We start from the raw sequence: 259923 nt of genomic DNA on the forward strand, positions 1-259923 counted from the left end.
TGAAGTCAATTGAATTATTCATCCCCAGAAAGCTTGTACAAATATCAAATGCTTATTAGCATTCATGCAACCTGTATGATCTCACAGCTCTGACAGATTAAGGTTGGGGCTAATTGCACCCAGGATGGCGTCAGATTTGGTGGTTGGTATTTTTTAAAGCTTTTTTTTCCTCCCCAGCATGACAAAGAGGATTTCAGATCGATGCCATCTGAGATTTACCCTTGAAGCAGAGGCCCTGTGATAGTTTCCTTCCTCAGCGTGGTGTTTTTTAATCCCTGTTTGATTCCTGCCCCTCAAAGGCTGCTGAGGTGGCTCTGGGCCAGCCCAGATGGACACAGCACCCATCCCTGAGGACTGTGGGTTTGCTGGAATGGAGAGTGGTGGGGCAGAGTCTGGCTGATAAATGGACAGGACTGAATGGCCATTAAAAATGCAAAATAGAAATCGATCCAATTAAATAATCATGACTTGCATTTACCCCGTGCTTTTCACTTCCGATCTTAAGCAAGGCTTGCAGACAGTCCGGGGGGAAATTGCTTAATGCTGCAGAGAATTAATCAACAAAATTAACACTGGCTGATGTTAAATAGATTTCCTAGTCATGGCCAGGTTTTGGGGATGCAGCTGTGGGGGTTTTGCACCTGCAAGTCCAGGTGAGTGTCCCCAAAAGTGACATCAGGGAGCAATCCCCGGTCACTCTCTGCTCTTGGAGAATTCAGTTGGAGCTGGATTCTCCCCACGCTGCCAGGATGTTCCTGCAGGCTCCTGGATGGGGCTATTTTGGGTCCTGATGAGCTCTGAGGGCTTTGGGAAGGGCTTTGGGAAGGGTGGCAGGCTGAGCAGAGCCAGAACCAGGAGCAAATATCCCAACTCATTCCCAACGCCACCACGGCCTCAAGCACTTCCCAAGTTGTTCTACACCCCCCTCTCCATCACCACCATCAACCACCAACCCTGTGGCCAGAGGATTTTCCCCCTGAAGGGAATTCAGGCCCAGGGCCAGAAGGGAATTCAGGCCTTTTCCAGCAAAGCTAAATCATGCCAGCAGTAAATGACACCCCGAGCGTCCCCCTACTCTGAGGGACACCCCGGAGCGTCCCCCACGCCCCCAGGAGGAGAGGGATTCTCCTCCCCTCCTTAAACTGCTGCAAAAGGAGTTTGCCATCCTCCCCAAAGCACTGTTAATCATGGATTTTGTGGCTCTTTTCTGGAATTCCTCGCCCTCCCACTGAGACAGAATCATTATTTACAATAATTCTAAACGACTCTTAATTACAGCGGCGCAGGTGCTCCTCGGAAGCAGCGGGATCGACACATGGAGACTCCTGGGTGAGGTGAGGGATTCTCAGAGCTCAGGGGGAGGTGGGAGAAGCCTCCATCTCCAGCAGGGATGGTTCACACCCGGGGGGCTGCAGCTTGGAGAGGTTGAGCAAAGAGTTTTTCGGGGAATGCCGAGCTCCGGCAGCGGGAGGGACGCGTGGGCTGCCCCCGCTGCGGCACAAAGGGAGGCCACGCTTCCAGTTTATACAGTTTAATAGATGTGAAACAAGATACATTTCCTTTGGAGTAATGGATGCATCGATAACAGAAGATAAATGTGAAGCCGTAAATATGAGGCGGCACGGAAGGAACCAAACGGAAACGACTGGATGGGTTTATTCCCCCCTGGGTGTCCATGGGCTCCTTCCTGCTCCTCCTTCCCGTGGCCATGGACACAGGGCCTGCAGGAGGGGTGGGGAAGGAGGGTAAAAAAGGAAAATCAACCCCAAAAGCTGCAAAAAAAAACCCCATCCCTCAAAGTGGTGTTAAGAGGTGACCTGGATTCCTCTAGAGGCTTCTGGAAGGGCCTTGGGAAGGGAACGTGTCCAGGGATGGGGAGGGAAGGACAGGGAATGCAAACTGCCCTGAGGGGTTGGGGTTGTTCTGCCAGAGGAGGAGAATCATCACCTTAAATGCTCACAAAGAACATCACCTATGACAGCTCTTTACACCTTTACACAATGTATCAATAATTTACTTAGAACTGCAGTAAACAAAATACATTTCTTAAATAATTTACTATTTATTTGTTCAGTTTTTTTAATCTCTCTGTAAATGTAGGGTTTTTTTTTTCCTTTTTTTTTTTTTTATTAGATTTTTTTTTCCTCTTTGTAACACGAGAAACCGTCTTTGTGCATGTCAGTTCAGATTATTGCGACGTTTAACCTGAATTTCAGTTAAAAAAAGGGGGGAAAAAAAGCAACAGGACAGTTGGACAGACAAGAAGAATGAATAACTTATTATTGCACTGGCTACAATTCAGTAGTGATTTGGTTTTTTGTCTGTAATTAGGACAACCTCTAAAGTACAAAAGAAAATGAGCGAGACGTCAGAAGCATCAGCTGTGAGAAGAAGCTGGTGGGGTGACGGTGGAGGGAAGGGAAGCGAGGAAAGAGGAGAAACATTTGGAAAATGAATGGCTGGAACAATGAATTCCACAGAAAACCCAAGGAAACACCACCCATGTAATGCAAAAACCAGCATCTCTGTTTCTCTATAAAAATATGTGCATTATGAAGAGAGAGTTTTTGTGGGTCTATTTTTTTTTCCCCAGGTTTTTCTTTTTTCTTTTTTTTTTTTGTTTGTTTGTTTGTTTGTTTGTCTCCTCGTTTTGTAGCTCACAAATACAGAATTTTTATTTATAGAACTGCTGATATACAGACAATGTCCAGCTCCCAGGCACTCCAGCGTAACGTGACAGCTCGAAAAGGTGCCTCAGGAAAAGTCGAGCATCTTTAAAATAAAAGAAAAACAAAAAACAAACCCAACAAAACAACAAAACCCCAAGAGAATCCCCCGAAATCCCAACCGCCACCACCTCGGGCCCGAATCAATGTGATCGAGGCCACGGAGCGGGGTGGGAGGAACGAAACCACCCCTGCACCAACTCCACCTTCCCCTTAGAAAAGAAACCCCAAAACCTCTTGCCAAATCCCCCCAAAAACCCATCCCCAGCCGTTCGTTTGGTTTCTTTTTCGTTTTTTCCTGCGTGTGTACGTGTGTGGTGTTTTATTATTTGTTTGTTTTTTTTTTTGCAAACTTCCAACGGCGCTTCCCAAGGATTGACCGCAGGGTGGGGATGGCCCCGGTGACGGCCACCGCCGAGCCCTGGGTGTCCTTGGAACCCCCACATTGGTGACAAGCCCTTGAGACCCCCCCGCTCCCCCATCCCAGCAGCTATACTGGGTCATCCGCGCCTTCCTCTGTGGCAGCAGTCACGGGGCCCAAATCCTGCTTCCGCAGGGGGCTCTTGGCGGTGCCCAGCAGCTCTTTGCTCCTCTCGCCGTTGCCCCGCTGAGTTTTTAAGTGATCCGTCTTTTTCGGCTCAGCGTCCGGCCGCGAGTCCGCGGAGGGCTGGGCGCTGTCCAGCAGCTCCGAGAGGCTGCTCAAGGAGCCGCCGTCCAGCTGCTCGAAGGAGAAGTTGGGGATGCTGAGGTGCTCCCCTCGGCACGGGGGCTGGCTCTCCGGGAGCTCCAGGGATTCTCGGTAGGCCGGGAACTCGCAGGACGGGGTTCTCCTCCGCAGCAGGGTGTTCTCGGAGGGTTTGGTGCGCGAGGCCGCCGCGCCGTCATCCTCCATGGGAGGATCTATAGAAATGCAGGGCGGGCTCATCTTCTTCTTCCTCCGGGCTCCGTGGATGTAGTCGGCCTCCGGCTGGACGTGGCCGGGGGGCCGCTGCTTGTCCTCGGTGGGCTCCTGGAAGGCGCGGTCCGGGGCGCTGCCGGAGGGGCAGATCTCGATGGAATGCCGCCGCTGCTCGTCGGCCCAGCTGGGCTTGCCGAGGAAGCCCTTGCTGTCGGTGCTGTAGAACTTCTTCAAGTCCTTCTCCTTGCGGGAGAGGCTGCTTGTGCTGCAGTTCTTGAGGGGCACAGGGGACGGGGCCGGGGAGGTGAAGGGCGAGCTGGAGCGGCTGCCGGGGTCCGAGTGCTCCTCTGCCCAGTCTTTGGCTGAGCTGTTGATGTGCTGAACCTCCTCGTCAGCCAGGTCTGAGGGCTCGCCCTGGCAGCCCTCGGGGCTGGTGGGGCTGGGTGGCCGGCTGGGAACGCCGTGCTGGCCACACGTGTGCTTCCGTGCCAGGGGGCCGAGGGGCCGGTGCGGGGAGGATGGGGGGGAGCGTGGAGGGGTGGCCGGGAGCGGGGAATGGAGAGGGCTGGGGGTGAGGGTGCTCTGGGGCTGCTTTGCTGATGGCTGGGGCTCTCCAGGCTCTGCTTGCAGGCTGTCTTTGCGCTCTGGAGTCTGTCCGTCTACCGAGTCCGTCCGGACGGCCTCCTGGAAAGGGAGGAGAGAGAAGTGGGGTGAGATCCTGGGGATGTGCTGGGCACAGCACCTCCAGCGAGGGACACAGAATTCTATAACCATGCTGTGTTGGAAGGGGTCTTAAAGCTCATCTCCTTCCACACCCTGCCATGGGCACCTCCCAGCAGTCCAGGTTGCTCCAAGCCCCATCCAAGCTGGCCTGGGACACTCGCAGGGATGGGGAGCCCATGGCACAAGGGGAGGGGTTGGTGGCTCTAACAGAGCCCACCTCATTCCTGCCCCATCGTGCCAGTCCTGTCAGACCCTCCTGAGCAAGAGGATCAACTTCTGCTGGCAGGAGCCTTCATGTTCAGGACTGGCATCTGCCGGGCCTTGCTCTTGCTCCAGCCCCAAATCCTGAGCCAGCACAACCCTTCACAGTGGGGGTCTCTCCCAGCACTGGTAAAATGGATTTGGACACCTTCTCCCCAGGCTTTAGCTCTTATTTCCTGGAAAAGCACAGCCATGAAGATGGAAGTAGGGATAAAGGGCCTTCCCACGTGGCATTTGCTGGGGCAGGAATATATTAAAACTTATGGCACGTTTCGTTCTGAACCAGGAATTCTACTCTTCGAATCCAAGCAGAGAAACACAAGAGAGGACTGGGAAAGAACCAGGTGACACCACAAGAGTGACCTCTGGGTGCTCTGGGCCCCTCACCTGTCTGCAGAGCAGCTTGTTGAGAGCAGGAGATCGGGGAGTGCCGTGGGGGGCCAGGACCTTCCAGCGGTGCCGCCCTTCGTGGCCGGGGCAGCGCAGCGGCGGCAGCGACTCCGTGGGCACCCTCAGCGAGGAGCTCGTCCCCACGGGCTGGGAGCGGATGGAGGTGATGGATCCTAGGGCAGGACACAGGGAACAGTCATTGCTCGGCCTGGGGGCTCTCAAGGTTTGAGGCAGAAGCTTCAAGAGGGGAATTAACGAAGGAGGGAGAAGGAAAAATGTTTTTTGTGGGAAGGGTGGTAAAGTACTGGAATTGTCTGCCAGGGAGGAGGTGGAGTCATGGATGTGTTAAATCCCTGGATGTGTTAAAGAAAGGCTGGATGTGGCACTCGGTGCCGTGGTCTGCTTGAGGTGTTTGGGTTGGGTTGGACTCGATGATCTTGCAGGTCTCTTCCAACCCGTTGATCCTCTGATTCCGTGAAAACCTGTTGGGCCTGAGATTCCAAACCTCAGCATAAGCCTTGGGCAATGCCAGGATTAAAACCCTCGTCCCTTGTCCTGTGTGCTGCTTTGAACCTCAGCAGGGATGGCAGGGAGGTCCCAGCTGCTGGGGTGTCTGTGCAGGACTCTGATCCTCAGATCACAGAATATCTCAGGATATTCTACAACCTCTTCCCACCCACCAGAGCCCAGCAGCACCAGGGGCTGTTCCCGAGGCTCAGCGTGCTCCCACCAGGAGCTCGGGGGCTGCTCCAAGAGCTCTGACAGCCCTGAGCACAGGCTGGAATCCCTCTCCTCCCAGAGCCTCCCAGGCTGGCTCTGAAGGCCATCCCTCCTCCCCAGCCCATCCGTGGTGCTGCTTTACTGCGCCTGGGAGTTGTTTGAAAGCTCTCCTGCTCCTCTGGTTTTTGGCTGTAGGATTTATTGTCCCCATTAGTTTGAAACCCAGCGTCTGTTCCTCCAGTGCTGCCCAGCTCCGTGTTCAAAACACCGTTATCCATCACTCCAAGAGATCTCACCCAGGGGTCAGGGAACTTGAACCCCTGACAAAAGCCATCCAGACACATCACAGTTGCATTTCACAGACAGATTTGTTGGTGGGGATGAAGAGAAGTGAGTGTTTAATAATTTTTCTTTTGGAGCTTTTCTCCAGAGCACCACAGAAGGAATTCCCACCCCACCCCGCTTTCTCCCTGGGTTTTTTTAGGCTCTCCTATACCTAGAGTTTCAGGCTGAGCCTGTGTTGTTTGTGTGTTAGTCCAGGCTTTATGAAATGCTTTTTTATGATGCAGAAAAACTCTGTCATAAAATCTGTCACAAACATGGTCATAAAATCCAGACCCAATGCTCTACTCCCTGTCCTCAGCTGGAATTTCCTCCTGTTGGAAACTTTCCATCGAGCTCTCATATAGGAAACTCAAACCCCCTCCAAACTGGATGCTCAGGAGCACTGAAGATCTCTGGAGCTGGGTATTTTTTCTCTTGTTTTTCTAGAAAATCAGCAAACTGCATCTAAAACCAAAATATCCCGAGATCTGCTCATCCCACGAGATTTTCACTGTGTGGTTGGCAGAGTATTGGGAAAAGATCAGACATCCTGAAGCCCATGGAAACACAGATGCTCATGGGAGTCTCCATGGGCTCGGTTTGATTTGGGTATCATTTATATCCATATTTATATTACGGTGGTTTTACCACCAGGTAAAAAGTCATATCCATCATATCCATCATATCCATCATATCCATCATATCCATCCCTCCAGTGCTCTTGGAGGAGAAATTTAGGAATTTGGGAAACATCAGAGAATTCTCTGTGGGTTCTGCCCAGCCCTGCCAATGTCCCAGCAGTTTTATATGGATATAAATCCTGCTTTACAGCCACTCCAGGGATGAAAAGCAGCCCCAGGAGGCCGCCCGTGAAACTCAACCTCTGTTTTCTTTCTTTCACAAGGAATTTGCAGGTGAAATAATAATAAACACTGAGCAGAGAACATGGCCTGGCTCCCAGAGAGTCTGAACAAACACAGAGTTCCTTCTCCCAAGGAAATCACAGCAAATTGGGGTGTGCAAACCCACTGAGCAGCTCTCGCGTTTCAAACCGCGCCGGATCAAAGGCAACCAGGCTGGGAAAAGTTCTTGGGAGCCACTCCAGGAGCACGTGTGCTTTTAGGGAGGCAGAGATTGTGTTTCAGATCGATTTCCCCTTCAAAGCAGCTCGACAAAAGAGACAGAGAGGCATTTTCAGGGAAATGTGCAGTGGATGAATGTCCCCTCAAAGGCTCCGTGCACTCGTGATTCCCGGATTACGGCGTCTCTCCATGACATTCATTACAAGGCCGGGCTTGGGAAGAAGCAGAGAGTGGTTTCTGATCTTTCTGCTCTCAGAGAAACCCCTGCAGCTCTGAACTCTGTGTGGTGCTGAAAGGCACTGCCCTGAGGCTGCAGCCTGCCTGAAACGATGAGGAATTGTGCTGGAAGCAATCCCGACTCCGGCTTTTATTCCTGGGGATGTTATTGATCCGCAGGCAGGAGTCAGAGGGGATGCACAGCTCCCTTTTCCTCAGCTGAAAAAGCTGGAGCTGTGCTCAGGAGCCTGGCTTCTCCCCAGACATCTGAGCCACCAGCTCGCTCCCGGGAAAGTGATGGAAACATGGAATTCTGCAGAATGTGGGAAAGCCCTGTGGTGCTGATGGAATCAAATCAGGCCATGCTGGCGTTGGCTGCTCCCCACCGAACCCCCCTGTGCAGCTGCTGTGTGATCATGGAATTGTAAAGATTGGAAAAGACCACGGATTCCACCCATTAACCCAGCACTGCCAAGGCCAGCGCTAAATCAAGGTGCCAGATCCACAGGTTTTTGGAACATTTCCAGGGATGGTGACCCCACCGCTGCCCTGGGAGCCTGTTCTGATGCCTGAACACCTTTCCAGTGAAGAAATTTCTCCTGATATCCAATCTAAACCTCCCCTGGCAGAACTTGAGGCTGTTTCCTCTCATCCTGGCCCTGTTCCCTGCGAGCAGAGCCCAACCTTGCCCCTTCCTCTCAGGGAGTTGTGGAGAGTGAGAGGTTTCCCCCTGAGCCTCCTTTTCTCCAGGCTGAGCTCCCTGAGGAGCCCCTTCCTACATCCTCCTGGTCGTGAGGAACCCCAAACTTAGCCTCAGAGCAGGGGAATCTGCAGGGGTGGTACCTCTTTGGGCTTTGCAGGGGTAGGTTTCCATCTCCACCTCGTGCAGGGGCAGCGGGGCCTTGGCCGGGGTCACGGGCCGGAACATGTAGCTGTCGTTGGGCAGGGAATGCATCCGGGACACGGAGATCTTGCGGACTGTCAGCAGATTCTGGGAATCCTGGGGCCTCAGGGAGGCTGAACTGCCCTGCAGAGCAACCAGAGAGGGAGATGGGGTCAGCCCAGTGGGGAATTTACAGGGAATTCCTTCCCTCTTTGCTTCCAAACCTTGTGTTCCCCTCGGGATCTCGCCCAGAGCGTGCGTGGGTGCAGGATGGAGAAGGTGCACTGAGGGAAGAGCTCGGCATGAGGCTGGAATAAAGGGAGGCATCAGTGACCCACCATTGAAAAAGTCAACTTTTTGTCCAAAGTCAACTCTTGGGAGAAAGGAAAGGCCTGGAAAAAGGAGCCCATTTGTTAAACATAGGAATAAAGCAGCATTTCTCCCATTTTCCCAATCTGACGTTCCAAGGAGATGTTCTCAGGAGGACCGAGGGTGACATCCTTCCCCTCAAACAGAGGAGAGACAGGCCAAAACAAATCCTTCTGGAAATTCTCCCCAAAACACCCTCACAGGGCAGACATTTAAACACATCAACACCCCTGCAAACCCTGAGGCCTCTCTCCTAAAACCTGGAGCATTTTGGGCACCACTGAGCCCTGAAGGAGGAGGCAGAGGGAAGGAGAAGATGCCGTGGCAGTGAGGGTGTGGAGCCTGTTTGGGGTAGAAAAGGGATTTTTCTTTCTTGTCACCGAAATGGTTCTGGTTGGAAGTGCCCACACCGAGCACACCACAGACATTAAACCCCTCTCAGGTACCTCAGCAAATCCATCCTGGGCTCACAGGAAGCTTTGGGGACACCAGTGATGTCCCTGAGGTGCTGATGGAGAAGCTGAGAGGTGATGGCACCACTTGGCCAAATGCTGGGCGAGCAGGAGCCCCATGGCCAGGCCCTGCAGCCACGTTCCCCTCCCAAGTTACCCTGTTATCTAAAACACAGCTAATCCCTCTGGTTTTCCTTTAATGTCAGCCTCCCAGTGACTGATTGAAAACATTTTCCCAGCTGCATGTCCTAAATTAAATGTATTTTGCTTTGCTCTGCCAGGCTGTTTTCCCTCTCTGCCAGCAAAACCTGTCCCTGAGATCCCTCAGGTTTGGAGCTCACCAAGGATCTGGTTAAATCTGTTTTTTGTTTTTTTTTTTACTTGTATTTCTGGCTTAGAAATGTCTCTCCTCAGCTCCCTGGAGATGCACACCCCAAGATGAATTATTCCATGTTTTTAGGCTGTGGAGCTTGGCTGGGATGGGGGGCCAGGGGGTGTTTACAGCTCACTGGCCTCCAGCTCTGCCAGCCAGGGCCGTGCCCAGGAGCCACCCAGGGCTCTCAGCTGGTGGATTAAAGCCTCAGCAGCCGGTGCCACTCGGTCCTTGGCCATCCCAGCTCCATCAGCACAGAGCTGGGGGCAGCCAGGGGCTCCTTCACAGCCCGGAGCCTCACCAGGAACAAAAGGTCTCAGCACTCGAACGGAAGGATCTCGGGATTTGGCTCCTAAAGCTCCGTTTGTCTTTGGCTGGAACAAATGAACAAAAAGCCCTCCTTGACATCAGCCACTTCAATTTTTAAGGGTTCAGCTGTTGAGACCTGACTGAATTAGGGACGTGGGTAAATTTCAAATGAAGTAAAGTGCTTGAAATACGAGCCACGGAGGGGAAATTTGTTGGCTCCCACCTGGAGAGCTGCTCTGGGCGGTGAGGATGGTTTGGAGGCATCGCTGCTGCTCCTCCTCCTCACTGGGAAACACCTGCTGCACTCCAGAGCCTGATCCCATACCCTGGAAATTGGGATGGGACAGAGCAGAGGGGGCTGAAGCCCTTCTGGTTTGCTGGGAATCTCCCTGGAGCATCTCCTGAATCTCCTGAATCTCCTGAATCCAGCTCTGGCGATTGCTGGGAGCCTGAGGTGTTGATCCCCACCCCACCTCGCTTTCCTCAGTCTCATAAGCAGTAAAACAATAATATTAATAGTATATATTAATATATATAATATGTTAATAATATTAACAATATTAATAATATTTCATAAGCAAGAAAAACAAACAATAAAATCAAACCTGACACTGTTTTCCCCACAAACAAAACACTCTGCCTGCAGCTCTGGGTTTAACATGTGAAGTCACGCTGCTCACACAGCACCCTGCACACCAAACACACATTTTAATGGTTTAAAAAGAGGATTTCACTCCTATCCCACACAGGGCTGATTTCCCAGCTGGAAAGGACAGAGGCTGGGGAGGGACAGGTCTGGGGTGGTTCAGGACATCAGCCACCTCAGCCTGCTGCTTCTGTGGGACGCTGGCAGGACGTGGTGGGAAGTGGAGCAGAAGGATGAAGGGGATGCTTTTCCTCCTCATCACTTCCAGGGTTAAAAGGAGGCTCTGCCCAGCTCCTCGGGAAGTTTTGGAGGATGAGGAAAACCCAAGGAGAAGGGAGTGGTTGCAATGCCAGCGTGTGTGAAGGGATGTGCCCTCTCTTCCCCCAGTTAGAAAAGCAACCTGTGCATTTCCCTGTGCAGGGCTGTCTGTCAGGAACAACATTCAAACAGCCAATTCCCCATTGCTGTGGAACCAAATCTTTTGCCTTGCCTTAATGGAGTCGGATAGATTTCACAAAAATCTAATTTAATGTAATTTAATCTCCAAGCCCCCGCTGATTTCGCGGTAGATTTATTTGTGATGGTGGTGACAACACAATTCCGTGTTCACTCTTAATCACAGGCTGCTGACATGGGATGAGACAATTATCTCACGCCCTCCTTCCCCCCTGCACCTCTGATTGTTTTCCTGGAGGACTGATCGGAATCAGAGAGCAGGCAGCGACTGGAAACTCAACCCAGGAACCTCCAGCTCTGGTTATTCCCAAGCCATCCATGTCCTAAGCAGAGCCAGTGGGGAGCTGCAGGTTTTACACCAGCACTGAACTGCTGGAGGATCCTCTGCAAATCCCAAAGTGGGGTTAAACAGAACCTGAGCAGTGGGAATTTATCCCATCCCACGCTGTAGGTGCCAGTGCCAGCGTTCCCAGGCTTTTTGGGATTGCTCATGAAAAATGACAAGGACTGGCTGGGACAGCAGGACAGGGACCTGTGGCTTTTATGGCTCTGAATTTAAAATCCACAACCTGAGAATGGAATTTCAACCTTCCTCTGGAATAACAGCCAGGATAACAATTCCAGCACCTCCAGGAGCCCCGGGAGCTGACTCAGGATGTGGGGCTCTGGTGACATCCCTGCTCCTCGTCTCCCGTCCCTCTGGCTCCGTGTGGAATCTGCCTGTGTGGGATCAGCTGCTCAGGATCCATCCCCTCCCCACCCCAGCTCTCACCAGGGCTTGGTGCTTCCCCTTGGAATGCTCCTGGCTCCCGTGCAGGGCCCGGCTCTCTGCGGCCACGGCCCCGCTCCTGCTGCCGCCGGCGGCGCTGCTCCCTCTGGACATCTCCAGCTCGATCTCGGCGTCCATCTCAGCGTCCTCCTTGGCCTCCTTGTTGCTCTCCTCCAGGTGCTTCATCAGCACTGCCACCACCACGTTGACCAGGACGAACTGGGCGATGAGGACGAAGGTGACGAAGTAGACGGGGGAGATGACGGGCAGGTAACTGAGGCAGTGCTTGTCCTCCCGAGTGCACTCCCGGAGCGTGTCCTGCAGCAGGGAGGGACAGGGCAGGCGTTAGTGGGGCTCTGCTCAGCCTCCAGGTGCAGAAACAGCACAAGAACACAAAGTGGGTACGACTGAAACAGGTAAAAGATGGAGATTGTGAGTTACAGCACCTACCGAGAGGGGAATGGGCTGCCCAGGAGTTTTGGGTTTCCCAGCCCTGCAGTGCTCCAGGCCGGGTTGGACAGAGCATGGAGCAGCCTGGGATGCTCCAGGCCAGGTTGGACAGAGCATGGAGCAGCCTGGGATGCTCCAGGCCAGGTTGGACAGAGCATGGAGCAGCCTGGGATGCTCCAGGCCAGGTTGGACAGAGCATGGAGCAGCCTGGGATGCTCCAGGCCAGGTTGGACAGAGCATGGAGCAGCCAGGGATGGTGGGAGCTTTGCCTGCCCATGGCATGGGGTGGAACTGGATGAGCTTTAGGGTCCCTTCCACCCCAAACCATTCCATGATCCTGGGATTCTATCACGCATCCCAAAGGCACAGGACACAGAACACAGGGTTACTCCTCCCAGCCAAAAAACTGGCCTCATTTTCCTTAAATATCATATCCAGGAACAAAACTTCAGGCTGGGTGAGACTTAGAACAAATCCCTGCTTGAAAACACACCTGGCTTTTATATTAGTCTCATTTTGATGTTGGAAGAGGAAACATTTTCACCCAAGAGTAGCCTAAATCTGTTTGAAAACTTTACCCACAGCTCTCCCAAGGGGAGGAAGTACCCAGAGACTGCACACACCTTCATGATCCCGTTCCAGTTGTCCCCTGTGGACACCCTGAAGAGGGTGAGGAAGGCCATGCCGAAGTTGGTGAAGGTGGCGTGGCGGCTCAGGCCTTCACAGGGATTCTCCTCGCTGCAATCTGCGGGACAGGGAAGGAGCAGCACATCAGCCAAGCCACGCTGGATTATCCACAGCAGCCCCCAAAGCCGGGGCTGGCACCCTGAGCGATGTCCCGTGGATTTGGGGTGTCAGGGGGTGGTGATGTCCCGCTCAGGAGGAGCAGGGGGGACAGGGGGAAAGGTGTTTTCAGCTGGAGAACTTTGGGACAGGACACCAGGAGGTGTGGAAATGCTGTTGGTGGAATTTTCCTCCCTGGAAACGTTCAAGGCCAGGTTGGATGGGACTTGGAGCGACCTGGGAGAGTGGAAGGTGTCCCTGCCCATGGCAGGGGGTGGCACTGGATGAGCTTTAAAGTCCTTTTCAACCCAAACCCTTCCATGATTCCATGATCTTATGATTTCTGTGATTTTCTTTACTCCTGCTCTAGAGCCTCCATTGTCTGTTTTCCTCTTGACTGCACCCCTGCCTTGATGATTTTTTACATCCACCATGAGGGATATTTTCACTGAGATAAAGTGGAGCAATCTGATATTTTCCCCCTGAGAATTAATAGCCTAATGAATGCAAATTGAACATAGGAAATATCCATCTTCCCATAAAACACAGCCTCGTTAAATATCCATTAGGACAGGCAGCAATGGCTCTTGGTTGGGCATTTCAGTCTTAGGTAATTATTCTGAGGTAAATTGGAAGGAAAACCAAAAAAAATTCCAAGAAAAACCCACAAATGACCAGTCCTGGGGGAGAGAGGGCTGATGGTTCTTGTGGCTGGCATGGACTGATCAGGAAAAAGGAGGGAATATTCCCATGAAATTGGGCTGGGAAGCAGAGTCCTGCCCCAGTGGGGTTCCCTGGGCTGGCATTGCCCAGGTGTGTGTGGAAACAGCAGAAGAGCCATTTTTCACCCCTGTGACTGAACAAATACACCCATAACTCCAGGCATGGAATATAAACCCACGCTGCTTCACTCAGGGTGTGTGCAGAACTAATTCTTTCCCCGGAATTGGTGGGAGACTGAAAAATAATTTGGTTTTGGTTGAAAGAATTATCCTGCTCTCAGGCACTTGTAATCTGAGCAGAGGGCTGGGCTCATAAAGGGGATTAATGACAGCCATAAACTTGCTCAGGAAGGGCCCTTCTGGTGCTCCTGGAGCTCTAATTGGGATGGAAATGTTGAGGATGCAGACACAGCTCCTTCCAACAGCGTTTTCCAGGCTGGGCAAGGTCGGGCTGGGGGTTTGCCCTGATTTTAGTGATGGGCACATTCCTGAGCAGCTCCAGGATGCTCAGACTGGAGGATTAATTAATGCTGGACAAGAAGGAAGCACTGGGTGCCTCCTGATTGATGGAGAGAGGGGAAGGTGATGCTGAGAACGTGGCAAGACGAGCCCTGGGAGCTGGAAGAGCAGCGGCAGCCACGTGCAGAGAACTGATGGGCTGTGGGGGAAGCTCCGAGCAGGGACGTGTTTATGGTGGCACCTCTCCAGCAGGAATCTGACCCCCAGCCAGCCCTGCAGACTCCAGTTCTGTCTCCAGTAGCAAACTTGAACAAATCCATGCTGGGCAATGATATTTAAACAGCAAAGAGTTCCTCTGCAGCCGAGGCTGGCGTTGGACAAAGCCCTAAATGTGTGTGTGTGTGTGTGTGTTAGGAAGGTTCTGTGTTACATCCTCGTGTGTCAGCTGTGACCCTGAGATCGAGACAAAACTTCCATCTTCAGAGCATGAGTGTGAAGCTGAGGAAGGCCCAAGAATGAGAGAGAGAGAGAAAGAAAGAAAAGGAAGCAGCCAGGTACCAAATAAACACCAACCGGATGAAGCGAGCGGCGTCAGCCCCATTACTCACCGAGCTTGCCAAACAATTCCACTCCCAGGGCAGCATAGATAAAAAACAGGAGCATAAAAAGTAGGCCAAGGTTCCCTACCTACACAAGGAGAAAGCAGAACAAGGGTCAGGCAAGTCGAGGTCATGAATGAAATCACTCCATCACATTTTCAACACGAGCAAAGCAGGGACAGAGGCAAATCAGCCCTGGTCCCTCTCAGAGTTCTGCTTTACGGGGCCCAGGGAGTTCTTTGTGTGGGGGAAGGAGCAGAAATGCCCCTGGGGAAAGCAGCAGCTTCTCCATCACCCTCAACTGGTCTGGAATTCAGCCACCCTGGGGCAGTCTGTGGGGCAGGGCTGCTTTGGGACCTGGGCTCTGCTTTGGGTCCTGGGCTCTGTTTTGGGATCTGGGCTCTGCTTTGGGATCTGGGCTCTGCTTTGGGTCCTGGGCTCTGCTTTGGGATCTGGGCTCTGCTTTGGGATCTGGGCTCTGCTTTGGGACCTGGGCTCTGTTTTGGGATCTGGGCTCTGCTTTGGGATCTGGGCTCTGCTTTGGGTCCTGGGCTCTGCTTTGGGATCTGGGCTCTGCTTTGGGATCTGGGCTCTGCTTTGGGACCTGGGCTCTGTTTTGGGACCTGGGCTCTGCTTTGGGACCTGGGCTCTGCTTTGGGACCTGGGCTCTGTTTTGGGATCTGGGCTCTGCTTTGGGACCTGGGCTCTGCTTTGGGACCTGGGCTCTGCTTTGGGATCTGGGCTCTGTTTTGGGATCTGGGCTCTGCTTTGGGACCTGGGCTCTGTTTTGGGATCTGGGCTCTGCTTTGGGTCCTGGGCTCTGCTTTGGGATCTGGGCTCTGCTTTGGGATCTGGGGGCCTTTCCTTTCCTGCGACTCTGAGACAGCAACAAGCCACTGGAGGAACTGGTTTCCAAAGGTTTCTCTGGCATGGAGGGCTTGCAGTGTTCCAGGGAGAGCAGAATTCCCTGAGCCTTTTCCTTTACAGGCCTTTCTCAACAAGAACTTCCCAGATTTTAGCTTTTCCATGTCCCACAGGAAAATCCTTATCCTGTACACCAGCTCTGCAGCTCCAGGTGCTGCTGGAGGTGTTCCAAGGCCCCCAGGGACATGAAAACAGCACAAAAGCTCTTCACACCAGCAGCATCACAGCTCTCCATGCTGGATTCCATCCCAGCACACAATCCAAGCCTCAAAAAACATCTCCTGGAGCAGATTTTTGGTGATTCAGGCAGAGAACACGAAGGGCAGAGTGACCTGACCCGCTCCCACCTGCAAGGAACTGCTCACATTTATCTCTGCTGCAGCTTGAATCTCTCAGTTAGCAATTCCTGATGAGACAAAGTCAGTTCTCAACAGCACGAGCAGGATTTTATCCCTAAAAACAAGGAACTAGGAGGTGATCCAGGCCCAGGGGTTCCCAGTCTCTGAGGGGCATTTTAGTGAACTCTCAGTTTGGGAGAGTTTTCTTAGCTGAGGTGGCATAGCCACATTTTTTCTTTCTTTTTGGTTTTTTTTTCCTTTTTTTTTTTTTTTTTTTTTTGTTATTTTGACTGTGCTTAATTTAATCAGAAAGTTTATCGGTGTCATATCTGTCATTATAAAATTAACACAGCTCATGCTGATGAAAGAGGGGATTTTTTTATATTAAAGAAATGGGAATAGTCCAATCACCCAGTGCAGGCTGTAATTGCTCTAAAGCCTAAACTGGCTCTGCAATTTCCCTAACATTATTACCATCCTCCAGGGAATAATAAAGATAAAACAGGGATGTGGATGGCTGGGCTGGATTATTTCATCTGCCTCTGTTGCCTTCTGGAATAGCTTTTCCTGCCCCTGTCTGCTGGACCACTGATGGTTTGGGAGTCATTAGGAACAAGCACAAACACCCCACTCGCACTGCTGGGGAGGCAAACGAGCAAATAATTACAGGGAATTAAAATAAAAGGGAAAAACAAACTCTGGAGGTTGAGGCAACAGAAGAGGGCGTTGGATTTTGGTCTGAGAAGCCTGAGTGTTTTGATGCCTGAAAAATCAGCCTGCAAACTCATGGCACTGATGAAATTCCAGAGAGTTTAGGGTAATGTGAGAGTTATTGCCAGGTTATCTGTAAAAGATGTTATTTGGTTTTTAATGGAGGGGAGAGGGGAGAGTGGAGAGGGGAGAGGGAAGAGGGAAGAGGGAAGAGGGAAGAGGGAAGAGAGAAGGAGAAGGAGAAGGAGAAGGAGAAGGAGAAGGAGAAGGAGAAGGAGAAGGAGAAGGAGAAGGAGAAGGAGAAGGAGAAGGAGAAGGAGAAGGAGAAGGAGAAGGAGAAGGAGAAGGAGAAGGAGAAGGAGAAGGAGAAGGAGAAGGAGAAGGAGAAGGAGAAGGAGAAGGAGAAGGAGAAGGGAGAGGGAAAAAGAAAAGGGAAAGGGAAAGGGAAAGGGAAAGGGAAAGGGAAAGGGAAAGGGAAAGGGAAAGGGAAAGGGAAAGGGAAAGAGAAAGGGAAAGGGAAAGGGAAAGGGAAAGGGAAAGGGAAAGGGAAAGGGAAAGGGAAAGGGAAAGGGAAAGGGAAAGGGAAAGGGAAAGGGAAAGGGAAAGGGAAAGGGAAAGGGAAAGGGAAAGGGAAAGGGAAAGTCCTCTTCAGCCCACAGCCTCCACCAAGGTGTGGCATGGAGAAGGAGCCCAGGCACATTCCCAGGGATGTGCTGGGGAGCAGGAGCTGGCTCAGGGGGGCTCAGGGGGGCTCAGGGGCTGAGCACGGGGCCGTGTGTGTGGCTGTGACCCTGCTGAGTCACTCCTGTTCCCCTCTGGAGCTCCCTCAGGGATGGGTAATTGATGTCTCCAGAGCACTCAGAGCCAGTGAGCACACAGGGAGAAGATGGTGCATGAATCATGCTGCTGGAGGGAACGGGAGGGGGCAGGAGCTCTTCTCCAAAGGCTGGGATGCCTGGGCTGGATGCTCCACCAGGAACAGAAGCCCAGCTCTGGCAGCAGCCTCAGCTCTGGCAGCCCCAGCAGGCCCCAGAGTGGTTCTGTTCAGCTCAGGCTCTGGTATCCATCCTGAACTCGGGCCCAGGGAGCTCCAGATATCCCCTCCCTCCTGCAGCCAGGGGCCAGCCAGCATTTCCTGGGAATCCAGTGCCAAGGGGCGCTGTGGACTCGGGGAGGGAAGCACAGGTGAAGAACCTTTTGGAGATGTTGTTGATGCCCTGAGGGTCTCAGAGAAGCCACAAGAGATGCTGGTGAGGATCTGTGATTGTCCCTCCTGGAATGCTGGCTGGCAGCACTGGGATGCCGTGGGGACACTGGCATTGTCCTCCGTGCCATGGAGGAGCAGGGAGAGCCTCCAGCAGCCTCTCCCAGCATATCCCAGCTGGATCTGAAAACCCCTGGAATAACCTCCTCAGCTCAAGGGAAGGGCTTCCCTCTCCACACACCCAGCTGGCTCTGGGAGAGGGCTGATGGAATTTGTGTCTCCTGCTCTCCCTCTCCTGGGTGAAGCCACGTCCTCCCGGGCCTCTTCCTGCTCTGACATCCATTGGCATTCCCGTTACTGATGCTCTCCGCTCCCTGGGATGCCTGTCCAGAGCAATTCCTTATAAAATTAAGCTCCTGCCAAGCCTTTCCAAAGCTGTGAGTCCTCCCCATCTTCCTTCCATCACTCTCTAGCCAAGGCAGCAATCCTGGCAGCGGGAAAACACAGCCTGATTTATGCACGAGGCCCAGGAGAAGATGGACACTTCTGCCTGGAAATTCCAGGAGAATTCCAGGATTGGTGGGGAGCCAGAACTTTGGAGGATGAAGTCACCTCAGGCTGACCTGAACAAGGTCCCCTTTCTGTGTCCCCTCAGCCCCAGGAGCCAGCAGGATTTTTGTGCCTATGGAATTCTGTATCCCTGAGGGATCAGCCCACAGTCTCCCCAAATCCATCATTCCTGGGCTGCTCACACATTCCCATCCCTGTGCCTCTGTCTGGCAAAGGCAGGCTGTTGTTTTTGTCCCCCAACTTCTGTTGGACAATGCCAGAAAAGCTCTTTGTGAGCCCAAACTGAGATAAGCCCAGGAATTACAGCACCAAGGGGAGATAAACTCCTGGACAGGAGCAAATTCAGGTCCTGCCCTTCAGGACTCTGCTGGGATGAGGAGTTCTTCCCTTTTTTCTTGGCACAGAGTCCCTGTTTGGGACAACTTGCCCCTTGGGGCAGTTCCAAGCTTTTGAAGACAGAGAGGAGTCTCTTGTACAGCCTGCAGGGAATTAATGTGCCATCCACGGATCAAGAGAGACCAGGGAAGGGAAAACAACCCAGATCTTTTGATAGGGAAGTTTCACATCTCCTTGTTGTTGGAGGGTGGGAATTGGGCCGGATTCCAGTTGTCCTCTCCACCAGGAAGAGTTGTGGCAGCTCAGCAATGGGGATTTGCTTCCACCAGCAGCATTTTAACCCAAATCTGATACAGAGAGGGTGAACTGGACTTTGGAAAGCTGGGAATGGGAAAAGGACTAAAGGAAAACCATCAAAGAGGAGCCTTGGAGAGCAGCCTTTGCTTCCAAACCCAGCAGCCAGCAGATGCAGGAGCAAGGAAATGATCAGTGACGGATGAGTGGTGTAATTCATTATCGAGTCTTAACGAGCAGGAGCTCAGAAAGAAGAGGAAAACACTTGAAGCAGGGCTTGAAAAGAGATTAAAGGAGTTCACTGCTCTCCTTCACCAGACTGCAAGAGATTATTTCATCTACCATTGCTCCGAAAAGGAGAAGTGCTACAAGGAAAAAGCAAAATTACATCCAGTGAAAAAACAAAGTTGGCCAATTCAGACCAAACTCAGCAGATTTTGTTTTAGTAGGAAGAGTAAACATGAATGTGTTCCATCAGCAGGGGATGGCTGATTCCTGAATCCTTAAAACAAGAACCCAGAGCTGGGGTTTTTGTGGGATCCAGAGGACATGGAGAAGGTGGGAAGAGAAGGTGTCAATCTGAGATCATTCCCTGACCATTCTTTCTGTCTCTGTGGCCTCTCCTCACTTTTTTCCTCTTCTCCATCTCCTTTTTCTCCACAGGTCAGGTGGGGGAGAAGATCTTTGACCTGGTGGACAGAGGTTACCACACAAGGAGAAGGGCAGGAACGCTTTGGAAAGAGCAGCTCAAGCTCAGCCTGAAATCCCAAAAGAGGAGATTAATCCTGTGACAGTCTTGGATCAAAATGCTGCATTCCCCCAAATTTGGGGATAAATTGGTTCTCCAAGTGTTACTCAAATTGCTGAATATAAACCAAATCCAAAGCTGATGAAAATCACCCCCCAAAAAAATGCAGTGACAGTTCCTTGTCATCGTCAGCCCATAAATGGGCATTCTCCACACACCAGACAAAGAATTTCCCCCCAAACCTAAATGAATAAACATTAAATTAGCTTTTTTTTTTTGTCACTTAGAAACCACATTCTATGAGGATTTTCCAGCTGTGGCTTTAGGATGCTAATTTAATTAGGGTAGGAGCTCATGCCCTGCCTTGGAAATGAAAGCTGCAGCTTTATGAAGAGTGATGGTTGTCAGAGAGCTCTTCCTAAAATTCCCTTCTCATTTTCTGAGCTTCACTGGAGGCCAAAGTGGCGTTTTTTTAATCTGCACGAGATCTGCTGGGAATATCCCTGGGGTTTTCCCTTGACAAGAGACCTTGCTGGGAATGCAAACTGCAGGAACACCCCAAGGAAACCAAAAGCCTGGCCTGGAGCCACCCCATTGTTTGTGGGGGGGACAGAAAAGAAGGAGGGAGAGAAAATAACCATCTGTGGTGACAACGCTTTGTAAATTGAAAACCAGACACAAATCCAGGGATTTCTTGAAATGCCAGCCCAGGGGTCAGGTTGGTGAATCCCTGCTTTAGCCTCAGCCCAAATCCTGAAGGAAATCTGGGTGCCAAAGGGCAAATGCTGGGATTAGAAACATCTTCATAGCAATGCTGGAGAGAAAAGCAAAGGGGTCTTTGCAGGGAAAGAAATTCCCTGTTTTCCAGTTCTCTTGGAATAGATTGTGGGTTGCTTTGTACTTAGGAACTGAGTCCCAGGGGTGTTTTTGGGTAATTCCATGTTTTTGGCTGATTCTCTTGTGGCCACTCATCCTCTGGAGGAGGCTCCCACATGGGGTCTGCCCTTGGGATCCAGGGAATTGGGATGGGCAGGGATGGGAGTTAAATCCAAACTGAACGATCACAGCTCACACCAGCACACCCACAAAGGAGCAGAACACACCTTAAAAAGGATAAAATTAAAAAAAAGAAACACAAAACAACCAAACACCTTGGAATTCTGATGGAGGACTGAAAGCCAGCAAGAAGTTTCCTTCCTTCTTTTCTCAGATCCATAAAAGAGCGGCCCCAGGAAGTGAACACTTGCAGGATCCTATCGAATTCCCTAAGTCTGGAAGTGTTGTTGTTTCTCTTGCAGCTCAGGAGAATTTGGTGATTGGTGACCCCAAACCAAGATTTTGGCCCTCAGCATCATCTCCCCAATTTCCCTTTCCAAGGCTGCAGCACCTCTGTCAATAACTGTGGTTGTTCCTGCCTCCCAAATAAAACTCCTGAGTTGGAAGCTCCCAGCTCTTCCTCCAACGTCCTTCTCTGTCCATCCTGGTGTTTCCCAAACTTGCCAGTGAAATCTGGGCTTTGCACCAGCTCTGCCCACAGCAATTTTCTCTCAGGGAACTCTTTTCCCATCGTTTTGGTTCTGCCATCAAACACGCTCCGGGATGAGCAAAACTCCTCTCCCAAGGCCTGGAGAAAGCTGAGACCCTCCCCAGGTGGCTTCTGGAGGCCCCCAGACACAGAGCTGTCCCCAGGCCCCAAAGGCACTTCTGTTCCCTGGGCTTGGAGGAATTTTGGGGGCTTACCTGGGGCAGGGCTTGCACCACCGTGTCCAGCAGAGCTCTCATGCCCGTGGCCATTTTCAGCAGTTTCAGCACTGAAATGAGGAGCAAATCCTGCTCAGCAGGGCTGGGGGATGTTGCAGGGAAAATCCAGGAAGGAAATCGAGGTTCAGGTCTTGCAGGGAGGGTTCAAGTCTCTCTTACTGCTGTTTATGCACGTGGGGAGTTCTCTGCATCCCAGCAGGGCTGAAAATCCCACTGTCAGTCCCAAGGGGAATGGATTCCCACTGCCAGAGAGCAGGATTACGGGATATTGGGAAGGAATTCCTCCCTGGGAGGGTGGGGAGGGGTGGAAATAAAATTCTCAGAGAAGCTGTGGCTGCCCCTGGATCCCTGGAAGCGTCCAAGGCCAGGCTGGACAGGGTTTGGAGCAGCCTGGGACAGTGGAAAGTGTCCCTGGCCATGGCAGGGCTGGCACTGGATGGGCTTTGAGGTCCCTTCATGGAATTCTGTGAAAATGGACAAAAACCTACAAGAACTCAAACGTGCCCAGGCAGGAAAATGGGAACCAACTCCTCAGTGAAGAGCATCTACCCAAGCCCTGCCTGCCATCACTTCCCACTCTGCTCTGGACCTGGATAAAAGCTCTGTGATCCCGAGCTGGAATCAGAATCCAACCTCAGATGCCTCTGGAAAGCCCCCAGCAGGTCCCTGAGCTGCCATTTCACGTTCCCCACTGGAAATGAACCAGCAGGGCTGGAAGGACAAATGTCCCAGGGATTTCCCTGGGAGCAGGACACACCTCTGGCTATCCTGAGCACCCTCATGATGCGGATGATGGTGGGATTGATGGGAAGGGCAGCGTTCATCTCGATCTCCTCCAGCGTGATCCCCACAATCGACAGGAGAACTATGGCCAAGTCCAGCTGGTTCCACCTACAGAGAGAGGAAGGACACACAGAATTCAGATGACACGTGGGTAATCCAAGAGGAGGGAATTTGATGTTAATCACCAGCAGATCCTGAATGCATCTCCTGGCTCTCAGCTGGACCTGTGATTTTTAGGTGGTACAAAACCAGCTCAGAGCAGCTGGCACAGACATCCTGTGAGCCACAAAATCTGGGAAGTGGCTGGGAGCTGACTGGGAAGTGTTTCTGACCTCTAGGCTGAGCTGGTCAGGCCTGGTGGAAAGGGAAATACTGGGGGAAAAGATGCATCTGGAATTTTGGGAGATTTCCTGAACTCCTCCAGCAAAGCACAGCCAGCAGTTCTTAGGATTTTTAGCTCTTACACTACAAAGTTTGCACAGAGAGGCAGCCCTGGGCTCTTCCTGTTACATCTCTCCAGATTCTGGCTCTGAAACTGGGTCAATCCAGCCCTGAATCCCAAATCCACAGGGGTTCAACCTGCTCTCACCTGTCCTTAAAAAACCTCCGGAAACCAAAGGCCACCAACTTCAGCAGTGCCTCGAACACAAAGACGATGGTGAACACGTAGTTGCAGTACTTGAGGGCTTCATCCAGGGACTGGAAAGAGAGATCCCAGTTATGCCATCCCAGTTTTCCCTTCCTAGACCCCCAGGGAGGGAGCAGGGTGAGAGAAGCGCAGGAATATCAGGAATAAAGTCATAAAGGCTGGCAGAGCTCACTAAATCACCCAGCAGAACTCAAATAAAGGCTTAGCCCCTGAGTCAAACAAAAAAACCTCCAAAGCACCAAGATTAGTTCTGCTAAAAATGTCAGGTTCAAGCTCAGTGCACAAATTGTTCAGCCTGGGCCAGGCATGAAAATATTCACCCCTTCCCCATCTGCTGAAGATTCCTCGGTGTGAACTGCCCAGCCCTGGGGAGGAGAAAATCCTCGATGGATCATTTCTCCAATCCTCAGGACAAAGGCTTTGCTTAAAAAGCTCAGGGAAATAAATAAACCTTGGAGATGGATTAAACCTTTCCTTGTTGAAAAATGGGACATCTCCAGAGCTGGGCAAAGCGTGTCCATATTTGGTGCAGCGTTCCCGCTCTCCACGGAGCCGCTCTCGGAAGTCAGGAATCCACAGTGTTTATACTTGAGGATGATGAGTGTTTGTAATGGATTTCATTGGAGCTGGGGGCCAACAATAGCAAAGGAATCTTGTGGGGCCTTAAAATAGACATTTGGGGAGGGAAGCAGCTCCTGGGGTGGGGAGGGATTGGGGGGTTCAGTTCAGTGTAGCACAGGACTCTGAATTTCCAGTGAAAAATGGGAATTGTGAGAATCAAACTGGACAAAATTGGATATAAATGCAACAGAGGAGCCTGCAGGAAAGCCCAGGGCACAGGAAAGCTCTTTTTGTCCTCTCTGTGTGATGCCTGGCTCTGCTGACCCCACACACAGTGAGGCCACCAGGGCACGGCCATGCCCTGATTTTTGGGAATGAGAGCTGGAAGTTTCTTAGGTGTTGGCAACAATCCCTATTTTTGTTCCAGTACCTAAAATAAAATGGCAGCTTAAAAAACACGGGACAATCTCCTGTTCCATCTAAATCCTGACTTCTCCCATCGTTTGTGAATGTTTGCATTTGGATTTACAGCTCTGTGTTAAGCGAACGTAAACTGAGCGTAAATAAAACCTAATCTGGATAAACAACAATTCCATGGGAAGCAAAGGAGTTACCCTGGTGTAAAAAACACACACACACACGTTCCCCTCTGGATCTGCACCCAGGAGGCATTTGCAGGATACCAGGGAATGCTGGAGAAGTAAATGCTGAGCCAGAGCTCCATAAATGATAACAAAATGGAAAATTTATAGATGGAAAATTGATCAATTGATATGAATTTATCTATCAGCCCTTATGATTGAAGTCAAAGGTGTTCTGAGGGGCGAATGATTTTCTAAAACATTAAAAAATTGTACTTTTAAGTTGGTTTATACGAATTTCATTGAGGAAAAGAAATGCTCTGTGTGCCGTAACTCCCAGTTTATATCTGTTAATGGAATGTTCAGAACTCCAGACTGTTTTCCAGCGTGAGGTCTGGTCTGGGATCAGGGGAGGAAATATTTGGATTGGTCTTTTCCTGGTAAAAGCTTAATTCACTCTCCATTAGCTGGGTTGTTTTTTTTTACCCAAATCAAGGTTTAGTCTGGGGCAGTGACTCCCAGATCAGCTGGATCAGAATGTTGAGGCTTCCCAAGGACTGGTGATTTTTGGGACTACCTAAAAACAGAGGCAAGCCAAAATTAAAAAGTGTTTGTATTTATTGAAGGGCTTTCAGGCACATTTAGGGCAGACAAAGCCCCCAGGGACTACACCCAAAAATGGATGGCAGGTCATGAATTTTCACACTTTTTAAAGTTTGGTCCATTTGCATATTGGGGGTTAATCTTCCAATTAATTAATCAATTCCCCCTTCAGGTAATGAATTAATTTACCTCACGTTTGCTGCCCTCAACTCACTTTTTACATTCCTCAGGGCCTGAGGCAGTGAGGTGTCCTTGATTCCAGGCCTGGAATTGTTGTGTCTGACCCCAAAAAGGGGAAGCGGGAGCTCCGTGTGCGGAGTTCAGAGTTCTGCACTAAAGAACCTCAGGATTAAAAACGCACAGAAACGGTAAAAGCTAAAAAACCCCTAAAACACCACTGGGAACGGCCTCGGGGGGAAATTCCTCCCAAGGGAGCTGTGCTGGGGGGCAGCTCCTACCTTGGGCTGGTTGTAGTGCTCCATGGACATGGTGATGACGTTGACGCCGATGATGAAGGTGATGAAGAGGTCGAGGTAGTGGCTGGTGCACAGGCTGTGGATGGATCTCCTGGCCGGGGAGTAGTCGGCGTAGTAGGGCCTGCGCTGGGCTTCTGTGGGGACACGGGGACAGCAGTGAGACAAGGGACCCTGTCCTGGTGGCCTGGAGGTCACCTCCCGCCCGGAGAGCGGGTGGAGAACGGAGCTGGACAGACTGTGGGAAGTGGCTGAGTGATCCCTGAGTGATCCCTGAGTGATCCCTGAATTATCCCTGAGTGATCTCTGAGTGATCCCTGAATTATTCCTGAATTACCCCTGAGTGATCCCTGAAATATCCCTGAATTATCCCTGAATTATTCCTGAGTGATCTCTGAGTGATTCCTGAATTATTCCTGAATTACCCCTGAGTGATCTCTGAGTGATCCCTGAATTATCCCTGAGTGATCTCTGAGTGATTCCTGAATAATCATTGAGTGATCCCTGAGTGATTCCTGAATTATCCCTGAATTATCCCTGAGTGATCCCTGAGTGATCTCTGAGTGATCTCCGAGTGATTCCTGAATTATCCCTGAGTGATCTCTGAGTGATCTCCGAGTGATTCCTGAATTATCCCTGAATTATTCCTGAATTATCCCTGAGTGATCTCTGAGTGATTCCTGAATAATCATTGAGTGATCCCTGAGTGATCCCTGAGTGATCCCTGAATTATCCCTGAGTGATCTCTGAGTGATTCCTGAATTATTCCTGAGTGATTCCTGAATAATCAGAGTGATTCCTGAGTGATCCCTGAATTATCCCTGCATGATCCCTGAATTATCCTGAGAGATCCCTATGTGATCCCTGTGTGATACCTGAATTAACCTGAGTGATCCCTGCATGATCCATGAATTATCCCTGTGTGATCCCTGTGTGATCCCTGAATTATTCCTGAGTGATTCCTGAATGATTCCTGAGTGATCCCTGAAATATTCCTAAGTGATCTCTGAGTGATCCCTGGTGATCCTGCCTCCCAGGACAGCCCTGAACTTTTTATCTCTGCTGGTGATTCCTCCTTTTTTCTCTTCGAAACATGGAAATTTCTGCCTGTGACCAAATTCCTGGGAGTGTTCCAAGGAGAGTGTTTGGAGCCCAGGACTGCATTTACTGCTTGTGCCTCTCTCCAGTGCAAGTGTGGCCACAGCGTGGAGTCAAATTCCTTTCAAACTCCAGAAATGTAAATATTCTGAGTTTACACAAGGCCAAGGCAGCATTACTGTGGGTTTTACAAGTGGAAGAGACACCCAGGTCACACCAAGCCAGAGCAGGATTGTTCCTCACAGAGAGGGGATTTTGCAAATATTTCAGCGAGTTCAGCTTTAAATGCATGAAGAGCTCAGATAAAGTCACTTCACCTTGAAAATAAGGAGGGAAATCAGTTCAGAAGCACTCGGTGTCCTCCTGAAATCCATCTCCCGCTCCTCTCATCCTCCTAATACCTTTCAGATGGAAGGACTCTTGAAATGTGGGAGTTTTTTATTTTTTTTTTGGTGCAACTGATGCCAGATCAGAATCCAAAACCTTAAAATTAATTGGATAAAGGGAAACAGAATCTGCAGCTCTCTTTCAACTACCTTTTTTTTTTTTTCCTGGTAGTTAAAAGTACAGTAGAAGCATTTGAAAAACATTTCCTTCTGACCAGGGTCACCAAGGCTTTTTTATTTTTCTGCTAAGGGGTGTGGAAAAACAAGATGAAAGCAGGCAGAGTTGTTTTTGAATACTTTTTTTTTCCCCTGTTGCTTTCATGTGCCTTAATCCTACGAGTCATCTTGGACTGCTGGGGCTGTCTGCTACTGAGCTCAGCCTGCCTGAAAAATAATAATAAAAACATTGCAGTATAATATTTATTTCAGCCTGTACAATGTGCTTTCATGTGTTTTCAGGATTATAACATCCTTGTTCTTTTTTTTTTTTTTTCTATTTTTTTTTTTAAAATTTATTTTTAGGGAAATGTCTTCTTGGGAGTGCAAATAACTCCTTGGGAGGTCTGAGGATACCCTTAATAGTTAAATATTATATTAAGGGACAATTTATTAATGATGCCTGGTTGATTAATGGATTCCAGGACATGAGCTGGGATGGGTAGCACATAAAAAAGAGGTTGCAGGTGGTTTTAACCACCCTCACCTGCCCAAATTCTGGATTTATTCACTATTCAGCAAAAGATCAGGTGTTGATTCTGTTTTTTAACTAATTACAGGAGGAGAATCACAAGAAGACATTTTCCACTGTCAGGCACTGAGCTGAAAACCTCCTAAATTCCCTGGCAGCATCACAGCTGCTCAGTCCATGGGCTGGAGAGGGAAAAACCCAGGAGGAAGCAGCCAGACCCAAAGCTGGGGCTGTTCCCCAGGGACTCACAGATCTCACTCAAATTCCTGCTGGGAAAACTTAGGACAGGCTTATCCCGAGGAGACTCTGGGAGAAGCCTGGCTCCTGTAGGATGCACACAACCCAAAGCCAGAGTAAGGGGATTCCCACAGGGGGAAAACATCCAAGGACAGCTGGGAGGGAGGTGACAGAGGGGACAATAACCACGTGCAGCCATGCTCAGGGGGGACCCCATGCAATGTCCACTCGAGGAGATGCTGCCCGTGCCAGGCTGGGTGAGGGAGCCGGGATGTGCCTGGAGAGAGCTGGGATATGCCTGGAGGGAACTGGGATGTGTCCAGAGAGAGCTGGGATGTGCCTGGAGAGAGCTGGGATGTGTCCAGAGAGAACTGGGATGTGCCTGGAGAGAACTGGGATGTCCCCAGGGATGTGCCCAAGGAGCCGGGATGTGCCCAGGGATGAGCCCAAGGAGCCGGGATGTGCCCAGGGATGAGCCCAAGGAGCCGGGATGTGCCCAGGGATGAGCCCAGGGATCAGCCCAGGGATGAGCCCAGGGATGAGCCCAGGGATGTGCCCAAGGAGCTGGGGCTGGATCAGGGATCCCAGGAAGGCAGAGGAGCTGCAGCAGGCTGGGAGCAGAGGGAGAGCAGCCCCACACAGCTCTGGCAGGATGGAGGCAGCGTTCCAGAGCTCCAGAGCCTCAGCTCTGGGCATTCCCAATCCCTTCAGGAAGTTTTACCTCTGTTGACAGCACAGCAAAGAGCTCTGGGCTCCACTCTTAGAGGGAATTTTAAGTCCCCAGATTGTGTTGAGGGCTCACTGCACACACCCTGACTGCAGGGCTGTGGGATCTGTGGGAGAACCTGGATGAGGAGGAGGCTGCTCCATGGGGTGTGGGTCCAGCACCCAGGGGACACTGGCTCCATTGTCAATCCCAGCAGGCAGAACACAACCTGTGCCTCAGCTTCTCTGGGCAAATCGTTTTTGGGGTGAGGCTCCCACCAGCCAACTGGCAGATTTCTGTCACCATGGAATGGGTTGGGTTGATGGGACCTTAAAGCCCATTCAGTGCCACCCCTGCCATGGCAGGGACACTTCCACTGTCCCAGGATGCTCCAAGCCCCATCCAGCTTGGCCTTGAACACTTCCAGGAATCCAGGAACAGCCCCAGCTTCTCTGGGGATTCCATCCCAGCTCCTCCCCACCCTCCCAGGGAGGAATTCCTTCCCAATATCCCATAACCCTGCCCTCTGGCAGTGGGAAGCCATTCCCCTTGTCCTGCCACTCCGTGCTCTGTAAATGCTCTCTCTCCATCAAACACAGACAGGTTTCCCTTCAGCTGCTGGTTTCAACTGGTGGAAATGCAGGAGGGAAAAAAAGAAAACATCAAACTGATGAAAAAAGGAAAATCCCAGCCTTTCCTCCTGCCGCTATTAGATGCTGGCTAATACTTGAATCTCAGCTCTCTGCAGAGTATTTCAACTTTGCTTGTGGTTCTGCTGACATGGAAATTAATGAAGCCCCATCCCCTGGCTTAAAAGCATTTTTAGTTGGCATTACAATTCCCAGCTCCAGCTCCTCCATTACAATGCTCTGCATGAAACATTAGAAAGCCCTAATGGGGTTATTCATGCCTGGAACAGAGCAGCTCTGTACCTGCAGCTGCCTGGAAAAACAAGCAGCAGGGTTTGATAATTCCCTGCTTGGAAACTCTGGACACTCAGGGATGCAGCACCCCAAAATTGGAGTTCCAGCTCAAGTGATTCTGCTGGGTACAGAGAGGGCTGTGGTGCTGATGTTTAAATTGAAATATCACCATGTGCCACCCTCCAGAGAAAGGTTTGACAGGCACCTCTGCTGGGGCTTAAAATGTGCCTCGTCCTTCCACAATTCCCAGCTCCAATGGGAAGAGCCTCGGAGGAACAGATTTGTGGCCACTCTCCTCTCATAGAGCTGAAATCAGGAAAAAGCATTTCTGAATCCTCAGTTTTCTGGGGTCTTCCCAAAGGGACACTGAAAGGCACTGTGCTCCCAGCTGGAGCTGTGATTTCCAGCTTTTCCAGCTTTTCCTGCTCTGCTTTCAGCCCCAGTGTCACCCCAGACCCTCCTGCAGCCTTTGAAGTCCAGAGCTGACCTGACACGGCAGATCCAGGAGGGCTGGATTTGGCCCTGGATCCCACAGGCAGAGGAGATCAAGCTGATCTGTGTTTGTTTGATTAAAAACACTGATCAAGTGTTTTTAATCAAAACCTTCAATCTGGGGAGGCTGGTTTCAGTCTGTGTCTTCTGAGAAGCTCATTAAAAGGCTCAGAGCAGCAGGATTGTTAAATTACACTTGGATATAATGGATGGAGCAGGGACAGCGTCAGGAAAAAATTCTGGTTTATCTTGAATTTTTTTTTTTTCCCTTCACATAAAAAAGTTCACCGAGCAGTTCTGCCTTTAAAACCACATCAAATGCATTTCTCAGTGTCCTCACCCCCTGCCCTCTGCTCTCCTTGAGCAGAGTGAACCTGCTGCCAATCCCTTCAGCAAAGTGGCCCTCGGATGGGAAAGCAGAAATGTTTTGGAAAGATCTGAGGTGGTGACAGCACAGAATTGGGCTCAGAGGGACCTTCCAGCTGAAAAATAACCCCAAAGCAGGTGATGGATGACTCCCCATCCCACCTGAGGAGCTGGGTCCTGCTGCAGGGCGGTGTCCTCCATGGAGCAATCCCTCTGCCAGGCCCCAAATCCTGGATCCAGCCTGGGATTTCTCCCAGGATCACCCAGCTGAGGTTTAACCCACTCCAGGGCTGTGTTTTCCATGGAGCAATCCCTTTGCCAGGCCCCCAAATCCTGGATCCAGCCTGGGATTGGCACTCAGGATCACCCAGCTGAGGTTTAACCCACCCCTGTATTTTCCATGGAGCAATCCCTCTGCCAAGCCCCCAAATCCTGGATCCAGCCTGGGATTTTTACCCAGATCACCCAGCTGAGGTTTAACCCACCCCAGGGCTGTGTTTTCCATGGAGCAATCCCTCTGCCAGGCCCCAAATCCTGGATCCAGCCTGGGACTGGCACTCAGGATCACCCAGCTGAGGTTTTGACCATTGCCAGCCCCAAGCCCAGCCTGCCACAGCTCCATGGTGCATTTTTGTGTGTGCAGGTCAGGACAGACCCCCCAGCCCATCCCCAGGGGAGCAGGGCACACCACAGACAGGGGACAGGACACACGGACAAGGTGCCAGGCAGACAGCGAGCCCAGAGCGTGCATTTGTGGCCTAGGCTGGATTTTCCTCCTGTTAAAACACAAACTCTTCCTCCTCTCCTGCTCTGTCCAACGCTGGGAATGCTGAGTTAAAAGCAGGGATCTCTCTCAGCCATCCCACATTTCCTCCCTCCTCTCCCAGGCTCTCTCCTGCTGCTCCACAGGGGTGACACAGAGTGCTGGGACACATGGAAGCGGTGCAAGGGGCACATGGAAGCAGAGGAAGCTGCCAGCTGCTGTCACCATGCAGATCCCACCAGCACACACACACACTGCCCACAGTCACACCTCGCATCTTTCTGAGCCTGCCACGGTTTTTTTTCATCAAATCCATCACCACCTCAAGCACCCAGGAGGTTCAAACCCTTCCCAGTCGAAACAAAAAAAATAATCCCTTGAGATGGAAACAGCACTTTTCCAAATGTGTCGCTGATATTTGGGTTCCCCTCGTTAACAGCTCCAGTTTGGATGCCCAGCTGTCCTTGCAGGTAGAGCCAGACACTTTCAGGGAACCTTCTGGAAGCCCAGCACATGGCCAAATGTTTCACTGCTCAGCTGCTCTATTGACTTGATCCCTTTCCAGAAATCTGTCCTCCTCCCTGCGTGCTCTCCATGAAATGCTACAAGGCTCATCTGTGCCACGGCTGGCCTGAAATAGCTCCTTGGAGGTGGTGGAGAAAAAGGGACAATGTCACAGTGTCCATCACTTTGACAAGGACTGGCTCTTTCTGGTGTCTGAGCTGTGGAGTCACAGCCAGGCTTTAATAAGATTTATTTCCTAATCAGGAGCTGAGCTGTGCCTCCATACCTGTGCCCCTCTTCTCTCTAAGGATGTTTAAAATGGCTTTTTGTAAAAAATTTCATATAAACTTCGAGTTTATCTGAATGTCTTTTAGGTCAGCACATCGGGGTAGAAGCTGCACAAGGAGGACCCTTGGGACCCTAAAACTGATTCTCCTCCCTGTGCTGGAAATGCTGCCTTCAGTATTTCCACCCTCAGACTGCCAAAGCAAAATGGGAAAAGGAGGAAGGAAATTGCATTTGAACTCCTGGAAATCTCTGGAGAGACTCAGTGTCTGAGCTGGATTTCATTTTGAGCCAGGCACTGAACCGGCTAAAATCAAACCACTTGGCCCTCCCTGTGGTGTCATTAAGGTCCTGTGGGGACAACTGTGCCACCACTTAGTGCTGAGGTGTCCCCTGGCTCCAGCAAGGAGCACCAGAGGAGCAGGAGAGGCGCTGGGAGGGACCCAGCTCCTGCCTGAGGCCGGGAGGGATGCAGGGAATGGGATGGGGTCTCTCCCAGCACAGCCCGTACCTGCTGTGTCCTTGGAGCTGGGCTGTTTTTCCAGCTGGAAATGGATTTCCATAGCTTGGTGTGTGGGACACAAGCAATTTGTCACAATTTTTGGTCCTTCCAGGAGATGACACGGCCAGGCAGAGTCACAGCACTGCTGCAAGCAAACAGGGCCAGCAGAGCTTGGCCTTACCCCTGACTAAGCTCAGCTTTGATCTCAGTGGCCAAGCCAGGTTTGCTCACTCCTCAGAAAATGCCTGGCAAGTTCTCCCTGCTCAGTGAAACTTCTGGGAGAGCTGGGGCTGCTTTCCTGGCAGTTTTCCTTAGAATATCCACTCGGTGCTGAAGGCAGCTTGTCCCAGGGGTGGTGGGAAGGAACAGGTTTGGGGCAGGAAAGGAGCACAAGCTCAGGTGGTTTTGGGGTTTGATGGTCCCTATTAGATCCACTGAGAAGGAAATCTTGGCTAAAGGCCTTTTTTTGGCTAATGGCCCTGCCCCTGACCAGTGTTCCAAGGACAAAACAAGTCCCAGGACTGAGTCCCAGCCTGGGATGGGACGAGCATCTCTTGTCACGGACATCCTCCCGAGAGGAATTCTCCCTGCAGTGCCACGGAGGCCGTGGCTCAGTCCATGCCCCCATGCAGTGTCTGTGGCATGCGGGGCCATGCTCCAGGACTCCCAAACAGCATCAAAAACTGTTTTATCCAAGGAAAGAATTCCCAAATCAAACCCCACCGCCGTCCTCCGATGCAGGCGGCGCGTTAAGGCACGGGGGGAACCTGGCAGCCGTTCACCCCCGTGTCCCTCGGTGCTTGGGACAGCAGGGCCTCGCACAGAGGGCTCTGCTGGAGGAGGATTTTCTCCCTGGGCAGGTGAACAGGCAACGCTTCCCACCAGGACAATCCCACCGTGTCACCAACCCGAGCCTTAAGGCGCCGCCAAAGAGGCAACGAAGCAACGCAACCTCCTGAACCCCAACCACAACAACCACAACAACAAGAGAAGTGAACAGGAAATCTCGCTTTGGGAGCAGGCAGGGCTCAGAAAGATTTTGGTTTGTAAGGCACTCTACCGACCAGACAGGTACATCTCCTTACTCCTGCGCTTTTTCTCCAGGCGGCGCAGCCGCTTCTCCTCCCGGCGCCGCGCCTCCTCCGCCTCCTGGTGCTGCCGGCACTTGTGGAAGTTCTCCACCACCACCCCCACGAACATGTTGAGCACGAAGAAGCTGACGATGAGCAGGAAGGAGATGAAGTAGAGCAGCATCCAAGGGTTGTGGTTCTGGATGGGCTAGGGGGAGGGAAAAACGAGGGAGCAGAGCCGGTGGGTTAAGTCAGGTTTTTGGAGCAACAAGTTCTTCTGGAGCAGAAGTTGCTGCCCTATACCCAAAATCCACTTTGGTGCAACATTTCTTCCTATCCATGGGAAAAAAATCTGGAAGATTCCATAAAGTCCCCCTTCCACTGTTTTTCCTGCAGCCTTTTTTCCTGTCAGGAATTATCCAGTGAATTCCTGCAGTGTCCCCAAGCCTCTGGGTGTGCTTGTGGTGCCTCTTGTCACCACTTGGATTAGGAGGAAAACCCTGGAGCTCTGTTTTTATGGATTTTGGTTCATCTGGAATCAAGAAAAACAACTGGAAGTTGTTTTGGCTGCAGGAATGATTCCTAAATCCCACAAAAAGTGGCCTGGGAACAGCCAGCACCGCTCCAGTCGCTCACCATTCCCAAAAATCCAGCCCTATTTGCAGGCTTTGAGTATTTTCCCCCTTTACCCCCTCTTTTCCCCTCATTTTGGGGAGGAGGAGAGGACTGGGAGGAGTTTTTTCCCAAAGTATTTTCCTCTCATTCACCTTCTCACTGACTAAAATTTTACTGTTTTGTGCAAAACCCACCCAAAACTCCCTTAGAGGGTTTCATTATTTTGGCATTTATTTCCCACAACTTCAGATAAATCTCAGTGGATGAGCATCATCCCACCAGCAAGATTGTTTCAAGCTAAAGATAGGCTCCAGATTTTTATTTTTTCAGATGTGGGCTCCTGCTTAATGTTTCTCAGTTGTTACCAGATCTTCAGAAGTGGGGGAAATGAAGTCCAAAGCGTTTCTGTGGCTCTGGGTGGGTCCTACTCATGCGAGACTCGACTTCCCACGGAAAATGCCACGAAACTCACCAGCTGAATGCCTTTTTTCACAACATTCCTGGTGGTTTCCCATCCTCAAGTACCCTCACTCTGATTCATTCTACATCCTCTGAAGTAGGACGCGTCAGAGCTTGTCCTACATGGGAAGCAGCCATGGAAAAGGAACTCCAAAAAATGGGAAACCAAAAAACGGACCTCAAGGAGGTTCTACAGCTCTGCTCCTTCCTGGGATTTCAAAAAGCCTGGAGTGCCCAGGCCTGGGGCTGGAGAGAGGGGCAGAGCTGGGCTCTGCAGGACAGGTACCTGCTGGTCGATGCCCACGGCGTCCAGCCCGTCGTACATGATGTTCACCCAGCCATCCTTGGAGGAGAGGACAAACAGGGACATCAGGGCCTGCAAAATGGACAGAAGAGCTTGGTCTTGACTTTCAGTGCCCCGAGAAGAAACTCCCGACTCCTCCTTTTTCAGCCACTGTAAAACGCTTTATTTTCCTCATTTGCAAGCAGAAGAATCAAGAGGATAAAAGGGGCGGTTGAGGGATTGCATCCCAAAGCTTTAGGACAACACTCCTAAAATTAAGGAATGTACAACCCTAGCAAGAGATCAAGAGTTGATCTGATCCATTTTTACACATTTAGGCTAAAAGACAAGAGATTTCCAGATAAAGTCATAGACTGACCAAGGATGGAAAAGGCCTCAAAGATCACCGAGTGCAAATATTAACCCACTGATCGATGATTGCAACATCAATTCTGGAAACTTCCTATGATGGAGGCTCCACACCCTCCTGAAGCCACACATTTCTAGTGTTCATCCATGAAAATCTGCACAGAAAATCCCTGCAGGGAGGACTTTACCTGCCCCAAATTGTCAAAGTTGTACTTCCTCCGGACCCATTTGTAGTGAGCGTTGGTGCAGTCGGCCTTCGTGGTGATGTTTTTGACATCAGGGCCATCACAGTAGTAGAACTTGCCTTTAAAAAGCTGCATTTGAAAACACAAATTTAAAAAAAAAGAAAAAAGAAAAAAAGAACAAAAAGTAAGCAGCTTTGAAAAGTCTGTTTTCTGATTTATCTTTCATTCCTTTAGCAGGGTTCAGCAGGGAGGTCTGTCTGTTCTCCTCATCCTGACATCCTTGCTGGGAGCAGCTGCCAACCCCACCCTGGATCATTTCTCCTAAAACCTGGCTCTTCTCCCCAAACTGAAATCTTCCTCTGGATGCATTTCAGCTCATTATTTCCACCTCAACCCTGGCAGCTGAGAAAAGCAGCTTTTCTTTTGCAGCAGTCACTTTCAGGGGAGGGAAATACTCTACCTGGACCCCTAAAATCCCAAAGATAATGAAGAAAGCACAGCAGATGAGAACAATATTCCCAATGGGCCTCAAGGAGGAGATCAAGGTTTCCACCACCAGCTTCAGACCTGGGGCTCTGCTGATGACTCTGGAAAAAAAACCAAGACAACAAAACTTTTAATTTTTATGCACGTCCTGTTATCACCCAGCTGCTTCTCCTCTCCTCTGCCAGGCAGGGATTTCTTCAGACAGCCAGAACATTCCCAACCACATCAGATGGAATTCAAACAGCAGCAGCTGGGGCAGGGTGAGGAGGGGAGACCCACAGGATATCACAGAGTTCCCACAGTGAGGTTTGTACCTCACTCCAGGAGCACGGCTGCTCCAAGGGCTCTGATCCCAGCACAGGGACACAGGCAGGACCCTCCTGCCTCTCCCAACACGTGAGCAGCTTCCCAGGGGGCCTGGAGAGCACGTCTGCTGCTCTTTCTGCAGCACTGGCCATGACAACTTTCCAAACAGAGCAATTCCAGTCTGGTTCCTAATTAGTTCCTGAACTGGCTGTGACCAACAGCTCCACAGGTCAATCCCGTCAGGAAGCAGATTTGGGTGCTCTGAGGCAGGTTTGGGGTGTCACGAAGAGCAGGAGTGTTGCTTTCCTGGAGGAGAGCCTGGGGGAATGCACTGCCCTCCCCTGGGGGTGTGGGAGCCGAGCCTGCCCAAGACAAGCTTCCCTGGGAAGGGCCAGGTGGGAGTTTAGCCTGAAAAGCCTCAAAGTTGTTTTTAGGATGGGCTTGAGGAGGGTGAGTCCTTGCAGGGAGCTGCAGCTCACACGGATAATGATGCCTTGTGCCTGCCAAGCCCAGAGAAAAGGGTTTTGTGCTGCAGCATTTCCACAGGGTCTTGTTTGAGAGAGATCATGTGGAGACTGAACTGCACCTCCAAAGTGTTGGGAATGGTCCCTGGAGCCACCCTGTGCTCGGTGAGGCTGTGGTGAGAGGTGATGAATTCCTTTCTATTCATAGGATCTGGCCTAGTTATTATCAAAGACCAATTCCCTCTTTGCCCTTTCCCTTTCCTCACGAGCTGCCCGTGCCCTGAATTCTGCTCCCACTTGTGTGGGTCACAGGGGGTGACTTGTCCGGGGTGTCCTGGGAAGCCAGCGCTGCCAGGGGACCCTGGTGCCAGCAGCAGAACAGCCAGGAGCCACAAACACTGATTTCCTTCTCACTAAGGTGACACAGAGCACAAAGAGCTGTTGTTCTTGTGGTCTAAAAGATTCCCTCTTCCTATCACTCTCTCAGAAAGTTTCCAGCTTTTTGCAGGTGATTGTCTCATTCCCCTGAAATTTCAGTAAAAAAAGGCTCCGGCTTCTCGCCGAGCAGGATGAAAACAGAACAGGAGCTGATCCAAATCGCTCCCCCCTCCCAAGCATTATCCCTCTTTATTGCCTAATCATAACCAAAATACAAATTCTCTTTCCTCCTGCTGCCAAACACCGGAGGCTGTGCCCTCCTGTGCCTCGCTGAGGGAGGAGCTGCTCTGCAGGGAAGTTTGGCAGGCTCAGGAGAACAGGGAATGATGCTGGAGCTCATCAAATCCTCGTCAGCACCCATTCCACTGCAAGCCCCTCTTTGCTGGGGAGTGTCTGGGAGGCTGTGCAGTTGAAGAAGGAGCCAGAGTGATTGGGAAGGGCTGATAGAATCAGAGTGGAGGAGGCTCTGACCGCGCTCACTCCGGATTATGACAACACCTCTCACTCCACGCTCCAACCGCATGTATCTGAGCTGGAGAAGATGAATTGGAATTCATTTCACTCTTTTCCAGCTGTTTCTCACTGAGTTTGGGGATCCCCAAAGATGTTTCTACCCTTGATTTATTTCAGTTTTTGGTGTTATTAAGCAAGACGGTGTGCATTTCCCAAACTCTCTGATTTATCAGCGCCTACCGGAGAGGTCTCAGGGTCCGCAGAAGCCTCAACACACGAAGGACTCCCAGGATTTTGGCTCCTCCTGCTGATGCCATGGACACAATGATGTCAATGATGGATACAAAGACCAGGACTCCATCCAGGACGTTCCAGCTGCTCTGCAGGTACGTGTTCTCCCCAGAGAAAAAGCCAAGAGCTACCACCTGCAGCCAGGAGAAGGGAGACGTTGAAATCTTCACCCAGATCGTAGCTCTGGCATGGGCTGGTCTTTGCCAGGATTTGCTCTGGGCCATGGGATGAAGCTCTAATTACCTTAACCATCATTTCAACCACGAAGATGGCAGTGAAGATGTAATTAGAGACACTCAGGAATATCCTTTCCTGGAAAACACAGAACAACAAAGACAGACTAGTTAGAAACCCAACATTTATCTTGCAGGGTCTGGTCCTGAGGAGATGAAGATCTGGGTGGGGGATGGAGGAAGGAGAAGCCTCTCACCGTGCTCAGGGGGTCGATGTCTGGTCTCTCCAGAGCTATGGTGATGCAGTTGAGGAAGATAAAGACCAGCACCACGTGGTCGAACATTTTGTGGGCAATGACCTTCTGGCACATCACTCGGAACCTGGAGAGAGGTGGGAAAAGCAGATCCTTCAGAAGTTTGGGTCAGGAATAGACCCCTCCCCATTGTGTCCTTCTGCTTGATGTGCCACCAGCACCAGCCCAGGTGGTGAGGCAGCATCTCCACATGACTATCCATGATTATCATTAATTATTAATTATTACTAATGCTGGCTAAACCCCTGACAGCAGTGGGGTGAGCCCACACACCCACACCAAACCGAAAACTTTCCTTCAAAACCAGGAACTGCATTTCTAAAACTCCCAGGGATTTTTCCCAAGGGGAGACTCGCCGATATTCCATTACCTCAAACACCTGCTGGAATTTCACTGGAATGTCTTACCTGTTCTGTGGGGAAAACAAGTAGAGGGACCAGTCCTCGTGGGTCTTGCACCACTGGGGTTTGTAGGGCTCCAGGGCTTTGCGGATCCGGTAGCAATAACTCTGGATAAAAAAGAAGGAACACCTTTTCTTCCTCTTTTATTTCCCTGCCTCTTCAACTTTCACGGTGTATTTTTTTTTGGAAGGAGGGGGGCAGTAAATGGCTTTTCATTGTGCCTGTGGGCACTCACAGCTTTTGGGACAGAGCTGTGGTGGCTGTTGTCACATTTGTCCAAGAAAATAAGGAGGAAAGGGGTGTGAAAAGGGGAGAGATGGACAGGACAAAGCAAGGCTTCTGGGAAGGTGTCATTTTGAGATACAGAGTTGTGCCAAACCCAAAAAAGGCCTCAAGCAGCCAAAAAAGTTAAGTGGAATACATTTCTTTTTAGGCTTTCAAGCTTTCATGACACCAAACAGCTGCTGTGAGTAAAGCCATTCACACGTTGTGTCTGCAGCTCATTTTGGAGGCATCCTGGGCCAGGGGGACAATCCCAACCGACCCAAAAATGAGGCATTTTTGGAAAAAAAGGAAGTTTTACCTCACAGGACACCACTTCAATGCCACAGCCCAAAAAAGATCTCTTAAAAAAAGGGATCTTTCAGGAAGTAAAGGCCCATCCCTCAGCTCGGGATCACCATTCCCAACCCCATCCTTGAGGCGATATTTCCACGCTGGATTTCCACCCATCCTTTCAGGGACGGAAAAGCCGCCTAAAGCAGGAGCCCGCAGCCCCCGCAGGACTCACATCCTCCATGTCATCCTCGTAGTCCAGGGCGTCCTCCTTGTGGCCGTCCACCCTGAGGAAGAACTCGGCGTGGCCCATCTTGCCGTTGCAGTCGTGGAACTCGGCGGGCAGCAGGGCGGCGGGGCCCAGCCCCAGCTGGCGCACGGAGGGCACCCGGAGCAGCTCCGGCAGCTCCTGGGAGCCGCGGTAATCCAGGGATTCCGCCCGGCGGGGCAGCGAGGGCCGGCTGAGCGTGCTGGACTTGGCGTCGTCCGAGTCGTCGTCCGTGCTGCCTTTTCCCTCTCCGGACAGCAGCGACTCCCGTTCTCCCGACTGGTTCTTCTTCTTGAGGCTCGGCGCCCTGCCCAGGCTGTTCCAGCTGGAGCGCCGGCTGCCCCAGTTGCTGCTGGTGCCCCAGTTGGTGCAGGGGGAGCTGCGGAGGCTGGACTGGGAGAGAAGGCAGGTGTGGGAGGGGGTGTTTGCAGGAGGGAGACAAAGGGTTGGGGCGTTTCAGCCAGATTGGTGAAAGTCACGGCCTCCCCTTCCCGCTTTTCGCACCGATTCCGGCCTTGAGATGGGAGCACCCGGCCAAGGCCACGCTGAAGGTGGTCCTGGACCACACCTGGAGCACGGCCACCACCCCTCTGTCCTGGTGGCTCCCTGGCAACACCAGCTCTCCATGAAAAACGAACCCAAAGACATCAACAAGCGGCATTTTGCTGAACCGGCACGTTCTTTGCTCACGTTCAGGATGTTTCAGCTGACAACTTCCCTGCCTTCCCAAGGGAACCTGAGTCACCCGAGTGCCTGCTGGGAATTGTGCCCCTATTTCCATTCCTTTCCTTCCATTTGCTGCGGGAGGAAGTGGAGTGAACGTTTCTCCTCCACAACTTTCCGTGCGTGTCGGCGCACTTGGGCAGGTCCCAGGCAATTCCCAGGATGGCAGAAAAGCCAGGAGAAAAACTCCCTGTTCACTCCATGGCTTCCTCCCAGCACAAACCAAGGAAAAACTGCCTTCCTCCTCCTCCTCAGTGCTGGCCAGCTCTCCCCTGCCTGCTTCATCTGGCTGTGTCTGGTGGCCCTGCCGCGCTCCCCGAGAGAGGATTGGCAGGATGAACATCCCTCTCCAGCAGCTCACAATCCCATGGAAGCCCCAGGCAAGCAGCAGTCAGCTCTGTTTTCTTTTCAAAGGCATTAGGTTGACTAAGCAGCTTAGCAAGGGGGATGGTGGCTGTGCCTGGGCGTGAGGTGCCTTCACGGTCTGCTGCCTTGATTCGAACATGAGCTCGCAGTTACGGAGCAGAGGAGTGGGATGGATAAACAGCAGCAGAAATCCACCCTGCCTTCGCTGCTGCCTCTGCTCCCTGTGTGCTCAGAGCTGCCCTGCCGCCCCCCTGCTGCAGTCCTGGCATCTGGGGAGCCTCACAGCCTCTTCAGGGCCCTTTGGGAACTCAGTGCCTTCCAAAGGAATCATGGAATTGATGCCTTAAGTTTTAGCTGTCGTATTTTTCGGATCCTGCACATTAGAACTTCACATAAAGCATTGGCAAGTTCTCCTTACAGCTCAGGCAAGCACAACAATCCTTTCCCAGCCCCAAAACCCAGGATTTAACTCTGAACTTCACATGAAGTGTCAGCAAGTTCTCCTCACAGCCCAGGCAGACACACCAATCCTTTTCCAGCCCCAGAACCAAGGACACCGTTGCATCCTCGGGCCCAAGAAGTGTTGCCAGCAGCGAATTGAGGAGAGCAGTCTGGGAGGATGGGACTGCATCACCTGCAGCTGGAACTGGACAATCAACCCCGATGTGGAAATGGACCAGAACTTATAAAAGTGTGAAAACTCGTGAGCCCTCATCTATCTTGGGTGTAGCCTCAGCCAGGCTCCTGTACTGCCCAAGGTGTATCCTTGGAAGGCCTTTTAATAAATCCCTACTTTATTCCTTTAACTCTGTCCAGCTACTGTCCAGGGACCCTCAAAAGGCACCAGAGTTACAGAATGGCTGGGTTTGGAAGAGACCTTGAAGATCATCTCATCCTATCTCCTCATTCCAAACCCCCTCATCCCCTTGCTCCCTGGATTTCCCCTCCAGCAGGGCTGTGGGACCGTAACCAGAGCTCAAGGGAAAATGTTTCATCCCCCTGACACACCATAAATTCAAAAAACCCCCCTAAAATGCCAGGTGGGAAGCAGATCTCATCCTCACACAACACCTGACAGCTTCTCCAAGACATCCCAAAAGGCTGGCGTGGCTGGAAAAGATTCCTGCTCCTCCTCAGAGGGGTCATGGAACTCGTTTAGGTTATGGCTCTCCAGTGAGATGGTTTGGCAAGAGCTTCCCATGGGGCAGCAGGCAGGAAAATCCCAGTACATCCCTGTTTTCCCTTTCCATGGACTCCGAGTCCTTGGCTGTTGTGTTGTCACCGCCCTGGCCCAGCGCTGCACACCCCAGCTCTGCTCTCCTCCTCTTTTCTACATTTCCCACCTCCCTCAGCCTCCTTTCTGTTCTCCAGCACTGTCTGTCCCCGGTGTCTCACACCACCCCAGGCTGAGCTCAGCTGGTGCTGACAACACCAAACTTGTGGGATTAACCCCTGCAAGGGCCATTCCCTCGATCCTCGTGGGTCCCTTCCACCCCAGAACATCCCTGGAGACAAGGACGCTGCGCTCGGCGTCACCGAGGGCGAGTTGCTGGCCACAAGAACCTACCAAGGACTTCTGGTCGTAGCCCGTGGGGTCCAGCGAGGCGTTGCTGCCTCTCCTCGAGTCCCCGAGGGCGTGCAGGGAGTCCAGGTGTGGGGAGCACTTCGGGGTGGGCATCGGGGTGGCCGCCGTGCGCATGATGATGGGCGGGGGCACGGCCCCCCTGGCCTCCAGGTGCCCGTTGGGGGTGACAGCCAGCGAGTACATCTTCATCTCTGCACACAGGGGGACAGAGGACACCACGTGAGGGGACCCTGCTGCTGGGGACCTCCAGCAGCTCTGCCAAGTGGAGCTGTGGGCAGTGAGATCCCGCCCTGGTGTTGAAAGGCTTCGGGTGAACGCCACGATCTCTCAAGGAGCCTTTGGGAACTCAGCGCCCTCCAATGGAATCGTGGAATTATGGAATGGCTTGGCTTGGAATGGACCTTGAAGATCATTTCATCCCATCTTATCCCATTTTATCCCATTTTATCCCATCCCATCCCATCCCATCCCATCCCATCCCATCCCATCCCATCCCATCCCATCCCATCCCATCCCATCCCATCCCATCTCATCCCATCCCATCCCATCCCATCCCCTCATTCCAAGCCCCCTTCCACAGGCAGGGATGCCTCCCACCAGATCAGGTTTCTCCAAGCCCCTGGAGCTTTCAGCACTTCCAGGAAGTTTTGCTTTCTGTTCCTTGGGATTTAGAGAGTGGAATTTGAGTTTTGGGGCTGGCAGAGAATTTCCAGGCTGAATTCCACCTGGGAATTCCAGCTCCTGTCTAAGCTGAGTCTGGAGTTTCAGGATTTTGTGACATGCCTGAAGTTTCTGCCAAATGTTTCTGCCCCTTCCTCAGCTGAATTCCCCCTGCTCCCCACAATCAGCATTTCCTTGGCTGAAACAAATCCTGGTTTAGAAGCATTTGGAGGGATCCTAAGAGAGCCCAAGCTGGGAATCAAAGGAAGCAGGAACTGAAGCGGCTCCTGTTTACCATCATTCACTGTTAGAAATGTGTGATCCCTCTTTGTCACCCCTCTGGCTGCAAAGTGAAGGCTGTCACCTCCAATTCCATGTTTTTGGTACACCAGAGCAGTGTGGGCCTTCCCTAAATCGACTGCCAGACCCTCCTGGAACACAAATGAGCAGCAACATTTTCCATCCATCAAACCTCACCCAAATGCATTTTGTGTGGGAAACCAAAAGGAACAGATGAGAACATGATTGATTGGAAAAGCTGCCGAGAAGTGGGGTGAGAACATTGCTGTCAGCAAAGCACTCTGTGCTAATGGTGCAGGGGGAAAGAGGAGACACAGCTCAAAATTCTTGGGGATGTTTAAATTAGAAAAACATCTGTCTAAAGGGAATATCTGTGCTCATCCAGCGTCCCCTACGCTTTGCAGAGCTGCTCTGGTCACTTTGCAATCAGATTAATTGCCAAATAAACCTGGGTTCTTCTGTTGTGGAAGCAGAGTTGTAGCTCCCAGATTGCCAGGAAAGTGCAGGCACAAAACCCCACCTGTTGCTCTGAGGTCTTTCAGCTTCTCAAACTCGTCCTCGAAGTTGGCAGATGTCTTGTCCTCATCTGTGTCTGACCTGTTGGCATCTCCCTGCAGAGAGGAGGAGGGTAATTAACAGACTCAATTCATTAGGATTCCTCAGCAGCTCAGAGCTCTGCTCCCCGTGGGTGGTTTATACCAAATTCCCTCTGAGACCACCCTGGGAATGATCCCAGGCGAGTTCCTCTTCCTTGTTTTCCCTCATCTGGACAGAAAGGACGATGCTGTGGCTGTCACCGCGTCCCTGCCATGTCACTGTGCTTCCCACACTGCTCCTGGAACGGCAGATCCCAGGGGAAAACATCCCAGAGCAGCTGGAATTGCAGGAATGACTGAAAAACCTGGCATGGTGGGGCTGCTTGTTTGCTCTCTCCGTGATCCCAGCTGAAAGCACGGAGGGTTTGATGTTAAAGGATGTCAGAGGGTTTTAATCCTGTGTTTGACAGCACTTTAAAATTGACTTAGATCTGGAAACCCTGATTTGCTTGTGCTGGCTGGGAACAGATTGTTTTGGGAAATCTCTTGGCAACCTGAGGCAGAGGGAATGAGGCCAGTTTGCCTGGCAGCCCTGCAGCGTCTCAGGACAGGGAAGAGCCACCCTCACCCTGCCTTTCCTGCTGGAAGTCCAGCTCCTTTTCCCTTTTGCACACATCTGCCAGCAGAAACGATCAGCCTGGGCCAGAGGAGCCAGCCTCAGGCTCTCCTTGCTGGGGGAGGGATTCCAGCAGAATGTGAGCAGGACTCTGGCTGGATTCCTCAGGACTGCAGGAATCTGTGCAAATCCATAGCAAAGGGCTGGATTGAAGAGCTGATCCCAGAAAAAGGAGCGCAGTTCCTCGCCTGGTGCCTGAACAAATCCCCACAATTTCCAGAGGCATGGTGCTGAAGTGGCAATGAGCTTCATTTTGCCTGTGATTTATTGCAAAGTGCCACGGCCAGGATGAGTGAAAGGCTTGAGCTCCCTGATTCATCTTTGTTTCAGAGCAGAAACGCCAGTGCAGAGTGGATGAAAGATCTGCACAATTTTGGAAGGTTTTCCTGCTCTCCCAGAGCAGCTCTGGGGGGAGATTTCAAAATGACATGGGAACGGTGTAAGCACAAATATGCAATTACGGCCCTGTTTGAAGTCTGGCTACTTGTACTAAGCACAAATGTACTAAAAATGGGTTTGTGGCCATTTAAGTCTGTTCTCTTCCAGGAAAATTCCTGGCAAACTTGCTCCAGAGGCAGATCAGGAGCTGGCATCAGGCTGAGAGCGTTTGCTGTGGTTCACAGGACAATTTTTAGTGCCCTTGCTGAAGCTCCGCTGATGGTTCTGAGTTGAGAGCAGCTCTCAGCTGCACACATCTCCCAGGAGTCCCTCTCCAGATAAATAAAAGAAACACCTGAGCAAATGGAGGAGAAATTCTCCTCAGTGACTCCTGTGGCTGCTCAGAGGGCAAAGTCAAAGAGGTCAAAACAAGAATTCTGCCCCGTTCCCAGCAGCAGAACCAGGGATGACAAAAGCAAACCCAGCTCCCAGAATTTGTCTTTGTTTTGCAGCCAGAGCAATCTGCTTTGCTGGAAGGTTCCCTGCCCATGGCAGGGGGTTGGAACCAGAAATTTGAAGTCTCTTCCAAGCCATTCCAGGATTCCATGATTTCTCAGTGCAAGGCCTGAGAGGAGCCCTGGCAGCCCAGCAAGGTTTTGTGTAACACCTCTTGCTGAGACAAGTGATGAGCCTGATGTCAGGGCTGAAAATAAATGGGAACGGAGAGCAAAATGTGCCCTGCAAGTGCCACGTCTGTGGCTGCTGCTTTGGGGTGAATAATCCAGGCTGGGAAAAGCAGAGCTTACACACATTTAAACCAAGAGCTCTGAAAGGAGCCATCAGGGCTGAGCAGGGAAACCACAGTTTGTCTGGAGGAGCAATCAGGCACTCAGAGAGCTCTGCCCAGCTCTGGCTGCACATCAGCACGAGGTTCCACCTCCCAGAGGGCAGGGGAGGAATGGGAGCTGCTCCCTGCAAAGATCCCTGCGGGCTGCCAGGCTGCTGAGCGGAGAAAAAATCCTTCCACCTTATAAAACATCGTCCCAAAGATCCGAGAATTTCGTGTTAGGAAGCTGGAAACAGCTTTGGAACAGCTGAGTTCCAGAAATATTCCAGAAGGGACAGAGTGCCAAGGAAAGGACAGGACTCTGAGCCATCCTGGTCCTCAGGGCTGCAACATGTGGAATCACAGAGGGGAAAACATGAGGGGAAAGCCCTGCTCAGCAACCCTGATTTCCTTTTAGGACAACCCTGATTCCCTTTCCCTTATCAAGGGAATTTAATCTTATCAGTTGATTTAATCTTGTTTTGGATTTTAGTAAAGCTTTTGGATATACTGAAAGCCTGAGTTCCACCACAGAGAAACACAAACTGTGGGATATATGGGAGATCTGGTGAGTAAAATTAATCTCAGATTATTTCTTCTAAATCACACAGCAGACCATGTAGGAGATTAAAAGTCCCCAATTCCCATTCCACATCCAGTGGGCTTTAACTGCAAAGACTGATCCAGCAGAGCTTCAGGTGCTCAACACAGCTCATCTGCACCCCTTAAATTTAAGTTTAAGGCTGCAAAAGTTGATCCAGAAGAGCTTCAGGTGCCCAACACAGCTCATCTGCACCCCTTCAATTTGATTTGCATGGGTAGATGATTTCCCTGACATGGATTATCCCCACCCGTGTGTGTCAGCTCTCTCCCCAGCCTGGATCTCTCACCTCTGCCTGGAATCCTTCCACCAGGATGGCCACCAGCAGGTTGAAGAGCACGTAATTGCCAAAGGTCATCAGGGCCACGAAGTAGAGGGCGGCCCAGGAGGAGGTGGAGGCCATCCCGTTGTAGAGCACCACGTTCCAGTCCTCCTGCGTCAGGATCTGCAGGGAAAGGGGAGCAAGAGCCTCAGTTCCTCCAGTGCTCCGAGCACAGCAGCTGCACTGAACCCCTGCAGCTCCCCCTCTCCTCCTGACCTTTCCTCAGCCAAGCCACGAGATGAGGCAGCGGAAATTGGCCTTTATTTAGCTCTTTTGCATGTGATTTCGGATCATGCTGTAGAAATTTGCCTTTATTTAGATCTTTGCACCTCTGCTGGCGGAGCCTCCCCTCCCTGCAGGAAGGGCTGGTGCTCCCCTGCCCACAGAGGACAGTTTAGATCCAAGATATCCCAAAGTGAAGGATGCACTGCCCTAATCCCATTATTTCCTGGAGATGTTGCCTCCTCTGATAACCATCAGAAGATAACAGGCCTGAGGCCACAGATCTTGTCTCCTCTCAGGCTGCTCTTTAGCTGAAGGAAAGGGTAAGGGATAGGATATTTAATGAGATCTGTGACATTGGGTGGCTCCAGAATCTCAGGGAAGTTGTTTCCTTTAGGTAAAAACACTGGGCAGAAAAATCCCCGTCACTGCAAAAGCTCTGAGGGATCTTCCTCAGGGATTTCTGCTCTCCAGCTTCAAAACTCCCGGAGAAATGGATGACAGGCTCACGTTCCACATTAATTCTGGCAGTGAAAATGGCCCCAAAGCCCCCAAACCAAGGTGGCTTTGGGGACAGGAGTGCTGCACTGAGTCATGCTGCTCAATAACCTTCCAGGGACACAGGACTGAGCCTCTGTGCTCTGTGCCAGCTGCGTTTCCCAAGGGACTGGGAGGAGAAATGCAGCAATCCGTGTGTTGGGAAGGCAGAAATGGGAAGCTCTGAGGCTGGGGTTGATTTGTCCTTGTTCCTTTGTAAGAATTTATATCCACAGCGAAGGCTCTGGACTGGTTTCCACCTTGAGGGATGCTACTCTGCCTTCAGAAACTTTATTTACACTTGTTGCACTCAGATTCTAAGGCCTGAGCTTTGAAAGTCTGATCTTTATATTTAAAATATCCTCAAAACAGCAGCTGATTCCTCTGTTATGGAAGCTGCCAGGAATTTCAGGCACAAACCAGAACTTGGCTGCAGAGGAACCACAACCTTTTATATCGAGCACCTCCAGCTGTGGCTGGGGAGGGGATTTGTCACTCCCAGTTACACAGAATTGTTTGCAAAGGGGCAGTGCAGGAGACAGAGATCTGCAGAGCAGGAGCAGGATGGGCAGCAAAAAGGGAAAAGAAGAGTGGACACCCTCCTTTTACTGATAAGAGATACAGGCAGTGCTGATTTTGGGTAGATTTCAGGGCTTTTAGACACAGAAACGCTATCTCTGCCCTAATAACTCTTCACTCCAAATTCAACACCTCCTGGAAGAGTTTCATGAAACAAAACCTCCTCATGTTCCCCCTTAAAAACATCCCTGAGGACGCAGAGCTTACCTGGAACACGGTCACAATGGCCCAAAGCAAGGAATCAAAATTCTTCCTGTCGGGAACTGTGTCTCCCGTGTCAGTTTTCAGGCTGAACTTGCATCCAAAGAGGTGCATGCCGAGGATGCTGGAGTGGGGAGAGGGAGATGGAAGGAACACGTGGGTGAAATGTGCTTGCAGGGGTTTTATGGATACTTTTACGCTCCCGGTGGGGTTTTTTTTCACCCTGCAATTTGTTTCTCCTGCCTCACATTTCATTCCAGTTGTCTGCACTGCAAGGGAAAATCAAGGATCTCCCTTTTCTGGAAAAACAAAGCGCCCTGGTTTCCAAGCAGAGGATCCTGAGGGGCATTAGAAGGTCAAACAGGCAGAAATCTCGGAATCTGCATAATTTCCATCCCAAATCTAATACTGGTACGGTTCAGTCAGTGACAGGCACAGCTCAGGAGCCTCTGAGGGGCAATTACTGCCCGTTTGCATACTTCATTCACCCCTGCAATGATGGCATTCCATGAAAAACAGGCTGGAAAGGGGTAAATATCCCGCTGGGAGCACTCCCCACACAGTGCTGGCCTGTCCCTATCCCCACCCACACATTCCCGAAATGGAACAACTCCTCAAGCAAGAGCCACCAGACCAGGAATTACCTGAAGATGAAGATGAAGAGCATGAGCAGCATGCAGAAGGTGGCCACGTTGTCCATGGTCTTCATGAGCACCACGAGCTGGCGGCGCAGGGCGGGCATGAAGCGCACCAGCTTCAGCACGCGGAGCAGCCGGAAGGTGCGGAGCACGGACAGGCCCCCGTCCGACTGCCCGATGATCTCCCAGACACTGCAGGGACACGGGGACACCGCTGGGACCAGCTGCTTCCCCACAGGAATCCGCCCTTTTCCCGCTCCTTTCCCGCTCCTTTCCCGCTTTTCGCTCCCCAGCCGTGCGGTCGCGCCTCTCGTGGCACAACTCATCTCCTTTACAGCTGTTTTGGGGGTGAATTCCTGTCGCCCTGAAAACTCAGCTTCTGAACTTGCTAACATAGTTTTCTAAAGACTTTCCCAGGACAGTAACTGTAAACATAGATATGTGTACATTCTTTCTGTTCCACGTCTTGTGATGGACATCTCTCATGGCCAGTGCAGTGAGAAAGTGTTATCCTGACCACCCAATCCCTGGCTGTGGTCAGGAGCCTATAAATCCTGGAGGGAAAAATAAACTCTGCTCTTCTCTTCACCACACCTCGACCTGTGTCCGTGTGATCTGTTCATCTTCAGTGGTAACAAATTCCCTCCTTAATTCCCCCTTTTTTTCCCTGGGGTTCTCTATGTCTGCACCACTACAATAATGTGGGACGCAATTTTGTCCCAGGAATAGCCATTCCTACGATATAGGAATATCAGCACAGCTCTGTTATTTTTCTTCTGTCATCTCTTAAGAGAATCAGGGAAACAAAAACCCACTTCAGGTCAGTAGGATCGATATTTTTCTGTCCCTTGAGGTATTTATCTCCCTTTGGAGCATCCAGAGGGATGTTTTGGGGGGTTGGTTGGATCAGGCCTTTGTTCAGAACTCGACTTTTCCGAACTTTGAGCCTTGTCCGGATCACAGGGATGTGCCAAAGGCACTCTCCTGGTTTACACCTCTGTGTGCCTGGAACTCCTCACCCCAAATTCCTGGTGGAGGGGTGGTCAGGAAGGATCCCGTGGGGAGCACAGTGGAACAGGGCCCTCCCTTCCCCTCCTGCTTGCCCAGTTCCAGCCGAGCTGGGGTAATTTGGGAGAGGGGGGACACTGCTGGCATGGGGACACCCCCAGCACCCCTGTCCCAGGAACAGCCACCCTGCACTGGAGTGGAAAATCCTCCCCAGATGTGTGGCACAAACAGATTTTCCTCTCCATCTGCCAGGTTAATTTACTCTGGACATTATTTTGGCTTCACTTTAGCCCTCCTAAGGACAGGCATCCAAAAATCCAGCACAATTAGAGCACACCCCGACCCTGGATTAACACATGGAATCACAGAATGAACCAGGCTGGAAGGGACTTTTAAGATCACCGAGCCCTAAAACCTCCTCGCCAACCAAACCACGACACCGAGTGCCACATCCAGTCTTTAGAACACATCCAGGGATGGTGACTCCACCTAAATTTCCATCCCTGATCCCCCGTCCCTCTCCCCAGCCCGTCTGGACCCTCAGCCGCGGTGGGGAAAGGACCAGCAGTGACCTGATGACCACGATGATCCCATCGAAGATGTTGTAGGGGTTCTTGATGTAGCCAAAGATCCCAAAGGCCAGGAGTTTCAGGAGCATCTCCAGGGCAAACATGCTGGTGAAAACGATGTTGCTGATCTCCAAGGCGTTGGTCAGCTCGTCTGGCTGTGGGTGGAAAAGCAGGGTGGTCAGAGAAAATGGGAAATGTTCCTCCCGCTGGGATTTGTGCTCCTTCTGGAAAGCCACAGAGGAAAAGAAATGTCTGAGGGAACAGCAGATAAAACTCCTGGAGTGTCCCTGTGAGTTTTACTGGGATCACAGGATCTCAGCCCAGTTCTGGAGCAGCTGGAGAGGAACCGTGCCAGATCCAAAATAATTCAGGCTAAGCAAAGCAGAGGGTTTGTTCCAAGGTAGAATTATCCAGGCTGGAATCTGCCTGGATTCACATGGATCTCTCTGCTTTTCCTGCACTGACTCCAGCAGAACTTTGTGGATGCTGCTACATCCAGACCAGGAACGTTGCTTTGGACAGAGGAATATCACAGCTCTATTCATTAAAACAAAGCATTTTTCAACGCCTCCAAAGAGTTTTAGGGAAAAACCCTCACACTTAAAACCAGTGGGATCAATAGTTTTCTATCTCTTGAGGTATTTATCTCCCTTTGGAAATTTCCCCCCAAAACCCCAAAACAGCCTTTCCTAAAACCAGCAGATTGGAAGTGGCAGGATTTTAAGCATTATTTAAGCATTTAAGGATTTGAACCAGCAGATTTTAATCCTAGCCCTGAGTGCCAGGACTGCGTTCAGGATCTCTGAGTTTCTCTGGGTGTGCAGGAGTTTAATGGAGCCAAAATCCAAGATTTTTACGTGCCCCTCCTCTATCCCAGCATCACATTCCCTCGGGCTCCAACCTTGTTTCCAGACATTCCATTCCTTTCCTGGGAAGTGCAGCAAAGCCTGCCCAGTGCCCAGACGTGGCAGGGAAAACGGGAAGAGGTGGGATCGATTTATTCACTCACGGGAGCTGCTCCTTCCAACAGCACCCGGCTCTGCAGCGAGCAGTTCTAGTTCCAGGCCTGCTCCTTTGTGAGACAAAATGAGTCTTTTTCATTTCCTTTTCCTCAGTGTAATGACACTGTCTGGGAAAAGGTGTGATTTTCATATCTGACTCATCTCCTGGACGGATAATAATTCCCTTTATTCCCCATCCCTCGTTAGGGGGGGTAAAACCCGGCTGGTTTTGGGGGATGTTGTGGCACTATTTGAGGCTCTAAAGGAGAAACTACTGTAACACCGTCACACTGAACTCCATACTCGGGAAATCCAACCCTTGGCAGTGGGAGGAGAGGGTGGAAGAGTTAACTGGGATTGGGGAAGAGCCCACACATCCCCTCCAGCTCGTGGGCTGCTAATGAGCCATCATTCACTGCTAAATTACTCCCTGCAATCGTCTGTCTGCTGCTCAACCATTTATCCGGGGGGAAGAGCACTCAGAGCTCCCGGTTCTAATCCATAAACTCGAATTGCCATGGGATACCGGGAGAAATCTGGGAAATGTGCAGTTCTTCCATCTCCAGCCACCACCTGAGCACCAGGGCCCGATCCCCTCGCACGGGGCAGAGCTCACCCATCCCATTCCTCCCCATCACAATGCCAAAACAACCCGGGGAGAGGCAAAAATAAAACCCTCAGCAGCAGCTCAGGGCTGCTCTGGGATGGAATTTAACCAGCTCTCCACAGAGACTGATCCTAAAATAGCCCTGCAGGCTCCCAGGCTCCGAGCGGTGGCAGGACACGGTGCTGGCAGCGTCCCCGAGCTCTTTGGCAGGACCTGGCACGTTCAGGGTCCCCCCAGGACAAGGGAATTCTTGACAAGGAGCAAAATAACTCATTAAACTCTCATGTCCCTGCAGGCACAGAGCTCCTGGAACAGGGTGTTGGTGGCAGGCCGAGGCTGGGAAATTAATGACAATCATCAGCAAGGAATCACACGGAATCCCAAATCCCAGGATTGCTGAGGCTGGAAAAGACCTCCAGGACCATCGAGTCCTGATCCCCACCTTGTCCCCAGCCCAGAGCTCCGAGTGCCACCTCCAGGAATTCCTTGGACACCTCCAGGGATGGGGACTCCAAACCTCCCCGGGCAGTTCCAAGGCCTGAGCTCCCTTTCCATGAAGAAATTCCTGCTGCTGTCCAACCTGAACCTCCCCTGGCACAGCTTGAGGCCATTTCCTCTCACCCTCTTGCTGATTGTCTTGGGGAAGAAGCCACCATCATTCTTGACAGGAATCTGCAGCCTGCTGGGGTTGCTCTGTTTGCCCAGCACTTTTTTCCTGGGAAACATGGAAAACCTGCCCACTGCTATTCCCAGAGCCTCGTCCTCTCCCACAGAGCCTCATGCACTGAAGGCAAACGTAGTGTGGGGTTCTCCAAATTCCCCGTGCTGCTGCCAGGAGTTGCAATTGGATAATGAAAATTTGTCTTCCTGGCGAGCACTTCAAAATCCCCAATGCTGGAATGACGTGGATATAGAAGCACGGAATCGCTAAGGTTGGAAAAGACCTCAAAGGTCTTCGAGTCCAACATGAAAAGGCAATCTCAGTCACCACCAAAAAGTCTGACAAGCTGAACAACCCCCCAAAACACCCTAAGGCAAATAAAAGGAATTTGTACATTGTTATTCTCTAAAATCCCAATTTTCCTTAGGCAAACCCAAAATTCTCCTGTGGCCTGTGGAGCACTGACCAAATCCTGGATTTATATCCCAGTTTCCCTTGGCAATTTGTGTCCTTTTTGCTTTGTCCCCCGCGCCGCGACTTTTGCTTCCTATTGAAATCCGGGAGAAGAATCCGCAGTGATCTGTCAGGGAGGGGAGAGAGGCCAGGAGGGACAGGAGAGGCCAAGGAGGCGGCCTGGAACGTCAGCAGCTGTGCCCAGGAGCTGATCCAGCAGATTGCAGCACGGCAGGATGCCTGGGAAAGGTTGAGGGACGGCTGACACTGCAAAAATCTCACCTCAGGGATCTTCATTATCCTTTTGGGATGGTGTTTGGAGCGGTGATGACAGGGCCAGCCGCGAGCAGGGATGCGGGAGCGGGATCCTGCCGGGACACCAGGCAGGACAAGGACGGATGGGCCTGAACGGCGGCCAAGCTCTGCTGGGGATTATTGGAGTGCAGCAGATGAGCCAAACATCCAATGCTCCAGCCTTGTAATTCCCTTCTCCCGACACCAGCAGCCCGGGAAATGGGGATATTTTTGCGCCTTCTGAAATGGTTTATTGCTCCCAGCGCAGATTTCCCGCTCCTCCCGCTCGCTGACGAGCAAAGATCCACGAGAAGGGTCAAGAAAGGGACACTCAAGATGGATTTGGCCATTCCCTCATAGTCAGCCACTAGGAGCCACTGTTGTTTCTTCTCCAAATTAAAGCCAATCCCAGAGCAGGAGTTTTTTATTTTCCAGGAGTGAAACAAATCATCGATTTGCTGCAAACAAAGCTTTTCATGGCGAGGATTATTTTCATCCAACTTTCTGGCTGGGAGAAAATGAAATCACAGCAACACCTTCAAATCGCTGCAATGTCTCGTTTTGACCTTCTCCGAACTGGGAACTTCAGGCTTTTGGCTCGAGCAGTGGTTCTGTCACCAAATGCAGCTCGGATCGGGATGTGGAACAAAGCTTGGCAGCAACATGAGGCGCTTCCAGGAGAGTTGGTCTAAAGTGGAGGTTTTTGCTTTTTTTGCCAGTTTTTTTTCGAAGCATTACCAACTCTGGCAGGGAAAATTCCTGCCCACCATTGGGCTCCGAGCTGCATCAGGAAAAAAATTCCTTTTCCAAGCACAAAAAGGGAGAGCACGACCGCTCCCAGCAACTTTGGGGATCTCCACTGGGGATTTTGCTGCTGCAATTATTGACCTTTACATCAGCCCAGGATTCCAGAGCTGAAAGGGAACCACGTGGAATTGCAGGAGAATCCAAAATGCTCAGGAATCCCCAGGATATGGGAGAAGATTGGCAGTGCTGGCATGAGGATCCCATTCAGTCTGGAATGGGAATGCCCGTGCTGGAAACTGTCACCAAAAACCAGCACAAAAAGGTTTTACCCCAAATCCCACTGGCAGAACCCAGGGAAGGCTCAAAAAAGCTCAGATTTGAGTCTAAACTTTAGAATTTCAGCTTTGAATCATCCTTGGGCTGCAGGATTCAGTTTCCCACTATTCGAAGGAAGGGCAGGAACTGTGTGGGATCAGTTTGGAAGATTTCAGCATCCTTGAGTTTAAATAAGAGCAAGCCTTGACTGCAGGCAAAACACGTCCCCCTCTGCCCATTTTCAAGGCCATATTTATGCTGCAGAATATTCCAGCGATTCCAAACTATGCTTTTATTAGGGACAAACCTCAAACAGTTCATTCCAAGTTCAGATAAACAGACCAAAAAAATCCTCTCCTAAATAGCTTAGGTCTGAAAGCCTCGGAAGCTCAGGCCCTCGCTGAGAATCTGCCACTTGTGGTTTCAGCAAGGACCCCAGAGCCTTCCTGGAATCACTGAATCCAATAAAACCCCAGGAGTCCCCCTCCAGATAAATAAAAGAAACACCTGAGCAAATGGAGGAGAAATTCTCCTCGGCGACTCCTGTGGCTGCTCAGAGGGCAAAGTCAAGGAGGTCAAAACAAGAATCCTGCCCCATTCCCAGCAGCAGAACCAGGGATGACAAAAAAATAGAAGAGAAACACATCACAGTCAAATTATGGATGGCTCCTCCAAGCAGGGAACAAAGGGGTGGAATTTGCAGCCTTGGGTTCTCTTTGTGCACCTGAATTCCTGCAGGTCTCCAAGGACTGGGATCTCTTTGTGCCTCTTTTTCCTCTCGCCCACCTCTTCCCTCATCTCCTTTGATTGCTGCATCCACCAGCTGCTATTTTACATAATTTAGGCTCAGTCCTAGCAGGACTGGACACCTTTTTGCTCTGAATCTCGGAGAAATAATCCCTGACAGTGGAGAAAAGGGCTCTTCCACAGCACCTCCTTCCTGCTGGATGACCAGGGAAGCTTCCAGAGTTAGAAATGAGTTTTCCTTCAGAAATCCCCCTCCAAAGCAGCTCAACTTTCCCTGAGCTGGGAGAGCTGAGAGTGGCAGAGCCCCGAGGAGCAGTAAACAAACCCAGAACATCGAGTCTCGTAAACATCCTTTGCACTTGGGTTGTTTTTTCTCTTAGTCCCGAGCCTAAAGCTGTCAGTGGGACTCGCAGCCCTTGTTTATGTTGGCTTTTCTGCTTTGGATGCTGCAGCCCAGCCCCCAGAGGCTCTGATCAGGCTCAATAATGATCTGTTAATCCTCACAGTCTGTCCTTCCTCCCCTCACCTCATTTTTTGGGCAATTATAATTCTCCAGTTGCCAGGTTTTCCATTGCCACCATTGCAGTTCACCTGTCTGCAGCCCCCTGTCACGGAATTCAAACCCATGGAGAATGCAGAGGGAGGAGAAGGAATCCGGGGACTTTTTGGACCATCCAGTCCCACCTAGGGTCACCTTCCACTATCCCAGGCTGCTCCCAGCCCTGTCCAACACCACCTGGGACACTTCCAGGAGATCCACAGCTTCTCTGGGAATCTGTGCCAGGGCCTCCCCACTCTCACAGGGAAAAATCTGAGCATTCCCAGGACAAGAACCAGGGAAGGAGGGAAGCTATGGCATCTCCTGAGCAGGGAAGGGACAGGCTGCCCTTCACTCTGCTGGCTTTTATTTCCAGCTGTGTCATTCCCATGCCTCTGGAGCAGGCTGGGAAAATCTCCTTTTCCAGGGAGTTTCAGGAGCAGAGCTGTCAGGGGATGTAAGTGACACCCCGGCAAAGATGAAGGCTCCGTTTTGACCTTTATTTTTCTCTCCTTCTTTGCTTGTCAAAGATCAAACTGAGCAATTCTGATATTTCTGAGGTAAGTAAACAACCCGGCAAAGCAAACAAGCAGAACCCCCCGAGCAACTGCAGACCTGGCTGCTTCCTCCTCTGCATTCCCTGCTTTTCAAAAACCAAACCCAAAAAAACCCCCAGGAATAAAACAAAGTGGGCTTTTCAACTCCTGCATCTGAAAACATCTCCCGTGTAAACCATTTGGGTGAAGTTTATTTACTGCAAGGTTGGACTCCTCCTGCCTGAAAATCAACTTCAAACTGCTTTAGTCCATCTAGACCACAGGAATTGCCTTCCTTTATGTGATATAACTTCCTGAATAAAAAGGGTTTGGGTGGTGTTTTCCCAGGCTCGTGAGCACAGTTCAAAGTTATTTCTGCTCTCTGGCCTTGGAAAGGGATCAGGGACTTGAACCAGGATATCCCAGCCCTGGAAACTGAGATATTTGCTATTTTGGGGTGCCACTGCCCCGAATTTAACAGCCAGGCACAACCACAACCTCTCAGAAGCACAAGTCCTGCTCAAGAAGGGTTTCTCTGTTATTAATGCCTCTCCTGAAAGTTGTGGCTTCAAGGAGTTTCTGCTTTCCATGGGAAAAAAAACGTTGCAGTGAGAGATTTCCAAATGGGCTCTGCTTCAAAGTAGGCTGGAAACAGAAGGGAAAAGAGATCTCCTCCTTGTGCCTGCTGATGGATGTTCCCTCCCTGGGTTTGGAATGAAAAATGGGGAATTTATTCTCTCAGTCACCTCCGTTCTCAGGTTTTATGCCTCCCTCTAAATGGGATCCTTCATGTGGAGCGATAACAATTTAATTGAAGATAACTGATGGCAATTTTTCCTCCCTTCAATTGACCTGCTTGATCTCCTAATGCTCTGCAGAATTCCTTTTAACTCTCTGCTCCGTGGTTAATGATTCCATACCCAGAGGCAAAGCTCTGCTCCTTCCTGGAGCTGCCAATGGGACACTGTGGGGTGGAGGAAGCACTGAAACCCCAAAGCAGCAGAGCTCAGCTTCTCCAGCAGTGACCAGACTCCAAATTCAGGCACTGCCCAAGATTTTTGTGCCAGTCCTTCAAGTTCAGGTTTGGATTCTGGGAAGGAATTATTCCCTGTGAGGCCTCGTCACGGATTCCCAGAGCAGCTGTGGCCGCCCCTGGATCCCTGGAAGTGCCCAAGGCTGGGCTGGATGGGGCTTGGAGCAGCCTGGGATGGTGGGAGGTGACCCTGGATGAGCTTTAAGGTCCCTTCCAACCCATCCCAGGATTCTGTCCCCTGTCTGGGATTGTTTTCTCCAGAAGAATCCCTGGATGCCACATCTCCCTCTCCTCGCAGAGCAGAGTTTGTTCTCTGGGATAATCAACTTCCTTCGGAAGCTTCCCAGGCAGGAGGTCCCACGTGGCAGAACATATTTGCAGTATTACTTTCCCATTTCTCAGTTTCATTCAGCAAAACGCAATTTCATTTCCAGTGACATAAATGCCAAGCAGGATTAGATCAACTGCTGCCTCCTCCAGCCTCTGGAGGACGGGGCCTGGGCAAGCTGAAACGTTCTCAGCAGAGCTGTTTGGAAAAGCAGGGCAATCAGCTGGATTATATCCGGATGGAGGATCACTTGGAGAGACAGATGGCTCAAAAATGAGCCTTCAAATGAGAAAAACCCACCCAAACCCTCTGAAACGATGCCCCAAAGCAGGCCAGAGGTGCTCAGGTTCAGTTATGAAATAAGAAGTCCCAGCAGGAAGGAGCCAGCTCTCCAAAAGAGCAGGAATGTCTTCAGCAAAGCCCCCGGAGAGCTGGACTCTGCACACTGGTCCCAGTGTCAGGAAAAAGAGGGAAAATGGGAATGTGGCTGTGCCGAGGCCAGGGAATGTCTCCTGTGCTGGGTCCTCAGCAGGATCCACCAGGAGATGCTCTGGCCTCTTCCCAACATTCCAGAACCTTTTCCCTGGAAGTAGGAGCAGGTTTCTCTCCACTGCCATCCCACCCTGCATGGCCTTGGCTCCTTTCAAAGCCTCTGGCCAAAATCCAGGGAATTCATCCAGCCTGAATCATTCCCATCCTTATGCTGAGGAGCACGGGCGGATCTGCCGGCCAGGACAGCTCAGAGCAGGGCCTGGGCTGAGCCTCACACGAGAAATTTGGCTTCTCCCTCACCACAAAAAAATTACATTCACCCAAGGAATTCTGTCCACACAGTTGCTGCCCGCTGCTCTGGGCTGAAGTCATAATTAATGGCCCCAAAATCATCAGCACAATGCCTGAAATCAGCTCTGTTTGGTTGGTTAACCACAAAGAATGAATTTTTAAAATGTAATGCAGCATTCCTACTGATTCATGGTCCTCTTTAAAAGACATTAATAAATATATTTTTATATTTAGGCTGAAGTTATCTCAAATCTCATTAATTAGAAAGAAGAACGGAGGCTTTACCTTTTCCTTTTAGGTGTGAACTGAGTCCTGGGATATGAGGAGCTGGAATATTTAAGACTGGGATACACACAGGACCCATGGAATGTGCTACAGCCCCTTGCAGGCAAAAGGGAACAGCAGAGACCCTGCCTGAAGGAATCTGCACAAGAAATGAAGGTTAATTATGGATTTTTCTTGGAAAAATCCTCCAGCCACACCGCACAGCTGCCCAGAGGTTCCGGATGCCCATCACAGGCGGCACCACATCCACTGAAGGTGGCAGGACACGCACACAGAGAGAGTAAAGAACCATTTCCCAACTCTTTGATGACACTTTAGCAACGATTCCATGATCTTTATCCGGCTCCTGGCTCTCTGAAACGCCGGGATCAAAGACCTTTGGGTTGTCATTAGCAGGCAAACCCAATAGAAGTTGTTTACTTGGGCCGAGTTAATGGCACTGGAAATATTTAATCAAAAAATGGACACACTCCCCCCTATTACCGCCAAGATGATTCAGAAGGGGCCACTTAAATCTGGTTTGTCAAGCCATTACTCATCCCCTGCTAATAGAGCTTTATGGAGAGTCCCTTTGAAAAATGCACTTTGGTGATCGGCGGGCACCGGGAGATGAAACGCAGCAGGGGAGGAAAGATGGGGAGATGTGTTTAGTCTGTGCTTGGAAAAAGACCTCGGCTTAGTCATCTGTGCAGCCCAGGGAGAGGAGCTGGGTGGCTGCAGGGGGAAAGGAGTTCAAGGAGAGGGTAATTCTTGAGGAGAACGGGAGCCAGCGGCTGGAGCCGACCTCTGAGCGCCCGGGTGGGACGTGAGGAGATGGGAGAAGGTTGGGAGAGATTTGAAAAGGTTCAAGGGTTTTGGGAGAGAAGGAGGGGATGAAAAGGTTGGAGGGCAGCAGGGGAAAAGCTGGGGGGTGTCTCTTTCTGGGTTTCCCTTTGGGAAAGTGGATCCCAGAGTGGGTTGGGTTGAAGGGACCTCAAAGCCCATCCAGTGCCACCCCAAGGCAGGGACATCTTCCACTGTCCCAGGCTGCTCCAAGCCTGGTCCTGGACACTGCCAGGGATCCAGGGGCAGCCACAGCTTTTCTGGGAACCTGTGCCAGGGCCTGCCCACCCTCCCAGGGAGGAATTCCTTCCCAGTATCCCACCTATCCCTGCCCTCTTGTCAGTTGGAAGCCATCCCCCTGTCCTGGCACTCCAAGCCCTCATGGAAAATCCCTCCCCATCTTTCTTGCAGATTCCCTTCAGGCACTGAAACGCCACAGTTTGCTCACCCCAAATCCTCTTCTCCAGGCTGAACAATCCCCGTTCCAGGGGTTAATTAATCCCAATTAACCAGGGGTGTTCACTTTCACAGTGCCAGGAAACCTCTGAGCACCCTGACATGGGAACCTGAGGATGGAGCAGCTGAGCTGAGCTCTGTTTGTGCTGGTTTTTGTGACACTGGATCAGAAAGATCCCTTGGGATCTTAGGGTCCAAGCCATTCCTAGGGTGGGGAACTCACATTTTCCAGGGGCTGATGAAGTTCAGGGACAGCACAGCTGGGGGAACCTCCAGCCCTTCTATCTGCCAGGACAGGACCGCGCTTGCTCCAGCCCCAGTTTTGCTCCAGCTTCCCAAAGAGAGACATTCCCAAATTGCTGAAGATTCCAAGGTTTGATAGCATGGAAATGATCATCTGCAAACCCACATCTGGAACCCAGGCAGCAGCTCCTCCGTGCTCGGATCAAACACGGAGCCAGGAGAACAAATCCAGGGGAAATCCACTTTTCCTCCCCTCCAGCAAATCCAAAGCAATTCCAGCTCCTTTTTCTCCGAAAAAACACAAAGCTGGGAGAGCCCAGGGTGCTCCAGCCCTCAGCCAAAGCAGGCAGATGGGAACCTTGGAGCTCCATGCTGTTCTTTCCAGGGAATTATTGATCCCTCTTTTAGCCAGGAGCTCCAGACTAAAGCAGCAATTAAAGCCCATCCAGCAGGATCAGAAAGGGAGAGCAGAAAGACAAAAAGGTACAAAAGCAGAGGCTGTGTTTGCCAGCAGCCTCCAGCACCTGCAGCTCCTGCTCCAGCTTGGGAATGATGGAATGCCCTGGGCTGGGTCCAGCTCCTGCCCTGACAACAAAAATCCCACCCTGGGGAGCTCTCCCAGTGCCCAACACCCTCTAGGGAAGAACTTTTCCCTAAAATCCAAGCTAAACCTCCCCTGGCACAGCTCCAGCAGGGAGCAGAGCTCTCCATGGAGAAGCTGCAGAATATTTGTGCCTGAGGAATTGAAAAATAACAACAACAACAACAACAAGCAGGGACATCCCTCCTGCTCCCCGAGATCGGAGAGTTTGTTCTGCTGGGGCAGGGAAGGACACCAAAGGTCAGGGAGGAATTCCAAGGGGAAGAGAGGGAAGGACACCAGAGGTCAGGGAGGAATTCCAAGGGGAAGAGAGGGAAGGACACCAGAGGTCAGGGAGGAATTCCAAGGGGAAGAGAGGGAAGGACACCAGAGGTCAGGGAGGAATTCCAAGGCAGGGAAGGACACCAGAGGTCAGGAAGGAATTCCAAGGGGAAGAGAAGGAAGGACACCAAAGGTCAGAAAGGAATTCCAAGGGGAAGAGAGGGAAGGACACCAGAGGTCAGGAAGGAATTCCAAGGCAGAGCTGCCCCTCAGCACAATCGGATCACCAGGACACTGCACTGAGGGAAAGGCTGGAATTTCCAAGTGGGAGCAAAAAGCAGCAGGAGAGTTCAGAGGATCCTGTTCCTCATCACCTGTTTGCATCCCACAGTTCCTTCCAGGCACAGGATTTGTACCTGGCAGAATTTCGCTCCCACACTTTCACCTTCTTGACGAAAAAACTTCCAATTAAAAGAAATTCTATGAAAGCACCAGCAATGTTCACGGAAATCACTGTGCTGACTTTGCACTGTGCTTCTCTTGCCATATTTATTCCTAACATTGGGAGAAGGACAAAAATGTCTGGAGAACGGGACTTCAAACCGAGGAGGTGATTTTCCATTGGATTTTTCTCATTCCTTTTGCAGGAGCAATGCCTCACCCCCAAGCATGCCCAGGATTTTATCATTATGGGAACAAAATGACACAGGAAAAAATAAAAATCAGCGGTTCTAATTTGATATAATGGCATAAAATCACTGCTAAAATAATGAAATTCAGCTGGATTTCTCCTAATAACAGCAGCACTAATTAAAATTATTGCCATTCATTATTACTCTGGGGTTGTTGAGCACCTGAGACTCTCCCCAGGCAGAAGGAGATGAGCTTGGTTTTAGGGGTTGTTAGTTCAGCCTTGGTGAGCTGGGCAAAAGGGGCTGTTAACGAACACTAATTACCCACCACTAATTACGGCAGCAATAACAACACCTCTCCAATCACCCCGAGATTCCCAGGCTCTGCCACATCCCACATCCAGCAGGGGAGGAGATGCCAGGCAGGGACAGCTCTGAAAAATAAACAAGCAAGGATTTCACTGCATTGAAGGACAAGGCCTGGAGCCACCTGGGGCAGTGGGAGCTCCCTGACCATGGATCCCTCCAACCCAAACCATTCTGGCATGATCCCATTTGCAACTTTCTCTCTTTTAAGCCCAAATCAAGTTTTTTTCCCCTGTTTTTTCCCAGCCCTGCTGAGTGGCAGAAGTGAAGCAGCTCCCACAGGAGGAGCAGACATGGAACCAGAGCTGTTCCGAACCCCACGGCTGCTCCAGGGTCTGGATCCACCTCCTGCTCCCAGGAAAAAGCCAAACTGACCCAAACCCTCCAGGCAGGGATGGAACAGGCAACACCAGCTTGAATTTGAGAGTGGGAGTGAGAGAATTCAGATTGCAGCTCCTGCCTGGTGGCTTTAATAAACTCCTAAAGCTCCACCACCAACCCTGTGCCAACACCGAGCCCCCGAGAAAGCCACGAGCTCCCAAACGCTCTTGCCCTGATGGAAATCCTCCTCGTGGGCTCCCAAAGAGGGCAGAGAGGGCTGAAAGCTGCCAGATTATTTTATTTGTGGCATCCACAGCGGATCTCCAGCAATTATTCGCTAAAAGCCAGGCTGGGGGAGGTGGCGAGTGTTTCCATGGCGATGCGCTGGCATTGCCTTGGTGACCACGGGCTGCTGGTGCTGCTGAAGCGCCCTGACCCCGGCACAGCTGAGCACAGCACGGAATTTCCCCCTTCCCTGCCTAATGATGCCTTTCATTGGAGCTCAGCCCCAGCCAGGAGTTGCCTCAGGTGGTTGTGCAGAGCCAGGGAAGCATCCTCAGTTCGTGGCAGCCAACCCTGAATTAACCTTTCCCTCAGCCAGCAGCAACCCAAGGCCAGCTCCAACCCTGGCTGCTCCATCCACCAACCAGAAAATGAAGCAGAGGAGGATCAGCACTTCATTAGCCCAGACATCAAAAGCAAATTAATCTATCAGCGTTTAAACCCTTGAAGGGAGGTCACGCTGAGAGACAGATGTGTTAACAAGGTGCAGGAGTAGCTGGCACATCAAACAGCAGCTTTGCAGTTTCCTCCCAGGTGAGGAGTTCATCCAGCTTTCTGTGGGAGAGTCACGAGTGAGTCTGGCTCCCTCCAAACCATCTCCAGATAAAGTTTGTGTTTTCCTAAAAGCCTCATCCTGAGCTCACATGGTAGGAAAATGTCTCTGCCCTGGAGAGCTTCCACTGCTTCCCTTCCCAGCTTTGATGGTTGGCCTGACTCCTGTCCAGCAAACCTGATCCCACTGAAGCATTCCTCCAGTTCCTTTCCAAATCCACAGCACTGCACTCCACAGCCCCAGCGTGGTTTCCATGGAGATGCTAAAAATCCCGAACGGCCCCTTCGGGGTGCATGGCAGAAACTTTGGGGAGCAGCAAAGGCTGGGCCAGAGGAGTGAGGAGGGAATTTGGGACCTGCTGGCTCTGAGCTGCAGGGAACAGGTCCCAATTTGGCCCCACTTGTGGAATTCTGGAATCACAGAATGTCCTGACTGGAAAGGATCCGCAGGGATCACCCAGCCCTGCCCAGACACCCCAACAATCCCACCCTGGCAGCGCTGTCCAAAGGCTCCTGGAGCTCTGGCAGCCTCAGGGACCATCCCTGGGGAGCCTGGGCAGTGCCAGCACCCTCTGGGGGAGGAAACTTTGCCTAAAAATCCAACCTGACCCTCCCTGCCCCAGCTCCAGCCATTCCCATGTCCCAGGGAGCAGAGGCTGGAGCTGCCCCTCGGGAGGAGCTGCAGATCCCGAGGAATCTCCCCTCAGCCTCCTCTTCTCTGGGCTGGCTGGGGCACGGAAAAGTCCACGGACACAGCCAAAACTTCCCATCCTGCTGACAGCACTCCCTTGAGGCACGCAGAGCCCAAGGCAGAGTGCAGTGACCCTAAAGACACACAGCCACACGCTTTAACAAGTCCTTCTACTCCAAGCACGCCATTCCCAAGTTGTTTTGATCATTTCCAGGCCAAATTCCCCCTTCAGACTAAAGTCAGGAGCAATTTTGTCTTATTTCAGCAAAATCACCCAGCCAGGATTTCCCAGTGCAGCCATGGGAGTGAGGAAGCACGAGGGGACAGTGCCAGCCTGGCAGGGGACACGGGGCAGCCTGGGGGACACAGAGCAGCCCTGCCCTCAGCCACAGCCCCTGGGATGTCTGCAGAGAGCTCCAGAAATGTTCTGGAGCATCCTGTGAGTGCTCATCCCTGGGATTTGAACAGACGGCCTGCCCAGTGCTGTTCTGACTATTTTTTAACCATCAAACCAGTCCCCCAGGCTCCCCAGCCTGCGTTTCCCCTCTGTATCAAACAAGGGAAAAGAATTCCATTTGGGGTTCTGAGAGTTTCCAACGAGGATCTACAATTAGAAAAGTACTTGCTGCAGATGATGATGGATAACCCCGGGCTGGAGAGGCTCGGAGCAGATCTTCAGGAGGGTGTGATGACACAAAGCTTTCTGCAGGGCTGTTCTACAAGCCTTCCCCTGAGCCCAAACTTGTTAACCTTCATTTCCCTGCCTGTTTGCAGAGGAGTGACAGCTGCAGCCATAAATCCAGCGCTCAGGTTTCCTGTCAGAGTTTAAAAAAAAAAAATCAAGTAGGGATGAAACCTTCCCCCGACAAGCAAGGAGGAGGAGGGGGGGGGGGGAAGGAGTGGGAGGAAATCCACGGCTTTGAAATAATTTCTGAAATACAAAAGGGCTTGTGCGAGTCGGGTGGGAAACATCCACTGCAGCATTCGCTCCCCTCCTCACCTGCCTGCTCATCACCCTCGCCAGGCTCAGCCTCAGGAACGGGGAAAAGCTGTTCTTGGGAAAGGAAGGGGCTGAGAAACATCCCCCAAACATCCGGATGGGAGTGCAGGGAGTGATTCCTGGGGTGTTGGAGTGTGCCCGGAGCCCGGGGAAGGGAGGGATGGAAATCCCGTCATTCCAGCCTGGAAAGGAGGGATGGAAATCCCGTCATTCCAGCCTGGAAAGGAGGGATGGAAATCCCGTCATTCCAGCCTGGAAAGGGGGGATGGAAATCCCGTCATTCCAGCCTGGAAAGGGGGGACACGGCCAGGGAGGGAGGCAGAGAGATGGGAATGCTCTTTTGGCTGTCTCTCACAAATGGTTTTGGGGGGTTCTGCTTTGTTCCCCTCATCACCTGTGATGCTCGCAGAGGCAGCAGCTGGGATTTCTGGCGCTCCCAGAACCATCCCTGATCTCTCCTCTGGCAGCTCCCGGAGCCTTCAGCAGCAGGGAGGGCTGTGCAGCACACACAGGTCACTGTGAGGAGATAATTGCCCAGCAACCCACGCTGTTCTCGGCCTCTCTGGCTCAAAATCATCTCCACAAACGACTTTCAACTCTTTGTCCTCCCAGCCGCAGTGACCGGGACAAACGATGCCCTCAGGGTGGATGTTTTGCCCCTGAACCCTTGAGGAATGAAAGGAAAATGCTGATTCTCTCTCACATCCCGTTCTCTCCCCGTGGTTTGATTTATTCCCGTTTATTGATTGGATTTGTGCCCCTGATCCCAGCACTGCTCCAGGTGCAGTCCAGGGAGCTGCCAGCACCCTCTGGCCTCCCATCCCACCCCAATCCAAAAGAACTGGGGACCAATCCATGTATAGTCATGTCGAGAGACAGGGAATTACAGGATCCATCTGTCTGCAGCAAAGCAAATTCCCTCTGGAGTATATAAAATTAACTCCTTTTTTTTAAAAAAAAAATTTATATTTTCTCTTTTTTGCTACACTCACAACTTTCAGATTTGTCTGCATGTGGGACAAGGAGAGGACAAGGACAGGGAGAGAGGAGATGTTAATCTGGACAAGGATCAGGCAGGAGAGAAAACTCCTGGGAAAGTGGTCTCCTGGCCCATCCTCCCTGCTCTAAAAAAGCTTTGCCACCGATGCTCCGAGGCCTGTGCACGGCGTTTTTCCCAAATTGGGAGTCAGGCTGTCTTTAGGGCTGTAAACCAGACAGTGCAAACAAAAATAGAGCTTGAACAAGAATGCGAGCAGGGATGCCAAACCTCCCTCATTTCCAAGAGCCTCGCTCCTCTCACATCAGCTTTCCGGCCCACTCCTAAAAAAGCATCCCCATCTTGGAACACAAAGCCCAGAAGGAGCTTTCAAGGTGACATTTTCAGCTTCATTCATAATTCTGGGAAATCTGGCTGTCCTGGGTGGAGAATCCCAGTTAAAACCTGCAGGAAATCCACAGCTGGGGTGGGGAACAGAGCTGCATTGCCACCCTAAGCATCTTTAATCCACACCTGGCTGCTCTTTCCACAAGGTTTTTCTCAGTTAAATCTGCTTTAGAGGCACAAGGCTCAGCTCCCATTCCTGATTTTATCATTATTTCCAATAACTCAAACTCACTAAAATTGGAAAAGGCTTCCAAGATCCTCAAAACACCGCTAAGCCACATCATGAAATGCCACATCCACTGATTTTTCCAACATTTCTATGGATGCTGACCCCACCATTGCCCTGGGCAGCCCCTTCCAGTGTTTAACCACTCTTCCAGTGAGGAAATATTCCCTAAAATCCCACCTGACACATCTGGCTGGCACAGAGCACATTGCAATCCTTGGCTCAGGGAACAAAAAAATCCCCAGGAAACAAAAGATGGATGCAGAACCGCCCTCAGCTGATGCTGTTCCTGCTCTTCCAGCAGCTCCATCCCTCCTGTGCCAATCCAAACCACTCCTCGCTTCCCAAGGCGCCAAAGTTTTCCTGCCTCAGCCTTTCACAATTCCCTCTCTGCACTCCCTGCTTTTGTCCCTGTTTTTCCTGGATTCAGCTGGGAGGATGGGAGCTGCTGCAGGGGCCTGCCTGGGGCCCTGTGACATCCCTGGGGTCCCTGACCACGGCTGGCACCCCTGGAACTCGCCCTTGGCACCTGTTCCCGTGTGGAACAGGGATTTGCTCCTCTGCTCAAAGCCACCCTCATCTCCCAAAGCCATTCCTGGATGAAAACACGGATCTGGTGGGCAGCGGGAGGCCTGGATTTAGCAAAGCCCTGCTCTGGGGCAGCAGAACTCAGCCAAGCCCCGCTCTGGGGCAGCAGGATTCAGCAAAACTCTGCTCTGGGGCAGCAGGAGGCCTGGATTTAGCAAAGCCCCGCTCTGGGGCAGCAGAACTCAGCAAAGCCCCGCTCTGGGGCAGCAGAACTCAGCAAAGCCCCGCTCTGGGGCAGCAGAACTCAGCCAAGCCCCGCTCTGGGGCAGTGGGAGGCCTGGATTTAGCAAAGCCCTGCTCTGGGGCAGCAGAAGGCCCAGATTCAGCAAAGCCCCACTCTGGGGCAGTGGGAGGCACAGATTCAGCCAAGCCCTGCTCTGGGGCAGCAGAACTCAGCACAGCCCTGCTCTGGGGCAGCAGGACTCAGCAAAGCCCTGCTCTGGGGCAGTGGGAGGCCCAGATTCAGCAAAGCCCTGCTCTGGGGCAGCAGAACTCAGCAAATCCCTGCTCTGGGGCAGCAGAACTCAGCAAAGCCCTGCTCTGGGGCAGCAGAACTCAGCACAGCCCTGCTCTGGGGCAGCAGGATTCAGCCAAGCCCCGCTCTGGGTCAGCAGGACTCAGCCAAGCCCCGCTCTGGGGCAGCAGAAGGCCCAGATTCAGCAAAGCCCCGCTCTGGGGCAGCAGGACTCAGCAAAGCCCTGCTCTGGGGCAGCAGGATTCAGCCAAGCCCCGCTCTGGGGCAGCAGAACTCAGCAAAACCCCACTCTGGGGCAGCAGGACTCAGCAAATCCCTGCTCTGGGGCAGCAGAACTCAGCCAAGCCCCGCTCTGGGGCAGCAGGAGCCCCTTCATGGCCGTGTCCCTCTGCACAGAGCAGCCCACGGTGCCGGCCCTGCCCGGCCTGGGGCACACTGGCGCCTCTGGCCCTGCACCAGCGCCTGCCTGGGATTCCCACACGTTCCAGAGGGAATGAGCTGCCAGGAGCACTCTGCTCTCCTTCTGGGAGCCAGATCCTGCTGGGTTTATTTTACCTGCCAGCTGCAGCCTCCAGCTGCTCCCCGGGGTTTGGGAGTGGGATCAGGGCACTGGGGATGGATCCAGCTGGAAAAAAACAAACCATCTGGGGCGGTTCTGCACGCTGTGGGACTGAGCACATCCCAGGCAGCAGGGATGTCACCATCACCTGCCCGGGATTTACATCCCAGCCCTCACCAGAGAGAACAACTCCTGGCAGGAAGCACTGCAGGCAGCGGGAAATGTTGCTGCAGTTCCACAGGGAAAATCAGGATATTCCCATGGCTAATGAGCACAGCCAGAGGAAGCAGCTCCGGCTGACAGCCCCCGGTGCTCTGCCTCTGCCCGGGGTGTCGGCACTGGGGTGAGTTCTGGCCTCAGCCCTGCCCTGCTGAGGTGCTGCTCCTGTCTGCTCCAAGGAATGGAAGGATCTCTGGGATCTCTTTCCCTTATATAGTAAAAAGAAATATCCCAAGAGAAGGAAAACACGGCAGGGGAGGAGCCCTTAAATTGGAGAAAAGGGGGAGAGAGGAGGCTCGGTGTGGAAGGACGTGGTTTATCCATGACAATGATCCAACAGTGAGCCAGGACACCTGGATTTTCCCTGCCTCCAGTTCCTACCATCCTGCCTCTGATCCCTGATTCCCTCCAAGGTGGGAATGACACCTTCCAGGTGGAAATCTCCATCTGGGAGCTGCTGCTGCCTCTGATCAGGGGGGATCCCCAACCTGGTGCTGACCTGGCAGAAAGAGGGCCTGGATGTGCCATGGAAACATCTTGGGGCACAAAAGATGGAAAACATCCCTTTCTTCCCAAAGTTCCCCAGGAAAAGCCCTTCCCTGAGGATAACAGAGCTCAGGTTATCCACAAGTTGTGGAAAAAGCTGGCTTTCCATCACTGCTGTGTTCTCCACTGCTCCAGCCTGGGGAGAGCTGTCCTCTCACTGCTGGGACCTTGGAGAGGGAGCAGGGAAGGGAGAGCTTGGAATGCAGCTGGCACAGCCCAAACACAAACCAGAGCCCTCCTGGGGGCAGGATGAGTCTCACACCATTTGTACAACAACCACAAACACTGCGCTGAATTTTCACATCCCAGCCTGGGCTGGGGGAATCAGTTTTCCTCAAATCCTGCCAGTGTGTGAGTCCTTAAAATTGGATCCTGCAAAAAAATCTGGAAGAGAGAACAAGTTTTGCCAGCTGAAAGCGTGAATCGCAGCTCAGGGTAATATTTTATTGACTCACAACTCAAAAGGAATTTCAGCAATTTGCTTCAAACACTGCTGAAAAATTCTGCTCTGCTTTCTGAGTAACTGCTGAGCTTTCCATGCCAAACCAATTTTTCAAGGCAAAATTGGCAGACGCTAAAACAGGACGTCACTGCTGAAGCGAGCTCTACCTTCAATCACACAGAATGACTTTTACTCCAGAATAATAAAATGTTCTACTCAAAACCAACACTCCTCTGACTCTGACAAGCCATGGACCACTGGGTGCCCCTCAAGGTCCAAGCTGCTCCAAAGGCAGCTGCTCCCGATGAAACACGCCACGGATGAGGGATCAGAAAAGCAATTAAAAGCTCTTTGAACAGCAATAGCTCGGAACAAATACTAATTTGTACTTCTGTGCTGAAGAGAGAATATAAAATAACGTTTCTAGTGCCATTTGATGTAAATGGAGCCTTTTATGTGGAATCATTACAAGTATCAACAGCTCCTTCAGCGAATTCTTCTGGGAAGCCGAGTGGGGGCTCGCGGATCATTTCCCTCTGCAGGGATAACGGCAGCACCTCTCGTGGGCAAACAGAGGGCTCTGTCCTTCTCCTGGATAATCCTGGAGCTGGGAATTGAGGCAGGCTGAAGGAGCAGTGATTATTTCCTCGGAGCGCTCAGCGACGCCGGCTCTGGGGCAAAAAGGTTTTGCGCGGCAGAGAGGAGCTCGGGAAGGTCCTGGAATAGGATCCCTGTGCCAGGAATGCCAGCCCACCCATCCCAAAGGTGATGCCTTTGCTGCTCAGTGCTGCAGTGCCGTGGCACGTTCTCAGAGCCTCTGGAGGGTTGTCAGCTGCAATGAAGGCAGGACAAGAACTCGTCCAATGTTCTGAAATTGCCTGGCAGATTGATGCAAGGGTGGCCTCCCTCTTTGCACTTGGCTCTCCTCATCTGTGGGTGCCGGGGACGGCAGGATTCATAAAATAATAAATAAAAGTAAATAAATAAAGAAATGCAGCACAGGAGGGGAAAAAAAAAAATACCAACCCAGGGACTCCACAGCAGGCAATTAACCTTTGAAATCCAAGCTGTGCTGCTGCTAATGAACAGCACCCTGGAAGATCTGAATTCCCAGCCACTTCCCAGGTGGATGTGCCGGGCAGGATCTGACTGCTCCTAACACCTGGAATGCCAAGGAAACGCTTTCCTTCAGCAGCTGCCCGGATCTCCTGCCACCCATGGGAATGGAGGGTGTGAGAAAAGCAGCGTCAGCTCTGCAGAACATTTCTGGCATCTCCTCACCTTTCCCAGGAGCTGTCGTGGCCATGGGACAGGATCCTCTCCAGGGAATGACACGGAACAATGGTTTGGAATATGGGTTAGGAAGAGATTCTCCCCTGGGAGGGTGGGCAGGCCCTGGCACAGATTCCCAGAGGAGCTGTGGCTGCTCCTGGATCCCTGGAAATGTTCAAGGCCAGTCTGGATGAAGCTTGGGGAAACCAGGGATAGTGGAAGGTGTCCCTGCCTGTGGCTGGGAGGAATGAGATGATGATGAAGAAGATGAAGAAGACAAAGAAGATGAAGAAGATGAAGATGAGGTTGATGATGATGATGAGGTTGATAATGATGATGAGGTTGATGATGATGATGATGACTATGATGATGTTTCAAGTCCCTTCCAACCCAAACCATTCCATGATTCCATGACCCAAGCTCCGTGCACAGAAAGGGGGTGGTGCCATTGAGCCAAGAGCAGACTGGTGGGAATTTCACATTCCCATAAAAACACAGACTGAAGTCCCGAGGGGCCTTGGAGGTGGACAGGGCTCTCTTTGTCGGGAGGCAGCACAACCTCAGCTCCTGCCGATCTCTGCTCCCTGAGAAGGGACACGATCCAGGGAATGGGATGTCTCACAGCAGGGTCAGGCTGGATTTCAGGGATTTCTTCCCCCCGAGGCTGCCAGAGCTCCAGGAGCCTTTGGACACCGCTGGGATTGTTGGGGTGTCTGTGCAGGGCTGGATGTCCCTCCTAACTCGGGAAGTTCTGTGATCCCAAAGACGTCCCAGAAGCCCGGTGGGGTTTTGCCTCCAGCCTGGCACCTTCCAACCACGATTCCCTGATCCACAAAAGCTGGACAATGATGCTCCACTGCCTCAAGAGGGCTCCGTGAGACTTCTCTGCAGAGCTCTGCCGGGTCCCAGCACGAGGGGAGCGATCCCAGCAGGACCAGCCCTGCTCCATCTCCCTCCCCACGGCTCCATTCCCCTCACCCTTCCCACACGCGCAGCTCTGATCACTGGAGCTCCCATCAGCTCCAATAAAAATCTGTTTTCTGTGTCCATCTACCTGCAAAGTCACCGGTGCCTACGGAGAAAGTTGGGAAAATAAACAAAGCAAGAAGCCATGAATAAATTTTATAAAAGGGATTGGGCATTTCCCTATGGACAGGGAGGTTTGGGATGGGCTTCCCTGGGGCTGCTGCTCTGGTTTGTTTGCAGTTTGATCCAACCAGACAATGGCCTAAAAAACTTGCTCAAAGTCAAGAGCAGAGAAGCTGCTGAAGATGTTTCACTCTAAATAAGCAGTGGGAAGGGTTGGTGGGACAGGTTTCCTAGAAAAGTTGTGGATGTTCCATCCCTGGAAGTGTCCAAGGCCAAGTTGGACGGGGCTTGGAGCGTCCTGGGATTGTGGAAGGTGTCCCTGCCCATGGCAAGGTGGTAGAACTGGATGAACTTCAAAATTCCAAACCATTCCAGGATTCTGTGGTTGTGTTTTGCAGGGATTCAGGGCCCAGCAGAGTCCTTCCCATGCTGCCACCGACAGGCACAGAGCACAGGCCTCCCTGGATTCCCTAAAAATTGCTTGGAATAACATGGAACAGCTTGCTGGGAGCAAGGAAAACACAGAGCAGCTCCTAAACCCTTTTAACTTGGGGAACAGCCTCCGGATTTGGGAGGATGGAGAAGACGACAATGGCAACAGCCACAGCTGGTTACAGCCTGGAGAGGCTCAGAACTTCCCACCTGGAATACTCTGGGAGCAGGTGCTGGGCAGCATCCAGAAAACTCTGATCCCACTGTGTTTTTCCTGTCAGGATCCCAAATGGAGCCGTTCTCCCTCCCCTCCGCCCCAGCAGCACGCGGTGTCTCTGGGTCACCGTGCCCAGACACCTCCTCCTGCTCCCCACCCCGAGCCTTGCAGCCAATACTCACACGAGGGGGGCTCCCAAATCACCCCCCATTCGCCCACAATTTTTTGCACCAAATCTGGGGGCCCAGAGCCATTTTTTCTTGGATTTGGACCGTGCCTCAGCCCCTGGGACACCGCTGGGAGCAGAGGGCTTGGGTGAGGTGTCACCAAGTTGGGCTCTGACACTCCACGCCTCATTATCCCAGCGTCCCAGGCACGTGGAAAAACTTTTCCAGGTTTCACTTCCAAATTCCTCCCCCTTTTTTTTTTTATTGGGCAGTGCCTGCAAGCAGAGCTGGCAGGAATCCGCCGCTCCGCAGCCAAAAAAGCTTCGGAATCTTTATTGCCATTGGCTTTGAGATGCCCTAAAGCCAAGCTTTTACAAGGTAAAATCCAATAAAAGGCAGCCAGCTACAGCTCTCCTTTGTTAGCAGCAAGGCTGTAATTATCCCAATTCGCCTTTATGGGACTGATTGGGGACACACTCCATGTGATCCCTGGATTTTCTCCCTGCTGACTGCCTCAGGTTTTCCCCCAGCTCCCATCACGGCAAAATCCAAGGGCTGACAAAGCTGTATCCTCCTGACAAAAGAGTATCCATGCAGAAATGAGGGATGAATGGCCTATTCAGAAGGCACTGACAAGGTGTATTTCCCAATTTTAGAACTTCTTGTGGAACAACGAAGCAGGATTCGACAGGGAGCTGACAGGGACAGCTCAATCCCTGCTGGATTTGGACACTTTGCTGTAATTCTGATTTGGCGTTGCACGGCTGAGGTTGTTTTAGCTGAGTCCTGGGGTTTTTTTTTTTGGGAAGAAAATAAGTCTCAGCCTAAAATAGGGGGGAGTTAAAGCGCAGGAGTGGAGAGAAAATGAAGCAGCAGGACTCTGGAGGGTTGTTTGTCATGGTGCTGAGCAGTGCTTAATCCTGGGAAATGCTGCAGAGCTTCTTGTCCTGCCTTTGGGTGGCTCTGCCTTCCCTCCCCATTCCCAATCGGACAGACCATGGAAGAGAGGAGGAGCGGCTTTAAAAATAACCCTGACCTGGTCATGACCCTGCAGGGAAGGTTTTGGGGGAGCCTTTGATCCCAGAAAAACAGACCCTGGCCTTGTTGGGATGCGTTTCCTGCGCCTGACACAGAGGTGACACGAGAAGTTCCCGAGCACACCTTGAGAAAAGAGTGGAAAATCCCCATTTTTTCCAAGAAGGAAAAGCTTTTTTTGTCAGGGTGACCAAGTGGAGATGCTCCCACGTCTCATCTCCCTGGCCCATAGCACAGGCCCTTTGCTCCCAAACTGTCCTCAGCTCCAGCAGCACCATCCCAGCGCTGGGAAGAATGGCACCGTTCCTCTTCCCTCCCTCCAAACACTCCAATAAAATCCTACTCACACCCTCTGAGAGCAAATTAAAGCATTTGGAGCCTTCAGGGACACTCTAATTTCTCCTTCTTTGTTGCTTTTAGTATCGCCTGATAGTTTAAGTCTTATTTGAAGGTTCAGATCAAAGAAGAAATTTCTGCCTGGGTTATCTCCAGCACAACCATCAGACCAAAAGTATTTCCATCACAAAAATTCCTCATTATACCAATAATTCCCGGCCAAGGAGCAGCCAGGCTCTGAGCAGACACATCCAACACACACATTTCAGCTTGGCACGCCCCAGCAGCACTTCCAGGAGTCCCACACCCCAAAGGCTTCTCCTGCTCCTCACAGGATCATCTTCAGCCCCATTTCCAACAAGGAAAATCCTCGTTCCTCCTGACACCGCTTGGGAGTCTCCCCAAGCCCCCCCTCCAGGAGCACCCGAACCCCAGGGACCCGCTGAGGTCACTCACCTGCTCGTGGTACTCGATGCCCATGCTGAGGGTGTTGATGAGGATGGCGATCATGATCCCGCGGTTGAAGTATTTGCTCTCCACGATCCTCTTGAGTTTGGTGCCGAACGCCTTCCACAGCTTGGTCACCTTATTCCTCTCCTTGGCTTTCTTCTTCTTCCTCCTCCTCCTGCCCCGCTGCTGCTGGAGCTGGTCCCGGTGGTCCCCGTGCCGCAGGTCCTGCGTGAACTCGTAGACGCCGTTGCTGTCGGAGTCGCCGTTGCTGTCGGAGTCGCTGAGGGCGAAGTCGGGGTCGTCCAGGAGGCTGGCGCAGAAGGGACAGTCCTGCAGCTCACAGCTCAGCCGTGGGCCAGCAGCGCTGGGCAGAGCCCCGGCCGCGCTCAGCCCCGACAGACGGCTGGGTGTGCGGTGGAGACCTGCGGGGACAAGGGAGCTGTGAGCCACCGAGACACCGAGAGACACCGAGAGACACCGAGAGACACCGAGAGACACCGAGAGACACCGAGAGACACTGAGAGACACCGAGAGACACCACTGAGAGACACCAAGAGACACCGAGAGACACCAAGAGACACCAAGAGACACCAAGAGACACCAAGAGACACCAAGAGACACCAAGAGACACCAAGAGACACCGAGAGACACCGAGAGACACCGAGAGACTCCAAGAGACACCGAGAGACACCAAGAGACACCGAGAGACACCGAGAGACACCGAGAGACACCGAGAGACACCAAGAGACACCAAGAGACACCGAGAGACACCGAGAGACACCGAGAGACACCGAGAGACACCGAGAGACACCATGAGACACTGAGAGCCACCAAAAGCCACCAAGAGGCACCAAGAGACACTGCTGAGAGCCACCAGACACCAAGAGATGCCAAGAGACACCAAGAGACACTGAGAGACTGAGAGATATCACTGAGAGCCTCTGCTGAGAGCCACCACGCACTGAGAGCCACCACAAGGCACCTCTGAGAGCCACCACGCACCGAGAGCCACTGCGTGCCATGAGCCACTGAGAGCCACCACTGAGAGCCACCATGAGCCTCTGCATCTCAGGAGACATTGTGCACCAAAAGCCACCATGCACCAAGAGCCACCGAGTGCCACTGAGAGCCACTGAGTGCCACCATATGCCAAGGTGAGGTCATTCCTCCTTGTCCTGATGCTCCCTGGGAGCAGATCCTGACCTCCCTGGCTGCCTGCTCCCACCAGGGACTTGTGCAGGGCCAGAAGGTCCCCCCTAAGCCTCCTTTGCTCCAGGCTGAGCCCTCATGACTGCTCCTCACAGGAATTATTCTCCAGACCTCAAAAAGCCTTCCATCCATCTATCCTTCCAACCAGCTCTGCTTTTCCCTCGTTTTCCCCTCTTGGTCCCTTTTCCCACCCATGGGCTCTCCATGGAGCGTGGCCCTCATGTTGTGTCCCAGGCTGAGGGAGGAGTGACCGGCCCATCCCTCCCTGTCCATCATTCCCAATTATCCCTGAGCAGGCTCCCGTCATTAACGATCTCTGAGCGCTATCAAGCTGCTCCATCCAATTTATCCACCTCTGCCATTTAGTTCCTAATGAGGAGGGAGAGGGAGAAGGGACCAAAGGTGGCTGCAGACCCCAGATCACAGCTCAGAGAGCCACAGAGTCCCCTCAGTCTCCTTCAGCCTTTAATAAAGCTCAGGTAAATTCGCTGCCTGAGGCACAGCGGGTTCTGAAATCAAACACAGGTTTTGTGGTGTGAGGAGGAACGCTGGTTGTCCTGGAGGCAGGGAAGGGGAGGACAGGGACGAGAGCAACTGGGATGATTTGGGTGGAACAGCACCCAGATTTTATTTCCTCATCTTTAGGAATCCAATCCTTAAGTTTCCTCATATTTAGGAACCAGATATTAATGGCAGGAAAATCCTCCAGCAAGAGCACATTCTGTGGGAGCACGGGATCCTTCCCACAGAATTCCACTTAAGCATCAGCTCCTTGAAATTCAGGGGTGTAATGCAAAGGGATAATTTTCCCCTCTCACAGAACCGTGGAAAAAAACCTCTAAGCTCACCAAACCCATTAAAACCCAGCACCATCAAGGCAGATGTGCCACATCCACGGGGTCCCTGTCTGGAGGTGGGGTGGTGACCACTTGGATCCGTTTTGGAGAGCCCAGGCTAAAAGCAGCGGCTGCTCCTGGCTCTGAGCCCTGGAGCCTGGAGCTCGCCCAGCAGGAATGCTGATTCCAGCCACGGCACCAAACCAAGCCAACGCATCCCTCCGCTGGAAAACTGGGATGTGACAAGAGTCAAAGCACGTTTTCCTTGCCTGAATGTCACAGGGATATCACAGCGGCCTCCAGAACGGCCTTGGAGGTCGGGCCTGGCTCCTGGGCTTTGCGTCAAAGCCACCGCCAGGATCGGGAATGTTTTGCCCCTTGCACGGCGTTCCTGCTCAGGACTGAGCCAAGGAGCGAAGGCTCAGCCCAGCCCCGGGAGCAGCACAGGGAGGGGGCTTTGCCAGCTGGCTTTTAATGCTATCAAAGTGTTAAAAATGATATGAAAAGCCCTGGCGCCGCAGATGTCTTCAAAATACCAGAGTCTCCTTGGCTGCCTGCTAAAATAACCTCCAGCATTGCAGGGCACGGGAACACGGGGAACAGGCTGTACTCGGAGCTCTTCAAATCCACAACAAAGGAGGCAGGAGAATGCTCTCTCCCACCACTGCATCCTTCCCAGCAGACACCAACCTCGCCTCCAGCTGGGGCTGGGAGAGCCCGGCCTGTTAATGCTCCTTAAAGCTCTCAATTATCACTTCTGTGCTCGCCTTGCACTGAACACGCTCTGCTTGTTGACTTGGGAGAGGAGAGAGAGAATTAAAGGCTCTTTGTTCCCCCAAAGAGGCTGAGGGAGAGCTTGGGATTCTTCCTCAGGGCTCCTTTGCTGAGCTTTGGGGATGGAGAAATGGGAACTGGGGGCTGTGCCTGGCAGAGCTCCACCCCAGCGCTTAAAGGTCATCCCAAAGCCTGGAAGTCACATCCAGCACTCCTGGTGCAGAACAGACCCTGAGTCAGCCCTGCAGGAGCGGCTGAACGGGAAGAAGGGTCTGGAAAGAGCCAGATCCATGTGAGGGAAGAGCTGGGGGTCTCACAGGGTCTCCAGCTCTGCCCCGAGTCCCTGCCCAGCCTGTTTCTCTCAGGGGATGGATGAGCAGCCTCTCTCCACCTTCCAGCCCTTCCCAGCTGTGAGCACACTTCTGGAAGAGACTGAACAATTCCAGGAGATTTGTTTAAAGCGTTTTGGCATCCTCTGGGCTGAAATCCCTCTGTGGAAAGAGGACACTGTAATTGCATTATTAATGACAACTCAATCTAATCCCAGCTTTCAAAGAACCACCCCAGGCTACGGGAAAATCTCCTAAATCACTGAATTGGCTCAGGATGTCACAGTTGGGACTGAGATTTGGGCCTTTCTTCTCCTAAAAAGGACCCCAGCAGCAAGCAGGAGCGTCCAAACTCTGACTTCAACAGCTCTCCTGCTCCTTTCTTTCCCAGTTCCAGCCTTCTACAGAGCCTGTGTTTTTATCTCAAGGTAAAAACGCATTCTCCTAAAACCCTTCATTAATTTGCAGAGCTGAGGATGAAGCAGTGACTTATCTAAAGTCCTTGCTGAACAACAGAACTGTTGGCAGTAACCTTGCCCCCCGTGCCAAGCTCCCGAGCGTTCGGAAGCGTCTGCCCGAGGCAGTTTCTATAAACAAATCCACTTTTACCCTTTTGTGTGGTCCTTAAAAACAACAAAAATTAACAAAGGCAAGCCACCCAACCCCTCTGTCGAGCCAGCTTTCCTGTGATCCCCCCCCAAGCCAGGCTTGGTATTTTTTCAGCACATCCATCACCAGGGTAAATATTTGTGTCCATGTAGACGCAAATAAACAGTTTTGGAAAACACAGGCACTGAAAAAAAAAACAACAAATGACGAGTTTGGCTTAAAGAGATTAAAAAATAGAAGGATCTTTGTGACTTTTCACTGTTGGAGGGCTTAAGAGTATTTTTCAGCTTTTAGCTCCAGCCACGAGGACTGGAAAAAAACCATTTTATAAAATAGAAATCCAAGTGTTGCGTGTAATCACTGCTCCAGTGGGTGATTTATATGTGAGGGGAGATAAAACCTCACTGGCTCTGCTGGGTTGGCTGTGTCTGTGCAGAGAGGATGGGACAGAGGCACTCAACAGCTCCCCAGAATGCTCCCCCAGATTGAATGGAGCCCCAAATCTGCAGGAAAACTCAGCCCCTCATTTCTTCTGCACACAGGAAAAGTTTGAGGTGTGCAGCTCTGCTCCTGTCCTGCCCTCCACACGTCCTCTGAGCACTGAACCTGCTGCTCTTCCTTGCCAAAAAAGAAATTCAGAGGCTCCAGGGCCCATCAGAGCAGAACTGGAGGTGTCTGGTTCGAGTTCCTTCAGTGCCTGTCTGTTTTGAATGTCTGAGCTTGCTTTATCTCACGCTTCTCCCGCAGATTCCACCTGCTCATCCTTTTCCAGGCAGCATCTCCCAGCCCCTGGGGGCTCTCTGCTGGAGCTGGCAGCCCCAACATTCGCTGGAGGTGTAATCCCAGGGGCTGCAGAGTCCTGGGTTTGGGTGGGAAGAGTGGGAGCGCCTCCAGGGTATCACACAGCACACCAGAGCTCAAATCCTGATTCTGTAACCATGGCAAAGAGGCCTCCAGCAGTGGCCTGGACCATCCACCACAGGAAATCCAAGGATTTACCCACCTCTGTCTCCAGCACACTCACAACTACCCCAACCCCCAGCACCCCACAGGTGCCATTAAAACCTCCACTGCCGAGTCATTTACCCTTCTCCCAGTTATCCTAAACAAAAAAAACCCAGCTTGGCTGCCCTTACCATGCTCTCCCACCAGCTGCTGCAGCTTCCCGTACGAATCCAGGCCCAAACTCCCTGGGCTGTTCACCACGGCCACCGGAGAATTCCCGTTCTTCTTCCCTTTGGGAAGGGGCGCGGAGCCGCCCTTGCCGCTGGGGGAGGGCAGGATGGTGGGGTAGTTCATGCTGCCATGGGTGCCCAGCCCGGCCGCTTTGCTGCCCGTGGTGGCACCGGTGCCCTTGCAGCCCCCGGGGGGCCCCTCCACGTGGCAGTCGGCGTGGTAGACGCTGTGCACGGCCTCGGCGTCGGCGCGCGGAGCCGCCGGGACCTGCGGCCTGGGTGATGCGGGAGGGGGAAGCATCAGCTGCCGGCCGGGCTTCATCACCTCCAGCTCCAGCTCGCAGATCTCAGGGTTGGCCCGAGGCCCCCGCGGGCTCCCGTTGCTGATGTGGTAGTGGTGGTGGTGGTGGTGGTGGTGGTGGTGGATCAGGTGGTGGATGGAGGTGATTCTCCTCCTGCTCCGCTGGCTCTGCCCGCCGCTGCCGCTGTTGGGGTTGACCTTTTTGCGGCGTTTGCTCTGCCAGTTGTTGTAGAGGCGGATCGTCCTCCGCTTCACCTTCCTGAAGATGTGGCAGATGTACTTGAGCAGCTCCTCGTAGCAGCTGCCCGGCTCTGAGAAGCTGGCGATGGTGCTGTCGTTGGACAGGTAGCGCGCCCGCTGCTCCTGCATCAGCTGGTTCTCCCGCTGCTTGGTCTCCGAAAATTGGGTGGCGATCACCACCAGGCACAGGTTAATCATGAAGAAGGAGCCAACCTGAGGAGAAAACAGGGAAAGGAGTCAGCAGGGATTGCACGGAGAGAGGGAAGCTCCTCACTGCCATGTGCTCGGCAATCCTGGGGTTTCCAAACGCACCAAATCCTGGGCTCTGCTCACCAAATGCACTGTCAGCTGAGCTGCTAAATTTGCTGTGAACCACGATCAATTATTTCAGCAGCAGCCCTCTCCCCTCTCCTCCCCTCCAAGCCTTGCTGTTCACCACTAGCACAGGTGTAGGAAGCACACACAGTCCCCAGCACGGCACTGCTTTGGGCCTTCACAGAATCCCAGAATGAGCCAGGCTGGAAAATCTGACCTTTGAGATCACTGAGTCCAGCCTATGGCCCAACACCTCCTCATCAACCAAGCCATGGCACTGAGCACCATGTCCTGGCTTTGTTAAACCTGGCCAGGGATGGTGGCTCCATCCCCTCCCTGGGAGGACAATTCCAGCACCCAATCACTCTCACAGGACTCTTCCAACCTTCCACAGAATCCCAGAATGAGCCAGGTTGGAAAATCTGACCTTTGAGATCACTGAGTCCAGCCTTTGGCCCAACACCTCCTCATCAACCAAGCCATGGCACTGAGCACCTTGTCCTGGCTTTGTTAAGCCCTTCCAGGGCTTGTGTTTTCCATCCAAGGATGGTGACTCCACCCCATCCCTGGGCAGATGATTCCCAATCACTCTTAAAGGACTCTTCCAACCTTGACCATTCCACAGAATTACAGAATGAACCAGGCTGGAAAATGTCTTTGAGATCACTGAGTCCAGCCTATGGCCCAACACCTCCTCATTAACCAAACCATCATTAACCACATCTAAGCTTTGTTAAACCCGTCCAGGGATGGTGGCTCCACCCTCCCTGGGGAGATGATTCCAATGCCCAATCACTCTTTCAGTGAAGAATTCTTTCCTGAAATTTGGCCAACCTGCAGGGAAAGATGATTTCAAGTCCAATTTGTGCTGGTTTGAAACATCCTCTTCTCTTCTTCAATCATTTCACAGCCCAAAAGAGTGTGAAATCATTTTGGGGGTAGAGTCAGGGCCCACGGGTCTGTGACCTTGAGCTCCTGTGAGTCCCTGACACAGAAAATCATCTGTGGGACGTGGGTGCTCCCAAGGAGCTGGTTCAGTGTCTGGGTGAGCTGATGTGTTCTTGGCTGACATCAAGTTCTCAAAGTCCCAGGGACAAGAATGTGACGTGGCCTAAAGCTGCGTCCTCCCCTCAGCTGTGGAGCCCACAAAGGGATTTTTCACGCCCCGGGTTCCTAAATCAGCCAAAGGGAAATGTCAAATATTCCCAGCAGGGAATTGGTGCCCTGAGGGGTGAGAAGGGAGTGACCTCAGGGCACCCCTGGGCATGGCTGGGTCGAATCTGGAATTGTCTGGTGGATCCCCAGGGAAGCTGTGAGGAGCTGGTTTGTGGTGCTGCTCTCCAGAGTGGAATATCAGCCTGGACACTGCCAGAGGAGCAGCAAAGGCGCCTTTCCCAGCTCCAGCTGACTTGGCCAGGAGTCACCTTCTGGCTTTTCCACATGGATCCACCTGGAGAGAGCAGCTCAGGGGAGTGGAGCGTGAATCTCTGCTCATGGCCATTGCTACAGCTCAGAAATCCCTGACTGCTCCAGGGCACTCTCACCCTGCTCTGATCCAGGTTTTCCCACTGCTGGTGGGAACTGGTTTGACTTCCCAAGGCCTCCAAACCCAGCCTGACAAGGACAGGGTTTCCTGTAAGGACTGTCCAGTCAGAAAAGCACTTTTTAAACACCTCCATCCCATGTCCTGCCTGAAATCTTCACTCTGCCTTCCCCTCCTGCCTTAAATATTTCACTTTTCCACTTCCTGGAGGAGGTTGCGCCCTTTGGAAAACCAGAACCTTGTGGAGATGGAATGGCAGCTTTTGGAGCCACCCCCCAGCACATCCAGGGGGTGATATTTTGTTTTTAGGAATGTGAGACCTCAGACAGCTGGATTGATGCAATGAGAATTATTATTATTTAAAGGGTTCCAGGTGAAATTCAAAGGTTTGAGGGCTCTCCAAAGAAATGAGGCTCCCTCAGGCACATTGAGGGGGTTAAAGGAGGAAAAGTTTGGATTTTATGGCACAGGCACATCCAGGTGAAAAGACCAAGAGTTGGAAGAGGAAGAGGGAGGAAAAGCCCTGAATCCTGCCTGGAAATAACCAGGGAACAACTTCACCCCCCCAAGGAAAAGGAATATCTGCCAAGTCGTACTTACTATGATAAGCAATATAAAATATATAAAATTGTAAAAAGAGTGTGCATCCATCACGTAATACATGATGTCCACCCATCCTTCCAGGGTTATCACCTGCAGGGAGACAGAGAAACAGAGTGTGAGGACACAAGTCACCCAAAAAGTTATTAAATATCGATTTTCCCATAGTGAAACTCCGCAGGAACTCTTGGGATCCATCCAGAGCTCCGTTCCCAGTTGGTTTGGGTGAGAAGGAAGGACGGGCCTGAGGTTCCTACAGGAATCTGGTACAATCAAAACCATGAAACATTCAAATAAACCACCTGAAACACTGGCTCTGAGGCAAAGAAATTACGAGGAGGGATTATAATCCCAAAAAAACCCCAATTTCCCTGCAGAGATCTGGAGTTTTACCTAAAGCTGCTAGTTTTGTAATGTAACCCAGAAAATTCCCATATTTTTAACTTCACTTTGTTTCTGCAAAGCCAATTTCCTTGCGATTCCTCCTGGCTCAGCATTCCAACAGCACCACCACTATCATAGTGGGAGAGCATCTGAATGGAAGAGAGGCTTTAATTAAATGTAGACTTGATTTAAGGCTCGTTTTCTCAGCCTTCCTTCCACTAAAAAAAGCAGCTGAGGGTTTAATTAACACCACCCAGGCTGTGTGCAGAGCAAAGCGAGCTCTACCACGTAATTTACACTTTTTATTTAGATAAAACACCCCAAACTTCCAACGCTTGGCTTGCTACTAGAGCTGAAATTCCATCCTGGAATTCCAATTCCCATCAGAATCCGAGCTCCTGCGTGAACGCACTCCCAGTGACATCCCCTGCTCACCACCTCACCTGAGCCTGGCAGGTCTTGGCAAACCCCACAGCTGCTCCTGCCCCCAGTTTTCGTGGCCTCATTCCTGATTTTCACTAGGTTTGCAGGGAAGGAGTTGCAGCGGGAAGAGAAGGCTCAGAGCTGGTGGCTGGAGGGGATTTTCTGCCTGCCGTGTCCCCAAAAGCTGATCCACACCCCCCTCGCTCCCGAGGCAGTGAATTAAACCTTGCAGGGAAGTCAGGCATGAATCCACGAATTCCCTGGGTTTTTTTTTTAACTTGAGGAACAGAAGGAAACTCCTGGATAAGGATCTCCAGGACGTGACCACACGTTCACACAAGCAGAACCCGCAGAGCAGCTCGGGGCTGCTGGAAGGGAAGCGCTGCCTCTTTGGGATTTCTCACCCTAAATTCAAAATGCTGATGTTTTTCCCAGCCAGTCTTCCAAGCTTCTTCCCGTGTGGAGGCTCGTGGAGGTTCAACCTCGCTGAGTGAGGAGGCAGCACAGCTAAAACCAACCAACCTCATCTGCCAGGGAGGAGAGAATTTGGGAAATGTGTCTCTGCAGCTGCTTCCCCGTGTCAGGTCTGACACGTCGGCTGCTTCTACAAACCCCTGCCACTCCTCCTCACACCCCTCAGCTGTTCCACATCCCAGCCTCGCTGATCTGCCAGCACTCAGCACTGCTCTGCTTCCCAGAATTCCAGAATTCCTCAGTGCTGCAGGTTGGAAAGGACTTTGAAGCTCATCCATCCCACCCCTGACACCTTCCGTGATCCCAGGGGGCTCCAAACCCCGTCCAACCTTGCCTCGGACACTTCCAGGGCTGGAGCAGCCACAGCTTCTCTGGGAATTTCATTCCAGTTTCTCTGGGAATTTCATTCCAGTTTCTCTGGGAATTTCATTCCAGCTTCTCTGGGAATTTCATTCCAGTCTCTCCCCACCCTCACAGGGAAGAATTTCTCCCCAGAATCCCATCTAACCCTGCCCTCTGCCAGCTTAAAACCACTGCCCTTAAAACTTGTCCTGCTTTAACAAAACCCCAGAGAGTTCTCATGGTTAACCCCAGGGATCAATCCCTGGCAGGTTTTTATCCCCGTTTTTCCCTGTGGTGCTGTTATTCCCACGGAGTGGGAAGGGGTTAAGCTGCCCTGGGTGTTCATCCGTGAGGAACAGCCGAGCAATCAAACCCCTCCTGCCCTTTCCTGCCTCTCCCTGAGCTCATTTAGAGAGAACAAAGTCCTTCAGGGGCAGGTCCCCTGTGCACAGCCGAGCCTCCCGTGGCCCTTGGAGGGAGAACAGAGGGGTCAGGAGGTGACACAAGGTGACACCAAAGCTCTGCCTCTTACCCAGGAACGATTCCCTCTGTGCTGCCCAGCTCCCCTCCCTCTCTCCCTTCCCTCGGGATGCTCAGGAGCTGCTCCAGCCATTCCCACTGAGGGATGAAAAGCCAGCCCAGGGACCCCAAGAATATGGGGTGCAGCTCCAGGCTGGATTTGGACTTCCATCCTCAGCTGGAATGGATAAAACCATTAAACACAGAGCGAAAAATAAAAACAAAGAAAAGAGTCACCTGAGGGCTCCAGCCAACGCCGAGGGCCAACAGCCCTTGGAGGGATATTTTTGTTGCAGGAAAGGCAGCATTTCCCACAAGAACCAAGCAACACTCCCCCCTTCCTTCTCTGGAGGGTGAAAATGCTCATCCAGCTCTCCAGATATTCCAGGTGTAATTAGGATTTGTGTTACTGTAAAGCAGAGGGACAATCCTGGCCTGCCAGGCTCTGGGAGCAGCAGCAGCTCTCCTGGAAAAGAGGCGGCTCCCAGACATCCTGCGGCGTTTTTAATCCCTGGAGCTCTGGGGAAATGCAGGACAGCACATGCACAGCCTCCTGCAAGGGCTGGGCTTCTTCCAGCCTCATTCCCGCTGGATTTCCAGCACTCCTGAGGACTTTTCAAGGTCATTTTTCCCTGATCCAAGAGCTCCCTGCACACCCCCAGCAAGGCCCTGGTGGAAATGGGGGTCAGAGCACCAGAACTTGCCCACAGCTGCTTTCTAAGCCCCCAGTTAAGGCCTTTAACTGGTTCTGGATCCCAAACCAAGGCACCTGCACGCTTTGATCCCACCCATTTCTCCTCAGACCTGCTGGACTCGTGGCTGCCCCATCCCTGGAAGTGTTCGTGGCCAGGCTGGATGGGCTTGGAGCAGCCTGGGGGAGTGGAAGGCATCCCTGGATGGGCTTTTTCCCAGCCCAAACCCCAGTGGCATTCCATGGAGCCAGAGGGAACACCAGCAGCTCTCCCGGGAATGTTTCCTCAGCACTGCTTTGCTTATTCCACCGAGGAGAAACGACTTTCTCAAACTCTCTTCATTCCCACCCTGATTAATCCACTTAACTGCCCCTCCAAGCCCTCCAGCGACATCTCCCAAAGCCCTGGAGCACCTTCCTCGTGCTTCCCAATCCCGGCAATCCCTTCTCAGTAATTAAACAATCCCTTCTCAGTAATTAAACCCAGCTCAAGCCCCGCTTGTTCACACAGAGCCCTCTCCAAAGGCTCCCGTTCAAAGCCTCCCACCGACGCATCCCACAATTATTTATCAGCGAGATAAGAGGCTGAGAACTCGCTCCTGACTCTGCTGTGGTGGGAAAGCTGCGCAAGGCACAGGGAAATCAGCGGCTGCAGGGCCGGAGCTGGAAGATTCCATGACTGGCAGGGTTTGGTGGAGGTGCTGCTCATGCTCCACGCCTGGGGAAAAGGTTTGTGCCTTGCCGGGAGCACAGAGGTGTTCTCTCACCCCACTCAGCTCCTGGGTGATGCTCAGGTCCTTCTCTGCTCCTCCAGTTCTTTACCCCTTCCCCAGGGTTGGGGTAAATCGTTCCTCTCCCATTAACACCAGTAAATCTCTCCGTTTTGTCCAATTTCTTTCTCCCCCCACCTCAAGAATTTAACAGAAAACTCCCTCAGACAGGTTTGGATTTCACTGATCCTCAGCTTGAGCACTCCCTGAGCGCCTCACTCACAGGATGAGAGAGGATAAACCCCAATCAGATTTCATTTTTTTAGGTCTTCACTGACTCTGATCCCCCCTGCTCTGCTCACGCCACAGTAATTTCATCAGCTGTAATAAAGATGCTCGTCTGATTTATAGGAGAGTAATTGAGGACAGAATCAGATCTTCTAGGCAAGCTAATCAGAGTCAATCTAAAACTCCAGAGTGAAAATCACGAGGGAAATGGAGATTAAAGATGCTGGCAATTAACTCAGACCTCCTCAGTGCTCCCAGGGAGGCAGCAGGTTTACACTGCTTTTTCTGGGGTCACTTCAGAGGTTGCACAGAGCGACTTCTTTTATTGTGTCGAGAAGTTTTCATCATAAACCCTCTTTTCTCTGAGCTCTGCCAAAATTTTTGCAAGCTCTTGGCTGCAGCCGACTGGAGAGCAGGAGGTTTTTTTTTGCCACGGTGTCAGATAACAAAGAGCAAAAAGAATCATCCAAGGGAGAAAACCTCGTTCAAACTCCAGCTTCAATTAGTCAAGGGCTGAGTTTCTGGCTAGAAAGCAGCAAGGGCTGGTGCCAGAGCAGCAGCTCCAAACCCACCTCGAGGTGCCACCAATCAATCGAGGGAAAGCTGGAAAATCGCAGGCTGGGAAGATCAGAACCCAGTGCAGAGCACACAAAACTCCAGCCTGGAGCTGTCTCGTGGCAAGATTCCCCTGCTCTGATTACTTGAACAAACTTCATTTGCAGTGACAGCCTCCCTGAGCACGGCCCCGAAATCAGCATCTCTCCCTTATTAAATTCCTGATAAAATACAGCTCTGGCAACAAGAAATTCCTTCTGATTCCAGGATTGCAGCTGCTGGCTGAGCTCAGAGCCTGGCTGAGGCAGGAGATGCTCTGGAAAACCAGAGAAAGCCACATTTGAAGTCTTCATCTTGACTGACACCTCTAATTTGCGCTCAGCCACTTTTTCTTCGGCCTAAATTGAGTCCTTTGGGGGGAAAAAAAATGGGAATTATCTGCATCCAAATCAATTATCCCGAACCCAACAGCAACTCTGAGGGTGGCCGTGAGTGTTTGGGGTCATTTACTTTTTATCTCCTCGTTCCCCTGGCCCTGCTGCGAGGCTTTTTTGATAATTTATTTTCATCAAATTTATCGAGATGGGATCCAGTGCTATAAATTGTGAGGGGTATTAATTATCCTGATTGCCTCAGGAAGTTTTCTAAGGCCTTCAGCCTCCTCTTCTGAAAGCCTCTTCCCTGAATTCCACCCTCTTAGGCAACATGGATTTGGCTCCCAAGCCCAGTGAATATTCCAGGGAATATTCTGCAGGCAGAGCGAGCTTGGCAGAAAATCAAATCCCTATTTTTGAAGCCCAGCGTCACCATTTTAATTATTTCCTCCCGAAACATCTCGTTAAGGAACCTCTGTGGCCAGAAAAACAGGTTTATTACATTGAGTAACATCCTTTGAACAGATGCTTCTCCTTTCACTTCGAGGCCTTGCTGGGTTTGTCATTTCTTGATAAATCCAGCCTTGCAAAGCAGGGATCTGCTCTGAGAAGTGGCCCTAAAAAAGGGCCTTTTAAAATTTAAAATTAAAATTTAATTTCCTTTTTAAAGGAATCTAATTTTCCTTTTAAAAAAAAGGAAATTATGCTTCTTTCCATCACGTGGGCTCCTGACCTGTCAAATCTGTCCCCAAAAACGTGATCCCTGGGCAGTGCTGGCAGATTTAGAGAAGCAAAGTGGGAAATAAAGTGTGGGTTAAAGCCAGACACATCACTGATGCTGTTGTTTGTCACCCAAAACCTCGTGGAATTGTAGCTCTGGGATCAAATCCCAGCTTGGCTCCAAAGGAAGGTGAGTTGTTGTTGTTCCACAGTGAACGATGCAAGGCCCTCAAAACCTCCCAGATTTCACTCAGCTGCTGCTCCAACAAACCCCATCCCAGCCCGTATTCCTGAAGTTTGGTTTGTTGGGATAACGATCCCGTGTCTCCATGGTCCCAGCTGATATTCCCAAAGATTGGTTTGTTGGGATAACAATCCCGTGTCTCCATGGTCCCAGCTGATATTCCCAAGGACTGGTTTGCTGGGATAACGATCCCGTGTCTCCATGGTCCCAGCCCGTATTCCCGAGGTTTGGTTTGCTGGGATAATGATCCCGTGTCTCCATGGTCCCAGCTGATATTCCCAAGGATTGGTTTGCTGGGATAACAATCCCGTGTCTCCATGGTCCCAGCCCGTATTCCTGAAGTTTGGTTTGATGGGATAACGATCCCGTGTCTCCATGGTCCCAGCTGATATTCCCGAGGTTTGGTTTGTTGGGATAACGATCCCGTGTCTCCATGGTCCCAGCTGATATTCCCGAGGTTTGGTTTGTTGGGATAACGATCCCGTGTCTCCATGGTCCCAGATGATATTCCCAAGGTTTGGTTTGCTGGGATAACAATCCCGTGTCTCCATGGTCCCAGCTGATATTCCCGAGGTTTGGTTTGCTGGGATAACAATCCCATATCTCCATGGTCCCAGCTGATATTCCCGAGGTTTGGTTTGTTGGGATAATGATCCCGTGTCTCCATGGTCCCAGCCCGTATTCCTGAGGTTTGGTTTGCTGGGATAATGATCCCATATCTCCATGGTCCCAGCTGATATTCCCAAGGATTGGTTTGCTGGGATAATGATCCCGTGTCTCCATGGTCCCAGCTGATATTCCCAAGGATTCGTTTGTTGGGATAACGATCCCGTGTCTCCACGGTCCCAGCCCGTATTCCCAAGGTTTGGTTTGCTGGGATAACGATCCCGTGTCTCCATGGTCCCAGCCCGTATTCCCAAGGATTGGTTTGCTGGGATAACAATCCCATGTCTCCATGGTTTGTGTAAAGGATCCTTGGCAAGGGGATTTAACTGATCCACTGCAGCACCATCGGCACAGAGATCCTCCCAAATCCCAGATTTCTGGCGGAGCCAAGCTGGGAGATGATGGGTTTGCCACCAGGGAAAGGGGAGCAAAGCCAGACTGATATCTTTGCTTCCAGCTGAGGGGATTTTCCATCTTATTCCAAATCTTATCCGGGAGGATCAGGGTGCACAGGCTGGGAAATCCGGATGAAGAAGCTGCACCTTCGGCTCAGGGGAAGGACCACGGAGCAGATTTGGGGCAATCAAAGCAAAGAGAGATTTCCCTGTGAGAATTGTGGACTTCTGGAATATCCAGACTTCTGGAATATCCTTCTGGAAGGAGTGGAGCTCAACCCTGACACCCCAACAATCCCACCCTGGGCATCCCTGGGTGTCCAAAGGCTCCTGGAGCTCTGGCAGCCTTGAGGCCAGGGAGCTGTTCCAGTGCCCAGCACCCTCTGGAGGAAGAGCTTTTCCCAAAAATCCAGCCTCAACCTCCCTGACACAGCTCCAGCCATTCCCTTGGATCAATTGTTGATGTTCCTCAAAGCCAGCAGCTTTTTGCTCTCCTGGCTGGGCTCCACTTCAGGCCAGGGCCTGCTGCAGGACCCCTCCTCCTACTCCAAACACGAATCCATGATTGGGGTTGGATGAAACTCTCCCAAAACTCCTGAGGTTTGGAAGTCCAAACTTCATCTAGAGGAGGTTTTGATTCCATCCAACACCCCCAGAGGTCATGGGAGCACTCTTGGCATCAGGGTGGCCTCTCTGCCCTGCCCTACACGAGACAATTCCTCACAACCTTCAAAACGAAGATTTTTCCAAAGGCAACAACTCCCTCTTGGAAGCAATCTCTGAGCTGCTTGAAAAGGCCTGGATATTTTTAGCTGGGGTATTCAGCCTGAGAGCTCTTCAAATGCAGCAAGTGCTGTTTATTTGGCTGACCAAATTAAAAAAAGCAACAGCAACAGAGCTCCAACCCCGTCATTTCCAGGGAAATATTTTCGGTGATCCAAAACAGATTCGAGTTGAGTGACAAAGCATCATCTCCAAGCAGTGGGAATGAAAAGCTCCAAACTCTTTTCTTGCCAAATTCAGCACAGAGAAGCGTTGTTGACACAGATCTCTAATTTAAAGGCTGAACTACTGGAGGGAAAAAAAAAAAAAAAGTCCTTTTGGTCCCACATCCCAAATTTCTCTGCTCAACCAACGCTGGAAGCATGGGCACCATGAAAACACGGGCACCCAGTGTGGCAGCTCCTGAAAACACAGCCCCAGAATGACTTTGGGCACAGCTGGAATCCTCAGACCTTTTCCTTCTGTTCCAGCTTTTTGGCTCTTGCCCAGATTCTGGGCAAGAATTCCAGAATCCTGGAAGTGGGAGAGCAGAAGGTGCAGCAGGAAGGAAGAAAGGGGATTACCAGCACCTCTGGAGCCAACGGGATCCTCCTGGATCTGCCTGGGATTGCCTTTTCCTTCAGCTTTTGCCAGAAGTGTCACCCCTGGAGTAAAGTGCGAGGACAGGTCTTGCTTTCCTCCAAATCCTGCGTGAAATTATCCACTCAAAGTTCCTCGGCTTTGCAAAGCCGCTTAAATATCTCTTCTTCCCAAACTTTCAGCTTCCCAATCCCTTTGTGCTTTATCAGGATTTCTGCGCTCAGGCCTGGCCACCCCGAGTCAGGGAGGTGGGGAAGGTTTTGGTTGCTCCACTGGGACTTGTCAGTAATTCCAATTAAATTGGGCTTTGTCGAGGTGGGTAATTCATCATCGGCCGCGTGACAACAATACCTGTAATTACTGCTCGGATTGTTGGGGCTGGAATTCATGTGCAATAAAGGGATCTTCATATCATGCCAAACCTCACAGTTAATTTAGGTTCCATCTCCTTTCATTTTGTCTGTAATAAGCTAATTAGTTCACCTAATTTGCCACAGAACGTGCCTTTGTAACAAACACAGACACGAATTAGCCTCTTGCACAACAAATGAGGGGAAGCAAAACACGAATCATTTTCAGGATTACATAAGGAATTATCATCCTTTACAGCACTCGGGGATGCAGCCATCCCCTTGATTATTTTTAATTTTTTTAAAATTTGCACCAGGTTCTCCCGTCTCTGACTTCTCCTTGGAAGGTTGACAACTCATTTCCCTGTTTTCCCTGTTTTCCCTGTTTTCCTGCTGTGGTCTGTCCCGGCTCTGGGAAGTTCAGGGTCACTCCCATGGAAAGAAACACTTTTTTTTAAAAAAAAATCTCAGTTCTGGCAGCTGGAAGAGCTCACCCATCCTTGGGGCAGCATTTGTTGGATGTTCTGGAGTGGGAATCTCCAGACTTTTCTGCGAACTCTGCTTTTCCCTGCTCTTGGTTTGGTTTATTCGTGGTCTGAACGGTGTCAAACTGTGCCCTTGGAAACTCCTGGGCACTGCCTGCCCTCGGAAAGTTCCTTCTGGATCATCCCCGTGGGGCTCATTCCATCCCCCTCCCTGCTGGCAGCCCCTAAACCACGTCAGATCATGGAATCATGGAATGGGATGGGCTGGAAGGGACCTTGAAGCCCATCCAGTGCGGGCAGGGCCACCTTCCACCATCCCAGGTTGCTCCAACCTGGCCTTGGACACTTCCAGGGATGAGACAACCCCTGCAAGGGCCTCACCATCCTCCCTTTCCTTCCCATTATCCCATCCATCCCTGCTCCCCCTTCTCCTGGCACTCCAGACCTTTTCCAGAAGTCTCTCCTCTCTTTTCCTGGCAGTTCCTGGGAGGTCACCCCAGAGCCCCCTCCTTCCCAGGCTGAACATCCCAAGATTCCCGGCTCATTTGGGATAAATCCTGAGGGAAGCTCTGCCCAGCAGCCACCTGAGCTTGCCACGATTCCCGCTGGAGATCTTCCAGCCAGAACTCCTGCAAAGTGCCACGGATTCATTATCCTGCAGAATAACGGCTCAGCACAACGGGCCCAGCTGTCTCATCCCAATAATTCAACACCAATCCCCAGGGGAGCTCCCGAGTTCCTAAATCCATCAGCTGGACTTTTCTGCACTGCTTCCTCGGAGCCCTCATCCAACTGCTGACCTGGTCCTGTCCAGCTCCAGCTATTAAGAGGGATGAGAGCACAATTCCATGGATTTATTTGCTCAATGTTCCCTGCTTCCAGCAATTGTTTGGATTTAGCGCCTCACCTCCTGCACTGATGATTTCCTCTTCCCACACCCAGGTTGAGCCGGCACCTTGCTGCCTCTTTACCTGGAATTAAATCATTCCCAGCTCCTAAAAATGAGCCCTGACTTCCAACAGGAATAAACACAGGGGAAGAGTTTTTGGCTGGAAATCCTCTGGAGCCTTTGGATGGCCTGAGCAGCGCTAAAACCAATCATCGACCTCCCGGCAGCTGCCAAAACCATCTGAGGACACGAGATCCGACTTTGCCAGACATTGTTCTGCCCAAAGGGATCGGCTGAAACCTCTCCTGGGGCTGGGGGTCCTTCCTGAAGTTAAACTGAGCCTTTGAAGGATGAGGAAACCAAATGCTGGGATGGAATGAGCACCTGCAGGCTGGAAAACGGCTCGGGAAGGGAAAAGGCAGCAGGACCCCTCTGGAGAAGCTCCTGCTCCTCCTCAGTGTCCTTTCCCTGTGAGGAGGAACCAGGTGGGATCTCCTGGGAACATCCCTCAGATCCATCAAAGAGCAGGAAGAGGAGAATCCCCTCTTCCCTTTATCCAGCACTCACTAGCAGCCAGCAGCTCCTCTCTTCCTCACTGGCTCCAAAGCATTTTCCCAATGGGAAAATTTGGATTCAGATCCCAGTGGGATCTGCCTGAACACCTCTGGATTTGGTTCTGAGCCTCTGGCAGCAGCTCTGTGATCCAGGAGGAGCAGCAGAGCTGGGAAGATGCTCAGAGCAAACATTCCCCACTTTGCAACTCCCAGGCAAAAGCCGGAAATCAGGAAATTCACGGGATAAGATGGAACTGGGAGCAAATCCATCCAATGGAACACAGAGCTCCGGGTGAGTAATTATTCCTTCGTTAATGAAGCTAAAAGGGGAATTCTGCTCTAGGAACAGATGTCACCTCCACTTCAGGGGGACTGAATCAACCAGGGCATCCAGCCAGAGCCAGAGAAATGCTTTAATGGCAGGAAGTTCCCGTTAAAACATGGAAAACACCAGGATCTTCCAGCTGGGGCAGCCCTGGGAAACCACAGCCCCTGGACGTGAGCTCTCCAATGCCCCACAGCCACAAATGCTTGGAAAATCCTTCAGTTACAAGAGTTTTATCACCTGTAAAATCTCCCCCAGTCTGAGAAGCACTTTGGTGCCAAAAGGGACTGAAATTCCCGGGGGGGGGCAGAATTTCCTCTCAGGAATTCTGCCCAGAACGGATTTTTCCCACTTCCAGCATTCCATGCTCACCAGGCTCACCCTGGGATTTAAAACCAAGCCTAAGCCATGGCAGCTTCCTTTGTTTTAGCACAAATTTAAATCTTGTTTAAAAACCTCGACACCCCTTGCAGTTTCCTGATTCTCCAACAATAAAGATCCTGCTCCCAAAAATCCCTGGGATTTATCTGATTTTAGAGGTGGAACTTGCCATGAGTTTTGCTGCCTCAATAAGTTCTTTTCCCTCTTTTAAAATGATTTCAAAAGTTTCTTTTCTCCAAATGCTCCCTTGCACCATTTGCTGCCTGATTCATTTATTCCCCATTTCTTTATTTGTGGTTTCATTCAGGACAGAAAAAATTCCTTCCTCCTCTGCCGCATTCACCAAAAGCTTCCCGAGCCAAAAAAATGACAAACCTAAAACAGAGAAACCAACCAAAAAAACCACAAACCAAACAAAAAAAACCCCAAAAACAAACAAACCCAAAGCAAAAAAAAAAACAAAAAACCAAACAGAAACCAAACAAACAAAAAACTCCCCCAAAAACCCAAACAAAAAACCCAAACAAGAAAAACCTCAAAATAAAAAAAAAAAAACAATGAAACAAAAAAACCAGCAAAAACCCAAAAAACAAACAAAAAAACCCTCAAAATAAAAAACCAACCAAACAAAAACACCAAAAAAGAACAAAAAACCTAAACAAAAAATCACAAAAAAAACCCAAATAAAAAATAAACAAACCAGCAAAAAACCCCCCCAAAAACAAACGAAACTCCCCCAAAACCCAAACTAAACCCACGAAAAAACCCCCAAAAACCAAAATAACCCCACCCAAACAAACAAAAACCTCACAAAAAACCCCAAACCGACAAAAAAACCCTTAAAAACCTAAACCAAACCAAAAAATACCCCAACAAAAGAGGAGAAATCCCCATTTTTGGGAGATCCCTACCTGGAAAATAGCAATCCAGGCGTATCCGATGTTATCGAAGTTGATGGCGCCGTTGTGGGGGTTGAGGTCCCCGGCCATGCAGACGTTGTAGTACTGGTTCCAGTTGATGCAGGAATTCCTGCTGGGCTCGGGGCTGGCCAGGCTGGGGCTGTAGGAATCCATGCTCAGGGTGCACTCCACCTTGGATTCCTTCCTGCTGGGAATGTTGGAGCACCGCTGCATGCCGTTCTCGCGGTGCGAGGAGCAGATGAAGGGGTTCTCCTCCGCCTCGTCCGGCCGGTAGTAGGGGTGAAGGAAGGTCAGGTTGTAGGTCCTGGGAAGTGGGGGGAAGGTGGGAAAGGATGAGGGGGGAAAAAGAAACAATGGGTCATTCCTTGGAGGAATTCCGAGCTCTGAAAATCCTGTGAGCGCGAGGTCAAACATGGGCGTGAAGGCAGGGCTCAACCTGAGGCCTTGGGAAAGGTTCCTGCCTTCAAATCCAGAGGAGTTACAAACCATGAGTAAGGAGAAACCATGGGTAAGGAGAAACCATGAGTAAGGAGAAACCATGAGTAGAAACTATGAGTAAGGAGAAACCATGAGTAGAAACCATGAGTAGAAACCATGAGTAAGGAGAAACCATGAGTAGAAACCATGGGTTAGTAGAAACCATGAGTAAGAAGAAACCACGAGTAAATAGAAACCATGAGTAGAAACCATGAGTAAGAAGAAACCATGAGTAAGTAGAAACCGTGAGTAAATAGAAACCGTGAGTAGAAATCATGAGTAAACACAAACCATGAGTAAGAAGAAACCGTGAGTAAGTAGGAACCATGAGTAAGTAGGAACCATGAGTAGAAACTATGAGTAAGAAGAAACCATGAGTAGAAACCACGAGTAAGAAGAAACCACGAGTAGAAACCATAAGCAAGTAGAAACCATGAGTAGAAACCATGAGTAAATACAAACCATGAGTAAGTAGGAACCATGAGTAAGAATGTGAACTTGTAGTTTAGATAGAAAAGACATTAAGCTAAGTGGTGGGAAGTTTTAAGTTTAAGGTATTTATTATTTTTATTAGATATTAGTATATTAATATATAATATTAATATGTTATATTTTAGATATATTTATATATTTTATTATATATTAATAAAATAATATATAATTATAATATAGTAATATAATCTATTAATATTTAATAATTATATAATAATATTTTTATTAACCTTATTTATTTCAGGTTGTTTAATAAGAAGTTTAAGGTATAAGGAGTTTGTGTGTCACTGTATGATCGGCTAAGAAAGTCCATTTTTTGGTAAAAAAACAAAATAATTAACTATGGGTGTGAAAGTAGAAACCTCCTTTTGTGACTGAAGTTTACCTTATTGATTAATATTATTATTTATTATTGTATATATTTTAATATATATTATATATTATTAATTTTTATTAATTTTATTATTTAAAAGACCTCGTGACCTGTGGTTTTGTGACCACTGACCACGAACATCTGGTGAACATGGAGAAGATGTTCTCACTCCTTCAGGAGGCTGGAGAAGAAGGTTAATAAATATTAATATTATTTATATTAAATATAATTCTAGTTATTATCAACGAATTAATATAATTATATTTATTAATATTAATAGTAAAATAATTATATTTATATTTATAATATTAATATTAAATATAAACATCTTCCCGTGGTCCCATCTCTCTCAAAATCCCGATAATCCCTGATTTCAGCAGCAGGAAAAGGTGCTGGCTGCTATTCCAGCAAGTCCCAGTGAAAATTCCAGCCCCTCAAATCAAATCCTTTTACAGCCGGTGAGGCTCCGCTCATCTCCCAGCAAAGATCAGGCTGAGCTTCCCCAAGCAAACCCAGAGGGTAAAACCACGAGATGAGAGGGGATGGAGAGAAAACCCCAGCGGATCAGGTTTTTCCCCAAAATCCAGCGACTTTTGGGGCATTTTGGAAGGATTTGAAGAGAACTCTTGTGGTGGCACAGCAGCTTCCCAATAAATTTTCCCCTCAGGATGTCTCTGCCGAGGGGCTGAGCTCCCACAAGGAGAGACCCAACCAGAGACCATCAAAAAAGAAAAGAAGGAGCCCACATTAATGGGAAAACCTCCTGCTTGCTGCATTTCTGATGGAATTGGCTTGGATTAACCCGATGGCTCCGTCCCAGCCTGGATAAGAAAATGCTGGAATTGCAGCAGGGCAGGAGCTGATTTTTTTTTTTTTTCCCCGAGTTGTGTCCCAGATCTGGCACTTTCTGGGCCATTGGCGAGAGCCTGCAGCACTCCGGGCTCCAACTGAGGAGCTGCATCGCTCCCGAGCCAACTTTATCCACTGTTTTCCCAGCTCCAGGGATCTCGGCTGCTCCATAATCACCCGGAGATAAGGGAGAGGCAACAAACACATCACAAGAGATGGGGACAGAAGATAAGCAGGTAATTCTCCCAGCCAGGACAGCTCTATTTTTATCTCTCCCCCAACGTCCCTATCTGGTGAAGAGATTTGGCTTTAACAAGTGTTATTCCAGACAATTGCTTGGAATTGCTCCCCAAAACCCTGGAGCCAGGCAGGAATCGCTCGGTTTAAGGAGAGAACAATTGCTGCAGGGCAGAGCTGGAGGAAAATCAGCTCTCCACGACTTCCCAGGGGAACTGGGTTCTGTTCCATCATCCAGTTACCTGAGATGGGTGTGGAGCTTCAGGAATGGCAGAGGGGACAGGAGCACACCCCGGGAATTGGGAATGGTTGGCCGGGAATTCTCAGCAGCACCCCACAGCTCCAGACAAAACCGGGACTTCACCTGCGCCTCGGATTCAGGAAAAAGCTGGAAGGTGTTTTTCCTCCCCGAGCCTTTGCCTTGCCCTCCCACCAGCTGGATTCCCTGGGAGGAAAATTCCATACGGAACAGGCGGGAGAACGGGCCAAGAGCTGCAGCAGCCTCGTCTGCATCAGACACCCCCCAGCAGCGCCACGGAGCGAGGATTAAACAGAGGATTCCACACCGAGATGCAGGAAAACCTGGGAAGAGCCGGAGAATTCGGGAAAAGACGCAAAGAGCAGAGAGGAGGCACCTGAGACGCGCCTTTAACTCCCGAAAGGCAAACCCCAGGATGAACCCCCATCCCTCTGGAAGGAGCCACACGCAGTTGGAGAGGCTCCCTGCATCCCAGGAGTCTCCGTTTGGGAAGTTTTGGGATGGAGAACGGACACAGAGCCCCGGGCTGGGGTCCAAGGAGGTGCTCAGAGCTCTGGGCACGAAGAGGAGAAGCAGAAGAACGGCGCAGTTCGGTGGCCGGGGGAGCAAAATCCCAGCAGGAAAACAAAGCCGGGCTCTGCCGGGAGGGGTGGGTGAAGCCTGGGTGGGTTCTGCTGCTGCCTGGGGGGTTTTATCCCCCCTTTCCTCCGCTTCCCTCGCTTCTGCAGCTCTCCCCAAAATCATTTCCAAATTAAAAGTTGTCCTTTTGACAAAATCAGTCACCTGGGGGGCACTTTCTGCCCAACCTTTCCCTCTTCCCTGTCCTTCCCACTGGGAAGGAGCCGCTCCAGCACCGCCCAGTGAGGGGGGAAGAGATCCAAACTGGCAGCAAACTGCAAATTTCAAACCTTTTCTTAAAACCTTTCCCCCCACCCCCTTTTATTTCTTTTTCCCCGACAAAACCAAAAAGGGGAAAGAAAGAAGAACAAAAACAAGAAGCAAAAATGGTGCAGAATGAGAGAATCCCCAATATTCCCCCCAAATAAATTAATTTTTTTTTTTTAAATTTTGGAGCTCTGCCAGACCATCCACTTCTTCCTGACCTCCCTGTTCCTTGCCATCAAGTAGAGACAAATCACTCATTAATGCTAATGAACCCACTAATCAGGAGAGCTCTGGGGAAAGACAGAAGCCGAGCCCCAGGACGGATCTGTTATCCCATCAGAGAGGATTAACACCCCATTCCCGGCTTTTCCCAACCCTGCTCCCTACACTTGTTTTCCCTTTCTCTGTCCCTCGCCATGGAAAACACAGGGGCAGGAAAATCCATTTTTCTCCCACTGCTGCTGGATTCTCCTCCGCTCCATCCTGCGCCAGGGGAAGTTTTCCCAGCGCATCCCAGGTGATGCGTTGGAAGGGACTCAGCGGGAAGAATTCCCGGCTCTCCGGGGGAATCCTGAGCAGCGCCGGGAGGAGCAATGAAATTCCTGGCAGACAAATTCCAAATTCTGCCGGAGGCAGAACAACACCCGAGTTAATCAGGACTGAAAACTCGCACCAGAAGCGTCCCGAGGCAGCAGAGGAGCACCAAGAACTTCCCAGCTCCCTCCCCTCTCCTGCTTCCGAGCCTCTGAGCTCCTTGAAAGGCTCCCGGGCTGGAAAATGCTGCTCTGCATCCCAACCCACACGGAGCAGCCCCGGGAGAAGAGCCCAGATGGGCCGGGGCTGACCCAATTCCTTTATTCCCGCTGGGAGCAGCTCAGGAGGGTGGGAAGGAGCCGGAGGGGGGAGAAAACCATCCTGGAGATGTCACCCAGGAGCTTCTGGCTCTGCTTGTGCTTCCCACCCTGAGCTTTCCTCCTTCCCACCAGAAAATCCTTGGGGAACTCCCCCTGTGGCTGCCCCTGCTGGGATCTCGCTCCCAGCCCATCCCAGCTCTGCTATTCCATGCAATCCCAGGTTCTGAAGGGTCACCTTGGGCCAGGAGAGAGAGATTCTCCCATGTCCCAACGAGCAGAGATCCAGTCCCAACCCACTCCTGCAACAACCCAGTAAAATTCCTTCAGAATCCCGAGCAAAAATCCTTAAATGACCTCACTCCAGCCCTGTAAGAGAGCAGCTCTCAAAGACAGACAGAGAAAAGCAGAAATCCCCAATGCACCTCCAAAAAGTCCCCAGATCTCTCTCACAATGCACTCAACTTAAAAATAGTTGCTTTACTCGGAGCTGCCAACTTCCAAGGGGGATTGAAAAGAAAAGGTTTCCATGGGGAAGGAAGAATGATGGCAAAAATCAAAGTCAGTCCTGCCATCTGATGCCTCTGGAAAAGCTGAAGGCTGCAGGGCAGAGCTGGGTTTGAAGCAGCTGTTTGGGAGCTCACTTACACCTCCTTTCATCCAGAAAATTTGGGGTTAGGACCCTGCCTTGCTGGCCCCTGGATTTTATCCAGATCCTCGGTTTAAAGCGGTTTTGGTTTCAGCTGGGAGGGTTTGGCAGCAGCACCGAGGGGAGACCCTCCAATAATTGAGGTTTTCCCTCTCTCCAGGAAAGGAAAGGGGAGCTGGGATTGCAGCCCCAGCCCTTCCCAGCCCCCTGAGGGGCTGGGGAGCCTCTGTGCCCTGAGGAATCGAGGATTTCCCATCCCTGGAAGTGCTGGAGGCCAGCCTGGAGCAGCCTGGGAGAGGGGAAGGTGTCCCTGCCCATGGTTGGGGGTTGGAATGAGGAGCTGGAAGCTCCTTTCCAACCCAGCCCATTCCAGGATTCCATGACCTGTCCAACAGCAGGAAGAGGGAAGCCTGAAGTGTTTTCCAGGTCATTCCATGCCTTTTTTTCCCCTTTACCATTTGCTGCTGGTGTGTTAACGACCGCTGCAGGGGTGAGCCATGCCCTGACGCCTGGGTTGAGAGAATGAGTCAGAAATGAGAAAAAAAAAAATGGGAATAGCTCCATCTGGATTCCCTAAAACTTCCCCATGGAGCTCCAAGAAACCTGGGATGTCTGGGAATGTGGGGATTGGATCATTGCTGGGTTTCTCAAGTCTAAAATTAAAGAGCCTGACCCAGCAGCAGCACTCGGGGTGAATGAAGGCACCAAAGAACCTCACATTTCTGGAATATTCCTGCCCCGTGGGCACCCTCCTTTCCCCAAATTCCTCTGGAATGCTGCAATTTCAACCACAATAAACCACACAGAGCCTCCCAAATTCACCTCTCCCTCCTGCCGGGGGTGCTGGAACCCATCCCAGAGGGAAGGAGCCGATCCCAGACAAACCCCATTAAACACGGCTCATCCCAAATCCTTCCTCTGCCTTCCCTGACAAGGAGCAAGGCCCGATAAGAGAATCCTGCGAGGCTTTTGATGCTGCTAATGGCCATTACATAACTGCAGCCTCACCTCTGCGCTCAGCCAGCGCCGCTTCCCCCCGCCGTGCGCCCTGAAAGCTCCGCAGAAAACCACAGAGCCTTTCAAAACCTGACCCCCAGAGGGGCTCCCGGAGTTAATTCCAGCACCAGGACACCCCAGCAGGGCTGGAAAGGCACGAGTCGGGCTTGGGAATGGCAGCTCCGGGGTTGCTCTGAGCCTGGAGGGTTTTGGTGCCCGGTAAATTCCTGCTGGGTGCGGTGGGAGAGGGTTCGGAGCATCATCGGGGTGTGGGAGTGGAATCGCGCTCACGGCTGATGGATTTTCCGCTCTGCTGGGGTGAATAAACGGCACCAGAGCTGCTCCAGAGGACAGGGAAAGGCAGAGGGAGCGGCAAGGCCAGGACTGAGCAGTGAGAGGCAGGAGCAGGACCTGAGGGATGATCCCTGCCTGTCTCGCAGACAATCCGAGCGCAGACAGCAGATGATTACCCAGAGATGTAATTACAGGCTCCATCTCCTCTGGCAGAGTTTGAGCTGCCCTGAGAGCTGGGCTGGGGCATTTCCTCACCTCTGAGCCGCTGGCATTTCTGACAGGAGCCTCTGGAAGGATTTTTCCAGGCAAATCCCCTTTTTCCATGCTGGCTGTGCTCGGTTTTCATCCTGGTGTGGTGCTGGGGGTGCTCGGGTGTGAACTCAGCCCAGAAAGGAGCAGGGGCACAACAGCCCCAGCTCAGGGGGGTGCCCCAAAACCTGGGATGAGCCAGGAGCCATCCCAGCTCCAGCAGCACCTTCACCATCGCATCTGAACCCAGCAGGAAGAGCCCAAAGGATGAGCCAGAGCCAGGATTTATCCGGGGAGCTCGGGAGCCAAAAGCACCGGGAGCACGGCCCAAAGCAGGACTAAGAGCCTGGGCTGGGCTTAAATTGATCTGGGCCTTGGGCAGGGCTGGGGGCTCCCAGGTGAGGCTCAGAAGGGTTTATTAGGTTTATTCTCAGGATGGAAAGACCCAAATGAAAATTTTCCTCTTTAAAGTTGGGTTTGGAGGTCCTGGAGGTGTTTTCCAGCCTCAACGATTCCATGATTCTGTCCCACGCTTGGAGCTGAGCCCAAATGATTTTAATGCTTCTCACACCTGGTTTCTTATCTCAAAACTCTGACAAGGATTTATCTCTGGGTTTCAGCAGCATCTCCAACTCACCGAGCCCTGCCAGGGGCTGGGGTGTGCTCGGTGACCTGGACTGTTTGGAAAGCTGGGAATTTGTTCCAGATCCTCCAATTCCCAGAGTCAGGCAGCTCAGGCAGAGCTAATCCAATCCACTCCCATCCTCGTCCTCCAGGAGCAGCAGGAAAACACAAAAGAGCCACCCAAACCCTCAGGAAAATGCTGACAAACGGGATTTTTTTCCAGACAAAAAATTCCCAGCTGGACCCTGCTGAGCTCTGGGATTTTTCCAGCAGGGGATGGAAAAATCCCCAGCTGGAAAAGGAAGAGAAAGGAAGAGAAAAAAGGAAGAAAAAGGAAGAGAAAAAAGGAAGAAAAAGGAAGAGAAAGGTGGAGAGAAAAGGAAGAAAAAAGTGGAGGAAAGGAAGAAAAAGGTGAAGAAAAAAAGAAGAAAAAGGAAGAGAAAGGAATAGAAAGGTGGAGAAAAAAGGAAGAAAAAGGTGGAGAAAAAAGGAAGAAAAAGGTGGAGAAAAAAGGAAGAAAAAGGAAGAAAAAGGAAGAGAAAAAAGGAAGAAAAAGGAAGAGAAAAAAGGAAGAAAAAGGAAGAGAAGTGGAGAAAAAAGGAAGAAAAAGGTGGAGAAAAAAGGACAAAAAAGTTGGAGGAAAAAAGGAAGAAAAAGGAAGAGAAAGGAGGAGAAAAAAAGGAAGAAGAATGCGGAGAATTTTTCCTTTTTGCTGTACTTACATGGCAAAATTCCTGTCCAGGAAGCACCTGTTCCTCAGCAGCCCTGCCCAGAGCTGGACCCCGACAATGCCGAAGATGAAGAAGACGAAGAAGCAGAGGAGGAGGACGTTGCCCAGCATGGGCAGAGTGTCCAGCAGCAGCGTGACCAGGATCCTCATACCTGGGCCAGGAGGGAAAACACCACCTTAGGATGGGAAAAAATCACCATTCCCACCTCGGATGTGCAGCCAGGGCAGAAAAATCGGGGTTTGGTGTTTTCTCCTAAATCCTGAGGCTGAAAAGGGAGGTGAAAATGCCAGAGGATTGGCAGGAAATGGGAACAGACAGCATTCTGCAGAGGGTGGACACAAGGATGGGATTTCCAGGTGTTTTCCAGAGCATTTGAGGACATGAACTGCAAGACAATTTTTCCGGGAGTAACGCTCCCAGGGAATCGTCAGGCTCCGGAGGAATTGTTAAAATGTGGATTTGTAAACGTTGCAAACTCCTCTCGTTGGTCACAGGAATTGTTCCCCTAAAATCCACGGAGCCTGGGGTGGGAGCCACAGACAATTCCTTCTCCATGGAGAGCTCCTCTCCCTGCTGGAGAGGAGGGAAATTTTAATTGTATTTTTTTTTTGGAGGATGGAAAGCAGGATGCTTTTCCTCCAAGGATGTTTCCCCCTCCAAGGAAAGCTCTGCTCCCTTTCCCTCCTCGTGCTCTTCCCACCAATCCCACACCTCTCCACAAGGATCTCCACGAGCCCTGAGGAAAAGAGGGAAGAGCAAAGGCAAATCCTGAATTACAGGTGGGAATAAAGCCCAATCCAGGCCTTGGGATCCACAGGGAGTGGGGCTGGAGTTCATGGCACGGTGGGAATTGTGGCTGCTGCCTTTGGAGGGATTTTATCCCACTAAAATCCTCCTTTGCAAACACCTTTTCCTGCCTGCCCACAGCGTTCTCTCCCTGGATATTCCCGGGAAATGCTCTCCATCAGCCATCCCACTGGATCTGGGCACTCAGACTGATCCCCAGCAGATTCCAGTGGCTTCTCCCAAGCCATTCCTGATGCCTGTCCTGTAATTCCATAGTGCTGAGCCTGGAACCTGCAGCCCTCAGGGATGGGCTCTGGGAGCACCAGGGTCTCCAGGAGAGAGTTCTCCATCCATCCCAGCATTCCAGCCTGTCCATCCCAACATTCCAGCCTGTCCATCCCAACATTCCAGCCTCTCCATCCCAACATTCCAGCCTGTCCATCCCAGCATTCCAGCCTGTCCATCCCAGCATTCCAGCCTGTCCATCCCAACATTCCAGCCTGTCCATCCCAGCATTCCAGCCTGTCCATCCCAACATTCCCACCCGTCCATCCCAGTATTCCAGCCTGTCCATCCCAACATTCCCACCCGTCCACCCCAGCATTCCCAGGCACTGCTGGCAGGAGCTGGGATTCCCTCGCGCCGCTCCTCCTGTGGATTTGCCAGCGGAAATCCAAGGGAGCCAAATCCCGGGAGCCAAGCGGGGCTGGCGCTGAGCGGCACGAGGGCATCCGCCAGCCCGGCCAAGAATTCCCAGCTCGTTAATAACTGGGGATGAGTAATGAGCTCTGCAGCCAGAGCTTTGCGAGGTCTCCGTGCCCGGCTGGGCCTTGGCTCCGGCGCAATTCCCGCTCTCCGGATCCGGGACGCCCCCGTCCCTGTCCCTGTGCCACCCTGGGGGAAGGGATGGAGCAAATCCCATCCTCTGGAGCTGCAGGGCTGGAGGAAAAGGGGGTTGGAATTCCTGGTGGTTATTCCCAATTAACCAATTTTTGTGTCCTGTCACAAAATCGTGGAATGCCAGGGTGGGAAGGGACACACCAGGATCGTCACATCCCTCTCCTGGCTCCGCCCAGCACTGTCACCCCTCGGGAGCAATCCCACATTTTCCTGGCAAATCCATCTTTGGAAAAGCAAAGAATCGCTCAATCCCCACTGGAAAGATGACGCTGGGATTTTCTCCTGGTTTTTTTCCCCCCTCTCTCACTGATATCCTCCTTTTTTTTTCCAAAAATGGGTAAAATTTCTCTCCCCGTGCCAGACAATTCATTTCTGCTCAGCTCCTTCTGGAATTTGGGGTTGTTCAGTGGCACCATCCCAAAGATTGAATCCAGCTGTTCTCCAGCCACTCCGGGCTCTCCTGGGAATGTGGAGTCTTTTCCATGGGAAAAGAGCATCACTGAGGCTGAAACAAGGAGCAGGATTTCCATTCCCATTCCATGGAATGCCTGGTTTAAACCCCACGGCAGAAAAATAAAAATAAGAAGAAAAATAAAAAGCCAAATAAACAAATAAAAATAAAATGCGAATATACATAGAATTAAAATTAAAAATACAATTAAAGTTAAAAATACAATTAAAATTAAAAATACGATTAAAATGAAAATTAAAAATAGAATTGTAATAAAATTAAAATTAAATTAAAATTAAATTAAAATTAAATTAGAAATAAAAATAAAATTAAAAATAAAATTAAAAATAAAAATAAGATTAAATAAAAATAAAATTAAAAATAAATACAAAAATAAAAGAATGAAAAGGATTTTTTAAAAAATAAAAACAACCCAGTGACCACTGCTGAAAAAAAATCCCTGACTCTGGCCCCTGCCAAGTGAATAAATTGCTGGAATTCTACTTTTCCAGTGGTTTGGAAGGAATAATTTTTAATAGAAATGATGTTTTTATTGGCTGGGCTTCTTCTTTCTTTTCTTAACAAACTGCATCGAGCTGAAAGAATCCCGTGGGTGAATTTCTTGTGCCTGGAAGCCACGAGCTGATTGCGCTGGCTGGATCCCAGGGAAGAGCCCAGGAATTCCAAGGATAAATCTCCAGGTTGGTTGGTTCTCCCTGTTTCCCTGGATTTTGCACCAGGTTCGTCTCTTCTGATCCAGCTGGAAATTTGATCTTGTGGAAAATCCCATTCCCAAGTCCCAGAGCTGGGAATGGCAAGGTTGGTGCTGCCACTGCTGGCTTGGACTGGAATTCCAAGGAAAATCCACCAAAATCCAGGGATGTGCCCATCCCTTCTCCACAGATTCTGGAATATTTCCATCTGAAACAGCAAAATTCCTGATGTTCCAAGTGGATGGGGTTGGTGTCTCCCAGACGAGTGGAGGCCGGATGATCTGTCCTGCAGGAATGGGGACATTTCTGGGAATAATTTCTGGGAATGCTGATCCTGCTGCTCAGGTCTCCTTTGGCGGTGTCAGCCCAGCCCAGCTGCTCCTCAGGAGCTCCAAACACGGATTGAACCCACTGGATTTCATCCCACAGAACATCCATTAAAAATGGGATCTCTCCTGTCACCTGTCTGTTGGAAAAATACGCAAATCCCATGGGAAGTGCAGCGAAAAAAGCTCGGAAGGCTCCTTTGGTGTCGGAGACAAACACGAGCAAAATTCCACCTAAAGCTGGAATTGTTTGGATCCCTGGAGCTCGGTGTAAATCCTTCGATTCCCGAACTGAATCCCAGCTCGAGATTCCCATTATTCCATGGGAAGAGTGAAGTGTTTTGTGGATTTAAAGGAGTTCAGAGGGAGTCTGATCCTCATCCCAGCTGGTGCCAGGGTCCCCCTGCTCCACCCCATCCTTGGAGCCCCAAATTCCAGAGGAAAACTTCCCTGGAGCTCCAGATCCCAGAGGAAAACTTCATGTTGTGCTTTCCAAAACCCTGGCAACAAAACCTCGTTAGGAAAACAAAGCTCCAAAGGGTTCCACGTCCCCTTTCGGCCTCTCCCTTTTTTTTCTCCCCACTCCTGTTTTTAACTAACTCACCGTGGAATTCACTGATTTTATTCCTCGTTTTCCAGACAAAAAAAAATCCTGTGGAACTGGGAGTTCTGAGAGGAATTTCCAAGGCTCCTGGGTGTAAACATCCATCTGTTCCCTCACATTTTCCTCGGAGGGCTGGGGGAGGTTGTTTGGCTGTCCCTGGATGTGCTGAATCCAGGCAGGATGTGGGGCTGGCTCACTCTGAGTGCTCTCCAAAAGAAAGGGAAATATCCCTTTTTTGTTGTTGTTGTTCCTGCAAGGATCCCTCTGATTTCCAGACAATGCTGCCGCATTTTGATCGGGGTGGATTCGGGTTGGAAAGGGACGGAATTGCCGTGGAACGAGCACCTCGCAAAGGGCGGCTCAGCAGCTGCCCGATTCCAGCAGGGAATTATTCCAGCGCGGCGACTCGGATTTAAAATTGGATTTAGAAACCAAGCAGCTGAAACCACTTGAAAATGGATTTAGGAGCCACTTGAACTTCCCATCGAGGATGATCCCGATTTTGTTGCGGGCGGAGCAAACCCTCCGTGGGGTTTCAGCAGCAAGGGAAGCTCCCGAGCTGCTAATCCCGAACGTAAAGTCATGGAAAGACCTCAAACCGCTGAGGAGGGAAAACAAACCCAGCAGGGCAAGAAGATCCCTCTTGGAGGTGACCTTTTCCCTTCCTTTGGAGGAACATTGTTTACTTTACCCCACGAGCAGAGCTGTTTTCCTTAGGGAAGTCACAAAACCCTTGGAAAACAGCTCCGAGGGTCAATTCCCTGCTGCCTTGCCCTTTGCTAACACCGATTACGATAACGACGAGCTCCAGCTCGCCATTAAAAATTAAATCAATTCATTTCCTCTCATTAGCTATGCAAAGCAGACAGCCAGGTGTGTGTGTGGGGGGGTTATTCCCATGGTTTTCCAGCTTTCCTGGAGCTGTGTCACTTACTTGGGACCCTGTTGATGGCGCGCAGAGGCCGCAGGACGCGGACGGTGCGGATGGCGGAGAGGCTCACGTTGTGTCCGTCCAGGGAATATTCCATCATCCTGCAGGGAAAACAGCCCAGGAGTCAGGATGGGGATGCTGAGGCTTGGAATGGGGGTCAGGAAAAGCCTGGGAGCCCAGGGGCGCAAATCCACCCATTCCGTGCTTCCAGCTCCTCCTGTGGATGCAATTCCATGTGCCTGGGAGTGGCCAAGGCCAGCTTGGATGGGGTTTGGAGCAATCTGGGATGGTGGAAGGTGTCCCTGTCATGGCAGGGGTGGAATGGGATGACCTTTAAGGTCCCTTCCTGCCGGCACAGGGAACACTGGAAAGCAGAATTTTCCTTCCAGGATGTGAAGGAGCCTCCAAGGAAGCTGGAGAGGGGAAATCCGGCAGGAACTGTGGAATGAAGGGGAATGGGGCTCACACTGAAAAAGAGGAAATTTAGATTGGATATTGGGAAGGAATTCCTGCCTGGGAGGGTGATTCCCAGATTCCCAGAGAAGCTGTGGGTGCACCTGGATCCCTGGAAGTGCCCAAAGCCAGGCTGGACGGGGCTTGGAGCAGCCTGGGATAGGGAAAGGTGTCCCTGGCCATGAGATGATCTTCAAGATCCCTTCCGAGCCAACCCATTCCATGATTCCCTGACTCTCCAGGACAAGGAGCTGCACCCCAGCTTTTCTCTCCTCCTGTGACCAAACCTGAACACCCAAAACTGACCAAAAATGCACAAATCATTTACTTTCTGTTTGACTGTGGAGAATAAAGAACATCTTCTCCTTGATTCTTCCTCCCCCTAAACATTTTGGATGGATTGGCACTCGGGAGGTGATTCCCTACCACAAAAAAACAACAGACACGAAGCTTTGGGCTGTCTTGTGCCATCAACAGCTCCCAAACCTTCAGCTGTCAAATCCAGATCATTTTCTGGGAGCTTGGAATGTCTCCAGGGACTGGATGCACCAGGAACTTCTGGATTTCAGCTCTCTGAGCGCCATCCCTGCCGCTGGGGAAACGCTTTCAACTCAGCTGCCGGGCAGACGGAGAGGCCGCGAGTTCCAGCGGGCTTGAAATGTTCCAGGGAACATTTCTCGGGCGAGGAAAACATGAAAGGAGCCTGGGAGCTGGGAGGAACTTCAGACACGAGCTGTGCTGGAGGCAGGAGCTGTGTTTATTTTGTAGTTCCCCCGCTCCCTTTGGAGCTGCTCCTGGGAGGAGGCAGAGCGGGGCAAACAAAGCTCTGCCGATCGCTTCTTTCCCTTCTTGTCGCAAAAAAACACCTCGGAATAACTTCAGCACATCCATCCCTTCTCTGGAAAAAGCAGCTTTGTTATTCCAGCGGTGAGTTCCCTGCTAAAAACAGCTCCAGGTTTAGGAGCTCACGCTGGATTCTCCTCTCCTCACGGTTGTTCCCAGCCTTGCTTTGGAGAGATGGGAAATCATATCCCAGGTGTGGATCCACCAAAACCTTCTGGAGATAGCCCAGGATCAGCCAGGGAAGGTGGGAAATCATATCCCAGGTATGGATCCAATCCACCAAAACCTTCTGGAGGCAGCCCAGGATCAGCCAGGGAAGGGATTTTTTTGTCTTCCCGTCCCCAGCCTGAGTAATGCCGCACCTGCAGCGGGGTGTCCCGCTGTTTTCATCCTCCTCAAACGTGTTCCAGCCATGGAAGATGGGGAAAAACCTTGGAAAACTCCCAAATGACCTCACCAGCCACTTTCCCCTTCATTCCAACAGCAAAATTCCCGGTGCCAAAGCTGTCCCTGAGGATTAGGAGAGGGCTCAGCTCTCGTGGGGTTCCCTGATCCTGGGTTTGGGGGATCTTTGGGGATTTTCTGCTCATCCCACATCTCCAATGTGGAAAAACACCCTCAGCTCCTTGATGGGAATCCTGATCCTGAGTTTTCCCTGCTCTTCCCCTACCACTCCTCCCTTAAACACCGCAGCAGCTTTTTAGGAAAATGTAATTAAGGAAAAAATAATAATAATGTTTTTTTTTTTTTTTGCTGTCCCCGATGTTCCTTCTCGGGCTGGAGTTCCAAGGAAGCTCGGCTCAGGAGAGCTCATGTTTTATTCAGAGCACTAAAACCATTCCTAATTGTATTCCAGACAAATAACACAGAGCACAACAAAACCCCATTAGTGCTGGCAAAATGGCACAGCACTCATGGAAAGGGAAAAAAAAAAATGCCCCAACATATTCCAAGGATGTTTTAATTAACCCCAGGCTGGTCATTAGAAATGTAGGAATTCACAAGTCAGGCAGTAATTAAAGTTTTCCATCCCTTCCCAGGATGTGCTGAGCAGGTAGGAGAGCCGGGGCTTTCCAAAGTAATTTATTTATTGGGAAAAATAAAAAATAAAAAATCAGATTAGAGCTTTGCCAAGCTTTTACTCCACTGAGTTATTCCCCGTGGGGGTGAGGGAAGTGGTGTCAAAAGCAACGGGATCATCCTTGGAGCTGTTTATTAACACATCCTGCACACGCCAGCAGCTGGGGGAGATGGAATGGAGTTGTAAACCGGGAGGAGTTGGGAATTTGGGTGAATTCCCAGCCAGCTTTTCCCACTGAGATTTCAACCTTCTCACTGGGGTTTTGGGGCTGCGTTCTCCTTGTTTGCCCCGTCCCTGCCTCGCTGTGCTGGTGGCACGAGGCAGGAGCGGGGCTGAGCTGCTTTTTTTGGGGCCTCTGGATCCCCCCTGGATCCGTGTTGGGATTAAAGGATTGCTCCAAACCCCCCCAGCTCTGCCTGACATTCACAACCCACCCCCAAACCCAGCGTGGTTTTGGGGTGAGGATTAAAAAATCCCATTTGGCGGATTCTGCCTCCCAAGGAGTTCTGGAATCCAGGCAGGACAAGGCATGGATTTGGCTCCCTGGGATTTTCCCGCTCTCGGGATCGAGGGATGAGGGTACTGACCCTGCCATGACGATGAAGAAGTCCAGGCGATTCCAGGTGTCTCCAAGGTAACACTTCTGCCCGAAGATGCCCAGGGCCACCATCTTAATGACCATTTCCACGGCAAAGAAGGCGAAAATGAAATCATCAAACGCCTGGAGAGCGGGAAAAGAGGATTTCAGCCAGTCCCGCTCTTCTCAGGGGAGGGAGAGACCCAAGTGCTCCCAGCATGGGGACATTCCGGCTTATTGGGAAACCCATTCCCATGGGAAAGCTTTTCCGGGGAAAAGGAACAGCACGGGGCTGCCATCTCCCAGAGCAGCCACCCCACAAACTCATCCCACAAACCCCAGAGCAGCCACCCCACAAACGCATCCCACAAATCCCAGAGCAGCCACCCCACAAACTCATCCCAAAAATCCCAGAGCAGCCACCCCACAAACTCATCCTACAAATCCCAGAGCAGCCACCCCACAAACTCATCCCACAAACCCCAGAGCAGCCACCCCACAGACGCATCCCACGAACCCCAGGGATTTGGGGCGGCGGGATCCTCACCTCCAGGATGGTGCAGCGCTCCGACTGGCACTCCACGTCCTCGCAGGGCTGGAACATGCCCAGGGTGACGCAGTTGAGCAGGATCACCAGCATGCTCACGTGCTCGAACCAGGTGCCGCCGCGTTAAGGACAGCTCAGCTTTGGGATGGGACAGCCAGGCAACGCCTCCAAACCCTCGTCCCATCCAAACCCCTTCTCCCGGGCCATTCCCAGCCCCAGATCCCGAGTTTTAGCAGGGAATCACCCCACAGCAAGAGAGCAGCGCAAGGACACCACCACCAGAATGGTTCCTTGCTCTGATCCCGCTCTCCTTGTTTCCCTCTGGAGTTGTGGGGATGAGGTTCTCTCATCCCAACCCCATTCCCACATCTCTGGGAATTACAGATTCCACTCTGAGATCCACATCCTGATGGGAACAAGGTTCTCTCATCCCAACCCCATTCCCACATCTCTGGGAATTACAGATTCCACTCTGAGATCCACATCCTGATGGGAACAAGGTTCTCTCATCCCAAACCCATTCCCACATCTCCAGGAATGACAGATTCCACATCCTGATGGGAATGAGGTTCTCTCATCCCAACCCCATTCCCACATCTCCAGAAGGGACAGATTCCACACTCTGATGGGAATGAGGTTCTCTCCTCCCAACCCCATTTCCACATCTCCAGGAATGACAGATTCCACTCTGAGATCCAAATCCTGATGGGAACGAGGTTCTCTCATCCCAAACCCATTCCCACATCTCCAGGAATGACAGAATCCTGATGGACAAAGACCAAACACAGCCCAGCTGGTGGGGCCAAGGATGGGAACGGTGGGATTCAGGATGCAGAGGGCACGAAAAAGAAGGAAAGGGCTCCCAGCTGGACATCTCCAGTCTCCCAAATTCCCTCCTATTCCTTACAGGATCCAGCAATGCTCAATTAACCGATAATTAATTGATCTAAGCAGGAAGTGGTGATTTGCATCAGTGTAAAATAGGCCCAAAGTTGCCATTTGCTGCCGGCAGGACAATTAAAAATCCCACAAAAAGGCAGAATAATTCCACAAATGAAGCAGGAACGAGAGAACTGTTTCTAGGGAAAATAATTGGAAACATCTGGATGTGAATAAAACTTTGTGCTTCCAAACCCACACCTGGGGGAGGCAGAGAGAGGCGCAGACATCGAATTATTTTGTGATAAGAGCAATTCCACTCTGGGAACCTGGATAAAAACCCTGCCATGTTTATTCCTTAGGAATATTTTATCTGGGATTTTATTTGGATAAAATTTATTGCAGCAGATCAGGGCTTTGGTCTCAAACTGGTTTTGCACGGAAAAAAAATCCATGATGATACAAAAAGGCAAAAATCAGTGGGGGTCAAATCTGGCAGTTCCCTAAAATCTGATCCCAATCCAGTTCTTGTTTTAGAGGGGCTTTAATTGGAAATTAAATTTAATTTAATAAAAAAAATGCATTTAATTAAATAAAATTTAATTCAAAGCTGGAAACACCTCGGAGCTGGGAGCCAAGAGGGCAGACTTGGAAACCCACTCATCCAAAATGGGAAGAAATGTATGAAATCAGAGAAATGAATGAAATTAAATCCCAGTCACGCCAGGGCTGAGGCAGGACAGGCTCCTGATGGGATTTTTCCAGCACTGAAATTCCAATGTTGGTTTAATTTCTCTCTCACTTCCATGATTTCTTTCTGATTTTTCCCATCTTTAGGAGCTGTTTGGATGCTTTCCCTGACTGGAAGCACAGGGAAAATCCAACACCCAAATCCTACCCAAAAACCCCAACCACAGCCAGACCCCATTCCCAATATTTCCATGGAGTGATGTGATCCATGAAAAATCCCCTATAAAGAGGCTCCTGTGCTATTCCCAAGCCTCTTGCGCCTGCAGACGTTCCCTTTATTATATTTGCAGATTTTTTTCCCCCCTTTAAAGTCCCAAAAATCAGAGCCTGCGGATTTGGAACTGTTCAAAGGCTCCGCGGAGCTCCCTGGACCTTTGATCAGGTGCTCTGCTCATCCCATCCCCCCAAAAATTCCTTTTTTCCCCACCTTTTAACTGATCTAAGAGCGCTTTTTATGGCTAAATAATCACCAGCAGGAGAATTTTCCCTGGAGTTGGAATTAGGTCCTTAATTCCTTAAAAGCAGGAGTCCCCATCCCTGTGAGCCCAAAGCCGGAATTTGGGGGTTTGGGGATGGCAGAGGAGTTGTTTGGATTTTCCAAGAGGAAGAGGAAGGCTCTGCCAAAGCTCTGTGCTCGTGGATGTTCGGAGGGGAAAGGGAAAAGGGGGAAAAAAGGGGGGAAAGGAGGGAAAAAGGGGGGAAAGGGGGAAAAAAGCAGGGGGGGAAACAAGGGGGATTTTTCCCAGAGCTCTGCCCTAACGGGGCTGAGCTCCCTCCCAGCTTTTTGGGAAATTGAAGGGAATTTCAGCCCCTTCCTTATCCCTGGAGCCCCAAAAACTGGGATTGAAGCCCTGATTTCTTTCTTTTCCAGAGCTCCCCGAAGCCATCCAGGCTCCAGCTGCCCCAGGGAGATGTCCCAGAAAAATCCCCTGGGTTGGGGAGGTGGTGCTGCTTGGAAGGGTGGGATTAGGGAGCACATTCCCGACATCCTTCCAGAGCCTGGAGCAGCTTGGAACATCCATCAGGGATGAGAAATCCAATTCTGGGAGGACGGGAAAACCCCCAGAGGAGAAAAAAAAAAAGTGAGGAAAAGGTGAAAAAAGTCCTGGAGCAGCACAAAGAGCAAGGATGCGACTGGAGATGGAATTCCCACAGAACGTCCTTGGGGGTGTTCCCACAGCGCTTTTCCAGCTGTTTTCCAGCCGGGAAGTCAGGGAAGGTGAGGGATGGCACAAATTCCTGAGGTGGCACCGGGATGCTCCCGGCAAATCCCCTAAAACCGTGACTCCGCAAAACCGGGAACTCGGCGGTTCCCATGGCAACGGCGGCTCGGGAAGCGCAGGAAAAGTCCCAAATCCTTGGAAAGGGAAAGATCCAAAGGGGGATCGGTGCTGGAGGCAGAGAGGATTGCAAAGGGTTTGCTTCATATTTCCTCCTCCGGCAGAAATTCCAGGGAAAAGACATCTCAGAACATCTGGGTCAAATTCCCAGATTCCCTTTGGGAAGAGGCTGCTCCCGGTTTCCTGCAGGGATCGGCGGCAGCTCTTAGACTGGAATTTACTCCCGAGTTTAGGAGCGGCTCCACAGAAGCCGGGCTCTGACCCCGGGTGTTGCTCCCGACTCTCCCAGGAGAAGATCTCCTCGGAATTTTATGGAATCAGCTCCCGGCAAAGGGTGGGAATGGAGGCTGGAGGGGTTCGGTGGCCTGAGGATGCTCAGCCCGCGGATCTGCGGTCTGAAAAAAGCTGGGAAATCAAGGAGCTGTTGGAGCAGCTTCCCACATTTTAGGCAGGAAAACCATCGGAAGGTTCCCGTTTCTGGGAGAGTTTCACAACATCAAATAGGTTGGGTTGGGAGGGAATTTTTAAAGTTCCAATTTTCCCGCTATCCCGCTGCTCCAAGCCCTGTCCGTGGACACTTCCAGGGATCCACTTCCAGCTTCTCTGGGAATCTGTGCCAGAGTCTCCCCACCTTCCTTGTCAAACATCCCTGCACTGCTGAGGAGATTTCCTGGTCCAAATCCATGTTTCAAATCCCAAATTTCTCTTTAATTGAGAAATGGGAGGAAAATTCCCAGCCTGGCTTGGCTGGAAGCTCCATCCTCAATTTCTCCTCATCAATTCCCTCGGGACAGAGCAAAGCTCATCCCTGGTTTTTCCCTTTGCACCAGTCAATTCCCAGCTCCAAAGAAAACAGTGGAACCTGCTGGGATGTGGCTCAGCCATCCCAGAACTCGGGAATTTCCTTCCCAGTTTTCCTGGAGATCATCTCCACCATCCATCCCTCGAATCCTACAAACGTTCCTGCAATAAGTGAAAAAAAATAAACAAAATAAAATCTGGGATGTCACAAATCAACCGCTTTTATCCTTGGAATGAAATCCTCAAATTCCCAGGTGCTCCAAAGGGAGCAGCTTCCTTTAAAAATTCCCAAATTCTCCTTCCACATCGGAGAGAGGCCGGAGCCACAAGGCTGAACTGGAGAGAAGCAAAATCCCAGCGCTGCTTTCCCATAATTTATTATTTCTGAGCCACTCAGGGGATTTTAACCTGTTATTTTCCACTACCAAATCCACTGGGATTCGACAGCCCCCTGGTTTTTCTGGATCTCCACCATCCCTCTCCCACAAATCCCACAAATATTCCTGCAATAAACACAGCAAAATAAAAATAAAATAAAATCTGGGAAGGCATCGACACCACGACAAATCCACAGCTTTCATCCCCTGCCTTGGAATGAAGGACACAACTCCCAAATTCCCAGGTGCTGCAGAGGGAGCAGCTCCATGGAAAAATTCCCGATCCCAGCGCTGATTCCGTGTGGGAGAGAGGCCGGATGATGCCCAGGAGCCGAACAGAAGCGAGAGCACGGCGCTGCTTTCCCATAATCTCATTATTTTTAAGCCACTCAGGGGATTTTGGAGACTTAACCCGTGATTTTAACCCCTGGGATTTGGCGGGATCCTGGTTATTATGGATCTATCCCGAGGGAAATCCCAAAGCAATAAATCCCGGTTTGGGTCCCAGGGAAAAGCAAATGTTGGTGGGAGAGGAGGCCAAGGGAAGTTTCAGTTTGGGCGGTTTGAGATGGGATTAATGCAGGGAATACACACACACGGGAATTCCAGAACATTCCAGGGATGGCCGCACACACAAATCCTGGGAATTCCAGAACATTCCAGAACATTCCAGGGATGGTCACACACATGGATCCTGGGAATTCCAGAACGTTCCAGGGGTGGTCACACACAAATCCTGGGAATTCCAGAACATTCCAGAACATTCCAGGGATGGTCACACACATGGATCCTGGGAATTCCAGAATGTTCCAGGGGTGGTCACACACACAAATCCTGGGAATTCCAGGGGTGGTCACACACACACACACACACACACATGGATCCTGGGAATTCCAGAACATTCCAGGGATGGCCGCACACACAAATCCTGGGAATTCCAGAACGTTCCAGGGATGGCACACACAGAAATCCTGGGAATTCCAGAATATTCCAGGGATGGCCTGCCCCTCAGAGTGGCGGGATTGGGTGGGGAATTTGGGAAGGGGAAAGGGAAAAGGGGAAAAAAAAAGGGGGGAGGGAAAAAGGAGGGGAAAAAAATTAAATTAAAAAAAAAAAATTAAAAAGATTTAAAAAAATATAAAAAATATATAAAAAAATAAAAAGTTAAATAAAAATAAAATAAAATAGTAAAACCAAATCCATCCTCATAGCTAATAGCAACATACAACAATAATGTGACACTAAAATGGCAGCAAATTATTATAATGATGATGATAATTAATAATTACGATAATAACGATGATCACGATGATGGGCTAATTAATAACGGCAGAGCAAATGGATGAACAAAGGACGAGGATGATCCTGAGGAGGAGCCACGACCCAACCCAGGGACGGCTCTCCAAGGGCTGCTCATCCAGGGAAAACCGGGATGAGTCAGGGAGCAAAGAGCAGGAATAAACCTGGGAAACGCACCCAGGGCGGGAGGAGCCGGCAGAGCCAGGCCAGGAGCTCATCCCTGCTCTTCCAGCCGGGATCAGCAGCCGGGATCAGCATCCCAGTGGGAATTTGGGAAGTTCAGCCTGGCTTTTTCCTGGAGCTGGGCATCAAGGGCAGCGGCCCCGGTGGCCCTGGAATGGCCCCAAAGTGCCCAGGAAAGCTGGGGATGAGATGGCCCAGGAATGAACTCAGCTGGAAAAGGGACAAAGGGCAAAAAAAGGGACAATGATGACGGCAATCATTCCAGGAAATGGGATTTTAGTGGGGAAAGGGGGGGGGGGGGAAGGAAAAAAGGAGGGGAAAAAGTGGTGGCCTTGGTTCCATCTCTCCCTAAAAAATTCTGGGATTCTCTCTTTGCCTTTGCTCCCAACCTGGATGCAAATCCCACCCTGAGCAGCTCCTGCTCCTCCCCAGGGATTTTTCCATGTGCTCCCCAGGGATTTTTCCATGTGCTCCCCAGGGATTTTTCCCCCTCTGCTCCCCAGGGATTTTTCCATGTGCTCCCCAGGGATTTTTCTGTGTGCTGCCCAGGGATTTTTCCATGTGATCCCCAGGGATTTTTCCCCCTCTGCTCCCCAGGGAATGTCCAGGGCACAGCACCCAGTGCCCACCCCACAGGGACGCTCCTGGCACACACACACAGGGAGAGATGGATTTATCCCGTGCCATTCCCAAGGATCCAGGCTGACTCAGGATTTCCCTTTGCAAAGGATTTTGCTTTTTGCAATTGAGGAGAGGGCCAAGCTGCCACTGCCTGGCCCCAAATTTCGGGAAGAGGGAGCTGGCAGCATTCCCAGCTCCGGGCTGGAGCTGGATCCAGAGCAGCTCCACAACATCTGCTCCAGCTGCGCGCTGAGCCGGAGGAGACAAATCCCTCCCAAAGCCGGATCCAGCCAGGGAATGGCCTTTTCACCTCGGGAATGACGCTCCGAGCTTCCACGGGAGCTCTCGGCTCGTGCTGGGGGAGCGGGATCAGCTCCAGGAGCTCTGCTCCCAGCTTTTCCCCGGCTCTGGGGTGTGCAGAGCCTCCCTGGAGCTTTTCCAGGCGCAGCCTCGAGCCTGGTGGATCCCGAGCTGGAATCCTGGAATTCCAGCCGGGCCTGGAATGAGTGCGGCTAAAAGAGGTGGCAAAGGACAAAAGAAAATCGGGATTTTGGAGCTTTCCAACTTTCTGTTCCCTGCCTGAGCATCCTGGGCAGCCCCAGGACACGTCTGGATCTCGGGGTGTCAGTGCAGGGCCGGGAGTTGGATCCTCTGGGATCCCTTCCAACCCAGGGGATTCCAGGATTCTGAGTTCCAGGAATTTTCCATCCATAACCCTCCTACAATCCTGGAACTCCCCACGATCTGCCCCCTCCACTCTCCCTTTTCCAAGGGAGATCCTGGGATTTTTTTATTTTTTTTTTTCCTTTGGATTTTTACTCATCTGGGAAAATTCCAGTGCCATTCCCAAAGAGCCGAGAGCTTTGCAGCTGGAATCTCGGGATGGATTTGCTGGGGGAGCAGCTTCCAGCCCTGCCAGGTTACTCCAATCCCAATCCTGCAATTCCATGGATTGATCTCTCCAAGAGAGCGTCACTGCCAGACAAAAGAGAGTTTGGGCTGTTTGTTTCTTTTAGTTCCTGACTGCAATAGTGACAAAAAGAGGGAAAAATAAACTCAAATCCCCAATCAAACCCTTCGTGCTCCACTTGGGATCCCTGGCACATTCCCTGAGGAGCAGAGACAATTCTTTTTTTCAGGATAAACAGTTTGGATTCCAGGGGCAGTTTGGGCTGATATTTAAACCGGCTCCAAGTTAAGCCCAGCTTCATTCTCAGCTGTGATTTTCGGTTTTGTAGTGCAGGAATTCCCCAAATTCCCGGAGGATGGAGTGACCCAGGAGCTCCTCTGGGATAGGGCAGGGGATGGAGAGGCCACGCAGGGTCCCTGTGCCACATTCTGGGGACAGAGGTGACACCTGGGCTCACCCCAAACCCTGCACTTTATCCCGAGCAATCCAGGTGGGATGGAAGATTTTTCCATTCCATTTTCCCATCCTGGATTAGCTGGTGGATGGAAAGGACCGGACACATCCCACTGGAGCTCAGGGGAATCCCAGGAATCCTGAACCCCAATCCTGGGTGCCAAAAGGGACCAGACCCACAGCACGGGGCAGGGGGTGCCCCCAGTCCCACAGATCTCCCAGCAGAAACACCGGGACACCGCTGAGGAGAGGAATTTCTGAGGAGCTGAACCACCTGGAATTCCTGATCCTTGCTACAAAAACCCCACCTCTGTCCCTGCTGGAGGTTTGGAGTTTGAATTCCCAGGGATTCTCCCTCCTTCCCTCGGGCTGAATCCGCCCAGGAGCTGTGACACATCCCTGAGCTGCAGCAGCGCAATCCCAACGTAAACAAACACATTCCCACACATCCCAGAGATGTTCTCCGTGGCTTTTCTATCCTGGGAATTCCCAGGCTGCTGTGGATCAGCCTCCTGATCCTGAATTCCCTTCCCCTCACCCCAAATGCTCTCTCCTCCCTCCGGATTTGTTCCCTTCCATCCCAAACGCCGCGAGGCACGGGCGGGTGGATGCAGCGCGGATATCCGAGAGCATCCCACATCCAGCCTTCCCCAAAACCAGGGAATTGGCCCTGAATCTCCTGCCTGGAGCTGTTCCAGGATGCAGGAATTTGGAGATAAATCCACCCTGGCAGCTGTGAATCCCTGGATTCCTCGCTGGAGCAGGTCCCAAGAGGATGAAGGATAAATTAATTTAGGGAAGCTGAGGGTTGGGATGGTTTGATCCCAAAGCTCTGGAGGTTATGGGATATGGAGCATCTGACCAGGATCCCCCAGTCCAGCTGTTTGCCCAGTTCCCTGGACGAGCCAGGCTTTAAACTGGGATGAAAATCCTGTGGATTTGTCCCATCTTCCCGTGTGTTTGCACCCTGAGGGAGCAGCTTTTGCTCCGAGCACTGATGGATATTGTAAGGTTGAGCTGCAGCCCTGAGCGATGGTGTTTGGGGTTTAGTCCTGGCTCCAGCACATCTGGAAACTCAACCAGAGCTGGCCCAAATCCAGCAGAGCACTGAAACCAAGCTTTTCCTGTGGATTTCACCCAGGACTGGAAATGGAAGGTGGGGATGGAGCAGGAGAGGAATTCCCAGGAAGAAAAGAAAGCCGGGATTTGGTGGCCCGCAATGAACCTGAATTTCTCAAGTTCAGCCAGGGCACCGCTCGTTATCGCCATTTCCTCCTTCTGAAAAACACCCTGGGGCTGATTTCCCAGAGGGAATCGCTCCAAGCTTCCAGCTGGAACTGAGGAATTCTATGTGCAGGGAGAACAACCCAAATCAGGGATTTTTTTCCCCCTCTCAGTTACAGAGCAAAGCTAAAACGAGGCTTGGAATCAAAGCCGAAGGAATCCCAGGACTCCCAGAGCTCCAGGCTGAGCAACAAACATGAGCTCCAATCAGCAATTCCCACCTCAGGCTGAACTTTCTGGAGCTGCCTGTGCCAAACTCCTTTTCTTGGATATAAATCCCAGCATAAGTCAGGTATAAATTCATTTCCAAACACAGCCAGGCTGGGAAAAATCCGAACAGACGCCGGGATGAAGGCGCCAGGGCAATCCTTGGATTCTCCTCTGGGAGAACGCGCCTCAGGGATTTAATTCCAACGTAATACCCCGTGTTCCAGTCGTTAATAAATCCAGGGAATGCCTCATCCCTTCCTCTGGGCTAATTCCGGGAGGTTTGAGCTGCAGGGATCCAAGGTTTGGAGCTCATGGCAGAGCTGAGTTTTCCTCACGGGGATTCCCACCTGACCCCCAGCCCCGAGTGCTGTGTCTGAGCTGCCCCAGGAGCTTCCTCCAGCCTGGATCCTCCCAAAATCGGGGCTGTTTGGAAGTGCAGACCCTGCAGGCTCTTTGGAACTTTTCCCTGTGTGGCTCCTCTGGGATTTTCTGGGAGCTCTGGCTCATCCAGCCTGGCCCTGCTGCAGGCCTGGGGGGCCCAGAACTCATTAAGCAGCGTTAATTGCAGCCTTAATGAACACGGATCCTGCCCTCACAGGGGTTTTGAGGTCACTGCTGTCCCTACAGGCTCCGGGTCGGATATTCCAGGCTGGCTCTGGATCTAGGAGGAGTCTCTGGAGATAATCCCATTGCTCCAAGGCATCCAAAGGCGGATCCAGCCTGTTCCCAGGAGATTCCCGTGTCTTTATCCTCGCCCTGAACAGGGTGGGAACAGCCACAGACCCCTCCTCTCCTGGTTTGAACAGCAGGATCTGACTTTTCCATGTTTCCTGCTGCAAATTCCGGTTTGGAGAGCAGAGCCTCCACATCTCCTGCTCCTCTCAGGGGGTTCAGCCCCAGCCTGGCTGTGTCCAGCTCAGAGAATCCCGGGATGCTCTGGGTTGGAAAAGCTCATCCAGTGCCAGCCCCTGCCATGGGCAGGGACGACTTCCACTCTTCCCAGGTTTCTCCAAGCCCATCCAGGCCTTGGATTGATGTGTCCAGCTCTCCTCCACCTTCCTACCACACCCATGGGATCCAGGAACCCATTTCCCACCATGAATCCAGCAGAAAATTCCCAGGCCTCGAGCAAAACCCAAACCTTACAATAACAGCACCACCAGGAAAACCAGAATTCTTCCCCCAAAAATTCCTCAGATCCAGCTGCAAGCAGCAGAAACCCCTCAGCACTTCCTGGGAATTTCCCACTGCTTTTCCCAGCCATGAGTTAGATCCCAAAATCCCTTTTTTTGCCACCCAGGACGTTGCAGTAGCTGTAACACCAAGCTTGGCATGACTGAATCCCTGCATCCCTCCATCCTTGCTGTGACCTGATGCTTCCCAGCTGGAATTTCCCGGATTGTCCCTCTCTGGCTGTGCCAAACAACTTCCCCAGCGAGGAAAATATTTTGCTCTCTCCAGACTGAGTAAAAATAACCCTCAATTCCCTTCTCAATTAGCCGAGGGCTGGGATGTGCTGTTAATTGGGCCTTTCTTGCCTCAAACGATCTCTGGGAAGCAGCTCAGTCCCATGGAAGCGCTGGGAAGCACAGCCAGGATGGGATAATGGGGCAGCTCATCCTGGGGGGGCTGCACAGGGAAGGGAAAAAGGGATTTAGGGGGAAAAAATGGGAAAGGAAAAGATGGCAAAGGCTGGAAGTTCATTGGATGCTCCAGCCCCAAAGCACCTGGAGGAATAGATGAATTTGGAAGGAAAAAAAAAAAAAACCCAGCAGGAAGAAAAAACATTTCCAGGGGGATTGCACAGGGAAGGGAAAAAGGGATTTGGGGGGGAAAATGGGAAAGGAAAAGATGGGAAAGGCTGGAATTTCATTGGATGCTCCAGCTCTAAAGCACGTGGAGGAATTGATTGAATTTGAAGGAAAAAAAACAAAACAGGAATTAAAAAAACATTTCCAGGGGGGTTGCACAGGGAAGGGAAAAAGGGATTTAGGGGGTGGAAAATGGGAAAGAAAGAGGTGGCAAAGGCTGGAATTTCACTGGATGCTCCAGCCCCAAAGCACGTGGAGGAATAATTTAACTTGGAAAGCAAAAAAAAAAGAAAAAACTCAGGAAGAAAAAAATCCTATTCCCTCGCGGATTGGATCCCGTTAATGGCAACGGGGCTAAATTTGGGAATTAGCCTTTTGTTTCCCAAGAAACCCTTGGAAAATATGGATCGGGCCGGTCTCCAGCGGCCACCGGGGAGCCGCTCGGTGCCAGCTCGGGAGGTGCCAGCCACGGGCACCCGCCGGGCACCGGCTCTTCCTCCCCTGCCTGCCAGCTCCTCTCTTCCCTCCGGCTGATGAATAATGGGAATAAAACCCAGGGAAAAAAGCAGCGTGACAGTCAATTACTGGCTGTGATGAACCACCCCGGAGCAGCTCCTGCTCCCAGCGCCGCTGGATGCTCCCGCTAAACAAATCCATCCCTCCGGAGCGCGGGGTGGACGTGTGAACAGGGAGACAAGGCAGCTGCTGATTTATTTCCCCGTTTCCCTATGGAATGGCAGCTTCCAAAGTGTTGGTGAGTCCAGCTGGATTCGGAGGGAAGCCCGGATTATGGAATGTGAGTGTGGATCCTCTGAGTGCTCCGAGGGCCGCCCAAAGGGGCAGGAAACGGGACAACACCTCGGGATGAACCCAAAGTGAGGAATTTCGGCAAAGCAGCGCTTGGGCTTTGTGGCTGTGGTTTGTTGGAGTGGGATTTTATGGGATATCGGGACCAGTTTAGCCGGAGAAGCTGCGGCTGCTCCATCCCTGGAATGTCCAGGGCCAGGTTGGAGCAGCCTGGGGCACCGGGAGTGTCCCTGCCCTGGCAGGGGAGGCACTGGGTGGTTTTTAAGGTCCCTCCCATCCCAAACCATTCCGGGATTCTCTGAAGGCCTCGAGATCTCCTGTTAATAAATCAGAGAAAAGCCCAGACCCCAAAACCCTCCCTGCACCGGATTTTCGGGATTTCTCCAGTCCAGCTGAGGCTCGGCCATGACTCCGGTGGGAATTCCTGCTTCCCTGTTTCCAGCCCTGCTCCTGGGTGGATGAGGGTGGCAGATGTTCCCATTTGGGGTTTTCCACCCCGGCACGATCCCACCCTGCCCTGGGAGCCACGCCCTGGCATCAGCACAACAAAAACATTCCCAACTTCCCGAGGCGTGGAAAGCTGGGAAGGGATTCCTGGGAATGCTGAGAGCGGAGCATCCCTCTCCTCCCCAGCAATCCCACGGAGGCAGAGCTGCCTCCAAATCCCCGTTACCCCTCCCAATCTCCATTATCCCATGCAAATTCCCATTCCAGCTCCATCAAAGCATCGGGATAGGAAGGGAATGAGGATTTGATGGAATCGCGCTGGCGGCAGAGCGGGGACAGCAGGGCAGGCGCGGATCCGGATCCTCCTCCCCTCTCCTGCGCCTCGCTGGAGCTCAGCAGCATCCACAGATCTCCCTTTTCCACCTTTTCTGGGCAGGGTTTGTTCAGGGGAGCTCGGGAGATTCAAATTAAACCTGAACACTGCCTGTGCTTCCAGAAATCCTGCGGAGAGGGAAGGACAGCAGGAGGACAAAGTGCCCCAGCTCTGGATGACCTGGAGACCTCCTCGGCCCCTTCCCCCCGCCAGGACGGAGCTGCTTTGAATTCCAACCTGGAATTAAAGGAGGTTTTCCCATGGAAAGGGAATTTTGGCTCAGAGCTTTTCCCCCGGCAATTTGCTGCAGGAACCTCCAAAAGCAGCTCAAGTTCTCAGCAAACCCCAAGTCCAGTTTGCCTTTAGGATGAGCCTAAATCAGCGAATGAGAGAATTCCAAATGCGGAGCCAAAAGCTGAGCTTTGCCCCCCCGCCCCCGAGGTTCGGAGCCCTCACAGCTCCCATCGATTCTTTGGGAATATTAATATTAATATTAATAATTAACCAAGTCCCACTGCCTTATCTCTGCTCATCCCCTGCAGTGCCACGTTCCCGTCTGGCAGATCTGAAAGGAGCTGGGAGTGAAAACGGGGACATTTGGGGACAATGCTGGGATAGATGAAAGCATCCCGCTCCTTCCTTTCTCCAGCTCCTGATTTATTCCTCTCTCCCATTTATTCTGTTCTCACTTCTCCTTGCAGCTGTTTTGCCACCACAAAGTCGCATCTTCCCCAAAAAACACAGAAATACGAGGCCCCTTTGGAGCGGGACTGAACAGCCCTCGGAAGGATTAAAAAGAAAGGGAAAAAACAAGGAAAAATCCGAGTTTTTTTTCCCTCAAAAGCGCTCCCTGCACGTTAAATCTCGGCTGGAGGCTGAGAGGAGAAGGAATATTTTGATTTTGGGGAAAGTGGTGACGAAGGAGATGTGGCTGCTGTGGGGTGGCCAGGGAAGAGCTGAAGGAACAATCTGAAGGAGTAAAGCCAGACTTAAATCAAATTCCCCCAGGGTAAATCGGGCAGATCAGGAATCTGCTGTGCCTGAGGGAAATGAGGAATTCCGAGCCTGTTTTTCCTCTTTCCAGGCTCCAGAAAAAACGTGGAATACACCCTGGTTCAAAAAAAATCCATCCCTGGAAGTGTCCCCGGCTTCAATTTTGGGTGCGCAGAGGCACATTTGGATGGGAGTCGTGTCTCCCTTCCCAAATCGCCTGGGAAATTTGGGAATGCAGAGTCCTGACCCCAATCCTTGGATATGCTCCCCCACCCCCATTCAATCCCTCATTTTTAGATTTTATTTTGATTTTTTTTTTTTTTTTTTTCCCTGAGGGACTGGGGGAAAAAAGACCTGGAAGCGACACATTTTCAGATCCATGAGGAATTTGGACTTGCAGAACTTTGGGAATGTATCAGAGCGATGTGAATTTATGGAGCAGACACAAAGCCCATCCCAGGATTTCCTCTCACCAGCGGGGAATTCTGCCTCGGGGCTTTCCTTGTCTGGGAATTGTGATTTATTGGGAGCTCTGTTACAAGGAGCAGCAATTAAATAACCCATTTTTTTTTCCCAAGGACTTCCTTTCCCTGCTGTATTCCCGGGATTCTGGCACATCCCTGTGGCTCAGCACCTCCGAGCCGCCAATGGGTTTATCCCACAGCACCCTCTGGAAAGCTCCTTTCCCGGATTATCCGCTGGTTAATCACAAAGGAGCTGGGACATAATGAGGTTGAGTGATTGGCACAAGATCACACAGGGAACTAATTATTCCTGGGGGATCCTGCGTTTTCCAGAGGGGAGCACGTGCAGGAGGGAGACAGAGGGATGCAGCTCCAGGGGGATGCAATTCCAGGGGGATGCAATTCCAAGGATTTGGCATTTGGTGACGGGCAAATCCATGGCCATGACAATCCAGGTGACCCCACCTCACTTTCTGTCACATCCATCAACAAGGAGCAAGGAAATCCTGGGATGGGGAGAGCAGCACAAGCAGGGAATACAAGCAGGGAATACGGATCCAGGGATGAGAGAAAACCGCCGGGAAAAGGCTCCGCTTTTCCACCCTGGAATTCCAGAGCAGCTGGACTCAGGGAGAGCAGGGGGCTGAACTCAGGACTGCCCAACCCAAACACCAAATTCCTCCTTTTAGGGCCCGTCAGCCTCGCTCCGGGTGAAATCCAATATTCTTTGGGAAGCGGAATTGCCGGGTGTCGTCACAGCCTGCCCTGGTTTAATCACGTTAAAAGCTACGGAGACGGAATTATTCGGGATTAGGGATGAATAAGGCTTTTAAAGCCTGACTCCAACCCTCCCGATCTGCTTACGAAAAAAAAAAAAAGTCCTTCCAGTCAGGAAAAGTCCAATTGCTGCTCCCAAATGCACTTCAAACCAATCCAGCTTCCAAGAGTGTTTGGAACACGGGAAAGCTGGAGGAGGAGAGGGCTCTTCCCAATCCAGAGCATTCCTAATCCTAGGACACAGAGCAGGTAATTTAGGTCAGGGCTTAAGACATTAAACCATTGCTCCAAAGCTTGGGATTTAACGAGCTTTGGGACTTAGCGAGCGAGGGATAAGCAGCAGAAGTTTAAATACTTCCAGGGATATTCCTCTTCCATGGAAAGCTACACCCTGGGAAGCCTGGTAAAATGGAATCCTTCGTCCCTTGGGGATGTTCCCTGGGAAAGGAGAACCTGAGGATGGTGGGGGATTTGGGAAGGTGATGTCCACACCTGCAGCACCAAAATGACCTCACCTCAGCTCTCATCTTCTCCTGGAATTCCAATGAGTGAGGAATTTGTCCTGCGTGGAGCTGCCAGGTTGGCTTTTCCAAATGACCGAAACACTCGGAGCAGCCCCTTCCCTGAATCCAGGGAGAGAGAGACAGAGGAGAACAGGAAGGGAGGAAAAAACCCATCCTGGAGTGTGGGCTGTTCAGTCAGATCCCGGAAAAATATCAGGGGGTTAAAGGAAAAATGTCATCGCTCCAAAGGGGCTCCTGGGGAGGAGCGTGGGAGGGAAATGCTGCTCCTTCCATCTGCTCTGAGCACGGAGCTGGAGCCGGCTCCTGCTGCGGATCCGGGCGGATCCAGGCCCTGCCTGGAGCTCGGAGCTGCTCCGGGAAGTTTCTTTGGGAGATGCCATTCCAAGGGATGTTTCCTGCCATGAGCACCAGTGCAGGGAATGCTGAGGAGGCTCCTTCAGCGCCCTCCTGAAAGTTGGAGGGTGAGACAAGGGATGTCCATGTAGAGAATTCCCACCAAAAAGCAATGGTTTGGGTTGGGAAGGACTCAAAGTTCATCCAGTTCCAACCCAAACCCCTTCCACTGTCCCAGGGTGCTCCAAGCCCCATCCAGCCTGTCCTTGGACACTTCCAGGGATCCAGGGGCAGCCACAGCTTCTCTGGGAATCTGTGCCAGGGCCTCCCTGTCCTCCCAGCCAGGAATTCCTTCCCAATATCCAATCCAAATCTTCCTTCTTGGAGTTTGAAGCAATCCTCCCTTGTCCTCCAAGGAATCCAATTCCTGCCTCTCACAGGGAATTCTACACTTTGGATCCAACACTTTCCCACCCACACCTCGTGTGGACACCGCTCTGATGGAATTGTCTGCTCCAAATCCATCCCCTCTCCCATGGGGAGACGGATGGAAAGGCAAAGGGTGAAAGCTCCAAAGCCTGGAGCTCCCCCCTCAGAGATGTCCTCCAAAAGCTGCCCAGAGTTCGCTGTTCCGAGATCCCGCTCACGATCCCAGGTTTCCAAAGGAAGGAGGAACCCACTGGAGAGCCCCGAGCTCTGTCACTGTCACCATCCCGGGAACGCTGCTCTCCATGGGATCCTCGGAGTTATCCCCCCTCCTGCTGCCTGCTGGAGCTGCTCCAACCAAGCCCAGCCTTTCCCAAACTCCCCCCACGGCTGGCACAGGCTCAGCCATTCCAGTGACATTTACTCCCACCAGGATTTGGAGATCAGCTCGACATTTGGGATGATTCCTCCCGAAAACATTCCGGTGCCTGCTCACTCCCAAGGGTTCGGCCGAGCTCTTCAGCACGTGCACAAGGGTTTGGGCTCGGGCCCGCCAGGCTGAGCCCAGGTAAGCTCAGTTTATCTAAATCCCAGCCTGGCTGCTGCTGAGGGATGATCAGTTATCCGACAGCAAAGCTTTGCTTCCCAGAATCCCGGGATGGGTTGGGGTGGAAGGGACCTTAAAGCCCATCCAGGAACACCAGGGGAATTTGGTTGGGATGTCAGGGAAGGGGGAGAGGGCAGGGCTGGAACTCTGAGGCTGTGATGCTGCTGGACACGTGGATGGATCCAAGGGATCCCAGCCTGGGATAGTGGGAAGTGTCCCTGCCCATGGCATGAGATGATCCTTACGGTCCCTCCCGACCCAAACCATTCCCTGATCCCACACATCCCAACATCCCATCCCAGAGTTCTGGGAAGTTTTGGGCTCCTGATGTGATTAAAATGATCCAATGGGAGGTTTCCATCAGCACATTCCGAGACTGCAGGGAAGGGAAACAGCACCAAAACAGCAAAATCTGGATTTGCAGGAAGCAAAACCCAAAGGAAACTCCCTGAGGGAAAAGCCGGGTCTGGATTCCCAAATCCCACATGGGAACAAGCCTCCAAGCTGGATCTAGATAATCCTTCAGACCCCTTCCAACCCAACCCAGTCCATGATTCAACTTCCTGCTGTGTCTGTCCCAGGATTTGGGATGCCCTGGGGACAGTGGGCACAGGAGGGGGTGGATGCATCGGGCTCGGAGCCATGGATCAATCACCAACAGCTTCCCAAGAATTCCCAACAGGGATTCCCAATGATTCCCAACAGAAAAGGACAGGGATTCCCTGCAAAATCCCAATTCTTGGGGCGGGATACAACTCACAAGACACAGCCTGGGGATCACCAGCCCCTACCCCGGCCCCTCCACGAGTTCCTTTCATCTGCTGCAATAATAAAAAAAATAAAAGGACCAGAATCCCAAATAAAGCTGTTTTATGCCCAGCTTGCTGCCAAAACCCCGTTATTGGAATCCTCTGCTTTCCCCTCCCTCTGCGCCCGCCTGTTCCAGCTGAGTGAACAAAGGAAAATCCAAATAAAATCAAACGAGCGAGCCTGAGACAGAAATGGGCCCTTTCAGACAAACCCAGCGCGATGGTTTTAAGCCCCAGACAGAGCCACAATGGGATGGCCTAGATTCCTTCCCCAGCTTCCCTTTTATTCCCTCAGGTTTCCTGGATTGAGAAAGGGAAGAGAAAACCTCCCGTGAAAACCTCCCCTCGCAGCAGATGGACAAATGAATAAATTGAGGAGGAGAAGGAGAGCGGAGCTGGCAGGGAGCCGCCACCAGCCCAGACTGCCACGGGGTGAACACGAGGCTCATCTGTTCCCCCTTTTGCTGGAAAACCTTTGGCATTTTTCCCGCTGTGTCAGTCATTCCTCGGGATGGGGAATGCTGGAGGTAACCCCGGGTTCAGCCGGAGCAGCAGCCGGGGGAATCCAACCTCATCCTTGGCAGCCGGGGCCAGGCTTGGCTTACACGGTAAATCCCAAGGGTTCCCCCCTGCGAATTCCCCGATCCTGATGGATACCTGATCCCCGGGACGTGTCAGGGCTAAAAATACTGCCTGGCTTGGGGAAGGGGGGGGGAAAAAAAAACGGGAAAGCGCCTCTGTGATGGGGCTGTCCCTGTGCTGAAGGGTCCGCGTGTGGAGTTTGGTGGTTCTCCCACACACCTTGCCATTCCCAGCTCCCGCCGTTGCCAAGGGAACGCTGCTGAGGCGCTTCCCAAGGACCTGGCAGCTGCCAGATTGGAAAGGGCAACCCGGGAATGTGGGCGAGGCTCTGCGGGTCCTGCGGAGCGGGAGTGGGCGGGAGCTGCACCTGAGCATCCTCGGGGTTATCCCGGAGTGAGGCACCCTCAGAGCATCCCAAAAAACCGCTGCGGGATGAGCCTTGGGATCCTTGGATTCTCCCTCTTGGGTTCTCCTTGCCGGATCAGTTAAACACGAGGGTGCCCCGCTCCACCTCCTCGTGTGGTGAGGAATCAGCTTTTCCTCGTCCCTCTCCAAGGGGTTTTCTTTGAAATGTTGGGCTTGGAAAATGAAAAGGGGCCAGGGAAGGCTTTGCCAAGCTCTGGAAATTCGGGATAGCAATTCCAGTGCTTCTTCATGGAGCAGCCTCTGGAGGGAAATGAACCAGCAGGGCAACAAGAGGGTCCGGCCTGCTAGGGATTCTCCTCCTCGGTGCCATGGATTTATCCCAGAGGATGAGGAGCTCGCAGGGTTTGGAAAACCTCAGGGGAAAGGATTCTCTCAGGGAAATCCAGCTTTAGGTCAGGAAAAGCCAAACCCGGGCTGTGGGAGCTGCAGGATCTGTCAAGCAGCAAGGAGGGAATGCATGGCTGGGATGCCCTCAGGCACGGAAAACCAGGAAATCCCATCAAAACAAATCCACGGGATTTCAAACCAATCCTGGGAGATGAAAGAGAGGGAGGGAGGGAAGCAGGTGATCCATCAGCCTCGGGAAAACCCGGCAGGAAAACCAACACTGCCCAGGGAGCGCGAGGATTTGTCAGGATTGGAACCTGAGCGAGATCAGTCCTGTTTTCCCGGCCTTTCCCTAATCCCACAGCTCCCAAAAGGCTCGTTGGGAAAAGCCTGGCAATCAGTCCCCCACAGCCACGAGGAACATCGGGAGCAGGGATCATAAAGAGCCACCTGGAGCCCTTGGAGCCGGCGCTGCCACGCCCGGCACGCGGCTCTCCCGACCCACAGCTGTTCCAACAGCTCGGGAGCAGCTTATCCCAGCCATAAAATATGGGAAAAAAAACCCTGGGAGTAATAGCTCTGCTGCCTTCTCATCCCTGCCGCTCCAGGGAACAGCTGAGAAACAGCTGAGTAATTGCCGGGAGCAGGGATGGAGGATGGGAGCCACGGAGCGGGGAAGCCCTGGAAGATGAGCTGGGAGAGGGAATCCGGCTCGTGGGGGATGGATCCTGCTCCTGGAGGATGGATCCTGCTCCTGGAGGATGGATTCAGATCCTGGAGGATGGATCCTGCTCCTGGAGGATGGATTCAGATCCTGGAGGATGGATCCTGCTCCTGGAGGATGGATTCAGATCCTGGAGGATAAATCCTGCTCCTGGAGGGTGGATCCTGCTCCTGGAGGATGGATCCTGCCCCTGGAGGATGGATTCTGCTCCTGGAGGATAAATCCTGCTCCTGGAGGGTGGATCCTGCTCCTGGAGGATGGACTCCCCCCAAATTCTAAGCTGGGAGAAGCGAATTGAGGGATGTCATGGCTGGACTGATGAGTTGTTATCCCAGGATAACACACAGCTCTGGAAGTGGCCATGGAGTGATGGAATGTCGGGATGAGGGCGATCCTGGTGGGATAACCCTTCCCACCCGGCTGGTCTCCTCTTGATGCCACCCCAGTTTTCCCTTCTGTGCTAAAACCAGGCAGGGAGGACCCATCCCAGATCCTGCAGGAACCTCCAGAGGCCGGAGCTGCCCATCCAGAGGATGGAGAATCCCTCTGGTGGGGTGGGAAGGGTGTGCAGAATTTAAACCATCCCGAAATTCCTCAGGGAATCTCAACAACAGCCCTGTCCCAAAAAGCACCACAAGTTGTGGTTTGGATCATGCCCAGCTCCATGGGATCAGTTTATTCCAAGCCCAATCCTTATCTCATCCCAAATAATTCCATGGAACACACCAGGGATGGGTTATCGGACAAGGATCTGGGTTTATCCGATGGTCACAGCCCATCCAGCAGCACATTCAGCCCCTCCCCGTGTCCCACACACACAGTCCCTTCCTTTTCCCAGAAATATTAATGGCTTTCCAATGTCTCCACATTCCATAAATTCCCTGCCAGCGCTTTGCCAAGATTTCACCAGCTCCAGCTCTCTGCTCCCAACGAGAATCAGGGAATCTCCTGGGCTGCGATCCCAGGGATTGGCAAATCCAAGTTTGGTCCTTCCCAATCCCAATCCCAATCCCAATCCCAATCCCAATCCCAATCCCAATCCCAATCCCAATCCCAGTCCCAATCCCAATCCCAATCCCAATCCAATCCCAATCTCAATCCCAATCCCAATCCCAATCCCAATCCCAATCCTAATCCTAGTCCCACATCCCAGACCATCCCTTAGGGAGAGGAAACCATTCCTGCCCCAAAAAATTGGAATTTTCATTTCCAGCTCATCCCGGCTCATCCTCAACGGGCCATTCCAGGTGGGAAATGGCACTGGAGACCCTGGAATGCTCCAGAAAATCCAGGTTGGTGGGATCAGTGGGAAATGAATTGGAGAGGGACCCAGCCAATGCAGAAAGGTGGGAAAAAACCTGGGAAAACACAAGTGGGATCCAAAGAAAAGCTGGGATGCAGAGGGGAAAGGAGCAGCAGGTTCATGGCCGGAATTCCAAGTGGGAACACAAGCCCTGCTTAGGAATTCTGTGTGGAAAGGAAGCGGATTTGCAGCCCAATCCACAGAGGAAAACGTGGCCCTCCAAGAGTTGTTCCGTTGTTTAAACTCCCTCTGACATTTACCCGCTCTAATGTCAGCTCTCCCAATCCAAACATTCCAGCAGAATTCTTTCCCAACCTTTCCTTTGCCTGGTTAAGGTTAACTGGTCCCTCTGCTCCAGCCCAGCCCCACGTGAGCCCTGTGGAACGAGGCTGGAATTCCAAGGGAAGCGGCTCCCGGCACTTCAGGTGCAAAGAGTGACTTTTCCTTCAAGGAGAGCTGGATTTCGGGCATGCAAAAAACTGGGAAAAAACCGGCCTGGAATGGCTTGGATGGGTGGGATGGGTAGGAGAGGTTAAGGTGGAAATTTTGGGAATGCTGGAGGGAAGAAGGGATGTGGGAAGAAGTTTCCCTGCACAATCTGGGAACGCAGGGAATGGATCATTAAGGTGAACTGATCCCTCTGCTCCAGAGTTGTGTGGAATGACACTGGAATTCCATGGAATTCCAAGGGAAGCAGCTCCCGGTGCTTCAGGTGAAGATCCAACCTTTCCTCCAAGGAGAGCTGGACTGGGGGCACGCAAAAAGCCGGGAAAAAAAAAGTTTGGAATGGGTGGGACAGGCGGGGGAGAGCCTGAGCTGGAAAGTTTGGGAATGCTGGAAGGAGGGAGGGATGCGGGAGGAGCTGCTCCGGGAGCACAGGGAACAGATGGCCTTTCCACGGATAACGCTTTATCATCAGGGTTATTTAAAGGAACTGCCCAAATGCAGCTCCCGAGCCTTGGAAAATCGTGTTTTCCAGGAATAGCAATGGATAAAAGGGATGGGAGCTCCTGGCAGCCCCTGCCAAGGAGATCTCAGCTCTGGTGAGATATCCCGGGAATATTCCAAAATCATGGCTCTGGAACCGGGAGGGATGATGGAAAGAGACTTTTGCCAGGGTCGGGACAGGAGGGAATAAACAGATTTAAATTGGATTTGAAGGAGGAATTGCTCCCTGGGAAGGTGGGGAGGGGCTGGGATGGAATTCCCAGAGCAGCTGTGGCTGCCCCTGGATCCCTGGAAGTGCCCAAGGCCAGGCTGGATGGGGCTTGGAGCAGCCAGGGATGGTGGGAGGTGTCCCTGCCCATGGAATGGGAATGGAGGAGCTTCAAGGTCCCTTCCCACCCAAAGCATTCCATGACTCCGTGATTCCATAACATCCCACGAGTCAGGGAACCCCCAAATCCTCTGGAACTTTGTGGAAGTCTCCAAAGGGAAACTCTGTGAGCAAGCCAGGCTCATCCCGGCATTCCCAGAGTAAGGAAAAGCCCAATCCTCAAGGATGGAGGAGCAGCCTTGGGCACCCCCAGGGATCCAGGGGCAGCCCCGGCTTCTCTGGGAATCTGGAGGCCTCCCCACCCTCCCAGGCAGGAATTCCTTCCCAAAATCCCATAAATCCGCCCTGCCCTCACCACTGCTGCTTCACCATCTTTCCATCTCTCCTATTGTTGGAAACACGGGAATTTTGGGAAGGGATTTGAGCGATTCCGTCCCCTCGGAAGCAGCGGAGATTTGTCCCTACGGATTGCTTTGGATCCCAACTTGGATCGGGAATTCTCCCCTCCACCCCAGCCTGGCTAATTACTGCACCCCTCTAATTACACCTCAAAGGTTATCCCTCATCTGAGCAAAATTTGCAGCGTGTTAATTAATTACTTAATTAATTAGCTAACGAGCCAGGCCGGCCAGCGCTAATTGTTATTCTCAGCCACCTCTCCATGCCCCCACTGATAGGATTCCAAGAAAAGTGACTTTTTCCATTAAAATCCACTCCATGGAGGAAAGAGGGATAAACCCCTCCTGGATGTGCCTTGGAAAGAGCTGGAGTGGGAAAAGATGTTCCCGAATTTGGGATCACCCCATGGAATGGCAAATCCAGGCTGGCAAAGGAGCTCAGACTTCCCAGGAAAATCCAAAAATGGGGGAAAAATGGGGAAAATCCATCTGGGGTGGGAATGGCTGGGACTTTGTGGTATCCAAAGGCCCCTGCGGATCCCGGGCCGTGGCTCCGTTGGGAATTTCTGCTGTTTGGGAAGGGATTGTGATGAGTCACCCTCCAGCCAAAGTTCCTGCCGGGAGGGAAGGGGGGGCCCGGCAGGGAGATTTCCAAACATGGCAATGTTTATTTGGAATTCGGGCTGAAGGAGAGATTCTGTGAGATCCGGGGGGAAGATGAAACCCGCTGGCTACTGGATATCGCCAGAAATCCAGGGAAAAAAAACAAACTGGGATTGCTGCAAAGCCCAGAGCGCACAGGGGCAGAAATACCTCCAGCAGTGCTTTCCCTCTCCATAAAATCCTGGAATTATTGAGGTTGGAAAAGCCCCCCAGGATTGCTGATCAGCCCAGAGCACCGAGTGCCACATCCAGGTATTCCTTGGATACCTCCAGAGGTGGAAAATGCTCAAGAAGAAGCTGCTGGGAGCGGGAATTTCCCAGTTTGGCCCATTCCAAGGGGATTCTATGCTGTGTTCAGCCAGGCCAGATGTTGGGAATCACCTCCACAGCTGGCCCTGAGCCTCTCCCAGGATTCCTGACCTGAGTTCCCGTCGTTCTCATCCCACCGGGAGGCTCCCAAGCCAAGCTCAGCAGCCATTCCTGGCTCCAAGGCATGGAAAAACACGGGTGGGATAATGGGAGCGGGGAGCAAACTGCAACAGCAGCCTCAGCACCGTTCCCTATGGAACAACAACATTCCCAATGGATCAACAACATTCCTGATGGATCAGATATCCTGGCTGCCAGCGGGGAGCAGAACAGGGAGAAGGGATGGGACACGCAGGACAACGGGAATACACCCAGGGAAGGAGGATTGGAATTTCCTTCTCTGCTGGGAGAAACCCCTCAGCCCTAAAATCTCTTCCAGTGCATCCCAAAATGTGAAATCCAGCTGGGAATTGCAGGGTGGGAACATGGGGGATATCTTAGGATGAGGTTGAGGCAAGGACTGAGCCATTCCGGCAGGAATTCCCAGCTGGGAATATCCATGGGGACAAGGAGTCAGCAATGAGCTCCGCCAGGCAAACCAGAGCAATCCCAAAAGGAGGAAGGAAACATCTGGAAAAATCCTGATTCCCATATCAGGAATCTCCCAGCTCCAGGGGCGGGAATCTCCCAGCTCCAAATGTAGGAATCTTCCAACTCCAAATGTGGGAATCTCCCAGCTCCAAATGTGGGAATCTCCCAACTCCAAGGGCAGGAATCTCCCAGTTTGCACAACAGAATCTCCCCCACTTTGATCTCCACGGATTTCCCACATGTTGGGAGCTCTCCACCACTCTCCCAAATCCCGGTTAAAGTTACACACGGATCCAGCTCCTTCCCCAGGAGGATCCAAGGGGGGCGTGGGGCAGCCCTGGGAGTGTCCCTGTCCCTGTGTCCCGGCCCCCCTGGATGGGAGCAGGGCAGGATCCTGGATGGATTTACAGCAGCAAAAGCCCAGTGGATTACTTGGGAAAAAATCCCAGAATTCCAGAGCGGTTTGGGTTGGAAGTGACTTTAAAACCCATCCAATTCCATGGGCAGGCACCTTCCACTATCCCAACTTGCTCCAAGCCTCGTCCAGCCTGGCCTTGGACGTCTCCAGGATGGAGAATCCATGATTTCTCTGGGAATCTGTGCCAGGGCTCCCCTTGCAGCCTCAGGCATTCCCGTGGCATTCCAGGTGGATCCGAATTGGGATGCACACAACGATTCCCTGGATTCAGACCTGGCCACGGCTCTTCCCAACTGGGACTCTCCAAAAGGGCTCAGGTTGATTTTTGGGGCGATTTTGGGGGGTTTTGGAGCCTTTGAAACCTATTTCTGGGTGATTTTGGGGCAATTTTGGGGGGGTTTTGGGGTACCGAAGCCGATTCTTGGGTGATTTTGGGTGGCTTCAGGGCAGGACCTGGGTGGCTCCGAAAACGCTTTGGGATGGGTTTTGCTCCTTCCCACGCAGGAATTCCCGGCCCGGCAGCATTCCATAAGGCGGGATCCAGCTGCTCGCACTCCCCCGCCGGGGTGTGGAGGGTGGGAATCCCGCAGCCTGCCTGGCATTCCCAGCAGGAGCTGAGGGACGCATTCCTGCCCTGGCTCCCGTCCCTCCCGCCGCGCAGCTGTGCCTGCCCCGGCTCCCTTCCCTGCCCATCCCGCCTGGAATCACGCAGGCGGGGGTTTGGGATGCTCCTCGGGGAGCCGGGATCCCACCCCGCGCCTGCCGAGCGTTCCCACCCTGCGGACACTCCGCCTTGTCCCCTCGGATGGGTGGGATGCCGCTGGAGAGCTCCGCACGCAGAATTCCCCGCGCTTCTCTCTCCCAAGTTTTTCCAAGCTGTGGAAAAGAGGAGCTGAGTGCCCGGAGCCGGCTCTGCTCATCCCCATGGCACATTCCTTTGGGGACATCCGTGGAGCGGCGATTCCCGGGATGGAGGAGGGGCAGCTGGCCAGGAGCCCATCCCGGCACTTCCCACATCAAAGGAAAAATTCCAGGAGCGGGGGGGAACCGAACCCTCGCGGTGACCTTGAGCTTTTCCCTGGCGCAGCCAAGGATTAAAGCGCCCGCTCGGGTTTCTGGGGACAATTCCAGAGGCTCCAGGCCGTGCCAGAGGCTGGGAATGTCTGGGCAGGTGGCGGCGGGGACGAGAAAAGCCTCGTCCCGATCCCATTCCAAAGGGTGCTGCCTCCCCACAACGCAAGGGATGGATCCCTTTGGATTTGCATCCCAGCCCAAATCCAGGCGCTCTGCAGGGTTAGGAAGAGGATTTCCCTATGGAAAGAGGAGGGAGAAGGGAGAGGGGCTTCCCTGGGGTCTGGATGCAGGAATTCCCACCCTTGCCTAGGAGAATTTTATCCCGGGATCTCCCTCCCAGCTCCTGCTCCTGGGTGAGACCTCCCCGCTCCTGCCACGTTCCTGAGCCGCCTTTCCCAAACTCTCCCTCCCTGGAATCCCATGGAATTCTCCGGCACGGGATTTTAGAAGTCAAGCCAAAAAATAAAAAAAGCGATTTTAGATCTCTTGGAATTCTCTGATCCAAGTCTGCTTTTCCCTCTGATTTCTGGGAAGGAAAAAGCCGGACAGAGTTGATGGTGGATAAATCCGGTCTCCATGCAGAGATCGTTCCTGCCACAATTAATTCCACAAATTAACAGGGAATTCTGCAGGTGGGAGCCACCCCTGCGCTTCAACCTCATCCATAAAACCCACGAGGATTCCTGGAATTTTCAGGGATGAGCACACGGATATCCAGGCAGGCTCCTGCTCCTGCCTCCCAATCAAATCTCCTTTTGGGGCAACATTTCCATTGGGAGCAACTGGGAACAGGCAGGACAAGGAGGGCAAAGCAGCTCCCAGCTCCTGCTCCAAACGGATCCGTCCCATCCACAAAATTCCAGCTTTTCCCAAAGTCCTAATTGCAGGATGTGTGGCAGAGGATGAGTCGAGAGAATTGGATTTTAAGGAGTTTTTTCCTTCTCCAAACCAGCCAGGAAATCCCTGAGAATGGGAATTGAACTGAAATTCAACTTTGGGATGAAATTCCCGACTGATTTGAAGCAATGAATTCCCACCAGTGCCCGCTCCTGGGATCTCGGAAGGATTTGGGAAGCGATCCGAGGTTCCTGGAGAACGGGATGCTGCACGTCCAGCGGATATGGATGGGGCTTCCGTACCAGAGGGAAAGTTCAGATGGAATGTTGGGAAACAAAATTCCTGCCTGGGAAGGTGGTGAGGCCCCAGATTCCCAGAAAATCTGTGGCTTCCTCAACCCTGGAATTATCCAAGGCCAGGTTGGACACTTGGAGCAGTTGGGGTTGGAATAAAATTATCTTCGAGGCCCCTTCCCACCCAAACCATTCCATGATTCCATGAATTCTCCAGCCCCAGACCACCCCAGCTCCACATCCCCATCCCTGATGGACCAGCCCGGTTTTCCCGTTGCTCCAGAGGAAATGATCCCGTTATTTTCCACGGCAGAGCCGCCTTCCAAATGCCAATTCCCATTTCCTGCATTTCGAATCCCGGGATACTCCGAGGATCGATAGCCCAGGGATGCGGAGGAAGCTGCTCCCGGTCCGATATCCAATAATTATTGGATAACTCCGGTGGCTCCGATGTGTGTGGGTGGCCAGGTTATGCCGGCAGCAAATTCCATTTCCAGAGGGAAAAATCCCCCCCCGGGGATCGGGATTTATGGCTGGAGTGGGATATTTCCATCCTGTGCCAACAGGGACGGGAAGGATGGAAAAGCTTTGGTTTTCCCACTTCTCTTCCCGCTTTTCCTCCTCTCCCTTTGGACACGAGGAGCTGATATCCATGGATACAGCACCGACATTCCAGGATCAGATCCTGCCCTCGCTTCCCCAGATCCACCATCACAATCCAGGGGATGATCCCATGGAAATGGGAAGTTTTGGATGCTGCCATTGATCCCTAATTCTGGGCTGGTTTGGGATTGGAAGGGACCTTAAAGCTCATCCGGTTCCAATCCCAAAACTTCCCGCTTTCCAGGCTGTTCCAGCCTGGACTTGGACAATTCCAGGATCCGAGATGGGATTGGCTCCGTTGTTTCTCACCCCCACGTGGAGATTTTAATGATCCCCACGGAGTAATCAGTGTGGGCCAAGCCAAATCCATGGATTTCTTCTTTTCCTTATCCCAGCATCAGCCTTTCCCGCTTCCAACAGCAAAAATCCGGGAAAAACGGAAAACCACCAAAGTCCCAAAATCTGGAGGATTTGTGACGAGGAAATTGAGATTAAAACTAAAAAAATGATGGATTTTCCCATGAAATACATGGATAACAAAGGTTTTTTGGAGTCCAGATCCACATCTGGGAAGGGCTGGAAGCTGCCTGGGATGTTTGGAGCCGGCGCTGGTGCGTGGGATGAGTGACATTGGATCGAGGACGTGGAATAGGATCGAGTGATCCCAATCATTTATTGGGAATCACTGAGGCTGCACTGCCACATTCCCATGGAACTGCAAAGGGATCGGGAATGCTGGGAATATCCCCCCTGCTTCCTCCAAATCCTCTTTTTTCCCTCTGTTTAGTGTGGAAAAGATTCCTTTTCCAGGAGCCTGACTGGTTCATTCCCTCAAAATTAGAGGGAAAGGGAAATTGGAATCCACACAGTTCATGGAAAAGGTTCTCCAGGATGGGATGCCCAGGATGGAGCCAGGAAGCTTCGCTGACTCCCTTGAATTTTTAGGAATTTGGATTTTTGATCCTTTGGGAGAAGGATGGGGGCAGGGAGCAATTCCCGGATTTATCTGGAATTCAGGAGAAGTCAAGGGGAAAGGAGAAATTGAATCCAAATATTCCTCGCATTCCAGGCTGCATTTCCAGGCTGGTTTCTAATTCCAAATCCAAAAAAAAAAAAAAAAAAAAGCTTTCAAGCCCCTCCCACACGGAATGAAATCACCCCGGGAAAAAAAAAAAAAGAGGGATTAGAGCCGGAGGCACAGGGATATGGATTATTCCATCCTTTGGCAAATGGAAAATAAATCATCCCATCGGAGCCAGAGCCACGAGGGTGAGGGAGGGGGGCAGAAAAATGGGAATGATCCTACATGGATTCATTCCAGAGCATCCTTGGGATGGGACGGATGGGCTTCCCGCAGAACCGAGCGCTCCCAGAAAAAAAAGGGGATTTAAAAGAGGGGGGGGGGGGGAAAAAAAAGGGAACAACCAACAAATTCAATGGAAAAATCCAACAATGGATAATTAGCAGCCGGAAAAGCAAAGCTGCAATTTAGGTGTCTCCAAAGGGAAATCCCAACAAGTGGCTCCGTGGATTTGTTTTCCCTTTTTCCTTTGATCTCGACGGCTGGGAGGAGAATTCCTACAAAACTGGAGCAAGCGAGAGCAGGAAAAACCCGGAGCGGAGTCTCCCCCTCTCCTGACCCCTCTTCCCGCCCCCGGGACTCATTAAACAGGGAAAATCCCGCGGGATCCGAAGGGGCTGGCACTGAACGCACGGAGATGTTTTCCAGAGCAAATGTTGGGCCATAAATTATGGATCAGGAGCGGGGCTGGAATGAATGGATTTATCCCCTCCGGAGCTCCGGAGTCAGAGGAGGTTGGGATTTCAGTGGATTCCAAGTAATCCAAGATTTTTTTAGGAATAACCTGTTTCTCGAGGATTTTCTTTTTCAGGTTAATTTCTGAAGTGGGGTGGCTCTTCCCAAAAATTCCGCATCATCCTATTCCCCCCCCCCCCGAATTCCAACATCCGGGCTGGCAGCGCTCTGGGATTTGTGGGACAATTGTGGGATGTGGGAACAGCCCCCAAATCCAACTCCAAAATGATCTCCCTGGAAATCCCTGCTGGGCCATTCCTGGATGTATTCCAGAGCTTTTCCCATTGCTTCCAGTGGAAAAATGGGACAGTGGAATCCTGTCCTGGGATTTTTGACACATCCACGGCTCATCCTGGGATGTCAAACCCATTGAGCCCAGGGTTTCCTTGGAGTGAGCAAATCCAGGGATTTCTGGGATTTGGCCTGGCCCAGGCTGCACTGAAGGCTTTGGATCTTTTCAGGATTTTTCCAGGGCTCCTTTTCCCAAGGTCCAATCCATTCCTATGGAATGTGGACGGACCTGCCCCAGCTCTTCCCTCTGAGGTGACATCCAACCCTGTGTCCATGATTCCTTGGGAATTATTCCCTTCTTAATGACCAAAAACTCCATCCCAACCTGAAATCCTGATTATTTCAGTGGGGAGAAGAAAGGATTTCCAGGAAAATTCTGGATCCCACAGACTTTGAGCCACCCTCGTTGTGTCACTGGAATTTTGCCGAGTCAGAGCTCATGGATCCCATGGATCTCAAATCCAGCTTGGATCCAAGGACATTCCCAGCTGGAATCTGCTGGAATGAGGTGGGATAAGAGAGGAGACGCCTCTCTTTTGCTTCCACCGATTTTCCAGCTTTCCCTGTCATTCCCACTTCTCCTCATGACCTTCCTTGGAGGACAGGCACGGATACAAGAAGAGCTCCCTAAATTCCATTAACTTCCCAAAAATCCCTCTGCCCTTCAATGCAGGCCGCCTGAATTCCCGAGGAACGCGATCTCCCGTCAGGATGATCTGATCCAAAGTGACATTGGAGAAAGAAAAGGGGGAGGAAAAAGAAGGATTCAAAAGGGAGAACTGGGTTGTCCTGGCAACTGGCGATTCCTTCCCAGCATTCCCAGATTATTTCATGGAATGAACGTTTTCCAATTAAACTGATAAAAGGTGGAATTTAGCCAAGGGTGACCGCTTAAGCTTTGGTTGGAAAAAATTCCTTCTCCAATAATTGGAATGATTTTTTTCACCACGGAAGGATTTCATCACGGCCCAGGTTTGCTGGAAAAGCAAGAATTCCATCTTTTTTTGAGGGAGCCAATTTATTTTCCCTTTAAACAATCCGAGAGGAAATCGGGAATAAAGCCTAAATCAACTGCTCGGATTAGGAAGGAGCAGCTGTGAACCTTTCCCATGGAATGATTTAATTCCAAGGTAATTATCCCGGATTTTTAACGCTCCGCTAAAATCCCAACATCAGCATTTTCGGGATTGACAGGCTGGGAATTCGCGCCAAGGAGCCGAGCGGGAGCCTGCGGAGCTGCCCAGCTTCTCCTCCAAGGTCAAGGATGCCGGAATATCCTTGGAAAAGCTGCCAGAATCCATAAATCTCCCTCAAATCCAACCTTTCCTCTCCAGACCCCGCCAGGAATCCGGCAGGGAATGGACACGGAAAACGACCAGAGCAACCGGCTGGGAAGGGAGTTCCAGGAATAATTTTGGGAAAAGGAAGAGCGAGAAGCATCGGATTGGGTGGTAAATCCCTAAAAATCCACCTGCTGTTGGAATAGTGCTGATCCTCCCGGGATTCCAGGGTGGGTCAAGCCGGAGCCTCTGGAAAGGCTCTGGAAAGGCTGGAAAAGTGTTGGGAGTTCAGGACCTCTGGAGATAACCGGACTAAATTAAGACCCAAACATTCCAGGCTCTCCATGCGGGAGAAGCCTCTGGAAAACAAGGAATCCAGCAGGACAGGAAAACTTTGGATCATGACTCCGAGTGAGCTTCCCTGGAAGAGAAACAAACCCAACTTTCCTTGGAGAAGCAGCCCCTCGGAGCGCCGCTCATCCAAAGAAACCCATTGGGATCCAAATCCGTTTGGATTGGGAAGAGGGAAGAGCTCAGGCCGGGAAGCAGGAATTTGATGGAATATTTATCATCCGAAGGCCACGGAAAGGCAGCGCGAGAAGGGAACGGGAATTTTACAGTGGAATGAGCAGTTCCGAGCAGTTCCCCTTGTGCCTCGTTATCCCGCCACTAAATTCCTGCTTTTCCCAGGTTTTTCTCCAAAAATTCCAAGGTCAACGGGACCAAAAATCCCCTCATGCCTCATTATCCCACCATGAAATTCCCACTTTTCCCAGGTTTTTCTCCCAAAATTCCAAGGTCAAGGGGATCCCCTCGTGCCTCATTACCCCATGCCACAAAATTCCCGCTTTTCCCAGGCTTTTCTCCCAAAATTCCAAGGTCAAGAGGAGAGCGAGGAAGAGGCGGCAGCAAACAGCACATGGGAGGTGAGGGCTGGATTTGGGATGAAAAACTCCCGAAAAAAAAAGACAGGATCAAGTTGGGAATTTTTTTTCCTTCAAGCATTCCCAAAAAAAAACCTCTCAGGAGTAGCAGGAATTTTTTTTTTCCTCACTAAAAATTCTCGGGATGATGGAAAAAGGAGATTTTTGGGCCCTTCCGAGGCGGTGGCCCGGGAGGGATCGGCGCCATCCGTTGCCATGGGAATGATATTCCCAGGAAACGCGGCTGGAGGTGGAGAGGGAACCCCAGAGATCCATTAGCAACAGGTTGCCATGGCAACGGCTCCAAGCTCATTAATTCCTCCTTTCCTTCCTCCCCATCCCAAAAAAACCCAAACCCAAAACTTTTCCTGGGCGTGGGGTGGGAAATCCTTCGGGAATTTCCCGTGGAATGCGCACGGATGAAGGAACAGCACAGAAATTCCCACTCGTGTCCCCAAATCGCCTTTTCCAACCAGGATTTCAAATAAAATTAAGATTTTAGGGATAATTCCCATTTTTTTGTGGCCCAAGAGCTGCTCCCAAAGGGAAAAATGAGATTTTTTTCCATGAAAACTGAGGAAAAGCAAAAATTTCCGTGGTTTTCTCCCCCTGCCATCCCCTCATGTCCCGCCAAGTCCCAATTCCTTGGATAAATTTGTTCTCCTTGGATTCAAACTGGGAATTCCCTCCTCATCCTAGAAAAAGCTGGAGTGGGAAAGGTGTTCCAAGAGGAGCAGGAGGTGGAAACGATGGGAGAAGGGAGATGGAGGAGGATGAGCTGCAAACTCTGGATTGGAATTCCCTCCTGGCATTCCCAGGAAACCCAAAATGCTCCTGGAAAATCCCCTGGCTGGAGTTTTTCCAGCACTTCCAGGAAATCCGGTTGTCCTGTGGGTATCCCAGTTCAGTGACTTGGAAAAGACAGGGAAGGAAATGGACTTTGGATAAAAATGTGGAAAATTCGCTGCTCTAACAGCAAAATTCCTGGGAATGAGGGAAGAACTGGAGTGGAATTCTGGTGGGAGCTGCTAAAAGGAAATTCCCTGGAAATTCCACACCCTGGGATCAGCCAGCACAAGGAATATTAAAATATTCCTGTTTTTCCTGCCCAGCTGAAGTTTTCTCCATCGTCACCTCTGGAATTTAAGGGACAGCAATGCTTGATCCCTGAATTACAAAATTCCTGGGAAATTCTGTCCCTTCCGTACTTTTATACCTCTTTCAATCCCCAAAATTCCAGGCAGGATTCAATCCATGGAATTTGTGCTGAGCTCAGCTGCAAAAGAGCCTTTTCCTCACTTCCTTTTCCTCCTATTCCAGAGGTTTTTCCTCCAAGTTAAACCTGGAATTTCCTGGGAATGCAGGAATGCTCTGGGATAACAGGGATGCTCCAGGACACCGGGAAGGAAGGTGGAAAATGCTCAGCTCCCAAGCCCCGATCCCAAAAAAGCATTGCTAGAAAATCCGGGATACCTGGATCAGATCCAAAGGATTTGGGTCTAACGGTGGCAGCTGAGGGGAATATTCCAGGATCCGAATTCCAAAGGCTGGGAGGAGCTGCTGGCTCCGGCACTTTGGGATAGAGCAATTCCAGCGGGAATTCCCGAGGGCAACCAGCCCCACCCCTTTGGCGGGAATTCCATCATTCCTGCCCTTATCCCAAACTACTCCAGCCCTCTGCAAACAGCAGCTGGAAATTCATGGATCCGCCAGGACGTCAATCCAAGCATTATCCCAGATAATCCCACATTTATCCAGGTTTCTTCCAACCTGGAGAGATCCCATTCCCGGTAATATTTATGGACCGGTGACAACTTCCAGGGAAAAAACAAGTTTTTCCCAACATCCAGACTAAAGGAGCGGGGGACAGGCTCCCAGGGGAAAACCAGAGCTTTGGGAAAAACTCTTGGCTTCCCAAACCTCTGGAAAGGGCAGCACATCCCAGAATTCCAGAGAAACCAACCCCACGGGATGCGCGGCCGGATCGAGCTCGTCCCTCTTGGCAGCCCCGGCCCCGGAGCCTTTTTAGGGATTCTGCTCCAGCGTTCCCAGGCAGACAGAATCCCAGGGATGTCTGGAGCAGCGGGAATTGTTGGCACTGGATCGCTCCAGGAGCCTTTGGAAGGTGCAGAAATCCTGGAGAACATCCAGCAGGAGCCGGGAGCAGGACACTCTGCCGGGCCAAGAGCATTCCTTGATGTTTCCCTGATTCCCGAGTGTCCCTGATTCCCGAGTTTCCCTGATTCCCAAGTCTCTCTGTTCCAAACTCCCAGATTCCCGACTCTCGGGAATTGTGGGGTTAATCCCGGTTTACCCTTGGCTCAAAGTGATTCCATCAGGGACGATCCTGCCTTGTTTGCCCTCTGTCCCAAGGGAAGCTGGAGCCGGATTTGGGATCCCCGGCAGGTCGGGATTTGGGATTGAACAGCCCCGTCCCACCTGAGCTGGCAGCCCTTGGAATGAGCCCTTTCCCAGTCCCGATCCCAAAGGATTTGTGTCCCTTTGTGGCACCAAATCCCACATTTTGCTTTGTCTCCCATCCTTCCCTCCCCGTCATTCCCAGTAAAGGAGGTGTCAGTTCCTCCTTCTCTCCAGATCCTCGGAGACGGGAGCAGAAATCCATGGAAACACCTGTGTTCTCATCCCAAACCTCCCAGGAATTCCCGGCACAGCAGGAAAATCCAAACAAACAGGCGGAGGGGATCAAAGAGTTTGGGTACAACGAGTTCCGCACGAATCCCACGGGATTGTTCCCAAAACATCCCTGTTTGTCACATCCATCCAACACCCTCCATCCCTCGGGAATGGCGCTGACATCCCAAAAAAATCCACACTGCAACTCCTGCTCCTGGCGAGATCTCCCAGGATTTTGGGTATCTGGGAAAATCCTCCCTGCCGGGATGGAGGGAAGGGATTGGGAGCAGTGACCCAGCTGGAATTCCCACCCGGAATAGCCGCACACAAACAAAGCCATCCCGTTCCTCTGGATTTTCTGGGAAAAACAGCCAAATACTGGGAGCATTGTGAGCTCGCACAATTCCCATCTGTCCATGGGAAGAGGGAAGATGAGATCCCAGAGCCCAGCATTTCATCCGCTGCCAAATCCCTGCTCCCGCTGCAGTGCCCAGACCGGATTTTTATCCAGGGAAAAAAATAAAAGAGGGAAAATTGTCTTTTCCAGCTGCTTTTTGTCAAAGTTTCCCGGAGCGCTCCGGAGTGACCATTCCCGGATTTCCAGGGAAGTCGGGAAGAGCCCTGGACACGGAACTCCTCACCCGCTAATTCCCTCCCCTTGCTGCTTCAGGAAAAGGATTGGAATCATCCTCCCATCCCATTTTCCAAGTTTCCCAGTGGGAAAACCCCTTGGAGAAATCCTGGGATGGATTCCAAGCTTTCCTCCACGTCAGAGCCCAGCCGGGGTCACATCCATAACCCAAAAACCCGGGAGATGCTTCCAACCCTTCCCGAGGACATCCAGGGATTCACCCCTGCCTTGCTAATCCCAAATATTTAAGGAAACCTCATGGAATTCCATGGATCCCCTTGGGAAAAACCAGGGAATGACCTTGAGGGGTGGCAAATCCCAAATCCCGATGTGAACAGCACAAAACGCCGCCCACGGCCCTCCAGGAATAAACAGACGTAGGAGATCCAATCCCAAGGAAAAGAAGGGAGTTTGCTCCCAATTTTATGTGGATTTTAAAAAAAACAACCCCAGGAAATTCAATGCAGAAATTCCACCGGGATTTGAGGGAAAATCCCGTTCGGATCAGGGCTTGTATCCCAAAAAAAGAGCTTTGGGTTGTTTGGTTGCTGTGATTTTGGGGTGGGAATTGGGATTGGAGCTCGGGAAGAGATTCCTGCGCTCAGAAAATCCAGGAATAAATCCAGGGAACTGCACAGCCCAAGCGCCCCCGGAGCGTCCCTGCTGGGATTCCTTGGATTAACCCCTCCCAATGAACGCTCCCAGCCCCCAAATCCACGCTTTTCCTCAGGAATTCCCAACTGGAATATGTTATCAGCCCAAACCTCTGGAAGCAGAGGGGGAGGTGGGGCAGGAGCCTTTCCAGGATCATTTTTCCAGGTTTTTCTCGGCATTCCCGAAGGCAGAGACGCTGATAAAACCCCGAAGCGCGGCTCCTCCTTCTGCCCCATCCCCATTTTCCCACTGCTGCCTCCGGCTGGGAATGTTTCCCGGGAATGCTCCTGGCTCCGTAAGCTGATCCCGCCCCACCTGTCCCCTCCAGAACCCGGCTCCAGCTTTTTTTAGCCCTTCCAAAGCCTCCCAGTGACCCCTTCCCGCTCCAGCTCCACACAAACCACGTTTTTTGGGAAGATTCCCACCTGCTCCGGGCCGCGGGGCCGGGAGAGCTCCAATTCCCAAAAATATCTGGGGCGGTTGGGAGGTTCTTGGAAAATCTGGGTTGGAGAGGGAGATCCCCGTGGGATTTATTGGATGGAAGCACAGTTGGAATTTTGGGTGCGGCATCCGAAGGCGGATCCGTTCCTGGAGCGTCCCTTGGGATGGGCCCTGAGGAGCTGCTGGAAATTGGAGCTGGAATTTCACAGGAGGAGAATTCCCAAAGCAGCGAACGCACGGAAAAGAGGGATTTGGGAATTGGAGGGCACGGAGTGAGACCTTTCCCTCTTCCCACCAAAGAAATCCCAGTGGGAGCAAGGCCAACTTCCCTGGAAAACACAACAGGAGAGCCCCACCCAGGGAGGGCACCTCGGGAAAATCCCAGGATTTTGGGAGCCTTCCCAATCCCACCCCTGCCTTCCATAAATCCTAAGGAAAACCCAACCCTCTTTTTCCTGGTTTATGGATTTGTGCTTTGGGAAAGGTGGGAAGAGAATCCAAATCCACGCGGCCAGGAGTTCCCTCTGTGGGATCTTTTCCTTCTGGGAAAATCTGGGAATTCCAGCCCTCACTGCACCGATCCAGCCTCCAATCCCCACATCCAGCTGCTTCCCAAGTGTCCCAGTCCATGGAATTTTTCCCAAGTTCTCGGTTTCCAGGTGTCTCTGGTCCAACACACCCAGATCCCGCTCTGAGGTGGCTCCAAAAATCCCAACCAGCTCTTCCCAAAAAATTTTAATCCAAGGATTTGATTATGGGTTCTTTTCAATGATAATCAAGTTAATTTGATTATTATTCCCAAATTCCTGGGAATAAAATGGGAACAATATGGGAAAATGGGAATAAATCCCAGCAAGGAGCTCATCCCTCCTGCTGCAATCCAAGCACACCAGCACTGAAATCCTGGGAATTGGGTGGAATTCCTGCTTTGCTGATAAAAACCCATCCAGGTTTCCAGCCGATGTTTTGTTGGACAGGGAAGTTTGGGAAAGGAAGGAACTCTGCTGGGAATTCCCAACAGGAAAATCCAAGCCCAGCCTGAGAACACCTGAACCCTCTCCCAAAAATCCTGCCTTGGGATTGTCCTCCTGCCAGAGGGGATTTCGGGAATGCCAAACCCAGAGACGCCCCCAAATCCAAAGGAAACGGCTTTTCCTCCCACAGACTCCCAAAGTTTTCCAACCCGAGCACCTGGAATAGGGAATAAATCCATCCCGGCTGTGACAACACCATGCCCTTCCCAAGGCCGGCTCCATCCCGTTTTTCTTATGGAATTATCATTCCGTGGAATATTTCAGCATCAACTCCTCCTTTCCACCCTCTCACGCCCGAGTTCCCCCCTCAGCACTGGAAATCCCAATCGTGGGTGCTCCAAATCCCATTTTTCCAGCATCCAGGCTCTCGGGAATGCTGGGATGAGCACCCAGGACGGCCCTGGCCACCTTAGGCCTGGCTTAAGCAGCGAGGAGCACTTTGGGAAGGGGAATTTAAGCCCGGATTTGCTGCAGGCAGAGACTTCACCCAACGAGAGCAGAGCCAAGAAATCACCTGGGGCCGAGGAGCTCCATTTCCCGGAGAAAAGAAATCGGGAATGGGATTTTTCCCGACTAAATCCAACCCCGAGTGAATCCTTGAGTGTTTTTAGGAATCACGACAGAACCAAAGTTGGTCTCAACATTTCGTGCAGAACCAAAGGAGCCCCAAATCCATAAAATCTGTGGGATTTTCCCTGCGATTATTCCTGCAGCTCCCAGCCCGAGGCAGCATTCCCGGGAGGAATGTGCAATTCCTGCTGGGCCGGGCGCTGGGGAGAACAAGAGGTTTGCGTGGGGAGCCGAGGCGGATCAATAATCAGCTAATTAATAAATAATGGGGTTAATAAATGAATAAATAATGGGGAGAGAGGCAGGCAGGGATGGGGGGCAGGGAAAAGCAGGAATTCTCCGTGCTAAAAGCTCACTTCCCAAAGATTCCCGGCCCAGACTGACAACTCCCGGGGAAAATTCCATCTCCTGGATGTCACGAGCCAGAGGCGAACGCTGCTGGGTGATTATTTAACATTCCTAAAGCCGGGAAAGGACACCGGGAACGGCCGGGATTTAAGGGATTCACTGTTCCCTTCCTTCCCTGCAAGTTGCAGCAGAACAAAAGCGGAGGGGACTTTTCGGGAATGTGCCTTTCCCAAAGCAACTCCAGCTCCATTTTTCCACGTCGGGAAAGCTCCCGTGCACTCGCGGCTCTTATATAAACAGCGGAGGGGCTGATCCCACCCGGCATTCCAAGGAAATCAAGGTCGCCTTTGGAATTCCGACGATTCCCATCCCAGCGAGCCGCGAGTGGAGTTGAGGGTTTTTTTTTTTTTTTTTAAATTTTATTTTCCCCACTGGGAATTTCGGTGGGGCCGCGGCTCCGCACCCCTGAGCGGCTCCGTCCTGCCCGTCCCGGAGCCGCTGCGGGACCTTGGCGTGTCCCCAGCACGGGGGACACTGGGGACGCTGGGAATACCGGGAATACTGGGAACACCGGGAATACCGGGAACACGCTCCCTGCGTGTCCCGCTGCCACAAACCCCCCTCCGGCAGCGGGGACACGCCGAGGACACGCCGCGGCACCGCGGGGACGCGCGGCTCCGCCGGGATGCTCCGGCCAGCGGGAGGCTCCCGGGGCTCTGGCGGTGTCCCCGCGGGTGTCGCGGCGTCCCGAGGGTGATCCCGAGGGAAAGGATATGGATTACAGACCAGCCTGAGGCACCAGCTGCGCGGGCGGGTGGTTTGCTTGAGGCAGAAGAAGGCGGTGGGTGCCAGCGCCGGGTAAGGCACCTGCTCCTCCTCCTCGGAGCCCGGCTCGGCGGGCGCCTCTCGGCCGGGGGAGCCGCTGGGAGAGCCGGAGCCGCTGGGAGAGCCGGAGCCGCTGGGAGAGCCGGAGCCGGTGCCGACATCCTCGGGCGGGCGGCGCGGCGGTGGCAGCGCCGTGATGGGCACCCGCACCTCGGCCGGGCGCGGCGGCTCGCGGCTCGGGCCGGCGCTCATGCTCGGCACCTGCGGGCCGAGGGCAGCGGGTCAGGGCCGGTCCCTTCCCCGCGCCCGGCCCGGGGATGCTCCGCCGGCTCCCCGAGCTCCAGCCGCACAACAAAGGCGGGCGGGGGGAGGTCGAGCCTCCGCCCGGGCGCGGCAGCTCCCGCCCCCCCCGGCGAGCTGAGGGTGCCCCCCACCCTTGGGGAACCCTCCCGGCGTTGGGTTTGGGGGGGCTGGAGGATGGTTTTGGGGAAGGGGGGGGTCCTACCTCAGCTGGGCGCAGCGCGGTGTCCCCAGGGGCATAGCCCTGCCTTCAGCTCACATGGGACCGGCGGGGATCGCGGCTCCGGGGGGTGGCCGAGCCCCCCCAGCCAGGCACGGTGGCACCCCCAAAATCCAGCGGGGTGGGGTGGGGTGGGGGGTAGGGAGGCGTGCGGAGCCCGCCCGCGGGGATGGAGGATGGAGGAAGGCTGCGGAGAGGAGGAGGAGGAGGATGATGAAGGAGGAGGAGGAGGTGGCGGCGGGGGCCCTTCCCGAGCCTCTCCCGACGGTAAATCCCAAGGAGGCAGGAGGAGGCAGCTCCGCCGAGCTTCGCCCGTGCCCAACAGGAAACTTCGGATTTAGCGGGGGAGGAGGGAGAGCGAGGGGAGGGGAGAGCGGGGGCGGGGGCCGGGAGGAGCCGGGGCTGCCCCGCATCGCCCCCGCCCCCGCCTTTGTTCGGGCTCGGCCGGCGCTGGGGACCGGGGGGCGCCCGTGGCTGGGGGGGCAGCGAGCCGGGGACCCCCCCGAGGCATCCCCGGAGAGGATTCGGAGCGGGAGGCGCGGCTTGGCTTCAGCTCCGGAGCCTCCAAGGGGGATAGATCCCCCCCCAAAAAAGGGGGGACGCGTCCCTAAAAAGGGAGATGGAGCCCAAAAAAAAGTGGGATCGCCCTTCCCGGCGCTGCCGCAGCCCCGGTGGGAGCCCAGGTTGGAGGGAGGAGCGGTTTAATAACTAAGCTCGGCTCTAAGCTCGGCTCAAAGCTCGGCTCTAAGCCCGCAGCGCAGCTCCTCCGGGGTTTAACTCCCAAGGATCCCAAGGAACTCCCAGGGATCCCAAGAAAAGTCCTGACAGGATCCAGCCCTTTCAGCTCCGCTCGGGAAGTTTTATTCCTTTGAATTCCTTGGAATTCCGTCAATTCTCTCGGGGTGCGGGGATGGGATCCAGGAGTGGATGCGCTCCCGTCCCCTGGAATGTCTGAAGGAGCTCGAGTTCATTATCCAGCGGCGCATTCCATCTGCAAATGCAGCTCCCGATGTTGTTCCCGGTTAATAACCGGGAATTGATTGGGAAGAGAGGTCAGGCGGCTTTCAAAGCCCAGCCTAATGGGGCTCAGCTTAAAGACCTGGGATCTAGCGGCAATTCCAAGGTTTTCTGGGATGTTCCCAGGTTGGGATGAACAGGGTGTGGCGATTTTAGCGTGGGACGCGAAGGGAAAAGCCCCCGAGAAGCGGGAGAGAGAGGAATGGGAATGACCTCAAGGACAGAATCCAAGCATTCCCAAAAATTCATCGGGATGATCCCACCTGGCTGCCTGTGGGAATGCCACGGGATAGGAGGGATACGGGAGGAAGGGTCGGGATGAGGCACATGGGAAAATCCATGGGAAAATCCGTGGGAAGGGAAGGGAATCACCAGGATCTCCTCCCAGTTGAATTCCACTTGAATTCCCTCTGTTCCCTGCCCTTTCTGCCGATGCTTTCCACAAAAACTGGGATGAGTTTGTGGGAATTCTGAAGGATTTGGGGTGTCCAGCCACATTGTATCCCAAGCTTTTGGGATTCCTGGCTCTGGGAAAGAGAATTCCAGAGTGATGAGGAGGATCCTTGCTCAGGCCACATCCCTGTAATTGCTCAAGGTGTCCAGGTGGAAAAAAATTAATTTTAATTAATTCCAACCCAATGGAATTGACTCGGGAATAAACAGAGCAGGATCTGTTCCTGCTCCTCCCAATTCAGTGTGGGATCCTCAGGAATTATGGGAGGGAATAAATCCTCATGCCAGGAAAGTGTGGGCTCCTTCCCATAACCACCACTGCTCAGAGGATGGAATTGGAGGATGGATTTGGGATGGATTTGGGATGGATTTGGGGATGGATTTTGGGATGGATTTGGGATGGATTTTGGGATGGATTTGGGGATGGATTTGGGGATGGATTTGGGATGGATTCAGCACATCCTGCTCTTCTGGAAACCCCGCTGGAAAGCAGGAATTTCATTGCCTGCCTTTGGGATTCCTCCTTCTCCCCATTCCCATTTCCCTCCACTCCTGATTCCCTCTAAAAGTCATCCAGGGCTGGAGAATTCCAGAGTGGGAAACTCCAGAAGAGCTCCACCAGCTCCCAGCCACATCTTCCCTCTGGAATTCAGGATTTGTCCCAGATTTGGGAGAAAAGTGTGGAATCCCTGCTTTGTGCTCTTCCCTTCCAGGCACCAAATCCCAAATCCAAGGGGACAAAATCATTGGAATTGCTGCTAATTCCTTGAATTAATTTTCTGGGATGCTGATGGAGAGCTGGATGTGTTGGGGGAGTTCATACAGGAAATGTCAGGATGAGTTAAATGAGGAATCATTGAATTTGGGATCTGTGGAGATTCCCGATCCCTTTTCCATCCCAAAAATCATTTGGCTTTTCCCTTCCAGTCTCAAAGTCAAATCCAAGGTCAGGGAACGCATCCAGAGGGGAATTTGCATCCCTGCTAAAGTTTGGGATGGATCAGGGAATGTTCTGGCTGAGGATGGATGAGGAAGGACCAAACACATCCCGAAGCTGCCAGGGAACAACAGCCGGGATTTGCTCCGGCCCTGGGAGCCACATCCGGCTCTTCCCAGGATTTTTTATGGATCACTCCACTGGTTTCACTGGGATTTACGGCATTCCCACCCTAATCCCAGGATTCGGATCCTTCAACACATCCCTGGAAGTTCTGAGGGATCCCAAATCCCCGGGAAGGAGCAGCCAGGGATTTCTGGTCCTTGATCACATCCCAAACTCCTGGAAGTTCTGGTGCTTCCCAGATCCCATTCCCGACCCTCTCCAGCTTTGGGAATGTCACTTCCCGCCTCCATTTGTCCTCTTGGAAAAGGGGTTCGGGAAGAGCGGGATCGCATCTCCATCCATTGTGTGCCCTCTGCTGGCAGCCTCTTTTCCAGGGAAAAACGGGAAAATCCCGCCGGGAAGGATTTGGGGCTGCCCTTCAAATACGGGAAAATCCTTGGATCCCATCTGATCCTCACGGGAATTTCCTTCTGCTCTTCCGGGAGCAGGGAATGAGCTGATGGATTTCCCTTGGATCCTGCAGGAACTCCTGAATCCCGGTCATTCAGATCCCTGGAATTCTCTGCTTCCAAGAGCCCTCGGTATCGCCCTATCCCTGAAATAAATGAGGGAAAAGTGGAGATTGATGGGATTGATCCCAACTATCCAAGATCAGCGGGAGAACCACGACAGGAGCGGTTCCAATTCCCTGTTTTCCAGAGAAGTTGGGATTCCCCATCCCTGGAAAAATCCAAGGCCAGGATTTGGAGCAACCTGGGAATGGGATCATCCTTTTCCCACCCAAACCATTCCAGGGATTCCATGAAACGTGGGAAAACCACGGGAAGAATGGAAGGCAACGCTGATGTTTTCCAAAAAAAAGCATTTTTAAGGGAATTTTGGGTATGGGGAATAACCCAACCCAGCCACCTGCACTTCCTAAATATTCCCAACAAAGTTCCTTCCCTCATCCCAACTTGGCATTCCTGGAATTCAGGTCGGCACCTGCAGTTCCCAGAATTCCACTTCCAAGCTGTGATTATTTTTTTTTGGGGAAGCTCAGCACTTTCTCCGATGGGAATTTTCAGCCTGGAATGAGGTCAGGGAACCTTTGGGCCGGGTTAAAAAACCTTGGAAAACTCCGAATTTCTTCCCGCTAATCCTCAGGGATGAGTTCAGGGAGGAATTCACCTCCTCGGGCCAAGGGGGAACGAAGTCATTTAATTCCTCTTTGTTATCCGGGAAATTCCTTCACCTCCTGGATCCAAACCAATCTTTTTGGGATAACGAGGAAGGAACGAAGCCGGAAAAAAGGGGAAATCATCTTTTCCGGGGATAATTGGGATGAGCTCCTTATCTGGCCCCTAAAAACCGGGAGCAGGAGGGGTCAAAGGAGCCCAAATGATTTGGTGATCCCGAAAAATGAGGTGAAAGCTCCGGAAGCTCCATCCTCAGCCAAATTATCCCGATTTTTTTTGGGGGATAGAAGTGGGGGGACGAAGCTCCGAGGTTCCTGGTGCTGTGGAAATGGGGCCGGGGCTTCTCCTCATCCCTTTTTCCTGGGATTTCCAGCTCCTCCTCATCCTCACGTTGCTCTCATGGAGAGAGAAAATTCCCAAATATTCCTAAATATTCCTAAATATTCCTAAATATTCCTAAATATTCCTAAATATTCCTAAATATTCCAAATATTGGGAGGAAAATGTTTAATAATCCTCCCATTCCCAGCTTTCTCTTTCCAGTCCTGCCCATCCTGCTCTGGAATTGTCCGGAATTCCCAGATTTTATTCCCCTGGCAGCTTCCAAGTGCTCCAGTTGTTACCCCCAGGTAGGATAAAAGAGGGAAAAGCAGAATTTTTAGGAATATTTGTTTTTCCAGCCTTTTTTTCTCCCATTTTTTCTGCATTTCCATGTTTTATGTCCCTGGAATCCTGGGATTTGTGGGTTGCCCATCCCGGAGCAGCAGCAGGGTTGGATAAATCTGGCTGGGAATCTCCAGCATTCCTGGGATACGGATTCTGCTCCATCTTTATCCCATTCCTTTCTTAAACTTTCCCTAAAAATGGATTTATTGGGTGTTTTTTTCCTGGAAATCACCAACAATTTTTATCTTCCCAATTTCTTTCCTGCCTGATCCTGATCCCAGACCCGGAGAGGGGAATTTTGGGAAGAGGAGGAAACTTTTCCTCCTCAAAACCCAACCTCACCTCATGCCAACAACAACTCCCAAACATTCCCAGACTTTTCCTGCCCCACAAATCCCAGAAAAACCTTCCTGGCCCTCAAAGTTCTTTCCCTGGAGCAGCTTTTGTGGGATCAGCATCCCGGGATTTGAGATGGGCAGGGATATTCCAGAGAATTCCCATCCCTGGGAGTGTCCAAGTTTGGATGGGACTTGGAGAAATTCGGGATAGGGAGAATTTTCCCTGCCCATGGAATTGGATGAGCTGTAAAATCCTTTCCATCCCAAACTTTCCTGGGATTTGATGATTCTGGGATTTGATGATCCGGGAAGGAATGAGCAGCAGGATGCACTGGAGTGGATTTGGAATATTTTAGATCCGGGTGGGAGCAGTTTGGGATTGCTGTGGTTTTGTGGGATCACCCCAGATTTCTGGGATCGCCAGAGACGTCCTGAACCTCCTGAGGGGCTGAAGAGCCAGGAATTCCCTCCCAAATCCATAAAAAAACAGGAAAACAGGAATGAAATCACGGCTGATCCCAGCTCCAGAAGACGAAACCTTTCCCATTCCAGAGCTTTCCTTGGATGCTCCAGACCCGGAGGGAAGCACAGCCCGGAGCTCATCCCAGCAGATCCAGCTGGAAGATTCTGGAAAATTCCCTCTGGAGCAGCTCCCAGCCCTGCGGCCTCATCCTCCGGCCTCAAATATTCCCGGGAGGCCTCGCAAAGCCTGGCCTGGCAAAGCCCGGCTTTGGCTCCGGATGGGAACAAATCTTTGGGAATGATCCAGAGGCTGAAAGGATCCTCCACAAGGGAATTCCAGCCAGGGAAAAGCGGGATAATGGCTTTAATGCGGGAATGGGAAAGGCGGGAATGAGCTCCCTCCGGAGCCCGGCAGCTTCTTCCCATCCCGCATCCCAAGGATAATTTGGGAATTTTCCTTTCATCAGCTTCGCTTTCCTTCTGTTCCCGATGTCCAGCCCGGCCTCCATCCCAAATTCCCTCAGGAATTTCCACGATGGGAATGCTCAGCTTCCCTAAAAGCCCTGGTGTGCCGGTCTGGAACAGAATTCCCGAAGAATCCGTGTCTGCCTCATCCCGGGAATGTGCAAGGACAGAGCTTGGACTGGCCGGGAATTGTGGGATGGAACTGGATGAGATTCCCAGCCCAAACCATTCCCTAATTCCAAAGGTTTGGGATTGCCCTGCAGGGGGTCTTTCATTCCAGCAGGATTCCCAGGGAAAGCTTGGAGCAGCTTCCCAAGATTCCGGGCTGTCCCTGGGGTTCATTCCTGGTTTATTTCCTGTTTCCAGTGGATTTTGGGGATCTTTTGGCTCCAATAAATTGATCCAAAGGAGATAAGGAATAACAAAATTCCCAATCCCATTCCATCCTTGCTCCTGTCTAAATCCATGGATTTCTTTTGGAATTCTCTCCCTGGATTTGCCCATCCCAGTGCTGACACTGGAGTTTGGGAATCATCCCCAAAAAATCCGGATTATTTTGAGTTTTCGAGGATCAATTTTGGAAGATTTTTGTCAATTCCCATTCCCACCCATCCCAGAAAATCCCTTCCCATTTTCTCCTGCAATTCCAGCCCTTCCAGATCCACAACAGCTCAAACTCAGGAATTCTGCCTTTTTCATTATTTTCCATTGGATTTTCCAGCTGCATTCCCTGATTTTCTCTCTTCCATGACCTTTGCTGCTCAGAGGGAATCCCTGCTCCACTCAGGAATTCCTAAATTCAGGGAATGGAATTCCCGTTGCCTGTGGCAACTCATTGATGGAAAAATCCTCCTTAAAATTCCTTTTTACTTCTCAAATCCAGGAATTCCATCTTTTTCCCGAGAAGAAAACCAGGAATTTTATGGATTTTTGACCTCCAAGCTCCCCCTATTCCCTTTTGCCCTGAATTTTCTTTCATTATCCCTTAAAATTCCTTTAATTTCCAACAAGCTCCTTGTGCCGCTGATTATCCCAAGGCAAAACAATTCCAAACCCTCTGGAATCTTGGAAAAATCACCTGGAAGTGTCTGAACTCGGAACAGCTCCCGGGAATTCTGCTCCTCTCCCAAATATTCCTGTTTATCCAGGCATTCCATGAAGGAAAGAGGTGCTGGACGGGGTTCCCTCAGGATTCCCTCCCTGGGTTTTTCCCGGTTTTTTTTATGGAATGTCGGCTCTAAAGCGGTGGAGTGTGAAATCCTGGGCGTTTCCATGGGAACCAGCCGGGTTTTCCTGCCGAGGATTCCCGCTGACCTCACTCCCGCTGGAATCTCTCCCACTCTCCGCTGGTGTTATCCCGTTTTTCCCTCGCTTGGAATTCCCACTCTCCTGGATTTCCCTCTTGCCATTCCAAGGATGGAGAATTCCCGGCACCAAAAAATAAAAAAAAAAAAAAAGTGGGATAAAACCACCTCAGTTTGGTTTTTCCAGGAAAATCCTCTCAGCTGGGTGGGAATGATTGAATTCCCCGGGAAAGATGGAGAGGGGACATTCCCAAGGGTATGGAATGACAGGAAAAGGGGGAATGGCTCCCAACTGCCAGAGGGCAGAGAAAAATGGGATTTTGGGAAGGAATTCCTGGCTGGGAGGGTGGGAGGGGCTGGGCTGGAATTCCCAGAGAAGCCCCTGGATCCCTGGAAGCGCCCAAGGAAAGGTTGGATGAGGATTGGAGCGCCCCGGGATAATGGGAAGTGCTGGGGTTGGAATGGGATGAGTTTCCCAATTTCAGGAGCAATCCAGGATCGTCCTGGCCTCACCATTCCAGAGTCAATCCCACAAAATGGGGAATTTTGGGATAAAACAAAAAGATGGAAAAGGGCAAAATGAGCCATCCTGGGAATGATCCGGAGCCTCCAGCTCCTCCTGGAATGGGAAAGCTTTTCCAGGAAAGCTTTTCCAGGAGGCTCCACAAGATTCCGGGAGGAAAGGAATTCCTCCTTCTTTCCCATCAATTTTCCAGCCTTCAGTGAAAGGCCGGGATGAAAGAATTCCGGAATGTCCACGGCAGGGCTGGAACGGGATGCTCCGGAAAATCCCATCCAATGCAAAGCAATCCCACCGAGGAAATTCCCATCTCCCAATTTTCCAGCGGTGTTTTCCCTTCCTCGAGCAGGAACAAAGGGATCCAGAGCTCCCTCAGGAAGAGCCATCCCGAAAAGTCATGGAAAGGGCACATGAATAAAGGATGAGCCGAGAGGAGGCGGAAACGCGGGAAGAGCAGCGGAGCCTCATTATCCCAGATCCCGAAATTCCTCAGGAGGCTCCAGCGGAGTTGAGCCCGTGAATATTTTATAGGGAAGCTCCCGTTCCCTTCCTGCTTTTCCCTTCCCGAAAGAAGCTTTGGAAAACAAGGAATGATCCCTGTGTGGAAAACAAGGAATGATCCCTGTGTGGAAAATAAGGAATTCAATCCAAAGAAATAAAGGCAAAGAGGGAAGAAAGGGAAGAGGGAATATTCCAGCCTCCCAATTTAAATCCACTTGGAAATCCTTCTCTTTTCCTGAAAAGAGGGTTAAGGAAAAGAATTCCAAAGGTTTTTTTTTTTTTCCAGAGCCATCCGTGCCTGGAACAGCTCCAGGAACTCTCCCGGAGCTGCAGCTCCCAAGGAAAGGAAGGGAAAGGGATTTTTGCAGCTGTTCTGTGCTCCCAAATCCGGCTGATCCAGAGGATTCCCTGGCTGGGATGGAACATTCCCTGGGCTCGGAAAATCCGCACTGAGCTTCTAACAGGATTTTCCCTGGATTTGGTTAAAATAGGGATTAAATCAACTTCAAACCCTCCCCCCCCCCGCCCGCCCCGGGAGTTTCTCCCTTGGATTTTGTATCCAGGAAATTTGGAATTCCATCACTTTGTCCTTGGCCGCCTGCGGATTCCAACTCTTTTCCTGCCCCACAGGAGCAGCCGGAGAATTCCAAGAGCTCCCAGGAATTCTGGCCTTCCCTCCGATCCCAGGATCAGCGGGATGGGCCAGGACTGCCTGTGGGGCTGGATTCGGGGATGGGAGCAGCCCCGATTCCCTGGATTCAGCAATTCCCGTGGGATCCAAGGGCTCGGACACCCCACCCTGCCGGGACAAAGCTCCAGGAATTTGGGAATGCGGCCTTTTCCCCCTGGAGCCGTGGGATGCGGGAATGTCCGGACCCCCCAAAACTCCAGGCACAGCACTGGGATCAGATCCAGCAGCACCTGGAATAGGAGAAATCCCCCCATTCCTTCCCCAAATCCCAAATTTCCTGGCTCAAATCCCAGCACATCCAAGTTTTCCCTTTATCCCGGAGCATTTCCCGCTCCGAAAGCCGGGAATGGAATCCCTGTGTTCCAATCCCGCTCCAGCCCGGATAAAAATTCCTCCCTCTGGCGCAGCCACTTTCCTTCATCCCAAAATTCCCTTGGATGTGCCCGATCCCTCCACACCGGGAGCGGCCAGCCGGGAATGTTGGGATTGGGATCGCTCCAGGTTTCTTTCCCTGCTCCAGACGGGGAATTGGAGCTGCGGCTCCTGCAGGGATGGGAGTGCCGGGAAAACCGGGAAAGGACACGGGAATAGCGGGATAAGGACAGGGAAACATTGGGATGAGGAGCATGGGAATACCGGGATGAGGGAATACCGGGATAAGGGAATACCTGGATGAGAACAGGGAAATCGGGATGAGGGGCAGGGAAACACCGGGAAGGGACACGGGAACACCGGGATGAGGACAGGAACACCGGGATGAGGATGGGAACACCGGGATGAGGATGGGAACACCGGGATGAGGACAGGAACACCGGGATGAGAACAGGAACACCGGGATGAGGACGGGAACACAGGGGAGGGACACGGGAACACCGGAATGAGGATGGGAACACCGGGATGAGGATGGGAACACCGGGATGAGGATGGGAACACCGGGATGAGAACAGAAACACCGGGATGAGGACTGGAACACCGGGAAGAGACACGGGAACACCGGGATGACGGACAGGGAAACACTGGGATGAGGACACGGGAACACAGGGATAAGGGACACGGGAACACCGGGATGAGGAAAGGAGCTCTGGGATGAGTACCTCATCCTGGTGTTCCCTTTTCCCGGTGTTCCCTTTTTTCCCCTTTTTTCCTCCTTCTTCCCCTTTCCCCCATTTTCCCCCTTTCCCCTTTTCCCGTTCCTTTCCCCCTCACCATTCCCGGTCGAACGGAACCGCGTCCCCGTCACCATGGCAACGAGCCGCGTGCACTGAGGGGGCGGGCCCACACACCCCAACAACCAATCAGCGCCGCTCTCAGCGCTTACCCTCTCTCTGATTGGCTCTCGAGGCCGTCCATCACCCCTTGTGCCCGCCCAGCCGGCGGTTGCGGCGCTGAGGGGAGGCTCGGCCATGGCGCAGCCCGAGGAGCCGCGGCCCGCGGTGCTTCCCTCCTGCCCGCTGCCCACCAGCATCTGCCATGTGGCCCGCAGCGAGCGGCCGCGCTCCTGCTGCGGCATGGCCATGGCCGGCTTCCGCACCGCCAAGTACCAGGTGCCCGAGTGGCAGCGCCGCAACGCCGGCGTTTGCTCCAAGGCGGTGTCGGCGGGCGAGGAGGCGGAGCGGGGCCGCGCCGAGGCCGCGCACCTGATGAAGCAGGCGGCCGCCAGCGCGCAGCGAGCCCAGGAATACTCCAGAGCAACGCTGGGCCAGCGGCTGCAGGACATCCAGTTCTGGAGGGTGGAGCTGCAGAAGGAGATCATGGATCTGGACAACGAGACCAACCTGCTGGCGGCGCAGAAGCTGCGGCTGGAGCGGGCGCTCGATGCCACCGAGGTGCCCTACGCGGTTGTCATCGATAACCTGGAGTGCCGGGACCGGCGGCAGCCCCCGGACCTGGTGATCGATGAGGTGGAGAGGCAGCTGCTGAAGGTGGGCACGGCCTGAGGCTGGGCACAGCCATGGTACTGCTGTGACACCCTGGCAGTGCCACCCTGACAGTGCCACCCTGACAGTGACACCCTGGCAGTGCCACTCTGGCAGTGACACCCCTGACAGTGACACCCTGTTGGTGACACCCCTGGCAGTGACACCCCTGACAGTGACACCCTGGTACAGCCCTGGCAGTGCCACCCTGGCCATGACACCCTGACAATGACACCCTGACAGTGACACCCTGACAGTGACACCCCTGACAATGACACCCCTGACACTGACACCCTGGTACAGCCCTGTCAGTGACACCCTGGCAGTGCCACCCTGACAGTGCCACCCTGGCAGTGACACCCTGACAGTGCCACCCTGACAGTGACACCCCTGACAGTGACACCCTGACAGTGACACCCCTGACAGTGACACCCCTGACAGTGACACCCTGACAGTGACACCCCTGACAGTGACACCCCTGACAGTGACACCCTGTCAGTGACACCCCTGACAGTGACACCCTGGTACAGCCCTGTCAGTGACACCCTGTCAGTGACACCCTGTTGGTGACACCCCTGGCAGTGACACCCCTGACAGTGACACCCCTGACAATGACACCCTGGTACAGCCCTGGCAGTGCCACCCTGGCCATGACACCCTGACAGTGCCACCCTGGCAGTGACACCGCTGACAGTGACACCCTGGCAGTGACACCCTGGCCATGACACCCTGACAGTGACACCCGGACAGTTTCACCCTGACAGTGCCACCCTGGCAGTGCCACCCTGACAGTGACACCCTGGCAGTGCCACCCTGACAGTGACACCCTGGCAGTGACACCCTGACAGTGACACCCTGACAGTGCCACCCTGGCAGTGACACCCTGACAGTGCCACCCTGACCGTGACACCCTGACAGTGCCACCCTGGCAGTGCCACCCTGACAGTGCCACCCTGGGTCTGCTGCCCTGTCGGTGCCAGCGCTGAAACGCGGAGCAGCAATGAGTGGAATGTTCACTTCCAACGCTGGAAGTGTCTCCCGCCATTCCTGGTGCCCCTTCCTGGACTCCCGGTGTCACTCCAAGGATTTTTTTTCAAGTCCTTGCTTTGTTCAAAAAGTGTTTCAAGTCACTCTGTAAAGTGCTTCAAATCACTTTGTGATCCAATCACTTTGTAAAGTGTTTCAAATCCCTTCTCGAAGGGATCAAGTCACTCTGTGAAGTGTTTCAAGTCACTTTGTGAAGGGATCAAATCACTCTGAAAAGTGGCTGGGGGAGAGCCGATCCCTCCCTCAGCCCAGAGCCCAGCAGAACCAGTCCGGAGTTTTCCTGCAGCACCACAAGACCCCGATCCTGTCAGAAATTCCTTCTCCACCCACCTTGAAATCCCCTCCACTTGAAAACTCCACACTCCGAAGGTTCGGGAACGCTGGGATATTCCTTGGCTGTTCCCACCCTCAAATTGTCCAAATTTTGTCAGTTTCTGTCATTAATTTTCCCTGAGTTTTGCCAAGGTGACGATCCAACCCTGTCACTGAGATTCCTGTCAAATTCCAGCGTCGTTCTTGTGCTGGATCATACAAAATCCGTGTTTTCCAGGGTATTTTCCATCCTGGAATAGCAGTCCAATATCCCATAAATACATATTCCAATATCCCGTCAATTAATTAATGATTGTTCACCTGCAGCCTCCAGTCAAAACCAGTTCCTGATCAGCCACTCATTAAACCACTCATTAAATATTCAAAAGAGATTATTTTTATTAATATTTTATAATAATTAATAATATTATAATATAATATATTATAATAATTAATATTATAATAATTAATATTATATATTTTATAATAGTATATATTATTTATATATTATATATTATATATATTATTTATATATATTATTATATATATAATATATATATAATATATATAATATATATATTATATATATTATATATATATTATATATATATTATATAATATATTATTATATATATAAATAATATATATATTATTTATAATATTATATATTATAATAATTAATATTAATTTAAGGGATCCAACTGAAATATTTGGACAATAGCACCTGCTGGGATTTTTTGGGATTATCCTTGGGAAGAACCAGGAATTGCTTGATCCCTGTGGATCCTTCCGAACCCAGGATATTCTAGGATTCCACAGAGAGGACATGATAGGATTTGGGAATATTTTGAATGGGAATTGTGTGGAATTTCTGATTTATAATCAATATTGAAGAGGTTTTCCCAGTTAAAAATATGAACAGGGAAGAGTTGGTGTAGGAATTAACAATTCTCCCAATTCCATCTGGGAATTGTTACAAAATTCAGGGAAAATTTTAGGTTGGAAAAGATTTTAAATCTCATTGATGAATCCAGTTCCAGGCATGGGGATATCCCCTGGATTTTCCCTATCTCAAAACCGAGCAAGGAATTAATTTATTCTGTTTAATCTGACAGGATTGTGGAATCCTGGAACGGTTTGGGATGGATGGGAGCTTAAAAATCATCAATTCCCACTTCTTCCCACCATCCCAGGTTTCTCCAATCCCTGTCCAACCTGGCCTTGGACATTCCAGGGATGGAGCAGCCACAGCTTCTCTGGGAATCTGTGCCAGGGAACAATTCCTTCCCTAACAGGATAGCTCACGGACTTTTCCATGGAACCCACAGAATTCCCAGGCTGTAGAAGTATTCCAGGTTTTTCAGCCTCCGTAGGTTTAGAGACAAGTTCCCTCGGGATCTGCTGACTCCAAAATTCCAGGTTTTCCCATAACAAAGTGAGAGTAGATAAGGAAATGTCAGGATTTATCCACAAGTTGTTCCTCAGGATTGTGTTTCCTGCTCCGGATCCATGGAATTCTCCCATTTTTTCTTTAGGAAGCAGATCTTATCCGGGATATCCGGGATCTTCTGAAAAGAACCATCATCCAAGCTACCACCCAGATAAGGTAAAACATTCCCCAGGATCCTTCAGCCAAACAATTCCTGGGAAAAAGGTGGATGCAGATCTCAGGATCTGTGGGAATTCCATTTAAACTCTGGATTTTTAGGTAGATTTTGATTTTCCTGCTTTCCAGAACTGTGTTGGATTTGTTTTCCAATACTAGATTCCATAAAAATATGCTGTAAAAATATTTATTTATTATTTCCTGCTACAAAAAGATTCTCTGGATATCTCCTTGGGAATATCTTTGTATTATTAAAGGGATTTTTGGGATCAAAGAGCTTCCCAAGAGGAATTTTTTTTGCCACCAGATGTCAGTGTGAACTTTAAATCCAGAATTTCTGTGCCAGGCCAGGTGTTCCTTGCCATTCCAAAGGATTATTTGCTTGGAATTTCTAACAAACCTTTTGGAAAGACTTTACTGTATCCTCAAATCCATCGGAATAAAGGAATTAATTCCTATTTTAGTTCCAAAAATCCTTTAATCTGCTCCAGTTATACCTGTTCAAAGAAATATCAGTGTTTAAAAAATGGCTGTAAATGCCAATTAATACAAAGTAGCTCTGTTATATTAATTACAGCATGAGAGCAGCCTAATGAGGTTAATTTGGGGGGTTTTAATTATTTTAAGATCATTTTAGCCCCATTTTTTCCCCATTTTAATCCCACTTTTTCCCCATTTTAGCCCCATTTTAATCCCATTTTTGTCCCATTTTAGTCCTTTTTTTGCCCCATTTTAATCCCACTTTTGCCCCATTTTAGTCTCATTTTTGCCGCGTTTAACCCCATTGTATTCCCATTTTCCAGGAGAATTCCCAATTCCTTGTCTGACAGTGACACCTGGTGTTATCAGCTGATAACAACCGCCAGGCTTTTGAAATTAGAATAATTATAATTATGATTAAATGAGCGATGTGTGACTCTAATTAACGACAAAGCAGCAATTTTAATCCAAATAGCATTAAAAATGATCCAGTCCCACGGACAGGGACATTCCACAATCCCGGGGTGCTCCAAACTGGCCTTGGGCACTTCCAGGGATCCAGGGGCAGCCACAGCTTCTCTGGGAATTCTCTTCCATGGCCTCCCCATCTTCCCACTGGAATTTTTTCCCAATATTCCATCTCAGTCAGGCTCCTCTTCCAGGGGAGGGAGAGTTTGGGATTTTCCAGCCCGCAAACAGTTTCATGGTCTCGTTTCCCTGTGGAGCACCAAGGGTGGAGCTGCGCTTCCCAAATAAGGATGGCTTGGGAATTCTCTTGCTCCCCGCTGAGCTGTGATCCCAACTTTGCAGATCCAATCGGATCCAGAAGGAGAACTGCGAGCTGGACTGGTCGGACAAGGTGGAGACGTTCCACATCGACGACAAATGCGTCGGCTACCGCAGCGACAGCACCGACGTCCAGTTCCACCCCAGCTCCGTCAAGTTTGAGGAGGAGTGAGTCATTCCCAGGATCTTGGTGGGATAACACACCTGGAACGCTCAGTCCTGGTGGGATCCAGGCAGCTCCGAGGATGGAAAGGCTGTGCTGGATGTCCTGTGTGGAATATTTGGATTCCTGGGAGCTCATCCAGTTCCAACCTCAACGCCCTCCACCATGCCTGGCTGTTCCAAACTCTGTCCTTGGATTCTTCCAGGGATCCAGGGGCAGTCACAGCTTCTCTGGGAATTTTTAACCCCTCCTCACCTTTCCAGGGAATTCCCAATATCCCACTTATCCCTTCCTCTCCATGGGAAGCCATTCCCTGTGTCCTGTCCCTCCATGCCTTGTCCCAAATCCCTCTCCAGCTCCTCTGGAGCCCCTTTAGGTCCTGGAAGCTCTCCCTGGATCCTTCCCTTCTCCAGACTGCCAAGATCCCAGGTTTTTTTATGTATTTTATTATTATTTAATATACTTAATTTATTATATACATAATTATAATTAAGTATACAATTATAATTAGATAATTAAGGATAATTAATGTACTTAATACTTGAATAAATTATTAATTTATTCAAGAGTTTTTATTGATATATTTGAGGACTTTTCTTGATTTATTCAGGGATTTTTATTGATTTATCCGATGATTTTTATTGATTTGTTGGATGATTTTTATTGATTTATTAGAGGACTTTCATTGATTTATTCGAGGATTTTTATTGATTTATTGGATGATTTTTATTGATTTATTGGATGATTTTTATTGATTTGTTGGATGATTTTTATTGATTTATTGGATGATTTTTATTGATTTGTTGGAGGATTTTTATTGATTTGTTGGATGATTTTTATTGATTTGTTGGATGATTTTTATTGATTTATTGGTGGGAATTCACCTTATTCCTCACAAGAAACCAACACTGCAAACACCAGCTGAACCAACCAGAAGCTGCTCCCGCCTTTCCAAGAAAAGAACCGTGACAGAACTCCCATTGTTTTTTCCCATTCCTTGTTCTTCCAGCGCCTCCACACCCAAATCCTGGGCCCAGTTCAGCCACGACAACATTTCCAGGGCGGAGCAGGAGAAGTTGGCGTCGGTGCAGCTCCGCTCGCTCATCAACAACATCATCCACGACGCGTCCGAGGACCTGCGCATGCAGCGCGCCGCCGTCAACGAGGCCTTCGACAGCCACTGCCGCCAGCTGGACGACGTCAAATTCCGCCTGGAGCAGCACCTGCAGCAAGTCCGTGCGGTTCCATGGAATTCTGGCGGCAGGGAGATCCGTTCTTCCCAAAAAAAAACGGTGTAATCCATGTGGGGGTGAAGTATTTTGGTGTCAGAGCAGGATACAGGGAGATTTCAGGGTTTTGTTTGGTTCTTGTTCAGTTCTCGGTGCATTTTGTTGGGATGGAGTTCCATGGGATTCCATGGAATTCTGGCATTGTGGGAAATCGATTTGTGGGAAATCGATTAATTCTTCCCCAAAAAAATGGTGTAATCCACGTGGGGGAGAAATATTTTGGTGTCAGAGCAGGATACAGGAAGATTTCAGGGTCTTGTTTGGTTCTGGTTCAACTCTTGGGAGTTTTTGTTGGGATGGAGTTCCGTGGGATTCCATGGAATTCTGGCATCATGGGAAATTGGTTCTTTCAAAAAAATATGGTGTTATCCACGTGGGGGAGGAATATTTTGGTGTCAGAGCAGGATATGGGGAGATTTCAGGATTTTGTTTGGTTCTTGTTCAGTTCTCGGTGCTTTTTGTTGGGATGGAGTTCCGTGGGATTCCATGGAATTCTGACATCTTGGGAAATTGATTAATTCTTTAAAAATAAAATGGTGTAATCCACGTGGGGGAGAAATATTTTGGTGTCAGAGCAGGATATGGGGAGATTTCAGGGTCTTGTTTGGTTCTGGTTCAACTCTTGGGAGTTTTTGTTGGGATGGAGTTCCATGGGATTCCATGGAATTCTGGCATCATGGGAAATTGGTTCTTCCCAAAAAATATGGTGTAATCCATGTGGGGGAGAAATATTTTGGTGTCAGATTAGGATATGGGGAGATTTCAGGATTTTGTTTGGTTCTTGTTAAATTCTCAGTGCTTTTTGTTGGGATGGAGTTCCATGGGATTCCATGGAGTTCTGGCATTGTGGGAAATCGATTCATTCTTCCCCAAAAAAATGGTGTAATCCACGTGGGGGAGAAATATTTTGGTGTCAGAGCAGGATACAGGAAGATTTCAGGGTCTTGTTTGGTTCTGGTTCAACTCTTGGGAGTTTTTGTTGGGATGGAGTTCCGTGGGATTCCATGGAATTCTGACATCTTGGGAAACTGATTAATTCTTTAAAAATAAAATGGTGTAATCCACGTGGGGGTGAAATATTTTGGTGTCAGAGCAGGATATGGGGAGATTTCAGGGTTTTGTTTGGTTCTTGTTCAGCTCTTGGGAGTTTTTGTTGAGATGGAGTTCCGTGGGATTCCATGGAATTCTGGCATCATGGGAAATTGGTTCTTCCCAAAAAATATGGTGTAATCCATGTGGGGGAGAAATATTTTGGTGTCAGATCAGGATACGGGGAGATTTCAGGATTTTGTTTGGTTCTTGTTCAGTTCTCGGTGCTTTTTGTTGGGATGGAGTTCCATGGGATTCCATGGAACTCTGGCATCATGGGAAATTGATGAATTCTTTCAAAGAAAAAGGGTTTAATCCATGTGGGGGTGAAATATTTTGGTGCCCGATTAGGATATGGGGAGATTTCAGGGTCTTGTTTGGTTCTTGTTCAGCTCTTGGGAGTTTTTGTTGGGATGGAGTTCCGTGGGATTCCATGGAATTCTGACATCTTGGGAAATTGATTAATTCTTTAAAAATAAAATGGTGTAATCCACTTGGGGGAGAAATATTTTGGTGTCAGAGCAGGATATGGGGAGATTTCAGGGTCTTGTTTGGCTCTCGTTCAACTCTTGGGAGTTTTTGTTGTAATAGAGATCTATGGGATTCCATGGAATTCTGGCATCATGGGAAATTGATTAATTCTTTCCAAAAAAAAAGGGTTTAATCCACGTGGGGGTGAAATATTTTGGTGTCAGATTAGGATACAGGGAGATTTCAGGGTTTTGTTTTGTTCTGGTTCAGTTCTCGGTGCTTTTTGTTGGGATGGAGTTCCGTGGGATTCCATGGAATTCTGGTTTCATGGGAAATTGGTTCTTTCAAAAAAAAAAAGGTGTAATCCACATTGGGGTGAAATATTTAATAATAAAAGAAATAAAATAAAAATAAATAAAAATTATTTCACTGTTTCTCAGTGTAATGATAAAAATAAATGATAAAAGTAAAAATAAAAAATAATAAAAAATAAAAATAATAAAAAATTTTAAAAAAATTCACTGATTTTCTATTATAATAAAACTAAACAGGTCAAACCCACCTTAATCCTCATATTTAATCCCCAAGAAGAAAACAAAATTAATCAGATTATCATCTAAAATGAAAATTATTCTTGCTCTACGTTAATTCTCCAGCCTGATGGTGAAAACCTTCACGCTTCACCACCACCAGATCTTTCTGGGGATGGCATTTCTCATCAGCTGGAACCCTTTTTTCCTTGGATTTCCCGTGCAGATCCTGAAGGACATTGGCGAGGAGGAGGCCAACATTGCGAGGCTGAAGAAGGCCATCCGGGACAAGGAGGCTCACCTGAAGGTGGCTCACACCCGGCTCTACGACCGATCCTTCCGACCCAACGTGGAGCTGTGCCGGGACGAGCCCCAGTTCAGGTGGGCACCCTTTTAAATTAATTAATTAGCCCTCCTCGGTTAATTAATCACCTCCCGCGGCGCTCCTCTGCCACCCCACAGGGATTTTTTACCTCACAACTTTTCATTTTTTACCTCACAACATTTCATTTTTTACCTCACAACTTTGCATCTCTTACCTCAGCATTGTATTTCTTACAACTTCTCATTTTTTACCTCACTTCTCATCTTTTACCTCACAGCTTTTCATTTTTTACTTCAATATTTCATGTTTTTACCTCACAGCTCAAAAGCTGTGATTTTTTACCTCACATTTTGTTTTTTGCCTCACAGCTTTGCATTTCTTTCCTCAACATTGTATTTCTTACAACTTCTCATCTTTTACCTCACAGCTTTTCATTTTTTACCTCACAGCTTTTCATTTTTTACCTCACAACTTTTAATTTTTTACCTCACAACATTTCGTTTTTTACCTCACAACTTTGCATCTCTTACCTCAGCATTGTATTTCTTACAACTTCTCATTTTTTACCTCACAGCTTTGCATCTCTTACCTCAATGTTGCATTTCTTACAATTTCTCATTTCTTACCTCACTTCTCATCTTTTGCCTCACAGCTTTTGATTTTTTACCTCACAACATTTCACTTTTTACCTCACAACATTTCATTTTTTACCTCACAACTTTCCATGTTTTTACCTCACAATTTTGATTTACCTCACAACTTCTCATGTTTTACCTCACAGCTTTGCATTTCTTACCTTCCAAATTGCATTTCTTACCTCAACATTGCATTTCTTACCTCACAACTTCTGATTTTTTACCTCACAACATTTCATTTTTTACCTCAGCCTTTCGTGTTTTACCTCCCAGCTTTTGATTCTTTACCTCCCAGCTTTTGATTTACCTCACAACTTTTCATTTTTTACCTCACAACTTTTCATTTTTTACCTCACAACTTTTTGTTTTCTACCTGACAACATTCAATTTTTTTTTACTCAAAGTCAGAAAGAACTTTTCCTTTCTCTGGCTGACCTTTATCCCAAATCCAATTTTGGATTTTTCAGAGGCCTTTTCCTGATGAATTTTCAATTTTTTGGTTGATCTTTATCCCAAATCCAATATTCTCTTGGATATTTCTGATGTATTTTCCTGATAAATTTTCTTTTCTGTAGTTGACCTTTATCCAAAAACCAATTTTTGATTTTTCTGATGTATTTTCCTGATAAATTTTCATTTCTGTAGTTGACCTTTATCCCAAAACCAATTTTGGATTTTTCTGAGGTATTTTTCCTGATAAATTTTCATTTCTGTAGTTGACCTTTATCCCAAATCCGATTTTGGATTTTTCCGAGGTATTTTTCCTGATGAATTTTAGATTCCGTAGTTGACCTTTATCCCAAATCCAATTTTGGATTTTTCCGAGGTATTTTTCCTGATGAATTTTAGATTCCGTAGTTGACCTTTATCCCAAATCCGATTTTGGATTTTTCTGATGCCTTTCCCTGATGAATTTTGGATTCTGTAGTCGACCTTCATCCCAAATCCCTTATCCCACATCCCCTCCCCCTGATTTTTCCCTTGCAGGCTGGTGAGCGAGGTGGAAGAGCTCACAGTATTCCTGGAGGCCCTGAAGAGAAAACTGATGGAATCGGAGCAGAACCTGAAGAACCTGGAGGAGACGAGGATGAAGCTGGAGAAGGAGATCGCTGTGAAAGCCAACAGCATTTTTATCGACAGGCAGAAGTGCATGGGCTACCGAATTCGCTACCCCGTGGACCTGGAGGTGGCGAGTTACAAGCAGTGATTTCTGTACCCACCCTGCAGAATCCGGGAGAAAAACACAATTCCTTCTTTTCTGTTGAGCCATTGGCAAGTGTGGAAAAAAATATCTGTGAGCTTTCATACGAAATAAATTGAGAAATTATTCATTGAAGTGTTGTGTTCACTCAGTTTTCTTCTATTTGGGTTAAAATGCTTTAAGAAATTTCTCCTTTTTCTCCTTTTTCTCCTTTTTCTCCCTTTTCCCCTTGCTCCTTTCCTTTCCTTTCCTTTCCTTTCCTTTCCTTTCCTTTCCTTTCCTTTCCTTTCCTTTCCTTTCCTTTCCTTTCCTTTCCTTTCCTTTCCTTTCCTTTCCTTTCCTTTCCTTTCCTTTCCTTTCCTTTCCTTTCCTTTCCTTTCCTTTTCCTTTCCTTTCCTTTCCTTTCCTTTCCTTTCCTTTCCTTTCCTTTCCTTTCCTTTCCTTTCCTTTCCTTTCCTTTCCTTTCCTTTCCTTTCCTTTCCTTTCCTTTCCTTTCCTTTCCTTTCCTTTCCTTTCCTTTCCTTTCCTTTCCTTTCCTTTCCTTTCCCCAACAAATCCATAAAACCAGAGTTTAAACCTGCTTTAAATAAATTTATTTCTTCTGCAATCTGTCTATAGCACATGTGCTTATTTTTGGGGATTTCATCCTAATGATTAAATAGGAGTGAATATTTATTAGGAATAATAAAAATATCCAGGTGGAAATAAAATATTTATAGCTGGAAGTGAGAGTAATAAACTCAGCAAGGAATTGAAGCTGCTCAGACATTATTAATAAAAATCCCAAATTTTCCACGTATTTTCCAGGTTTGATGCCAATCTGCCCTTTGGAAAACCACTCCCAATCCATGGCACCTGCTGAAATGAATCCAAGGATTTTTAACCTTCCAGGTGATTAATTATTCAAGGGAAAAAAAAAAAACCCAAGAAAATTTAACCAGCTTGGGAATGCAGTCCTGGATTTCCACTTCAGCGCTGGGATGTGGAATGGAGCTGTGTTCCAGCTTTTCCCTGGAAGCAAAGCCTGTGGATGAGCTGTTATCCATAATTTTATCCGTAATTATCTGCATCAGCTCCCCCAGCAAATGCCACGGAGCCATTATTGGGCACTTGTTAAATGTGTGACGTGTCCAAAAACAGGGAAAAACGACCAGACCAAAATTCCATCATTTCCTGTTTTACAGGGATATTTTAACCTTTAAAAAGCAGCTGCTCAAAATGGGGAAAAAAATTCCTTAAAGGCAAAATTCCCACAAAAAAGCTCCTGGCCAGGGCCATTTGCAGAGGGGTGTGGTGTTGGAATTCCTGGGATTTTGTGTTACAGGATTCAGAATTATCCAGGAATTGCTATTCCTGATAAAAGCTGCTCCCATTTTTTGGGGAATGTCAATGAGGGCTTGGGATCCAAGAGTTTGGGTTGTCCTTTGGGGTTTTTCATGGATTTCTCCCCATGATTCCATTTGATAGCCCAGATGTTGGATCCTGAGGGAGAAATCATGGAATCCTGGGATGACTGGGCTTGGAAGAGACCTTAAAGCCCATCCAGCTCCAACACCTTCCACTATCCCAGGTTTTTCCAAACTCTCCCCAGCCTTGAACATTCCAGGGATGGGGCAGCCACAGCTTCTCTGGGAATCCAATCCCAGCCTGGAATTCCTTCCCAAAATCCATCTAAACCTTCCCTCTTTTTGTTTCAAGCTGCTAAATTTATTTGTAATATGGAATAATTCTATTTTATCGGATTATGACTGAAGGGAAAACCCTGGAGCAACCTTCATCCCGCTTTTCCCAGGATTCCAATCAGAAAAGTTTTGCTCCCACCCCTCCCAACCTTGGGAAAAAAAAGGGAAAGCTCAGCGTGGGAAAGCTCAGCCTTTAATCCATAAAAAGTGAAAAAAATGGGCTGGGAAAAAAGAATCCAAACATCCCAACGCATTTAAACAAATATTCCAACAGATTTATCAGCTATCCTGACACATTTATCAAATATCCAAACATTTATCAGCTATCCCGACACATTTATCAAATATCCCAGCATTTATCACCCTCCACTGATAAGAGGGATTTTATTCCCAGCCTGTTTGAAAGTTGGAGGGGGAAGGGTTGGGAAATTCCAGTGAAATGGCTCCATTTTTCCATAAAATCCAGACGGTTTGGGTTGGAAAGGACTCTAAAAATCTCCAGGATTCTGGTTTTAGGAGCATCTCCTCTGCCTGGGAGGGTTAATCCCATTCCCACCCTGCCGAGGGCAGGAAAATGTCGGGAGAAGCTGGAGAAGGATCCCAGTGCAGTTTTGCCCTACAGGGAGAATTCCCTTTCCCAGTCCCTTTTCCCTTCATTCCCAAACCATTTCCCTGCTTTCCCTGCCGTGGTTCCGGTTGTTTTCCCACATTTCCCGCAGGGAGCGGCGGCGTCAATCCCTGTGATTCAATTCCTGGGGATAATTGCTCTGGAGGGAAAATGGAATGAAAAGCAGAGTAGGCAGAAATGAGATTATTTCCCAGGCTCCATTTAACTCCCTGTGCCGTCGGAGCGCACGGATGTTCCCGAGGAACAGCCAGGACCCATTTGTCTGCAGTGGAAATGTCTCATCCCTGGGAAAACAGGGAAAATTTGTCAGATGATTGTAATTATTTCAGACTGGATCGGCTGGAGAGAGGGAGGCCGGGAGCTGGGATAATAAAAACTCGGGAAAAGCAGTGAGGAACTGGGCTGGGGAAGGGAGAACCCCAGGGATGAGCAGCTTTGGGATGGGATTGTGAGGCCGGGGCTTTCTGGCTTCTCTTCATCCCAAATTTTGCATCCATGGGTCTTCCCTTCCCTTCCCTTCCCTTCCCTTCCCTTCCCTTCCCTTCCCTTCCCTTCCCTTCCCTTCCCTTCCCTTCCCTTCCCTTCCCTTCCCTTCCCTTCCCTTCCCTTCCCTTCCCTTCCCTTCCCTTCCCTTCCCTTCCCTTCCCTTCCCTTCCCTTCCCTTCCCTTCCCTTCCCTTCCCTTCCCTTCCCTTCTCCCTTCTCCCTTCTCCCTTCTCCCTTCTCCCTTCTCCCTTCTCCCTTCTCCCTTCTCCCTTCTCCCTTCTCCCTTCTCCCTTCTCCCTTCTCCCTTCTCCCTTCTCCCTTCTCCCTTCTCCCTTCTCCCTTCTCCCTTCTCCCTTCTCCCTTCTCCCTTCTCCCTTCTCCCTTCTCCCTTCTCCCTTCTCCCTTCTCCCTTCTCCCTTCTCCCTTCTCCCTTCTCCCTTCTCCCTTCTCCCTTCTCCCTTCTCCCTTCTCCCTTCTCCCTTCCTTCCCCCTTCCCCCTTTTTTTCCCTTTTCCCCTTTTTTCCCTTTTTTCCCTTTTTTCCCTTTTCCCTTCCTTCCCCCTTTCCCCTTCCCCCTTTCCCCGCTCCAGGCAAGGTCTCACATTCCCAACCCACCCCAACCCCTCCCTCTGAGCAGCTTTTCCCTGCTCCCTCTCCATCCTCAAATTTCAGGGAACATCTGTTGGGATGGAGCTATTCCACAGGTGGAAAAAAAGGAGGGGATGAAATAAACACCAGGAGCGGGGAATAAATTAAACCTCATTTGGGATGATGTCCCACAGGGAATGAATAAAAATGGAACGGCAAAAATGCATTTACCAGGGAGGTAAACACGGTGTTCCCGTCCTGTTTTCCTCGTGGGATTTGCCAGAGGGAAAACGGAATCCTAAATCTGGGAAGTGCTGCTGGTGCTGGAGTGATTCCATTTCCCTCTGCTGGGATTGGGAACCGAGGCATTCCCACATCCCAAACTGGAAATAAAAAATTCATCCCGTTGGATTTTCTGTGATCATTTTAGGGAGCATTTAATCATAAATCAAACTTTTCCCTAATTTTATTAAAACGTGAGCAGGGAAGGGTTTGGGGTTTGCAGGACAAGCGAAAGGAAAGCAAGAGGAAAATGAAGCAATTCCACTCCCCAAAATCAAACTCAGCCATAAATCCCCGAATTCCCAACTCCTCTGGAATAAAATTCCAGCTGCTTTTGCTGCTCTGGAGAAGTGAAGGAGTTTTCCTCTGAAAAGACCAAAATTCCTCTTGGAATTCGGACTTTTTGTCCATCAGGAATTATTTGAGGCCAGAGCCTCCTCCACCAGAGCAGGGATCCATAATTCCCATCGGGAATTTCTCCTCTCTCCTGGTTCCCATTCCAGCATTTCCTGGAGGAATCACAGGTGGAGAATTTTATTTCGGTGCCGTTTTTGAACAGATTTTTTTTAATTCCCACCCCAGAACAAACGGCAGGAAGGGGCTTCCAGCTTTTCCAAGGATTCCCACGCAGGCAGGGCAGGAATTTCTGGTGTTTTCCTTAAATCCCTTGGTGTTTGCAAGCTTTAGCAGATTATTCCAGCAGGTGGCAAAGGATTTATTCCCGGAATTTTCCTCACCCACATTCCTGCCCTGCCTTCCTGATCTCGGGTGTTTCCAGAACCAGGAAAATCTTGGAGCTGCAGCTTTGGGATCAACCATTTCCCAGCAATTCCTGAGGAGAAAGGCAGGAATGCAGCCATCCTTTGCATCCCGGGAATTCTGTGAATCCCTTTTCCTCCCAGACCCTTTCATTAATATTATTCCGAGAGTCTGGCACGGTAGAAAACGTAATTCCAGGAATTTCACCACATTTTGGAGGCACTGGAGAGAAGGAATTAAAAAAATAATGGGATTTTTCACGAGTTCCAGTTGGGCTTTGTGTGGGAGAACAATCCGAGGATAACGGGAATTGTCAGGATTTGAATGGATTTATTCAAACCTCGTGCGAAAAACCATTTCAGTGTTGGTGGCTGGCACCTCAACAACAAATCCCCGATTTGTAGGGAACGATTCCATCCAGGAATGATTCGCTGGCAGCAATTAGAAGTTTGGGACTTGTCTGGAAGCGGAAAAGTTTGATGGGATTTAAATTCGGTTTAGTGGGAACGGAGCAGGAAATAAGGCATGGCTGTGTTCCAGGATCAGCTTTTCCCGTGAAATTCTGGGGATTGGAAAACACGGAATTCAGCCTGGAAGAAATTCCTGCTGGGAGTGGGAGCTGAGGGAAAAAAAAAACCAAAAAAAAAAAAATTAAAGGAATTTTATTGCGTTGGGAGCCTCAGCAGCACCACGGAGAGCGGCAAAACCCAAATCCGTCCTCTCCAAGGACGCGGGAATTGGAACGGATGGGAAGCTGGAGGAGCAGGAAAATAAAGCTGATAAGGGTCACAGATAAGAGAAATCCTTATCCAGAGGCTCATCCATCCTAAAAGGGATTTAATTCCTGTTTTAAGCTTGGCTTTGAGCGCTCGTTAAGGATCGACTCGGAGTTTAACTGATAAGAGGTGGAGGAGCAGGAGAATAAAGCTGATAAGAGTCACAGATAAGATAAATCCTTATCCAGAGGCACATCCATCCTAAAAGAGATTTAATTCTTGTTTTAGGCTCGACTCTGAGTTTAACTCCAATGAGGCTGGAGGAACAGGAAGACAAAGCTGGAAAGGCCTTGAAAAGGTCACGGATAAAAGAAGTCCTGATCCAGAGATTCATCCATCCCAAAGTGGATTCAATTCTGGTTTAAGGCTCGACTTTTGAGCACTCATTTAAGGCTTGACTTTGACTGATAAGAGATGGAGGAAGAGGAAAATGAAGCTGATAACGGCCACAGATAAGAGGAATCATTTTCTAGAGGTTCATCCATCCTAAAATCGATGTAATTCTTGCTTAAGGCCTGGCCTTGAGCTCTCATTCAAGGCTTGACTCCAAATTTAACGGATTTGAGGCTGCAGGATCCACTTCCAGGGAGTCAGGGGCAGCCACAGCTTTTCTGGGAATTCTATTCCAGCCCTTTCCCACCCTTCCAGCCAGGAATTCCCTCCCAAGATCCCATCCAGCCCTGCCCTCTGGCAATGGGAAGCCATTCCCTGTGTCCTGTCCCTCCATCCTTTGGAAATATTCCCTCTCCACGTTTCCTGTAGCTCCTTCAGGCCCTGGAAGGTCACACTGAGGTCACCCCGAAGCTTTTCCTTTCCAGGCTGAACATTCCCAGCTCTCCCAGCCTTTCCCATCTGTTCCACCCCTCTGCTCATCCTGGATTTTGCTCCATTGGGAACTGCTGGCAAGCCATGGAAAATTCCAAGCCCAGTTTCCCTCTCAATGGCAACTCCAACCCTTTGGCTTCCTCTTCCAAGGGAGCTTCCAAGCTCAGAATTCCCAGCGGGAACAATCCCAGGCAGTGTCCAACTGGGAATATCTTCCTGCTTCCCAATTCCCCAGTCTGACACCGGATGGGTCTGGAATTCCCACCCCTTGGAGAGGCTTTGACAGGCGTTGATTTCCCTCCTTCCCTCCCCCAGGAGCAGAACAAAGGGAGGTAAAACCCCCTCAGCCTCGCCGCAATTCCCGATTTTCCCGGCGCAGGGAAAACCTTGGGCTGCAAACCGGGAATGTCACGGAGTTGCTCCCAGTTGGGAGCTGAGCTCGGGCTCTGTGAGTTCCCAAAGCGCTCGGGTTCAACGCCAGGGTTAAAAAAAATGAAATAAAAATGAAAATAAAACTTTCTGCTGCACGTGGAATTCCTGGGAGAAGGAAAAAGTGGGAAGCAAATGCCGTGGCAGGAGGTGGTGATGGATATCTGTGGATATCTCCGGAGCTCCGAGCAGGGAGCAGCAGCAAACACATCCATTTATTTCTATGGCAACAGGAATAACTCAGGGCTCACCAGGGCCCAAATCTCAGCTGGCTTTGGAAACTCCGAGTGATGATTTCCACTCTGATCCAGGATTTTCCCAGCGATATCCAGAGCTCTTATCCCCTTCATCTCCTTTTTCTCGGGCTGGTCAAGTTAAAAGTCAGAATTCTTAGAGAAAAACATGGTGGGAAATCCAGGAAAAGGCTGGGATTGAGGGCTGGGCACTGCCCGGGGACGTTCAGGGGGAATTCCTGGGATCAGTCCCTGCCCCTTCCTCTGGAGCAGAGCCTGGGCCCTGCAGGGACAGCCAGGGACACCTGGGGACACCTGGGGACACCTGGGGACACCTGGGGACACACCTGGGGACACCTGGAGACACCTGGGGACACACCTGGGGACAGCCAGGGACAACTGGGGGCACTTGGGAACACCTGGAGACACCTGGGGACACCTGGGGACACTTGGGGACACCTGGGGAAGCCAGGGACAGCCAGAGACACCTGGGGACACCTCGGGACACCTGGGGACACCTCGGGACACCTGGGGACACCTGGAGACACCTCGGGACACCTGGGGACACCTGGGGACACACCTGGGGACAGCCAGGGACAACTGGGGACACTTGGGGACACCTGGGGACAGCCAGGGACACCTGGGGACACCTGGAGACACCTGGGAACACCTCGGGACACCTGGGGACACACCTGGGGACAGCCAGGGACAACTGGGGGCACTTGGGAACACCTGAAGACACCTGGGGACACCTGGGGACACTTGAGGGCACCCGGGAACACTTGGGGACACCTGGGAACACCTGGGGACACCTAGGGACACCTGGAGACACCTCGGGACACCTGGGGACACCTGGGGACACTTGGGGACACCTGGAGACACCTCGGGACACCTGGAGACACCTGGGGACACCTGGGGACACTTGCGGACGCCTGGGGACAGCCAGGGACACTTGGGGACACCTGGAGACACTTGGGGACAGCCGGGGCTGGGGGCCCCTCTCAGCTGGGGCTCCCCTCCAGGCTGAGCAGCTCCCTCGGCCTCTCCTGAGCACGGGGATGCTCCAGGCCCCTCCTCATCCTCACATCCCTCCCTGGCTCAGCCAGGAGCTCCCGTCCGTGCCGGGCTGGGATCCAGAGCTGGACACAGAGCCCAGAGGGGCAGGATCGCTCCTTGTCCTGCCGGGAATGCTCTTCCCATTGTCCTCCTTGGCCAGCAGGACAGGCACAAAGAGCAGATCCAACCCAAATCCCTCATTTTGAGGCTTTTCCCTCCATCCCAGCTCTCCTTCCTCCCCGGAACACCAACACAAAAACCGCCACGAGCACACGGATCGCAAAACATTCCATCCGGCAAAAGGACAGGCTCAGAAAAATTCCAAATAAAAGGAACTGTCCCATCCCCGTGGGTGCTGTCCCCTGCGCCACCCGCGGCTGCCAGGAGCTCTTTTCCCTCCCGTGTTTATCCCGAGGTTTCTGGAGCTGCTCTTTGCCCTCTGCCCAAGGGAATCCGGCACTAAAATCGGGATTTCAGGGAATGCTCTCCCAGGCTTTGTGCTCCCTCCTCTCAGCCCCGACACGGCGCTGTTGGCTCGAGTGGGTAAAGAATTAAACCAGCCTTGAAGAGCTTTTGAAAATCCTCCACAGATCCCGGTAAAACTCCCTTTTTTTCCAGAGTGTTTATTTACAGTAAAAGCGCTGCTTTCCTCAGGGCAACTTAACCCCCACCGTGTTTATCCAGCAACTTTCCCCCCCACCTAGCACAAAACGTTCATAAATTCTCATAAAATAAAATTAGAAAAAGAGAAAAGAATCCCTCAAATTAACCCAGTTCGGCTCCAAGCTGCCATTCCCGGCGGGATGAGAGAGATTTGTGGGCATTTTCTGGGCGTGCTCGCCGAGCAGGTGATGCGGAGCTCCTCTCCTCGGCTGTTTATCATCCCCAACTCTATTTTTATCGGATGACTCTCCCCATTGTCATGGCGAGAGCGGGCTGGAGTCTCGCTCGCGTTCAGCAGCCCATAAATACATCAGCAGATTGAATTCCAGCCTGACATGCCAGCAGCGGCTCTGCCTCGCTTTTCTCTCGCCGCGTTCACACGTCTGACTCAAGCGCCCGGCTCTAATTGAAAAGGATTAAGATCTGATCCATTATTATGAGCGCGATGCTCCGTGCATGCTGATGAGGAGGGGCTGCTCTCAGCCTCCCAACCTGCCCAGAAATTGGGGAGAAAACCCCCTGGGAGTGATGTTCGGATGTGTGACAGCGCGGGGAGGGTGCAGGGAGGAGAGGGGAGGGCTCTGCCTCACTTTTATCGCACTTGTTGCATCGCAAAATGCTCAAAATCCCCAAATTCTTCAGCCCCGTCCTGCCCAGCAGCATCCCAGGGAGTTTAGGAGGGAGCAAATCCAGCACCAGGATCCCCTCTCAGCCCGGATTTTCAGCCCCCATCTTCCCACCAGGGAGCGATTTTAGGGCCTGACGCGGAGCCAGCTGGAGGAAAAGCTCCCCACATGGGATCCCAGGCGCTCGGGCTCCCCTTCTGCTCAGGGCCGGGGCCGCGAAATCAAAGCCCCGGAGGTGTCGGAGCCTCCCCGCTGTCCCCAAACGAACCCCGGGCTCGGGGAGGGGCTCGCTCCCGGCCGCGGGGGGCTTTGGAAGGAGTTTTGGGGCTGGACAGGAGCTGGAGCAGGGGGGAAATGCGGCTCTTCACCCACTCCGGCCCCTGCCGGGAGCGGGTCTCGAGGCCCGGGCTGCGGCACAGCCGGGTAAGGACAGCCGGGATGGGACTGGGATGGGACTGGGATGGGAAGAGGGATGAGGAGACAAGGATGATCGGGGGGACAGGGATGGGGGAACTGGCATAGGGAACAGCGATGGGGGATGGATGGGTAGGGGGGACAGGGATGGGGATGGGATGGAACTGGGATGAGACTGGGATGGGGACGGGGATGGAGACGGGGATGGGGAGGGGAGAAGGGGATGGGGGAACTGGCCTGGGGAACAGCGGTGGGGGATGGATGGGGAGGGGGGACAGGGATGGGGACAGGGATGGAGGAACGGAGATGAGGAGTGGGGCAGAATCATGGAAAAGAGGACAGACGTGAAGAGGGGGCACAGACGGAGGGGGACACAGGCACGGGGAGAGGGACACAGGCACCGGGAGGGGGACACGGGGAGAGGGACACAGGCACAGGGAGGGGGACACAGGCACGGGGACACAGGCACAGGGAGAGGGACACAGGCACGGGGAGGGGGACACAGGCACAGGGAGGGGGACGCAGCCACGCGGGGGCTCCGGCGGGCAGAGCATCCCTGCTCAGCGCTCCCGCTCCCCGCAGCGGCGGCTCCCGGCTCCAGCCCAGGGTGGCGAGCAGGGGGCGGCCCCAGGGCTGCGGCACCCCCGGCCACTCCGGTCCCCGTCGCTCCTCCCGGGGGAGCGGCCAGCGCGGGGAGCGCTCCCGGCGCGGCTGCGGGAGCGGGGAGGCTCCAGCGGGAGAGCAGCCCTGGAGCTGCAGGTAACCATGGCCGGGAGCCGGGATGCGGGAAGCGGCGGCGATCGCTGCGGGGAGGATGGGGATGGGGCAGGCACCCCGCCGGGGGGGCTCGCTGCCCTGACGGAGGCACCGGAGTCGTCGGTCCCGCTTGTGGAGACACCGAATTTGCGCTTCTGACGGGGGGGATCGGTGCTGGAGGGGGGAGTGACCCCATCCCGGCGGGGGGGAGGGCGAGGGGGTCCCTCCGGACAGTGGGGTGACCCCTCCTGGCTGGGGGTGCTCGTTAGGGTCCCTTTGGGCAGTGGGGTGACCAATCCTGGCTGGGGGTGCTCGGGAGGGTCCCTTTGGGCAGTGGGGTGACCAATCCCGGCTGGGGGTGCCCGAGAGGGTCCCTTTGGGCAGTGGGGTGACCAGTCCTGACTGGGGTGCCCGGGAGGGTCCCTTTGGGCAGTGGGGTGACCAATCCTGGCTGGGGGTGCCCGGGAGGGTCCCTTTGGAGAATGAGGTGCCCAGTCCTGACTAGGGTGCCGGGGAGGGTCCCCCGGCCGTGGGGACGATGCCGCGTTTGAGGCAGGAGCAGCCCGAGGGTGGCTCTGGAGCCCGAAGGGGACGCGGGAGGCACCTGCGGGAGGGACGTGCGGGCACAGCCGGGGCCGCCGGAGCCCCGGGGGTGTGAAGAGCCCTGCGTGGGGCTCAGGCAGCGATCGGAGCTCCGGGATTAAACCCGGCAGGGGGTGGGATTTGCTTCGGGGGGTGCTCAGCGAGCAGAGATGTCAAGGTCAAGGTGACACCGTGGAGCAGCCCCGGGCACAGCCTGTCCCCAGCGCCCAGAGCTCGGCGTGCAGGAGCAGGGAGAGAACAACCGGGCTCGGGGGCTTTGGGCTCAAGCAGAGACTTTTTGTAGCTCTGGGGAGGAGGAGACACCCAGGTGGAACCCCACAGCCTCTCCCAGGGCGCCGGGACCGGTCTGGGGGTGCTTGAGGGAACCCCAGCTCCTGGGGACAGTGGAGCTGCACCGCTGGAGAGGGATGGATCCAAGCCAGAGACCCCAAATCCTGGAATTCTCCCTCCGAAGCTCCTTTTGTGGAGCTGCCGCTCCTGAGCTCCCTCCACCGCGGGGCCCGGGGGTGCTCCCGCTGTGCCCCAGCCTGGGAGCAGCCTGGAATTAGCGCTCCTCCACCGGCCTGGAATATCCCTGGAATCACTGCGTGTCCTGGATTGCAGAGAGGAAAGGAGGAAAAGAAACCTTTGGGGGAAAGCCCCTGGGCTTGGGGATGTGCTGGGGCTGGAGCTGGATCTGGGAGCTGCAGCCCAGCCCGAGGGGAGAACAGAGATGGAGCCTGGCGTGGCTTAAACCCAGTTTAAATCGGGAATAAACCCACCTGAAATCGGGAATAAACCCATCTTAAATCCGGGAATAAACTCATCCTAAATTCAGGAGAAAACCCACCTTAAATCAGGGAATAAACTAATCTTAAATAAGGGAATAAAAACACCTAAATCCAGGAATAAAGCCACCTTAAATCCCGGAATAAACCCATCCTAAATCAGGGAGCAAACCCAGCTTAACCCTGGGAATAAACCCACCTTAAATCCCGGAGCAAATCCTTTTTAAATCTAGAACCAAACCCAGTTTAAGCCCAGGAGCAAACCCAGCTTAAATCAGGCAGCAAACCCAGTTTAACCCTGGGACCAAACCCATCTGCGTTTGCTTTCCACGAGCGCTGGAGTGGCAGGAGCAGCTCAGCCCGAGTGAGCAATCCCTGAGCTAGGTTTAAACCTGTTTGGGGAGGAAAAAAAAACCCAGAAGGATTCAGCGGATATTTGGTTTTCTGGCCTGTTTTATGAGTTGTTTGCTCCTAAAAACAGGAGCAGCTTTCCCAGGTGCTCTGGGAAACCCAGGGATGGGCTGGGGGGTAACAAGGTGGTGCCGATGTGATTTCCAAATATTTTTATTTTAGGTTTAAAAGTGTGAGGAAGTTGTTGAGGGTGGAGTTCAGGGGATCGGTGTTTAGTCCCGGCTCAGAGAGTGGAAGCGGAGCAGCGATTTCACCTGAGGAAGTTTTGTTTCCAGCAGAGACAAATCCATCCCTCGGGTTTTTATGGGCAGCAAACGCCCCCCGAGGGGCGTCAAAGGCAGATTTGTACAAGGAGAAAGTTCCTTTTCCGAGGAATCTGAACTCATTCCTTGGCTTTCCTTTGACTCCGGCTGCTGGGACAGGGTTGGGAATGGGAAAACCGAGCTGTCCCTGCTGTGCAGGAGCTGCTGGATGGGTACAGAACGTTCGGATCGCTCTCAGGGTGATGCTGCATTTCCCTGCAGCTCCCACCCGCCTTTCCCGGGATTTTTGAGTTATCCCAGAGCTGCTCTGCCGGGTCTCTCCCTCTCCTTCCTGCTCCATCCACCCAAATCCAAGGAATGAGGCCCCAAGGGCTCTCTGGGAAGCAGCAGGTGATGGACACTCAGCTCCAAAAGGGAAAAAATGTTAAAATCCCAGGAATTCATTGCAGCCAGCTCCACGGGATGGGAGTCCTGCTGCCGGGAGACAATTCCTGGAGAGTTCTCCTGGTGTTTTTCCTCCCAAGACCGTTTGAAAAGCCTGGACTCCCTTTGAGTGTGTTATCCCTAATTATCCTGCCTCTGGAAGCAGCAATCTGCCATCCTGGTGCCGTAATTCCATTCCCAGCAATTATTGCGGATGCTGCATGAGAGAGCGATGATTCCAGAGGCAAACAGGCAGCGGGATCCAATCCAGCCTTGGAAAATCAGGTTTCCTGCAGCAATTCCTGCCTGATCCCTGCCTCACTCTCATGCAATGTCCTCCGTGGAGTTGTTTTTGATTTCCTGCTGCGACCAGAGCCGGGGAAAATTTCAGCCTTGATCTGTCTGGGCATTTTTAATTTTAAATTAAAAATTTTAATTCGATTTGTCCCGTTTGTTTTCCCTTAGGTTGGGACGGTTTTTTTCAGTCGCTGTTCTGTTAATCCCTGGATATTTTCACCCAGGTTTATTTAGGAGTTTTCACAAATGCGGAGTTCTAACACCATAACACCTCCGCTATTTATTCCCTGAATTTTGTTGGGAGGCAGGGACAGAGATATATTCAGCTGCTGCGGATGCTGATTTTTTCCTGGATGCTGCTCTGTTAAAAATTGGAATTCTATCAGTGATTATTCCAGCTCTTTAATTCTAGCTCCTCAGTTTTAAGCAGAAACCCCAGAATTTACGGACAATCCCAGGGTGGAAATCAAATGGGAAACAAAAGCTGGATAAGAGGAGAGCCCCTGGAGGTGTGTTTGTTATTAATCCGTTAATTAACAACTCCAAACAAGGCTATGAGGGATCAATCAGCGCGTCTTAATTACCTTTAATCATCGTCTTTAATCACGCTTCGTGCAGGTTCAGGGCCGTGGTGACAAAAGGAGCTGAGGCCAAATCGTGCTGGTGAGGGACAAATTGTCACCTGGATGGGGGGAAAAATTCCCTGTGCTCCTCCAAGGCAGCCAGGAAAGCGTGGATTTACAGCTGGCCTGGGTTTTCCAGGAAAAATCCCGGAATTTTGGTGGCTGCCAGGCAAAGGCCGAGGGAAGAAAACGTGGAATGGGAATCTGGGCTCGGTTTCCAGATCTGGGGGGAATTTGGGACATCAAATCCTGGGGATGGGGAATGTCCAGATGGAGTAAATTCCTTCCCGGTGCTGAAATCAGCAGGGAGGAGTTGGAAGGTTTTGCATCAGAGCCTTAGGAAACGGATTTCCCCTCAGGAAATGCACCGGGACATCCCTGGAATTGTCCACATCCAGGCTGGAGCAATCTGGGATAATGGGAAGTGCTCAGGGATGAGCTTGAAGGTCCCTTCCGATCCAAACCATTCCAGGATTCTGGGATTCCCTTCCCGATCCGCTCGGTGTGGCAGGGAATATTGCACAGCTCATCCCACGGAACGGGAATCCCGAGGGAAGGGTGAATATTCCCACAAAGTGTCCCTGACTCCAGGAAAAACCTGCTGGTGAGGGAACCTGGAAGCTCCTCTCCGTGGAAAACAAACCCAAGCCCTTCAGGAAAAACCTCTGGAATTCCAATGGATGGCTGGGAGAGCCCGGGGCCCTCTGCAAAACCAGGGATTTGGAGCTGGAGGATTTCTCCAGGGGGAGAAGAAATTGGAAGCATCCAAGGAAAAAGGTGGTGGAAGGAGCGGGGTTGAAGTTGTTGTGTAATTCCTCCAGTCCCCGAATCCAAGGATGCGCGCTGTGGGAAAAGGGACTTTGGAAAAGGTGTCCTTTCCCAGATTTTTAGAGGATGAGCCACACATGACTGCCCCTCCTGACCTTCCCTGCTGGGTTCCAGCACTGCTTCTTTCCATGCGCTCCAATTTTTCCCAGGTTCAGATGGAAAATTGGGTTTTTTGGGCCCAGCCTGGGTGTGCTGAGCTTGTCTGGGAGGAACATTCCCAATCCCAGCGCCATCCCAAGGATGCAGCTCCATGGAGATGAGTTTATAAACCCCGTCCCGCCTGTTTTTCCTTCCTGTTCTTCCCTTCAGTGATCCCAGTGGGGTCACAGCAGGAAAATGGGAATTTTCAAACCCCTCCCAGATGAGAATGAGGGGCCCCAGCTCCGGCTTCTCCCAGAATTCCCACCTGAGATTTTCTACAACTCAGGATTTCAAACTGAGTGGAAGATCAGGATTTAAACTCCCAATATTTTAGCCAGAGCTGGACTTTTCCTTTGTTTTTTTTTATCCAAGCACTGCAGCTTTCCTTTGTTATTTTATCCAAGCTCTGACCCACTCCTGTTTAATTTTTAAGGAGCTTGGCTGAGCTCTGCCTGCAGTGGGATGTTGGGAATTGCAGGGAACGCTCCCAACACCTGAACCCCAAATATCCCCACAGCGCATCCAGCTCCTCCTGCCACATCCTCATCCCCTGGAGCTCCGGCAGCTCCCTCAGCTCTCCCTGCATTCCCCATTTCCCCCGGAGCATCTCCACCCAGCCACGTGAGACACCTACTCCCCATCTGCACATTCCCAAAGCAGCTCGGCACATTTGTGATTCCTCCCGGGAACTCCTCCTCTCCCCCAGGTTTTTCTCACCCCAGGAGAAAGCCCAGCCACCGATGGAGGTGGATGGCTCCCGGAGACAAGGAGTTTTTCCAGCGCTGTGGGCTGGGTGTTTGTGATTCCAAAGCCCCGGATTATTATGGGAATCTGATCGTCAGGTGATGGGAGCAAAAATTGCTGGGCATTTCTTCCAGTTTCTCCAGGATTTGCTGTGGGAATCGGTGCTTTAAATCTCCTTTTTTATTTGTAGGTGATGTTTCCAAGTTTTCCCACCTGATAAATGCCTACTCTGAACCCCACTCTGACAAAATAATATGGAAAAATATTCCTGGGAATCAGGCACGCCACAGGAAAGGGGCATTGGAAATTCTCCACCTTTTTCAGAATGGCTGGTGAAATTTATTCCAGCTTCAGATCTGCTCAGCTGTCCTGGAGCTGCCCACTGCAGCTTGGATTTCCTGCAGGAAAAAGGGATTTTGGGGATAAAAACCAGTTCAGGGTGAGAGGAGAGGATGCAGGAACACAAAAAAATTGTCTTGAGAGATGGAAAAAAGGAATTTATTCCTTCTCTGTGTGCAAACCCTGACCTGGTGGGGAAGATCTGAGATGTGATCCTTTCTGTCTCCGAGCTCAGGGATTTTTTTTCCAAGGGTTTTTCCATTGTTGTGGAAAGTTTTATTTCCTCCCCTGATCCCAGTTCCAACCCCAGCACCTTCCACTGTCCCAGGTTGCTCCAGACCCCGCCCGACCCAGCCTTGGACACTTCCAGGGATGGGGCAGCCACAGCTGCTCTGGGAATTCTCTTCCAGAGCCTCTCCACCCTCACAGGGAAAAATCCATCCCAGCTACGCCCAGCTCTGGATCCTGTGGAAATGAAACGGAACCCGGGATCTGCTGGGATGAGCGCTGGGGTTCTCCCATTGTGCAATTCCTTTGTTGGGAATGGATCCCATCCCCGGCTGGATAATTCAACCCCAAATCCTGAACAGAAGAGGAAATGGGAGAGGCTGTAAAAGTCTGCTTTGACTTCACTCTTCCTGCCTCTCTTTTCCTCGAATTTTTGAATTTTTTGAATTTTGAATTTTGAATTTTCCTTCTAGGAACAAGATGCCCGTGAAGTTTAACCTCTCCTAAGAGGGGAAAAAACACGGAGAAAGGAAAAAAACCCCAAAAAATCATGGATCCTTTGTACTTCTCCAGCACTTTTAGCACGGAAGCCTCTCCCGGCGAGGCGAACTCCTCGCTGCCGCCCAACGCGACGGAGAACGGGACGCTCCCGGAGCCGCCCCCGTTCCAGTACATCCACAAGGTGCTCATTCCCATCTGTTACCTGCTGGTGTGCGCCGTGGGGCTGAGCGGCAACGCCCTGGTCATCTACGTGGTGCTGCGCCACGCCAAGATGAAAACGGTCACCAACATCTACATCCTCAACCTGGCCGTGGCCGACGTGCTCTTCATGCTGGGCCTGCCCTTCCTGGCCACCCAAAACGCCATCTCCTACTGGCCCTTCGGCTCCTTCCTCTGCCGGCTGGTGATGACCGTGGACGGCATCAATCAGTTCACCAGCATCTTCTGCCTGACGGTGATGAGCATGGACCGGTACCTGGCCGTGGTGCACCCCATCAAATCCACCAAGTGGAGACGCCCCAGGGTGGCCAAGCTCATCAGTGCCACGGTCTGGACCTTCTCCTTCCTGGTGGTGCTGCCCGTCATCATCTTCTCGGACGTGCAGGAGGACTTCCAGACGTGCAACATGAACTGGCCGGAGCCGGTCAACGTCTGGTCGGCGGCGTTCATCATCTACACCTCGGTGCTGGGCTTCTTCGGGCCTCTGCTGGTCATCTGCCTGTGCTACCTGCTGATCGTGGTCAAGGTCAAGTCCTCGGGGATCCGCGTGGGCTCCACGCGGCGCCGCCGGTCGGAGCGGAAGGTCACCAGGATGGTGGTGATCATCGTGGTGGTCTTCGTCTTCTGCTGGCTGCCCTTCTACACCATGAACATCGTCAACCTGATCCTCATCCTGCCCGCTGACCCCGTCCTGGAGGGGCTCTACTTCTTCATGGTGGTGCTGTCCTACGCCAACAGCTGCGCCAACCCCATCCTCTACGGCTTCCTCTCCGACAACTTCAAGCAGAGCTTCCAGAAGGTTCTCTGCCTCCGGAAAGGTGACGGGGCGGAGGATGGGGAGCCCGTGGAGCACAGGCAGGAGAACAGCAGCCGCCTGCAGGAGTCCATGCTGACCCAGAGGAACGCGGATGCCAACGGGCACATGCAGACCAGCAAGGTCTGAGGGCACGGCCTGGCGGTGCAGGGTGCCCCGGAGGACTCGGGGACTTCAAGGAGAGCTCAGTCCATGGGAAAGGACGATGTGGAGCCCCAGAAGCTCCAAGAAGTGCACACAGAGGGCTCTTCCCTGCTTTTCCCAGTTGGAAGTGCCAGGCTCTCGTGGCGTCCTGCTGGATCCGACGTTTGGGACCGCTTTGGGTCCTTCAGGGAACCATTTCCAGGCTTTGTACCCCCCTAGCGATGCAAACCAACGCTAAGCCAGCTCTAATTCCCTCGTTAAGCTGGGTTTAAGGCTGCTTTGCACTGCTGGGATCAGCTCCGAGCAGCAAACAGCTCAGCTGGGATCTTTGGGAATTCTTCAAGGGGATTTCTGAAAGGAAAATGAGATTTATTCGGAGTTTCATGCAAAAAAGGTGCCAGCACTGCTCTGGAAATGGGTTCTGATGTGCTGGAACCTCGCTGTTGTGATGTCACTGCCGATGGCCACGGGCTCCTGGGGAGATTTGGGGTCCATTCCTTGGTTCTGAGTGTAAGGCTGGACTCCAAACTGCGATTCCAGAAATTAAACCCAGCTCAATCTCCTCTGAGTGTAAGGCTGGACTCCAAACTGCGATTCCAGAAATTAAACCCAGCTCAATCCCCTCCTGACTGGTGCAGTGGCCAGGGCGGTGTTTGCGCCTCGATCCTGGAGGTTTTTCCCCATTTTAATGATTCCGTCATTCCGTTCATTCTGTTGGATGTGACGCTCGTGTTCCCAAACCCAGGAATTCCCAGGATACACCGAGACACAAGCACAGGATGTACCCAGAGCCTGGGGCGAGGCCCATAAGTAATTTACTCACAGGTTTCTCCCAGTAGCAGGCAGTGCCCACCTGCCCTACTCCACATTCCAGCTCCCAGCCCAGCCAGGTTTAGCTGATTAATTAATAAAATTAACTTCTCCGGTTGGTTCCGTGTGAGCTGGGCTGTGATTCCCTCAGTTTTCCACCTGAAATTATCCCTCCTGGGAGCTCCAGAGTGGGAAATGACTGGAAAGCTCAAGGCTGGGCTTTGAAAGGAACATCTGCCTTGGGAAGAAAAGGGATTTTAATAAATTCAGATTTCTGGGAAGGAGCTGAACCCTGGCTTGGTCAGAGCGAAGAGCGTTTCTCCCCTCCTTCCACGGAATTTGATCAAATCCTTGGAATTAACCAAAGGAAATTTTATCTGGAGGGAACAGAACCTAAAAAAAGAGGATGATAAACCCGAGCCTTGTTTTCCACACGCCCCAGAACAATCCCACCTCTTTTCCCACTCTCCCAGGTCAGGACTGGGATCCCAATTCCCAGAGAGCAGAAATTCCAGCCAGCCCATCCAATATTCCCATTGATAATGCTGCAATCCATCGTATTTAAGGAGGAAATTTAGGAGAGCTCCCAATGCTCCAATTCCCAGGAAAATTCCCTTTCCAACCAACAGCTCCCTGCAGAATTCAATGCCACGGGAATTCTGCTTTGGAGGAGTTTTTTTTTTCCCTGGTCCAAGGAATTTTTTCTGGGAGCAGCTCCTGCAGATCATCTCTCCCAGTTCCACACAACCTTTGCTCTATGGGATTCCTTCCCCATCCCCCCCAAAAAAGCCTTTCCTCGGACCCGCTCTGTGCCTTTGGAAGCTCCTCTGGCTTTTCCCTGAATCCCAAACGCCATTCCTGGGCTTTTCCTGTCAGCTTGGCAGTGGAATTTTGAGGAGCCAGCCGAGCTGCCAGCGTCCCTGCACGCATTCCATCAAAACATGTCATCCTTCCACAAAGACTGACAAATTCCCGGGAAAAATCTGTCCTCCCAGCCAGCCCTTCCCAGGAAGCTCCAGACAGCATCGACACTCCCCAAATCCCCTTTTTCTTTTTTTTTTTTTCGCACATTCCAACCCCAATCCCTCAGCCCCAGGGATTGAGTGACACTTTTAATACCTCGACAGACAATCCTTCCAAATTCCAGCTTATTCAGCTTTTCCTTTGATTCGTCCAAGGATTCCAAATGTTGGCTCTTCCCTGCTGAAAAGAAACAACAAAGCCACCCACGGGAAGATCATGGAAAATTTGCCTCCCTGACCTTCAGGAGGTGGAAAAATCATTCGGATAAAATAAAAAAATAAATAAAATAATAATAAAAAAAATAAACTGGAAATTCTGGTTAAGGCTCCAGCTATGAATGTTCATTCAGATCCATGGAATAAAGGGAATTCCAGCTGCTGGATACCAAAGGATGTGAAGGAAGGATGTCTGGAAAAATCCACCAAGCAACCTTTGGGATACAGGAGCAGCTTCCTTCAGGGATTCGCTTTTTATTCCGTGGAAAATGGGTTCAGTTGAGGGGGGGAAATCATGGATTCAGTCTGGACAAGTGGCGCTGGGACACGGCAATTCCAAAGGGCAGATTCCAGGGATTGGGATTAATGGGCTTCATGGGTTTCAGCAGGGTCACCATGGAATCCCCTGGATTTGGGATCTCTCCTGGCTGCTCTCCAAGGGAGGGAGAACCCAGGAATGTGCCCGAAGTGTGGAATTTATCCCAGGATCTATCAATGGATCGATGTTGGAGTAAGAGCAGGGCACGTATGGAATTTTTGCACCTTCCCTGACTCCCAGTTAAAGGCAGCTCTGTGTTCCCTGAGGTTCCAGGGATGGGATTATCCCTGGGATCCAAACATTCCCTGTGGCACAAAGTCCAGCCTCGATCCAACAGCAGCATCCTTAAAACCTGCAAATCCCGGTTTCCTGAGCTTTTCCCTGCTCCTTGGAACTGCAGCCAAGGCGGGAGAGGCTGATTTCATTCCCGGGATTTATTCCATGGATATTTTATCCAGCTCCATCCCCTCGCTCACCTGGAATGCCTCAGCTGCTCACCTCACCCCGCTCCTGGTTTTCCTGGATCGCTCATTCCCGCCCGTTTGGGTGTTGTTTGGATAACTCCATGGAAATCCGGCGCTGTTGCCATGGGATGGGCGACGCTCCGGGGTTTCTGTGTTCCCTCTCCCTTTCCCGCTGCAATCCCGTCACACTTAATCCTCCCTATCTGCCCATCATTCCCTGGAAAGTCACGGAAGGTGAAGCTGTCCCCGCTGGCTCCCTTCTCCTGAGCCTTTAAGCCCTGGATCCCGTTCCTGACCTCAGCCGGGAGTCATCCCAAATCCTGGATGTATCCCGTTCCCTCGGCCTGGGCTGAACCTGCAGGGCTTTCTCCAGGAGGAAAAGCAGCAGCCCTCGGGAAAAGCTGGGAATGAGCAATCCTGGCCGGTGGGGATGGGAGATAACGGAGGAATTCCCATCGGGATTTGACCCTGGATGCAAACACAGCCCAGCCCTGGAAGTGCAGTGACCTGGGAATCACCAAGGAAGGGTTTTCCCTTCACCTTCCGTGGATCACCTCTGCTGGCTGGGATTTGGGTTTGGAATCCTCCAATTCCCAACCCTCTGGGATGGGAGATCCAGGACTGCAGCCCCCACTGCTCCGGAGGATCCCTGTTTGATATTCCAGAGGGAGATCTGGGGCTTTTCCTCCCTCTGCTCCAGAGGTGAATCCCACCAGGGTTTTCCCTGGAGAATCTCTTGGAAAAATAAAGGATAAAAACCCCTCCAAGGCCTCAATGAATTTATCCTCTCACGACTTCTCCCAGCAAAACAAAGAACCGTGGAATGGTTTGGATTGGGAAGGACTCAAAGCTCATCCCATTCCAACCCCTGCCATGAGCAGGAACAATTTCCACTATCCCAGGCTGCTCCAAGCTCTGGCCTTGGACACTTCCAGGGATGGGGCAGCAATCCTGGGCACAATTCCCACACCCAGGAGGAACAACAGGGCCAGGCAGCACAAATCCCGTGCACAATTCCCGTTTCCAAGAGCCAGGCAGCACAAATTCCATGCACAATTCCCGTTTCCAAGAGCCAGGCAGCACAAATTCCATGCACAATTCCCGCTTCCAGGCACCAGGCAGCACAAATTCCATGCACAATTCCCGTTTCCAAGAGCCAGGCAGCACAAATTCCATGCACAATTCCCGCTTCCCCAGAGCAGAAGCGCTGGCTCCGGGAGCTGTGGTGACAGCAGCTCCCCTGGGCAGGGTAATTAATTAATTATGCATTCCCAGAATTAATGAGAGCATCCTGTTTGCACCCCTGTCCCGTTTTTCCACATTTTCCAGCCCCATATGCCGGGTGCCAGACAGGGCTGACGGCCCCGCATCCCACACTTGGAATTATTTTATTTCCCGACGTGTCTGTGCCTGGCTCCTGACAGGAATTGGAGGCATTTCCGTGGAATTAATTCATGGCACTCAATGGTGCTTGGATTTTTCCAGCACGTTTTCAGGGAGGGGGAAAAGCAGATCCGTGGATTTCGGACCTGATAAAGAAACCTGGAGCAGAGCTGGGCCAGGAAATGGGGATGGAGGGTTCTGCATCCCTGGGATCAATGAGGTGGGAAAAGATCTCTGAGAGCAATCCCTCAATCCCAGAAAAATTCTGACTTAAAAGGGATGAAAACACAGAAAATCAGGGAAAAATGATCTGGTGGAGGAATTGGCTTGGATTCTTCCTTACATGGAAAAAGGGAGATGATTCCAATGTGATTCCCTGGGAATTCGCAGGCTCTGTGCTGGGTTTGGGATCAGCAAAACCCCAGATCCAGTGGGAAAATCCTCAGTTTCCTGCACATGGAATTTCACTCCTGAAATGGCCTTGGGGTGGCTGAGATTGCAGCGTTCCAGCCTGGAGCCAGCAGAGAGGGATTTGTTTCCAGAAGGATCCAGGGAGGAAGCGATTCCTCGGAGAGCTGATTTTAATGTGATTTTCCCTGGAAATAGCATTAGGCTGTCATTCCCAATGTCTGGCAGGAATTGTCGGGTGCCCAAATCCCCGCAGCAGCTTTTGGCTGGAATACAAATGCAGCCTGGGAGGAAACATCCACAGCTTTGGGAACAGGGAAGCAAATCCCTCCTCATCCCACAGATCCAGCTCATCCCCCCTGCTTTCCCATTCCTGAGGGGATGAACCTCTTCCCACATCTCTGCTGGGGACAAATCCAGCCCTGCAAGGACACAAATCCAGAGATTTTCCCACAGGAAGGTCCTGCCCCATCAGAATCCCAGGGATTTTTTACAGGAAAACTTGGGAGAGAACAGGGAATCTCCCAATATTAAGCAAGGAAAAATTGCTGAGGGCAGAGGGCACACATGGATTTGGCCTTTCCAGGTGCTGCCGCCTGGATTTTGGGAATTGCCATTCCCAACCTGTCCTGGCTTTGGGAATTGCCATTCCCAACCTGTCCTGGCTTTGGGAATTGCCATTCCCAGCCTGTCCTGGTTTAGGGAATTGCCATTTCCAGCCTGTCCTGGCTTTGGGAATTGCCATTCCCAGCCTGTCCTGGTTTAAGGAATTGCCATTCCCAGCCTGTCCTGGTTTAAGGAATTGCCATTCCCAGCCTGTCCTGGCTTTGGGAATTGCCATTCCCAGCCTGTCCTTCCTTTGGGAATTGCCATTCCCAACCTGTCCTGGCTTTGGGAATTGCCATTCCCAACCTGTCCTGGTTTAAGGAATCGCCTTTCCCAGCCTGTCCTGGCTTTGGGAATTGCCATTCCCAACCTGTCCTGGCTTTGGGAATTGCCATTCCCAGCCTGTCCTGGTTTAGGGAATCACCATTCCCGGCCTGTCCTGGCTTTGGGAATCACCATTCCTGGCCTGTTCTGGCTTTGGGAATTGCCATTCCCAACCTGTTCTGGCTTTGGGAATTGCCATTCCCAGCCTGTCCTGGCTTTGGGAATTGCCATTCCTGGCCTGTCCTGGTTTAGGGAATCACCATTCCCAACCTGTCCTGGCTTTGGGAATTGCCATTCCCAACCTGTCCTGGTTTAAGGAATCGCCTTTCCCAGCCTGTCCTGGCTTTGGGAATTGCCATTCCCAACCTGTCCTGGCTTTGGGAATTGCCATTCCCAGCCTGTCCTGGTTTAGGGAATCACCATTCCCGGCCTGTCCTGGCTTTGGGAATCACCATTCCTGGCCTGTTCTGGCTTTGGGAATTGCCATTCCCAACCTGTTCTGGCTTTGGGAATTGCCATTCCCAGCCTGTCCTGGCTTTGGGAATTGCCATTCCCAGCCTGTCCTGGTTTAAGGAATTGCCTTTCCCAGCCTGTCCTGGCTTTGGGAATTGCCATTCCCAGCCTGCAGGGAGGGTGTGGAAGGCCAAAGTCTCCATCCAAGCTTTTAGCCGGGATTGCTCCCTGGCTTGGAAGCTCTCTCTGTTTGTTTTCCCATTTTCCCCTCCCATCTCCTGCATTTCCTCCCAATCCTTGGGAGCGGATAGATCCTTGCTGGAGTCATTAAATCCCATTCCACTCATCCAGAGGCAATCCATTAGCCTGATTTGTTGCCTGGTTTCCTTATCGGCCTCGATGTTATCTCGCCGTTCCTGTCGTAAATCCCAAGTTTCCTCCTGGAGAGAGGAAGGGAAGGGTTTGCCCAAGGCACCGGTGCCTGCTGTTATTCCCAAGAAAAATCCATCCAGAGGGATGAAACCACACCCAAACAAGCTCTTTATCCCCAAAATAGGCCGGGAGGAGATGGGAATGAGGGATTGTGGCATTCCCGGGATAGAGGGAGAGGAAGGACACAGAGCGGAGGAGGCTGAAGTTGGATTTTAGGGATTCCAGCCTTGGAAAAGGGATTTTAAAAGGTGTCACTGGGAAAACCTTTGGATATTCAGCTTTTAGAGATTCCAATTAATTCCCCAAATAAAAACCTCGGCAGGTTGAGATTCCTGGGGGGGTTTTAGGCCATCAGGATCCTGTGGGCACCCTTTGGATTTTGCCCCTGGAATTGATGTAGATTTAATCATTTCCCTTTTTATCCCCAAAATATGCTGGAAGGAGCTGGGAACGTGGGATTGTGACATTCCTGGGATAAAGGGAGCAGAACAAGCAGAGCAGGGGAGCTTTAAGTCAGATTTTAGGGAAATTTCCTTCCCAAATGGGGTGTCCAGACCTGGAAAAGGGATTTAAAATATGGGAAGTGGGAACATTCAGCTTTGACATATCCCAGTTTTCCCCCCAAAACCTTGTCAGGTTGAGATTCCCGGTTTTTAGACCATTAGGGATAATTTAGATCCTGTGGATCCCTTTGGATGCTTGGAAAGGTCGTTGTGCCCCTGGAATCGATGTGGATTTAATGATTTCCCTGCTTCTGGCACTGGGATGAGTCATGAGGCCTCTAAAATCCAAACATCTCTCCTGGAGATGTGTTTATTCAGGGATAAAAATGACGGATTTTTGCTGCTTCCAGGGAGAAAGGGAATTCTCCAGAATTCCGTGGATCGAGCAGGTTCTGGGTGGGATTTTTCCAGCCCTGGCAATAATCAGGGAATGTTTAAATTGTCATTTTAGTCAGTGCAGGGAACAGGAGATGGGAATGAGCCAAAACTGTGGGGAAACTGCTGGATCGGTGAGGAATTCCATCTGGGAATGCTCCTGCCAGCAGCACTTCCAGCTGGGAATTTGTTCTCCAACCTAGGGATGGGAAAGGGAGGATTTAGAAGTGGGAAAAGGAGGGAAAAAGATGATGGGAAACGATGGAAATTTCCCAGATCTCCCTTTCAGGATGCAGGCTGAGGGAAGCAGGAGCACAGTTGAGGTTTCAAGGCTTGGGATCCATTTTTATCCGGAATTTTCTACTTAAAAATCCCTGTTTTCAGGAAAGTTGGGAGATCTTGAAGGTCTGGGATTGATTTAGAGGAAAAGGAGTTGGTGACAGCTTCCTTTTGGGAATTCTTTGAATTAAAGGAGCTAAAATTGTCCCCAGAGACTTTCCCGGGGTCAGTGTGGTGTTTTTACCTAGGGAATGTGGAAAAGTTATGGAAAAACTCATGGAAAAGAGAGAAACAACCCCAGGTACTGAAAGCAAAATCTTTATTTCATCTACTTTTCCCAAAGCTGGGGGAGGTGAGATCCATGGAAAGGTTTTCCTGGCAAGAATTTCCCTGGATTCTTTGTACAAAAGGTTTGGGAAGCAAAGAAGAGACTGGGAAAAAGGAAAAGAAGGAATGGGATAAAATGATGGAGTTTTGCTGCACGCACCATGGTTCTATCCATGATTTTTTTAGGAGAAAAAAACCCAAATCCCTAAAAACCACTGCTTGAAGAAAAGCTCCTTTTCCTTTCCAGTTTTTCCTTAATTTTCCAGAAATGATGGTGCTCCAAGATGGTAATTTCTGGGGAAAAAAAAAAAAAAAAAAAAAAATCCCAAATCCCTAAAAATAAAAATAATTTTAAAAAAATCCTTTTCCTTTCCAGTTTTTTTCTCCATTTTCCAGAAATTATGGTGCTCCAAATGGGAATGTCCAGAGGGGAGCACAGCCTGAAATCCCAGCTTGGAAAATCCCAAATTCCCACCAATTTGTTCCAATTCCCAGCCGGGTTGGATGTTCTTATGGGAAGTTTTTCTCTGGAGCTCGTGGTGGTACCGAGTTCTGTTTCCCTGGAAAAGCTTTCCCGAATCCGTGTGCTGTCATTTCTCTAATTCCACCATTCTGCTGGAATCATGGAATGTGACAGGGAATGGAACCAAACCGGAATTTGGGATTAATTCCCGTGCAAAATACTGATTTTAATGCCAAAATCCCTGCCTGAGAGGAGCCACGTTGGTGCTGCTGAGGGGGAGGGGGCTCTAATTAGCCGAGATTTTTGCGGGAATGATGAAATTCCATAATTAGCACCTGGATAACCACTCTGGTCCTTAGGTATAATTATTTTATCATAATTATATCCTAATTATTATAATTCCTTCTCACATGCACAGCAAAGGAGGGGAATTTTTCCGCCAACTTGGCAAATTTTTGGGGATGTTCCAGAGGGGCTACACAGGGAGCTGGGGATCTTCTGGAATTCTTGTGCAGGTGGAACATTTCCCTCCATGGGATGGGGGAAAACCACCCTTCAAATATTCCAAATGGGACAGGAGACGCAGAGCAAAGCGAAATTTTTGCTGTCAACGTGGCAGAATCTTCCAGGATGTTCCTGAGGGTCTTTGCAGGGATCTGGGAACCTTCTGGAATTCTTGTGCAGGTGGAACAGTCACCTTCATCCACACAGGGGTGGAGAACCACCCTTCCAAGGGCTACGGATATTCCAAATGGAATGAGGGATCTGGAGAAAGAAGGGAAAGCTTTGCTGCTAACCTGGCAACTCTTCAGGGATGTTCCTGAGGGGCTGCACGGAGAGCTGGGAAACTTCTGGAATTCTTGTGCAGTTGGGACAGTCCCCTCCATCCATAACGAATGGGAAAAACACCATTCCAAGGGCTGCAAATATTCCAGATGGAACGGGAGAGGCAGAGAAAGAAGGGAACATTTTTGCTGTCAATCGGACAAACTCCAGGGATGTTCCTGAGGAGCCACAAAGGGAGCCGGGAACCTTCTGGAATTCTTGCACGGCTTGGATCCACGCAGCTGTGGAAAACCAGCTCTTCCAGGGCTGCAACCATTCCAAAGGGAATTCTAGAGGGAAGACACCGCTGGATGAGCCGAAGCTTCCCCCTGGAGCCGAGGAGCTCCTACTCCAGGGCGGGTTTGATCAGGTGCCCGTTGAAGATGACGTAAACATCCGACTCCTCGCTGTAAATGGCGTTTTCCCGCTCCCTCTTGAACATCCGGATCCAAACCTCATCCCCTTCCTGCAGATCCAGCATCAGGCTCTGGCTCTGCATGATGCTCCTGTCGCTGGGCTGGGCGTACAGGATGGCCACGGCCTGCTCGTTCCTCATCAGGTGCACGTAGGTCTCCTTGAAGTTCCAGGTGTGCACGTTGAGGCTGAAGTAGTAAACCCCCGGCACGTAGCAGAAGAACTTCCCGGAGAACATGTTGAAGTGCTGGTAGAGGTTGACGAATTCCGTGTCGAAGGTGACGTGCTGGAAGTAGTCGGAGCTGTGCAGGGGCTTGCGGCGGCCCACGGAGAAGGCGGCGAAGAGCTGCTTGCAGGAGTGGCCCTGGGGGCCGGGCTGGCCCTTCTGGCCCTTGCGGCCGCTCAGGCCGCGGGATCCTCGCTCTCCCGCCTTCCCGGCTGCTCCGGGGAATCCCCGCTCGCCCATCTCGCCCTTCTCGCCTGCCAGGGTGAGGGAAAAGCGGGTGAAACGCCAGGATGGGAGGCCCCGGTTCCTGGAGATGAGCAGCGGAGGAGCTGCTGGGGCTTGGTTTGCCCAGCCTGGGAATATCGGTCAGGTACCGGCAGCTTCCCAATTCCCAGAGGAATCAGTCTGGGAATATTGATCGGATATCAGCAGCTTCCCAATCCCCAGAAGGGTTAATCTGGGAATATTGATCTGATATCAGCACCTCCCCAGTCCCCAGAAGGATTAATCTGGGAATATTGATCGGATATCAGCAGTTTCCCAATTCCCAGAAGGATTAACCCAGAGATATTGATCGGATATCAGCACCTCCCCAGTCCCCAGAAGGATTAACCCAGGGATATTGATCTGATATCAGCACCTCCCCAATCCCCAGAAGGATTAATCTGGGGATATTGATCGGATATCAGCACCTTCCCAATTCCCAGAAGGATTAATCTGGGAATATTGATCTGATATCAGCACCTTCCCAATCCCCAGAAGGATTAACTTTGGGAAATATTTGGGCACTCCACATTTTGGGGACCCTCTGACCTTATTTTGGGCACCCCTTGACCTCCTTTTGGGCACCTTTGGGCACCACCACGTTTTGGGGGCACCCTTTGATTTTATTTTGGGCACATTTTGAGCATCCCTTGACCTCATTTTGTGGCACATTTTGGGCACCTCTTGGCCTCATTTTGGGGCACATTTTGAGCATCCCTTGACCTCATTTTGGGGCACATTTTGAGCATCCCTTGACCTCATTTTGTGGCACATTTTGGGCACCTCTTGGCCTCATTTTGGGGCACATTTTGAGCACCCCTTGACCTCATTTTTGGGCACATTTTGGGCACCCCTTGACCTCATTTTGGGGCACATTTTGGGCACCCCTTGACCTTATTTTTGGCACTTTGGGGCACCCCTTGACCTCGCTGTGAATTTGGGGCTGAGTTTGGCTGTCGGGAAGGACCAAGGAAGATCAGCGAGGAGAAGGCCGGGGGTGAGGCACACCCACCTTTGAGGATGGTGATGTCGATGGTGGGCTGGATTTTGGGCAGGGAATATTGGGGATCTCCGCTCATCCTGGCGGACCTTTGGGAGAAGATGGACACGGGCTGCTCCGAGGGCCCGCAGCACCTGACGCACGAGAGGCGCCGCCTGGGCAGGGCCGTGTCCGGCTGGGATCCGGCATTCCCGGCGGAAAGCAGGAGCAGCAGGATCACGGCGCTCATCCTCAGGAGCAGCTGGAGAGGAGAGGGAACACAAACCATTAACGGGGCGATCCCAATCAGGGCCACCTGGCCGGTGCTTTCCTTGGGGTTAATTATTAACGGATCCTGGAGTGGCGCCGGGAGACTCCGGGTGGGAATGGTGCCCCTCGGAGCGCCGGAAAAGGCAATTCCTGGCTGAAGTTACCTGTGACAGCTGCCAAGGGACACCAGGTCAACAAAACAACGGGGACAAAAAAAAATCACAAGCCAAATAAAACCTGCTGGGAGCAGAAACTCCCCTGGAAAAGCTCTTGGAACAACCCCTATGGGAAATTTCTGCAGAAAAGGCAAAAGTGATGGTTTATTTGGTGCCTCAGAAAAATCCCAAAAAATCCAAATTAAGGGCAAAATATGGATTTTTTTAATTTATTAAATATATTTAATAAATATTTAAATATGGCTCTATTTAAATATAGAGCCAAAACCTGAATTTTGGGGGAGGAAGAGCCCAGAAGGAATATAAAACAGAAAATAAATCAAAATTTCTATCTTTAAATCTTCTCCAGAAGCCTCCTGCTGGTGACTTCTTTCCATGGTTTATCCATTCCCACATTCCCTTCCAACCGGAATTCCTGGGTGTATTTTCCAGTTGGATTTTCCCATGTGTGGAATGGGAACCCAAAGAGCTGCACCAAACTGGACCGAAGTGGGATTTGCTCTGCACAAACCCTGGGGTTTGGGGATCTTTGTTGGATTTTCACCTGCTCCTGGTGAGCTCCAAAGGTTCTGGATGCTGGGAGAAATCCAAGGACAAAACGTCTCAGATGGCGAAAATAGAGGAATTTCCACTGACCTGTTCCTAAGGAAAATTGGAGATGGTTCTGGGAGAAAATTCCTCTTTTTTCTCCATCCGAGGCATTTTTTTCTCCCTGAATTTCTCCCAGAATCAGCTCCAAACCTTCCCTAGGAACAGGTAAAGAGGAATTTTCTCTGGCGCCTGTTCCCAGGGAAGGATTGGAGCTGGAGATTGGACACTCATTCCCATTCCATGTGTAATTAGTGTCATTCCACTGATTGCAGTGGAGCCTCATCCAGGACAGATTTCTTGGATCGATGCCTCCGTGGATCTTCTCCAAAGCCCAATTAGTGAGATGGACTCGGGCTGACCCTGGGCTGGGAATGGCTCCTCTTCCACCAGCTGGAATTCCTGGAATTGGTCGGGAAGGGGGTGCTGGGTGGCCTGGAATTCATTGGAAATCCAGGATTCATGGATTGTGTGGATTTCATTCCATGGGCACCAAGAGGGAGGGAAGGAGGGAGAACTTCCAGCCTGGGAGCTGCTTCCCTGGGAACAAAATGAGCCAGGGTTGGGGGGAAAGGAGGAAAATCCTGTCAGGAGTGGGATTGGAGCAGCATTCCTGGGAAATGTTTTCTTCCTGTTCTTCCCTGCTCCAAAAGAAGTGTCAATCACACCTTTCCAGCTTCCTGGAAATCCAAGAAATTCTTATTGGGAGGAAAAGAATGATTTTCCCTCTGAGAGCAGGGAATGTTCTTTCCTGAAATCCATCAGAACTGGAAATAGCTTTGGATTTGTAATTGTACCTCATTCCAGTGGAAGGAGGGATCAATCCCCCTTTTCCACCGGCATTCATGGCTTCAATTCCATGTATTTCAATCCTTTTTAATTTCCATTCATTTTTAAAGCCGTCTTTGAGTTTCCAACCGGGAATGGAAAGATAGGAAGATTAAATGGGCAGAAAATCCTAAAAACCAGCCCGGGATGGACTTGAGGGTCTTGGAGGGCTTTTCCAACCTCAGGAATTCCAGGATTCTCTGACCCACGCTCTGAATTCCTGCTGATATTTTCCTTCCCATTATTCCTAGGGCTTCACTTGGAAAAGAAACACATGACCATCCTTGCTTTAAATTCATGGACAACACCAGGTGCCGCCCCTTTGAATTCGGGACAAACCTGGATGAAAACCCCACAGTGAAACCCAAAACCTCGACGGAAAACTCACGGATGTGCCAGCCCCGAAACTCAGCGTCATTCCAGACAGGGAAAATATCCCAGTTGTGCCTTTTTACCTTTTATCTTCTCCCCAGCCTCAATCTCCTCACGGCTCCGGCGCTCCTTGGATCGGGAGCAGCAGGAAACGAGGCATCCTCAGGGCTGGGATTGTCCGGACGCTGCGCTTCCTCTTGGAAAGGATTTCTCCGGGATTTGTTTAATTTTTCTCCCCCAGGAGGATCTAAAATTTCTTCGTGGGCAGCTCCTGGTGGAAAAGCCCAAAACACTGGAGGATTTTGTGTGTTTTCCAAGGAAAACGCTGCTGGATTCCGGTGCCGAGCTCCGGCAGCTCCTGTCGGACACAAAATATCCCGGAGATCCTTCAGGAGCTGCTCGGTGCCAGAAGTGATTTGAGATCTCCCAGGAATCTTTGCATCCCAAAAAGGAAGTGGGTTAGGAATTCCCACTGCCTGTTGTGATGTCCTCGTCCTGGGGAGTTTATCCAACCCTGGGATGGTGGAAAAGAGGGGCTGGAAGTGCTGCTGGAGCTGTGAGAGAGGCAGGAGTGGAGGGAAAACCGGGATCCAGCCATGGAGAGATCCAGGAGTGGAGCTGCATCTGGATTTGCAGTGCTGGGTGAACATTTGTCCAGGAATTTGCGGCTCCTTTCCCAATTATCCGGTTTATTTTAAATTTTCTGGTGCTTTTTTAGCCTGGGCCCTTTTCCAGTCGGGGTAATTCCCTGAATTCCTCCCTGAGCAGCAATTACTGGGGTGCTCACCCGCTGGGAATTCACCAGGAATTCACCAGGAGTGGGAAGAGATGAAATTCCCAAGGAAATATCCCTGCACACCTGGGGGATTGGATGGATTTAACCCAATTCCATGGGGCCGTGCCTGGATTCCTGCAAATTCCCAAAGTTCCACGCTGCCCTAGCAGGAGGATGCTCCCGATTCCCAAGGGAACAGCTTTTCCCTTTTCCCTTTATCCCAAGGTTCCACCCTGCCCTGGGACAGGGAGCAGGAGGTTCCTGATTCCCGAGGGAACACAGACAAGGAGCACGAGAATGTTCCCGATTCCCGAGGGAAGAGTTTTTCCCTTTTCCCTTCTCCTTATCCCAAGGTTCCACCCTGCCCTGGGACAGGGAGCAGGAGGAGGTTCTGGATTCCCGAAGGAATGGACAGGGAGCAGGGGAATGCTCCCGATTCCCAAGGGAATCCCAGCTCTTCCCTCTCTCCTTCTCCATGTCCCTGCCCGCAGCTCTGACCCCTGCAGTGTCCTGGAATTGTCCCTGCTCCAGGCTGGGCGGCTCCCTGGCAGAATTCCCGGCTCCCGAGCCGGGGCAGGCGGTGATTCAGCAGGAATTACAGTAAAAGTCATTCCCAGGGCAGCTTCTCCCGCAGGACAAACCCCGCCGATGGAAGCGGCCGGCACCGATCCCTCCTTCACCCTTCCCGATGGGAAAGCAGCTTTCCCGGGATTTGCCAGTGCTGGGAATTCTGCCAGGAGCCGTCGGGGTTGTCCCGGGTGGGATTTTCCCAGCAGGATGCGGTGCCTGGATCCCGGCCGGCCGCGCTCCCATCCCGGAGCCAGCGGCGCATTCCAAAGCGCTGGAGGAGCGCAATTCCCTGAAAGTTTCCAGGGAATTGGGAATGTTCCTGTGGAGACTCCAGGAAGCGGCTCCTTCCTGCCCCGTCTCCCTCCGTGGATCCACACGGGATCCATCCCCATCCCGCTGGGAAAAGCCCCCTCCTGGGGTGTCCGGGGTGGATAACGGGATAGGGAATTTTTACTGGGACAAATTCCAGCCCAGCACTTCCAAACCCCTTCATTCCTGCCTCTCCCAAGGAATCTGCTGGGCAGGGTGGGAATGCTGTGATCCTTTTATCCCGATGCCTGTAACTCACCTCGTCCCTCAGAATCCCTGGATTTTGCTTGCCCAGCTCTTCCCCAGCTGCCGTTCTCCGGGCAGGCTGCAGCCTCCGTGCTGGGATCCAAGAGAAACACGGAAAGTCAGGAAGGATCCTTAAGAAACCTTGGAAAAAGGAATTTTTTTATTCCCGGGTTTTCTTTGCTTGCACCAACTTGTGCCGGGCTCCTGCGCCTTTGTCCCACTCCGGTTTCCTCGGGATTCGCTGCCAGTCTGGAATTCTGCAGGGCCTCTCCCAGGGATGGAAATAAAAAGTGAAAAAAAACAAAAATTGGGATAAAAAAAAATAAAAATAAAGGATGAAAAAAACTCCACCACTGAACCCAAAACCACATCCAGAGTCCCAGCCAAGAGGGAAAATGCTGGGATCACATGGAAAGAATTTTTCTTTGGGAGTTTTCAGCATCTTTTGAAGCTGGAGAAAGGGGAAAAAAGGAAAAAAACAGAAGCCACGATAAAATCTCTGGGATTTGTGCATGAGCTGGAAAAGCTGGAATGGCTTTGTGCTGAAAGAGGGGAGACGTAGATGGGATATTGGGAAGGAATTCTTCCCTGGGAGGGGCGGGAATGGATTTTCCAGAGAAGCCAGGGCTGCCCCTGGATGCCTGGGAGTGCCCAGGGCCGGGCTGGATGGGGTCTGGAGCAGCCTGGGACGCTGGGAATTGTCCCTGCCATGGGACTGGATGAGCTTGAAGGGCCCTCCCAACCCAAAACATTCCAGAATTCCATGATTTTCGTGCCCACACTTTTTTATCCTTGGGAAAAGCACTTTGGGGATTTATTTAAAGTCACTTTGGGCTCTGAATTTATTTTTCTCCTTTTTTCCTTTTTCCTTTCCTTTCCTTTCCTTTCCTTTCCTTTCCTTTCCTTTCCTTTCCTTTCCTTTCCTTTCCTTTCCTTTCCTTTCCTTTCCTTTCCTTTCCTTTCCTTTCCTTTCCTTTCCTTTCCTTTCCTTTCCTTTCCTTTCCTTTCCTTTCCTTTCCTTTCCTTTCCTTTCCTTTCCTTTCCTTTCCTTTCCTTTCCCCTTGCCCTCGGTGCTCCCAGTGTTCCCAGTTCTCCCAGTGTTCCCAGTGTTCCCAGTGTTCCCAGCTTTCCCAGTACCCCAGTGTTCCCAGTGTTCCCAGTTCTCCCACTTTTCACAGTGTTCCCAGTTTTCCCAGTTTTCCCAGTGTTCCCAGTTTTCCCAGTGTTCCCAGTGTTCCCAGTTCTCCCAGTGCCCCAGTGTTCCCAGTTCTCCCAGCGTCCCAGTTCTCCCAGTGTTCCCAGTTTTCCCAGTGTTCCCAGTTCTCCCAGTGCCCCAGTGTTCCCAATTCTCCCAGTGTTCCCAGTGCCCCAGTTTTCCCAGTGTTCCCAGTGTTCCCAGTGTTCCCAGTTCTCCCAGTGTTCCCAGTGTTCCCAGTGCCCCAGTTCTCCCAGTTCTCCCAGTATTCCCAGTGTTCCCAGTGTTCCCAGTGTTCCCAGTATTCCCAGTTGTCCCCACAGCTCAGCCCTGGAGCGGAGGCGGGGCTGTTTCCATGGAAAAGCTGACACAGCTTTTCCAAATAAAAGAAGGAAAACAACCTTTAAATCCATGGGTGGAACCGGGAGGAATAAAGGGGAAAAAAATCCTTGGTGGAGGAGTTTTGTCAGGAATGGTTTGGAATTGGAGTTTAATGAAAGGAGAAAGTGATTAAATTTTTAATGAAAAAAAAATATTTTTAAATAGAAATGAATTCAAAAATTGAAAAAAAAAAATTTAACAAGGAAAATATTTTATGAGCACAAAATTTATGAATAAAATTGTTTTAGAAATAAAATGGTCTTAGAAATAAAATAGTTTTATAAATAAAATAGTTTTATAGAGAAAATGTTTTTATTAATGGCAATATTTTTCATATAAAAAATGAAAATTTAATTTATAATTCAGAAATCTGCATCCCAACTGACAGGGAGAGAGATTTTGGAATGTTGGAGTAAAGTAAAATATTTTTATAAATAAAATAGCTTTATAAAGAACGGTTTTATTAAAAACCCATGTTTTTATTAATGGAAATATTTTTATTGACAAAGTATAAAATTCAATTTTTAATTCCAAAATCTGCATCCCGAGTGACGAGGAGAGGGATTATGAAATGTTGAAATAAAGCAAAATATTTTTATAAATAAACCTGGTTTATAAATAAAATATTTTCATAGAGAAAATATTTTTCTGAAGAACAAGGTTTTTTATTAATGGAAATAATTTTATTGACAAAGTATAAAATCTAAATTTTTAATTCCAAGATCTGCATCCTGAGTGACGAGGAGAGCGATTATGGAATGCTGAAGTAAAGCAAAATATTTTTATAAATAAAACTAAATAAAATATTTTTATAAGGAGTTTTCATTCATGGAAATACTTTTATTAAAAAAGTATAAAATTTAATTTTTTAATTCCAAAATCTGCATCCTGAGTGACGAGAAGAGCGATTATGGGATGTCCCAAAGGCTTTCCTGGTGGCACCGGTGCTGGACTGGGAGCAGATCCCAGAGTTTTCCTGTTTTCCCGGAGTGATTCCAAGCAGGATCCAGCTCTCCGTGGGTCACCCTCTGGATCCTGGCTCCTCCAAGTTTTCCAAGGCCAAAAAAAACCTGGAATTGGAGTGGGCACAGCTCTGCTTCCACAGGGGGTGCAGCTGCTGCCGGGAACTTCCAGCCACGGAGAGGAAAACGGAATTTTTCCAAATCCAAAAGAGGATTTGGGGGTCTGAAAACCTGGAAAACTGGTCCTAAACTGTCCAGGAATGTCCAAACGGGAGTTTTTAATTTAGTCTGGATTTTATGTAAGCAGAGCTGGTGTCTCCAGAATAAACAGGATTTCTGCCTCTTGGAATGCCAGCTTTCTTTTTGGGAATAATAATCCCATTCAGGGAAGGATATTCCTGTTTACACGGTGGATTTAAAAGAGCTTGGATTTTGTCCATGTGGGAGGAAAAACAGTGCAGAAAAATGAGGGATGGGGAGTCCAAAAAAGAGGGAATTCAACAATATCCAGGTCAGAAAGAGGCTGAGAAAATTGGGAATATTCCCCCGGAGAAAGGAAGGTTTGGACACCTCAGAATTCCCCCAGAGAGGCTGCAGGGAAGTTGGAGAAGGAGCTGGAGAGACAGGAAAAGTGGGAAATGCTTCACAGCTCTAAAATCTCCTCACGATTTCCTGGATTTTGGAGCAGGGAAAATCCAGGTAAACAAAGGTTTCTCCAAGGAGCTTCTCCAAGGAGCTCGTGGTCTGAATTTGTATCACAAACAATGGGAATGTGGGATTTGCTGTTGTTTCTTGGAATGTCGGATTTAATCCATGGAAGTTTTATCCGAGCTGAGCTTTATACGGAATTTTGGGCACCACCAGTTGTGCTCCATATGGATTTAAAATATTCCAAGCCTCACTATTCCCAACAAAATAATGAGGCTGATTTTGTCTCTTTTGGAGCTTGGAATCCCAGTGAATTCCTGCAAACTGGATTTAGAGGCTTCAGTGGCAGGGCAGCAGCACAGGAGGTGCCCTGGGATAATTCCCTGTTGGAATTGTGTCCCATCATTCCCAGTTCCTCCAGATGGACACACCCGAGGCTCCCACAGCTCCAGATGTGCCAGGATGGGGTTCATTCCCAGGGATTCCCGTCCACCCTCCTGGATCCTCAGAATTATCAGGAATAATTTGATTCCCAATGTCTCAGGGAGGGTTTGAAACATGACACGAACCCTGCTCACCTTCACCAGCATCCCAAAAATCCTTGGATTTTATATTCAATGTTATTTTAAATTCCTGAGAGGACCAGGAATCCTCCAAGACTCCGAGTCGAGCTCGTGAAGCTTTTCCCAGGCAAATTTCCCAATCCGACTGCGATGCTCAGTGCAAAAGGGACTTTGTGGAGCTCCTGTTTTTGTGGGAACAGCTTGAGCTGGAAGGTCAGGGAAGATCATTGTGCTCCCGAGGAAAAGGAGCTGGGACACGCCTGGAGGAGCAGGAGGAGGGCACAGCTTGCCCTGCCACGAGTCACTGCTGGGCAGCCAAGGGCACCTCGTCCTGCAGCTCCAAAAATAGGAATTCTCCACTGGATAACGGAATGGGTTTGACTGAAAAATGGGTTGATTTGGAGGAAATATTCAGGAGGTTTTTTTGCAGTGAGATGGGGAGGCCCTGGCACAGATTCCCAGAAAAGCTGCTCCATCCCTGGAATGTTCGAGGCCAGGCTGGATGGGGCTTGGAGCAGCCTGGGATAGTGGAAGGTGTTGGGGTTGAAGGTCCCTTCCAACCCAAACCATTCCCATTCCATATAAAATGGACATCTTGTGATTTCCTACGGGAAATTCCTCCTCCTGCCTGGTCCAGAGCAGAGCTTGGCCACAAATTCCAACCCACACCAGTTAAGGGAGGTTTCAGATGTAATTCCCAGGAGGTTTTGCCATCATTCCCAGGAGGTTTTAGCCAGAATTCCCAAGAAATTGGAAAAAAATGAAAAAAAAACTTCAAGAGGTTTTTGCCATCATTCCCAGGAGGGTTTTGCTGTAATTCTCAGGAGGTTTTTGCCATAATTTCCAGGAGGTTTTGGCCATAATTTCCAGGAGGTTTCTGCTAAAATTCCTGGGAGGTTTTTGCCATCATTCCCAGGAGGTTTTGGCCAGAATTCCCAAGAGGTTTATACCATCATTCCCAGGAGATTCCTGTCATAATTCCCAGGAGGTTTTTGCCATCATTCCCAGGAGGGTTTTGCTGTAATTCTCAGGAGATTTCTGCCATAATTCCCAGGAGGTTTTTGCCATAATTCCCAGGAGGTTTTTGCCATCATTCCCAGGAGATTTTTGCCATAATTCCCAGGAGGTTTTTGCCATCATTCCCAGGAAGTTTTTGCCATAATTCCCAGGAGGTTTTTGCCATCATTCCCAGGATTCTCCTGCAGGTGGCTGGGCTGGGTTTGTCCTGTCATTCCCTGTGACACGGGAAGATGTGAGGAGCAAGGACCAGCACAACACATCCACTGCATTTTCCTTCATACAGATCCATCCTCAGGGCAAAAAGTTCAAATTTTCAGCCCCTAAAGCCAGATCCAAACATTTCTATAAATCCAGAAAGGATTTCTATGCAGCTCCTCTTCCCACATTTTCCCTCTGTGATTGAAGGGCTCTCACTAGAAATAAATGATGTTTTTTGTGTCTATTCCTGACAAAACCTTGCCAGGAAACACCATCCTCACCCCGCCCTTTTCCCTCAGTTTTGAAAGGGAATTTGTGGGATTTGCTGCTTTACCCAAACCTCCAGAGCAGCTCAAATCTTTGTCTTTTTTTTTGGCACAATTATTTCTCATCGTTTCCCTTCCTGCCGAACCTGAGAATTGCCAGGCAGTTGCACAAAGCAAGGGCTGAAGTTGGCAGCAAGAAAAGAGGGGAATAAACCAGGAATAATCCAAATAATCCCCCAGAGTGATTGGCACAGCTTTGGACAGAGCTGGCGCTGATCACTGCTCCCTAAAGTGGTTTCTCAATGCTTTAAAATCATTTATTCAGGCAGGGTTTGTCTGATCAGGTGGGACTCAAAAGCCACTGGTGAGCGAAGGAGAATCCAGCTCGGGGTGTTCCTGCAAATGTGGGATGTGTGGATTTATCCTGGAAAAAAATGATTGTACAGTGTACTCTGTAAGTGCTGCATGAGAACTCTGCAGCTGGGCCCTGGAGATGGCCCCAAACCAGACCAAAACCAGACCAAAACCAGACCAAAACCAGACATAAACCAGACATAAACCAGACTTAAAACAGACCAAAACCAGACCAAAACCAGACATAAACCAGACATAAACCAGATCTAAACCAGACCTAAACCAGACCTAAACCAGGCCCCAAACCAGACCAAAACTAGACCAAAACCAGACCAAAATCAGACCTAAACCAGAACAAAACCAGGCCTTAAACCAGGTCCAAACCAGGCCTCAAACCAGACCAAAACCAGACCCCCAAACAAGACCAAAACCAGACCTAAACCAGACCAAAACCAGACCAAAACCAAACCTCAAATCAGATCAAAACCAGGCCCAAACCAGATCCCAAATCAGACCCCAAACCAAGCCCCAAATCAGGCCCCAGACCCCAAACTAGACCAAAACCAAACCCCAAATCAGACCAAAACAAAACCCCAAGCCAAACCCCAAATTAGAACAAAAACCAGACCCCAAACAAATCCCAAATCAGACCAAAACCAGACCCCAAACCAAACCCCAAACCAAACTTTGTTTCAAGTCTTAATTGATTTTAAAAATATATTCAGGATTAACTTTATCTTCCATTGTAAGAGCATTGATCATCTCAAGTAATATTAATTTAAAATTCCCCTCATTTTAGTCTAATTTCTGATGTAAGGCTAGCTTGGGAAGATCCGGATTGATAAGGAGCAGAAAAACAATTGAGAAAAGAGGGTTGAGTTCCCAAAAGAGTTCTTAAATTTTCTAAGTTTGTTTTATTGCTAATTAGTAAGTCCGATATGAATTATTTATTACTAATTAATAAGTTCCAATCACTTGTTTTTCATAGCCTGGGAAGAACAACTCAGGAGATGACACCACTAGAGGCCACTCTTGTATTTTAGGAAAACAATTCCAAAGGAAATTCTGCTGTTAATTCCATCATTTATTAATTTTTTTAAAGGAAGACTTCAGTAGGTGCTGACCCTGGAGCTAAAAATTTTGATTGTTTCTCTTCCCAAGGGAATTGAGACTCCATGAGCTTCCCTCTTCCACTTTTCCTGAAGGAATCAAAGCAAAAGCTGGAAATTGGGGAATTCTGGATTCAACCAAAATTGACACAAAAACTTTAAGAAGAGGAATATTTTACATTTCTCAGACAGCAGGATTTTCCCACTGATTTTATTCCCTCTCTCCCATCTCTGCTGGGTTTCCACATCTCTCTCATTTTCCAGGTTTGCTTTAGAGGATGAACCTGTCCTGGACATTCCAGGAGTGTTCCCAGCCCTGGATCCCGGTCCCCTCTCCCAGTCCCTCCGTGTGGGCACCCAGGCTCAGACGGGCTCAGCCTCCAGGATTAAAAGTCCCATCAATCCCAGCAGAGTTTCCCTCTAACAAATTCCTCCCTGGGAGCCCCCCAATCCCATTTTCCATGCAGGGATTGGGATCGAGTTGCTCTCCCAGCACCTTTGAGGTGGTGCTGATTCTCCCAAATGCTCCTCTTCCCATCAATTCTCCTTCTCTAACTCTAAATGATTCCTGATTTTATCCTGTGGTGAGCGACAGGTGAAGCTCTTCCGGGAAAGTGTGATCCCCACTCCCATCCTGGAAAAAGTGGGAGCTGAAAATGCCTCCTCCACACTAAATATCAATTTGATAATCAAATATCTCCAGGATATTTAGACTGGGAAGCAAAGCAATAAAAAAAACCCTGATCCCTGAGGAAGGAGTTTGGATATTCAGCTGGATTTTTGTGGATGTGCCACTAGAGGGGAATAAAGATCCGTAATATTTCCCAGATTTGCACTAAAAAACCCTCTGGAATGCGGGGCCTGGAGACGCCAGCCCCGTGTGGATGCTGCTCCTTATCTGCAGCAGGAAAACAATCAATAATATTAATTGCAATTATCCCAGGCAAAGGAGAGCAAATCCAAGAATTCCCAAGAATCCCTGAGCTGCCTTAACCCTGCCACCTGCAGCAGGTGATAAACGAAGGAAATCTGCCCTGATAAGGCTTTGCTGATAACGTTATCTCCGAATGGAGTGTTTGGGATAAACATGGGAAAAACACATGTCAGACACAGAGGGATTCATTCCAAACCATCCATCATTTCCATGGAGAGCTTCCCAAAGGAAGGAATCCTCTCCGTGCAGTTTGTCTGGCAATGGCAGAGGTTGATAACGTGATTAAGATGTTATTAATTAGGGAGGCATCACTCATTTGCAATAATCTGGAGGCGTTGAAGCTGACGATCATTAATTAGGATGCTCTGGAGGAAACATGCGGGAAAGAAAAGTAGGAGGGAGTTTGGAATTCTCTCCGGAATATGAGTTCCCAGATGAAAAGGAAAGGGTCATAAAATTAGTGACTTAATTAATTTAGAGGAAAATGTATCTGAAATGATAATGTTGGGATGTTTAAATACTTCTGGAGGGTTTGGAATATGGGTAATCCCAGCAGAGATTGGGATTTGAGTGGTGTGGTGGAGAGGATATGGAGAGGGGAGGAAGCAGCCTATGGAATGGACTTGGAGCTCAAAGGATCTCAGGGACTGAGGAGGAAAACTCAGGAGAATCCTGCAATCCTCCAGCTGCTTCCCAACCCTTCATCCCAACTTTTTCTGCTCTCTTTAACTGGAATGTCAGGAGGGAGGGAATGGGGTGTCCTTGCTGGATTGGCACAAACGGGAACTCTGCGCTTGTCTGGATATTAAAATAATGGAAAGGGATGTTCCTGAAGATCCATCTGATTTGTCCAGCAAAATGACAGCTTTTTTTCCCAGGATCAGGGGAAATCCTGGTTGCTGGAGGCACAGGTGGAAGTTCCCTGGGAGATTTGAAGGGAGGAGCAGGAACAATCACCTGGATTTGGTGCAAGAGGAACTTGGAGCTGAATTCCTCCCTCCCTGGTGTGTGATAAAGCAGCAAATCATCCCTCGGTGTGCTGAACTTCCCAAAGGCTCCAGGGGGGAAGTTTGGACCCACAGCCCAAATCCTTCATGGCTCTCACCCCAAAATCTGGGAGATTCCCAGACTGGATGAGGCTGGGATCATCTCAGCCTGGCATCAGGTGCCACCTCTAAATTAAACCATCACCCCAAAAGGTCTCCATTTATTCCCAGAGAGAGTCCAGCTCTGCTCCAAATCCAGAGGGATTTGTCCCTCCCAAAGCATCCAATCTAAATTTCCAGAGCTGGAAAAAATTCCAAGGCTATACAAACACACCTCTAAATCCTGAAAAACTCCATCCCTGTGGCCACGATCAGCTTCCCTGATCCTAAATCCTTTTCCCAACATTTGGACCACAACTCTCTGAAAACCATAAGCAAAAGGACCCTTTGGAAGTGACATTTCCTCCTTCCAGCGATGGAAACAATCCCTGATCTGCTAAAAAAGGGCTGAACTCCTTTGGGATGATCCCCGTGGGTGAGGACACCGCACTGGGCACATTTTTTGGGACACCCAAAGACTCAGCGTGGAGTTCCTCTTTCCCAGAGGGCCGCAAAATTAGCTGGGAATCAAATCCCAACCCTCAACCAGCCAAGAGTTAATGTTTATCTCTCAGCAGAGGAACGGGAAAAGTTGGAGCACGGCGGCTCCGCTCAGGGTGAAGTCGAACTCCCAAACTTTCTCTTAAATTAGGCCCGGCGGGGGCGGCAGAGCTTCCTTGGGGACCACAGAGCTGAGCAGCAAATGATGGCAGCTCCACCAACTCGCGTTCATTATCGGTGTCGCTCACTCATGTCACCTCCACAATTATTTTAGGACCTGTCACCGGGAACATTCTCCCACCAGCAAATGCTTCCCGCTCGCTCTTAATGGGGAGGCTGAAGTTCCAAGCAAAAGTTCCCTCCTCCCTCGCACTTGCCGCCTTTTCCCAAAGCTCCGGGAGGATTTGGAGGGAGGGGATGTGGGGCTGAGCAGCTTCCCAAATTCACATTGAGGGGGAGATGGGATGGATGGGCAGTGCTGGGATCTGGGAAGTGAACCCAGGTCTGTGATGCCGGAATTTCCATCCAGAAAGCCCCAAATTGGAGGGGGAATCAATGCCAGGCTCCTGTGGATGGGAGGACAAGGAGGAGGTGAGGGAAGAATCCCCTGTTCAAGGGTTGTCATCCTGGTGGCTTGGATGCACATTTTGGAGCTTCCAGATTTTTGGAATGTTGTGGGAAATTGGAAAGCCCTGTGTCAGGACTGGTCTGAAGAGACCCCACAGCTCCCTAACCCAGCCCCAAAGGAGGCACAAGCTGAGGAGGAAATTCCAGGGCTTCACCTGGATGAGCATGGAACAGCTCCAAGGATGGAGTATCCACACTTCTCCTGTGCTCCTGTGCCAGGACTTCTCCCTTCTTTCCCCCTTTTTTCCCCTCTTTCCCCCTCTTTCCCCCTCTTTCCTCCTCTTTTCTCCCCTTCTCCCCCTCTCTTTCCCCTTCTTTTCTCCTCTTTTCCCCTCTCTCTTCCCATTTCATCCAACCTGGGAAGGCTCCGCTTCCATCTCCCCTCAAAGTCCCCCCATCTCCTCCCCATCTCTGTCCCTCCCACGCTCCTGTCCCCACTTTGTCCCCACTTTGTCCCCACTTTGTCCCCACTTTGTCCCCACTTTTTGGCCTCTCTGCTCTCACTCCCGGAGCTGGGAGAGGCTCCGGCTCCAACGTGGACGTGGCCGAGGAGCCACGGCCGGAGGCTCCGGGGATGAGCGGGAAGGGAGCAGCTCCCATGAAGTGGATGATGCTGGGAATCAGCCCCGGACTGAAAGGAAAGCCCTGAAATGCTGAGGAGAGCTGCAGCACTGAGGGGAGGCAGTGATTAATCAGGGCTGAATCAGTGTTTGCAGGAACTTTGGACCTGGGAAGCATCGGGCTGAGAAATGTTGGGAATGTTTTCTTCAGGATGTTGACAATCTGTGTCGGTATTTTCACAATTTTATTGATGTCTTCCCAAATTCCATTGATGTCCTCACAAATTCCATTGATTTTTTTTTGCAGATTATATTGATATCTTCACAAATTACGTTGATAGCTCCCCAAATCTTATGGGTATCTCCACAGCAGGGAAAAGGGCTGATGATTCCTGTGGTGGATGAAATGTTTTCGTGGAATCACAGAATATCCTGAGCTGGAAGGGATTGGAATCATCAAAGCCAGCCCCTGGCCCTGCCCAGGACACCCCAACAACCCCACCCTGTGCCTCAGAGCATTTTCCAACGCTCCTGGAGCTCTGACAGCCTTGGGAATGTGACCATTCTCTGGGAATCCTGGTCAGCACCAGGAGTCTTTCCCTGATATCCAAGATTTTAGTGATGTTTCATCCATGCAGGCTCCCCACATCCTCATCCCAGCTCCACGGCTCTGTGCGTGTCAGGATTTTGGGATCCCACTGTGCTTCCAAGGGATGGGATGCAGCCAGGATGGAGTGAGGTGTGTGGCCCACAGGACGCTCCCTGTGCCAGGATTTCTGTTCCATCCCTCTATTCCCTCCCATCCCATCCTCCAGCCAGACATTTCCATGGTAACCAGGACAAACAGATTATCAAATTATGATTAATCATCATTATCATTATCAAATTTTCCTTCACTCCAAGTCGAGCTGGAATGGGATTTTCTAGGGAAGAACACCCAATTCCATCACTCCATAAGCCAGCAAATTAAAAACCCTATTGCTGGCGAGAAATTTCCATCTTTTTGGAAATATTTCTGGGGAAGAGAATCCTTGGAGTCAAACCAGTGGCCCCATCTTGCCCCCACCAGCGCAGACATCCCCAGACACCCAGCCTGAGACAACAGGTGAAAAGCCAATTCACGGAGAATTTTTCCTTCCTCCAGTTTCCCTTTTCCTCCCCTCCCGCCTTTTCCAGCGCAACACATGGCGGGGGTCATGTAACAACAAGAATTCCCAATGTCAGGCAAATAATTTTTCCATCTGTGGGGTGTTTTTTTCCTGCCCAGTTTATGTTTTTTAACGGAAGTGGCATCTGCGAGGTGCTGGCTGTAAATGATCCCTGCAGGAGCTCTGCTTCATGCCCAGCATCCCATTTTTGGCTGCTCCAGCTGTTGTTCTGGAGAGGGCAGGAACGGGTTCAGCTGACAGCTGCAGGCACTCCGAGAAAAGGAAAGTTGTTGTTTTTTTTCCTGGTCTCCAGTTGTCTCTCCCTTCCCAGACACCACGGAGAGGTTTTCCAAGAGGCAAAGGTTGAAAATGATGAGGAATAAACACAAGTGTCCTCTTGGTTTGAATCCTGAGCCTTTTCCCAGCCTGGTTTACCTGGAAATGTTTGTGGTGCTGGGAAGGTCTGAGCTGCTCTGGGTTGGGATAATTCCCATCAGGAATGGGATAAGCGAGAGCTGGGGGAAGAAAGTCCTCCAGGTTCAGAGTTTGAAATGTTTCTGTGGAAACCAGCTCTGAGCAGCACAAATTAAGGAATTGGTGCTGTTTCCCTGGAAATGGACTTCACTGGAGAGCCCCTGTGGGAGCTGGGAAAGGGGATGAGAGGATTTGAGCTCCCCTGCTCTGGACCCAGGCTGAGAAAACTGGGATTATCCAGCCTGGAGAAGGGAAGGCTGCAGGGAGATCTCAGAATCCCTTTTCCAGGGCCTAAAGGGGCTCCAGGAGAGCTGGAGAGGGCTGGAGGGACACAGGGAACGGCTTCCCACTGCCAGAGGGCAGGGATAGGTGGGATACTGGGAAGGAATTCCTGGCTGGGAGGGTGGCCAGGCCCTGGCACAGATTCCCAGAGAAGCTGTGGCTGCCCCTGGGTCCCTGGAAATGTCCAAGGCCAGGCTGGATGAGGCTTGGAGCAGCCTGGGACCATGGAAGGTGTCCCTGATCATGGCAAGGGTGGCACTGGATGATCTTGGCATTCCCATGGCCCTGCCAGGGGTCACCCACATCCCCCCCATTCCCCAGTCCCCATCCTGCAAAATTCCCTCCCTCCTCCATTCCCTAATCCCCATCCTGGGAAATTCCCTCCCTCCTCCATTCCCTAATCCCCATCCTGGGAAATTCCCTCCCCACTCCATTCCCTAATCCCCATCCTGGGAAATTCCCTCCAAGTGTGAAGGACCTGGCAGAGCTTTCACCCATTGACACATCTGAGAAATCCAAGGATTCAAGTTGTGCAAGGAGGGATTCAGGATGGACATCAAGAGGAATTTCATGGGAAGGGTGGTCAGGCATTGGAATTCCAAGGGAAGTTTGGAATCCCCATCCCTGGAGGTGTCCAAGGAATGCCTGGAGGTGGCACTCGGTGGTCTGGCCTGGGGACAAGGCGGGGATCAGGCACAGCTCAGACTCCAGGATCTTAGAGAGCTTTTCCAACCTCAGGGATTGTGGGATTGTGGGATTCTAAACCCCTGGACAAGTGGCTCATCAGCTGTCCCACCACCCAGTGAAGGAGAGGCTCTGGGAGTGCTCCAGCCACACTTTGTGCTCCTAAAAGCACCTTCCTGGAGACAATTCCCAAGGTTTGCTTGGAAAACCTTCCTGCACCGTGGAACAGCTCACCAGCCGGAGCCTGTGCCGTGACCACATCCAATGGGAAGCTGCCATCCCTCATGGATCAGCCCCAGCTCCAGCAGGATCCTCACCTGGAGCCCTGTGTGGGGCAGGGGGTGACACATCCCACGTCCCACCCTCCGCGGCGCTTCCATCCCGTTACACAACCCCAAACCTCGCCAGCGGCTCCTTCTCCTTCCAGGCAGGGTCTGATTCCTCCCGAAATGCCGTGTGGGGGTGGGAACGCTCCTTCCATCGCTCCCCTGCCCACGCTCCTCCTGTGACATCCCACACACGTGGCAATCAAAGCCGGGAATTCAGCCCGGCTTCCCAAGCGCTTCTCCCCCAGCCTGGCAGCGGGGAGCACTTGGGAATATTCAGCTCCAAGGTGTCCAGGGGCTCTCTCCTCCATGGGAATGTCAGATGGAATGATTTGGAATCTGGATACACGAGGAATATTTCTCCTCAACATCATCAGGCAAAAAAAATCAAAGATATTTGTTTATTTTTCCGACACGTGCATCATGGAAGGATCATTCCCTACCTGCTAAAAACCGGAGAAAATGGAAAAAAAATATTCCTCATCTCTCTGGAAAAGCATTCCCAGCATCCTTCTTTTATTAAATGCCTTTTTTTTTTCCCAATCCTTCATGTAAAAAAAAAAAAAAAAAGACTTTATTGGGTAAATATAATGCAACAACCATGTGTTGTTTCCCACTCCACGGCAAATGTTTCCACTTCCTGCCAGGATTGATTCCAGATCGAAAAGTGCTGCTTCATCCCAGGATTTTGCACACAATCTGTTCCACCCAGCCTACGAGCCGTGGAAAATTTCCTTTTCCATCCTATTTCCCTGGGTTTTATCTCAATATTTGGGGAGCCAAAACTCAAATTCAAATATTCCTTCCAAATCAATGGATTTTCCCTTTGCGCTTCCTTTTCCCGGTTCCGTATCCATGGAAAGGGAATTTCCTGATTGTGGAAAACAAAGGAGAAAGGGAATTTTCTGGAAAATTTATCCCAAACTGGCCGAGTGTTGATGCTGACCCTGACAGACCCGAGAGTTAAAGAGGAAAACCATAAAATCCTGGAGTGTGGACAGCTTGGAAAAGGCTTTTCCCTAAAAAGATATGGATCCTCAGGATGAAATTTCCTCTGTTTGAAGAGAAAAACCTGAAATTCCCACATCCTAACTCCATTATTTTGGGGGTAGATTCCATGGAAAATTTCCCATGGAAACCCTGATGGAAATGAAGCTGAGCACCCAAACCCTCTTTGAAAAAGCAAATTTCCAATGATGTGGGATTGTGTTTTCCTCCAGGAAAGCATCCAGAGAGCCCCAAATTCCTATGGATTTGCACAGATCTGATTGAGCCACCTGGAAGGAAATCCTGGGATGGTGAAATCAGGTTCCTTTCCTTGGGAATCTGCTTTGGGATGGCTTCTGAAGAGGAAAACCTGGCAAGACTGAGGTCTCAAAGTGCTCCCGTGCCTGATTTTTTGTTTTCCACGTGTAATTCCAGGTGAAAAAGAGGTGGGAAAAGAGCTGCTCCCACTCTCCATCCCCGGGTCCTGCCGCTGAGCCAAGCTCGGGGTGTGGGAAACGGCCGCTCTGGGTGACAAGGGGTTAAAACATTCCCAAACATCCGTCATTCCCTCACCTCTCCCATATTCCTGGAGCAGGAATTCCACCGGCATGGGTGGCTCACCTCAGCACCCACTGCAGCACTCCTGGATCTTCTCCCTGGCTTTCAAGACTGGCAAACTCCAGGCATGGAAATGAGGTTGGGAAGAGGCAATTTAGACTGGGAAAAGTGTGAGGATGCTGGGATTAGGGCATGGAATATCTCCCATCCATGGAATATCTCCCATCCATGGAATATCTCATCTCCCATCCATGGAATATCTCATCTCCCATCCATGGAATATCTCCCATCCATGGAATATCTCCTATCCATGGAATATCTCCCATCCATGGAATATCTCCCATCCATGGAATATCTCCCAGCCCTGAATGCCGGAGGGTTTTCCTCCAGCTCTTGGTCCTGGAGGGATTTTCCACCCTACCCCTCACAGCTGTTCTGGAGGATCCCATTCCTGCTGGACTCTCCTTCCTTGGTTCTTCCTTCCCACGTGTCCAACCAAACCTGCTCTGATCCATGACATAATCCCGGATCCATTCCCATCTTTTTGTCCCTTTTAACCTCGCTCTGGAACAGACAAATTCCCCACCTCCTCCATCCAATGGCTTGGGACACAACTTCCTCCAGAATGGGAAAATCTTGGCATCCAGATCCCAATAAAATGATTTTTTTTTTTCCCCGCTGTCGTTTTAAGCTGTTGATTTCTCCAAGGCTCCACATCTCCTCAGCATTCCCAAACATCCCATGGTTTTATTCCAGCTGCCTGGTTATCCAGGGCCAGGCTGCTTTTCCACTCACCCAAACCTCCTTCACTTATGAAACACAAAAACCATGGAATGCTGGATGTTTATTTGATCTCTTTTCCCTGGAGAAGGAGTTTAATAATTTAGCAGCAGATCTGAAACTGCTCCGTGAGGAATAATTTGCTTTAGGGGGGAAAAAATGAGAGGATTTTTTTTTCCCCTTCCCTCTCCCAGATTCCCAAATAAAGGTCTGGTTTGCTTTGGATCGTGTTCGCTCTCCGAAGACTTCGTTTTCCCATTAAAATCTTTATTTCACTCCAGATTATTCTACCATTCCTTTGTCTCTCTGCCTTTGGAATGCAGCTGTCACCATGGCTTTTAGGATCCTTCTTCCCATTGGTTCCTGGGAATGCTTTATATCCCCTCGGAAGGAGCCAATAAAGGAATTCAGGTGCTTTTGAACCTGCCAAGTGCAGCTCATCAAGGGACGCATGGAAAAGAAGGGCAGGAAGCAACAGATTTGGGGTCATGATTTATTTACTGAGAGCAATTTTCTGGGAGTTTATGGCTTGTTTGGGCTCTCCAGGAATTGTTTTTCCTTATGGAGCAGCACCTCCATGCCTGGAATGTCGCAAAATGAGGGATATCTGTGCCCATGAGCATCCAGAATATCCCTGAATCCCTTCCGTGGACAGCAGGGATCCACAAACCACATTTTGAGTGTCAAAGCCCTTCTACGCAATTCCTAAAAATTTTTGAAGTTTAACAACCTCTGAAATCACCCAGATTTTCCCAAGATCCATTCCCGGAGGATCTGTAACTCGGAATCTCAGCAGCCTCAGGGACAGAGCCACACAGGGCTCCTTCCACCAGGAAAAATCCCAATCCCTGCACATCCATGCTCTGCTTTTCCCCAGGATCCACAGCCCAGCCTAAAACATCGATCCCTTTGCTCCCAAAGGTTTCCCCTCTCCCTGAGGACACCCCCAGGGAAAAAAAAAAAAGCAGGAATAAATCAACAAATCAAAGCTTTTCCAACTGCAAACTCCTCCATAAGATCCGGTTCCCATCCTTCCCAAACAGAAACTCAGATTTTATTTTATTTTATTTTATTTTATTTTATTTTATTTTATTTTATTTTATTTTATTTTATTTTATTTTATTTTATTTTATTTTATTTTATTTTATTTTATTTTATTTTATTTTATTTTATTTTATTTTATTTTATTTTTATTGAATTGCATTCTATTCTATTCTATTCTATTCTATTCTATTTTTTGCATTATATTGCATTATACTTTATTGTATTTATTTTTTGTATTGTATTTCTCTGTTATTTATTATTATTAATAATTAATAATAATTTAAAATAACAATTTATTCTTAATCCATTATCTATATAATTATTATAATTTTTAATTATCTTATATAATAATTATAATATATCTATCTATTTATTTTAAACTTGCCGCTTTTTATTTATCAATATTTCTCATGGGTTCCCTCCTCCCCTCAGGGATTTTTAATGTGTGGCAAATAAAAATTTGAAGCTGAGGATACCGGTCTGATAATTCCTTGGAAAACACTCTCCAGATGTGTCGCTGCTTTTCCACAGGGGGAACGCATTGTGTGTGTCTGGGGGAAAAAAAAAAGGGGAAAACAGGGAATTTCTCCCTAAATTTGGCTTTTGGTTTGAAATAAAGGAAGATGAGCCACAATTTGGGGCTGGAGATGAAAACCAGCACACCCAAAACTTCCAGCACATGATGAGGATCCAGGAGAGGCCGTTGGAGGAAGGAAAAGTGGGAGAGGGGAAAAAAAACCAGGGAAAAAAAATCCCACCCAAGTTTAGGAACCAGGAGCAGAAATAGGAGCCTTGTTCCCTTTAAGCTCGGCTAATCTGAGTCAAAACCCACATGAATCAAGTTAAGCTGAGCTCAAACTGCTGCTCCTGCCCACTTGGATGCACTCACACAAATTTCCCAACATTTCAGTGGCTCCTGTTTTCTTGGGAATCACATTTGCTGTGTTCCCGCTCCCTAGGAGGGCTGGGATTGTTCGGATTTTCCAAGAATTGCTCTTTCACCCCCCCCGAGTGTTTTCAAAGCATTATCTAATAATCCTCCAGGGAGGTGGGAAAAGTCGGGATCACCATCCCTGTTTTCCAAAGCAGGGAGAAGCCAGGATAGGGGGAATCCCTGCCTTGCCCAGGGAGAGGGCAGGATGGGATTAATCCTAAGAATCTGCTGGCTCATGGCCCGGGATCCACTGCCCCGAGCTTCCCTTGGGATGGGAATGCAGGGAAAGACGGGACAGAGGGAGGGAGGGTGGGATGAGCAGGAATTCTGCGCCACGAGTCGCTCCAAGGAATTGTTTGCACCAAAAGGATGCGCCGGGAAGCTCAGCGGTGCCACCCCTATCCGATCCCGCAGGGTGCTGATGTCGGCATGGAATGAAGGAGTTTTCCCAAGGTTCTTTCTGCCCGAGCTCCTTCGGACAAGCTGAATTCCAAGAGGGAATGAGCAGCAGGTCCGCGCTAACGGAGCTCTCCGGACAGAGATGGATGAGGGAGCGCTGACCCCGGCGGCCCCGCTGGCAGGGGAGCAGGGACAAACAGCTGGGAGCTGCAATTCCCTCCCCCGGAACAGCTGGATCTGAGGGAGGACATCTGTCCGCACTCTGGGTGGTTTGGGAGGAACAACAACCACGGAGCGAGCCGGGATCCTCGGGATGCAGAACGCGGATCCGCCACCGGGATGGGGCCACGGGGCAGGGATGGGGATGGATGGGGCCTCCCACGGAGCAGAGGTGGGAGGAAGAGCCCTGTTAGGGGGTCACGCACTCCGGACCCTCCTTCCTGTCCCGGGATTGCACATGAACCACCAAAATTCCATAAATCCAACGGCACGCATGGAGACTCCGCACCCTACCAGGGCCAAAGAGCCAGACAGGTGGAGGGAAAGTAGGAGATCTCTCCAAACTGTTTTCCACAGCTGCCGGTCCTGGCTTAGCAAAGCTGCTGGAAACTTCTGCGGCTCCAGGAGGGACATTTCTTCCCCTTGGATGTGCCAATCTTGCATCTCATGGCTGTGCCTGGAAACTCGTGGGTGATGCAAAAGCACCTGAGGATCCCAATTCCAGGAGTTTTCCAGCCCCTCCCTGGTTTCCAGCAGCAGATGAAGCTCCACAGTGTGAGCACCTGCCCAGCCTCTCCATCCCAGCTTTTGGGAAGCTCACAGCCGCTTCTGCCGAGCTTTCCCTGCTCCAGAGCTGCTTCCTGACTTCCCAGAACAAGATCCTCAAAAATCTCCGTAAGAGCCAGAGAATCCAATTAGTGCAGGTGCTTCATCAGGGAGGAAAATGAAGGCAGAGTTTGCACCTCCTGAGACATCAAAGCCTCATAAGAGCAAGAAATCCAAGTGGGAAACCAAGTTCTTGAGCTCAGGGTTGTTTCTTACCAAGATTTTAGGAAATTCCCTTGGGACATCCTTCACAGGAGCAGGAATGTTGGTTAAGGATTAAGTTCAGCTCTGTTTCCTCAGAAATTTTACTGTCTGGAGCAGTATTTGCATGGAATTGCTGAGTTTGCCCTGGGAGAAGCCAAACATTCCCTGTTGAGGGCACCTTCACCTCAATCCCAGGTGACAGCATGTGAATGACAAACCTTATTCCAGCCAGATTCCAAAGCCGGGAACAGCTGGACATAGGAGTGTCCCACCAGCTCCACCAGCCTTCCCAAACTGGCACCAGAACCCACCAGGAATTCAGTGCAGGAATTTATTGAACACAAATCCATGTAAAGCTGAGCTGGCCAGGAGTCAGGACCGGTGGCCACCACACCAAGCAGCTCCCAAAAGCTGGAATTCCTTCTCCTAACTTTGTCTGGAAGTTCATCCCAGTTCACAGCAGTTGTGTTTTCCCTTTGTTCTGCTTCCCTGCGCACGAGCCCGTGGCCTGGAGGGAGAAATGCTGCTTGAATATGCAGGAAACCTGGGCTAGATTCCCGTTCTTTTGCTCCTCCAACTCCTTGAAAAGGAAAAGGAGCGGGGTTTTCCAGCCACACGGGTGTCACATCCACGGATCTCTTTGGGAACTCGCTCTCCAAGCCTCATTCCCTTTTGTCTCCCTCTCCAGGAGTGGGGCCGGGGGTGCTGCCAGACCATGGAATGCAGCGCTCACCCCTTGAAAAGTCTTTCAGGAATTCCAAATTCGCACAGGCGTTTGGAGCTGGCCCCGCTGCCAATTCCACATGAGACAATCTGGAGATAAAGGGATGTTTGTGATCCTCCAGGTGCTGGAAAAGGGAGGAACCATTCAGGTGAGGAGTTGGTTGAATTTCCCTGCTTGGGGTGATTGAGCTGCAGGGTTCACCCACAGCTCTCCACGCCTTTTGCAGCACCACTTCTGCCCTGCTCAGCACTGCAATTACCTTGATCCCCTTCCCTTTCCTGGTGTTCCCAGCTTTGGGAAGCCTGGAGAGTTTTGCCAGGTTTCCAATCAATGATAGGATTGGGAAATGGTCCTGAAACCGAGAATTTGGGTTCTTTGTCACTGTCAAGGGGAGGAAATAGCTTAAAAAATTAATGAAACAACAATTTGGCTTGAGAAATCCTGCAGCAGATTTCTGGGATGCTTCTGGATCCTTCCAAGGGAAGGAATGAGCCTCCCTGGTGACCCTCCTGGCCCCGGAGCACACGGAGGAGAACTTCAAGCAGGTAGAACTCACCTGGCATGGGGATTTCATGGCAAACCCATCTCCAGGGCCAAAAGTTGGCTGTGTGGGGGGAATCTTTCTGAAGTGGGATTTGCTGGCAGGGAAAGGCTCAGCCCCGAACTGCCGGAGCCCTCGGGCTTCACTTAACCCCTGCCTGGCCCCCTCAGTCTGAGCCCACGCTGAGCCTGGCTTTGATACGGCCCCACACCCCCCGACAGCTCAGGGGGCATCAAATAAACCCCAGAGCCCCGGGGGATCAGCCCTGGAACAGCCCTTGGAGAACGTGGAGCACATGGAGCATGTGGAGTCCATGGAGCACATGGAGCACATGGAACATGTGGAGCACATGGAGCACATGGAGCATGTGGAGTCCATGGAGAACATGGAGCACATGGAGTCCATGGAGCACATGGAGAATGTGGAGCACATGGAGTAAATGGAGTCCATGGAGCACATGAAGCCCATGGAGCACATAGAGCACATGGAGCCCATGGAGCACATGGAGCACATGGAGTCCATGGAGCACATGGAGCACATGGAGTCCATGGAGCACATGGAGAATGTGGAGCACATGGAGTAAATGGAGCACATGGAGCACACGGAACATGTGGATCCCATGGATCCCATGGATCCCATGGAGCACATGGAGAATGTGGAGAATGTGGAGAATGTGGAGCACAGGGAGCCCATGGATCACATGGAGCACATGGAGTCCATGGAGCACATGGAACATGTGGAGCACATGGAGCACATGGAGTACATGGATCCCACAGAGCACATGGAGAATGTGGAGCACATGGAGTCCATGGAGCACATGGAGCACATGGAGCTCATGGAACATGTGGAGCACATGGAACACATGGAGCCCATGGAGCTCATGGAACATGTGGAGCACATGGAGCACATGGAGTCCATGGAACATGTGGAGCACATGGAACATGTGGAGTCCATGGAGCACATGGAGCATGTGGAGTCCATGGAGAACATGGAGCACGTGGAGCACATGGAGCACATGGAGCTCATGGAACATGTGGAGCACATGGAACATGTGGAGTCCATGGAACACATGGAGCATGTGGAGTCCATGGAGCACATGGAGTCCATGGAGCACATGGAGCGTGTGGAGTCCATGGAGCACATGGAGTCCATGGAGCACATGGAGTGTGTGGAGTCCATGGAGCACATGGAACATGTGGAGCACATGGAACATGTGGAGTCCATGGAGCACATGGAGCATGTGGAGTCCATGGAGAACATGGATCACATGGAGTACATGGAGTCCATGGAGCACATGGAGCGTGTGGAGTCCATGGAGAACATGGATCACATGGAGTACATGGAGTCCATGGAGCACATGGAGAATGTGGAGCACATGGGGCCCATGGATCCCACAGATCACATGGAGTACATGGAGTCCATGGAGCTCATGGAGCACATGGAACACATGGAGCACTTGGAGCAGGATTCTCCACCTAGCTGAGCAAGGTTTGCCAAGAGGGAGATATTGGGACAGGGAATTTCCCAAGAAGCCTCTGCCATGGACAGATGTTGGGACAGGGAATTTCCCAACATCCCAAGAATCCTCTTCCATGGACAGATGTTGGGACAGGGAATTTCCCAACATCCCAAGAAGCCTCTGCCATGGACAGATGTTGGGGCTGAGCATTGCTCTGCCCTTGGTGTGTATCCCACAACGTCCCCTGGCTGCTGCTGGCACTGATTTTGTGGGATATTTGCAGGTTTGGGGGTCAAACTTCACCCTGCTCTTTCTGAGCATCCTGCAAGGTCCATTCCCTGCTGCTCCTCCCAGCTGGAGGAGATTTGTGGGAACCAAGTGCAGCAGGAGCAGATGGACACGGTGAATCCAGCTCAGAGCATTTATGGAGCCACAACCTCAGTTAACCACACGTGGCTTCCCCCAAGCTGGCACCTCCTGATGGTGAAAATTTCCTGCAATTGGATGGGCAAGAGATGGGGAAAACCATCAGAAAACCATCAGATCCTGGAATGGTTTGGGTTGGAAGGAAATTTGAAAGATCATTTAAGTTTCAACCCCCCACCAACACCTTCCACTGTCCCGGGTTGCTCCAGCCTGGTCTTTTCCAGGGATGGAGCAGCCACAGCTTTTTTGGGAATCTGCTCCAGGGCCTCCCCAGCCTCTGGGTAAAGGCCTCAGGTGTCCCCTGGGCAGGGCTGGGGAGAGCAGATGTCACTCTTGCTGTGAGGGGACACCGATCCAACCACGGCCACGCTCCGGAGGGTGGCCCTGACCCCCTGGACAGGCTGCAAGGCTTGGGTCTCTCTCCTTGTCCTAATCCACGCTGGATCAGCTGATTTCATTTCTAATTTCCTCACACATGTGCTCCGGCACAGCTGTGGAACATGAGCCGAGTCTGCAGAGGAAATCCTGAGATTTACACAGGCCCCAGTGGATTATAAAAACCTGGAAACCGGACAGATAACACTCATGGAACAGACTCGAAACATGCTGGGGAGAAAAAAACCCTCACAACAGATTAAAACCTGCTGTTCCCTGCTAAATGTAAAAATGTCTTTTCCAACACTTTGAACTACTGTGGTGAAACTTTGTAGGTAGCTGTCGTTTCAAAGGTGCAATCTTCAGGAGGATTGTTTTCCTTTTTTTATTTTTTTTATTTTTAAATGGATTTGCGAAAGTTGCAATAAAAGAGTCCTTAAAAGGCCTTGACCTGGAGGGCTGCAAGCCTTTAGCCTGACAAGGTTCAGCCCTAAACCCTGTGCAGCTTCCAGAGCTTCTGAGAACTTCCAAAACCCGAGCTGGCTGCTGATGTTACGGCCCAAGGTGGTGGGAGGAAGAAGTAAACAGCCCCTGTTGGGAGATGTTGCGTTTTCCATCCCACCGGAGCCAGTTGGACGCTCCGTGGGTTTCTGACAGGGGACAGGGCTGTTTTCCCAGCTTCCCCCTGCCTATGGAAAGGCAGCTGGAGGGGGAATTATCCCAGAGAAAAGGAGGCTCAGGAGGAATATTCTGGCTCTGCACAGGAGGGGGAAGCTGGGGGGATCGGGCTCTGCTCCCAGGGAACAGGGACAGGAGGAGAGGAAAAAGCCCCAGGCTGCACCAGGGGAAGTTCAGGTTGGACAGCAGCAGGAATTTCCCCATGGAAAGGGCACTCAGGCCTTGGAACTGCCCAGGGAGGGCTGGAGTGCCCATCCCTGGAGGTGTCCAAGGAATTCCTGGATGTGGCAGTTGGAGCTCTGGGCTGGGGACAAGGTGGGGATCAGGCACAGCTGGGACTCGATGGTCCTGGAGATTTATTTCCAACCTCAGCGATTCCATGATTCTGTGATTTTGAATAAATTCAGCCAACGATCTCAGGGATGCTGCTGTCCTGGAGAGACATTTTCCTATTCCCCATCTCAGCAGGAAGGATTTTTTCCACCCATTTTCCAGTTGTCTGCTGGCTCAGAGCTGCCATTTTTGGGCTCCTGCTGGTCTCCAGCTGCATCAGTGGGATCAGAACGAAGCCCAAGGTCAGGCTGGGTTTTCTTGAGCTTTCAAGTGGGATTTATTGCTTTTCCTAGGATCAATGACTTCAGCATTTGGGCTGCCAAGCTGTGCTGGGTCACGTCCATCCAGGGTCAGAGTTTCTTGTTTGGAGGCCACTTCTTCCCCCAAGAATTGTGGGAACCTCACTTCCATTTTATCTTGAGCATCAAAAGAATTTCGAGGAGGGGTCAGATGAAAGTTTGGGGGCTTTCCTCCCTTATTTCTGTGAAGAACAAACCAGGATGGTTTGGGGTTTGTGAAAGCAAAATCAGCTTGAGCTGGATCTCAGATCTATTTTATCTCAGTCCCTAATCTTTCATTTGAATTTGGGGTTTCCAAACCAAAACCCAGGGAAGACTTTGTGAAAAAAACCAACCTGAACTCCAACCTCCTCCACACATTCCAGGCGGTTGCTGAGAGGAATTCTCCTCCGAGTTCATCTGAATCCAACTGCGACAAGGAAAAACCTCGGCTGGCACCCACCTCCCCTCAATAGGATCAAATCCCACCCCGAGAGGGGCAGGAAGAGAAACAGGGAAAGGCAGACAAGCAGGGCTTGAGACACTCAAAACATTGCAGTATCCTAGGACGAGACAAAGGAGAAGCTGCCGAGATTTCCCTGGAATGCCGGAGTTGTTGGAGCAGCCAAGAGAGCAGAGCAGTTGGAGTCTGAGCTCTCCATGAGCTGATGGAGAAGGTTTGAAGACTCCTCATGATGGTTCTTTGAAGGGTTTTGTAATGTTCTCCTCAAAAAGGGGCATCGTTTCTGTCCCGGATGAGTTCAACGTTTGGATTTTTGTTTGGGATCTGGAGGAAGCTGGGCAGTGCACAAGGCTCAGGTTTAAACGTGGTCCAGCATTTGGATTTTGAGCCTTTAATATCCAGCAAGAATCAGGTCTTGGCAGATGGTCAGTGACACAAAAACTCAGTCCCTGCAGGTCAATTTTTCCACCAGTAACATGATCCCCCACTCAAAAAAAGTCATTTCCATCCTCTCCCCCTGGAATCTGTGTGTCTCCTCTTGGATCCAGCTCTTTCCAAAAATCACTTCCCATTTGAAAAATTGATTTCCTCAATCCTAAATCTGCATTAAGTTCCCCATATTGTGTTTTTCCCAATTATCCATTCTGCTCCTCGCGTCAAAAGTCGTCCCCTGAGGGGTTTGTGACATAAACTGTGGCTTTTGACCCAGAATTGGAGCTTCCTGGGGTGTTTTTATTTGCAGTTCTCCCACTCCAGGAACTAAAAAGTAGCCAAATGAAAACCTGCCCACGACACGTTCACACAAATCATATTTTTATTTTTTTGCTGTAATTTTTATTATTTATTTGCTGCGCGTCACTCAAATTAAATGGGAAAAAGAACGAACTAAGCCGAATTTGTGGCGATGCCTTTATAATTTAATTTTGTGTTTCCAAATTTTGCTGTGAATAGTCCAGAGCAGAGATCCTGCCATGGTCTCAAGGACAAAATTAGGGTGAAGTTGGAGATTTATAGAAGTCCTCAGGGAGGGATTTTCACACTCACAGCATCCCTTGAGTTGCTTCTTCCAGGCATTTCCAGCCCTTGGACTTCTCTACCGCTTTTCCATGGCCTTGTCCACCACTTTTCCATGGCTTTGTGCACCACTTTTCCATGGCTTTCTGCACCACTTTTCCATGGCCTTGTCCACCACTTTTCCATGGCCTTGTCCATCATTTTTCCATGTCCTTGTCCATCATTTTTCCATGGCTTTGTGCACCATTTTTCCATGGCCTTGTCCACCACTTTTCCATGGCCTTGTCCACCATTTTTCCATGTCCTTGTCCACCATTTTCCCATGTCCTTGTCCATCATTTTTCCACAGTATTGTCCACCACTTTTCCATGCCCACTCTGCTCTGGGCACATTCCAGGTGACACCAGGCTGTGGATTATCCCACAGGATCCACCTTTTTTGCAGGCACAGAGCCAGAAATCCCAAATCTGCCCCACACCCCGTGCCCAGCAAAGGGAACAATTCCCAGCCCGGGCGCCGCGCTTCCACAGGGATCCGAGCGGGATCATTTTCCCTTTGGAAAACCAAAGGCCCAGACTTGGGGATTTTATTGGAGCGTAAAGTTGGACAATTAAACTCTTCAGGGAGGAGATTTCTCGAGGCAGTTTCGTCAAGCAGCTTTTTCCAGCTGAGCCTGGGCCCCAAAATAACGAGAGCCCGAACACAGAGCCGCTGTTTGCCGGTCGGGAGCGCGATCCTGGGAATGTCAACCGGGAGCCTGGTGAGTTTTCCTCCTTAATGAGGTGTGAAAAGTCAACGGAGCCGCGTGGCTCTCGCAGGGGAGCCGTGGGGAGGCTGTTCCAGGGCCAGCCCCTTCCACCCTGCCCTGCTCCAAACCCCCACAGCCACGGATCCAGCCCTGCTTCCCTTCCCTGATGGCGAAACAGGGAGAGCCTGGAAATCCTGGAAATCCCCGGAGAGCCCAGCGGTACCTGGTTCCATCCATTCCTCCAAAGGTTTCTCTGCTGAGGGGATTCAACCCCCAAAATTTGGCTGATTTGGGGTGTTTTTCAGTGCCTCTCTAAAGGGTGGATCCAACCAGGAGCATCCTGGTCATGGACAGGAACAATGCTGAGACCGAGGCACTGGGTCATTCCTTATTTCTGGGTTCCCAAAGAGCTGAAATCCAAATTAAATGCCAAAATTAGGGCACAGTGTGATGTGCTCCACATGGGAAGTGATTCTGGAAATCCTGGAACCCAGAGAGCCCGGCAGCACCTTGCTCCATCCATTCTTCCAAGGGTTTCTTTGCTGACAGGATTCATCCAGCGGAATTTGGCTGATTTTTGGGTGTTTTTCAGTGCCTCTCTGCAGGGTGGGTTTTGTCCTGCCAGGCTCATGATCCACCTGGGACGATCCTGGTCCTGTAACAACTCGGGAGAGTGAGGCAATTCCTTATTTCTGGGTTCCCAAAGAGCTGAAATCCGAATTAAATGCCAAAATTAGGGCGCTGTGGGCCATGCTACCCACGGAAAGTCACCCAGCACTTTGTACCATCACATCCAGGGCTGAAAACACCGGAGAAAACATTCTTCCTGGTGCTTATGGCAGAGAATTCCAGGTAAAAGTCAGCTGCACATTGGATTCTTTTCGGAAATTTCCAGTATATCCCACTACAGACCCTGAGATGAACTCCTCAGCTTGTCCTGGGATACTTCCACAGCCCAGGAGAAGCCGAGGGAATTTAAACAAGGAAGAGAAGCATCCAGAAACATTTGTGGGAGCGGAGCAGGCTGGGGAGCGGGATGTGGGATCCGGGGAAGCAGGGACAGGTTGCCTCCGAGCTGCTCCTGGCACATGTTCCCGGCCGCCTGTTGCTGTCTCCGAACAGATGTGGGCAGTTTGTGGGATGATGAAGTATTGGATCTGTTTCTCCTTCAGGGATTATTCCTACCAAATAAATCTGCAGGTTTATATGTTTAACAGCTGACGGGAGATCCCTTTTCCCTCCCCTTCCCTGTTCTGTTATTCCTTGCAGCCGGAGCCAAAACAAGGCTTTTAAGGCAGGGAGAGGAGGGGGAATGCTCGGGATGGGATTTGGGAAATTCTGGAGACAACGCTACAGTGAGTGGGGGCAAAACATCCTGCCCAAAACACAGCTCATGGATCCATCTCAGCTTGTTTCAGGATGGGTCCTGGACTCCAGGAGCGCTGGTTTAACCACCAGGTCATAAATTCGTCTGGGAGCTTTAGAATTTGTGGTCTGGGGAAAGATCTTTCCCTCTCTCCTGGTGGTATTGGATTAATTCATTTTTTTCCTCTTTCTTTCTTTCGGAGCTGCCTTGGGCTTGGATTTGCAGTGGTTTGAATTCCTCTGAAAATATTCCCTGATCAGCCCCGGAATGAAAGGCAGAGAGCGTGTGATGAAGGAGCCCAACCTGTTGGCAAGGGCATCCCAGGTTTTCCTTGGGAATGCCAGGTTGATCCAGAGGCATGAACCGAGGTGTGGATGTTGATATTTGGACGTCTCCTTTTTAGGGAGAGGGTCTGAACTTCCTTTAAAGCCCCTCCAAACCCAGCCTGGAAGGCTCAGCTCTGCTTCAGTGGCTCCTGGATGTCTGGTGCCAGAGATCCTCCTGCAGGGCTTTGCTCCCTAAATCCTCCTTCCAGTTCCTAACTTCCCCTTGGTCCATAAACATCCAGTTCCAGCTGCCAGCTCTGGAGGAAAAAGGGACGTGCAGGAAACACTTGGTCCTTAAAATGATGCAGCCACCTGAAAAGCTCCAGGACGGTTTTACCTGGAATATTCCTCAAGGGATGGGGGATTCCTGGAGATTCAGCTGCTCTGGGAAAGGAGCCCAATCCAGCGCTCAGTCCCTGCCCATGGGAGCCAGGGAGCAGCTGCTGAAGGGTGTCCTGGAATTATGGAATATCCAAACTTGGAAGGATCAACGATTCCAACCCCCAGCCCTGCACAGCACATCCCAAAAATCACCCCACGGTGAAAAAATCACATCCTGACACTTGGCCATGATCATCATCCTCATCCTAATCCCAAAGGCACCGTGAGGAGAGGGAAGTGGTGATGGATTCAGCTCATCCAGAGGCTTGGGAAGCCAGGGAAGCAGATCCCACTTGGGTGGAGCAGGAAGGTGCGTGGCAGTGTTTGAGCCATGGATTGAAAAGCTGAGCCCTCGGCAGGAGGAAGATCCATGGGGAGGCTGTGGAAAACCGGGAAAGGTGACTGGGAATGAGGGTTTGGAGAAGGACCAATGCCCTCAGTGACAAGGACACGGTTGGACTCACGCACCGTTGGAATTGCTGGTCTTAAAGGGCTTTTCCAACTTCCAGGATTCTCTGATTCCGCGTTTTCCTCGGCTGCTGTGCTTGGGATGGGGATGTGGCCGTGCCCATCCTCCCTCTGGGAATGCAGGGACATATCCCTGTGGGAATGGTGGCTGCTGAGGTGTTTTAGGACAAAGGGGATACTCGGAGCAAGTCTGTGACAAATCCCTTAGCTCGTGGGTTTTCCAGCCTCACCCTTTTCTCGCCTTTTCCGTCCCTTCATTAGAGTAAATAATGAGACAATTAAACGAGCACAGACAAAACAAGGGGATCCACGTGGAGATGGGGAAGCTGTTGGAATCCTGACTTTATCCCTGACTCCTGTGGCCAATCCAGGGAACGTGCCTCCAGAGGCATCTCCCAGACCGTGCTGAATCACCCAGCAATTTGGGAAGAAAAAAGCTGGAGAGGTTCTCGTGTTACCCGGGAAAAGCCAATGGGAGAAGGACAGAGCCACTTCCAGAATAAAGCCCGGGGTTAACGCATTTCACAACAGCAAAATCTTTTCCCAGCTTGTCCCTCATTTAATGGTTAAATGGAGGGAATTGCTGTGGGATCCCACGGGGACAAACCTGCTCGTGGTCTCATCCCACAGCAAAGACAAGCAGGAAAAAAAAATATCTTATTTGTAGCCTGTTTTAGACCTGGATAACACAAAATAGCCCGATTTTAAATTTTTTTTTTTAAATTTTACACCCCGGTTTGAGTGGATGACCACGATATTACACAGCTTTGAGGGAACTTTGGCAGCTTCTCTCGCTGTTTTACAGCACAGTTGTTCTTCGAAACAAAAGGTTTGGATTAATGGTGTTTTAATGTCCAGGATATGACAGAAATGAAATGCAGGAACAGTTGGCTCGCACACTGGGAGTCGAGTCAAGCTCAAATTTGGCCGCCAGCCCGCGGAGCTCCTCTGGGACACCCGAAAGGGGTGTGAACATTAACTCATAGAGCCATAACCCCGCTGCTCCCGAGCCTGCTCAGCCTCCCACTAATGCAATAATTGAATCAAAACCATCTTCAATTGTGTTAAAAACAACTTTGAACGCTGGAGAAAGGCTCAAAAGCCCAGCAAACCACACATCCCGAGCTATTTAAAGGTCTGGATAACTCCATTTTCCTGCTGAAGGTGAACCTCTGGCAAAGGGAGAAGCTTTGGTTGCATTTATTAAGATTTAACAAATTACCCCCCAAAAAGCAGCACTGATTTGGCTTTTTTGTTGTTCCAAGACAACATAAATCCTCGAAATACCCGGAGCAGAAGGCAGGGATAATTATCACTGAAATATCTCTGACATTTCCTTCAGGGTTTGTGAAATCCTCAAGGCCTCTTTCTATCTTTGTCAGTGCCTTCCTCTGCTTCCTACGACCACGTGCCTTAACTCCTCCATCTCTCCAGCCTCCAACTCTTCTGTTCCATTGTGTGCTTGACTTCATTTCGGTGCCAGCTTCTTCCACTCTGTTCTTCTTTCTTCTTTTATTTATTTTTTTTTTTCCTTCGTTTTGGTAATTGGGAACAGGCAGAAGTTTGGGTATTTAAAAAAAAAAAAAAAAAAAAGCAGCAAAAAAAAAAAAAAAAAACAAGGAAAAAAAACCCCAAAATGTTCCACATAATTGAGAGTAGTTAACAAAGCGTGAAACGAAATAAAAAAACACCATCCGGTGCTGATGTCAACGTTCATAAATGCAGGAGTGCTCGGAGCCATCCAGGAGAGATTGGAGCTGCATCCTGGCTTTTGGGATGACTTTGTTGCTGTTGTTCCACGGTATTTTTAGGAGTTTTTGATCAGATCACTTTTTGGCCTGTGAGATCTGCTCTAACGCTTCAGGTCTCCTGCTCTGGGTACTTGGTGTGTCGCTGGTGGTTCCCTAAATTATCCCACACACCACCCTCTGGTCACTGGCCGGGGGTTTGAGCAGAATCCCAGAATCCCAGAATCCCAGAATCCCAGAATTCCCGAATCCCAGAATCCCAGAATCCCAGAATCCCAGAATCCCAGAATTCCTGAATCCCAGAATCCCAGAATCCCAGAACCCCAGAATCCCAGAATCCCAGAATCCCAGAACCCCAGAATCCCAGAATCCCAGAATCCCAAAATCCCAGAATCCCAGAATCCCAGAATCCCAAAATCCCAGAATCCCAGAATCCCAAAATCCCAGAATCCCAGAATCCCAAAATCCCAGAATCCCAAAATCCCAGAATTCCCGAATCCCAGAATCCCAGAACCCCAGAATCCCAGAATCCCAGAATCCCAAAATCCCAGAATCCCAGAATCCCAGAATCCCAAAATCCCAGAATCCCAGAATCCCAAAATCCCAGAATCCCAAAATCCCAGAATTCCCGAATCCCAGAATCCCAGAATCTCAGAATCCCAGAATCCCAGAATCCCAAAATCCCAGAACCCCAGAATCCCAGAATCCCAGAATCCCAGAATTCCCGAATCCCAAAATCCCAGAATCCCAGAATCCCAGAACTGAGGCTGGAAAATCCCACCAAGACCCTCGAGTCCCAGCTGTGCCCGATGCCCACCTTGTCCCCAGCCCAGAGCTCCGGGTGCCACCTCCAGGCATTCCTTGGACACCTCCAGGGATGGGCACTCCAAACCTCCCTGAGAGCTCCTTCCGCTGCCTGCCCACCCTTTCCAGGGGGAAATTCCTCTTGAATTGTGGCCACCCTTGCTGAAGTCACCTTCTGCTCTTGCTGAAGGTCAGAAAGGCCCACGAGGAGGAAGAATTAATAGGGAAGAGACTCAACATCCACTGGAGTTCCTTGAGAGGTTGAAGAGGCACCTCAGTGGTGCTGCCAGGCTGGGAGTTGGAATCTCCAGAGCCAGAGGCCAGCATTTGACTTTGTCACTGACTGAAAAGTCCCCAAGGTGAGAGGAACCAGCAGATTTTCTTCTGGGTTTTTTCAGCATTTTCCTTCCACTCGTTCCTCCAGCAGATTTCCCAGTGGCCACATCCACGAGGACAATCAGCTCCAGCACATCTTTGCCGGTGTTTTACTTGTCAGGATGGGTTTCCCTGGAGCTGGGGGTGTCCTGCCAGCGGATTTTGCCCCCCAGGTTGGAGCTCTGTGGTCAGGTTGTGCCTCCAGCAGTGCCGGTGGCAGCTGCTTTGTGTCTGTCAGTGTGACCTCGGCATAACACGGCAAAAATCGATTCCTTCTCCGTTTCTCCTGTCCCCACCCCGAGCCCCTCAGCAGCAAAGTTGACTTCCTGGTTGTGATTAGGGATGGTTTACATCCACTTCCTAGCGTTGTTTTCCTTTTATTCCTATCATTTAAACAGAATTCTGGGGATCGTCGCTTTGCCCGGACATCTGCGCTTCCAACTTTGCCAGCTCTGGGATGCTGAAATCCAGCTCATCCCAGAGGATTTGCACGGGGCTGAGGCTCCGACCTGGACTTCTCCCTGTGAAATCCCAACCCCCTCTGTCATCCCAGCACTTCCAAGTGGAGCTGGAAGAGGCTCTGCAGGAATTAGAGCACTTAGAGGAAAGTGTGATGTTAAATCCCTGCGTGCCAAAGCCACCGGGATGAGTAATAACGAGGTGTCAGACTGACACTGATCCTCTTCCCACGGAAAAGGGGGGATGGAGCCGGCCCGAGCCGGGCACAGGAGGAGCTGTGAGGATGGATGAGAAGCTCCTTCCCTGCTCACCCTCCCTCCGAGGAAAAGCTGGGTGAGCTCTGTGAAGATTTCTCTCCTCCAACGCTGTCAGCACGAGTCCAACCCTCCCCTGCCCATTCCCACCCCGGGAGGAGGGAGAGGGAAGGTGAAAGGGAAGCTGGCAGTCCTTGTGAGCTCGTTTTTCCCTGCTGGAATTAAGTCATGCTGCTGAGTAAAGAGGTGGATTCACTTCTTCCATGAGCTCCCTGCCACGCTCCGAGGGGGAGAGGAGCTCGTTCCTTCAGCATATTTGGGAATGGTCTGTCCTGAATTTCAGGCTCCTCTTTGCCTTTTCCAGAGGGAGTTTATTCCTTGCTGAAGGCAGAGCAGGAATTCCAGGCGGATTAGGAGGCTGCACCTTGAGGAAAGGCCATTCCTGAGGAAAAAAAAAGGATGATGGAGTGGCCATCAAGGACAGAGCACCCGATCCTCTGGGAGAGCAGCGTGGATTTGGGATCAGCAGTGGGAATGACGGCTTGACTGCACCCACACCTCACGGGATTCCATCACCTCACTCAGCTGGGAATCACACAGCAGCTGGACTCTGGGATTTGCCTCCTTTACCCCCCCAAAAAAAGACTCAGAATATTTCCACACTGTGTCCCCTTGGGAAAGTCCCACTCAGGCAGCCAAAACAAAATGTTCTGACCTTATTCCTACAAAATTGTTTCGGAAGCTTTGACTCCTCCTCTTGTGGCTCCATCCTTTGCCTTTGGCAGAATCCCTCTGGTTTTATGAGCTCTGGGAGGGGTCATTAGCATGATTCCAACTCCCTGACAATCCAGTGAAATAAGTGGTTTCTCCACCCTCAGATCCCAGCTGGCTCCAGAGAAACAAGTGACATTCCCAAAAAACCCTGTGCTCACCTGTGCTGGGCACTTCTCAGCCTTTGCTCTGAGCCAGCAGCAGGGAATTTCTGGGAATATTTCCTTGTTTCAAGCTCTCCTCCTTTCCTGCTTTACCATCCTTATAATTCTCATTCCTGGGAGGGGTGGATACCTCCCTCTATCCTATAAAAATCCAGTTATCCTGGTTATTCCTGCTGTGAATAACGGATTGAAGCACCTGCTGTGGTGTCTCAGGCTGGAAGATCCAACTTCCCTCTTGGTTAAATCCAGAGTTGTGACAACTTCAGGAAAAGGCAGGAGAGGGATTGTGCTCCCAAAATGATTCCCATGGATATTTCTGGAGCAGGGATCACACAGTCCTGGACAGACAGAAGTTTAAATACCTTTATTTTCTTTTCATTCCGCCTGTGCCTGCCCTGGATTCACAGGGAGTGTTGTAATATTGTCCTCCCAATTTCCTGGCTTACCTCTGTGAGGCAGATGCCAAGGGAAAACCAGGAGGGCATTCCAGTAACTCAGATGCAGTGATAACAGGAAATTCCGGGAACAAGCACCAGCAAGTCAGGAAAAGACATTTGGGCAGGAAAACTGGGATCACAAACGCTGCTTATGGGAGCTCTGTGAGGCCCCAAAATCCACAGATCCGTCCATTCCCCTCTGGAATTTTACAGTTATTGGCTGTAAGGCTGGATCCCTTCTTAGTGAATTCCAGCTCCAGCAACCTGGGATGGTGGAAGATGTCCCCATCCTGGGAGATGGAATGGGAAAAATTTTGGTCTGTTCCAACCCAAACCAGTCCGGGATTCCATGGATCCATTCCTCTGGATCCAGAGCAATCCCTGCAAAAATCCTGTTTTCCAAGGAATCACACAGGGAATAACCCAATTTTGCCACCTCGCAGGGATGCACAACCCCCAGCACTGCCCTGCCATGGGGAAATAAAGCAGAAATAAACATTTAGGGGGAAAATAAAATCACATTTAAAAAAAAACCTTGCAATTCCACAGGCCTTATCCATAAAGGATCCATATTCCATGGATGGGGAGAAGGCTGTGCTGTGTTTTCTGTAGCTGCCATGAAATCCCATTCCAAGGCTGGATTTTATTCCTGGAGGTGCCTTTGAATGAAGGGTTTTTAGCAGCATTTCTGACTCAACCCTAAACATGGCAACTGTTGCTAACAGCGGGCAACAATTAACAAATTAATCTCAACTCAGGCTCACGCTGGGGACCTGATTTTCCTGGGAAATGAGAAGGGAATTTTGCTCTGCTCCTTTGATTTAAGCTGTTTTTTTCCAACCCCCCGAATTTTGCACCCACTTGGCCGAGTCACCTTCCCCAGGAAATACCAAAGGGTGCAGAGGGGAGAAATTGTCCTGCTCAGAGGTCCCATCATCTGGGATGGGGGTTTCCACTTCGGGGTTTCTTATCATTCCAGGCTGTTTTCCTGCCAGGAATCTCCCATTCTCCTTGGGAATGCTTTAAACGCTGCCAAAGTGCTCCTGGAATAGGGAATTCTGTGAGCACTGGCACTGGGATGAGAGCAGCACACCTGATCCTCAAGAAAACTCCATAATGGCCCAAATTCCGGACATTTCCCATGTTTTTCCCAAGGATTTTCTTGTCTCCCAGAAGAGGTTGCAGGAAATCGAAGGGCCTGAAGTCCAGAGGCATTTTTGGCGGTGGAAAATGCAGGATGGAGGGAGCACCCAGAGCCAGCTGGGAGAATATCCCACCCTCATCCTCCAGCCACCAGAAACCTGAGGGAAAATGTCATTTTATTAAATTGTCATTTTATTAAATTGCCCTGTTATTAAAATATCATTTTATTAAACCTTCAGTAGTGAAGCAGAGACTGCAGAGCTGCTGCAGCCAAAAAAATCACCCTAAAAACACTTTTTTGTCATTAATTTCAGGGTTTCAAGCAAAGAAAACTACAAGTGGGTGTGAGGAGACCCAGCTGGGCCATTCCTGACCTGTAACCATGAAAAATGCCACAAAAATCTTGGAATATTATCATTCCCACCATGGGTTTTCAGGAAAATGCCGAGAGGAAGGATGCATTATCCAGGGAATGCTGCAAAGCCAACACAGCTTGGTGTGCTCTTCCATTTACAAAATAGAATTCCAAGGAGAAAAGGCCGAGGAAAGGGTAAGGAAAATCTGAGGAAGGGCTGAAGAAAGGGTGAGAAAATGTTGAGGAAAAGCTGAGGAAAGGCTGAGGAAAGGCCCAAGGAAATGCTGAGGAAAGGCTGAGGAGAGGTTGAGGAAAACCCAAGGAAAAGCAGAGGAAAGGCCGAGGAAAGGCTGAGGAAAGGTAGAGGAAAGCCTGAGGAAAGGCTGAGGAAAAGCTGAGGAAAGGCAGAGGAAAAGCTGAGGAAAAGCTGAGGAAAGGCTGAGGAAAGGCTGAGGAAAAACCCAAAGAAAAGCTGAGGAAAGGCCGAGGAGAGGCCAAGGAAAGGCTGAGGAAAGGCCGAGGAAAAGCTGAGGAAAGGCTGAGGAAAGGCTGAGGAAAGGCCAAGGAAGGGCCAAGGAAAGGTTGAGGAAAGGTCGAGGAAAGGCCCAAAGAAAAGCTGAGGAAAGGCCGAGGAAAGGTTGAGGAAAGGCAGAGGAAAAGCTGAGGAAAGGTTGAAGAAAGGTTGAGGAAAGGCAGAGGAAAAGCTGAGGAAAAGCTGAGGAAAAACCCAAAGAAAAGCTGAGGAAAGGCCGAGGAGAGGCCAAGGAAAGGTTGAGGGAAGGCAGAGGAAAGGCTGAGGAAGGGCTGAGGAAGGGCTGAGGAAAGGCTGAGGAAAGGTTGAGGAAGGGCTGAGGAAAGGCTGAGGAAAGGCTGAGGAAAGGTTGAGGAAGGGCTGAGGAAGGGCTGAGGAAGGGCTGAGGAAGGGCTGAGGAAGGGCTGAGGAAGGGCTGAGGAAGGGCTGAGGAAGGGCTGAGGAAGGGCTGAGGAAGGGCTGAGGAAAGGTTGAGGAAAGTCCGAGGAAAGGCTGAGGAAGGGCTGAGGAAAGGTTGAGGAAAGTCCGAGGAAAGGCTGAGGAAGGGCTGCCGTGCCTGGCCCTGGGAACACAAGCCCATCCAGCCGGGATCCCCCTGTTCCAGCTCCAGCTCCATCCCCAAGGTCTGCCCAGAACTTTCCAGCAAAGCAACACAAACCCTGTGCAGACAGCGAGGAAATCACCCAGTAACAGCCACTAAAATCCTGCTGGAAACCATTCCAAGGCAGGCCAGGCCTGGCTGGAGCAGCCTCCCTCCTGACAGACCTCCCCGCTCACTCCTTTAGCTCTGCTCCTTTTTCCCTGCCGTTTTTCCCACTGAATTGGACGGGACACGACTTCCTATCGCTCCCAAATTGCTTCCGTCGGCTCGTGGGGGAGCGAGCAGCACATAAATATGGAAATTTTCCCTCCGAGGCCCGGAGAAGACGATGAGGAGAGAGGTTGGATATGCAGATGGAGAAATGATTAACCAGGCGCTGTCCTTTATCTGTCTGGAAGTCCTCTGGAAAAGAAAGGTTAAGGAAAAAAAATCCAGGAGCAAGTGGCCTTGGAGCTCATTAATCCGTCTCTTTTTGTTGGCACTGGGCAGGTCCTTGGCCCCCAGGGGCTCTCAGGGTCTGCTTCAACATTTTTCCTTGATAACCAAAGCGGTTTTTCGTGGCCAGCAGTGACTAAGAGGTGGATTCAGAGCTGTTACCTCACCTTACCCCCATTTTTTTTGGGATCACAGGACAACCCAACCATCAGGAGCTGGCCCAGGCAGTGCTTTTAATGTGATTTCCAGCAGGAAAAGCTCTGGAGTTTGGATGGGACAGAGCCTGGGTTTCTCTGGAGTTAAATAGAGAGCTGGAAAGAGAGGGAATATCTGAAAGCACAACTCTCCTTAACGAGGGAGTCTCGACCGGCAGAGTTGGGATTTTTCCAAGTATTTTCATTGTTTTGCTCCATTAGAAAAAAGCAGCCCACGTTCCCAATATGCCAAACATGTAAAATTGGGGAAAACTATTGCAAGGAGGTTCTTGGGGCAGTGAATCCCATCCTGTCCTGGTCAGCAGCTGGGCTGTGCCCTTCTCCAGCAGTTCCCAGGAGCAACATTCCCAAATCCTCTGGAGAATGGATGCCCCAAGCACAGCACGTCCCAAATGGGAAGAGCCAGCACATCCCAGAGTTGAGGAATCTGCAGGAAAAAGCTGCTCCAGGAGCATCACCATCCCCGTGGGAATGGGGAAACTGAGGCACGGGTGACACAAGGGGGGTGTCCATGGAATATCAGAATGGTTTGGTTGGAAGAAACCTCAGAAATGATCCAATTCCATCCTTCCCCATGAGCAGGGCACATTCTGCTGTGCCAGGCTGCTGTGACCCCATTTCCAGAGCCTCCAGAGGAAAATGAGCCCCAGGGAAGGGATAAAAGCAAAGCAGAGCAAAGCAAATCCACTTTTCCCTTCCTTCCCACAGGGAATGTGGCAGGAGAGGGAGGAGAAGGGGTTAAAGGGTTCCATCCAGGCAGGGATCACAGGATCCTGGAACCCCTTCTGGCAGCCTGGAATATGGAAATCACAAGGATTTCGTTTTGCTGTGGGCCAAAAATGTGTTTGATCCAAGGGCTGCGGCTTTTCTGCAGCTCTCAGAGAAAGGGAAACTGAGGCACGGGTGATACAAAGGGGATGTCCATGGAATATCAGAATAATTTTGTTGGAAGGAACCTTAAAAACGATCCAGTTCCACCCCTGAGACGGGCAGGAACACCTCCCACTATCCCAGGCTGCTGCGATCCCATTCCCAGAGGAAAACGAGCTCCAGGGAAGAGATAAAATCAAAGCAGAGCAAAGCAAATCCACTTTTCCCTTCCTTCCCACAGGAGAGGGAGGAGAAGGGGTTAAAGGGATCCATCCAGGCAGGGATCACGGGAGACCCTCCTTTGGCAGGGATGGGGCTGAATAATTCAGCAGCTCCCGAACCCTGGGCCAGCGGCTCCCACTCTCTCCCTGCTCCTGCCAGCCCATCCTCAGGGAGCCATGGCAACGCTCCGGGCTCCAGGAATATGGAAATCACAAGGATTTCGTTTTGCTGCGGCACAAAAAAAAAAAAAAAAAAGTTGTTTGATCTGAGGGTTGCGGCTTTTCTGCAGCTTTCAGCGAAGAATCATTTCTGTATTCATATCTCCCATTCAGCTGTCAGTTAGCAGCTCCAAAAAACCCCAAACATGGAAATTAAAAGGGCCGAAAGATTCTCCAGGAAAAAAAAAAAAAAATGGAAATAATTTCGTTTTTCTGGGCTGGGTTAACACTTGAGGTGCTGGAGGGATTTCATGCTGATGTCAGAGGGGTTGGAGAGGGATCTGCCTTGAGTGTGTCCAAAGGAGTGGGAAATAGGGGAGATTTCAATGGAATTTTGGTGGGAGAGACAAGGATGGGATCAGGATGGCATCATGATGGGTTCAGGTGGGGATCAGGGTGGGATCAGGATGGGATCAGGATTGGATCAGGTGGGGATCAGGATTGGATCAGGCTGGGATCAGGATGGAATCAGGATGGGATCAGGATGGGATCAGGATGGAATCAGGATGGGATCAGGGTGGGAACAGGATGGGATCAGAATTGGATCAGGTTGGGATCAGGATGGGATCAGGATGGAATCAGGATGGGATCAGGATTGGGTCAGAATGGGATCAGGATGGAATCAGGATGGAATCAGGATGGGATCAGCAGGATGGGATCAGAATTGGATCAGGATTGGATCAGGATGGGATCATGTTGGGACCAGGATGGGATCAGGATGAGATCAGAATTGGATCAGGATTGGATCAGGTTTGGACCAGGATGGGATCAGGATGGAATCAGGATTGGATCAGGATGGGATCAGGTTGGGACCAGGATGGGATCAGGATGGAATCAGGATTGGATCAGGATGGGACCAGCAGGATGCAGGTGCCACCTTCAGTGCTCTTCCCTTGGGAATCTGCCTCACCCCGGGAGTGTGGGATGCCCAGGCCGATGGGAAGAGCTCAGCCCCGCAGGAATCTCCAGCTTTTGGTGGGATATCAGCACTCAGAGCCCCTCCAGAGGCGGCTCCTAAGCGCTCCAGAATTCCAGGAAAATCAATCCTGACCCTCTGGCTTCCCGTGGAGGAGCGGGTGGGCAGCAGCTGCCTGTGCAAGCTGCCAAGGGAGCAGGGGATGGAGTTAATGGGAGAGCTCCGGCTCGTTTTCCCTCCCGGTAAATCCAGTTAAAAGCTGGAACAGCTTGGAGCAGGGAGCAGGGGCTCAGCAGCTGCTGCTGGGACAGTTTGTGACCTCTGCGGGTTGGCAAAGAGGGGAGGCTCCTGTAACACATCCCGGGAAGCTGCTCCCGCTCCTCCGAGCTTGGAACTTCTGCTGGAGCTGAGTTTGAGACGCTCAGAATTCCCTGGAGCTCGGGGGGTTCCTCTGAGGTGCTGCTGCAATGCAGGAAAATCCCAGTTTTCCCAAAAGACACCTGGGAAGGGACAGCTTTGGGTGGATTGACTCAGCCTTTGGATGGAGGGGGATTTGTGGGAATACCCGAGGGTCTTTCCACCTTTCTGTCTTTCCTTGCTCCCATCCAGACAGCAAAGAATGGGAAAAGATGGGAATCTCAGCATTTTTCTTAGGAAAATTCCAACCCGGTTTGTCATTTAGGAGCAAACAAGGAGAGCTCTCCTGGGAATAACAGAGATGTTTGTGCTCCAAGCCCAGAGAAGCAGGATCCTTGAGAGGGAATGTGTCAGGAAAAGGGAGGAAGGTTGGACCTGAGTGGAATTTCATTAATCCAAGTTTTTCCAGAGGTTTCTGGATAAACAGCTCTAAACTCTGCATCAGCTGCTTCCTTCTTGGGATGATGGAAAACACTTCCAGCTCCTGGATCCGCTCTGGTCCATAGAACACCTGAATGATCCCAGATTTCCAAGTTGTTGGAATGAAATAAACGCAGCTGAAGAAGTGGACACTAAAAATCCTGGAGTTCCCTTCCCAACCTTTCCTGGGTCAGGCCTGGGTGTCAGCCCCCCTGGAGCAGGGAATTGCAGGGGATACTTTTCCGGGAATTCAGGGCTGCTGATGGGGAATGTCCTTCCCAATTCCCTGTCTGGCAGCTGCCGAGGGATCTCCTGGAGCTCCGGAAATGTGTCCAGGGCAGGAATTCCGTGGTACTCCAGCAATTCCTGACCTTCGATAATATCCAAAGGAGATCAGATCCCTCAAAATGAAATCATGGAAGCACCGAGCAAACCTGGTGAACTCTGATTCACCTGAACAACCCCAAATGGTCCCACCCAGAGCCTAAAATCCCACCCCTGCTGGGAGCATTTTTCCCCCACCACTGGGATAACGGGGATGAGTGGATTGCACTGCATGGAATCAGCTCCCAGGGAGAAAATTCCAGGCAAACTCCACACAAACCATGGGAAGAGCAGGATAACGGTGACCCTTGGAGCATGGGCTCTATCAGCCAGAGGGACTTGGCAAATTCAGGATTTCCAAGTGATATATAAAATAAAATATAAAATATAGAATATAAAATATAAAATACAAAATATATAATATAAAATATAAAATATAAAATAAACAATAAAATATAAAATATAATAAAATAAAATAAAACAAAATAAAACAAAATGAAATAAATAAAATAATATAAAATAAAACGAAACAATAATAATTGATATTATTATATTGTATGCATTATTATTATTATTATTATTATTATTATTATTATTTTATAATTATAGTTATATATTTTATAATTATAATCATAACAAAAAGGCCCTAAATCAATGTTAGAGAAAGTTCTGACTGATGTGTCTAAATACATGGCAAGAAAACCTATTAATAATTAAAATTAAAAAATTAATTAAAATTTATATTTATTAACAAGAAAGACCAAAATATTGAGGGAGAAAAAAAAACCTCTCTTTTTACCTGAAAATTGCTGTTTTAATGAGCTCCCAGCTCATCCCTTTCAATCCCTACATTTCAAGTGCCATAAAAAAGCTGCAACTACCCAACATTTGTTGGCCCTTCCACACCCATTAAACTTCCCTGATCCCTAAAACTGAATTCCTTAAAGATAATAAACCCCAAAAAACTCCCTCAAACACCAGTAAATAATTAGATTTTAGCAGAATTTTTCCGCCAGGCTGGAATATTTGTAAATCCTGCTCTGCCCGCAGCGGGATGAACTTTGCCTCTCCTGTCTGGAAGTTTATTGCCCATTCCTAATGATCAGTATCCATTTCATTCCCGAGGAATGAAGGGATTTGAGCGCTAATGTGGCACCAGGAGCAGCGCTTTGCTGAACTGGGAATGTGATTCCGTGTCTCCCTGTTTTCCTGGAGAGGGCGGATACCGGACACCAGCCCATGGAAATCGCTCCCGGGTCAGGAGTTGAAGCCTGAGCTGGGCTGGAGGAGCTGATCCCTGTGGGGATCCTGATCCCAGAGCTCCTCCCTGGAGTGCAGATCCCTGTGGATACGGGATGTCGGCAAAGGAATGGAAAAATCCTATCTTTCCATGCTTTTTACACACATTCCAAAATATTTTGGATTTTATCCCCCTCCCAAAAAAAAAAAAAAAAATCGCGTTTTGAGCCTTCTCCCATCCTCAGGTGTTGCTGTTGCTGATCTTTTCCAACGTCATGGAATGGTTTGGCTTGGGAGAGACCTTAAAACTGATCCAGTTCCAGCCCCAACCCTTCCCATTATCCCAGGGTGCTCCAAGCTCCATCCACCCTTGGGCACTTCCAGGGATCCAGGGGAATCCACAGCTGCTCTCCCCACCCTCATTGTCAAAAATTCCTTCCTTTTTCTTCCCTGAATCTCCGATTCCTCGGTTCCAAACCATCCAAGGATGGGGTTTGGAGCAACCTTGGGATAGTGGGAGATGTCCCTGCCCATGGCATGGATCAGGATGGGCTTTAAGGTCCCTTCCAACCGAGTAATCCCAAAATTCTGTGAGGATCAGAAGGAAAGAGCAGGGATTTCTGGCAGGACCTGGTGGGCTGCAGAGCCTGGGACAACGCTGGGTTCCCAGGCTGGAAAAACTCCTTGGGAAACTGCTGGGATGTTGAGCTGAGATCTCTGGGATTGTTCCTGTTCCAAGAGCGCTATCAGGAAGATAAATTAAGGAAAAGATACCAAGGCAGCCCCCACATTGTGGATTAAATAATCAGCAAAATCCTGGGATCTGCTGCAGCTCGGGGAGGGAGGCAGAGCCACACGGAGAGACGGGATAACAAGGAAAAGACCACCCAAAGGAAAACTTGGATCTTGGAAGTCACTGAACAGAGACAGCCGGGAAATCTGCACTCATTTGAAGGAGTTTTAATGGCTTCTGGTCCCCAAAAAATTTTGGGTACATCACGGTCTGCTGCATCCCAGTTCTCCACAGGAAAATCCCTGCTGGGAGCAGCTCTGGAATCTCCTTGATGCCATCCAGACCTTTTTCCTGAGGCCACAATCTGGTGCAGGAATCAGAATTCTCTCAAAAACCTCATCCCCTTGTGCTGGAAATGCTTTTGGTTGGCAGGTCATGGAATGCTGGCTCATTCCAGCTGGGAAACCATTCCCTTTCCAACCTGCAAGGAGCCAGGGCTGTTTTCCCTCACAAAAATCCGAGGAGCTGCTGAATTCTGCTCTGGGGCAGCTGCTCCCCAAGGCCAATTTTCCTGGCTAATCCTTGGAGCCTGTCAGGATGTCGGAGCCAGAGCCAGCCTGGCACGGTCCCCGAGGGGCTGGGGCAGTGCAGGGAACAAAAGATCCCATGACAGAGCTTAAATCCAGGGATCTGCCTTCCACTCCAGCCTGGATCCGCCTTTTTGCTGCTTTTCCTGAAGAGCAAAACCCTGCAGGGTCTGTGGAGGGCTCCAAGCCCGGCTGATAAATTCCGGATAAATTCCTTTATCCCGAGTCAAACCCAAGGGTGAAGTTCATGAGTTTTTCCTGCTGCCACTGGACAGATCCCAGCCCAATCATTCCCAGCTTTCTCTTGGCTCCCAAATTTCTCCAGGACACGGCAGACAAAACATTTCTTTCTATCCCTTTCCTTAACCTCTCTCTGTCCAGAACAGGGGAATAAATAATATATATATAAAATAAATATATATATATATATAAATAAATGTAATAGTAATAATAGTAATAATAGTAATAGTAGTAATAGTAGCAATAGTAATAGTAAATAATAATAGTAAATAATAATATATAATATATAATATAATATAATATAATATAATATAATATAATATAATATAATATAATATAATATAATATAATATAATATAATATAATATAATATAATATAATATAATATAATATAATATAATATAATATAATATAATATAATATAATATAATATAAGTATATTATAAATATAAATATAAATATAAATATAAATATAAATATAAATATAAATATAAATATAAATATAAATATAAATATAAATATTATTATTATTATTATTATTAATAATAATAATAATAATAATAATAATAATAATAATAATAATAATAAAAAGTAATGGGACATGAGCTACTTTTGGAATCTCTTGGAGCCTGAGGTTTGGGAGAGGGAGGAATAAGAAGCAGCCCTAATTGTAAGTGTGCAGAGGAGTTGGCCTGGAGGAAATGGGAAGATTACACGCTGGAGGAATCGGGAAGCAGCTCCAAGACGAGCAGCCTGCAGGGAGTATTGGCCCACTTGGAACTATTTTCATTTCAAATCGAACATAAAAACTTGTCTCCCTTCCTGATGGTTGTTCAAGGCCTGAGGAGCAGCGTGGAAATTCCTGACTGTGGAGGAAGATGAGGAGGGAGAAGGGATTCAGGCCTTCCTCCAGCCCTCCAGGCTAGGCAGGAGCAAAGAGATCGTTGGGATAGAGCTGGAAGGGAAGGTTACACATCCCCAAATCCTTGGGATTGGGCTGTTTTCCCTCACTCTGATCCCAGGATCGCTCCTGGATCTGCAGCTCTGTGGCCTCAGCTCATCCCCAAACCCTCCCCACGGAGTGAACTCCGCAGCCAGCTCAGGAACAGCTCCAAACAACTTCACAGGAGGCTCCTCCATGACCTGACAGCCCTAACGAACCACCGCGGGGTCAAGTGGAGCTGGGAGCTCATTAGAGAAGACCCCAGCTAATTAGGGCTCCCCTTCCAGGGTCACAGCCCCTTCAACTTGAAAATATCTCAATTTACTCTCAGCCAGAGTAGGAAAATCATTGGAATTAGACCCAGCCTCTAATTTTCCACTCCCTCAGTGCCAGTTCCTCTGCACCAGCGTATCCCAATTCCTGCACTTCCAAAGGAAATCCTCTTCCAGATGGGAAAGCTGCCCTCACTTCCAGGCTTAATTCCTTTTTGGCCACCTGGTTTTTCCTCTTCCTTCAAAAAGAAAAGGAACTGCTCATCCAGCAGACTCGGTTGGGATGAGGAGCACTGCAGGAAATGCAGCTGGATGGTTTTTTATGGCTTGCTGGGATTCTCCTTCCATCAAATCCTCGTTATTGCACAGGATGCTTTTCCTTCCCGATGAAACTGCAATTATCAGCTCTGCCTGTGAATAAACCACAGATGGGGCAGGGTTGGGGCTCAGAAATCACTGAAATTGAACCCAAAAGGAGCCCAGCAATCAGAGCCTTCCCAGGTATCCGTGTGTGTTTAAATTGGAGTTATTCCCTTGACGATAGATCCAGTAGCAGCTGTTTTAGGGAAATGAAAGAAATCCTTGGAAAAGAAGCACCAGTGGTGAGCAGAAACCACCAATTTCATGCAGCAAGAGCTGGAGGTGGAAATCAATCTTTTTGTTGCCCAAAATGTCTCTGGCTTTCTCCAGCCAGCAGTGGCAGGGACGGGCTGAGCCAGAGGCAGCCGCAGCTTAATTTATCCCATGGATTTTCCTGCTCATTCCCAAAAGGAAACCCCCCCCTATCCTGGGCACTGCCAATGGAGATAGAGGCTTTCCAGCTCGCTGTGGGATTTTGGCCTTTGCCAGAAGCTCCACTGAACATTTTAGGACTTGGCACGACAAAAATCCCGGCCTTGGACAGCAACCCCATTAGTGGTTTAAAAATAAAGCCCAGCTTAGGGCTCCAGACTAAACCTCAGCAAGGCCTGAGGGGTTTCTGCTCCGTGGTGAGGTGGGTTTAAACAAGGCTTAACTCCAGGGTGCTCCGGTGGCATTCCAGGACCAGGATCAGCAGAGCCAGGTGCTCCTGCTGGATGAAGAATCCCTGGAAAAATGGGATGTTGTTCCCACTGGGTGATGGAAAGCAGGGCTGGGAAGGACCTGCCCAGGCCATCCCGTTCTCCTGCCTCAGGTGGTGCCTGTGAGGCAAAGCTGCTCTCCAGGAGGATGATTCCAGTACATCCTCAAGTGGTTTTTCCCAGCGCTCAACCCCATCCCAAACGGTCAAAAATCATCAAAATGATCTTTCTACCTTAAAACTCCCATAATTTCCAGAGCTCTTCCCAGTGGGCATGGAGGGAGGAGCAACTCTGGCACACTGGGAGACTTGAGAATATGAAGGAGGAGATTGGATTAATAATAATAATAACAATTAATAATTATAATAATAATTATAATTGGCCTGTGATCCATCCTTTCCTCAGCATCCATCCCAGGCATTCCCTCCTCTCCACCCTCCCCACGCTGCCGTGCTCCTTCCACATCCTTCCCCCTCTGTTTGTCCCGTTGTTTTGGGGGTGGAAAAGCCCGGGAATGCTGCAGGGGTGGGATTCTTTGGGAGGTGGCAGTGCCATCTGCGTGGCCCACCCGGGTCACATTCCAGCCAGGACAAGAACAGGCCACGAGCCAGCAGGGAAAAGCCATGGACTGGGGGCTCCTGAGAGCTCCAAAAAGCTGGAGATGTGGAGATCTTTGGCCTTGTTCTTCTCCAGCTCAACGTGAGTTGATAAATCAGAGCCAGCTCCACACTGGGGACGCGGAGTTTGTGTTTGTTTAATTCCTGCATCTGGTTTTGCTCCACTTGGGCTCTTTGTTTTCACTTATCAGGATCCAAACTAAGGCTGGAGCTTCCCCAGGAGCCCGGGAGAAAGCAGGAGGGGAGGGAATTCCTGCAGACCCTCAGTGGATGCTGAGCAAAGGGGTATGGCCGGAGGCAGGAGAAGGTCAGAGCCGCGTAGGAAGGAGAGAAATTCTCTTCTAACCCTTAATCTTGATGCATCCACAGCTCTGCTCTGATCCGTGCAGATCCTGCAGATCCCAGTCTTTTGCAAGGAGCTGGATTTAACCCTGGAACTGCTCCAGGAAATCCCAGAATGGTTTGGTGGGATTGGAGGGACCTCAAAGCCCATCCAGTCCCACCCCCTGCCATGGGCAGAGACACTTCCACTATCCCAGGCTGCTCCCAGCCCTTGGGAATGAGGGATTTGCCTCCTGCTGGATGGGCTGCTGAGGGCAGGGAGCAGCCTGGCTCCTGCTGAGCAGGGAGCAGGATGATTTTGGGAAAGGAAGAGGCTCTGGTGTTCCCCACGCTTCTCTCTCTCCCCATTTTTGGCCAGGCAGCCTCTCCTTTGAGTGACAGCTCAGTAAGAAAAGCAAGGCTGTCAATATTCCAAAGATTTCCTAAAAGTCTTGAAATTCCTACCAAAAAAAACCCAACAAAACCCCAACCCAAACCCAACAACACAAAACCAACCCCCAGCCCCCACAGCTTCACAGCTTTATCAATCTCAGAGCGGGATTTTGCCAGAACAGGGCTGGGGAGGAGTTGCCAAATTATTTGTTGTCATTAAAATAAATGAGGTATCAAGTGCTAAAACAATGGTGTGGTGACAGAAAGCTGGAAAGGAGGAGCAGCTCTAATCAGAGGAGAACACGCCGCGTGTTCCGGAGCCGGGAGCGCGGTGCTGGGACGGGATCCGCGTCTGGAGGGGGCTGTGGGATCTGGGATCCATCTGCCAGGCCTGACGGCTGGGAATTAACTCAGGGGGACTAATTACCCCAGGAATGGGAGCTGGGGTGACAGGGGGTGTCTTGTACTGTTTCTTTGGGATGTCAGAGCACTTTGGGAGGAGTGATGGTTTTCCAGGATGGTGCTGCACACGGCTGTGGATCGGAGGGGTGCAGCCAGGCCAGGGAGGAGGAGGAGGAGGAGGAGGATGAAGCATCACCACCTCCTGCCTTCCAAACACTCATCAAAGGAGGTTCCAACCGGTTTGAGCCAGGAATACCCAAAGGGGAAGGAGAAGGATCAGCAAAAGCAGCTGGAGGTCAACAAACCTGGCCTAGAACCAGGCAGGGCCCAGAAGCCTCCAGCCATGGCCGAGTTCTTGCAGCTCACAGGATTCCAGCTGGTCCAGCCCATCCTGGGGCTGGTCCTGGACTCATCCCATCCCCTGGTTCTGGACTCATCCCATCCCCTGGCCCTGGACTCATCCCATCCCCATGGCCCTGGACTCATCCCATCCCCATGACCCTGGACTCATCCCATCCCCTGGTTCTGGACTCATCCCATCCCATGGTCCTGGACTCATCCCATCCCCATGGACTCATCCCATCCCCATGGTCCTGGACTCATCCCATCCCCATGGACTCATCCCATCCCCATGGCCCTGGACTCATCCCATCCCCATGGCCCTGGACTCATCCCATCCCATGGCCATGGACTCATCCCATCCTGGGGCTGTCCCTGGACTCATCCCATCCCCATGGACTCATCCCATCCCTGCTGTCCCTGGACTCATCCCATCCCCACGGCCCTGGACTCATCCCATCCCCATGGCCCTGGACTCATCCCATCCCATGGCCATGGACTCATCCCATCCCTGCTGTCCCTGGACTCATCCCATCCCCATGGCCCTGGACTCATCCCATCCCCATGACCCTGGACTCATCCCATCCCCATGGCCCCATCCCATCCCTGCTGTCCCTGGACTCATCCCATCCCTGCTGTCCCTGGACTCATCCCATCCCCACGGCCCCTCGGGCGGGCAGCTGGCGTCGTGCAGCCGGATTAGGAGCGGCGCTGCTCCAGCTGTGCTGATCCGACACAGGCCCCGCTCCGAGACACGCCGGATTCCCTGCCAGGCCTGCAGAAAGGACACCCCCAGTTGCTGCCCGTGCCTCCGTCTCCATCCAGCGGCACTAATTCCCACCCTAATCCCGCTCCACAACGGGCGCAGTGTTGGGGCCCAGGCAGCCCCTTCCTCCCCGGCTGACCCCGTGTCCCGGCCCTGGGCACGGCTGGGGGTGTCCCCAGGGAGGGGGTGACGGTCAGGGGGGGCTGCAGGCACAGGTGGCCCCGCCAGCTGTGGGGTTTCAATTTCCCGCTGATTCCCGAACGGGCCTGGCGGTGTCGGAGATGCGGGAAAGGCAGGGCAGGCTCAGGAAGGGGCTTTCCTCAGCCTGTGTTTATCCCTGGCTGTTCTGGTGCAAACCCCCTTGGGGATCCCATTATCCCATAAAAAATCTGGGATGTGGAAACACGGCGGGTTTTCTCTCCCAGTTCTGTCCCAGGATTGCGCATCCCCAAAACTTTGGTTGCTGTCCCATCCAACAGGTACTTCTGTTGTTATTTTTATTCTTTTTCAAGGAACACAGCACCAATCTGTGCCCAAATTTCTTCCTAAAAATTGTCCTGGACTGGCCAACCCTCTCTGTGCTCCTGGAATGTCCACAGGGATTTATCCAAAGATCCCTCTCCAGAAATATGTGGTAGCTTCCTTTAAAAGATCATCCTTGATCCAGGTTCAGTACCAGGGAAGGAGGAAGGGACAGAACCAGCCTTAAATCCATGTTAAATTCTCCAGGTGGAGCCGAATCCCTGGTATCCAGGGGCAGCTGCCGTAGGATCCAGCCTTCAAAATGTGTTTGGCTTGGAAGGAGCCCCTTTCAACAGCCCCCTCATCAGGGATTAAATCCTATCGATCCTTTGGAGCATGGCCCCGTGTCCGAGGAATTGTCTGGAGGGGAGGGAGGCAGGTGGGAGGACTCATCACTCGGTGTGTGGAAACAGCTTCCCTCACATTCCTTAAAAATGGAGAAGGAGAAGGAGAAGGAGAAGGAGAAGGAGAAGGAGAAGGAGAAGGAGAAGGAGAAGGAGAAGGAGAAGGAGAAGGAGAAGGAGAAGGAGAAGGAGAAGGAGAAGGAGAAGGAGAAGGAGAAGGAGAAGGAGAAGGAGAAGGAGAAGGAGAAGGAGAAGGAGAAGGAGAAGGAGAAGGAGAAGGAGAAGGAGAAGGAGAAGGGAAGGAGAAGGAGAAGGAGAAGGAGAAGGAGAAGGAGAAGGAGAAGGAGAAGGAGAAGGAGAAGGAGAAGGAGAAGGAGAAGGAGAAGGAGAAGGAGAAGGAGAAGGAGAAGGAGAAGGAGAAGGAGAAGGAGAAGGAGGAGAAGGAGGAGAAGGAGGAGAAGGAGGAGAAGGAGGAGAAGGAGGAGAAGGAGGAGAAGAAGGAGAAGAAGGAGAAGAAGAAGAAGAAGAAGAAGAAGAAGAAGAAGAAGAAGAAGAAGAAGAAGAAGAAGAAGAAGAAAAATTAAAAAGAGGAATAATTAAAAGAAAAACAAAGAACAAGAACAAGATCTTGATCACAGTTTGAAATAATAACCAAAACCAGATGGCCAATTCCCTCTGGTTTATTAACTGGATATCCTTCTAGTCTGGAGACCGAGAGTTGTGAGGTTCTCCTTGATGAGGGAACATCTCTGGAGAGCATGAAACAGGAGGGGATTTTGCAGTAGTGAAAAGAATCCCTTCAAATGGATGGATCTTTCAGCAAATTCCTCCATTTCTTTCAAGCCACTACTGGATTTCAGCTTTCCCTCACAGAACCTTTCCCTAATTTCCCACATCCGCTGAAAACCAGAAGGAGGAAGTGAAAATGGCTCAAACTGGCCGGACCAGTTCCACTGCCCACATTAAGTCAACTTGAAGAAGTTAAAGAATGTTTTTGTGGCTAAGGCAGGTCCCTGTAGATCCACACTCAGGCCCTGTGCATTCCCAATGGAATTCCGTGTCCCTGCTCCAGCCAGGGCTGGGTTTCCAGCCTGCTCACACTGTTTCCATCCCCTTCCCTTCCCTGATGCCACTGGAACACGATCTGGTTGAAGTCTCCTCGTGGAATGAGTTTTTCACAGCAGAGCAAACAAGAATGAGGATAAAGGAAAGTCGTTAGGATCCAACAATGGCTCTGCTCGGTGATTAATTAATCAAGAGAGAAGGAAAGTCCCTTTAGCAAGGAAAATAAAAGAGTTCTCGGGAACTGGATTCCCTTTGAAGTGGCTGTGGCTGGGTCACCTGCCAACCTGCAGCTTTATTCCATAAAGGATTTGGGAGATTTCCTGGTGCTGGGACCGGGAGAGGCAGATGCAGGGAGATCAGGAATTCCCTGGGGGAGGAAGAAGGAACTGTGGAACACCTCCAAGTGTGGAACACCTGTCCTGCAGAGACAGGTGACATTCCTCGGCACAGGAGAGCTGTGGGATTCTGCTCAGTCCCAGTCTGGACCTTTGTCGATGGTGTCCCACCACCAGGAGTCCAGGCTGATTCCCACCAGCTGTCACAAGGCGTGGGACAAGCAGGAGGTGCTGCTCCAGCTCCAGCCCTTCCCAATCCTTGTCCCAGCTCACCCGGCAGCATCTGCACCCCCCTGTGCGGGACACAGCTCTGCTCCCTCCCACTCCAGCCTGCCTGGTATTCCAGGTTGTCCAGAGTGGGTTTGGAGCCTCCTTCCCTGGAGATACTCAAAAGCCACCTGGACACAATCCTGAGAAATGTGTTCTGGATGGGGTGGGACTGGACAACCTCCCGTGTTCCCATCATTCCCAAACAATCTGGAATTTTGATGCCTGGCTCCATATCTGGTCCTGCCCCCAGAGGCCATCCCTGTCCTCCTGGCAGAGCTCCCATTCCCACCTCACCCCATTCCTGCAGCACGTGGAGCCTTTTCCAAAGGAATCCGGGTTAGGAATTAACAGCTCCCACTAATGAGCTGAGGAATGGCTGGGACAGGGGGTGGCAAAGCAAATCCCGGCATTCTGGAGCTGTTGGAATTGTTTTGTGCCTTGGCTGGGTGGCTTTTTCTCCGTCTTTCCTCAGTGAATTTCTGTGGAATGCTCACTGGAGACAGGAATGTTGGTTTCTCTGCTGCCCTTCCCAACGGCATTCGGAGAAATTCCACACACAGCACTTTTTGGAGCTCTTTTCCTGCTTTTTTGAGCTGGGGTTTGCTTGGAGTTGGACTCCAGGCAAGGCACAGCTCCTGTTTTCCCAGAGGTCACTCAGTTAAAGCAATCAATGCTCCCAGGCTTCCAAAAATATTCCCTGGGGACTAAGAGGAAAACAATGGGAAGGGTAAGGAATGGTTGCTGCTGCTTTTCCCATATAATGGAAAGATTATTATAATCATTTAATAGTAATTTAATAATAATTCTCTTCCCATCTTAAAGAGATGAGATGTGGAGAGGGAAAAATCCTGATTTCCCTTTTTTTCCCCTGCTTGGTTGGCAGAAAAGGGCTCGTGATCATGGAGATGTTCAGGAAGCTTCATCAAGAGCTCTGAGTTTTTCCTCTGCCATTCCTTCCTCCGTGAACACTTGGACACTTCCAGGGATGGGGCATCCACAGCTTCTCTGGAAAACCTGGGCCAGGGCCTCACAGGGAAGAATTGCTTCCCAAAATCTCACCTAAACCAACCTTTTGTATTTGTGGCACTTCCCAGGGTTCAGAGCTTGTCCCTCTGCCCCATCCCTGGAAGTGTCCCAGGCCTGGCTGGACACTGGAAGGTGTTGGGGATGGAGCTGGATCGTTAAGGTCCCTTCCATCCCAAATCATTCCGTAATTCCATGATTCCCACAGGGTCCAGGCTGTCCTGTGCATGCCAGCACCTCTGTGGGCACACACAGAAATTCAGGGATGGCTCTGAAGCCGCTTTGCTGCATCCCAAGCAGCTCATCCCTGCTTTTCCCCTCCACTCCTCCACCCCCGAGCGCTTCCATGGTTTTTTTTGGAGAAGGGAAACCCTTCCAGGAGCTCTTGGCAGAACTTTGTCCCTCACTGGGCTCGTTTTGACCCGTGGAAAGGCAGGACAAGAAGCTGGAGCTGCTGCAATCAGGATTTTGCTGCTCTCCCATCCGAGGGCACAGCCTGCTGCTCTTCCCTGCTGGAATTCAGACCTGTCTGGAGCAGGAAGGAGGATTTTGCCTCAGAGGTGGGGAAATTAGGGAGTGATAATCCCTAAAAAAAGGGGAAACAGCCCCAAGCAGCTGATTTTACGTCAGCAAACGACAGCGATAAACACACAGAGCCCGAGGGAATTCCGGCGGCGTGCGGGAAGCTCCAGGCTTCAATTCCAGCTGCTCCGGCCAGTCTGGCATTAGAGCACGACCCCAGGAAAAAAAAACAAGAGGATTTTTGTTTTCCATTTGATCCTGGAGAGGTGGATTGTGTCTGGATTTGCCGAGCTGCTCAGCCCCTCTACAGGGCTGGGGAATGCTGCAGGCTCGGTGTCATCCCGGGAGAAAATTCCATTTCCCTGCTTTTGGGCTGGAACATCCCTGAGCTGTTCCAGCTGTCTGGGAGTGAAGGTTCTTTGGGAATGATGCACCTCAGTCCTCCTCCTCCTCCTCCTCCCCTCGGAGCAGAGCTGACAGTGACACCACAGCCTGAGGCTTTTGGAAGGAGAAGGGAAGATGTTCCTGCCGTGTTTGGGGTGGAATGTGCTGAATCCTGAATTCCCAGGGAGCTGCTCTCCCTGCTCCTGCCATCCTTATGGAATTCTGCTTTTCCCTCTGGCCCTCAGAGCTGTGCACCCTCCCTCCTTCAGAAATCCTGCACGGATTCATCCCAATCATTTGGGGAGCAGCTCCACCTTCCCCTTCCCAAACCCAGCAGAGCTGATAACCCTGAACCCGATCTGATCCATTTTCCCTCAAAACTTCTCTTGGGAAGCTTTCCTTGAACCCTCCCAGCTCGGGGGGAGGATTTCTCTTTCACCTCCACTTCCCACCTTGCAGAGCAGGGGCTGCCAGGATTCCAACCCACATTTCCAAGTCTGTCTTGTGGCTTCCAGTGGCCCTAAAATCTGCAAATAAAATCTGCTGGAAATTCCCTGGCCTTGGCCCTGTTTTCGCTGGGGAAGTCTCTGCACCTCCCAGATCACCCAGCCCTCCTTGGGCAAACAGCAATTGTGCATTTGATACTTTTATCTTTTCCCACTTCGCCATTTTTCAGCTGCTAAATTGCATTTTTGTGGGCTCGTCTCTCCCCTTTCATTTGGGTTTACGTCGGGTTCTCTCCCCGCTGTAACTGTACTCGGAGGAAGATTTTAATTACCTCCCTTTCAAGCCCAATGACAAGTGGAGCATGTCACTGGGAGCTAAAGTATCACTTGGAAATGCAAAAGGCCCGGCTTTATCGGGCTTAAAAGCTTTCCTGGAATCTGTTCAAAAACTGCTGACTGGGCAAGATTAACCATCCCAACGTTCAGTCAAAGCCCTGGGCATGTGGTGTTCTTTTATTCCCCCCCGGGGGATCCGTGAAACTGCAGCCCTCGGGCCTTCTGCTCCCGTATTCTCCAGGTTTCCTCTCCTTTGTGCACCAGGGAGAAGCTGGGAATGGGAATCTCCAAATGGTTTTACTGGGAGATTCCTTCAAAGCGCTTCTGGTGGTCCTGGAGCAGCAGGAAAGCTGAGGGATGCTCCTTGTCCTCACACAGCCACCTCAGGCTGGGCAGGGACCCTGGAATTGGGGATCCTGCAGCCCAGGGACAGCCTGGGAGCATCGGGAATCCCCAGCTGGGGAGGGGATTTGTTGGGAGAGGTCAGCAAACGCAGCAGGGACCTGCCTTGGGATGGCTGGGACAAAGATTGGGAGCTGGGAGTGGCACAAGGTGAGGCCAGCTCTCCTGCTGGAGGTGTCATCCCACCAGGATGAGGAGGAAGACCGGGAAATTGGGGGGAAAATGGCCAGAGCTGGCAATTCCCGCTCTCCCCACCCCTGCAAGTCACACGGCCACCTCACACTGGGCAAGGACCGTGGAACTGGGAATTCTGCAGGCCAGGGACAGCCTGAGCACATCCAGGCATTGGGAATTCCCATCTGGAAAGGGTCAGCAAACGCAGCTCCTTGGAATGGTTGGGACAAAGCTGGGAAGGGCACAAAGGGAGGCCAAGGCTGTCCCTGCCCACCTCTCCTGCTGGAGATGTCATCCCACCAGAGCCCTCAGGATGAGGAAACAAGGAAATTGGGGAAAAAATGGCCAGAAGTGACAATTCCCACTCCCCCCGCACCAGGAGCTCCCGGCTGGATTTCCCTGGAGGCCGCAGGGAACAGGGAATCTCTTAATTTGTGGCAGCAGGTTTTCCCTTCCCTGAGCCAGACGATTCCCAATCCAAGAGCTCTTCCAAAATGCTTGGGAAGGAGAATTGTGGCATGTGGAGGGGAAGCACTTAATGGTTTAAAAGGCACGTTGGGCTCTCGGGTCTGTGCAGATTGTCTCTGAAGGAATCCCGGGGGAGCTGGAATTACTCATTTTTAATAGGAACAGGAACCACCTGCCTGCAATCACCCACAGAACCCGGGGATACTTTGCGAGGGAAGAGCAGCATAAAGGCTTTTTACTGGAATGTTTAACCCACTGTGAGTTTTGGAGCTTTTTCTTCTTTTAATTGAAACCACACTTTTGGGAAGTGCTCCCCTCCAGCCTTCCCAAGGAGCAGGAACAAATCCCAACATTTGCTGCGGGGTTTGGAGAGCAAACACGGAGCTGCTGCTGCTGCTCCTCCTTCCCCAAAATCCCCCAGGTCGATTGAGGGACACATCCTCGTTTTTTCCTCCTGTTGGTGAAGCTTCCTGGGCTCAGATCTCCCAGGAAAAGCTCTGGTGCTGTGTCCCACCAGCTCCTGGGCAGAGAGAGGAGAATTCCCAGCAGGTACCGTCCTCATCCTCATGATTTTGTATAATTCCAAGCAAATCTGAGATATTTGATTCGGGTTTTTTTTCACTTTTTTAAAAAATCCTTTCAAAACCTCCTGAAAAATTCCCTTCAAAACCTCCCAAAGAGTGACAGCACCGGGCAGAGGTGTGGGAGAGGGTTTCCCTGAAAGAATCCCATTTTCCTGCTTGATTGACCCCGATCCCGTTTCCCCAGAGCCACCAATGGAAGTTTTTAGATAATTTTTAGATAATTTTAGATAAATTTTAGATAAATTATAATAAATTTTCTCTTTTTCCACACAGCCAGGCCAGTCTCACCACCCCAGATTTTACTCAGCTGGGAAAACACCGCTCTGCTTTGAGCCAAAATCCAACACTGGGGCGTTCTGTTGATTTTCCTGGTTTTTTTCCTCTCCTTCCAGTGAGGGAAAAAGCAACATTTCTGCATCCCTGAGCCCTCTGTGTGTGTGTGTGCGTGTCCTACAGCTCGGATCACCTTTTGTCCCTCTGGCTTTCTGCAGGGACTGAGAATTCCCGTCAATAAAAGGCTCCCAATGAGCGTCCCCTTCTCAGGGATATCACACAACCAGGCCTGCAAAAGCCTTTTATGAGGACATTCACCTCTGACGGGATAATTTCACCTATCACATCACATAATCTCTTCCCCTGCTGCCCGGCCAGGAAATGAAAAGGGAGCAGTGGGGAGATTTCTGCCTGGAGAGCCAGTTCTGCTGCGATGACAGCCTCGATTACTCGGTCCCAGCGCTCTGAAAGGACCAGCACGTCCCAAAATGACAATGCCCCAGGAGACAAAAGGTGGGACAAGGCACAGACCAGGCAGTTTTGGATCAAATGATCAGCGTTCAGCCCGTCCCTAAATATTTTAGCAGGCTCGTTAGGGGCTGGAAGATGTCTGGTAATGTTTGATCCGAACGCAGGTGGCTGGGAAAAGGAAAAAAAAAACCCCGAGTTTAAGAGGATTTGGGAGAAGAGGATTGAGATTAGCGCACAAGCAGAGTGAAATGTTATCCCTGCTCTGCTCCCAGAGCTCTGGCTCCTTCCCGGGATCCCTTTTCAGCGGGTAACACAAGCAGAGGCAGCAGGTGAGGAACAAATACCTGGCTGCAAAAGGAAGCCGAGGGTTCTGCTGAGCCCTGGGACTCTGGGGGAGGCTCTCCCACCTCTCCCTCCCTTTCCCCGTGGAGCCCAGGGGCTCTTTGTGCTCCCCTCAGGATGAAAATTTCTGGGAATTCCACCTTTCCCTCATCCCACAATCCCATTATTCACCCATTTCCCTGCCCCTGGAAGAGCTGATGGTGCTGCCACAGCATCGGCCCTGGGGGTCTCTTCTGTCCCTTCCCTTCTGCTCTTTCATCAGGGAAATTTCCACAGGAGATCCGGGACAATTCTTCCCTCTGCTCCCCTCCAGCAGCTTTCAGCAGAACTCATCCAGAGCCTCTTTCCCTGAAATCCAAACCCTCCTTTCTCCAGCGTGTGGAGAGCTGAGCCTTCCCTCTCCTTTTTTAGTTTGAGGATTGCTCTCATCTGCTTTTCCAATTTCCTTTTCCCTCATCCCTTCATTCCAATTCCCTTTTCCTCATCCCTTCATTCCAATTCCCCTTTCCCTCATCCCTCCATCCCAATTCCTCTTTCCCTCATCCCTTCATTCCAATTTCCCTTTTCCCTCATCCCTTCATTCCAATTCCCCTTTTCCCTCATCCCTTCATTCCAATTCCCCTTTCCCTCATCCCTTCATTCATTCATTATTGCTCCTCTGCAATAATTCCAGGCTGTTTGCTGACAGCCCCTGCCTGGCTGGTTTGGTTTCCCCCCTTCCCAAAGGGAATTTTTCCTGCAGTTCCTGGGTTTTACCTCTCATTTGTCTCTCAATAATCTCATTTTGGGGTCACTCAGTCTTGGAGATCTGACCCTTCCCCAGATCCTCCAGCAGGAAAGTCACCTCCTAATTTATTAAATGTATATGTGATTAGGTTATCCAGGTTAATTAGAAGATTAAATAGGGTCAGACCTGGGGAAATTTCCCTAAATCCAGGTGGAATCCAGGTGGGCCACCTCTCCCTGCCTGTCCCGACACACAGAAAGGTGAAATCCCAAAGTTTTGTCCATCCACCACCGGAATAAATCCGGTGTAAATGATCAGCCCCGTGCTGGCAGCGCTGCCACTGCACCTGAACAATCCGGC

The 259923-nt window shown here is 50.8% G+C and overlaps 4 protein-coding genes across 7 annotated transcripts; 2 read left to right on the forward strand and 2 right to left on the reverse strand.

Moving 5' to 3' along the window:
* Nucleotides 1–2042: 2042 nt before the first annotated feature.
* Nucleotides 2043–149682, reverse strand: CACNA1H (calcium voltage-gated channel subunit alpha1 H). 2 transcript variants are annotated; one of them, XM_058849731.1, is made up of 35 exons: nt 149360–149682; nt 148805–149115; nt 110106–110217; nt 109569–109702; nt 106608–106705; nt 101885–102044; nt 93919–94231; nt 81877–81969; nt 78839–79631; nt 73952–74367; nt 49957–50108; nt 48383–48568; nt 47745–47862; nt 46167–46322; nt 43381–43471; nt 41883–42091; nt 39194–39619; nt 38410–38510; nt 37946–38069; nt 37759–37827; nt 37465–37649; nt 35538–35664; nt 35081–35206; nt 34527–34616; nt 33182–33374; nt 25132–25283; nt 22869–22978; nt 22254–22387; nt 21476–21546; nt 14620–14698; nt 12671–12792; nt 11601–11915; nt 8184–8367; nt 4996–5171; nt 2043–4308 (listed from the first exon to the last, which is right to left on the reverse strand). In XM_058849731.1, exons 2-35 carry the CDS (start codon nt 149104–149106, stop codon nt 3217–3219), a joined length of 7209 nt encoding a protein of 2402 aa, XP_058705714.1. In that variant the 5' UTR covers nt 149107–149115; nt 149360–149682; the 3' UTR covers nt 2043–3216. The 2 variants fall into 2 exon arrangements, with proteins under 2 accessions (XP_058705714.1, XP_058705713.1); XM_058849730.1 differs by having other exon boundaries at nt 33161–33374.
* A 9753-nt stretch (nt 149683–159435) lies between these two features.
* Nucleotides 159436–169998, forward strand: TEKT4 (tektin 4). Its single transcript, XM_058849984.1, has 6 exons — nt 159436–159954; nt 162843–162913; nt 164204–164347; nt 165352–165574; nt 167948–168102; nt 169669–169998. The coding sequence occupies exons 1-6, from the start codon at nt 159436–159438 to the stop codon at nt 169886–169888; spliced, it is 1332 nt and encodes a 443-aa protein (XP_058705967.1). The 3' UTR covers nt 169889–169998.
* Nucleotides 169999–186300: 16302 nt separating this feature from the next.
* SSTR5 (somatostatin receptor 5) lies at nt 186301–187413 on the forward strand. Its single transcript, XM_058849885.1, has one exon. The coding sequence runs from the start codon at nt 186301–186303 to the stop codon at nt 187411–187413; it is 1113 nt and encodes a 370-aa protein (XP_058705868.1).
* An 8229-nt stretch (nt 187414–195642) lies between these two features.
* Nucleotides 195643–202908, reverse strand: C1QTNF8 (C1q and TNF related 8). Of its 3 annotated transcripts, none has more exons than XM_058849718.1 (4): nt 202668–202908; nt 200838–201112; nt 198554–198782; nt 195643–197531 (listed from the first exon to the last, which is right to left on the reverse strand). In XM_058849718.1, the coding sequence occupies exons 3-4, from the start codon at nt 198768–198770 to the stop codon at nt 196984–196986; spliced, it is 765 nt and encodes a 254-aa protein (XP_058705701.1). In that variant the 5' UTR covers nt 198771–198782; nt 200838–201112; nt 202668–202908; the 3' UTR covers nt 195643–196983. The 3 variants fall into 3 exon arrangements, with proteins under 3 accessions (XP_058705701.1, XP_058705702.1, XP_058705704.1); XM_058849719.1 differs by lacking the exon at nt 200838–201112 and having other exon boundaries at nt 202668–202747; nt 202846–202855; XM_058849721.1 differs by lacking the exon at nt 202668–202908 and having other exon boundaries at nt 200838–201122.
* Nucleotides 202909–259923: the final 57015 nt, after the last annotated feature.

The sequence above is a fragment of the Poecile atricapillus genome, chromosome 14 (genome assembly GCF_030490865.1).
Source record: "Poecile atricapillus isolate bPoeAtr1 chromosome 14, bPoeAtr1.hap1, whole genome shotgun sequence".
Lineage (NCBI taxonomy): Eukaryota > Metazoa > Chordata > Aves > Passeriformes > Paridae > Poecile > Poecile atricapillus.

Excerpts from the sequence above, each read along its gene's own strand:
- CACNA1H (XM_058849730.1), bottom strand. The coding sequence starts at position 149,106 with ATGAGCGCCGGCCCGAGCCGCGAGCCGCCGCGCCCGGCCGAGGTGCGG. Across the intron at positions 110,218-148,804 it reads CTCAGGCTGGTCTGTAATCC|CTGGTTCGAGCACGTGAGCA; the intron begins ATATCCTTTCCC and ends ACGCGGCGGCAC. Across the intron at positions 94,232-101,884 it reads CTGGACAGGAATTTTGCCAT|GACCTACAACCTGACCTTCC; the intron begins GTAAGTACAGCA and ends CCCACTTCCCAG.
- TEKT4 (XM_058849984.1), top strand. The coding sequence starts at position 159,436 with ATGGCGCAGCCCGAGGAGCCGCGGCCCGCGGTGCTTCCCTCCTGCCCG. Across the intron at positions 159,955-162,842 it reads TGGAGAGGCAGCTGCTGAAG|GAAGCAGATCTTATCCGGGA; the intron begins GTGGGCACGGCC and ends TTTTTTCTTTAG. Across the intron at positions 164,348-165,351 it reads TCCGTCAAGTTTGAGGAGGA|CGCCTCCACACCCAAATCCT; the intron begins GTGAGTCATTCC and ends TTGTTCTTCCAG.
- SSTR5 (XM_058849885.1), top strand. The coding sequence starts at position 186,301 with ATGGATCCTTTGTACTTCTCCAGCACTTTTAGCACGGAAGCCTCTCCC.
- C1QTNF8 (XM_058849718.1), bottom strand. The coding sequence starts at position 198,770 with ATGAGCGCCGTGATCCTGCTGCTCCTGCTTTCCGCCGGGAATGCCGGA. Across the intron at positions 197,532-198,553 it reads CGACATCACCATCCTCAAAG|GCGAGAAGGGCGAGATGGGC; the intron begins GTGGGTGTGCCT and ends TCACCCTGGCAG.